This window comes from Pipistrellus kuhlii, unplaced genomic scaffold, assembly GCF_014108245.1.
Source record: "Pipistrellus kuhlii isolate mPipKuh1 unplaced genomic scaffold, mPipKuh1.p scaffold_m20_p_1, whole genome shotgun sequence".
In the NCBI taxonomy this organism is placed as follows: Eukaryota; Metazoa; Chordata; class Mammalia; order Chiroptera; family Vespertilionidae; genus Pipistrellus; species Pipistrellus kuhlii.
In genome coordinates, this window is record NW_023425404.1 from 41,317,734 (window position 1) to 41,606,091 (window position 288,358).

Consider the following 288,358-nt stretch of genomic DNA (forward strand, 5'->3'; position numbering starts at 1 on the left):
GGATCCCGGAGGGGGGAGAGGGCAATCCGTATACCTAGGATAAAATCTTTCCTCTGCTCTGATAAAAAGTGTACTGGTTGATTAAGCAATCTCTTATCCTTATTAGACAGTAAGGACCAATTAGTCACGCATTTTTCCCCAACAGTAGGCAGTTCAAAAAAAAAAAAAAAAAAAAGAAAGAAAGAAAGAAAGAAAGAAAAGGGGGGAAAAAAAAAAGTTTCCTAATCCGATCACCCACTGAGTACAAGCAGCAAGAGTTACCAACTTTTCAAAGTCAACTGTCTGTCCTTTAACTATCTGCCTGACTCTGGAGACATGAAGTCAGGGGGTCTGTTTTTCCAAGAGCTGAGACAGAGTCCTTGGAGTAAGAAGGGCAGATGTAAAAATGCAGACGTGTCATTTGTCACTAAAGATGAACTCTCTTCTCAAAAGGAGTAGGTGCCAGGGCTCCAAAAACACTTCAAGGGATGAGGAAATAAACTTGCTTGTTCACAGAGTTGGAGTTTTGCTAATGATTTCTTGTAAAATTAGACTTTTACGACTTACTCTGTTCAAGATCTTTTTGACAAGCTTGTAAAAAAGGAGCAACAGCTTGTGCTCAGGGGTTCTCCTGATGATTTTGAAACTCTAGCAAGAAACTCGAGAACAGAATTCTTACAAGGCATAGACGTGATGGAAATCTCCCCCATGCTTTTAGTAAAGATGTTGTAAAAGGTGATATTTCTGATTTGTTGAAAAGGCTTGCTGAAACTTAGATGATTATGGTAAGAGGTTTGTGAGTTAACTAGTACGGTTTGTTAAGCTTTGCTTTATTACACCCTGAAGTGTGTTTTACAATTGTGTGTTAAGAAATGATGTTATACCTATAATCTGGATGTACCTTCCCCCCTTTTCGTTATAGGAATGTGGTGCTTTAGCGAACTGTTTTTTGTAAAGGAACCACAGGATGTAACTGTCACGAGAAAGGAGCCAGTCCTGTTAGATTGCCAGGCTCACGGAGAAATACCTATTAAGGTCACGTGGTTGAAAAACGGAGCAAAAGTGTCTGAAAATAAACGGATCCAGGTCCTGTCGAACGGCTCTTTATACATCAGTGAGGTGGATGGCAAGCGAGGAGAGCAGTCGGATGAAGGATTTTATCAGTGCTTGGCAATGAACAAATACGGGGCCATTCTCAGTCAAAAAGCTCATCTGACCTTATCAAGTAAGTCTTTCAGTTCTTCATTGTTTTTCATTGCTATACTTTGATAATTTCTCGAACCATGGATATGCCAACCCCAAGGTCGTATAAACATTAGGAGTTTTCCTGGAGATACTAGTTGATGCCAAGAAAAGGCATGCAGAAAAATCTGAGGGGAAAAATGTAAATTCAACTGAGTGAGTACAAAAGTTTTAAAATTAGGTTTAGAACATGAAAACCTGTAGAGGTGGCTTTATGTAAATTTAAGTGTTTCACTATGAGGAGAGTTGAGAGTAAAAGTTTGGCCAACACAACAGCCATTGTTCTAAAAATCGAGTCCTTTGTAAAAGAATAATTGAATTTTTAAAATTACTAGCAAACCTTTCTGCTTTGCAAATGGCCCTGGAGTGCTAAATCTTCCTTACAGCTCCACCTTCCCTTGCTCTGACCTGCTGGCTCTAAGATCACCCATGTTGCTTTTAATTGTAAGCGAGGGCATTGGTCAGTAACTCTCAAGCCTTTGAAGTATTCCTGGTCTTTTCCTGCTGAGAGAGAGAGAGAGATTAAGGCCATTTCCATATTATGCCTAATGGACTTAAACCAGATCTGCTCACCTTTTTCCAGTTGTCATAAAGTTTGCTGTCTAATGATTTCCTTTGTATTAACAGCCCCATCAGATCAACCATCTGTCCAGGAGATCCATTGCTTGGAGGTTGACCTGATGACTGTTGGGTGGAAAGATAGGTCTAAGACAGGGTACTCCGTGTTCCCTCTGAGGCTTTCCACCTCTTCAGGTGACCAGACACTGCAGCACTGCACTGTCACAGACATTTAAAGCTTAAACACACACACACACCCACACACAACTATATCTTTTAAAAAGTTCTATAGGCATCCTACTTACATGCTTTTATTGATCCACCAAAAAAAAAAAGAAAATAGATTCTGCATTATACTTTCAAACTGATCGTTTAAAAGATGAACAATAGGAAGAGGGAGCTCTTGACATCAAGGCATAATCTTCAGGAAATAGTTTCGTCAAAGTCTACGCAGTTTGAATTTAGGAAGCTATTGGCAGGGGTTTCCTAGGTGATTTTATTGTAACTGTCGATGGCCATATTTATGTCTGATTCATTTAGCAGTTTATTTTATTTATACAATAATTGTAGAAAATAAATTGTAAGCAAAGATGTTTTTATATTGAAATATGCCAGAAAATAGAGAAGTTTCCAATTATAGTCTTTCCCCTCCAAGAATAACATAGACCTGAGAAAATTTCTGATAAACATTTGTTTGTTTATTTATTGCTGTAATCATTGGCCAGTAATTATTTTTGTTGTTGCTGAGTAATGGTTTTTCTGTGTTGTACTGTTTTCAGGAGAGTGTGCTTTTTCTATTATGTTCTCTTCATTTAACTTTTGTATAACGTAGAATTGTTTTTTGAGAGCTGTAACTTTTCTTTCTTACTGGGTTTGGGGAAATCATGTGTTTTCAAACCCAGAATGTGTAACTGGTATTACCTTGCCTGAGAGGAGAAGGGCAAGATGGATAGGTGGGTGGGCCTTGGGAAGATGAGGCATTTGTCAGGACCACAGCTTACCTCCAGGACCTCCTGGCAGCCTGGCAGAATTCAGGGGGCCCCAGCAATACTACGGGAGCACACAGCTTTCAGACGTCATAGTCTGAACAGCGAAATAAATGTTAGTAACAGCAAAACGCGTATTAGTATTGGCTTGTTTAATGTCTTTTAAAATTTTGTACTAAATATTTAGTTACCTGTGAATCATTTTGAAGGCTCCTATGAAGTATTCAATAGTAAATACCAAAATTCATATTGTAAATACCAAAAACTTTCTAATGGAACTATTTAGAACATTGCTTTGCTGTTAAGCATCAACTGTAGTCAGTTATAAGGACCCCTCTTTTCATATGCGTACATTTTATATAACTCTGAGAAGGTATTTTGCTAGAAATTGCATTTAGTATTGTAGATTTAAAATAAGAAATGCAGAGCAGGTTTAGATTTTTCTTCAGTAATCAGAGGTTTCTTAGAGACTCTGAACTCACCAAATAGTTCTGATATCTAAGAAGCCAGTGCCCAATGACTTTATCCTGTGTTCAGGGTAAAGCTATAATACATATTAAACAGGAACAGAATAGGCATTAAGTGGACATTCTGTGTGTGTGTGTGTGTGTGTGTGTGTGTGTGTGTGTTTAAGCTAGTTCTCTCCTAGTTATTGATAGCAGCAGGGTGCAAGTATGTTCTTTTTATTTTCTGGTCAAAGATTTTTGTCAGCAAGCATTGGTTCAGATGTGTAATAATAATACAGCACCTGGAAATCTAAAACTTTAATCTGGGAAGTTTTAGATTTTTTAACACGGAGGCAATCAAGTCTTGGTTTCTAAACTTAGGAACGAGAAGCTGAAAGTTGCACTCTAGGCAAGAATTCCATTATTCATGTGTAAATTAGGAATTCACAGGGTTAAAAGGTTAGAAACTGGCCAGGATGAGGTTTACCCTTGTGATAAAGAGCAGATGACCCTCATTCATTGGCCCAGGCTTTCATGTAGCTCTTCTGCAAAGTTAGCTATTGCCAAGGATTGTTCTGGAGGAATGCAGAAATTCAAATGTGAGCAGGCCTTTCCTTTAGTGTCACCGCGGAGCCTTATCTCCCAAGCACATCAGAGCCTGCTGCGGGGACAAGGTTCCTCCCGAGGCCAGGGGCTTTGCTTTCCTGTGGCTCACCCAAGCACAAAAGAACCCGTCTAATTTGGTTTATCTAGAGGAAAGTATAGGGTTAAAGTAATGTTTGGTGGTTGTTGCTTTAAACGAAGGTAATCCTTTTTTATTGATAGCCGTTTTGGCTGCTTTACATTTTCACGTGATCGGAATGGAAAGGGGAGTGAGTGATGTGGGAGACGCTTTTTCTGGCTGTATACAATAGTAAGAGCCAGAGGATTAAACCATTTCCTATACATTTCCATATTTTAAACTTTAGGCAAATCAAATGTTCACATCCATGGATGCCCAGTCTTCCCGAGGTAAATAACGTAAATGCTTTGAGAAGTTAAGAAATAATGTGTGGATACCCTGATGTTTCTTGAATTCTCCATGTCGAGTAAGATGAATTTCATAGGAAAGCATTAGTGTGGTAAAACGGTCTCGTATTTCAACAAGTTTAAATTAAGATAAGAGACATTCGAGAGAGGCAGAGGAGGAGGAGGCGGGTTGTATTCTGTGATGTGTAAAAGACGGGCTGTAAGCTAGTGATTGAGCAGGAAGCTGGTGGTTTATTTCCTTTCCATAAAAGGTGGAAAATTGAAGTCTCAGCGCAGAGGGAAAGAGAACATAAAGCTGGCTTATATTTTGTAGGTTTTTTAGGGCTGTTCACTTGGATGGGAAACAATTTTTTTTTAAGTGAGCATTTATTTGTAGCTGGAAGACCATAGGAATTTTAACCTCATGATGGTTCCCCTCCCCCCCCAAAAAAAGGTTGGGGTTAGTTTTGGCATTCTTAAAGTTGTTGGGGGAGGGAGGGCATTTCTATAACTTTAAAAGGATGTTGATTGTTTTCCATGAATAAAATGTTTGCCATTCAGTTTAAATTGAGATTAAACTTGAATTTTATTTCTTTGAATGAGATGAATGAAAAACTGTCCTGTGAATGTGGTTGCTATCTTAAAGAGTAATATATATACATTATTGCCCAAAGTTGAACTTAAAATGTGAAGTTAAAATACATTAAAAACATATGTTAAAAAGAAAGGATGGTGGGCAGTATATTGAAAAGAGAAAGATAAAAACGAGACTGTTAGTCACAATTTTGAATTTTATTAATATTCTTGGACCCAAGATTTTGCCACTTTTTATTGAGATTTGTACATGCTGTAAAGGACAGAGTGTTAACCTGTGTGCACAGTCACCTCAAATTATGTCTTAATTCAAGAGTGCTAACACAAAATAAAAAGTCATTTGGTTTTGGAAAAGTAAGACAGAACTGAGGTATTTAGAGACATCAATCTGGCAGCACTGTAGGTAAGGTTCAGCTTTCTGCGATCCAAGAAAAATTATCTTGAAAGAGAGGGGGTATGGTTCAAAAGTACATGTTTAACTTAAAACTGACCATCTTAAAACAGCCTAAGCTAACTCAGGGAAGTAAAAGCACTTATGGTTCTACAGCCTTCTTTACAGTGACACTTGGTGCTTAGAGTCTGTCTCCTTAAAAGGTTTATCAGGTACCTGATAATCACTGGGTAATGGAACCAGTTTTTCCCACTTTGCAGTTGATTAGTGAGGATCATTTCTCATCTGAAGAAATGTGTAACACTATCTCACTGTTTTTCACAGTTGTTGGAAATTTTATTTTTTAATGAAGCAGAGCCCCCTGAGGGGTGGAGTTATAATTTGTATGGTGTATGTGTGTGTGTGTGTGTGTAAATTTGTTATATTGTGTCTGCCCAGCTTTTTAATGGAGTTTTGAAGGGCATTGGTATGTCCCTCCTTTTGCCAACTATCTCTGATGACTCCAGAGAAAGGGTCTCACTTAGATCATTTGTTTGCTCAGGGATTTGATGTCATTGCTCCTGAATTTAACAGCTGGGCCTATTGATGAAGTCCAGAGCAATTTTAAAGAATGGCAGAAAACAAATATTTTAACCAGGGTTTTAGGTTGAAGGAGGTTTTCAATTAATAAAGCAATGCATCTGAAGTTCCTTTTTTGAGATCCCTCACTAATATTCTTGACTACAATTTTGAGAGATGATATTTATCTATCAGAAGCATAGTCACTAAGGATCGAGTACTTTCAGCTTTTAAACTGGCAATTACTACTTAATTTTTAAAATTGATTTTAGAGAGAGGGGGAAAGGGGAGAGAGAGAGAGAAACATCAATTTGTTGTTCCACTTATTTATGCATTCATTGGTTGATTCTTATATGTGCCCTGACCTGAGATTGAACCCACAACCTTGTCATATGGAGAGGATAGTCTCAACAACTGAACTACCCTGGCCAGGGCCTGACAATTAGCATTGATATGAAAAATAATCAATAGTGTTGAGTGAGTCAGTTTGTGGAGGGTCATACTTGAAGCAGCTACGATTTTTTTTAAGAGGAACCCTAAAAATTGTACCCCAAATTAAGCTTACATTGTCAAAACTATTTTAACGCTTCTGGGAATTTATAGTGTCCAGACTTTTTATAGAAGCATTCTTTAAAGTTGTTTAAATCTTGGTAATTAAGAGAGGAAGAAGACAATTGTAATCGTTGCAGCAATATTGGCGTAGCCCTCACATGGTGATCTGCACAGAATAAACTCACGGTTGAGAGTTGACAATGGTGATGTGCAAAAACAGTAAAAAATGTACCAGATCACCCTCAGTGGCTGAGATTCTGGAGCCAAGGGAACTGCTGTGGGGATATGTACTGCAGAGGATAAAGGCGTCATCCGCACAAAGGTTTCCGACACTAATCTGACAAATACTTTCCTGACTTTCACATTCCCTGTCCTTCTCTTTAACCTCTGATTCTCAGAAACTGCTTTTGATGAGCTTTAAAAGTCAAATTCTCATAGACTGAGCAGAAGGCATGAGTTAAAAGTGTTTGTTCTCTCAGTTTCTGGAGGGTTTGCCCTTTTCTATATATTTTTTTATAAGCTGCATTTATAATGGCTAGATTAGTTGACTGTTGGAGAATGCAATCATTGTTCAGGGTTCTGATTTCAAACACTGGGCTTAGTTCTTTGAAAAGGAAAAGTTTGTTGTTGTTGGGTTGTTGTTGTTTTTTTCACTTTGTGAAACTACAGTAATTGCTGTTTAGAACACTATGAGGTGTTTTTTTGTTTTGTTTTGTGTGTGTGGTTTTTTTTTTTTTTTAATGATTCTGCTTTACATAGACTAATTTCTCTAAATCAATTTTATTCTTTTTGAATAATCCTCCTAAATAGCCTTTTTATGATCTTGTAGTATTTTTAGTGCTGCTAAGAGTGGATTTTCTATTCTACCAACACTTTACTCCTCCCCCAATAATAAAATAACATAAGGAAGAAATATTTCTTGTGGATTACATTTTCAGGTTTCTCAACCTGCAGGTGGCATGGGGCATAGTGATTCTTCACTGGGGAGACTGTTGGGTGCAGCCTGTACATACCAGGTGCCTCATCGCAGTTCTGACCATTTTTAAAAAGCGTTTTGGAGGTAAAATCAGCCCTGGTTGAGAACCACTGATGTTTCTGAAAATAATAGAGAACTTATTTCCAAGTCATACTGTGGCCATTAATCATTTTAACAGTTTCTGCCTTTTGCTTGATATTTTACTTGATATTTACTGCTAAATGTATTTATTAGAGAAGTATTTGCCATTTTTAAATATTGCCAGATTTTTAAAAGATGTGTTTGGGTCTTTGTCTGAATTGGAGTGATATTGTCGCTTTAACCCCCCCCCCCTTTTTTTTTTCCACACACACTTGGTACATTGAAAATTATTGGGAGTTCACCCTTCTGTGGTTCCATTCATTCTGATTTCAATATTTTAGCTCTTTTGGGGCGGATATCTAGTCTAAGAGTAAATGCAAATTTTATTTCACCCTGATTGTGCAAGCACCTTTTATTTTCTTGACGTGATGGACACCATCGTTGAAAAGATATGAGAAATCTCCATGTGTGGTAAGTGTTAAAGAACATCCATTGTGATGCTCTGCATGGGGAGAAGTAAAACTGTATGTGATTAACAGCCCAGGGAATAACATTTGCTGTGTGGTAGGTGGTTTGTTGGGTGAATGGTTAACAGAAATCTTTTCAGCTAATTCAATGGCACCATAGACTTACTTTGGGCAGAAGCAATTTAGCTTCCTGCAGATAATGTTGTTACGATGGTGGCGTCTTGAGAGGGCATCCAGGGGTGACTACAGGGGGAATAATTAGACACTGATGTACATTAATTAGAATATAGAAAGCTGCAGGGACATTTTTGACCGGTTATTATTGAAATATTGTCTTAGATTATTTAATAGTAGTGGGCAGGGATTTCATAGTCTTCATCTTTCCCAAGATATCACTCTTTGTGTGTGCTTCGGTTTTGGTTAGTTATTTGTGCTAGGAAAAGCTAGGAATTTTGCTACCTGTAATGGACCACCTGTAGAAGCCATTGGTCACTGGTGGCCCAACTGGCAAGTTGAGATGGAAGAAAGAGGAAGCATAATATTGGAATAAGTGGCTCTTATGCTGAGCAAGGCTCGCTGAAACCATAGTACCCTGTGTTCTACTCCAACAAAATACTTCGAGTAGAGCAAATCATCAAAACAAAAGAGGGGAATGCACATTTTTTCTTATAATTAGGAAAATAGTGTCTATGTCAAAATAGAATTTTAATGTTCTTGAGTTCTTGTAGTTATTTCATAAAGAAATTATGAAATTGATAACTGCCAATATTTGATAAATCGTCTTAGTGCTGCCACATTTTTTTTTTATTGAGTTGCTAGGAGCTTCTGTGGAAAAGCAGAAAGAATGACAAAGAGGAGAGTCAAGCATTAATTTTTTATCCATTGCTGGTGACTTACATGACTGCAGAGCAGGACTGGGGAGCGTCTGGCCCATGGAGTGTATAAGGCCTGAGAAATCATTTGGTCTGGCCATGCAGGCTAATTTTTAAGTTAGTAATTTTGCATGGCTCACGAATGACGTTATAAATATCTAAATAGCCCTTGGCAGAAAAAAGGTTCCCCACCCAGCTTTAGCCTAATCACTTAATTATCCTGATCCTTGTCCTATCTATAAAAATGGGTAGCTGGCCTTAGCCAGTTTGAATCAGTGGGTAGAGTGTCAATCTGTGGACCAAAGGGTCCTGGGTTCGATTCCACAGTTGCAGGCTCCTCCTTGGCCCAGGCACTGGCCAGGGAGCATGCAGGAGGCATCTAATCAATGTGTTTCTCTCACATCGATGTTTCTCTCTGTCTTTCCCTCTCTCTTCCACTCTCCCTAAAAATCAATGGAAAACTATCCTCCGGCGGGGATTAACAAAACAAATAAAAAACGGGTAGCTGGAAAAATAAGGAGATGGCTGTTGAACAATATAGTGTCTGTAATTTTAAGTAAATGACCAATAAATTATATTTTATTATATTTTTATTATTTTTATAAGACTTATGTCCAATCACTTTGCAAGAGAATCATTTAAGTCATTGAGAAAAAAATGTTTAAAGCTTGGCTATTATTTAACTTGATACTTTTAAGAATTCATACTTTAGCTGCGAACCTATCTTAAATCTGTATGATCATTGGAACCAGTATTATTTTTAAGAGCCTTGAAAAATAAAGTTACATTGTCTGAGATTGGACAGTTCAGGATAGTTGTGCTGCTTTGAAGGTTGTCATAGTGTCTGAGGGTATAACTCTACAAATTTATGTCTGGTTCTGCTAATAATTAATAGCGTATTCTGATGTTTATAAGCCCGATAGTTAAAAAAATAGTGCTGATTTCATTTTAAGAGTTTTGCTAAACTCTCTTGAGGAGGGAGTGTTTTATCAGAAGTAGATTATGCAGGCTCCCCACCACTGCCACCAACTCTTATTAAGAAAGATAAAGTTTAATCTCTCCCTCCCCCCTCCCCCCCAGCTTTCAAGCTGAATTAGCTCCAGTCCCTCTGATTGGATTTACAGTAACTTCAATTAAAACATTGACCTCGGTATAGACACTTAATAGGGGGAAAATGCTTTGATGTTGGTATTGCCATTTTGGTATTTCTTTTTAACAAGGCGATTGAGCTACAGCTTTTCTTACAATCAAACGTGTTTAGTACTTTCTTAATAATAATTTACATTTTATATGTTCAAGAAAGCCACATTTTTATGCTCTGACAGTGATACTTTTTAAAAATTGATTTGAGAAAGAGAGGGGAAGGGAGAAGTGGAGGAGAGGGAAGGAGGCAGGGAAGGAAATGGTCGGGGGAGAGATTTATTGTTCCACTTATTTATACATTTGCTGGTTGATTCTTGTCTGTGCCCTGACTGGAGATTGAACCTACAACCTTGGCGTATTGGGATGACACTCTAACCAACTGAGCTACCCGGCCAGGGCTGACAGTAAGTTTTAACATACTGTTATGTGCGGGATGAACTTCAGTAAAACAATATTACCAAAAGTTTTACCAAAGGGATTTTAAAACTTATCCCAGTGATGAAATATGATTCTTTCAAAGCCTGCAAGTACCTTTACCTGGATGATTTACATTTTTAGAAATCTGTGATGATTAATACATGTAAGGAAGTATATAGACAGAAGAAACCTTGTGAAATTTCACCTTTCTGAAGTTTGTCAAGTTTAATCTTCAGCTCACCAGGTGTCAGTTAGAAAGCTCTGCTATTCAGGGAGAGAATTTTACTGTTAGCAGGTGGTATAATCAGAAATCATGACGGATCCACAAAGAGGTGACCAGTTTCTTACCAAATGGAATTGACTACCGTTCTTTATTTATTTAAAAAATATGAAGTTAGCCCTGGCCAGTGTGACTCAGTTGGTTGGAATATTGTCTTGTACACCAAAAAGTGGTGGGTTCGATTCCTGGGAAGGGTACATTCCTAGGTTGTGGGTTCTATCCCCAGTCAGGAGGCTGCTGATTGATGTTTATCTCTCATATTGATGTTTCTTTCTCTCCTTCCTGTCTCCAAAAAAATAAATAAAGCACGTGCTTGGTGTGGATTATATATATATGTGTGTGTGTGTGTGTGTGTGTGTGTGTGTCTGACTTGATAATTGTGTAACTTAACCTTTTATTACTTTACTTGTATAGGGCTTTATTGTTGATGATGTAGTAAATAGGTGATCATCCCATATAATAAAAGAGTAATATGCAAGTTGACCGTAACTCCAACACACAATATGGCTGCCCCCATGTGGACATAAGATGGTTGCCACAAGATGGCCGGCAGGGAAGGGCAGTTGTGGGCAATCAGGCTAGCAGGGGAGGGCAGTTAGGGGCAATTAGGTATGCAGAGGAGGGCAGTTAGGGGAGACCAGGCATGCAGGGGAGAACAGTTGGGAGGGACCCAGGCCTGCAGGGGCGGACAATTAGGAGCGAACAGGCTGGCAGGGGAGAGCATTAGGGGTGACCCGGCCTACAGGGGAGGGGTCCTAAGTAGGACATCCGCTGAGGGCTCCCAGTATGTGAGAGGGGGCAGACTGAGCTGAGGGACCCACCCCCCACTGCATTTTTTTGCACCGGGCCCCTAGTTTTGAAATAAAAGTGTTAATGTGTTTTAATTTTTATTGTCCTTAACACCTTGAGGAACTAAGTTTCTTGCCTGTAACCTCAATGCAGGGAGAGCGAGCCCCAGTCCTTTTGGAGACTCAGCATTTGCTGATATATCTGTCCAAATGGAAGTTGGCTGTAAAGCAGTGATTTTCAGTGTCTGGTTAAACAGAGCCTGCAATGGAATGAGGCTTTAGGCCTTGGCAGGGGCAGAGCCAGTGATCAGAGGAAGCTGAGGGGCCCTGCCCAGACCCCAAAGCTTGGCCAGAGGCTTGGGGCCTGGGCAGGGGCAGAGCCCGAGATGGGAGGGAGTTGGGGGGCCCCAAGGCTTTAGGCCGCGGTAGGGGCGGAGCCAGAGATCTGAGGCGATAGGTGTGTACTACAGAGGAAACACCTTTTCTGACCGCTCATTGGCTAAGCTTCCTGTATGCCACTGGTAATATTTTAGTAACTAGGGCATAAGAATCCAAAAAGGTGATCTAGGCCTTTCCCACCACACTGCTGGAGAAAAAAACAAAGGTCTGCTGCTGGGAGGCTAAGAAATGTCATATCCTGCCCTAGCCAGTTTGGCTCAGTGGATAGAGCCTCAGCCTGCCAACCGCAGGGTCTGGGTTCGATTCTGATCAAGGGCATGTACCTAGGTTGCAGGCTCCTCCTTGGCCCGGGCCCAGGTCAATGCTTATGCAGGAGGCAACCAATCAGAGTGTTCCTGTCACTTTGATGTTTCTCTCTGTCTTTCCCTTTCTCTTCCACATTCTCTAAAAATCAATGGAAACATATCCTCAGGTGAGGACAAAAAAATAAAGAAATGTCATATCCTATGAAAGACACATCTTGAAAATGCCTAAAGAAAGTTGTCATTTTTTCATGGTGAAGGAACTGGAGTCCCTGTTGGTGAAAACACCTGGGTGGCTGCAGTGACTGGCAGTGGCTGCAGCAGTGGGGTGATGGGGCTGGCGCCTTCCCCTGATGAGCCTGGTTGTCTCCCATGAAGGAAGGCGGGACTGGGGCTTAGATTTATTTGATTATCTAATTTGCTGGTATACAGTTGTTCATAATCTCTTATAATGTTTTTTCTTTATTTCTGTAAGATTGGTGGAAATGTCCCCAATTTCATTCTTATTTTAGTTATTTGTGTATTCTCTCTTTTTTCCCTTTGTCAGTCTAGCTAAAGATTTGCCAATTTTATCTTTCCAAAGAACTATTTTTTTGTTGTTGATTCCCTCTGTTGTTTTTTTTCTATCCTCTTAATTCATTTACCTCCACTCTAATTTTTATTTTCTTCCATTTTCTAGCATTGGGTTTAGTTTTATTTTTTCTAATTCCTTGAGATGCAGTTTAGGTTATTGATTTGTGGTTGTGTGTGTGTGTGTGTGTGTGTGTATTTAATGTAGAAATTTGCAGCTACAGTTCTGCTTCCACCAAAACACTTTAAGTTTTGATATGTTGTATTTTCATTTTTGTTTGTCTCAAAAGTATTTTCTAATTTTTCTGTGTGTTTGATTTCTTTCTTGACCAATTGGTTAAGACTGTGTTGTTTAATTTCCACATATGTGTGAGTTTTTTAGTTTTCCTTCTGTGCTTTTACATCTAGCTTTATTCCTTTGTGATTGGAGAAAATTCTTTGAATGAATTTAATCTTAAAAATTGTATTGAGACTTGTTTTGTGGCCTAACATATGATCTATCCTGAAGAATATTTCATGTGTATTTAAGGAGAATGTGTGTTTTATCTTGTTGAGTAGTGTCTTTTGTGTATAGCGTTTCTGAAGGACAGTTTTATTGGATATAGAATTCTTGGTTTATAGTATTTTATGTCACTTTAAATATGTCATCTCACTGTCTTGTGGTCTCCATAGTCTCTGATGAGAAATCAGCTGTTAATGTTTTGGAGGAATAAGTATCTGACAAGTCTTTTCTCTCTTGCTGTTTTCAAGATTCTCTCTTTGCCTTTGTCTTGTTAATAATTTGATTATAAACCTATTTTTTATTAATTTATTCTACTGAACTTTTTAGATTCATTTCTCTTATCAAATTTGGGAAGTTTTTAGTGATTATTCAAAGGTTCTTGGTACCCCATGCTCTCACCGTACTCCTTCTGGTCTGTTCATTGGTGTCCCGTAGGCTCTGTTTGCCCATATTCTTGCAGATCATTATATTTTTTTTCTAATGGCTTTTATTTTTGTCTTGTCTTTTGTGTTTTTAAACATTTTAAATCCTTATTTCACAGTGTGCTTCAACTGTACTGTTATCTCAAACTTATAATACCTGATGCTTTTCCCTTATAGTGTGATTTCATCTTCAGCAAGGCTTATTAATACATGCTACGTAATGGAAGTGTTTACTTCTGTTTGGTGCCCCACAGTTTCACTGGTCATGGACAAATTTGGGGGTTAGTCCTTGGCTGCTCTGCATTAGTTGTATAAATTTAGAATCTACACAAGTGTGTGATATAGGCCATGATGTTCGTCACGAGAAAACTGTCTTCTCTTTCAGGATAAAGCCTCCTTGTTGCTAGTTTTGCTGGTAGGCGAATGTTTCTACAGACCTTTTCTCCAAGTGCTTTCAGGTCTCAGTGAACCGTGTTTTGATGAAACAAATCACTTCCTCTTTGAAGAAGCCTCTAGTTCCTATAGCCACCTCTGGGCCACCATGCCATCAAGCCAGAGTTAACTGCTCTAATCTTGTCCTTAAAGTTTTGTTAGTGGTGGTGATGATGTTTTTAATATGTTCAATGGCACATTCTATGTGTCTGTAGTGAGAGAAGTATCTGTGTTTATCCAGACTTCCGTCTTGCAGGATCTAAAATAAAGATGGAGTCTGGAAGAATCATTTCCTACCTGCCTGATCATTGAGGACTTAGTTCTTAACTTTCCAATTTCACTTCTCTGTATAATTCTGTCTCTCTTTATTTTAATCCTCAGTAACCCTCCCAATACATTTTTCACTTCTCTGTATAATTCTGTCTCTCTTTATTTTAATCCTCAGTAACCCTCCCCAATACATTTTTGTCTTCCCTCATTGCCTTAACCCGGTGCTAGTTAATGGAGTTTTTCAATGACCTTGACTGATATTCCCTTCTGCCAGAGCACCCAGGAAAATGCTTGGCACATTGTAGACACTAAAATACTGACTGACTGATTGAAAATTCTATATTTAGGCATATTTCTGACTTGGCACAGTTATTCCTTTCTCAAAAAAAAAAAATTTATTAAAAGCATATTCTGCTAGGTCCTGAGAATGCCACAATTAATAAAAAACAAACAACAGCATCAAAAAAAGAAAACCAAACCCAAAAAACAATCTCTGACATCAATGATAGCTTAGTGGGGATAAGGGAAAGGGAGAAGTTCAGGATGATGTTAATATTTCTCGTTTGGGTGACTTGGTAAATGGTGGTGCCACCAACTAAAATGGAGAACACAGGACGAGGAGCTAAGATAAGGAACAAGGTTATGTGTTTGGCTTGGGCAGTGTTCATTTAAGGTGCCTGTGAGATGTCCAGGTGAAGCAGTCTAGCAGGTGGTCCAAGAGACCAGTTAGGAGTCAGGAAAGGCATGACCAAGAGGTACCGAGTTGAGTATCACCAGGACTGACTGAGGTGGAGTTAACACAAGTCTTGCTTTTGAGCAGGATGAGTGTACAGTCAAGAAGCATGGGCAGCCAACAGAGACAAAACAATTGCCAGAAAAGTGGGTAGAAAACCAGTGAAGGACAGAAATCACAGAAGCCAAGAGAGACGTTTCAAAGAGTTTATGAAACAACCTCAGATACAACAAAGAGTTTCAGTAAGGCAAGACTTGAAAAATATCCTTTGTGCCAGGAAATTTATAGATCATTTAAATCTTAGAGGAGTTTCATTAGAGTGAGAACAAGCACAGATTTTGGGGGCACTGAATTTTGCCTAAACTTAACAGTGGAATAAATAATGCTATACTGAAATACCATTTTATATTTTCCTGAAACTTACCAATGTCATGGATACAATAAGAAAATTTAGTTATTTAACTAGTATAAATAATTAAATTGCTATTATATTTTTTCTGAAATAACTGTTAAACTTGTACAGTTCAGCCTAGAGGAACATACTCTTTAAATAACAATTCACCAGGCGGTATGACTCAGTGGTTGAGCATTAATTGATCTATGAACCAGGAGGTCATAGTTCAGTTTCCAGTCAGGGCACATGCACATGCACACTTGTCCCTGGTAGGAAGCATGCAGGAGACAACCAATCAATGATTCTCTCTCATCATTGATATTTCTACCTCTCTCTCCTTTTGTTTCTCCTTCCCTCCCTCCCTCTCTTAAATCAATAAAAATATTAAGTAAATAACAGTGAGTATATGAAACCATTAAAAGGCATTCATCATTTGTTTATTAAAATTCTCCATGCTGTCCATTAAATTGATGTTTCCTCAAATATTTCTAAAGTTTTAGCCTATTAGGTCTTAAACCCAGGCAACCAATCGGAGGGCTGTGGTGGGTGGGCAGGGCCTCCCCCTGGGGCGGTGATCCATCATGGAGCCTCCGCAGGGTGGGGAGGGCCTATCTGTTTGGAGTGATTGATCACAGGGCTCCCAGGCTGAGAGAGGGCACAGGCTGGGCTGAGGGACTCCCTGTCCCCCATCCACTGCATGCATTACATGCACCAGGCCTCTAGTCCTAATATTTAAGAAGGTAATTGCTCTAAAAACGTACATGAATTTTTATGAAGTGTTTTTCTTTTAAGAAAAAGGTTTGTGTTAACTTTAAAATGCTGAACACATTTCATATATGATAGTGAAAAGTACAATGATTTAAAAATATATAAAATAGGAAAAGAAAACTTTATGAAACAGCAATCTAGGTATCATTAATAAGAGGACATTTGGCTCTTCAAACATACCATGTCCCACTAGATAATAGTTTACTAGATTAAATGAAATTATTGATTTCTGCTTCATTATGGACATACATTTATGAGCAGTTACTTCAGCAGCAGAGCACAGTGTCAAAGGTCATAACTTTCTTTCTTCAGAAGAATAAAAGCTTTCAGATGGCACATCCCAGGATCCTTCACTGTGGTCTTTTGCTTTCTCTCTTGCATAGAATTATTAGGGAGGCATGGTTGAAAGGAACATCTCATAAATCAGCAGGAGAGAGAATCATTGACTACGAGTAGAAATCCACCACAGAGCATTGTGCCTTTACCCAGATTTTGACAGTTTTCAGTAGGAAATGGGTCACTGTGACAAGCTCTTTGTGTCTGCTATTTTATGTAAAACATTTATATGTTTTTAAAATTTGATTGATTTTTAGAGAGAAAGTAACATTGATTTGTTGTTACATGTATTTATGCATTCATTGGTAGATTCTTGTATATATGCCCTGACTAGAAACCTGCAACCTCAGTGTATCAGGACAATGCTGTAATCAGCCGAGCTCTCTGGCCAGGACTATTTATATTTTTAGTTAAAGCATTCTGTTTGGAATACGATAGAATATTTAACTATGTGAAATACATACATTTTTATATTTTCCTATGGAAGTCAGGTCTCTGTGACTTCAGGATGGACCAGTAAAGAGTTAGAGGTTCGGATGTTTCCATCACTTATTTGTGTCATGTAACCAAAGCCCTTGCATCAGTGGCTGGATGTTTTACTTTTCATCAAGGTGTTTTGTTATCGTGTGACTATAAAGCCACAGCTGGCATGCCACCTTACACACGAGGATGCTACTAAACGTGAACCTCATTTGAAAATGAAAACCTTTTAAATTTCATGATAGCAGTGTGAGTTTTAGGGATTATCAAGTTTCATAAATATATAATATATACCCACGCATACATACATATAATATATTTTTGTTATATGAATGTCTATAAAATTACTTTTTCTACACTGTGATGAATTCAGCTGTTACAGTCCTAAGAATTCTTCCTATCTTTGCATGTTTTATCTAAGTAAATACAAAAAGAAAATAGGAAAGACAAATAAATGATTTTTTTTTTGTCTAGATGTGTGGTCATTTAGAAAAATAATTTAAAACTAGATTATGCTCTTATTCTTGAATATTACGTAGATCCTCGCAGCACTTGCCTTTAAGATAGTTTTCATATTAAGAAGATGTTGCATCATTCTACTGAAATCCTCTTGATATTTTAAAACCTCTCCAATGACTCCTTGCCTCCCAGGCAGCTACATGGAATAGGAAGGTAGGGTAAGGTGCTGTAGCAGGCAGGGGAGCTGTCATTCTTCAGCCCACAGGTTAATTTCTGAATAAAAACCTTCTTGGTTAGCAACAGACTGGGATACTGAGACTGATAAAAACTTTTATTTTGACTATCAGTTGGTCATCAATCTAAACTTATTCATAAGTGGATGGCAAAAAACTTTTCTTTCTCAAGGAGATATACACTGAGTGGCCAGATTATTATGACCTCTGAACGCATAATAATCTGGCCACTCAGTGTATATCCTATATAATAAAAGGCTAATATGCAAATTGCCCCCTCAACCATTAGTTCAACCAGCAGGCAGGCCGGCCAACTGTCCATGTCCCCTCCCCCTGGCCAGGCTGGCCGGACCCCACCCATGCACGAATTCATGCACTGGACCTCTAATATACACTGTGTTGCCAGATTTTTATGTGTTCAGAGATCATAATAATCTGGCCACTCGGTGTACTCTGCCCGTCTGATAGTTTTTGGGTGGTGATCTGAAAGCAAATGAGTTAATGTGAAAGAGTATTGAGAATTTTTGTGTGTTGAGCATTTTAACAGCCGTGCATTTATTGAATGGTTTACCCATGCTGCCTCCTTTAACTTGTGCCAGTTCGAAAACAAACAAATGAACCTCATCTGGATGTTTTATCACAAAGGTTTTCTCTCACTAGGTGTAATTGATAGACCAAGCCAAGAGTAGTAAATTCCTTTTTTATTTTTTTAAATATATTTTTTTATTGATTTTGTACAGAGAGGAAGGGAGAGAGAGAATTAGAAACATCGATGAGAGAGAATCATCGATCAGCTGCCTCATGCACACCCCCTACTGGGGATATGCCCGCAACCAAGGTACATGCCCTTGACCGGAATCAAACCCGGGACCTTTCAGTCCCCAAGCCAATGCTCTATCCATTGAGCCAAATGATTTCAGCGTAAATTCCTTTTGTAGTTTCTTTAACTGCCATTTTGGCTTAAAGATTAGCCCCTTTTGATCTTAAAACCAATATTATTTTCCCTGCAGACCTCCAGTTTGGATCCTCAGTACTCAAGAGTGTTTTGAGGCTGTAATTCTAGAGGACTCTGGATGTTGTGATCCCAAATCAAAGACATTTATCTCTTCTTTTAAGGAAAAAAGGGATTAGGAACTTCCTGCTGCTTTTGCAAACGCTAAAAGCATCCTTTAGGCCAGGGCTTGAAGTTGCCCGAGGTCACTTTTATAAACGCTTCAAATACTCTCAAGGCCCCAAGTCAGCTCCCAACTCCAAGCTCTTGCTTTCAAGGATAAGGACTGGAATTCCTAATCATGTAGTAGCCTTGTGTATAGAAATCAATCAGATTAAAAACATAGCTGGTATTATCTAAAGAAAGTGTTCTTACCCCTGGAAGCAGATGGAAAATATCCTGACTAGCCTGAAAATTCAGTTTTCTTTTCTTACGGCTTTACCATGGACATGGTTGGTGGAAACTGGTTCATTAGTCAGGAAACAAATGTGAAAGCCTTGGCACTGAGGTCTGTGGGTAATAATCATTTTGTTTCATTCTGCAACCTGTCATAGTAGCCTCAATTAAGTAATAGACATATTACTTAATAGCTTCTTTTTAAATAACAAAAAATATATCAAGACATCTGATATTTGTTAATGGCATTAGATCATATGAAAAATATCTTACTATTTGAATAAACTTAGATGAAAAGAGGAATCGCAGCAATTGTATTTAGCATAATAATCAGAGTATCACAGCTGTGTATTTTAAAGATCAGTTCCTAAGAAGGTAACGAACTCTCTAAACAGACTATCCTCAGAAGTCCCTCTTGTGGGGAATTCATTAAACACAGAGATTTTTAAGGGATTGTTTCCAAATTTTAACTTTACCACCAACAAAAGATACTTAAATGTTCCTTTAAGAAGCTACTGCTCAATTTCAATGTGTAAACAGAATGTTTTAGGTACAACATATATATATATATATATATATATATATATATATATATATATATATATATGTGTGTGTGTGTGTGTGTGTGTGTGTGTGTGTGTGTACATATATACATACATGTATGTATGTATATATATGTGCATTATATATATATGGATATATGTTCTATTATAGCAATTTATGTGTGTATACATTTTTTACTGATTTTAGAAGGAAGGTAGGAGAGGTAGAAATATGGACATCCCCTACTGAGGATCGAGCCTGCATCTTAGGCATGTGCCCTGACCAGGACTTGAACCATGACTTCCTGATTCACAGGTCGATGCTCAACCTCTGAGGTATGCCGGCTAGGCTGTGTGTGTACATTTTTTAAGTATAAGTGGTTAAGAGATTTGAAGAGTCACAATCTGGACTAGATCATGATACCTGAAACAATTAATTCATTATTTCAAAGCTTATATGATTCATAAGCAGGGGAAATAATCTTTGTTTAGAAACTTCATCTTATCTGAAGATTTTCTCCATTTAGGAAAAAACAAAACAAAAAAGATGACTTCTTTCTTATCAAGATTGGGCGGTAAGTTCATGTCTGGACATAGTCTCTCTGCTCCAAATCCATAGCCGTTACAGGTAAATATAAGAATAGAAAACTAAACAGACATATTCAGGCTCAAAGACAAGAGGAACATCTATGGGAACCCAAAACAGAAGGAAAATGTAGACCATTATGTGACTTCAAATTTTAGTCCTGGTTTTACTTGTGGATTGGGAAGGATTTTGAAATAATTTAAAAGAAACCTGACCCATGAAGAAAATAATAAATTTTAAAAACTTTTTAAGCCCTAGCTGGTTTGGCTCAGTGGATGGAGCTCTGGCCTACGGACTGAAGGGTCCCAGGTTCAATTCTGGTCAAGGGCACATGCCTGGGTTGCGGGCTTGATCTCCAGTGAGGGGCATACAGGAGGCAGCCGATTGATGATTCTCTTTCATCATTGATATTTCTCTCCTTCTCTCCTTTCCTCTCTGAAGTCAATTAAAAAAATATTTAAAAAACTTTAAAAAAAAACAAAACTTCTGAATTTCAAAAATATAATGTAAGCCAGGAATTAAATGACCAGCTACCGTCAAATAAGATACATGCAATAAGATGGCAAATGATTAGTAACCAAAATATATAAAGAATTCCTACAAATTAATAAAAAGGAATCAAACATCCTAGGAAAAAAGAATATGAACAGGAGGTAACTCACAGGAGACAAAATGTAAATAGTTGGTAAACATAAAACTATACTTAACTAACTAGTAATCAGGGAAATTAAAAAAAATTAAAGATAATATTTTACATTCACTAAATTTACAATAAACAAAATACCTGATATTTCCAAATGATGGCAAAGAAAGCTGATGGTAATCTAAATTGGTAGAGCATTTCAGAAAGCAATTTGACATTTGGCTATAGGTGGAAAAATTGAAAATGCATGTGTGCTTTGACACAGCAATTTCTTTCTTTTTTTTTTTAATAAGTTTTTATTGTTCATATTATTACAAATGTTCCTTTTTACCCCCCCACCATTGCTCTCCTCCACCAGGTTCCTACCCCACCCTCTGCCCTTTCCCCACTCCCCATTGTCCTCATCCATAGGTGCACAGTTTATGTTCAGTCTCTTCCTACATCCCCCTCCCCCCTTTTCCCCAAGAATCGTCATTTCACTCCCCTTCCATACCTCTGATTCTATTATATTCAACAGTTACTGTTGTTCATCAGATTTTTTTTTTAATTTCCTTGGTTTTTAGATTCACTTGTTGATAGTTACGTATTTATTGTTCATAATTTTATCTTTGTTTACTTTCTCTTCTAAAAGAACCCCCTTCAGCAATTCATATAATTCTGGTTTGGTGGTGATGATCTCCTTTAGCTTTTTTTTTATTAGTGAAGCTCTTTATCTGACCTTCGATTCTGAGTGATAGCTTTGCTGGATAGATTATCTTTGGCTGTAGGTTCTTACTATTCATCACCTTGAATATTTCTTGCCATTCCCTTCTGGCCTGCATGGTTTCTGTTGAGAAGTCAGCTGACAATCATATAGGTGCTCAACTACCTTCTTTGCTCTTGCTTCTTTTAATATTCTCTCTTTGTCTTTTGCTCTTAGAATTTTAAGTATGATGTGTCTTGGTGTGGTCCTCTTTGGATTCCTTTTGTTTGGAGTTCTGTGCACTTCCTGGACTTGTAAGTCTAATTCTTTCACCAGGTGGGGGAAGTTTTCTGTCACTATTTCTTTCAGTATGTTTTCAGTATCTTACTCTCTCTCATCTTCTGGGACCCCCATAATTCTGATGTTGGTTCGCTTGAAGTTGTCCCAGAGATTTCTTACATTATCTTCAATTTTCTGGATTCTCTTGCCTTCTAGCTTCTGTGGAAGAGTGTCTTCTGGCTCTTTATGTTCCAAATCTTTGACTTGATTCTTGCGATCTTCCCTTCTGTTTTTAGGACTCTGTAAAATATTTTTTATTTCAGACAATATATTCTTTATTTCTTGTTGCTCCCTTATCATTTCTTGATGACTCCTTATTAATTCTAGTTGATCTCTTTTCATATCCTCATAGGTCTTATCCATCTTTTCTAGGAAATTCTTGAAAAACCTTATAAGCGTAGATTTGAACTCTATATCCAGACGCTTTTTGTCCTCCATTTCTTTCGTTTGTGATCTATTTTGTTGTCGCATTTCGCAGCTACAGATGGGGCGGGGTTTCAGGGTGGAGCCTGCAGCTTTGGCTTCCGTCAGCCCCGCCTTATGCGGGTCCTTCAGTGCTCGCTGCCGGCGCCTCAATTTTCGCCTGCTGCCAAACAGTCTATGCTCTCCCCCAATGAGCCCGGTATTGGGGTTCAATTCAGTTGGAAGTGGAGTTGGAGGTGGCATTCAGAGCAGTCTGGAGCCCCAGTCTCCTTCCCGTCAGGGCAATCCCTCGGCACAGCTGACCGTCCCTTCTCTGCATGCAGTGTGCACGCCTCCGGGACCTCCTTTCGCCTCTCCCCGGGGTTCTGCCTTACAGCCCAGCTCCCTCTGGATGAGCCTGGGTCCCCGGGGTCTGGCCTAGAACTGGGGTTCAGAGCAGTCGGAACTGGGGCCCAGCACAGTCGGAGTTTTATCTTCTTTCAGCTAGGGAACGCCCGCCAGGCACTGGGCCTCCCTCCTCTCCGGCTCCGTCCTCTCCGCGCGCTGCGTCTCCGTACCTTGGGCTTTTCCAGCTCCTCCGCACCTCCTTCTGGTTTTCTCCTTGCTTCTCGCTGTAGAATTTCCAGTCAGTCAACCTTCCTGTAGTTCTGGGCAATGTCTGTTTTATATTTTAGTTGTATTTTATTGAAATTGTTGTGTGCAGCTGCGGCTAGGTGTTCACCTGGGCGCAGCCATCTTGGATCCCTGACACAGCAATTTCATTTCTAAGTATATTAAAGGCCCATTGCACAACATTCATGCATGGGAGGGAAGAGGGATTTCTCAGCCTGGCCTGCACCCTCTCCAATCCAGGACGTCCCTCTCTCAATCCGGGACCACTGGCTTCTAACTGTTCACCTGCCTGCTTGCCTGATCGCCCCTAACCACTCTGCCTGCCTGATCATCCCTAACTGCTCTCCCCTACCAGCCTGGTCGCCCCTAACACTCTCTGCCTCGGCCCCCACCACTGTGGCTTTGTCTGGAAGGATGTGCAGAAGACATCCAGTCTAATTAGCATAGTACCCTTTTATTAGTATAGATGTCATAGAAAAATTCTTGCCCTTGTATATAAGGGAACATGTATAAGAATGTTTCTTGAATCATCCTTTGTAATAATGGAAAGTTGGAATCAACTTACATGACTATCAATAAGGAAATGGCTAATAAAATATGGGATACTATATATAGTGAATGAATTGGTTAAAATGGTTAACTAGAGTTAAGCATAAAAATAAATTACAAAATACATAGAATATGATGCCTTTGTGTATAGGTTGAAAGTATGCAAAACAGTACATATTTTGTTTATAAGTATATAGATATTTAGTAATAGTATAAAATATCTATGAGACTAAGGATATTATTCATGATAGTGGCTATTTCTGGGGAGGGAAAAATCAGATTACATCCATTTTATACAAATAAATCTGTAATGGTTTACATTCTTTTTTTTTAATTTGAAAAACTATGTGTTAAAGCACATGTGTCAAACACAAGGCCCGCGGGCCAAATCCGTCCCGCCAGGCCTTGCAATGTGGCCCGCACCGCGCTGTCATCACTGCACTCCGCTGCGTTTCCATCACAATGACAGTTTATGACTGTTCAGTAAACCATTCGACCCGCAATTTAAGCTGGATTTTAGATTTTGGCCCCTTCTCTGATTGAGTTTGACACCCCTATGTTAAAGTGTTAGTATTTGATAAAGCTTGGTGGAATGTACGTGTTTGTTATGTTGCTTCCTCTTCTATATGTTTGAAGTAGTTTGAATAAACAATCTTTAGAGGAGTGCTTTAAAATATATTTTCCTATTTTGTCAGAGAAAAAGTGTCCTATTCGTGGCCATTGGAATTAAATAATCTTATGTTGCTTAAGTGTTTTTTATTTGCTTGAGTTATTTGACAGATTATTTTTAAGTTTTACCTCCACTGTCTTTTTTACTATTTTTCTTCCAAGTCTTAAAAATACTTAATTATCATAAGTATTTTATATAAAAAGATACTTGTAACCTGAATTAAATCTGCCCTTGTGTATTTTGAAAAACCGTATTTATGTTTGGCACTAAATTGTCTTAAGTTGGCTCAGCAGGGCCTTTGATTTATCAATCAGATTGCCATAAGGTTAATTCAATTTGAGAAATAGCACAATTATAATAACCAGGTCATACATCATTATTTGGGTTGTCTTAATGATCAAATTGGATGAACAATTAGGGCTTGCATCAGCTGCTTTACAGTTAGCTATTTTAATGGCCGAAGAAAGCAAATCCACCTGAGATCTGTGGATTTGGTTGAAACACGCTGCATCCTAGAAAATCTTCGCTGGCACAGAAAATGAGCCTCTCTGAAGGCTAAAGCTATTATTTGAGACAGGGGTCTTTGTCTGTCTTTAACCAGTGGTCAGTGAACTCTGACCAAGCATTTCATTTCAGCATTTTGACCAGAGTGTGTGCTACTAGTGATGGATTCGTTAACCCTCTAAAGCTCACATTCTTATGTCAAAGACTTATCCATATGAAAAAAAAAAAATTCTATGTGAGCTTATTCATTTTACTTAAAAGACTAAAATGTAATTGTGTGATTGAAGAGGTTACCTTGAGGACTGGGAATGCCTTCATTACTCTATTTATTTAACTTATTTATTTGCCAAAAAATAGGAGTTTTAATTTAGGTTAGAGTGCTTGACAGTGACACCCTTCAAGGTCTGATCTGACTTTGGGATAGAAATGAAATGCATGGTTAATAATACACACACACACACACACACACACACACACACACACACAGAGTAAATTGGCAGTGAGAAGCTCAGTGTGGGAGCTTTGATATTGAGCTCTCTGCTCATCATTCTCTGCTCATTGTTTACTCAACAAATATTCATTGGACATCTACCATGTGCTAGGTATTGCACCCAGGGGCTGGGCTTAGGTGCAGGGAACAAGGTTAATGGCGTTTCTAGTCTAGTCGGGGAGAACATAAACATATGTCAGGAGGTGAAACATGCTTAACAGAAAAACCAAGTAGGGAAAAGAGCGAACAGAAAGCTGGGGTGGGGATTGGTCACTATTTTAAGTAAGGTGGCCTTTCTGATAAGGTGGTATTTGAGCAGACACCTGAAGAGAGGGACCCAGATATGGGGATTTCTGGTAGAAGATCATTTCTAGATAGAAGAACCAGTGCAAAGGAAAAGAGGCTGGAGTGTGTATGTGTGTTCAAGGAACAGTGAGGAAACCAGTGTGGCTGGAGCAGTGTAAGAGAGGAGAATGGCAGAAGATGAGGTTAGAAAAGTAGGTAGTGAGTTTGGGGGTGGGGTGCAGGGGAATGCAATCGTGTAAACCTTGTAGTCCATTTAATTGCTCCATTTTAATTGGACCTAATTCACGTCCTGTACCCACAATCACCTTACCCTTTCCTTAGCCATTTCATCTCACTGTGATCTTCTCCCTGTCTGAACCTCCCTCTGTGTAACATTCACCTGAGAGTCATCATCTACTTACTAGTATTTAACTTACTTTTTACTTATCACTTACATCTGTAGTCCATGAGCATGTGTATTTTCGTGTGCACACATATACATAATACTCAGATATACACATGTATACATAGACATATTCACAACTACTAAAATTATTTTTATATCAAATTACAGAGAAATGGGAAGAAATGAGCAGAATAAAATTGTTTATGTAGGATCTAGTCATCTAATCATCACAGCAACTCTAGGAAATAAGAAATTTCTGTCTTTCATGGATTCAGAAACTAAGACAAAGACCTTGAGTAACTTACAAAGTCAGACAGCTATTAATTGGTGGATCTAAATTCATAGTTTCTTTCTTAGCCCCATCATAAATTTTGTTTTTGTTGTGTGTGTTTTTTAAGTCACATCTTTTATATAGCCTTTTAGAGAAGAGGAGGCAGGTCCTCTGAGGCAGGTATAAAGCTTCACTTTTCCTTTTGTATATTTAGTATATTTTTAAAATTATATTAGATAATATATATTTAAATTTATCAGGAGTCAAGTGAACACATTGAAAGAGGTAATATTTTTGTTTGTAGAGAAGACCTTTAGATTTGTTTATAATGGAAGAGTGATTTAAAGACAAAAGTATTTAGTCCTAGCCAGTTTTGCTCAGTGGATAGAGCATCAGCCTGCGGACTTACAGGTCCCAGGTTCGATTCTGGTCAAGGACATGTACCTTGGTTTCAGGCTTGATCCCTCGCCCTGGTTGGGGCATATGCAGGAGGCAATTGATTGATGGCTCTCTCTCCCATAGATGAGTCTGTCTCACATTGATGTTTCTCTGTCTTTCCCCTCCCACTCTTGCTAACAATCAATGGAAAAATATCCTCCAGTGATAATTAACAAAAATAACAAACAAATAAATAAAGACAGAAGTGTTTAAAAATACAGTAAATACCCTAGACCAGTGGTTCTCAATCTTTATAATGCCTTTACCCTTTAATACAGTTCCTCATGTTGTGATGACTCCCAACCATAAAATTATTTTCGTTGCTGCTACATAACTGTAATTTTGGTACTGTTATGAATCGTAATGTAAATATCTGTGTTTTCTGATGGTCTTAGGTGACCATAAATGTTGAAATCATAGGGAAAAAACTAAGTGCTTAGTTCCTGTAGAGGTAGTCACTGTTAATGGTTATATAGACTTTCCAGGACTTTTTAAAAATGTATTTAGAAACATACCGGATGAGGCAAAAGTAGGTTTACAATTATTTGTAAGGAAAATAATCTTCTATATATATAAAAGCCTAAGTGACTTTTTGGGAACTACGATGTGCACTGACCACGAGGGGACAGACACTTAACGCACAGGCATGGGAACATGAAACAGACTGATGAATCTTACAGGGAAACGGGAGAGGGATGGGCAGGAACTGATTAACCAAAGATCTTATGTGAATACTAGCGGCCCTTCAGGAATCTGGCCCAAATCGGCAGACCAACGGACGCCACTGGTGCACAAATCCATGCACTGGGCCTCTAGTTGATAAATAATAATACAAGAATAAACTTTCACATACTTAGAACTGTAAACCTATTTTGCCCCACCCTATATTGGCTATCCCAAAAACTATGTACATACACTTGAATAATTATAAAGGCAGTATTCATTAAAACACATTTCATTTTCAAAGTTGAGCTATCAGCTATTAAAGTGTGTATACTTTTTTGGGGATACCCTGTATATCACACTCAGGCGTTTTTCCCCTTCAGTTTTAAAATACTTTATTGAGGTATAATTGCACAATAAACTGTGTATATTAAAAATATATAATTTGGTGAAGTTGACATATATATTGATGGTTCATATATATGGATGAAGATAATAAACATACTCATCACTCCCAAAAAATTCCTGTGCATTTTGTATTCCATCCCTCCTCCCCATCTGCAAGCAACCACTGATATGCTTTCTGTTACTATCAATTAGTTTGCCTTTTCTAGAATATTGTGTAAATGGAATCGTACAATATATACTCTTTTGTTTGTCTCAATTGTTTCATTCAGCATAAATATTTTTAGATTCATTCATGTTGTGTATGGAAATAGTTCATTTTTTGTACTGTGGTATTCCATTGTGTGGATATTCCACTGTGTTGAGGGTTTGTTTTGTTTGTTTGTTTGTTTGTTTTAATTGAAGGAGAGAGAGAATGAGAGTGTAATTTGTTGTTCCACTTCTCTTGCATTCATTGGTTGATTCTTTTTTCTTTTTTCTTTTTTATTTTATTGATATTTTACAGAGAGGAAGGGAGAGAGATAGAGAGCTAGAAACATCGACCAGCTGCCTCCTGCACACCCCCCACTGGGGATGTGCCCGCAACCAAGGTACATGCCCTTGACTGGAATCGAACCCGGGACCTTTCAGTCCGCAGACCGACGCTATACCACTGAGCCAAACCACTTTCGACCATTGGTTGATTCTTGAGAGAACCAGCAGCCTTGTGTATTGGGATGATGCTCTAACCAACTGAGCTAGCAGCGAGGGCACCACTGTTTGTTTATTCATTCACTTGTTAATGGACATTTGGGCTGTTTTCCAATAGTGTGGGGCTGTTACAAATAAAGCTGCTATGAATATTCATTTACAAATCTGTGTGTGAACTATAAACTCATTTTTCTTGGCTAGACACCTAGGAGTTAAGTGGCTAGGTTGTGTAGTAGGTATATGTTTAACTTTAAAAAAAACCTGCCAAGCTGTTTTGCAAAGTGGTTGTAATCTCATTAAATGGATTGCATTTTAATTTGTTTTTGTCGCTGGCCTCCTGGATACCGTTGAATCATTATCATGTCCATAATTAGAGCCATCAATAAATTCAATTAAATTATCTGTAAGGTCTCATAGAGCTTTAAAAAAAGAAGTAATTCTATTAACTACTTATTTTCCCAGATAAGTCAGAACTTTTAGAAATTTTCACAGCCCCAGCAGGAGTAACTTTGAAATAATCCTGGCCTGGGATATTAACTAGGATAGTCAACTTCAGTCCTTTGTCACCAAATTAAACTGCACTAGAATCTTTTTATCCAAAATGTGTTTATTGAGACGGTTTCCCGCTCATCTTGATCCTGGGGTGCGTGGTGCGTTCAGTGCGGCTTCTCTCTGCAGGAGCGTTCTCCGTGAGCCTTGCTTTTCCTCTGCCCCCTGACAGCACGGGGAGCAGCCAGCAGGAAACTCCTGCTTGTGCCTGGCTACGGATGGTGGTGATGTTATAGCATCCTGGGCGTCTCACACCCGCGCAGTTCACACCACTGCACCAGGCCCTTCTCCCTGCGCTTCCTCTCCTCTTCCAGAGAGGGATGGAGGAGCAAGAGGCATGTTGTCCTGGAGGCCATCACTGCTGGAAAGGCTGTAATGGAATCTAGTTTCATAACGGTTTAGCAGTGATTAGTTCCTTTGTTTTTAACCAATTAACTGCCACGCATCCAAAATGGAAGCCATCCTCACAGGCCACAGTATTTTGAATTTAATTGCGTCTATAGATGCTTATGGCGTACAAAGGGTTAAATTTTGTTTCCCTTTATTTCCCTTTATTTCCATTCATTCCTGATCTTTGTCTTTTCCTTATCATTTTACCTGTCTCATTTCTTGCCATGTAGCATTTTCCCCTTTATTTTCTCAATTTTGTTCTTTCTCTTTCCTCTCTCACATTCTTTTGCCTCAGTTTCTGCGTTCACAGATTCTTTCCATCCACAAACTCAGATTTGTGGAGAGTGAGACCCAGGAGCCTCTGGAGGGGTGCTCATCACAGAATGGAAGGGGTTGAGGCACAGCGCCTGAGTGGCCCCCAAGTGTGGGCACGTTTCCGCACATCTTTCCATTTACCTGATGCCCTTGATATAATTTCCTTAAAAGAAACTCAGGGCTGCTATTAAGCCATGTGAAAATTTTGCATTAGGCTATAAATAGCACTCTACAGAAATTGGATGATCCTGCTTTATAGTTGGTTCTGAATATAGTTTTATTCATATCATAATTCTTTCGTGATATCAACCTTGGGTCAGATGGCTGAGAGCACTGAACATGGGTAGCAGCATCATAATTTCTGGGTCACTATAAAAGATGCATTACATTTTCAAACACACATAACTACATCTTTGCTGCTGTTAAGAAAATCAGTTGTATTGTCTTTTTCACAAGGGTCATGTTGCATTTGGTAAAAAAAAATATTTTCTGTGACATTCATGGTAAGCCATCAAAGAAAAAGCCAGGCTATTTAACTATCTCCACTGCCAATAACAAGCATTAAGAAGCAGATTTTATCAGTTGACTTTCCTCTGCTTGAATGAATGTGACACTCATCAGCAGATGAAATATGAGCTGCAAGTTTCTTTTGCCCTATACCTATAAACTATGCATTGTTTTGATTTGCCTTACTAAACACATTATAGGGATTTCTATATGGCTGTGGTCCAACATTCGGTGCTTTTATTCTTCTCAGCTAAGTGTTTCATATAATTTAGTAAAATTTTTTTAAAAGGATTTATGCCTTCCTCAGTTAAAAAATGATTTGTGAGCAGCAGATATATACCCATATCTCCCCTACCCAAATAATTCAAAGGCCTTTCACAGGTCAAATAAGAGTAAGCTGTTTATGTAAGGGCTTTGAGTTTAGGGAGCATGATTGTATAAAATTAATTGAAATCACCAGTTGGATATGGTTAGACATGCTTTGTTTTTGTTTTTTTGTGTGTGTTTTTTTTAATTTGTTTTTTTAAAGCAGATGAATTCTTGATGTTTGAGATAATCATGAGGAGCCTCTGTATAGGTAAGGAAGAATTTTTTAAAACTTCAGCTTTAGCCCAACCGGTGTGGCTCAGTGGATGAGCATCAGCCTATGAACCAGAAGGTCACAGTTGATTCCCAGTCAGGGCACATGCCTGGGTTGTGGGCTTGATCCCTAGTGGGGAGTATGCAGGAGGCAGCCAATCAGTGATTCTCTCTCATCTTTGATGTTTCTACCTCTCCCTCTCCCTTTACTGTTTTGCTGTTTTCAACAAAAAATATTTTTAAAAAAATTCTGCTTTATTGAGGTGTAATTGACATGTAATTAGAATATATTCAATGTATATATCATGGTGATTTGATATATGTACACATTGCTAGAGGATTCTCCTCATCTAGATCATTAACACATTCATCAACTTAACATATTTACCTTTGTGTGTGTGTGTGGGGGGTGTGTGAACACTTATGTTCTACTCTCTTAGTGAATTTTAATTATACAAGTCATTGTCATCAATTTTATCCACCCCATATTTTACATTAGATCCACGAACCTTATTCATCTTACAGCTGAAAGTATATACCCTTTTATCACTATCTTCCTATTAATTCCATCCACCTACCCCATGGTGGCAACCATAGAAATAGAAAATTAGAAAAGTGAGAAGCACTTTTATATAACAATCATTTTCAAACAGAAGCATTCTATGGCAAGTAAACCATAAAAAAACACATCTGTGTTTGTACCAACTCATAATTAGTCTTCTGTATTGCTTTCAAATCTTCCCAGACCAGCCTTCGTAGCCCCTTGCTGCTTCCTCGCCCATCAGCCGTTCGCCATATATGGCCCCTCTCTTCTTGACTCGATGGCCGGGGTGTTGTAGTGAGGACCTTCCCAGTGTAATGTTCTTGGGTTCTGAATGTTTTATAAGGGATGGCAAGTGGGTCTACTTGGACTAGACAAGAAAAGCCGTGTTGGAGAGTAATGTGGATGTTGGATAAATAATTGCACAATTAAATGAATGTTCATTACAAACAGGGAGAAAGAATGGTTGACAGAAGATCCTAAAGCCCTCATGGTGACTTTTGGAGGGATGCAATCCAGTGGAGCATTGGGAACATTTGCTTTTGTTGCTGCTTCTGTGAACATTTAAAGGAAAGACACTTGGAGGAAAGGAAACTGCCTGTTCCTTATGCAGGAATGTATGCTTTTACTGGGAGAATAGGTTTTGTAGGCCAGATTAGCACTTCTGCCCTGACCTGCTGTGGTGGACTCCTTAGGCGGACCTCTGTGTCACTGGGGCTGCAGCTTGGGTGTCATTTGTTCTAAAAGCATCATTTTGACTCCTGGCTCCACTGTTTTCTAATTATAAGAACCTAAGCAAGTGGTTTAACTTTTCAAGACCACATTTCCCTACCTGTAAGTGAAGGTAATGTGACTTACCTATTAAAGTGTTCAGGAGTATTAAATGAGTTAATGTATATAAGCTGTGTGGTAGGTTCATTCTCTTTCTTCCCTTTTAAGGGCCGTGTGGCTAAGCCTAATAAAAAAAAAAGTGAGCTACGTTATTATTAAACAGACTTCATTATGCTGGGGACAGGTAGCTTAGAACTCAAGGTTCACTTTATGAATTCACTTTGACTGGTACATCTGATGTGTGCATACTTGTGACAATGTGCGCTTTTTTTCTTTTATCAATTAAATCTGTTTAGTTTTTAATTTAATAGCTATTAGAAGATGAAAAAGATATTCAGACATTTAATAGTTATTGATTCCCAGTTTACGAATTGAATGTCATATATACCACATTTAATTGCAATAAGTTGTGATAATGTAAATTTAATGAATTGTACTGCATACTAGGCATTTACTAAATATTCACTGTCAGGTTATTATGTGGAAGAGAAAGAAAAAAACATACCTTTTTATAATCTGAGAAAGCACTATATAAAACAACGGAAAAAAAAATACTGTCAAGTTCATCAACAAAAAGCTTACTATCCTGCAGCTCTTAAATTGTTTTAAATGTCTTTGAAATAATCATTTGGAAAAGCAGAAGTAATCCTAGTAGAAATATTTCTGCTGTAATTGAACGGACTTTGTATTTTTTTTTTTCTCATTATAAATTTCTACACGGGTGAAGTTGCTAAGTGACATGAGTTTTGTTACAAAACCTCACTCTTCTTAATGCTTTCTTGATCCTTCTGTTTCTCTGACTGATGCAAAGTGTAAAATTGCATGGAATGCTCTTCCTGCACAGTTGAGCTACTAAGCAGAACTAATTCTTTATGGAATGACAACAAGGCATAAGAAAGGCATCTCTCGGATTAGGCACTATAAGGCAGTCACTTGGCAAACGGCTGAAGGGGAAGTGGTCTTGGGAAGGACAAAGCTGTGGTGCTTTTTCTCTTCCCCTCGAATTCATAGGAGCCACACAAGTCGAGCAGCTTTGAAGCTGGTTAATGTGGCTTGCTATGCGTGTTTTTTCTGTACCGTTTCCTGCTTGTTTTTGCCAGCAGAGGGGCCAAGAATAATCACTTGATAAACGCATTAGCATGTCTCCTACACTTCTGTGACCACACACTGTTGCTGGGGAGACAGATAATTTGAGAAGAGGAAAATCCCAGTTGGGGATGTCTTTCAAAGTGAGATCAGATTTTGCTCCCAACTAACAGGATTCTGTCTAAGATTATGAGAGTGCCATATGGAGACTGATTATTTAAAAAAAATATTTTTAAACTCAAGATTAAGTAGCAGTTGGGAAAGATGAAAGGCAAAGTAAATAGTGGTTTGTTTTCATTTATCAGCTCTAGAAAGGAAGACAAGTAATGTTGCTAGTAAAAAAAAAAAAATCAGTTGACCTATTTGTATTGGTTTATTTCTGTACTTTTCTTCTGTCCCATTGATCTGAGTGTCTTATCCAATATCATACTTCCTTCATTACTGTAGTTTTATTATAATTCTTGATATTATTATGTCTTTAAATCAGGCAGTGCGAGTCTTCCAATTTTGTTCTTTTTCAAAATTGTCTTGGCTATTCTTGTTCCTTTGCCTTCCCATTAACATTTTATACTGGGATATAGCCTTTTCTTCTTCTTATAAGAACGAGAGGTCCAGTGCACTAAATTTGTGCACAAGTAGGCCTTCCTTCCCCTGGCTTCCTCTGGCACCTGGGATCTGGGCTTCCTTGCAGCCCTGGCTTCATCTGGAAGGTTGAAGGAAGGCTATCTATAATAATAAAAGCATAATGTCTGATTCTGTGGTTCCTCTATAATGCCTTTATTATTATAGATAGCCTTCCTTGGCCTGGATAAAGTTGTCTGTCTTTTACCACTTCTTTTTTTCATATTTTTTGTGTGCAACCCTCTTAACACCTACTGACTACTTAACATATTCATGCCACTTTCTGGACTAAGGGTTTCCCTGCTCCAGACTTGTCCAAAGCCCTTTAGACCAAAGAGAACAGACCTGTCCTCATTCTTTTCCACAGGCATGATATCCGTTGGCTAATGTAAGTCTCTAAGCCCCAGCACATTCCTGTGGTTTGTGATACCTATGTTTATGCACAGACATAACTATGTCCCTGCCTCCTTGCTTACTAGAACTCAAACACACAGAATAATAGTGATGCTGAACATATTTTGGGTAAGAAAATTTGGAATGATTTTTAACTCCGTCTCATTTTAAATCTTCTAGTTTCACACTAAGCACATTCTCATCATAACTAATTGTGAGTTAATTTCATTTCAGTAGACATTGTTATGATGACAATTAGTCATGGGCAGTTATGAGTAAAGCACTGTGCCTTTTAGGCCCATGGAAATAACTGCTCGTTTCTGATTCTTGAGCTCCTGTGTTTATTTTAGGTGACAGATGCTGTTATTGACTCTTGTTCCTTTGTTGAGTGTGTGTGTTGGGAGGGTTGTCGAAAGGTAGAAAAGTAGGGGGAACCTACCAAAAAAGAGTCCTCTGTTTAACAATTAAAACTCAGCCTTAGTAGGTTTGCCACTGAAAATTACATATAGTTTGTAACATAGCATCCAAGATTAAGATACTCAATGTTGAGTCTTTTTGAAAATGGCTACAGTGGTTGTAGCCAGACCATTAGAGTCTCTATTGGTCCATAAACTCCACGATTCTAAGTTAGAAGACGGACCGGGCACACCGACCTGTGGCTCTGGGAAGGTTCTGTAGAACTGGATGGCATGGCAGTGATGTCTGAGAAGAGTTCTACCACTTTGTGTATGAGGACACTAAGAGCCAAAGAGCTACTTTGGACAGGTCATTTATAGCTCACGTATGATAGAGCTTGTGGAGAATATAGGTTCCTGACTGTCGTGAGCAAGGGAGCATCCCTGAAAGAAGTCACTCACACACATGTGTGTCTTTCCACAATGCCAGGTTTATGAGCTTCATGTTAAGTGCTTTTTATGCCTTACCATTTATAATCCATAAAAACCCTATAAGAACCCTGTTTTACATAACAAAATATGATTAGGAAAGGAAGAGTCCTGCTTAGTATGAGAGGAACCACAGAATCAGACATTTGGTGTATGTGCTTGGCTGAGGGGCCAATGGGGCTAAACCATAATACCATCTGTGGGATTATGACTGAATGCCTCTAAATCAGAATCCCTCGCCCTGGAGCCTTGGTTGGCCTCGTTTAGCCGGTGGTACCCTGCCATCCCTGCTAGTGGGCCTCTGCGTCGCGCCTGGCTTCTGGACTGGGGTCTGGTGCAGTGAGCCCCTCATTCTGGGAAACGGTACGTCCGAGAAGGGGCCTGTCCCCTGCCCTTCACACAGTGTATGTTCCTGGTGAGCCTGGTGCTAAAACCATTCGTAGATGACCTGCTTCTGAGGTGGGGTTTCGTACATAGCAGAGCAGCTTCCTTGCTGCGATCTATTGAAAGTCAAAGGTTTGTCAAAATAAGACAAAATAATGGGGGGGAAAATCAAAAAGTAAAAAGAGAAAGAGAGAAAAATAAAGTGATTTGCTCAGGGTTATACAGTAGGAGGTGATATAGCCATAATTATACTCATCTTTTCATGGAGAAAAGAGGCAGAGTTTTCTGCTGCAAACAGAAGGGAAGTGGTGATGTGGTTCATTGAGTTCACTCAGAAACCCCGGCTGAGCCTATTGTATGCAGAGCATTCTTCTGGCTCCTAGCAACACACAGACAAGTAGGACATGGTCTCTGGACTCAAGGGATTCGGGGTAAAAGTGGTTGAAAACTTGAATAAATTGGAACGTTAGAGAATTTCTGAAACCAGTCATTAATAAGAATTGTTGAGGATTTCCTGTCAAGGGGGTGGCATAGGTAAACACAGTACTGGCATCCTCCCACAACCACCTCAAAATTACAACTAAACTACGGAATAACCATCATTCAGAACCGCCTATAATCTAGCTGAAAAGAAGTCCCACAACTAAATGTGTGAAGAAGAGGCCACATGGAGATTGGTAGGAGGGGCAGAGGTGCAGAATGGGGTGGTCCCACACACACGGGTGTTGAATAAAAATTGGGAGGGAGTCTGGCCAGTGTGGCTTATTGGTTAGAATGTCAGCCTGTGCACTAAAGGGTCATGGGTTTGATACCCGGTCAAAGGCACATACCTGGGTTGCAGGTTTGATCCCCAGCCCTTTATGGGGTACATGGAGGAGGCAACCAATCAAATGTCTCTCTCTTGCACTCATGTTTCTCTCTCTACTCCCCTTCCTCTCTCCCTCTTTCCCTCATCTCCCCCCGCCCTGCACTTTTTCTAAAAAGCAAAGGGGAAAAATATCCTCGAGTGAGGATTAACAAAAACAAAAACAAACAAACAAAAAAAAAAAACAACTGGGAAGGATATATCAGCTATTTAGGACCCCCTAAGAAGTGAGTCTCAGCTCCACACCAGGCTTCCAGTGCTGTGAAGAGAAGTCCTCACAACTTCTGGCTGTAAAAACTTGTGGGAGTTGTGGCTGAGGGAGACAGGGCTCCCAGGGAGGAACTGAATGATATGGCGTCAGGTGAGAGCTGTGAGGGCCACTTTCTCTGAGACTGAACTGCTGTCAGAGGCCATTGTTGCCCTTCTCCCACAAAGCTGGTGGGGCAGCCGAATCCGGTTTGTTTCAGTGGCAGAGCGAACGTCGGTCTGCGGACTGAAAGGTTCCAGGTTCGATTCCGGTCAAGGGCATGTATATTGGTTGTGGGCTCATCTCCAGTGGCGGGGTGCAGGAGGCAGCTGGTCGATGTTTCTCTCTCATCGATGTTTCTAACTCTCTAGCCCTCTCTCCCTTCCTCTCTATAAAAAAAAATCAATAAAATATTAAAAAATAAATAAAAATAAAAGCTGGTTGGGGCAGCCTGTCTGAGTCTCCATCAACCTATCCACCTGGCTAACACTGTCTCTCCTTCCCTCCCCCACTTGATTCTCTGAGACCTCACCCTACCAACTTGCTGGCCCACCCAAGTTGTTTCCAGTGGCTTTTTTGCTCGACTCATACTTCAGACTTCTCCTGAATTCTCTCAAACAAGCAGCTTCTGACCTCAGCGTGTCCCATACCTCATGTGAGGTAGCTCCGGGTCTGGCACTAGCAGCAGTCAACCTCAATGTACAGCTTGTACTCTCCTGGGCCCAGCACAAGTAGCAGCCATTTGCAGATTGCTGGACAGAACGTGGGTGGCAGCTGATCTTGGCCTGCACCAGCTGGGAGGCTCCAGAGCCAGTGCACCTGGTAGACAGTTTCAAACCACTTCGCACTACCACACAGCCACCTCTACAGTGACACACTCAGGGGTGGGCTTAGCAGGCACGAGAGCCCCACTGACGTATGCTCTGTGAGGCAGGCCGTGCACAGCTGATTCTCCACAATGGTGGATGGTCACAGCCAGACCTTGCAGCTGATCGCCCTAGAAATAAATCCCTCCCATTGACATGCCAACAGTAATCAAGGCTCAACTACAACGAGAGAGTGTTCTCGGAGGAGGGAGAGAGTGTACCTGAAGTACCCAGCTTGGGTGATCAGGGAGTCTGTGCCACTGGACCCTGTAGACACCAGCTGTTTTTGGCTACTCTTTCAAGCCTTGGATATGTGGCAGCTCTACCTGATGCATAGAAACAAACAGAGAGAGGATGCCAAAATGAGGTGACAAAGAAACATGTCCCAAATGAAAGAAAAGAAGAAAACTTCAGAAAAAGAGCTAAACAAAATGGAGACCAGCAATCTATTATATGCAGAGTTCAAAAACACTGGTTATAAGGATGCTCAATGAACTTAGAGGAAACAAAGTTGAACTTGGAGAGAGAGAACCTCAACAGCATAGAAAAGGACATGGAAACTATGAAGAAGAACTAGTCGGAAATGAAGGATACACTAACTGAAATGAAGAATAATTTACAGGGTATCAATAATAGAAGAGATGAAGCTGAAAATCAAATCAGCGATTTGGAAGATAAGCAGAAAACACCCAATCAGAACAGCAAAAAGAAATGAAAATAGTGCAAGGAGCCTCTGGGATAACTTCAATCATACCAACACTCATCATGGGAGGGCTAGGAAAAGAGAAAGAACAAGAAATTGAAAACCTACTTGCAAAAATGACAGAAAACTTCGCTAACCTGGTGAAGGAAACAACCATACAAGTACAGGAAGTGCAGAGTCCCCCAAAAAACCCTAAGGGGTCTACACCAAGACACATCATAATTAAAATGCAAAAGGTTAACCACAAACAATATTAAAAGCAGCAAGAGAAAAGCAGTTAGTTAGCTACAAGGGGGCTCTCATAACACTCTTAGTTTATTTCTCATCAGAAACTTTGCAGGCCAGAAGGGATTGGCAAGAAATATTCAGTGATGAAAAGCAAGGATCTACAACTGAGATTACTCTACCCAGCAAAGCTATCATTTTGAATCAAAGAACAGAGAAAAGAGCTTCTCAGACAAGAAAAAGCTAAAGGAACACATGTAATGTTAAAGTGTCTTCAAGAAGAAGATAGATAAAAATATGAACAATAAAATGGCAATAAATACATGTCTATCAACAAATGAATCTAACAAAATAAATGAAACAGAAACAGATACAGAGAACATTTTGTTGGTTGCCTTATGGGAAGGAGGATTGGAGGGATGGGCAAAAAAGTGAAGGGATTAAGAAGTGCAAATTGGTAGCTATAGAATAGTCGAGGTGAAAAGTACAATAAGGGAATCCTATATAACAAAACCCTAACATGCAAATTGACCAAACGGCTAAAAGTCCGGTCGCTATGACACTGCACTGACCACCAGGCAGCAGACACTCAACGCAGGAGCTGACCCCTGGTGGTCAATGTGCTCCCACAGGGAGAGCAATGCTCAGCCAGAAGCCGGGCTCACGGCTGGCGAGTGCAGTGGCGGTGGCAGGAGCCTCCCGAACTGCGAGAGGCCCGGACTGTCAGAGGGATGTCTGACTGCTGGCAAGTGGACATCCCCTGAGGGGTCCGGACTGCGAGAGGGCACAGGCTGGGCTGAGGCAGTCCTGCCCCCCTCCAGTGCATGATTTCATGCACTGGGTCTCTAGTATACGAATCATAGTCTAGTAACTAAGTATTGTGTCCGATGGGTACAGGATTTATTGGGATGATCACTTGTTAAGTTAGGTAATGTATAATCACAGGGGTGTATTCTTGAAGCTAATCTTGTCATTGAAAAGTGAAAAAAGAATGGTTGAATAGCAGTGAACAGTCCTGTTGACAGGAGGGGACTTGAAGAACTTTGCATGGCTCTTTTCAGGCAAAGGCATTGAGTTTGCAGAGTTCCATGTCTGGCATTTGTCAAAACGGGGTTGATGAAATATCAAAGAAGCAAAGAATTCTCAGGTGTTATTAAAGTTGTCTTTTAATATGGACACAGGAGGGATATAATGGAAAATAATCCAGTCCATGGAAACTTTGCATGTAGGATGTATTTATGAAAATCCCTGGTTCCCAACTTAGAAAGATATTAGCATTCATATTATTTAATTTATTTGGGTACATATTTTAATCAAAATATAACGTTGAAAAACAATGCATACCTCTTAGCACCTGGAAATCAGAATAGCCACAGATTCAAGCAGGATACTAAATTCCCTAGAAGTCAGTTAAGAAGCCACTTAAAGAATAGCTGTGGTGTACTCAGTACAGCTGGGGGTGGAGGGGAAGAGGTAGACACCTAAGACACAGTGATCACATGTTTTGTACACATTAATTTTATTAAACAGATGAAAATTATTGTAAAACAATTTTTTAAAAGTACTTAGTAGTTTCTTGCCCAGTCTTAAGGATATAAGAAGTTTCCAGTGTCTGCTTGTAACTTGTACCTTGTTTGGTTTTTACCTCAAGTAGGTAAAGCATCAGTTACCTTGATGCTTTAGAGGGGTCAGGTCTCTTGGCTTATTTCCTGTTCAGTTGTAGGTCAGTCTTCAAGTTTGAAGACTAAAAGCAAATTGGAGCAGATGAGGTAAGTAGTTACTACTGCATTTTGGCATTTTGATTAGGAAAGCCTGCAGAAGACAAATGCATGATTTGAAAGACCAGTGTCATAGAAATAAACTTAAATCTCTCTCTCTCTCTCTCTCTCTCTCTCTCTCTCTCTCTCTCTCTCTCTCTCTCTCTCACACACACACACACACACACACACACACACACACACACACTCCACTCCACGAGGAACTCTCAAATTGTGAACATTCAGGAGTCTGAGAAATCGCCCTGTTTTCTTGATGAGCTGATTTTAGATTTCCCCAGAACTACTGATGGGTGGCAGAGCTGTGGAAACAGCACAGAGGCACTAGAAGGTGACTCCTGGTCATGTCCCCTTGCCATTTAGGACTCCCTCAAGAGGGGGTGCGGCAGTAGCAGCTGATGCAGTCCTTGGCCAGCTGAGGTCCCCAGAACCCCTGGCTGGTCGGCAGCATCAGGACCAACCACCTGTGTAAACCCTGCATCCAGATTCTGATGGACTGAAGTGTTCTCTGTTTAGTGAAACAATACTTTAAATGCAGTTTACAAAAGAAAGTGATGTTTTTCTTACGTTAGGAAATGGTCTGCGAACTTATTTTAAATTACTGAATGGCTTTTAATTTCAGACTGTGTACCCATAATTTTTAGCTGGTTTTAGAATCAACATATATTAAGTATTTAATTTATGGCAACCTTTTAGAAGCATAGATGGCAATTAGTTTAATATTATAGTCTCACATTTCCATCGTAGAAACACACACACACACACACACACACACATATACATATACATATACATATACATATACATATATACACACATATATATATATATATATATATATATATATATATATATATATACTGTTTTCTGATCAACATTTTCCTCTTTGATCCCCTTCTCCCCCAGCTATAAATCATAGGAGCAAATGATTGAGTAGACAGGTGAAGAGGAGGAAGTCACAAATAAAATAGGCACTTACATTTATTGTGTTTGCAAGCTTGTTTTTGAGAACGGCACATGTTTCTTAAGACCTTGTTTCTTGCCTATTTTATAGAGCTCTGGCCTCTTAACAGCACGGCTTTAATGACTTCTTGTGGGGCTCTGGGTTTATGTTAGCACCGACTGGAGGGAAGAAGGAGGTCAGATTTCACAAGGAGGCTGCAGACTTGTAAAATCATACCTAACTGGCAGCACCAAAGTCCACATCAAGGAGAAAGCCGAGATTTGCATAAGGACATGAGATGTTTTGCCATTTAAATAAGTACAAAATGTTTTGATAATGCCAAAAAAGTTATAGGGGGATCTGATATTATTGTAAAGAGTGTATTCATTTACTCAGCTTAATGTTCCACTAAAAAAAAAAATCTAACTAAAAAAACAAATCTTTGCAAGGAAACAAAGTTTAAGATTGTTAAAATATAAATTCATATTTGCATGTTTTTCTAAAGTTTCATGTTTTTATATAAAACTAGAGGCCCAGTGCACAAAGTTTATGCACAGGTAGGGTCCCAGGTGGCTGCTGGCTGGGGCCTCCCGTTCCCTGGCTGCCTGCCACCAGGGCCAGCCAGGGGGAGGGGCCACAGGCAGTTGGCGGCCCCCTCTACCCCCTGGTCAAACTCCCGGTCAAGGGGACAATTTGCATATTAGGCTTTTATTATATAGGATTCTATGTAATTTATTTATTTTATTGAAAAAAGATTTTGATTCAGGCATTCTTTTTTTTGTAATTGTCAGTATGAGGGCACTGGTTGGGGAGAGAATCAAGCATCCACAGATCATAGGTGATGTCTCTCTAAAGCATGGGAAGTTCAGATATTTAAAAGGAGACAGGTAAAAATTAAAGATGGGGGATTTTATCAGGTAGTAGAACAACATTACAAAGACAAGCTCTTCAATTCATGCCCCATGTAAGCATATAAAGTTTATTTTAAAAAGTCATTACTTTTCCTCAATTATGTGTATTATAGAAAAAAATAAGTACAAAAAAACACCATAGGTAATCCTACTACTAGAAATTTGATCTTAATTACTTATTTCCTGTAATATATCCCCTATTATTTCATGATTCAGGTAGGGGATTTTATCCTCCAAATAATTTACCTCTGCACATTAAAATGGGAAAGTATTGCTGTTTCTCTGCATTATATGAATCTTTAATATGTATAAACTGCATAGTCTGGCTTAGTAGAAAAGAAGGGACAAATTTTATATCTTAAACTACCTATGCTTTTGTTAGAGCTTTAAAGTTTATTTTTGTTACGTAATGGTCATTGATAGCCTTTGTTTGCTTTTCTTCAGATTCATAACTCCAAACGTTAGTGTATTCATAGCAATACATCCTGTATTACTATGACCCCTCCGGAACCACTGCTAGTTCACAAGGTGTCCAGCAGTGCCGTGAGAACAGGCTCACGTTATCATACTCTGTGTGTGTGTGTGTGTGTGTGTGTGTGTGTATAATTAAATATTATGAAATCCTTATAAAATATTAATATCCCCATTTTACTGAGGGTTATGGAGGCTCGAGGGTTATGGAGGCTCGAGGTTGAGTAACATCTCAAAGGCACACTGCTCATGAGTGCAATGCTGTGATTCTTACCCAGATCTATAAATTTTAATACCTGCACTCTTAACCACAAAGCTGTCCTGCTGTACTGGATGTTATTCCTGATTTTCTTTAAATCAGCTAAGGCTAAGATTTTGCCTGAGTCTTAATATCCTGTATCTTAATTTTCTAATGCCTTAATTTCTATAATCGAGAAATAAGAATACATTTAAATTGGAAAAACAAATACTATTCCTCCTAAGTTTCTTTCAACAGAGCCTCAGAAATAATAAAATATATTTTCTCTGCTAATTTTACATGTTATACATTGTTGCTTTTTTAGGCAGATATATAAACTCATGGGCTTCTTTATTTAAATCTTAATGACACCTGACATCTGAACCATTAGTTAAAATACAAGGATGCATTAGATATTTGAAAGTGTTTATATGGTTAACCTCTGACCTATTTTTGTAGTTTCCCGGTCTTCCTAACATGTCCAGTTTCTTCTCATCCTGATAAAATGAGCATTTGTAATGGTGATTCACCAATTCACCTGATCTCTTCTATGTTCTCTGGTCTGGCACCATACTGTCCACCAACCTTCCATATCTACCTAATTATAGAGTAACATGCTAATTGACCATACCTTTGTGATGCCCTCCAGCCAATCAGAAGCGAGTATGCAAATTAACCCAACATTTTTCCAAACGGGCACCGAGGGCCTGGGGTTGGGCAGGACACTTGCGTTGTCACCATGGCGATAACGCAGGCATTTCGCAGCACCCCAGCCACTCTGGGCCTCAGGGCAGCATAGGAAGGTGGAAAGGTAGATCCGGGCGGAGCAGAAAGGTGGCCCTGGGCTAGAGCGAAGGTAGTGCCAGCAGCCAGAAGGAAGGCCCATTCATGCATCGGGCCTCTAGTACATATATAGGCCAGAAACCTCAGAACCATTGGGGTCCTTCTAACATTCCCTTGAATGTCTCATGGCCAAATGATGTTCAATGTACAACATCTCTTATTTATGCTCTCTCTTCCATTCCTACAATCTCTTTCATCATGCATATTCATAGTCTACTGCTCTAGTAGCCTTTTAAGTGGTTTCCCTACCTCTAAACTCTCTAAGAATTTCACCTTTTGATGATGAGAAGTTTGTGAGCCTAGAACTAGGATAATAATAAAAAAGGAATAGCTTGTGTTCCCATTAGGCAAACTTTTTAAAAGATATATATGTTTTAAAAAATATTTGGTTCCTGAATAAATTTTAGACTAAGGTAGTATATAATTTACATGCATTCTTACCTTTTCTATGGATCCTAAGAATACAGATACTCTTGTTTGAGATGAGACCCATAGCTTCAAAATCCTAGTATGCAGGAGTCTAAATGTATTGTTCTGCTTAGGAAAATCCAGAACTTAACATATATTCTTATTCAGCTAGAAAGCCAAAACATATTAACTTATACCTGAGCAGTAGAATTGCTTGGAAATAGAACCAGTAATCTTTATCTTCCACAAAAAAGTTGGAGGGTCTCAAACTTTTACTCAGCAGAGAATTCATAGGTTCTCCAGAAATTGCCTGGATTCAGATCCCTGCCTCACCACTTATTAGCAGAATAACCTTGAGCAAGCAGAATAACCTTGAGCAAGTTTTCTCAACTGAAAATTGAAATAATAACAGCTGAGAGAATTAAATAAACTAAATTATGTAAAGAACTTAACATGCTGCCTGGCAAGAAAATATATGTTAGGCCATCGTTGTTTGTGTCATTATTATAATCTCTGTTATATGCTTTCATAAAACTTGTACTTTCCTTTAGAGCATTTAGCACAGTTTGAAGTTACATACTTGCATAGTCATTTAGTTGTCTTCATCCATCACTACACAAAGATCCCTGAGGGTAGAGGCTCTGTTTTGCTCATAACTGAATCCTCCTTTGTATTAATACCTAGAATGTTCTAAATACTGAATAAATATTTGTTGACTTAATTAATTTAGAAGATATTTCATTAGTCTAAAATAAGTCTGAGTAAGCAGTTAATTGCCATGCATCCAAAATGAAAACCATCCCCACAGACCACGATATTTTGAATTTAATTTAAAAAATCAAATTGCAGTGTATATTATAAAAATAAACTTATTACTCACAATTTGGGTGTTCTTGAATATTTCAGCTGAAAATTCTCACAAAAAATGATTTTAAAGTTGGCCAGGCTGCCACTGAGGGAAAACATTTTTTTTACAGACACGCGTGGTGTGTGGGAAAGGTCCACCACTTGCATCTACGGATGCTTACAGCGTGCAAGGGGTTAAAATCCTCTTCTGATTGGGGAGCTAGTGCATCTATCTTATGAACAATTGCATGATTCAAAGCCTGAAAGCATGGGTTAATTACAAACTAATGGTGTGATTATACAGATAGTGGGGGTGATAACTTCTTTGTGTCATAGTTATAATGTATAGCTTTAATAGCAGAAATATTCATTGTGTTTTGTTTTGTTTTGTTTTGTTTAATCCTCACCTGAGGATATTTTTCCATTAATTTTTAGAGAGAGTGGAAGAGAGAGGGAAAGACAGAGAGAAATATCGATGTGAGAGAAACACATCAATTGGTTACCTCCTGCACAAGCCCCAACCAGGGCCTGAGCCAGGGAGGAGCCTACAACCAAGGTATTCCTTGACTGGAATGGAACCCGGGACCCTTCCATCCACAAGACGACTCTCTATCCACTGAGCCAAACCAGCTCTGGCTATTCTTTTTTTTTTTAATATAAGTAATTAATATAAAATATTCAAATACTGTTGTATACTTACCATAAAACAGTTTGGTTTTGGAGTAATTGATGCCAAACGTGTTGTTTGTTTTTGTTTGTTTGTTTTTTGCAAAGAAATAGCCAATGAATCTGTTTATTGAGAATCCACCCATATAGAAAGAGTTAAAATATATAGTTGGCATAGCATAAAGCACATGTGTCAAACACAAGGCCCACGGGCCAAATCCGTCCTGCCAGGCCTTGCAATGTGGCCCGCACCTCGCTGTCATCACTGCACTCCGCTGCGTTTCCATCACAATGACAGTTTATGACTGTTCAGTAAACCATTCGGCCCGCGATTTAGGCTGGATTTTAGATTTTGGTCCCTTCTCTGATTGAGTTCGACACCCCTAGCATAAAGGAAGGTGTTTTTTCCTTTTGAAGTGATAGGGATATATGCATTCAATTTTTCTAATAATTAGGCTAAGCAGTTTAAAGATTTGCTAGGAGGGGTTGCTAAGGCATAATACTTTATGACAGCATTTAAAATGAGAACCACATTTTTTGTGAGATTATTTCTTTGCTGAGTTTAGCAGTAATAGATTAACCTTAGAAGCCTTTGAATTAATAGATGGAGGCTGCTTGTGAGACCCATGTATCCATATCAAACACTGGTGTGTGTCTGAACGATGTTTTTGAAAGATGGGGGGGAAAGAGGAGATGCAAGCAAGGGAGGACAGATGAAAGACTTAAAAAATTTTAAATCACTGTTAGAAAGACGAAGAGGGAGACAGACAGACAGACAAACATTGATTTGCTGTTCCACCTATTTATGCATTCATTTCTTGATTCTTGTATGTGTCCTGACTGGGGATTGAACTTGCAACTTTGGCACATTGAGATGACGCTCCAACCAACTGAGCTATTTGGCCAGGGCAGATAAGATACTTTTATAATGGCTCCAGTGAGAGATGTTGGAACAGAGTCGCAGAAATGAATGTGACATATATTTAGGATTTATATATGTGGGAGCAGGTGATGGAAGGAAGAGAGTGCAAAAGGAGTCAGTGGTCTATCTCAGTGAGTGGTCATTAGTGGTGATGTGACAAATTGAGATAGAGATGCAGGCTTAGAAGAAGGAAGATGACTTCATTTGGGACGTGATCAAGAATTAGAAGTGCCTTTTACAAATCACAGGTGAAGATGCCCAGTAGGCAGTTGAAGCTATCAGTATGAAGCTCTGAGGGCAGGGATCTGAGCTGGAGATATATTTGGGAGAGCCATCAACAATAGATTAGATGTAGCTGAAAACCAAGAGTGGATGAGCTCACCCAGTGAAATTGTGTCGAGAGAAGAGAACAGAGACTCTCTGAAAGGGAAGGGCAGAGGAACAGGGAGAGCCCTTGGAAAAAAAGGAGACAAGAAGGAGTCAGTGAAATAAGAGAACAAGGAGTGCTTAGTGTGATAGATGCAGTTTCTATAAAATAATAGGGTAAGAAGGCAGATTAGGTGTTTGAGGCATAAAGTCATAGAGGAAGAAGGGGAGGCAACTAGAATAAACGATTTTTAAAAAAATATATATATATTATTGATTTTGTACAGAGAGGAAGGGAGAGAGATAGAGAGTTAGAAACATCGATGAGAGAGAGTCATCGATCAGTGGCCTCTTGCACACCCCCTACTGGGGATATGCCCGCAACCAAGGTACATGCCCTGGACCGGAATCGAACCCCGGACCTTTCAGTCCCCAAGCCGACGCTCTATCCATTGAGCCACACCGGTTTCGGCAGAATAAGCGATTCTTTAGAAAAGTTTTGATCCCTGTGGGAGGACAGAATGTGCCTAGCTGCTAGAGGGACACATGCCATAAAGAGAGGCCTGGAGTTTTGTTGTTGTGTTTTGAGGTTGGGAGAGACTTTTAGCAGCTGAAGGAATGAACTAGCAGGAGTTTGACTATGCAGGAGAGAGGTAGAGAGATGGCTGTGTCAGGTTCACAGAGGTGAAAGAAGAGGATGGGGTTGGTGCCCAGATGAAGGAAGTACAAACAGAAAGATGGCGACTTAGTTTCATATTTTGAACGATGAATGCTGCTTTTTCTTCAGTCTCATAGGTGCTGATGAGAGTCCCAAAGGAGTATCTGGCTTGGTCTTCTTGGGGAGAAAATATTTTGTCAGTGGGTTGAGTTTTCAAAAGGGACAAAAAAGTTAGGCATGTTAAATATAAAAGTGTTTGTGGAAATTAAAAAAATATATATCTTTAGAACTTGCTTTAGATCTGGCTGAAAACTAGAGTGAGATCAAGAAATACCCTTACTGAGTCAATTTGTTACCTAACCATATATGGTAGATATTTACCAACATATGTATCAGATTATCACATGGTACACACTGCTATATGTCAGTTATAGTCAGTAAAGTTGAGGGGAGGAAAGACACTAAATTAGTGGTTGCCAAGGGCTTGGAATTGGGAGGAGATCAGAAGATTATGGAGTGATTAAAGGATATGGGATTTCATTTTAGAGTGATGAAATATTCTAAAATTGATTATGGGGTGATTGTACGTTCTTTGATTTTACTAAAAACCATTGAATTATATACTTTAAATGAGCGTATTGCATGGTATATAAATTACATGCTATGTGATTTATATCTTAATAAAGCCTTTTAGTTCTCATGATTTTGTAACTTCGAGGCTCTAGTGCATTTAACCTAAAGTGACATGTTAGTTTCATTTTTAAAAATAGTTCTTTATTGTTGAAAGTATTATATATTGTTCAGTTTTTATAATGTAGAGGTTTCATAGACTTACTTGTCTGGGGGGGAAAAGATTCAGGGGATCATATTGTTTGATTAGTTAGCTGAGATTCGAAGTAAAAACACTCAAATGCTGGTTGGAATGAAATTACTCCAGGCAACGGATCATTATTTTTAGTCTCAGGAGTCACAATATTTATAAAAAGTCTTGTAATATATAAAGGGCCTTCACTATATTGGCTTATTGAATCTTTCTAAAAATCCTTTAATAGAAGAGAAACATATTTTTAGCTCTAAAAATAATACCACTAAATACTTTACATCACTTTAGAATTACAGTAAACGAACAAAGCATTATTTTTCTAATCCTTGGTATTTGTACCTGGAAAACTCCCTACATTTCTGACTACTGTGCTTAAAGACCTAATAGAATTGGAGAGTTTCAAAGCATTTCAGTTCAGTGCACAAGTACTGTTTTAGTGCTGAGCCATGCCATTCACTATCTTCAGGGATCCTGCAAAGAATGTGACCCTCTCCTGGCGCTCAGGGAGCTCATAGGGAAGAAAGATTGTGAGCCCGTGGTTAATATACGGTGAGATACTGATACGCAATTAAGGCCTGCAATGTACAGAAGTTGCAGATAAAAGGGTCAGAAACAACTTCTCCAAGTATGGGACAAGTGACCTAGGTTTTAACTGGTGAGAGGATTTCGTCAGGGGGACAAAAGGACCATTTGAGGGAGAAGGAAGTACTCGTAATGCTCATAGGCATGAATACGGTGTATTCAGTGTTTATGAAACATAATTAATTGTAAGTGGTTGAAGACAAGTGAGAGTTTTGCAGGGACTAATTAATTAACCAGAAACACAATCAAATTTACCTTTTTTGACTGTTAATCTGGTGGTAACTCTGATGGTAGGGGAGGTGTCACCTAAAAGGTTCCTGCAAGACTTCCAGGCAGTAGGTGGCAGGAGCCTGAGTGGAAGGGAAGACTGTTAGGGATGCCGAGAAGTCAGATTTGGGAGAAATATACAGTAGAATGGATAAAACATACTGAATTGGGTGCTTGAATCATTGTAGATTGATTGAAGAAGTTGTTCAAATAGGTAGGACTGGAAAACCTATTTTATAAAGAAAAGTTAAACTATATTAGCTGTTTCCATCTAAAGAGGTAAAAGCTAGGGAAGAATAAGATAAAAGTCCCACCTTAAAGTCTGTAAGTGGTGATTAGACTGGATTGTCAATGATGGCCAGAACTAAATAAAAGTCACCCTTTTACACATGGAAAAGATAGCATGGGACCAATAAGAGAAATTAGTACTTCATAAAGCAGGCATTAAATTTATGGAAACTTAGGTCCTCATTCCCCCAAATATGAGTGTTTGATATAGTTAATCCTGGAAAAACTAGAGTCCTGGAGCACGGATTTGTGCACATTGAAAGGAAATGAATTAAAAGAAATATTTAATATCACTATTCGTGTCTTGCTAATGAAAATAGGATTCTATTGGGTCGCCTATCAATCTACTCCAGGACTTCTGTGAGGATCAAATGAGATGAGGCATGGGAAAACGCTTCACAGACATTTGGTTAAACTGTAAAATGTTTGTACCTGGCTATGAAGCAAGTCAAGTTCCTGGGTTGAAGAAACTCTAAGGAGGCTAGTTGTTAGGGAGAGGAAGCCAGGCATCGCTGTGTGATGTCATTACCTGGTTCCCACAAGGACTTTTTCAGGCTGGGCTGTGGGCTGCGTTTTGCATCAGGGGGTCTTGGCAGCGTCGGCTGCAATTTGGTGGGGCGTTGCTCCAGGGAAGTGGTGGGGTCTGTGTCCCACTTGGGAGAAGCCAAGTGTTGGTTTGTCAGCACTAGGTGCATGGTGCCATCTCTTCGTAAATGGCAGTGCGCCTCATGGCAGCTTCTGCATTGAGCATCTGCCCCTTGGTGGTCAGTCTGCATTATAGCTACCTGTCGGACAGATAGACATTTAACCTTTTCATATATAGATCAGAGGCCCAGTACATGAAATTTGAGCACTCTCAGTGGTGGGGGGTCCCCCAGGCTGGCCTGCACCCTCTTGCAGTTCAGGAACCCTTGGGGGATGGCTTAGCCATCAGTGGGACATCCTTTGTGCTGCCACAAAGGCAGGAGAGGTTCCCACCACTGCCACTGCGCTTGCCAACCGTGAGCCTAGCTTCTGGTGCACTGGCCACCAGGGGGCAGCTCCTGCAATGAGTGTCTGCCCCCTGGTAGTCAGTGCCTGTCATAGCAACTGTTTATTCTGCCATTTGGTCAATTTGCATATTAGCCTTTTATTTATATAGGATAAGCTTACACTGTTATTAAGAAATCAGGCCATTATGAATGTGAACCTGATATTTTGGACATAAATATAACCATCTATTCTCTAATTCTCCAGTAGATAAGGCATTGGTTGGATCCAAAATAAAAATATTTGTAAATAGGTTAACATCTAGAGAATGATTACAGAAGCAATTAAAAATAAAAATTGTAATGATTTTCAGGTTTGATATTCTTGAATAGGGATCTCAAACATTTTAGTTTCACTCTTTATACTCTTAAAGCTTTTTGAAGACCCCAAAGCTTTTATTTGTGTAGGTTGTATCTATTGATACTTATTATTGGAAATTAAAATAATTTTTAATCCTCACCTGAGGATATATTTTAGAGAGACAAGAAGGCAGAGAGAGAAAGAGAAACATCAATTGATTGACTCTGTATGCACCCCAACCCAGGATCAAACTGGTAACCTGGGTATGTACCCTGACAGGGAATTCTTCAGGTTACAGGTTTTATTCCTCGTCAGGTAACATACGCAGGTAGCCATTCAGGGCACATATGAGTGGTAACCGATCAATGTTTCACTCTCACATCAATGTTTCTCTCTATTCCTCTCCCTTCCACTCTAAAATAAATAAAAATTAAAAAAAAACAAATATATCCTTGGGTAAGACTTACATTTTTTAAAATAAGTAAGCCAATAAAATACTGATTCATTTAAAAATGAAAACATTAATTCATTACACATTAACATAACACATTTAATGAAACACAACTATTTTCCAAAAAATACATATTTTATTGAGAAGAGTGGCATTGTTGTATGTTTGTGCAAATCTCTAATTAGCTTACTAGGAGACAGCTGGATCTCACACATACCTGCTTCTTTCTGCACGGAGTCTGTTGTGATGTCACCTGTCATGTAGTTTCTGGAAAACCCTGTACACACAGGAGAAATGAGAATGAGGCAAGAACATGACAGTGATTATGAGAATGGTTCTTAACTTGTGAAACCTGTTCTCAAGGAAGCAGAAATATTTTGTTACCAGCACCAGAACAGTTACTATACTACCACTCCATCCTTTTGGAAATAGATGCTTTTAAGAATATTTTCATCATTATTCACTGGCTTTTTCCTATTCTTCTAAAGGTCTGTGATCCATTTACAGACTAATAAAATCAAATCCAAGGCAAAATGTAAGTTTTCTGTGACCTTTTACCCTTTCCAGTCTAATGAAGCATACGTCATCTAGACCACAGTCCCTCTATTTTTCTTCATAACTTCTTACTTTATGGATAAATCATAAAGGCATATATATATATATATATATATATATATATATATAATTTATTTTTTTTAAAAACTGGAATCTGAGTAAGACCATCACTGGGGCCCTTTCTTTATGTCCTGGAAGACTTAGAGGGAAGGAAAACCATACTATTACCTGGAGTCTGGACTCTGTCAAAATGTCAACCCAGGGACACCATTGTTCTTCTAATTTTTATTCTGCACCATCAATACCACCCTCATTTGATTCCAAACACAGAGTGACATATCTGTATCCAAAAGAACCAAGTCCTTGTTTTCATTAAGGGGTCTTGTGGAGCCTGGCCCTTCTCACTGCCACCACCCTGTTGTCATCTTGTTTAAACAGCCTGTCGGTCTTGACTCAAGGCTCTCTGTTTCTCAGTCCATCCTGGGTAACAGAGCCAGCTTTATTTTTCCAAGTTACTACTATATTATGACGTTTCTTTGCTCAGAAATCTTCAGTGATGTCTTAATTTGTACCTTGCAACAAATCTGCTTTATTTCTGTCTTCTTCCACTTCTGTTATTGCCTTCGTGCTATTCCTATTTTTCTGTTTTTATCTAAACCTAATAGATTATTCAAAACTCAATTTAAAACCAATCTCCGTAAATGGTTTTTACTTCTCTAATCTGCCTGCCTTGATTTCCCTCTCCTCTGAAATAGAGCAGTGTCTGAAGCTTGTACCACAGTTGGGTATGTAATTAAGTACTTTTATTAATTGTTTGTTTTTGTTCCAGTCATGTTAATTTTTTTCCCTCTGCACAGACTGTAAGTTTCTTAAGAATTTGGCTAGAATTTCATCCTGGGAAAGACTCCTTGATTTGGGCAACTACTCAGTGATTTTTTTTCATAATTATTCCCTAAATTATTTTTGCATTAGTTACATCAGGATTGTCTTAACATCTGAAAAAAGAGTTCAAGTCTGATAAATAATATCTAGCAAAATGCTATTCCCAAGTGTAGACTAATAGTTCATCTAAATATTCTGAATTTGTCAAATTTTCTTATAGCTATTTCTGCATTTGAAGTTCAGCCAGTTTCTACTGAAGTCCAAGAAGGTGGAATTGCTAGATTTGCATGCAAGATTTCATCAAACCCTCCTGCAATTATAACATGGGAATTAAATCGAACAACTCTACCTGTAACTATGGACAGGTAAATACAGCTTTTCATGAGACTATATGGGACAAAGACCGTTATGGAACTCATTTTCATAGATGGTGTCAATAATCAACTTCTTCCTTTTTTTAATATATTTTTTATTGATTATTATTTTTATTTATTTTCAGAGAGGAAGGGAGAGGGATAGAGAGTTAGAAACATCAATGAGAGAGAAACATAGATCAGCTGCCTCTTGCACACCCCCCTACTGGAGATGTGCCTGCAACCAAGATACATGCCCTTGACCAGAATCGAACCTGGGACCCTTGAGTCCTTAAGCTGGACGCTCTATCCACTGAGCCAAACTGGTTAGGGCAATAATCAACTTCTTGGTTAATCCTTACCTGAGGATATTTTCTCCCTTAGTTTTTTAAGAGAGAGTGGGACAATGGGGGACAAACAGAAACATTGATTGGTTACCTCCCACACACACCCAAGCAGGGCTGGTGATGGAACCCGCAACTGAAATACACAAACCACACACTGCATAGTTAGTTATGATTTAGAGATCTGTGGTGACACAAATGAGAATAATTGAATCAAGCTAATATATTAAAAGGTCTTTAAAGCTTGGCACTTTAAAAGGGTTGAATAGCCGAAACCAGTTTGGCTCAGTGGATAAAGCATCAATCTGCAGACTGAGGGGTCCTAGGTTCGATTCCGGTCCAGGGCATGTACCTTGGTTGTGTGCACATCCCCAGTGGGGGGTATGCAAGAGGCAACTGATCGACGATTCTCTCTCATCAATGTTTCTGACTCTCTATCCCTCTCTCTTCCTCTCTGTAAAAAATCAATAAAATATATATTTTTTAAAAAGGGTTGAATATATGAAATGTTATAGAATATATGTTAGAAAAAAATCTGCATCAGAGAGTTTAATCATCTTCCTCCTCATAGCAGGATGACTGCCCTACCAACAGGAGTATTGCAGATCTACGATGTTGGCCCAAGGGATGCTGGGAATTATCGTTGTGTTGCTGCTACAGTAGCCCACAAGCGTAAAAGTATGGAGGCTTCTCTAACAGTGATTCCAGGTACCTCATAAAGTTCTGTTTTCAGTTTTTAATTGAAACAACTATTCATTTGTATTTTCTGGCTATAATAGTATGCTGTAAAATGGTACTTTAGTTTCATTTAAACTATTGTAATCTATTTGGAAAACGGTCATTTTTATGTACTAAACAACTCTTCTTTCATAGGCTAACTTGTTATATGTCATGTTAGTGTCAGCATCTTTAAAAATGATTGAATTTTTTGTAAATATTTAACTTTTTAAAAAATCCTATATAATAAAAGCATAGTATGCAAATTGTTCCCTCGACTGGGTGTTCGACCAGGGGGGTGGAGCCAGCTGCGGGAAGGGAGGAAGGCCCTGGCCAGCGGTAGGCAGGTGGCCGGGAGAAAGGAGAGAGTACCCAGTTGGTCACCACCAGCTGCTAGGGACCTACCAGTGCACAGATTTTGTGTTCTGGGCCTCTAGTCCTATATAATAAAAGGCTAATATGCAAATTGTCCTCTTGACTAGGAGTTCAAAAGGAAATTCCACCAGGGGGAGGGGCCAGCTAGCCAACTGCCCACGGCACCTCCCCATTGCCAGCCCCACCTCCAGTTGTTCCCCCAACCCCAACTGAGGACAGGATTGGTCAGTCAATCTCCTGCATCCCCCCACTCCCAGCCAGCCCAGCCTGATCAGCCCCGATCTGGGTGGGCTGGCCAGACCTCCTCCCTCCCCCATGCATGAATTCATGCACTGGACCTCTAGTGTGTGTGTGTGTGTGTGTGTGTGTGTGTGTGTGTTATACAAAAAGGAAAATAACAATTATTCATTTCCACCAGAATTATCCATTGTCAATAAAGAGATACTTGTTTCCAGTTTGGTATTTTTTGTTTGTTATTTTAAGAAAAATCATAATTTGCATTTGTGAAAAAATACATACTTATTGTAAAGAATAATGTTTATAACAGTAAAAAAAAGTACAAAGATATATCCTGACCTGCTCAGTTATTTATAGCATCCCCCCCATTCACCAAAAAAGTCTCGGGTTTGATTCCCAGTCAGGGCAAATACATAGGTTCATGGGTTCAATTTCCAGTCAGGGTGCATACAAGCAAAACCAATTGATTCCTTTCTCTGTGTCTCTCTTTCCCCCCATTCTCCTTCCTCTCTCTCCAAAACCAAAAGACAAATCCTCAGGTGAGGATTCGTTTTTTAAAAAGTACAAAAATATAATATAGTTTTTTAAAATATCCCCAATTCCAGTACTCAGAAAGTATTATCGTTAATATTAAGTGAACATAATTTTTTTTTCATTTTGCCATACATGAATATAATTAAAAGGGAAATTAGCTTGAGAGACTAATATGAAAAAATATAAATAGTACTAAAGTGGAGTTATATATAGACACTGATTTTTATTTTAAAATAATTAACTTAAATTTACTTGAATACAGTGTAAGAAAACTTGGACCAAAGACACTGGTAAACCTATGATTGTTTCTTCTCCCTTAGAGTTATTCTCAAAGACCCTATAAAATTTTAAAAAATATTGTTTTGAAAATCATTAAGAGGCTGAAATTATATTTTTAACGTTCTGTTTTAATTTGAGGGATTTCCTATTAGATTCCTGGTGTAAAAGATAGAAACAAAAGCACTCTCCTCCTTCCCTTCCGCCTACTGTCACACGAATTCTTAAAAAGATTAGTGAAAGTATTCAAGGAACCTTTCAACCTCAATTAAAAATGAATAATATGGAAACAACCCAAATGCCCATCAGCTGATGAGTGGACAAATAAAATGTGTTCTATTTATATAATTATTTTGTTGTTGTTCAATAAAAAGACATGAAGTACTGCTGGTACTACTACAACGTGGATGAATCTTGAAAATATTATGCTGTTAAAAGAAGTCAGTCAAAGGAAGGACCATGTAATGTACAGTTCTTTTTTTTTTTTAATGAAACGTTTAGAATAGATAAATCTGGTGAGACAGAAAACAGAAAGTAGCTTATTGTGGTTGCCAGGCTATGAGAAGAGGTATGTGGAGAGTGACTGGTGTTTTTTTGTTTTGTTTTTTTTTGGGGGGGGGGGCGGGGTAATGAAAATGTTTTTAAATTGATTTGGTGATGGGTGCACAACTCTGAAAATACTAAAAACCATTGAATTATACTTCGGATAGGTGAATTGTTTGTTATATGAAGGTTGTTTTTTTTTTAAGTGAATAACTAAAAATAGATATTTTCACTTCTATTTTACTTATAATTTATTTTTTATATTCTGCCTTTTTCTCTCCAAAGCTATGGAGTCTAAATCCTTCCACACACCAACCATTATAGCAGGTCCACAGAACATAACAACGTCTCTCCATCAGACGGTTGTTTTGGAATGCATGGCCACAGGAAGTCCCAAACCAATCATTTCTTGGAGCCGTCTTGGTACGTCTTCTCCGGGGAGGTGGGGAGGATTCTTTAAACTTTGTTCATTACAGTGAAACTGATAAAATATAGCAAAACATGTTTGGCAGTTAGGTGACTTTGAAGTTTTTGGCACGTGTAGTGTACAGAGAAATGGTTTTAGCATAGAGAATATTATACGTTTAATAATGGGATTGTTTGGAGAATGATCTTTGGAACTAATTTTAGATTCTGTTCTATATTGTTTTAACTGAAGTATTCTCTCTGAAATAGATCACAAGTCCATTGATGTCTTTAATACTCGGGTACTTGGGAATGGTAATCTCATGATATCTGATGTCAAGCTGCAGCATGCTGGTATATATGTTTGTCGGGCCACTATCCCAGGCACACGAAACTTTACAGTTGCCATGGCAACTTTAACGGTATTAGGTATGTTTTCTTTTTTTTTTTGTTACCGATACAAAGGCTGAGCTGACATAGGACTTTAATTTTTAGGAGAATATAACTTTAATTTTCTCCTAAAAATTAAAGTCTTATGTTACAATTGATTTAACTGTTAATCTGACATCACCATTCTGTTTACCTGCATACTGTTATATTCCTTCTTTCTCAAGCTTCTCCTCACCCACCCACAAGTCCATATACCCACTCACCAATCTAAAACTGTAATCTGTTGATTGTCTATATGTATTCACAAGAGCCTATGTATTGAGCTTAGTTAAATAGGATTAAGGTACATACATTTTTAGAGTATTTATATAGATGGTCTCGTTGGAGAAAGCCTGGATGAAGTGGACATCTCTCTGGGCAATACGTGGAAAAGGCATCTGGATAGGTACATGTATAGTGTAGACTAGAGGCTCAAACTGTCATATATTTTCAAGGGTGGAACTTGGTCATTTACTCTTCCTTGACTCTGTATCATTCCTGTTGGGACCACAGAAATATATTTTTTCTTTTTTCTTTAAAAACAGCTCCTCCTCTATTTGTTGAATGGCCAGAAAGTTTAACAAGGCCTCGAGCTGGCACTGCTCGATTTGTATGTCAGGCAGAAGGAATCCCCTCACCCAAAATGTCATGGTTGAAAAATGGAAGAAAGATACATTCAAATGGTAGAATTAAAATGTACAACAGGTAGGTTGTGTCTTTTTGCTACTATTTTAGATAAGATTAATGGCTTAGTAATTTTTATATTACATGGCAATAATTATAATATCAAGTACTTTTGCTATCTTGGTATTTAACACTAAAATAAATTAAGAAATTTATTAGGATTGTAATATCAGCATGACCATAGATTCTTTCATATGTAGATCATGGAAGTGGTTAACTATACTGAAATGAATATTAGACGGTTGCCCCAGACCTGGATTATAGTTTTTTTAAATTTTATTTTATTGTTTAAAGTATTATAAATAGTAGTACTTATGTCTTCTTTTTCCCCCCATTGACCTTCCCCCAGCCTCCCCTATCTCCTAGCACATGCCCTCACCCCTCACCCCTGGATTATAGTTCTGATGAGCAAGTAGCTAAGTTATTATAAGCAAGCATATTAGCCCTTGGGGTCTCAGTTCCTTCCTCTATAAATGAGGAAATTAGCAAGAAATAATTGATTCGCTAAGAAGTCCCCCACAATTCAAACCTAATGATTTTAAGAACTCGCTTTTATTAGTATAAATAAGAATCTTTTTGTAACATTCTCATTTATGTTAGACAAGACTTGAAAAAATTTCATTGACCTCAATTTTGTCACATTTGCAATATTATATAAATTAGATGCTAAAAGTAATATATTTTCTTAATGAAAGACGATTTTTTAAAAAGAAGTTAAACTGTCATCTAAAGCAAACAGGATTTGGGGATTTCACAAGTATTTACTTATTTGACTCAGAAAATAAGAGTAATTTTAAGCGATTCGTATAGATTTTTCAGTAGGGCTGACTACCCATTTTTTTGTTCATAGTAATTTTTGTCATTTGAAATGAGAATACACTTCACAATAGTTTAACTTTATTTTTACGTTATTCTTAGAATTTTTCATAGAAATAAATGTATTTTTTTTCTTTTCTTCAGTAAATTGGTAATTAACCAGATTATTCCGGAAGACGATGCTATTTATCAGTGCATGGCTGAGAACAGCCAAGGATCTATTTTATCCAGAGCCCGACTGACCGTGGTCATGTCAGAAGACCGACCCAGTGCTCCCTACAACGTTCACGCGGAAACCATGTCAAGCTCAGCCATCCTGTTAGCCTGGGAGAGGCCCCTTTTTAACTCAGACAAAGTCATCGCTTACTCTGTGCACTACATGAAAGCAGAAGGTAAGCAGTTAGAAGAGTGTCTATATTTAAGTTCCGCTTGCACTCATGGATTTGTTTTCAGACTGAATGATGCTTGGAAAATCCACATATTTTTTTTCACAAAATGTGTTTGAAGCTCTATGACATTTGTCTCTAGTCTGTCAGGTGTATCTATTTTTTTTTTTCTTTCTAAATTTTGTAGTATTACTGGTATATACTTTGTGTATAGCTTAAGATATTTTTATTTAGAAGTAAGTTACTATCTCTGCCAGGTAAAATAGAGAATGGTGTATGTATGGATTTCCTTTCAGCAAATATATAAATTTCTTAACTAAGACTTAGTATGCCCATTTAAGGATGCAGTTACCTAGGACCAAGGGTATGACTGCTTAATAAAATATTGTAGTAAAATATAGTCACTCTCTCATGTTCTTTTTAAAGGGGAAAGTAAACATCAAATTCCCCATATATTTGATTTTATAGATTTTAAATGTTATCTGAAATTATACAGAACTCTCTGAAAATTGGATAAGACATTACTGGTATTTTATTATCTAAAAGTAGAAATCAGATCTATCTTCAGATTTTTATTTTGAACTATTCCGTTTTTATCCTTATTGTTTCTTTTGGCAAAAAATTTTAGAGGAAAAGGAAAAACTGCTTATCAATCCTAGAGATTTTGCTATTGTTTTTTTTTCTATACTTCTCTATTGATTTTTCTCATAAGAAACCATAATAGAAGTTTACAGATTTTAGTTTTATATGCAAACAGCCTAACTTTTATGCAAAAGACATTAAAAAACAAATCCAAACACCCAATGAATAGTGATATAATAAAATGGTCTGTAGAAACAGGTGGTTTGTTGTTGTTTGTTTTTTTGTACTTTGAAGTAATATTTGAAAAAAGAATATTTTGAATTTAAATCAGGGGTCATGGTAGCAAGAAGAATGGAAGTCTGATAGCTGAGCTTGTCGGAGTATGTTAATTCCCCTCTCGGTGATTCAGGAGGGTAAAAGGAATGCTGGTTTTGGTGGGGACCACTCTTGTTCGCTATTATGGTTCTTTCATTAGAGCCTCCACATGCATCTCAGTGGTCTATTCAGGGGTAGAACAAGGCTTTTTAATTCGAACTCAAGGACCTTGTTTGCTAGGTCAGAAATCGTACTATGCAGCTCCTAATTAACGAGACATTAGGCAGTCTGTTGTGAAATGCCTGTAATCTTGTCTAATTAAAATGCTATCAAGTTCATTCAGAAATGTGGGAAAACTTAATAGTGGAATTTGCCTTCTGTTTTGTTTATAAATCCAGTGTGGAAAGAAGGGACCCTGTCCTTAGAGAGTTTTGATTAAGTTGACATCCATTTACCGTGAATTATTCACAAAGCACAGTCGCGACCAGGGCTCTTGTTCCACTTTACAGGTTTGCTCTGTAGGAATTAAATCTGACAAAGACAAATCCTGCTCCCTACCTTGCCATGCATATTTTATTAAGAATTGCTAAGGATTTTTTTTCCCCCCCTCTCAAGAAAAGAAAAAAGCTCATTGGGAAACAAAGCGCTCTGAAGCACATTCTGAGCTTCCCGGTTCTTTTGCTGTCAATATAAATAAAAGAACAACGTGTGTCAGTCAAATTTAATAGAACCTCTAGGGGCAAAATGAGATCTTTTGCAGGACAACTTTTGGGTTGGTTTGTTTTTATAACGAGGAGAGACATTACATTCCCCACTGTCTGTCCATTTATGTTTAAAAGAAAAAAGAAGCCCTGAGTTCAAGCAAGTAAAATTTAACTTTATGAATGAATGACAGCGTTCTGCAGTGTGAAGCTTTGTGTGTTCCTGCCACACTGTGAGTTTTTGACTAGATGGTAATGGAGTTTAGAGAAGGTTAACTTTTTCCAGTTCGATTTATTCAGGAAAAATGCAAGCTAGTCATTTGTAGCAAGACAAAAGAAATTTCTTTTAGAAAATAAAGACCTTCCTTTTCACGTTTTTTAAAAAAGAGTAACAAACGGTAACGGAGAGAGATTAGACTCAAGGCCCAGTGTCTCACAGTGCGGGGAAATGGTCTTGCTAATTTTATTTTGAATATTCTTAATTTTTAAACACGGATTCTTTCATGTAGGTTTAAATAATGAAGAGTATCAAGTAGTCATCGGAAATGACACAACTCATTACATTATTGATGACTTGGAGCCTGCCAGCAATTATACATTCTACATTGTGGCATATATGCCAATGGGAGCCAGCCAGATGTCTGACCACGTGACACAGAATACGTTAGAAGACGGTAAGAGAATGTGATCCTAGGCCATTTAAGTATGAACATTAGTATGTTTAACCAATTTAAAAAATAAATATGCTTTAAAATAGGGAAAATATCTTCTTCTTGTTTAAGAAAAACAGATGTGGTGATCATCATGCTAATTTGCTATTTCATATCTGACTTTCACTATTGGGCAGTAATACGATAAGCGTTAAGAAAACTTTCATTTATAATTCATAATATAACTTTAATAATAAAATTCTAGTTTTTTCATTGTATTTCTTCAAGTTGCTTAGTTTAAATTGTAGATATAAAGCAGTTTTTATTTTTTAAATTTTATTTATTTTTCACTGAGTATATTCTCTAGGCATGAATAAATGTAAGGGCGATTACATACTGAGTATATAGACTTCTGAAACTGGGAGTTTATGAAATTTAATACCCGTCAGTTAGAAAATTTATAAAATCAGAGAGTTTATTTTTAGATACAATACGGTTATTCTACTTAAGGAGGAAAGTAGTACTTGTTCAGTTTGTCAACTGACAATGGGTTGGAAACGGAGTTGTGGCAGGCCTTCATATATTACTAGAGGCCGGTGCATGAAATTCATGCATTAGGTGGGGGGTTGTCCCTCAGCCCAGCCTGCACCCTCTCCAATCTGAGACCCCTCAAGGGATGTCTGACTGCTTGGTGGGATTGGGCCTAAATGGGCGGTCAGACATCCCTCTCACAATCCAGGACTGCTGGCTCCCAACGTTCGCCTGCCTGCCTGCTTGCCTGATTGCCCCAACATCTCCCCCGCCAGCCTGATGGATGCCTAACTGCTCCCCTGCCGGCCTGATAGCCCCCAACTGCCCTCCCTTACAGGCCTGTTCCCCCCCCCCCCCACTGCCGTCCCCTGCTGCCCATCTTGGGGTGGCCATCTTGTGTGTTGGAGTGATGGTCAATTTGCATATTACCTCTTTATTGGATAAGATTACAATGGGGGGAAGTTCCTTTTATTAAAACAGTAGGGGAGAACTAAGTCTCTTTCTCCTCTAGAAGGCCCATGTTTATACCTTGCAGTGTGAAAAGGAAATTATTTGAAATATACTTAATTATACTGTTCTCCCTTTATATATGTTTTCTCATCCTGCATAAATGATCCATCCTTAGTTTTCAAAAACATTTTTATAGAAATGATTCCCAAATCTTTTTGTTGTTATTGTTCATTTGGTCCCAGATCTTTTACTTATATCTTTATAATGCCACATATTTAGATGCTTATAAATTCAGAGATTGACTAAATGAAAAAGTTACCACCGATCTGAATACTGAATTCAGTTTGTTTCATTTTGGATGAGGCACAGTACATATGACCTCTCCAGTTATCTCCTTACATTTAACAACCTCTTAACATGCATGTCTAAAATGAAATACCGGCTGGTGTTTTTTTGTTTTGCTTTTGGGTTTTTTTGGGAGGCTGGTGTATGAGGTATCCTTGAAGAAAATTAGTCTAAACATGCCCCACCTGGTTTGGCTTAGTGCATAGGGCATCGACCTGCAAACTGAAGGGTCCCAGGCTCGATTTTGATCAAGGGCACTTATCACGGTTTCGGCCTGTGTCCTGGTCAGGGCATGTGCAGGAGGCAACAATCAATGTGTTTCTCTCACATGGATATTTCCCTCATATTCCTCTCTTTCACTCTCTCTTTAAAAAAAAAAAAATCAGTGGAAAAATATCCTTGGGTGAGGATTAAAAAAAAGAAAAGAAAATTAGGATTAAAAAAAAGAAAAGAAAATAGCAAGCAACTTATGAAAGCTTGCCAATTCCAATTAAGTTATGATCTCAAAGTTTTTCTTCTTTAAACTTTTCCTTACTTTGCAACTTTTAATGTTTGATTTTGTGTTGTGGACTGCTTTTCAGATTTCTACAAGAGTCTCTCCCCATTTTCTAAGTTCATACTTCTCGAACGGAAATGTGTGCATCTCCTGGAGTGTACAGCAGTGCACCGACAATACAGCTAACACGTGCTCGCCCCTGCCTATTCTGTAAACCTTTCTTCACTGTCCGGTTTAATCCCTGCATAAGTCTATGACGGAAGAACTCTTGTTCTGTGAGATTGCAGAGTGTAGGGGATCAGAATGTGGGCTCTGTTCCTTCACTCACAAGCTTGTGACCTTGGGCAAGTGATTTGACCTCTTTGTATCACAGTTTCCTCAGCTGTAGAGTGGAAATGGTAGTTACTTTTTTTCAGTGAGTTTTTGTGAAAAAATTTTTTTGTTCATACACATAAAGGTATGCTTAGTAAATTGATTTTCCCTTTTCTACCTATGAGTTCATCATTTATCCTGCAAATGTTTATTGAGTACCTGTGATGTGTTATGTAACATTTAGTAGCGAACAAAAAGGAGAAAACTGTCCTTGAACTTAAGAAGCTTACTTCCTAGTGGGAGAGGGGGTAGAAGAACAATAACCATGACCAATAGTCATGTTAGATAGTGCTAAGTGTTGAGGAGGAAGAAAAAAGCAACAAGGAAAGGAAGTCTGAAATGTTGAGAGGGTTTGAGACTTTAGACAGTCGCGGAAGAAGGGGCTCACTGAGGAGGTGACAGTTGAATGAAGGTCTGAAGGAACTGAACATGAGAGAAGCTAGCTAGGCAGATGACAGCATTCTAGGCAGAGGAAATGGAAATTGCTAAGGGCCTGAAACGCAAGTGTGGCTGGAGGGGCAGTAACCAGTGGAAAGCGGTGGGAGATGACGCAGAGAATTAATGGGAGTTGACCACGTAAGCAGATATGGTACAAAGACGACTTTGGCTTTGAGTAAAATGGGAGCTATTTTGAGCAGAAGAGTGACAGCACCTAACTTGCGTTTTAATAGCTAATGTGTTGAGAACAGGTAGGAGGGACAAGGGACAAAGCAGGGAAATCTGTTAGGAGGCTATTGCAACAATACAGGCTAAAGGTGATGGTGATGGGGACCGAGAAGGTAGCAGGATTGAATGTGGATGTGTTTGGAGGAGTCAAGGATGACACAGAGGCTTTTGGCTTGAGTGAGACACATATTTGCTATTAACTGAGATTGGAAAGACGGTACAATTTGGAGAAACACAGAGAACTTCATTGGCCAATATCACACAGAGTAGTAAGTGGTAGAATGAGGATTCAAACATACAGGCTAACTCTAGAACCTATCTTAACTCAATACTAGACTGCCTCCCACTATATTTCACTCATTTTCCTGGAGTGCCAGTTGTATTAAAATTTTCAGAGGAAAAATATGTTGATTTCCTCTTAAACATCGTATCTAATAAAGAGGGAATATGCTAATAGACCCTCGCACCATCACAAAGATGGCAGCACCCACATCCAATAAGGAGGGAATATGCTAATTGCTGCTGCGCCCTCAAAGATGGCAGCGCCCAGTCCCCTTAACCCCGCCAGGGCAGCAGGCCCACAGCAAGGCTGGGCCCTCCCCGCACGCCTGCCTCAGGAGTTCCTCAGTCCCCTCAGTCCCCCAGCCGCCCAGAGCCGGCCTGAGGCTCAGGTAACCAAGGTCCAGTCTAGGCTTGCGCTGTCGGCAGCGGCAGCAGCAGAGGTGTGATGGGGCGTCGCCTTCCCCTAATTGCTGGGTTGCCTCCCACCCCTGAGGGCTCCTGGACTGTGAGAGGGGGCAGGCTGGCTGAGGGACCCCTCCTCCAGTGCATGAATTTTCTTGCTCCGAGCCTCTAGTCATATATATTGGGAACATAAAATTGACACTAATTTTTAAGATACCATTCTTAGATGTCAAAATATTATTTTCCAAGTTATATATAACTCTGATGTCCTAAGCTTTCTCACTCTTGTATACGTCTCTCTTCCTTGTTCCGAAGGCATTTTGGTGGGATTGAGAAGCATTCTCATATTGAGTATGAGTACTAAGTAATCTCACATTCATCCCAAACAATAACATTGACAACCTTGCTTTTTTTAGGTTTGCTATGCTTGGTCCTTTCTCACTATTTTTCCTTTTTTTTTTTTTTTTTTTTTTTCTGATTTGTACTCTGAAAACCTGTGTTAGGGCTGAAGGCATCTCTTCTTTATAATGTTACTAGAGGCCTGATGCACAAAAATTTGTTCAAGTGTAGGCCTTCTTTCCCCCTGCTTGCCTGCACTGGCTTCCCTCTGGGACCTGGGCTTCCCTCCTCTGACCAGCTGCAGGGACACGGGCTGGCTTCCTTCTGGCCCCAGCTTAATGAGGAAGGATGTCCGGAAAGATGTCTGGTCTAATTAGCATATCACCCTTTTATTATTATTACCCTTTTATTATTATAGATTATTGCTGTTAAGAGAATTCAGTTTTTACAGGTGTGCTGATGAACAGTTTTGATTCTAAATATTTATAAGCACTCTGTCTTCTTATATGACTAGTTCCCCTGAGACCTCCTGAAATCAGTCTGACAAGTCGAAGTCCCACTGACATTCTCATCTCCTGGCTGCCCATCCCAGCCAAATACCGGAGGGGCCAAGTGGTGCTCTATCATCTGTCCTTCCGCCTGAGCACAGAGAGCTCCATCCAGGTTCTGGAGCTCCCGGGGACCACGCATGAGTACCTTCTGAAAGGCCTGAAACCCGACAGTGTCTACCTGGTGCGGATCACGGCTGCCACCAGAGTGGGGCTGGGAGAGTCATCCGTGTGGACTTCACATAGGACCCCCAAAGCCACGAGTGTGCAAGGTAAGTCTCTGAAGATGACTGAGGAAGAATAACTATGCCTTGGAATTAATTTTTTCTTTTTTAACTTATGTTCATATTTTTTAATTTTGTTTTATGAGTAATAGAATCTTATAAATCATGGACTTAATTTTAAAAAATTAAACTTTTTATTGAGTAGTCCCTTTTTGCATAGAACTCATTAATGTATAAAACTTTTGGTTTCAATATTAGTTTGCTCAGCAAATCTTTCATGAACAGGAAGTCCAAATCAAACTGAATTACCTAAAGTTACGTGTTATATATATATATTTATATATATATATACACACACATACACACACACATATATATACACATACATACATATACACATATATAGTTAATATTGCTATATGTTTTTTTTAAAATATCAGTTTAATAGAAACCATAAAACTAGGAAATTTTATACTTTCTTTTACTAATGTGGAATGTAACATGACTGGTTTCGTTGGTGTTAATTGGTTAATATCTAGTAATGCCTATTCTGTCTATCACAGAGGAATATTAGATGGTCAGATTTAGAAAATACTTGTTGTCCTTTAAAAAATACACAAATATAGATACTTTTGTTCTTATTTATATGCCTTAGTCTTTTAGATTGTGTGATTGTGTTTTATATATTTAGCTCAGTCTCAAACTTTAATATCATTGTGAAATTTTGAAAATTATAGTAACAATTGTTGATTTGAACTTTTTTGCAACCATTGGCTTGAGATCTGAAATCTCTACTTTCCTGTGTTTTCACTTGAGTTGTGTGGTTTTTTTTATACATAACATTTCTGGCGAACTTTTCTAGCCCCTAAGTCTCCAGAGTTACATTTGGAGCCTCTGAACTGCACCACCATTTCCGTGAAGTGGCAGCAGGATGCTGAGGACACGGCTGCCATCCAGGGCTACAAGCTGTTCTACAAAGAGGAGGGGCAGCAGGAGCACGGCCCCCTGCTCTTGGACACCCGCGACCTCCTCTACACCCTCAGCGGCCTAGGTGAGTGCCCTGCGTTGCGCCTTCCACTCCTCCGTCCTCTCTGCCAGCAGGGAGAACAGTTCCTGGATGTAAGCCAGCAGAACTGGCTTAACGGTAAAAAGAAAAAAGAACTGACTTTATTATATCGCTGTGTGTGTCCTCCGGCTGAAGACGGTGACTGCTTTTTGACTCAGCATTGTGGGTGAACTGACCAGCTGGCAGGTAATGGTGGTATCTCTTCTGTCTTGCCCCCACCCCTGAGCGTCTGCTTTTCTTTCTGAGGTTTCGTTCTGGTAGAGTGGATCCTGGTCAATTAAATTGTGGGGGTGTGGTGGATGTAGATCACCAATGTAAAATAGGAATATCACCAAAGGATCAGGAAATACACAACAATTAAGTGCAGTAGAAATTGCTTAAAAGTGCTATGCAGCTGTATTCTTTAACATGTATAAAATTCATGTAAGTTATGTACAAAACAGTGCTCTTATAGATGACCCATGCATATATGAATGTTTACTGTATGTAGCTCTAACCCAGACACACGAGAGAGAAAAAGCACTTAACTTTGCGAATGCGTTCAGCGGAGTTCTTATCTGTTCATCTATCTTTGCTGAGGGCAGTAATGTCATGATGTGTATAACATGTCTAGTAGAAAGGGGGGGGGGAAATGTTTGTCTACAATAAATACGAGGTCTAAACTGATCTCTACTGGAGGTATCAGATGCACACTTAGCTGTTTGTTGCGCATGAGTGTGTTGTTCACCCTTAAGAACAAAGGGGCAACCCTAGTTATGATTACTAGGCAAATTCCTACGGAGTGAGGACAGCGCCTTCTGCACACACTGGGCTTTACAGTGCACGCCGGCTGTCCCTGTCACAGACTGCCCTTCGGGTGCAGGAAGGAAGAGGCACCGCGGTCCCACGTGGGCTGCCCCGTTTCCGCCTTGGCCTCCCAGTAGCCCAGACTGAGAGAGCAGCGTTAGACATGCTCCCCTGTGCAGTGGGAAGCAGCAGGAGGGGTCTGTTTGCAGATGCAGAGGCACAGAACCCCATCTTCTAGCTCTTTGCTACAGCTTCCCAGATGGCATTTTGCTTATAATCGTATTGTGTTGGAGTTTAATTTAATCTGCTCTTGGCTAAGTAAATTTTACTATTGATCTCTGTCACATAGCTTTTATAAACGACGAGAAATTGCATATGCTCCAGGGTGACCTTCCTGAAACCATGGATACCGAACTGATGTTGCCTAACCTTTCACCAGTGTCAGCAGTAGGACTTTCTAGCCATGGCTTCTCAGTGTGTCCTCCCTTTCTGTAGGCATCTCACTTTTCAAAAAGATTGTCCTCAGTATCAAGTAAGGAACAGGATTTGGGACAATTGTTGATAGAAAATCATATGTCAAACTCACTGCTAAGGAAATATAAATACGTTGAAGATACAAAAACTAGTTTCATAGAGCATTCTCCTTGAATATTTAAATGAATAATTCAATGAATAATTAGAAAATATACAAAATAATTCTCTGCTTATTGTGGAAAGATTAAAAAGCAGTTAAGACTTTGGCAATTAAAAACAATTATTTAAAATTTAAAAATTTTCTACGTGTGTGTGTGTGTGTGTGTGTGTGTGTGTAAATATAAAGAAGAAGAGCCATCACTCTTCTCTCCCTCACCCCACCACCTCCTGAACTTCAAAGAAAAAGTAATGATGATAAATCTCTAGAGTGGGGCTGGGGAACCTTTTTTTCTGTCAAGCACCATTTGGATATTTACAACATCATTCCCAAGCCATACAAAATTGTCAACTTAAAAAATTAGCCTAGTATATTTGGTCATACATTTAATTAATTCACTCCTAATGCCTTGGCAGGGCCAGACCAAATGGTTTCTCAGGCCTTTATGCCCTGTGGGCCAGATGTTCCCACTCTGTGACTCTAGAACATAGTCGCTTTTCTGGAATTCTTCCCTTGAAAATGGACATTTGATTTCAAAACATACACCAGGGTGTATATGATTCCCAACTGTACTAAGTAGGTGAGAGGCTGAAATCCTAAAATGTTCATCTTCAACCGCCCCCAGTCTATGGTCTGTCCTTGAACCCACAATTGCCTGAGCAGCTGCTGTGGCTTCATTAATTTTTGTCTGGGCTCTCTGAGCTCTTCTGTACACAGCAGTCACAGAATCTGAGCAGCTTTATTAAGAACTGCATCTCCTGTGTCAAAACCAAGAATGTGCTTGTCTAAAGCAACAGGCAGTCCCTCTTTTGTTTCATTTGCTTTAGCAACTGCATCCTGTGTCAGGCGCTCCTGGACCAAAATGTGAATTGCCTTAAGCATTGCTAGGTAATCCTGACGCTGAATCCAAAGAAAGCTAGCCGAAGCCATTAAACCAGCTTTATTTATTTATTTATTTATTTATTTATTTATTCATTTATTTATTTATTTTTAAATATATATTTTATTGATTTTATACAGAGAGGAAGGGAGAGAGATAGAGAGTTAGAAACATCGATGAAAGTCATCGATCAGCTGCCTCTTGCACACCCCCTACTGGGGATATGCCCGCAACCAAGGTACATGCCCTTGACCAGAATCAAACCCGGGGACCCCTCAGTCCCCAAGCCGACGCTCTATCCATTGAGCCAAACCAGTCTCGGCTATTACACCAGCTTTAAAATCAGGGTTCTTTAAAAAAAAATGTTTAATCTTTTTTTTTTTTAATTTTAAAATCAGGACTCTTTCCATCCAGATTGATCAATGGCTCTACATTTTTAGCTGCATTATCAGCATTTTTTGTATTATCAAGTACTGAGTCCTTATATTTTTTATCATTATTTCTATATTCAAAATCTAACAGTTAAACCAAGAAGCCAGCCAATTGCTTCTTGTCAGCCTTGAATCTTGGACAGTTAACATCTGTGTGATACTTTGCAATTGAAGCCAGCTGGGTTGTCAGCTTGAACAGACCATGGTCCAGGCATCTCACTCTGGTTGTCCTCCCTCAGGACGGGGGCTTTGGGTGGAAGAAGAGAGGTGAGGATCATCTTTGTTGGAATCTTGATTAAGTTATAATAATAAAAATGTAATATGCTAATTAGACTGGATGGCCAAACAACCTTCCAGACAAAGCCAGGGCTGCAAGGGCCAACCCCCTTGCACGAATTTTGTGCATCGGGCCACTAGTTTCTAAATAAAGCTTTCAATACTGTAAATCTTTATTTTCTCCCGTGTTGTAAAATGAAATCACATATACTGTTTATGTTGTAATATCCTTTGTGTATACTATTTGGGGTGATTCAATTTGAAATCTCTTTATAATGCATAAAGTAGGAAATTATTTTGTTACAGCCAGTGTATCCTGTGTATTAAAATAGCTCCATATTATCCTGGCTGGTGGTTAGAGCATCAGCCTAATTCTGGCCAAGTTCTTCGTAACTGAATTGCAGGTTTGATCCTTGGTCCCAGTTGGGGGGCATGTGTGGGAGGCAACCAATCCATGTGTCTCTTTCATAGTGATGTTTCCACCCCAGCCCCTACCCCCACCCTTCACTTTCTATAAAAATCAATGGGAAAAATGACCTTGGGTGAGGATTAACAAAAAATAAAATAAAAAAAACTCCATATTTCCTGACTGTGGAATTAGACTGAGTGGTTGGACTCATTGCAGTGCAGGATAACAGAAGACTTGATCCCAGGGCTTTCTTTCTTTTTTTTTCTTTTTTTCTATTTTATTGATTTTTTTTTATAGAGAGGAAGAGAGAGAGGAAGAGAGAGTTAGAAACATCGATGAGAGAGAAACATCGATCACCTGCCTCCTGCACACTCCCTACTGGGGATGTGCCCACAACAAAGGTACATGCCCTTGCCTGGAATTGAACCTGGGACTCTTTCTTGTTGGAGGTGAAGTTTTGCACCCCAGGAGTTGCCAAAGCTATGGCTGGCCTGGCTGACTAGCAGGGATGCAGTTGTGTGGATTCAAGCATCGGACAGCTGTTCACTAGTCTGCTTTTGGATGCCTTTTTAATCATGAGAGCCCTAGGGCCTAGTATTGCTTTTCTAGAAAGTCACAATTGGGGGTTAGCTATTCTTATGGCACTCGAGTAGATTGAACTCACTAAGCAAGCCCTCACTCTTTTTCTTCTTACTTTTGGCTATTGGGAGGGCAGTGTGTTCTGTTAACTGGACAGCTGACCATCTGTGACCAGTGTCAGTGAGAGCATCTGGTGGTAGCTGCCTGTTTAACAGAGAGTGATGTGTCTAGAGGGCAGTAGGTTAAGGGAACCCTATCTGTATCTCGCATGGTGAATACTTGCTTTTACTGAGCTTTTGTACATTAAAGCTGCTCTAACTGGAACTAGATTTACTAAGTGGGCTTGGAAATGAAATTTAAATGCTTCTGTTTGCTGATTCAGTGTCAATTTGAGTAACAAACTGATGTCTCAAAATTTCATTTTCCTACTAATCCTAGCCCTTTCTGATGCCCTAATACACATTCTTTTGTTTCCACTTCTGATAATTAAGTTTTCAGTAAAACTGTATGTTATTGGAACACATTTTTCTTGTTAATATATATAGTTCTTTGTTTCTGAAAGAAAGATGAATAAATTTATATTTTTCAATGTGTTGAACCAGCATTTTTTATTTTTATTAACAAAATTTAATTGCACTTATTAATGTAAGTTATTTTAGAACATTTTACTCCAAACGCTTAAATCGTTGTTCCCTGAGATATAAAATGTTTGGTTTTTTAAAGTAGCTAAAAAGATCCTTGTGTCTTTATTAATATAATATAAATATTGGCAGAACAATGGAAGTATTTTGATATCGCTAGTTTATTCTTGTTTAATGATTTTTTTTTTAATAAGTTTTTATTGTTCATATTATTACAAATGTTCCTTTCCCCCCACCCACCATTGCTCTCCTCCACCAGGTTCCCATCCCACCCTCTGCCCTTTCCCCTCTCCCCATTGTCCTCATCCATAGGTGCACAGTTTATGTTCAGTCTCTTCCCACGCCCCCCTCTCCCCTTTACCCCAAGAATCGTCAGTTCACTCCCCTTCCATACCTCTGATTCTATTATATTCAACAGTTAATATTGTTCATCAGATTTTTTTAATTTCCTTGGTTTTTAGATTCACTTGTTGATAGTTATGTATTTGTTGTTCATAATTTTTATCTTTGTTTACTTTCTCTTCTGAAAGAACCCCCTTCAGCAATTCATATAATTCTGGTTTGGTGGTGATGAACTCCTTTAGCTTTTTTTTATTAGTGAAGCTCTTTATCTGGCCTTCGATTCTGAGTGATAGCTTTGCTGGGTAGATTATTTTTGGCTGTAGGTTCTTGCTATTCATCACCTTGAATATTTCTTGCCATTCCCTTCTGGCCTGCATGGTTTCTGTTGAGAAGTCAGCTGACAATCGTATAGGTGCTCCTTTGTAGGTTACTACCTTCTTTGCTCTTGCTTCTTTTAATATTCTCTCTTTGTCTTTTGCTCTTGGAATTTTAATAATGATGTGTCTCGGTGTGGTCCTCTTTGGATTCCTTTTGTTTGGAGTTCTGTGCGCTTCCTGGACTTGTAAGTCTAATTCTTTCACCAGGTAGGGGAAGTTTTCTGTCACTATTTCTTTCAGTATGTTTTCCATATCTTGCTCTCTCTCATCTTCTGGGACCCCCATAATTCTGATGTTGGTTCGCTTGAAGTTGTCCCAGAGGTTTCTTACATTATCTTCAATTTTCTGGATTCTCTTGCCTTCTAGCTTCTGTGGAGGAGTGTCTTCTGGCTCTTTATGTTCCAAATCTTTGACTTGGTTCTTGCGATCTTCCCTTCTGTTTTTAGGACTCAGTAAAATATTTTTTATTTCAGACAATGTATTCTTTATTTTTTGTTGATCCCTTATCATTTCTTGTTGACTCCTTATTAATTCTAGTTGATCTCTTTTCATATCCTCGTAGCCCTTATCCATCTTTTCTAAGAAATTCTTGAAAAAACTTATAAGCGTAGATTTGAACTCTATATCCAGACGCTTTTTGTCCTCCATTTCTTTCGTTTGTGATCTATTTTGTTGTCGCATTTCGCAGTTACAGATGGGACGGGGTTTCAGGGTGGAGCCGGCAGCTTTGGCTTCTGTCAGCCCCGCCCTATGCGGGTCCTTCAGTGCTCGCTGCTGCCAGCGCCTCTGAGAGAAAGGTGCCCTCAATTTTCGCCTGCTGCCAAACAGTCTATGCTCTCCCCTAATGAGCCCGGTATTGGGGTTCAGTTCAGTTGGAAGTGGAGTTGGAGGTGGCGTTCAGAGCAGTCTGGAGCCCGTCTCCTTCCCGCAATCTCGCGGCCCAGCCGATCGTCCCTTCTCTGCGCACCGTGTGCGCGCCTCCGGGACCTCCTTTCGCCTCTCCCCCGGGTTCCGCCTTACAGCCCGGCTCCCTATGGCTGAGCCTGAGTCCCCCGGGGTCTGGCCCAGAACCGGGTTCAGAGCAGTTGGGGGCCCAGCACAGTCGGAGCTTTTCTCTCCTTTCCGCTCGGGAACGCCCACCAGGCACTCGGCCTCCCTCCTCTCTGGCTCCGTCCTCTCCGCGCGCCGCGTCTCCGTACCTTGGGCTTTTCCAGCTCCTCCGCGCCTCCCTCTGGTTTTCTCCTTGCTTCTCGCTGTAGAATTTCCAGTCAGTCAACCTTCCTGTAGTTCTGGGCAATGTCCATTTTATATTTTAGTTGTATTTTATTGAAATTGTTGTGTGCGGCTGCGGCTAGGTGTTCACCTGGGCGCAGCCATCTTGGATCCTCTATTCTTGTTTAATGATTTAAAAATACACAGTTTGATTTTAGTTAGAAGTGGTTTACTTTTGGGAAAGTTGGAAGAACACATTTGGTTTGTGGTTTAATGTTTTAAATTGTAGTTTGGGGTTTTTCTTCAAGATTTTGTATCTTTGTAGTTATTATTTTCACTTAGTTTTTTTTCTTTGACCCATTCAATGTTTAGCCAAATTTTAATTACAATTTTAAATGTTTGTTTTTATCACACTATAAATTGAGCAAAATTAATAGCACATTTGTATTCCCTTGTAATAGATTGACTGAAATAATTTGTTCCTCTTTTTCTTTGTCTAATTCAGAAATTGGCTTCAAATTTTGAAGTTAGAGTTTCTAATTTCAAAAGGATTTTTTTTCATAAGATGACTGTCAGGAACTGTTGTTAATTGTTCAGCCTTTATATAATAGAGTGAAAGGGAGAGATTATTTAGATGACGTTAGTTTAGCATTTATGACACTGATATTGTATCTTTAGCTTCTATTTTGCCAAATAACTTGTGCTGTTAAATTTCACAGCAAGAATGAGTAGTGAGCATGGGATTTAGCACCGATTATAAAGATCCAAAATATGTAAAATCAGTCAGCTGGGGCACCATCGCAATCCCACCCATTTAGCTTTGCGTGCCCCCTGTAACACTGGGGACCGGATGCAGATGTCACGGCCAGCTTTCCTGCCTTCATACATTGTGAGAGCTGTAAGTTCAAACAATGGTCCGAGGCCTCCCTGACCCTGGGGGTTCACCCTCCAGGGGACGTACACCCTCAGGAGACCCCGAAACACACAGAATGCTCACATCTAAGGACTCCGCTCCCTGCGGGCCCCCTGGCACTGGGCATGCCCTGAAGATATACTTTAAGGGGGGACATGTAATGGTTCACAAACCACATCATAAAAAGGGCAGCTGGGTCCACCTTCTTGTGAAAACATCTCCCAGTTTGGCCTTCACGGTTCACACCCTCTTACTCTCCTCTCACAACCTGAAGGGGTTGGAGGTGCAGCTGCGATGATGAGCTGAGCAGTGACAGCGCTGAGCCCCTTAGAGCCAGTGCCAGGCCCTCTTACTCTCCTCTCACAGCCTGGAGGGGGCCGGGGCTGGGGGGCTGCCACTATGTCACAGCCCCCAACAGCAGTCCTTTCAGAGGCTCCCCTGGGTGATTGCCCAGCGTGCAGCAATAGTCTCAATGGGGGTCCCAAATTTCCCAATAAATCTCCAAACAAAATTAATTTTAACGGCTTTCATTAGCCTTAATGGACTATTCCTATTAGTATCTGCTCCTTTTGTGAGGTTGTTGAGGAAATACTTAGAGAGGAACAAACCAACAGGCCAATGAAGGAAACGATTGGTCCAAAATCTTACGAAATTCATTGCCTGTGTGCTATCTGCTCACATCTCCCGTGCGCAGTGCTCACGCTTCATCTGGAGCTGGGCGGGTGACCTGGAGGAAGCACAGGGAGAGCAGTGACCTTGATTGCCCCTGGTGCTGCTGGCGATATCCTCTTCCTTGTGGAGTGTCCAGGGAGGGGAAGTGGCTGCAGTGCCTGAGGTTGAGTTTCAGGCGGCCAGCAGCCCTGTCAGGATCGTGCCAGCAGCGCTGGTCCATTGGGTTCCTGGCCTGGAGATTGACCCTGCAGGACTACCCAGGGAGCCAGTCCCCAGAGGGCCCAGAAGAGGGACCAACCGGTCTGCCTTCCACCAGCCCAGTCACCTCACCAGTTGCTGCTGCCACAGATTCAACAGTGCCTGAGGGCTCAGGTTTTCCAGTTAGCCATCCCCTATTCAATGGAGCCTGCTGTTTGTCATCCATCTAGTCGTTTAGGACTTGACTGACCCTGGCTCTTGAATGATTGATTGATTGATAGATAGATAGATAGATAAATAGAGATATATGTATATGTATATATCAGTTAAATAATTTTTATATCTGCTGCCTAGGTTTGACTTCAAGCTGCACAACTTGTTAACAGATTAAATCCTGTTTTTTTGCCTAATCATTTAGATAGGGATAATAATAATAATAATAATAATAGCTGTTCTCAGTGTTAGGAAGATTAAAAGAAATTATGAATGTAAAGGCTAGCACAGTCCATGTCTAATTGCACTCTTCTTACGTCCTCAACAAGGCTAGCTGTTTTTTCTGTTCTCTTTTAAATTGTTCTCCTCTCAGGGTAGAGCATAGAAATACGTATTTTTAAAAAAATTCCCCCCCCACATTATCTACCATGGTCACTAGATTTGGAAACCAATGCTTTTTGAGCTTTAATATGTAAATGAATTACCCAGGAATCTTGTTAAAATGCAGATTTTAATCCAGTAGGTCAGAGTGAGTCCTGATGTTTTTGCACTTATGTCCACTTTGAGTATCAAGGTCTGGAGTAGTGGTTCCCAATGTGGAGCACATGCCACACAGGGGGGCACTTAGATTTTTAAGGGGGGCAATTTGAGAATAAGTTATTAACAGTGAACTTTTTGCATTTCTTATGGTTCTATGGGCCTCATATACAGTATGTAAATATATATATATATATATATATATATATATATATATATATAGTGACATACTTATGCATTTCAGTTCTTACTATATGTTTTGAAACTTTTTGTTATTTTTCCATATCACTTCATATTATTATTATTATTAACGATTTCTTAGTGATTTTTTCTTAGTACTTTAACTGTTCTTTTGTTCTTTTATTTTTCTCTTTCATGGATGCCATGTTCTTTGGAAGCTTGTTTAGACCAAGGAAATGGCCTTTTAGGCTTCCTCCATGTGAATAGGAGTTCACTTTTTTAATAATAAGGATATATGTCACGGGGGGCATTGGGATTTTAGAGATGCTTAGGTTGGGCATGGCCAAATTAAGGTTGGGAAGCATTCATCTAGAGCAGGAGTAAGTAAACTTTTTCTATAATAATACTCTGTTATTGAATATTTTAGGCTTTGTGGATTTTATGAGTGAATGTGCATGCCCCCTAAATTCATATGTTGAATGAAAGGTTACATGCCCTAACCCTAATGTGACTATAGATAGAGAATCTTTGAGGTGACAAACGTTAAATGAGGTGATCAGAGTAGGCCCCTAATCCATTAGGGCAGTGGTTGGCAAACTCATTAGTCAACAGAGCCAAATAGCAACAGTACAACGATTGAAATTTCTTTGGAGAGCCAAACTTTTTAAACTTCAACTTCTTCTAATGCCACTTCTTCAAAATAGACTTGCCCAGGCCGTGGTATTTTGTGGAAGAGCCACACTCCAGGGCCCAAAGAGCCGCATGTGGATCAAGAGCCATGGTTTGCCGACCACTGCATTAGGGGGGAAAAGGAGGAAGAGACACCAGAGCTCTTTCTCCACAGAGTGAGAAGGACGAGAGCTCTCACCAGAAACTGAACCCTGTCAGATCTGGTCTTGGACTTGCCAGTTCTAGGATCTGTAAGAAATTAATTTTTGTTGAAGCCACCCAGTCTGTCGTCGTTATGGCACCCCAGGTACACTAATAGAGGCCACATGGTCTCTGCCACAGGTATTCAGCTCTGCCATTGTAGCACAGAAGCACCCGTAGAACATATATAAGTGCATGGGTATTGATTAAGTTCCAATAAGACTTTATTTATGGATACAGGAATTTGAGTTTCATTTTATTTTGATAAATCACAAAATACTATTATTTAAAAAATGTTTCCCTGTTAGAGAACCATCAGTTTGATCTCTGTTTCTGTTTTTGTTGTGTTTTGTTTTTCTATATTACACATATAGAAAATACTGTATGTAACCATGCAGTATTTGTCATTCTCTGACTGTTTCATTAGCATAATACCCTCTAGGTCCATCCCTGTTGTCGCAGGTGGCAAAATTTCATTCTTTTTTATAACTGAGTACTATTTTATTATGGATGGATGGATGGATGGATGGATGGATAGATAGATAGGCAAATGTAGGTTTAAACTTGTTCATACGGAAAATAATACAGTAATAAATAATAATACAAAAACTGTGTTTTGTATACTCACAACTGTTAAGCCTAGTTTTGCCCCAGCTTGTGTGTATATTTATAGACATATATCGATATATATACATATTACACAAAAACAGATTTATAGAAACATATCAAGCTGATGGTTACCAGAGGGAAGATGTTGGGGGATGGGAGAAAAGGTAAAAAGATATATATAGTCAGTAATCTTACAATAAGTTTGCATGGTGACGAATGACTACTACTAGACTTAATGTGGTGATTACAATGTAAGGTATATAAATATTGAGTCACTATATTGTATACTTGAAACTAATATAATATTATATGCCAACTATACATACATTAAATATATATCATTTTTAGCTGGCAAGCTGACCCAGGGGCAGTGCGCCATATTCTTTAGTTTGCCAATTCTAGGTGTAGACTCTATAGTTCTTGCTCTTTGAACCTTTTAGGTTCCTGTATTGTGACTTTCTTATGAGGTCAGCTATAGTTTTTCATTATTGTTACCACAAAGCCTCTCTTTAGTTCTACTTTTTATTACACATTTTATTGCTCATCTTGTTTCTAGTCATATTTTCTTTGCCTTCACTTACGAGGAGAGAGGCCTTTCCTGGTATCATCTTCGAATCAGTATATTTCTTCCTCAAACACCAGGAAGAAATGAATCATTTCCCATATACACAGATAATAAAGATTCCTTCAGAAAACAGCTCATACTCAAATTTTTGGGACTATAATCATTGAATAAAATAATATTAACCAAATCGGTAAATTTCACTCTTTAAAAAAACATTTACAGGCTCTGGCAGGGTAGCTCAGTTGGTTAGACCATCGTCCCCATATGTCAAGGTTGTGGAGTCAAGGCACATACAGTAATCAACCAATGGCCAGTGTGGCTCAGTTGGGTATTGTCCCAAACACCAAAAGGTTGCTGGTTTGATTCACATTCAGGGCACATGCCCATGTTGGGATCTCAATCTCCAGCAGGGGCCATACAAGAGGCAGCCGATCAATGTTCCCTCTCACATTGATGCTTACCTTTTTCTCTTCCTTTCCCTTCCTCTCTCTCTCTCTCTAAAAATCAATTTAAAAGTCTTTAAAAAAAAAAACCAATAAACTTCCTGGTGAGCTCTAAATATTAAAACATTTCCTTAAAAACAGCCGAAACTGGTTTGGATCAGTAGTAGAGCGTCGGTCTGTGGACTGAAAGGTCCCAGGTTCGATTCCTGACAAGGGCATGTACTTTGGTTGCGGGCACATCCCCTGTAGGGGTTGTGCAAGAGGCAGCTGGTCGATGTTTCTCTCTCATCGATGTCTCTAGCTCTCTGTCTCTCCCTTCCTCTCTGTAAAAAATCAATAAAATATATTAAACAAAAACATTTCCTTAAAAACAATCAACCAATGAGTGCATAAATAAATAGAACAACAAATCAATGTTCTCTCTCCTGTACCCCTTCTTCTCTGTCTCTCAAAATAAATCAATCCATGCATAAAAATCACTTACACAGGGTTAGGCAATATTGATCCCATGTCTGGAAAAAAAAAACAAAAACATTCTTTTATAAAGGGAAGGTATTTGGACTTTTGGTTTATGCCTGTCTTTAACCAATTTTGTAACTATGTTAATTCAAGTGTTTTCATTTATCTTTCCCTTTCTTGAGTCAGCTCTCAGGAGGCATCCAGTTACAAATCTAATGATATGTTATGCCCCATGAGAAAGCCTTATTACTTGTGATTTGATACATCTCATTTTAGGAAACTGTCATACTGCCAAATTAATTTTATGTTTTTAAAGTAGCAAGGAAATAAAGGAAACCAGGCTGTGGATTCCATAAACTCTCAACATAATCCAGTCTTTGAATCCACAGTGTGAAGCCAGGAGCATTTAGCAGTCACTCAAAAGGAAAATATTTTTGAGCCCACTCAGCTATTACCATTAAGCTTTATGATGGGCTCTCAGAGCTACAATACTATTTACAAAGCCCTCTGCAGCTCGGTGTGAATACAATGGGTACAGTGTTTTGTGCAACTCAATAGGGCTCAGATAAACAGGCTCCTATGCTTTTATGGGTGTCCTCTTAGGCCTCTACAAGAGGGCCTGTAATACAGGAGCCCTTTGGCCTTGCAAATCAGAAGATGAACTCCATTTACAACTTACTGATAATGGGCTGCAGTTACCATTCAATTAGCATAAATTAATTACCAGTAAATTAATCACAAAATTGAAACCATCCCCACAACATGCAATTTTGACTTCCGTGATTTCTTCTCATGAAGACTGTGCCTAAGAGATAATGTCAATTAAAAGCAACATTTCTAATTTTAGGGTTGATACATACGAATTTTTTCTCAGAATTTTATATGTATACTAGAAGCCCAATGCATGAAATTCATCTGGGGGGGGGGGGGGGGGGACGGTCCCTCAGCCAGGCCTGCACCCTCGCACAATCCCGGACCCCTCACTCCTAACCATCTGCCTGCTTGCTCCTTACTGCTCACCTGCTCACTTCTTACCGCTTGGTTCTCAGCTCCTTAGTGCTGTATCAGAGGCAGGAGAGGCTCTCACCACTGCCACTGGGCTGCCAGCTGTGAGCTCAGCTTATGGCTCTCCATGGGAGCCCACTGACCACCAAGGGGCAGCTCCTGTGTTGAGTGTCTGACCTCTAGTGGTCAGTGCACATCATAGCGACCAGTCATTCTGGTTGGTCCACCATAAGGGTCGCTGGGCTTTTAATATTGATATATAGATATGTAGAACTACTTGGTTTAATAACATTAAACTGCTATCTATGTCTATGTTTAGTTGTCATATATTGTTTCATAAAATTTTAATATTAAAGGTTATCTCATCTTGATTATGAATTTTAACAAGTTTCTTTTCCATTTCTAAAATTTAAAAATTAGCCCAGCTGTTGTTGCTCAGTGGTTGAGGGTTGAGCATCAACCTATGAGCCAGGAAGGAGGTCATGGTTGGATTCCTGGTCAGGGCACATGCCAGTTGTGGGCTCAGTCGCCAGTGTGGGGCATGCAGGAGGCAGCCAATCAATGATTCACTCTGATCATTGATGTTTCTAACTCTCTCTTCCTTTCCGAAATCAATCAATCAAAATTTATTTACTTATTATTTGTTTGTTTGTTTGTTTGTTTATTTAAAAGTAGTGTATATTGATTGAATACACAGACTCTCTACCAGTGCCTGAATTGGACTCAAGGAATATAAACATATGACGGCATGCCTACCTCCAATACTGAAGCTCGGCATGGAGGACCTATCAGCATTCATAGATGAAACTGATATATAGTCAGGGTATTTTGGGAGCACATAGGATAAGTGACTAATTTATTGAATGATGAAGAATAGTATGCAAAAAAAAAAAAATAGTTTGCCTATTTAGAGAATGGAGAAAATCATTCCAACCATAGAGGGTTAAAATGTAAAAAGATTAAAGAGGTAGCCTTATTTGTTTGCCATGGCTAAAACATAGGTTGAATGGAAAAGAGATGTAGGAACTAAAACCATCAAGTTAAGTAGGGCCCATGTGTACCCTAATAGATGATTTGGTCTTTGTCCTATAAAATAAGCAAAGTGACATGAGAAAGTGACATGGCTTAGTTTAGAAGAGTAGCTATCGATATCATAGAGGATAGGCTTAGAGAATGTATTGAGGATAGGCCAGGGAGAGGGCTACTGAAGATAGGAAATCGATAAGATGGTTATACTCTAAGATGATGAGGTGTAAACTAAGTAGTTTACTGGAGTGAAAGCAGATGTGAAGTTACTTCAAGCTTAAAATAAGTAGGACTTGACTGATTACATGGGCCTGATGAGAGGCCTTCAGATACAGAGTTTATCCCGAAGGGATCTATGAAAAGATGCTCAACACCATTAGCCATTAGGGAAATGCAAATTTTAAAATTGAAATTGAGTTAGCTCTCAGGAGGCATCCAGTTGCATACCTATCAGAATGACTAAAAATGTTTAAATGCCAAAAATGCCAGTAAAAGTGCTAGCATGGATTCCTGGAACTCTTACGCATTACTATAGGAATGCAAAATGGCACAGCCACTCTGGAAAAACAGTTTAGTTCTTTCTTACGAAGTTAAACATGCCTGTGCCATGTGACCCAGCAAGCTCACCCTAGGTATTTACTCCAGGAAAATGAAAACGTAGGTTCACACCAAAACCGATATACAGTGTATAGAGCTCTACTCATAATCCCCCAAACTGGAAAGCAACAAGTGCCCTTCAATGGGATAAATAGGTTGGAGTCTAACCATACAATTGAATACTTCTCTCCATTAAAAAGCAATGAACTATCCTGAATAATCTGCAGATGAATATCAGTGGCATTGTGTTGAGTGAAAGAGGCCAATCTCAAAAGGTTACGTTCTTTATGGTTTCATTTATATGGCATTCACAAAAAGTTGGAACTGTGGGATGGAAGCCAGACCAGTGATTGCCATGGCTTAGGTGGGGGCAGGCTTTAAAGCAACAGCTTCTTGATGGGATGGTTCTGTGTCCTGTTCATGGTGGTGACTACACAAATCTGTGCATCTTTTAAGTAGAACTGGACACCAAAAAGAAGTATTATAAATGTAGCGGACATACACTTAAAAATTGAAATAGGAGACTGTGTGTTTTGAGACCAAATGACCAGAGTTTGCATATTAGCTCTCTACCCACCTCCATGAATCTCTGTCAGTGTCTAGGATATTGAGGATTAAATGTGCTAGTGCTTATGGAACCCGCAGCACAATGCATTGGGACCTAAGAACAGCTCACTAACTGTTAGCTGTTCGTAAATATGATTAGGTGGAGGAAGAAGTTGGAATGACCCTCCAACTTCAGTCGGAATGGGCCTTCAGAAGTAAGACCAGGTTGGGAGAAGTGGAGGGTATTGAGTTCAGCCTTGATCGTGCTGGGTTGGAAAGATTGGTGTCTGGGTAGGGATGTCTATAGCAGCTTAATACATGGGCTTAGATTTCTAAGATCTGAGATGTGGTGAGTCACTGAAGGAAGGCAGAGAAGTTAAAACTACACTCGTATGCCATCCCACTCCAAGGGGCCCTGTCATCTTCCTGGCTTTGCTGCCTTGTAGGAAACTGAACTAACAAAGACTTGAACATAAGAAACCACTGTTGGTGTAATTGTAAAACCAAGGAAATTGGGTCATTTTCAGGAAAGTGGGTACATCCAGCACATCTCATTGAAATTTCTCTATGTGAAACTTTGAACGTTATCAGTTGTAACTTTCAGCACAATCTTTTTTTTTTAAGTTGTTATCTTTATAGGCCTCAGGAAACTAAATTTCTTCCCATATAGATAGCTCCTATTTATATTCTTAATTTGGTGCAATTTCTCTATCTTTTGTAGCAAATATCTGCTGTGCTTTGTTACAAGATTTTATCAGTTTCTTTTACTTGCTACAAAAGATAGAGAAATGTTAAAAAAAGAAAGGAGCAAAGAGAATCAGGCAAATCACTGTTGCCCTATTATGGGAGAAATAAAGTTGGTAGATTCCAAACCAAATCTTGTAACAAAGACAGGAGATATTTTACACTTCAATGTTTGAAAGGCTTTTTAAACTTTTTTTTTTTTTTTTTTTTTTTGTAATCCAGTTGACTGCAATAGCAGTACTACTTAATTTGAATTTCTGCCTCTTAAATTCAGAGGATTGCAAAAAGCATGAAAATGAGTGACCGTGTCCCCTGAAAGAATAAATGCCTCTTAAGCTATAGATTGTACTGTGTCAGAACTGTATTAATGGCATCCTATGGGGTGTTATACCTAACAATTTCATTTTCCACTTCTAAAAGATAATTTGGAGATAGAGAGGGAAAGCAGCAATGAGAGACTATAATTTCCTTAAACATTTTTTCAATACCTTTAAAAATGCAATAAGGTTCAACTTTCCATAACAAACCCCCAAAAAATAATTGGAAAAAGAATGTTGATGGTTTTTCCTGGACTTTTATATTCTTAGCCTTGAATAGTCATCACCTTTGAAAAGCTCTAAAACATGGAAAGCTCTCTGAAAAACACATCTGGCTTGTTATTAAATTAGGTGTAATTCGTGAACAAAAATGATACAAAGCTACTCCCTTTTTATCTTTTTTTTTTTTTTTTTTTTTTTTAAGATAAAGCAAGAGTTGTTTTTTTCCAAGAACTGAAATTGATGCTTTTGCCTACATGGCCATCACATTTGTAGGTTTGAAGTTGTTTTACTGCTTTCGCAGCTGTGTGGCAAGTTTTCCAGCAGACAATGGTGATGGGAGGGGGCTCCGTTGCATCTGGTTTCTCTTTGTAGAATGCCTGAAAAGTTGATATTCAGTGGTTTTCTTGAGAAAGCATTTCATGTGTAGAAAAGAAACTTTTTTAGTACCTAAATTAGCTTGCTGTGATTCAGATGCAGACGTTTTGTTTTCTTGGCTTAAAAAGAAAAAAAGAAGAAGAAAGAGAGAAGAGTAAAGAAAACCCTAAAATCACATAGCTCAGATAACCCTTTGACCTCTGGCTCTGGGGGAAGATTTACAGTACGTGCGGAGCCTCTCTTCACATGCCTGCCTGAAAAGAACCCCAAATAAAGGAAGGCCCCCGTGGAGATGGGGAAAATAAGCAGGATAAGGAAGTTCCATTATTCCAAGCGGCTATGTTTTTTACTAGTCCATAAAGTGAAATACCAATTGTGATGTGTTTCTAGTCTTACGTTTGAGTCACTTTAAATCTGGGGCCTGAAGTTGAAATAGTTTGTCAGGGATGCCCTGGGCAAAGCATCCTCCTCTGACTCCTTCTTAGCAAACATCCCTTCCAGCCAGTTCTCTCACATTAAATGTCCACGCGAAATATCTTTTCTTTAGGGAAAGCAAAACAACAGAAATTAAAAAATAAAAATCAGGCACTATCAAAATACTAGTGAGAATAGGAATCACCAATTGTTTATCTCTATATATCAAGTTTTTCTTCAGATACAAAATATAAAAAGTACATGAGAACAAAATTAGTTTCACACTTGTCTTCCAAAGAAGACTTTTTAACTTGGTTCCAAATGACACTTCAGATGAAGACATCTGAAGGAGCTTTGCAATTTAATGATGTTCACGTCTATATAATATTTATTTAACTAATAGTTTTACATTGAATGATATAGCTTTATGGAAATCTCTCCTAAAATATCTCATCATTCTCCACAGTACTTTGTATTTACATTTTGAAGTTTATTAAATTGATTCCACTGTTTTATCCTCTGTTTCCTTTCTACAAGATCTGATAAAACCTCATTAAAATCATAACAAATAAAAGCAGTGTTTTTGTGGTATCGGGAAGGTTCTCATAGTTATTGATCAGCCCTTGATTGTTGAATAGAACTCTCAAATGGTATTTTTATGAATGAAGGAAAAACTTCAGTAAACTTTTTATTTTCCTACTTTTAAGAACCTGTAGGAATTATAAAATGCTTGACAGGACTTATAAACAACAATTTCCTTACAGAAGGGAAAACCTTTTTGTAGGAAATTAAATCAATACTGTCCATTAATCAAGGTGCATGTCAACTCTCAAACCACTCTGGAAGTTTCTGGTGAATGTAAAGAATCTTTAGATGTGTGAGGTCCTTAAAGATCTAAGTAGGCTAAAAAAAGAGGACTTTTTTTTTTAAAATGCCACATTAGCACATGAAAGCAACTTCAAGGAGGATAGAAAAAAAGCATTTGCTGTATTGCACTAATTACACTTGTGAGTTTTGCTTTGTTGTTTTCTTTTGTTTGTTTTAAGCTTGTTCTTTAAAAACTTGGTTAATGCAAATGAAATTTTAAGCTTTATACTAATTACTTCATGGGGTTGAAGAAGTTGCAAGACAAGCCATTTATTTCCAGAGGAAAATATTTTTTTTTATCTTAGCCTTTAAAATATTTGTATATTTGTTTTATAATGTACATAATAGGACAGTCACACAGGTGCATGCTATCTATAATAATAAAAGCATAATATGCTAATTAGACTGGATGTCCTTCCGGATGACCTTTCAGACGGATGACCTTTCAGACGAATCCCGGGTGCCGGGTCCCAAGTACCAGCGGGAAGCCGGTGCCGGCACCCTACTCTTTCACGAATTTCGTGCATTGGGCCTCTACTAAGTAAATAAAGGTATATGTGCTGAGTATGCAAGCTAGAAAAACTTTATTAATAGAGGATAAAATAAAACAATTTGGACACCATTGTTTGAAAATAGAGAATCGAATATTTCTAAGGAACCATGGCAGTTATGAAGCTTTACAATCCAGAAAAGGAAATGAACATTAATCCAATCATCTCATAAATGATGATTACAAACTTTAATAAGTGCTGGCATGGAAAATCGGGAGGAATAAGGCCATGTTATAGGGGACACTTCACAGTTTAGAGGTAGGAGGTCAGCATAGGATTCTCTGAGAAACTGATGTTGAATTAATTAGCCAAGATAGGTGACTCCATGGGCACTCGCCTTGGTTTGTCATAGAATATGGAGCAGTTTCCTCAGCTGAAGGTTAAAAGGGCATCAGCTTTCTCGGGCTCCCGGGATGTTAATAATAACTTTTGAAACCTGTGCAGACAGTAGGCAGCACATTTGGCATGATTATATATACATCTTCCCTTGGAAATTGTGTCAGTACATTTAGCTGGTCACTACTTCAAACTTACATATCTTCTGCTTCCTTCTAAGAAAGACTTGGACTGACAATACAGAAACACAAAATTCAACAAAACAAAAAACAAATAGGTGCATAGAAGGCCCAATGTTGGTAAGGGTTTGGGATTTAAGAACACTCATACCAATAGACTTCAAATTGATACACAACTTTTCTAGGGATATTTGGGCAACACCCAAAAGAGGAGGCAGGGCAGTTGTAATGTGCCTACTCCCGAACCTAGAAATTTCATCAATAGACACCTGTCAGGAGGAAATAATAATGAGCATGCACAAGCGTTTAACCTTAAGGATGTTCACTGTGGTGTACAGCGTCCTTTGTAATTGTGAAAAGTGGAGAAAACCCAAAAACTCAACCACAGCGGTTTAATGAAATGAACTTTGGTGATCCATACAATTTGAATAAATGTGGACATTGAAAGGAATGTTTTAGAAGAATATTAAATAACATGAACAGTTGTTCGCAGTATGTTAAGCGAAAAAAGCAGGTGGTTCCGTTGATTGGAGCATTGGAGCATATGTCCCTCTCTCACATCAGTGTTTCTCACATTCTCTCCCTTCTTCTCTCTCTAAACTCATTAAACGTGTCCTCTGGTGGGAATTAAAATAAAAAATAAAAAGGGAAAAATATTATAAAATACAAAAAGTATTGAGTAGGTGTGCAAATGGGAAGGGAATGAAAACAACATACAACCCGATGCTCACAGTGCTTCTCTCTGGGTGCTGGTATTAAGGATATTTTATTTGTCTAAGTTTTATACATTTTCTATAACAAACATATTCTATCATAATAAGAAGCGAAAGTAAATGTTTTTAATTGGATATGCCTAAAGGAAGAAATTGGAGCAAAGATAAAGATGGGAAAGTTACTGAAACTAGGATTTGGATTCTCTGTTGTATAAGGTCCTGTATGATTGCTGGGGAATGCCTATCCATTTAGCTGTGCACTTCCTTTCCGCCAGAGAAAACCACAAACACTGCTAGCTATGGGGCACAGGACAGTGCACTTGGTAGGAGAAGATTGTAATATAATAATTGAATCCTTAAAATACAGTGCCTCCAGAAAAAAGTCTCTATGCTCAAGTGGTTGGAAATTCTCTGTGAATCTATGTATTGAAAATCCATACTAGCTTGTGCTTGACAATGACTTAAGATAATAAGGAAATAAGATTCCTGTGGTTTCTAGGGTCATTTAACAAGTTACAGGGTTTTGGATGACCTAGAGATACCAGTGGAGGAAACAATTAAAATAGTTTTTTGAACTTTCACCTTCCTCTATCTGGATGGCCAAGTATGATGATTTTTAGTGTTTCCCTTTCTTGAACAGCCTGCATCCCACTCTTTTCATATAATGACCTTTGGTTTCAGAATAGAAATTGTGGCAGATGGGCCTTAATTTTGACCATACAAAACTATAGAAGCTATAAATGAGGAATGATTTTATAGTGATTATGTTCATGGTTAAAACAACAGCGCTTTTAAAATAACAGTGACTATAAGAAACTTGAATTCTTCTGTTGACTATTTAATCAGGAAATTCTTTTGGTTTCACTCTGTGTGTTCACATTTGAGATTCCCCATCACATGTGTGAAAAACCATTTTAAGATCTGTTTAATACTTTCCAGTACCCCAGTGATCATCAGTTCGTTCAATACCTGAAAGATGGAAGGTTTATATGGAATTTGAGTAGATTGTTTGTAGACAATTAACATGGCAACGACCTGCACCAACTTGTTTCAAAAAACTCCTTAGAATTCTCTTATCTGCTAACACTAAAATTGATTTCAGAGTGACACATCATTCTGCAGCATTTCCATAAATTCTGGTAACATAGTGCTTCTTGTACTTTCTATAAGAGGCATAAATAAATAACCACCATCATGCTTTACCGCTGTGATTGATGAAGCCGATACTTCATCAGCTTGCATGTCCCACTTGGGGAGAAATTTAAGATTGGTTTCAAGCTGTCTACCTGCATCTTTCCCATCTTGAAAACAGGCTTTTCACTGCTGAGGACCGAGATTTGGAGGAATGGTTATCAAACCACATATGTTTTTGCAATGAAACTGTGCACCTCCGACCAAGTCGCCGTGGTTCAGGAGATGACAGATGGCATTTTCATGTTGCCTCACAAAAGGGTCAAAATGGCATGGCGAGCCCATGACAGTGAGATGGAGAAATGTTAGTCCTGGGAGGAAATTTATTTCTTGGCTTCAGGGGGAGTTTGGCTGTCATGAATAGGCCCTCTCTGTCGGTCTATAAAAATATTGTGTGTAAGGCCATGATGTATGTCAGACAGACAGTGTTAGCAGACAGAGCAGCTACTTACACACATGCCAAGCCAAGTACAGTAGCATAAGTCAAGGATTTAGGGTGCTTTTAGGTAAGGATTGGTCTCAATAGGAATATCAACATAACCAAAGGAATTCATTTCATTTTCTTAAGTAAATGTCATTTGTATATTCCTTGGCCTCTTCACTGCCCTAGGAGACTGCACCACCCACCTCCATTCTAACATTTATTTGTATTATAATGATAAATTCTTAAAATCAGCAGTTGCTTTATTTTATTCACTTTTAGTTCATCCAGGAACTTATATATGGACCAAACTCAGTACTGTTCACATAAAGCATCATACATCTCCAGGACAGTGAAGGCCGCTCTTTTTTGGAGTCCTCCTTTCTCTCCCCCCGCGCCGCCCTCCTCCTCCCTCCCAGGAGATAGCACCGCTCACTGCGCACGGGGCAGGATTCCATTAGCCCATGGTGTTGGAGGGGAGACTCAGGGGCAGTGTTCACTCATCTTACGGGAGGACCAGCGAGGTGCCTTTCTTGCGATAGAAGGGAAAGAAGTGTCACAGGAAAAAACAAAAGCTGCCTGTGGGGGGCTCCAATATGGCTTTCAGATCCTTTTTCCAGTGTTTGAAATTAAATCAGAGTCATTCATGGCCGTGCTCAAGTAGACATCTTCAACCCCAGATGTTTTTGTGCCCAGACAGCCTCAAGTAATGCATTTGTCAAAAACGGAAAATAGTTTTTAAAAGGAGTCTTGAAAGCCTGATAGATATATAGAAATGAAATCTCCTGGTAAAAAGAGAAATAACATGATATAATGGGGACAGTTTTATGCTTCTGGATTTTATAAAACAATCCATTTGGGGGCGGGGGGAGCAGTTGTTAAAACAGAGATTGTCTGTAGGACACACTTATTTTGGTAGGCAGCGGACTCACGTGTCACATACAAAGAACGGTCTTCTAAGTTATCCTAAGCTTAGTAGGAGAGGGGATGTTTTCACTGGGAGTGAGAGAGCTTGTTTGTCTAAAGGCCCGTCAGGGGGGCAGAACAAAAGGGACTGAGTCATTTCAGGTTTAGACAAATAACCTTACCATGAGCTTTCTGAGGGAGCTGCTGTGCGGAAAACGGTGGGGGGAGAGGGGGCGGGATGAGGCAGGAGGGGGATTGCCCACTCCATCTGCCCTTCTGTCTATCTTTCACTCAAATAGTCTACATTATCACAGCACAAATTTATAACATGTTGCCATAGTGATCATTAAAAATACTTCCTTAAAAGTTGTAAGACAAATAGTAAAAAATGCTCATGATTCACAATCCCTTTACAAAAATTCCATTTCTAAACAAAAGGAGAATGGATGTTTAATCTAAGTTTAAGTAAAATTTACATTCTTTCGGCTAAAAAAAAAAAACACCTCTGTCTTTACATCAGCAAGTGAGTACATTCACGTAAGGCATTATTTAACCGTCATGAATTAACTTCTTTCATCCTAACATCAGTCTGATGATACAAGACAAAGAATCCCCTTTTAGAAAAGACCTGCTCCCCGAACCTTCCTGCTGCTCAGAGGGGAGACACAGCAGGCCTCACAGCGTTTGGGTAACGGGAAGGTAGAGCACGCTGTGGAAGCGAGGCCTGTGTTTTCGGTGCCGTGCTTCCAACGCGGTGTCTGAAAGCAGCAGCGTGTTTCGCTCCGCTTGCTTTCCCACCCATCCCCCTCGGCATTTTTCCTGCCCCCCTGCCGCCGGGCCAGACTTGGGCTGGCCCCAGATCCCGTGTCAGAGGCCATGACCCAAGTGTCACCGCAGGGCCTCTCTGAGTCATTATAGGGGCGCATTGTGTGAGAGGGACGGCTCCGGGGCAGTGAGTCACCCTGGCCAGCCCAGGCCGAGGAGCTCTTCAGTGACACTGCAGGGGGACAATAGGCCTGAAAAGACTCACACAAAACCCGGTGGCACAAAAGATTTTATTAAAAATGGGCATGTGGCCGGACACTAGGTAGCATCCCTCAGAATGTCACCTTCCTCCCTCACTCTGAGCATTCCGGACTTGAACATTTTCCGACTTCGTGGATGGTGACCTGATACCAGCAGATTTTCAGGTTGCTCCTTACCTTTGCAGGCATACTCTCTAATGAACTGCTTTTAATGGAACTATAATGTGGCACTAAAAAAAAAAAAAAAGCAGAGCTTCTCTATAGCAGTATTTTCAGTCAACAACTCAAAGTAGAGCATAGTGATTTTTAAAGGAATGCTTTGCATTTGCTTAAGACATTGTATGAAGCCACTCCAACATGTTCCTGGCCTGTGTACTAATAAGCAAGCAGCAGGGACGGTCCTGGGGTCGGTGGGATTGCTTTATCTCCGTTTGTCCTGGGAAGACTGGTTTTCCCACCACCGGAGACGTTTCCGTAGAAGGATGGAAAACAGAGCTTAGGAAGTCTTTCCCGGATTTGAATTTTAGAAATATCAAAGATGGACTGACTCCTGTGGGATAAAGATTTCTCATGGTCCTGACCTCGGGTTTTCTCTTAACTTTACCTCCCCCTGACCTGCCCGCTCTGGCCCGGCTCTTTTCAATGCCTCTGGAGCCTCCCCAATAAGCAGCCGCTGGAGGAGACAATGGCCAGCTGTTCATGACTCCAATATGATCTCATTATTATTGGTCCACAGCTAAGCACGTTGTTAAAAAATGTTTTCCACTGTGCATTTTCCAGGAATCGGATGTCTAGATATGTTAGTATCACAACGAAGAATTCATAAAATTAGAACTGATGTCCATCCGTTTTACTGTCTGAGTTCATTTCCAGTCAGGGAACATTTGGTCTTCTTAGTGTTTGGGGGAAGGAGGGGGTATGGGTGTGGGCTTCCTACTAGGTGAGCCTGTTCATTTTACCTTGTGTAAGATTTGAGGCGCAGGAAACTGAACACCAAGGAGTCTTAAAGTAAAGTTTATTCCCCAGTAATGAGCGGGACTCATTACGGAGGTAGAGAAATCAGAATGGAAGGAGTTGGGAAGGGGGATGGACCCAGCCGGGCTGCCTCCTGTACATTGAGGACCAGCTGCACGTGGCTGGTCTGGGGGTCTTTTTAAGGGGAGGAACAGGAGAGGGTTGGACCCAGGGCAGAACAGGAAGGGGTGGGCTCCAGGACACTTCGGCAGGCGCTGATTGATGGCTCAATGTCTTGGAGATGTCTCTGTGACAGATGCCAGTAATGTCATAACTCCACCCACCAGTTGGGAGGAGGGAGAACCTTCTTGTGTAGCTTGAAGTGTAAGGGCAGAACAATGATCAAAATCTGATAGGACTGGAATTCTTAAACGTTTTCTCCTTAAAGTAAAATTAATTTATTCAGTAATGTTTACATCTTTGATTATTCTGACTTTGCTCTACTGTGTATTTGATTACCTCCTGTGTACATTAGTATTTCCCACTTACTCAGGGCCTTTAGCCTGGCCTCTTTCAGACATAACCTAAAACCTGGGAGCGGGCCAAAAAAAGGGATTTAAGTCACAAGCCCTCGGCAGGAGAGGATGTCATTCTTTAGAATTATTCTCTTAATTTACACATGTTCTAACATGTTACCGTATTTGATTTTTCAAACGTAAGTGATTATATGGCCCTGACTTATAAAATAGACCTAGAAACATAGAATTGGAGTTGAAGGCCAAGAAAAATAAGATTAAAAAATATCTTATATTGTAGAAGATACAATTGATGCTCTCAAGGATGGTTTTGAAGCATCAAAAATTTTTCAGTTAATTCCAGGATTCTAAAGAACCAGGGAAGTTTAAAATAAGTTTTTGGATATTTTACAATGTGGGGCAAAAGTAGGATTACAGTTGTTTGTGTGGAAAATAATACAATAACTAATTATACAAGGATAAACTGTATTTTGCATACTCACAACCCTAAACCTACTTTTGCTCCACATTGTAAAATATTTTAAAATATGTATACAGAAAAATGATCCTTAAAGGAAAGTTAGTTTAGTTATGTAGAAGTATCCTTACCTATAAAATAAAAATAATCATATTTTACGGGGCTGTAGTAAGGATTACTTAAGATACTGCATATAAAGTACATACTAGCTGTTGGCATATAAAGTCCTTACACATTTTCCCCAACTACTTTATTAACAAAGAAATTCATATTTATTGCAGAACACATGGAAATACAGGAAACTAAAATAACTAAAACTTCTAGCAGAGAGAGATGGAGACCACGGTTAACATCTAGGTACATATCAGAAGATAATTCATTTTCATTCCCCTTATAGCTCTTTCTCCAGTGACCCCGCACCTCCCTGCTCCTCCATGTTTTCCGCTTCCCCACCCCTTCTGATGAATTTGCTCTGTTAAAGGACCTACATACCAGATGTCATTCTTACGCTTGGTGACGTCTCCGCTGTACTGGACATTGTCAACTAATCTCCTCTCAGCTTCCATGAGATTTTAACCTTCCTGGGTCTCCTCGTGACTCTTTAAGACCACTTCCCACTCAACTCCAGGTTTCCGGTCCCTGCTGTCCTTTCCCTCCTTCGGCACCCCTTCTCCATGGATGACTGCTGAGTGTGCCTCTCCATCCTAACTGCTGGCTCCATGCTGCACTTTTGTTGTTGTTGTTGTTAACCTTCACCTAAGAAGACTTTTCCTCATGGACTTTTTTAGAGAGAGTGGAGGAAGGGAGGGAGGGGAAGAGAGAGGCATTGATGTGAAACACGCTGATCAGTTGCCTCCCCCACACGTCCCAACCAGGGCCTCGGATTGAACCTGCAACCCAGGCATGTGCCCTTGATCAGAACTGGGGAACCCATGACCCTTCTGTGGGCCGGCCAACACTAACCACTTGGCAACACTGGCCGCGGGAATGCAGCCCTTTTAATCGCCCACTTGTCAGCTCCACTTGGCTGTTCCTCTGGCATCTCTGACTCAACATGGCATTGGCTCTCCCAGCACATCCTCTCCCAGTTCTGCTGGTTGACTCAGGCTGTTAACTTGGGAGCTTTCTTCTTTTCATTAATCCCTTCTCTCCACCATTCCTTTTAGTCAGCTGTCCTCTGAGTGTGTATGTAGTACGATCTGCAGTGCCTAGCCGGACTCTCAGAACTCTGAGATCTGCCCCAAGTCTAACTTTTCTGTGTGACCCTCACTCCTGTACTTTTTAGGGAACTCCACCCTGTTCCTCATCTCTGATCCAGGCGTTATACTCTCTTCTCGGCTTCACTCTCTTCCATGCTTGCCGTAAGGTCCGATGCTGCTCAAATGCACTTCTCTGAAGCCTTGCTCACCCCCCAAAGTAGTAATCATTCCCTCTTTCCAATTCCCTTGGGGTTTTAAATATATATATATATATATATATATATATATATATATATACACACACACACACACACACACACACACACACACACACACATACACACACACACCCCGTATTTTTCGGACCATAAGATGCACCGGACCATAAGACGCACCAGTTTTTAGAGAAGGGAAATGAAGAAAAAAAGATTCTGAAACAAAAAGTTCAGTGTTACCACTACAATGTGTAAACCCATAAATCATGCAGAGACTTTCTATGCTTTCTTTGCATAGTTTATGGGTTTCTACACATTGTAGTGGTGAGAGAAGAGGCTGGAGAGTGTTTTACATTATGGTAAATGTTGTTGGTTTGGTATCACAGAAAGTCTCTGCATACAATATACCGGTATGAAGTTTGTTGCAGTACAAACATTTTGACAGTTACTGGTATAATAGTATGAAGAGAAATTCTGACGTAGAGGCGTTATCAATCAGGGCATCCAGCGGAGGGCGGAGTTTACTGGTGGGCGGAGATCTACAGTACGCCTACCCAGTAGTCAAGCACGGCAACAGAGGGCGGAGAAGAATGATTGGGGGAATAGACGCAGCATTCTTCCGGGCACGGAGTACGGGCCAGCAAGGGGTACAGGCGATGATTACGGTTTGGATTACGCAGTTACCGTACACCGCACCTGGGCTGACATGGAGATATGGCTGCAGCGAGGGCATGCAGGCTGACTACCATACATTGGAACTCCTCTACCACTCGGGGTTTACAGAGCGGGGCAGACACTCTGGGCACGGAGGAATGGACAGTGGCTGCAGCAAGCACACAGAGCCGGGCAAGCACACAGAGACCACACAGAGCCGGGCAAGTAAAAAACTTTTTTTTAAAGTATCTGTGTAGGCTATATTTAGACCACATGTGTCAAACACAAGGCCCGCGGGCCAAATCCGTCCCGCCAGGCCTTGCAATGTGGCCCGCACCGCGCTGTCATCACTGCACTCCGCTGCGTTTCCATCACAATGACAGTTTATGACTGTTCAGTAAACCATTCGGCCCGCAATTTAGGCTGGATTTTAGATTTTGGCCCCTTCTCTGATTGAGTTCGACACCCCTAATTTAGACCATAAGACGCAGGGACTTTTTCCCCCTACTTTTGGGGGGGGAAAAGTGCGTCTTATGGTCCGAAAAATATGGGTGGGTGGGTGTGTGTGTGTGTGTGTGTGTGTGTGTGTGTGTGTATGTATATATATAGTCAAAGAGGGAAGGAGAAGGAGAGAGAGAGAGAGAAACTTGACCAGCTGCCTCCTGCACACCCCCTACGAGGAATCAAACCTGCAACCCAGGCATGTGCCTTGCCCGGGAATCCAACTATGACCTCTTGGTTCACAGGTCTACACTCAACCACTGAGCCACACCGGCTGGGCTTCCTTGGAGTTTTAGCAAATCTCCTCCCATCTTGCGTGGTACTCATTTGTACCTTTGTCTTCACTGTTACCTAAACAAGTTTGAGAACAACTGATACATTTCAACTTCCTGATCTTTAAAGATGAGGAAACTGAGTTCCAGGAGAGTGCCCAATTTGCAGCCACGTGACTACCGAATCCAAGATTAAAATTCAAATTCCCTCATTCTCAAACCACTGCCCTCCTCTACACTTACTTATTTAGCACTGAAAGGTTTCTACCAATTGCTAGACTTTTTTTCTAAGCACTTTACAAATCAAACTCATTCAGTTCCCATTTAATAGATGAGGAAACTCAGCTCAAACCCAGGCTGTCTGGTTCCAGAGTCTGTGCTGGAATCACTGCATCAGCCTGTCCTTCTCTGTGAGAAGGAGCCGGGGTTAGGGGTCACGGGATGCTAAGAGTATTTTACATCAATTATTGATATTTATATCAGATATTGTTGTGGTTTTTTTTTTTATCAGTATGTCATTATTAATGATGTTATTATACATGGACACTCCTTTCGTCAGTTTGTGAATTACTTTATTTCCTCTTCCCATCAGCCTTACTGTATTCAGTTTATAGGTAAATTTTAACCAAGGTGCAGAGAGAGAAAGTAACTTCCCCAGGTGGCACAGTAATGACCAAGCTAGAACTGTAATCCAGGAAGTCTGGGTCTGACAGCTCAGCCCTCAGTCACTGTGCTGGGCTGGCTCTTTGCTTCTTTGGTAGCATTGAGTCATTAGAAGTCAGAATTCTTACCTGTTTGTCTCCGCATCCTCCTCTGTAAAGGTCAGGAGACAAAAACACTACCCAGCTCACAAGGTTTTTAAAGTTCATTTGACATACTCTGATCAAAGGGAGCCCTTCTCCCTTTTCACGGCTTTGCATTTCATGAAGTCTTTCATTTGATGAAACGTATGCAATCGCTGTATTTCACACGGACCTGTTTTGAATTGCTCGTTCATCAGTTTCAGCTGGTGTACATTAGCTCCCACCTTCGCAGCTACATGAGTGTGGCCATCACACCCTTTAGAGGTACACAGATGCCACCTAGTGGTAGAGAGCAGACACACAAGTTATTCCTGTAAAACACTGGAAGATGGGGGGGGTTTTTGTTGTCTTGTGGTCTTTAGCAACATGTGGCAATGAAAAACGGGGATGTTACTACCAGAGTTTTTAGTGGGTTACTTAATATGTTAAAAATGCAGCTAATATACTTTTATTGTTGAGTCTTATAATTTTAGAATGAAATTCGGTTCTTGATTGGTTCATCTTTAAAAAAATATTGGCATTACAGGCAGTCTCGTTTTCTTGACCTGTTTTTCTTGTTCTGAGTTATAGTTGCTGAGACTAATGAAAACCTAATTGTTAAAACTGGATATAATTTAAAAAGTGAATGAATTTGTTGCTTCCACCTGCTTGCTGCTTCTAATATTAGTCCCCAAATTCTTCCATATTTCCCACGCATGAAACGATCCTTTCATTAGGGAAGAAACCTGTTAAGGTTTTCCAAAGCATTTATCATTGGATTGTCTCTTTGTTAGCAGATGAGGGATTATTGGGTTAATACGGAAGATATGGGTGAAGGTGGATTTGACGCTGAGAGGATTACACACCATGTGACAAGGTCGCTCAAACAGCAAGCTCTTAGTGGGCATAGACGCAAACAGCACGTTGTCATACATGTCTCATATGTCAGACGCTTGAGTGCCTTGTCTGCTCCATGCACTAGGGAATATTAATGAGGACAGAGAGTAGCTAGAACTCAGCTTCAGTGTGTGCTCATTGTTAATTTGCTGATAGTCTGGATTCTAGACCCTGTGTGTTTGAATAAACATCTTTGCTATTCATTTCTCCTCACAACAATTATTCCCGAATTTAAGTGCACCATATTTTTGGTAGTACTTTTATGTTCTCCCAGGCAGCTTTACTCACATAACAACAACAATAATATTGTGTGTGCTAATTATAGGCACTGTAAAAAGTACTTAATAGTCATGATTTCATTTAATACTTTGAAAATCCCTCTAAGGGATTATATCTGTTTTCCAAAAGCAAATAAATGAGGTGAAGGGAACTTAGGAACGTGTTCAAGGTTGTGCAGTTAGTAAATAACACGGAGTATTCATTTGCTAGTCTGTCTCCTTTGGAAGATTGAAATTAAAAGCAAAAGCTATGTCTTTCTAATCCTTGAGTCTTTCATACAGTGCCTGATTTTTGTTGTTGTTAATTCTTAGCGGAGGATATTTTTCCCATTGATTTTTGTGTGAGAGTAGAATGGAGAGGGAGAGACACAGAGAGAGAAACATTGATGAGAGAGAGAGGCATATCACTTGGTTGCCTCCCACATGTGCCACCAAAGTGAAAGTATGATACATGCCCTTGACTGGAATCAAACTCGAGGCCTTTCCGTGCTTGGGCCAACGCGCTTATCCACGGAGCCAAACTGGGCAGGGTCAGTCCTTGATTTCTACGAGGCACCTAGTAATTGTTTGTTTATACCTTGAACTCTTTCTTGACCAACCAGACTTCTGGTTCTGATTCCTTCCTATATGAAACAGAGTCAAGAAGAGCTAGTGGTGACAGTGACTCAGAAAGCCAAGAAGTGAGGCAGGTCCCGGGGCCAGGGGAGTGAAGGTAAGTGTAGAGCCACCTCAGGGCTTCAGGAAGGAGAGCCTCCTATTTTGGCCAAAGGTTGACTCTTTAATCAAAGAAAGTTAATTTGGCTGGGACCACGATATTGCTAGCTTAAGCTGACACTCCGTAGTTAGGAATGAAAACATGTAGAGTCTGATTTCTGTTCGATTAATTTGAACTTTCTTTCTTGACTCTTCATCGTTACATATTGCTAAACATTTAAGCGACTCGGACCATAGATCCAAACACTCTGTGAGCTCTCAGCACTGGGACCAGGGAGAGTCACCCTGCTGAGGAGTGCTCTTTATAACCCCCTGTGTTACGTTTTGAAGAAACTGGGACAAAGTTTCTCCTCTCTCTTTCTCCTCCTTCCCTCGCTTAGTTTTGAGAAGGCCTGCATTATTCTTTGTGGCTGCTCTTCCTGACTCTGCTGTTTCCCCCCTAAACCACACAGCCCAACTCTGCTGAGTCTCTGTAACCAAGCACCGCGTATGTGGTGTGGCGACGCTGAACTCAGGAAGAGCCGTAACAGACCGTGGGAACTGGTTCCTGTGGCCCTCCAGTGTTGTTGATCCTGGGCCTCTGCTTTGTCTGTCCCTCATGTATGAGGGGGACCTTGCAGAACTGCAGAGTTGAAGGATTAGTGCTACTTAAGCTGAGGCACATTGTGTGTGCGTTGAACTGTATTTAATATATTGTTCTAAACTAGTTCGTTTTTTTTACTCTCTCAGACCATTAATTTGTTAACTGTGTGTCTGTTCTCTGTTTTCTTTCTTAGTTAATGACTCTTACTGCCTGATAATGCTCATCTCGACATTGTTTGAGGGCCCTGGCCCCTGAGTTCCCTCTCAAATGTACAGACACTACATGAAATCAAATTCCTAGCAAAGTGGTGAACGAGAATAAGCCAGGTCGTGCCTGGGTCTCTGGAGTAACAAACCAAAATAGCACAATGACTAGATTTTTGAGATTGGACTCCAGTGCTTTACAGCCTAACAGAAGCACGTGGCCGGTGCACGCAGCCCCCTGCGCAACTTGCCCAACCTGCACTTTTTGTTTGTTTTTTTTAATATATTTTATTGATTTTACATAGAGAGGAATTGAGAGAGACAGAGAGTTAGAAACGTCGATGAGAGAGAAACATCGACCAGCTGCCTCCTGCACACCCCCCACTGGGGATGTGCCCGCAACCAAGGTACATGCCCTTGACCGGAATCGAACCCGGGACCTTTCAGTCCGCAGGCCGACGCTCTATCCACTGAGCCAAACCGGTTCCCGGCTGCACTTTTTGTTTTTAAAACAAGAATCTTTGTAGAGAGCATGAAGAAGGGATCACGTGGAACCAATGTGAGTGGGGTATCCCTCTAAATTATTTTTCCCACATAGTATGTCCTATTTTATTTTCCTCCTGAAATCATTACCACAGTCATCCTAATTCTTGTCTTCCCTTTTCTGTGTGGAGAGAAACGAAGGGGGCGCACCTCCACCTGCTCGATTCGCCTGCTCAGCGGCTTACGTTATCCTGACCTCCTTCCTGTAGGAGCCGGGCAAGCAGCCCAGCACTGAGAGGACTGCGATGGGCTGGCTCCTCGGATGCGTTCCTGATGGGCGTCCGGGGTGTGCTCCTCCTCACAGCGGGCTCAGTGCAGTCTGTGCTGAGTGGGAGAGAGCCAGGTGGTGAGGGTCTGAAGGGAGCACCTCTGTTCTCTCATCTCTGCTCTGCCTGACCATTAAAAAAAAAAAAAAAAAAGTTAATTCTGGGTTTCACATTGAGTGTAAGCAGTTCATTTTTTAAAGAAAAAGAAGGGAAAACTTGAAGAATCCATTTTAGGGTTAAAGAGAAATATTCCAGAGAAGCATTTGTGAAGTGTTGATGGATTGCACCGTAGAAAAAGGAGTTATCTCTCCAACTGTCCTCCTAAGCCCTTATCAAAATCAGCTTTCTGTGAGGGAGGGCTGTGTCCGCCTCCGGCTCCCTGAGACTGTGAGCTTCTTTGGGCAAATTCTGTCTCCTCCTTCCTTTTCTGTATCTGCTGACATAAGACCTCACTCACTCAGCAAGCTTTCCTAAAGATACTCTTCTGAGCACAGACAGGATGAAGAAATGTTTTTGAAGATGGCACTGTGACTTTATAAAGAATTAGGTTGCAAAGAGCCTGTTGAATTTCATTTGTACCCATTCGAAGGGAGTATTTGTAAAGCTGAACTCAGGATTCAGTTGACTAATGAGTTCAGCAACATGGTAGGAGGAAAGAAAGGGGAAAAAACCAGCCCTGGCTGATGTGGATCAATGGTTAGAGAACAGGCCCACACAGCAAAGGGTTGCTGGTTTGATCTCCTGTCAAGACGTGTACTGGGTTGCATGTTAGATCCCCACCCTCGGGTGGGGTGCCTGCGGCGGGAGAGGGGGAGCCCTTTCCTCCTTACCATTATCTGCAAATAAATGGGAAAAAATATCCTCAGGTGAGGATTAAAAACAATAACAACAACAAAACAGAAAGAAAAAAGCAAGTTCAAATTAAGTAGCCTTTAATCTGAACCGAAATCGTGTGGATCTTAGAATTTCAGTGCAAATGTTGGAAGTCATTTCAGTGATGAAATCCAAGAATTTTTCTATGTTCTGCAGTAATCATTTAATAAAATATTTGAAAATATTTCAATTTTGAAATTCATTATAAGGAAACAAACTTGCAGTGACAAGGGCCCATGTATTTGTGTAAATTTAAAGGCCCTGTTTTGTCATATCCACAGGGTCTTGGTTCAGCTTTGTGTGACATTAGACATGCTACTTAATACATTTTTACCACAGTTTTTAATAAATAGGAATAACATATCTTACAGAGTTTTGTGATACTCAAGATAATGTATCTGAGAAACATTTTCTATAAATCAGTCAGAAGTTATTAATCTTCCTACCTTTTTATCTAGAAATAACAAATTTTCTAAGTTGTTTAATTTTTTGTGTTTTTAATTTTATCAAAACAAATAGAAATAAATGTTTTTATTTTAGGAAAACCTTTAAATGGAATTCAATATTAAATGTTAGAATATATTAATCAATTTCTAAAATGTTTATACAAACTCTTAAATTACCTAGAAGAGTTTAATAAACTCGTTTGATTTTTTTTATTTTTATAAATGTTTGGATTTACTCTAGACTTATCTTTTTTTATTCTAAGTCCTTTGCCACATTGGCTATATCTATCAAAGATTATCGTTTTTCTATTTCTGGGTAATATACCAAAAGGTAATGGAATCTGTATCTTGAAGAGATATCTGCCACCCCATATGTTCACTGAAGCATTATTCACAATAGACAAGATATGGAAACAACCTAAATGTCTGTTGACTGGTGAATGGATAAAGAAAATGTGACATGCGTGCATGGACAAACACACACACACACACACCATGTACAGGAATATTATTGAACCTTAAAAAGAATTAAATCTTGCTTTTTGCAATGAACCTAGAGGACATTATGCTAAATGAAGTAGTTCAAACACAGAAAGACAATTACTGTGTGATCTCACTCACATATGGGATCTAACATAGTTGAACTTACAGAAACAGAGTAGAATACCAGGGTTGGAAGGTGGAGAAAATGGGATGAGATAATCAAAGGATACAAAAAAAATTTTGAGATCTAATTTATAGCATAGGGACTACAATTATAAATAGTCTATTGTCTACTTAAAATTTGCTAAGAGTGTAGGTGTTATGTTTTCCCCACACATACATGAGATGATGGGTGTTAATTAGCTTGATTACAGTGATTATTTCACATGTCTATGAATATCGAACATCAAGCTATACACCTTAAAATATATGACTTTTACTTCTCAACTATACCTCAATAAAGCTGGGGGGCGGGGGGAGACATACATTATTTCTGAATAGTATTTATTTTTGCCCTAAGTAAGCATTTTGTAGTTATAAATGGTTATACTTAAATTTATTGATATAATTAAACTTCTTGTATATTTTCTAAAGTATACCATTTAAATGTTATAATCATTTATTTCTCAGAAGCCAGAATTTTTTTTTTTTTTAAATATGCATGAGACAGACTTTGGTTTTCAGATTGTGATAGTTAATGAATACCAGTAGAGGGAGCTCCAACTCATCTTAGCTCTCAACTTGAAAATGTAGGTTTGTGAAAAGGCCATGCTTAGAAATAAATAACACATGGTTCTAAAGATTTTCAAATGTGCTAAAGCACATGTGTCAAACACAAGGCCAGCGGGCCAAATCCGTCCCACCAGGCCTTGCAATGTGGCCCGCACCGCGCTGTCATCACTGCACTCCGCTGCGTTTCCATCACAATGACAGTTTATGACTGTTCAGTAAACCATTTGGCCCGCGATTTAGGCTGGATTTTAGATTTTGGCCCCTTATCTGATTGAGTTCGACACCCCTATTAAAGGATGATAGTTGTGATTCTGCTTAACCTTGAAGGGGAAAGCATCTGACTTTGATTTTCATGCTTTTAATAAACTTACCGTCAAATAACTAAATAAAAACGCCTATCTAGTGTAACTTCTTATAAGTGATTCGTCACCCAACCCACATCTTTGAAATCTATCTCAGTTGAGGAGGAAGAGGAGGAGGAAGAGTAGTGTTAGTAATGTTACTGTTTGAAGTGAGGTTAAGCAAAGTAAAATTTTAAATGATTGGTAGATAGTCACAAAAGCAATGGCATACTGAGGTGAATTGCTGAGTCATCATCGAATAGGATAGGAAGAGAGAAAATTGCATTTTACGTAGAACTGGTATTCATTCAGAAGATTTAAAAACCAAAATGTAGAAAGACTCTGGAACCTTTGTTTGCACCTAGTGGGCTACACCTAATTATTAAGCTGTTGGTTTCTTCACAGACCCCAGAAGAAAATACCACGTGAGGCTGCTGGCTTACAACAACATAGAAGACGGTTATCAGGCGGACCAGACGGTCAGCACCCCAGGATGTGTGTGTAAGTAAGAGTCTGGTAAATGGTTTCACTGTGGATGGCTCGCTCCTTCCTCTCCTCTGCCTTTAAATGTCAGTCTCATTCCTACTTGGAAGCCCTCCTGGTGGGATTACTTTATATTCTCCACGGCGCCTAAGATGGTGTCTTAAACAAGTACCTGCTCAGCAAATATTTAAGTGATATGTGTTTCATTATAAGAGCCTGTTTTACTTTTGCATGCAAAAGACCGAAAGAAATTTAACTGGGAAAAATGACCCTGAATGCCTACATTTACTGTACTTTCTTTTTATCTGCTCCAGCCTTGAGGCTAATTATTTCCTCCCAGTTACTGGTCAGTTTTATTGCTACTGAGAGCTGTTTGATTTTATTGTTACTCAAGTGGGTGCCCGCTGCTGGCTTTCTGAATGCTTTTGGCTGGTAGCTTGACTTCTCCATGCTTCTGTTTCTCAATCGAAGTATTGATAATATTTGATTCCTCATCTAACTCATGGGAAAGTTGGTCAGGTGTGAATAATAGGCCATACCAACCGCTCAAGGAAAAAAATAATAGGCCGCTACCAACCGCTAAAGTCAACGTATGGGATGGGGTGTTACGCTTTTACCATTTACCACTCCCTACAGTCAATGTTATGCAGTGAGGTGCGTTAACACTGTGTTTTTCAATAGCTGTTCGCGATCGCATGGTTCCTCCTCCACCACCACCCCACCATCTCTATGCGAAGGCTAACACCTCATCTTCCATCTTCCTGCACTGGAGGAGGCCTGCATTCACCACGGCCCAAATCATTAACTACACCATTCGCTGCAACCCTGTCGGCCTGCAGAATGCTTCTCTGGTTCTGTACCTTCAAACGTATGTAGCTCCCATTGATGGTGGTTTCCTTTGCTCCCTTCCTGGTTCATACGTCCTGCCATCTTGGGCTAGCCTGAGCTTCCGCTGTAAGCATTTGTCTCAGGACTTACCTTACTTAGTAAAATGTCTGGGGGTTTTGCACCTTGGCAGTTCTGAAACTGCATTTTTTGACGTTTACTTTCTGTAAATGATTTTTGTTTGTCTGTTTCCCCCGCCTCATGCAAAAAGATTAGGCAAGAAGCTATTTTTTCATATGGCGAAAGAAAGGCATGTTTAAAGAAAAACAAAAGATCATTTTCATGTTGGCATCAAAAAACAAAGCTATTCTGTTTTCTAGGTTATAGATAAAAAGATGCCTTTCACTATACTTTTAAAGTATGCTTTGACTTCCAACATTTCAGAGGAAATCCCTTTGTAGTAGGATACTTGTAGGCAACTTGTATGACAACTTACAGGCTTATTTTTATAGGATAATAACAAATGTGGTATATAATAGTCAAATGCTCTTTGGGTGTAAAAAAATTTTAGTATGCTTTCCCTCCTGTATTGATTGGGAGTACTGGCAATTCTTTGAGAAACAATGTGCTAACAGCATTAACAATTTCATTGCTCATTACACAGATCAGAAACTCACATGTTGGTTCAAGGTCTAGAGCCAAACACCAAATATGAATTTGCTGTCCGATTGCATGTGGACCAGCTTTCCAGTCCCTGGAGCCCTGTCGTCTACCATTCCACACTCCCAGAAGGTAAAGAAGGCAGCTCTCTTGTGGATTTATCTATGCAAAAAATGTGTGAGAAGTATACACTGAGTGGCCAGATTATTATGATCTCTGAAAGCATAATAATCTGGCCTCTCAGTGTATATCCTATATAATAAAAGGCTAATATGCAAATTGTTCCCTCAACCAGGAGTTCGACTATCAGGCAGGCCAGCCAACTGCCCATGTCTCCTCCCCCTGGCCAGGCTGGCCGGACCCCACCCATGCATGAATTTATGCACCGGGCCTGCAATACACACACACAGGCACACACGCACGCCCGCACATACACACACACTAAGTGGCCAGATTATTATGTGTTCAGAGATCATAATAATCTGGCCACTCGATGTATATGTCACTTTGAAGAAGTTCAAAGTGACATATACACTGGTTGTTACCTACCAATTGATATGTATGTATTTGTTTTGTGTTTTAGCCTTTATTAAATTTAATTTTCCCCTCTCAGCATATGTATTGCACAAATGGACTTAAATCAGATGTGCTGTTCAAGGCTGCACTAAAATAATTTTAAATGTGAATAAAAGGGAGAGAGAGAAACATATAGGAGCCAACTATATCTATATATGTATGTAGCTTGATACTATGCACAGTGCATAGATATGATACCTGATTGAGCAACAATTCTATAGCTCACCTGTCATTCTAGCTCAGATATTTTGTCTCCAAAATTTGCATTCCTTTTCTGTAGATTGAGGGTGAAGGACTATATCACATGTGTCAAACACAAGGCCCGCGGGCCAAATCCGTCCGCCAGGCCTTGCAATGTGGCCCGCACCGCGCTGTCATCACTGCACTCCGCTGCGTTTCCATCACAATGACAGTTTATGACTGTTCAGTAAACCATTCGGCCCGCGATTTAGGCTGGATTTTAGATTTTGGCCCCTTCTCTGATTGAGTTCGACACCCCTAGACTAGGTGATCTATGAGGACCCCTATTTTAATTATGCTGAAAGACAGCAAAGGGCATTTATTTCAGTGAGCAGGGGTTTCTTTGCTATGGTCTTGACACTATTTTATATGTTATGTGATACCAAAAACCAGCTCTTCATCCTTTTAGGTTATATTAAAAAGGGGGGTCAATTAAAATCTTAAGATTTCACTAGTTTTCAAATCATTGGTATAAAGCCTACCCTTTAGACTCACTGATCCACAGCTTTTTGGGGGATAACTGAGTGTTTCTAGTCTCAGAAGTATTTCCTTCAGTGGCTTTCTAGACCAGATTGAATATATATCCTATACATTTTAATAAGAAAAGTACTTTCAGTACTTAATGGAGTGAAACAATATCTAATGAGCACGTGCTGCTGGTGGAACTATAAACATGTCACGTATGACAAAACGTGTCAGCAGCCCTAAAACTGCTTACCATCTCTGGCTTAGTAATTCCCCACCAGCAGTCTACTATCTTCTTTATATATTTTAAATGTTTTGAACATTATAAAATAAAATTAGCTTTCAGAGGAAGAAGAAAAATAGCATTGTATTAGTATCACTAATAATCGGTAAGAGCCCCCTGCTCAGATGTTTCTGTATTTCAGACTTTTCCTTATGCCTGTCATTCTAGTGGCCCGGGGTGTGTGTGTGTGTGTGTGTGTGTGTGTGTGTGTGTGTGTGTCCGTGTCCACGTTAGCCTAGTAACACCAGATTTTCTGCGTGTTGCACAGCTCCAGCAGGCCCACCGGTTGGAGTAAAAGTGACGCTGATAGAAGATGACACTGCTCTGGTTTCTTGGAAACCCCCCAACGGCCCAGAGACGGTGGTGACTCGCTACACTATCTTATATGCATCGAGGAAGGCCTGGATTGCGGGGGAGTGGCAGGTCCTACACCGAGAAGGTACCTGAACATAAGTTACCAAAGAGAATGAAAAGCAAGGTTATTCGTGATAAGGAAATAAGAGAAAGAGGGATCTAGAGGTTATGTTTTGAGGTTATGTTTACGGAGCAACAGATAATTCAGGATTTTGGTTTTACTCAGAGCATTGGGAAGCCATCAGCGTGTTTGAAGCGTGAGCGTGTAACTCGCATTTGAGAGATCACTCTGACTATTGTGAATAGAAGAGGTTTGGTTGAGGAGCGGGCGGCATTTATAATCCAGAGATTATAAATCTGGATTAGGGTGGGTAAGGCTTGGGAAAGAAGAGAATGGTTGAAAAACATGAAGGAGGTAAAATCAGCAGGACTTGGTAGCTTAAGGAGGGAGGGTGAGGGGCAAGGGAGGGAAGACTGGTATAGGTTTATTATTAGGTTTCTAGTAGTGGGGTGCCTTACACTGAAGTAGCAAACACTGAAAGAGGACCTGGTTTAAGGGCGAAGACGTTTGTACAGCTACTAAAATGGCCCACTTGCAAATAAACTAAATTAATAAATGAATATTAGGGTCCACAGGCAAAAGATGATCAGGGCTTACAATAAACACTGGATTTAACTTTTTTCTTTTTATTTATTTATTAATTTTAACATGTTTTTCTTTATTTCAAAGGGGAAAGGGAAAGGGAGAGAGAGAAACATCATTGATGAGAGAGACCCATAGATTGGCTGCCGCCTCCACGCCCCACACTGGGGATCAAGCCCACAACCTGGCCTGTGCTCTGACCAGGAATTGAACTGTGACCTCCTGATTTGTATATGGGTGGATGATCAACCACTGAGCAGCACCAGCTGGGCTGAATTTAAATTTTTTTTAGACACCATTTTTTTTTTTTTTTTAGCTGAGTAAAATTGAATTCTGAAACTCTTAACATTCTTACTGCATGCTTTTATCATTATATTCTTTCAAAACTTCTGAATCATTTGAACAAGTCCAAATGCCAGTTTTTAGATGGACGATAGCATAAATAGTAAAACTTCATTATTTTGGCATTTTCTTAATTTCATTATTTTGGCAATTTCTTAAATGCTGAGAAAAGAACAGTTTGCCAACCAGTGAAAAGCTTAAAGATTTCAAGCAGAAATTTTGTTGAGCGTCCACGTATTCTAAACACTTCATAGCACTAGGCACTTCCACATACATTTTACCTGTTAAGGGAATATTTACCCAATTAAGAGAATAAACTTCAAAGACAACTATGTAAATGTAATAAACTCTATGCAATTCTAAAGTAAGCAAATGATAAATTTAGCCGGAGTTTTGATAGCTGTATAATCATAGTTTTCATTGAGCAGAAAGCCCCAGGAAGGAATGATTTCCCTGTCCCTGAAGAGATGTGACAGTAGCATGTACTTGCTAACAATAGGGCTTTATATTTGTGTCAGTTACCTGCTGCCACCTAACAAACCACTCTGAAACTTAGCCACTGTGCCTCTCACAGCTCTGTGAGTCAGCAGTTTGGACTGGGATCAGCTGGGCAGTTCTGCTGGTCTCTCCTCAGGTCATTCATGAGGCTGTAAATCATCTCCGGTTTCAGTGTGGGTCACTTAAAAACAGCAAGAGCGAGTTCTAACACCAGGAAGGACATAAGAAGGAGGAAGCCCATGTACAAAGCTTTGCAAGCCTCTGCTTGCATCGCATTTGCTAATGTGCACTGGGAAAACCATGTAGGCAAGCCCAGAGTTAGTGAGGAGGAGGACTGCCCACAGGTATGCATAGGTGGACATATCTTTGATGGGTGGGCTATGACTCTTACAGTTTAGCACCAATTCTTAAAATGTGTAATTCCTATTTACTTCATTATTTCCAAAAAGACTTATAAATTCATCCTTTAACCAAATGACTAATCTGATTTAGTGAGATATTTTATAAGTATTAGTAAAGAATTTTAGCCGAAATCGGTTTGGCTCAGTGGTGGAGCGACGGTCTGCGGACTGAAAGGTCCCAGGTTCGATTCCTGTCAAGGGCATGTACCTTGGTTGCAGGCACATCCCCGGTAGAGGGTGTGCAAGAGGCAGCTGGTCGATGTTTCTCTCTCATCGACGTTTCTAGCTCTCTCTCTCTCTCTCCCTTCCTCTCTGTAAAAAATCAATAAAATATAATTTTTTTAAAGAATTTTAATTCCATGAGCATATACTTCTTTTAGCTCTTCATTTGCACCTGCCTAAAATTTTGTTTTGGTAAAGTGAAGAAAAAGATGCAGGGCCTGGGGGCATGAAGAGGGAGAATATCAATGTCTCTTTCCTATATATCTGTTCATCTTCTATACATATTGTGTTTATGGATATTTACATGTATAATTAACCACATCTAACTACATACTTATTGCCAAATGGAATAAGATTATTTTATTAGTTAAAATATTTTTTAAATGTTCTTGATTACCATATGAAATTTGTGTGACTAAAATTGTACATGCTAAGATGGTTGAGCATAAATGTGATGTGAAAGTATGCTTGTGTGTGTAATTTAAAGGATCAGAAATTAAAGCCTTCGCACAGGACACACTAATTATCTTAAAATCTAAAAGGCACTGTAGGAAATCATGCTCTACTACCACAATTCCTGAACCGTTTCTCTAGCATGAGTTTCCCAAAATGGTAAAGGTACCGTACCCTCTTTAAACAAAAGTTCTATGACTAAATAAATTTGAGAAACACTGTATACTATTTATTCCATATTCTGTTGGAAATTCACCTTGGGAATTAAAGTCCTTTCCTAAAGCAATCCATTTAACTCAACATTTGCCAAATCAATTGGACTACTAATAGTAGGAACATAACTGATGGGTTAAACGAATTTCTGTTGAATGATTACTGTGTGACAGGCTCTTTTCTGGGCATTGGTAATACATCAGTGAACAATGTTCCCTCCCCAGTGGAGTGTACATCTCGGGAAACACACAGCAAATATAAAAATATGCAGGTAGTGGTAAAAGTGCTATAAAGAAAGCTCCAGTAAGGGGAAAAGACAAAGTGATGGAGGTAGTAAGGTAAGTTATTTTGGAGGAAATGACACATGTAGATATCTAGGGGGCATGCAAAGGCCCCGAGACAGACGGAAGGGAAGCATGAGCGTACACCCACCCACTCCGCGCATCCGCTTATAAAATTTAAATGAAATGAAAAGACTTTTCATTTCAGGTATGATTAGCTTTTGGCAAGCACTTTTACAAATTAAATGTAAAGTATTACGTGATAAGATGGAAGCTCAATTTATGTGTCTGTTTGTGAAGAAGTTGAGGTGCTTTTCCTTCTAGCTAATTGCAACCTGTTACAATACATCTCTGTTTTTGAGCTCACCCGCCTAGGAGCTTGTAAGAGTGGAAAGGCTCTTCCTGATTCTAAATACGGGTCAGTTTGTTTATTTAACAGTTGTGTGCTCAAGTAGCTCATGCTCTCTTGAGGCCAAGTTGAAACCATAGAATATAAAAACAAGCTGTTTTTGGCTGCTCACATTGCCTCTTGGTTCAGCTGCCTCCACCATGTGACGTGCAGAGGTGGCCTCCAAATCGTGTCCTCAGCTCGAAAATCACCCCACAGCTCACTTGCATAATGAGATAGACTCATTTTCAAGTGCCTTAGGGCAGCCAGCTCTGGCCTGGAAGTGACTGCTACAAGCTATTGTAAGCCCTTTGAAGCCACTGTAAGGATGCTCTGAGTCAGGAAAAAAATGAGATGAAGGCACCGTAGGAAAGTAAGGTTCCCCTGTAAATGTCCACAAATGTGGACGGAACAACTTGCTGGATGAATTTCTATTACACCTGCTTTCTTAGCATTAGGATTAATCCCTAGGGTGAGAGAGAATCTCTTTTGTAAGAAAAATACTTCAGTGAAGTGACAAGAGCAGAAAGAGACCTCAAGAAACACCAGTGCCACCCTGCCAGTGTAGCTCAGTGGTTGAGCATCAACCTATGAACCAAGAGGTTACAGTTCGATTCCTGGTCATGTCACTTGCCTAGGTTGTGGGCTGTGCAGGAGACAGCCTATCGATGATTCTCATCATTGATGCTTCTATCTCTCCCTCTACCTTCCTATCTGAAATCAATAACAAGATAAAGATAAAAGAAACAGCAGTGCCCAAATAGAAACCCTTCTTAGCAGTCATGCCAACAGAGAAAATACCTTCTGATACCAAATGTCATATAGAAACTCAAATGAAGGTTACGTTTTGGAGAGAAGTAGATGCTAGGCAGATTGGTGGTAGTAATTTTGATAGTTAATCTGAGGTCTTAGTCTTCAGCACTCGTGGTTCTTACATAATTTTGGCATTTTATTTCCTGCTTACATTCAAGAACTCTTAATGATGAGGAGGGTGAAAAATATTTTTTTGCTTTCAAAACTAATTGTGTTGGCCCTTCCCAGTTTGGCTCAGTGGATAGAGCATCAGCCTCCAGACTGAAGGGTCCCGGGTTCCATTCCACTCAAGGGCACGTAGTACCTCAGTTGCAGGCTCCTTCCCAGCCCAGGCCCTGGTTGGGGAACCTGCAGGAGGCAACCAGTCAATTTCTCTCTGTTTTTCCTTCTCTCTTCCACTCTCTCTAAAAAATCAATGGGGGAAAATTTCCTTGGGTGACTATTAAAATTAAATAAATAAAATAAAACACAAACCAAACACTTTAAAAAAAACAGAAACTAATTGTGTTGTTTCTAATTTAAGAGGTAAGGACAAGTGACCCTCTTTGGAGCATGCCCACTCCAATCTTCTTTTCGAGTAAATTTTCTTTGTCTGAAACTGTAAAAGATCCCAGGAGACTTAGAACCAGGGGAGCAGTGGACAGTGGCAGCTAGTCCTGGGCTAACCCCCTGACCTTATCCCCAAGGCTCCCTTCTCTCTGTCTTTCCACTGAGCTAACAGGCTCACTTCTTCCCATAGGTTTCTAGGGACCCAAAGCAGAGCCCTGCCTAGTCCCTCCCCTGTTGCTTCTTTTATCGTAAACCCTTCCTTGTTTCACTGTCCCCGGCTTTAATAAAGGTACTCTCAAAAAATAAAAAAATAAAAACATAAGAGGAGTAAGGTCAAGATCATCTAGCACAGCAGTTATCATAAATAGTTTAAATATTTCAAAAGATGGAAAAAAAGGCTCACATTGGATTTTTAAAATCTTACCTAATAATAGAAAAACATGTAAATTGACCGAACCTCTGCTAAGCCCCCAGCCAATCTGAGTGAGTATGCAAATTAACCCAACAGAGATGGCGGTCAATTTGCATGAATACCTGGGTCTTGGGAACCTCCTCAGCACCCAGGTCACTCCCAGCTGGCCATCGAGTGGAGGTTTTAGGCTTGGGCAGGGGCTGAGCCTGGGATCAGAGGGAAAGTGAAAACAAATCCATGGAAACATAACCTCAGTTGAGGATAAAAATAAAAATAAAGGAAGAAATGTCATATTCTATGAAAGACACATCTTGAAAACCTTAAAGAAAGTTGTCATTTTTTTCATGGTGAAGGGACTGGAGTCTGTGTTGATGAAAATACGTTGGTAGCTGTGGAGACTGGCAGTGGCTGCAGCCGTGGGGTGAAGGGGCTGGCGCCTGCCTTCCCCTAATAAGCCCAGTTGCCTCCATCAAAGGGAGGTCAGACTGTGGCTTAGGTTTGTTCCTAACTGGGAGTGGGCCTAAGCCATCAGTAGGACATCCCCTGAAGGCTCCCAGTATGTGAGAGGGGGCAGGCTGGGCTGAGGAAACCCTCCCCAGTGCACGAATTTTGTGCACCGGGCTCCTAGTTTAATTATAATTGTTGAATCTCAGTGTTTTATACCATTCTCTCTCTGCCTCTGTTTGAAATATTCTATAATAAAATGTTAATGCTATTTGTATCCAGACCTATAGAAAGAGTAAAACATTGTGTATATGTAAAAACATTTTATAAATGTAAAGTTTACTTAATTTGTCGCTGCTATATCTTTTTCATAGGGGCCATAACCATGGCTTTGTTGGAAAACCTAGTGGCAGGAAATGTGTACATTGTCAAGATATCTGCGTCCAACGAGGTGGGGGAAGGACCCTTTTCGAATTCTGTGGAGCTGGCGGTGCTTCCAAAGGAAACTTCTGAGTCAAATCAGAGGCCCAAGCGTTTAGATTCTGCTGATGCCAAAGGTCAGTATACCGTCACAATTGCTGATTTTTCTTAAAGAGAAGAACGTGCAGATCTGTGTCTCAGCTCCCTGCACCTGACCTCCACGCCTGCGATGGCCACACCCGGAAGCCTGCACGTGGTTTCTCGACTTGTAGCCAGTGAGGGTCCGAGGCTGTGGAGCGGCGTGCGTGGCTCTTGTTGCACTTCTGGAAGCAAAAGACACACTTACCTCAGAATTAGCTGCCATTTTCAGACCACTGTGTCCCCGTTAGTTCTCTTCCCAGCTGCTCAGCCACCAGGTCAGAGGAGCCACACCGTCCCGGCCTCAGGGGAGTAGCTTCCTGGGAGGCTGCATGGAAATAAACAGCAGTGGTGGCGTGGAGTTCAAGCTCAGAAGAGCATGACTTTCCTTAAGAATTTTCACCACAGAAACACAGCTTTTCCAGAGAGAAAGTTATTTCTCTCAAGGAAAATGATTGGGGAAAATATCTTCAGACATCTAGCTTCTCCTTGTCCCTGGGGAAGTGGGCCTGTGCTTTGGGGGTTGGGGAGCAGCTTCCTATGGTATAAAGAGAAAGAGAAACAGAATGAGAAAGACACCCGGGGAAGGAGAGAGAGAGGAAAAGAGGGGAGGGCAGTCAGAGTTAAGCCCAGAAGCAGGTAGTCACAGTAACTATCCTGTTATCGGGGAGCGGGGGGAGGAGAGGACGGTTCATAGTCACACCTCAGATGCCTGGCTCCTCGAGGTGTCAGGGCGCCAGTGGCATGAGTGTCACCCAGAAGCTTATAAAACACGCAGCCCCCACTCCAGCACCAGTGTGCCAGAATCCGCCTTTTAACCTGTGCCCCCGTGAAGCGCATGCACCTTAGCGTTTGAGAAGCCGATTAAATGCAAATACGTAAATGCTAATTGAATACAGCTCTGCTTTTAGATAACGTGACAGGAGCGCTATCCTTTCGTCCATCCGGGAACCCCTGGGCCTCGTGCCGTTCAGCATTATAGATTGTAAACCGATGCTCATGTTTGATGTAACAATACAGTATCTGGAACTCATATTTAGAATCCTCACTGTGGGGAGATAAGCCAATCTTGCCGAGATCACCGATAAAAGTGCAATATGTGTCTTTTCTGCTTAGACACAGAAGTGTCAAAGGTTTTCCTGTGAGAGGGAGGAAAATTACAGGAAAGCAAGTATCTGTCTGAGGATTACAATAAATGGAATCATGGATTTTTTTAAAAATCGATTCTAAGTAAATGTGTTTCCCCTTCTAGTTTATTCAGGCTATTACCACCTGGACCAGAAATCGATGACTGGCATTGCTGTAGGGGTCGGCATAGCCCTGACCTGCATCCTCGTCTGTGTTCTCATCCTGATATACCGAAGTAAAGCCAGGTGAGTTACCGAAGGAAAGCCAGGTGAGTTACCGAAGGAAAGCCAGGTGAGTTACCGAAGGAAAGCCAGGTGAGCTTCCATGGCTAGAGGTGGTGAAGTGGTTAAGGTCACATTTAAATTACAGTAACCACAAGAAGCAAGTGCCTTGTAGAGTAATTGGGATTTTCCACTTTAAAATACACATACCGGTATTATTACTGGAGTTCTTAGAGCTATGGAGATATACACACTTTGGAAGATTACTTTCTTGCCACTTGAAAACTGTCAATAAAATATTCTTAATGAAGATCTAGTTTCTTTATATCCTTGGTGTGTGTGTGTGTGTGTGTGTGTGTGTGTGTGTGTGTGTGTGTTTAATATAATACATACACACACACCAGGGAGAGGGTAAGAGAGAAAGAAACATCGATGTGTGAGACACATGCCCCAATCCGGGCTGGGATTGGGCCTGCTACCCAGGTACATGCCCTTGACCGTGAATCAAACCCTGGCCCTTTGGTCCGAGAGCCAACACTCTAACCACAGAGCCAAACTGACTAGGGCTATACCCTTAATATTTTGAGAAACACAAAGTGTATCCTTTAGTTTTTTTAAAAAAATGTTGAGTTCAGTTCAGGGCAGCTTCCCTGTTCTGTTCATCACACTTTGGGACATCGGAATACAGGCTAAGGGAGATGACTGGATAGAAAGTATTGCTCTATTCCAAGCATGTCAAACTCAAAGGCTAATAAGGGACAGATAAACAAGGTTTAAGGTTATGTGGGCCACAAAAAAAACAAAAGCTTCCAATTTATAGAAACATAGATTTATTTCGCTCTATACATGCTGGAAACAAAGGGCTGAAATAAATGAGTAATCCTTAACATAAAACAACAGAATATTTTAATAAAACTTAATATTTTTTCTTGAACATTAACTTACCAGACACTGAATAACTAAACAAATTAATAAGCATAACACAAATAAATGTATTATTCTTGTTCTCCAAAAGCGAAATATTTCCTGTTGTGCACACCAAACAAGTCAGTCCAAGACTAATGATGTGGCCATCGGCTGCTAAAATATTTGCTGCTAGTATTAGTGGAGAGAAGTGGTGTGCCTTCACATAAGACGTGTGAGGGAAATGAATGCAACACGATTATAGTCACTAGTGAACCTTGTAGTTTGTTATTAATAATTATGTGTAACAGGATATTATAAAAATTGTTAGAATTTCTTATTAAAATGTTTCTGATATACCGTGTTATTGGCTGAGCTGCAAAAATGTTCATTGTGGGCTGCGTGTGGCCCGCAGGCCGAAAGTTTGACATGCTTGCCCTATTCATTTACCTCCCAGCCTACAAAAATGCTCGCGCAGATTTAAATATATCAGCAGATGAAAGATGTCCAAAGGAGAAGTGGTTCTGAAGAGATTGAAAGCTAATGAGCTTGGATTTGCAAAGAAGACCAAACTCATTCCGTTTTTTTAAGTTTGGGGTCTGTTGGGCTATTTAAGATACAATGACAATGAATCATGTTTGTGCATGGCTGCTTTCCAGAAAACATAAAAATAAAGTGACACAAACTGACAAACTGCTGATGAGAGGATTCCTTATTCCTTGGAATATTTTCACATTTAAAAGCCTGAAAAGCCTGAGTCACTGAGAGCTCCTCCCGCATCACCATAGAACAGATGGTGGGGTCTCTCTGGACATGGATTAAAACAAATGTAATAAGTACGGATTGATTTTCCGTGAACTCTGTCAGGCAATCTCATCTGTAATTTGACTTCAGCTAAATTCTCAGCATTCCGTGAACTTGTCTGTTTCTAACCTTTTATATACTTTGGCTTTTCTTAAAGTCCTTTTGTAAACTAAAAAAAAAGAAAAAAGAAAAGAAAGCCAAATACATATCATTTTTAGGTAATATGCCTTACTGCTCCCTCTCCATCTGCCTAGGTTGTCAGAGTTGACTCTATATGTGTTTGGTACTTGACTAGTAAAACATATTAATGAAGAGTTAGTGCTAACCTATTTTTATATATTGATTTGACTTAGTCTTATGGTCCAGGTTCCTCACTTTAAGAATATTTTTATAGCCGAAACCGGTTTGGCTCAGTGGATAGAGCGTCGGCCTGCGGACTGAAAGGTCTGGGGTTCGATTTCTGTCAAGGGCATGTATCTTGGTTGCGGGCACATCCCCAGTAGGGATGGTGCAAGAGGCAGCTGATTAATGATTCTCTCTCATCGGTGTTTCTAACTCTCTATCCCTCTCTCTTCCTCTCTGTAAAAAAATCAATAAAATATATTTATAAAAAAAAGAATATTTTTATAAAAATCTTTATGCACCATCTTTTAGTGATGCCTACATCTTGCAGAAGTGCTACTGTAAATTTGCAATCATTAATTGGCAAGTGAAATGTGATGTTAGTGTGATAGTCTGTAGACCTGAGAGAGAACATGTAAATTTAAAATTTTAATCTATGCATACATTATAAAATACCAATAATAAAGCATAGTCGTTTGTAACTATTAAGGCTTTTATTAGGTGTTTGTTAAAAGTATACGTAACCAGATATTGGGACAAAAAGAAATAAAGAAGCTTTCTTAAATCATAAACATTTTCAGCAGTGAGTTGGAGTTAACATCTAATACTCAGTTCCTAAAGGTATTTGAGAAGCAAACATTACAGAACATTTGTGTGCAAAGTTGTGATTATAGCCCCAACTTGGTACATTTGCCTGTATCCCTGATGAAATTAGATTTCCTTTTCTTGCAATATTTCAGGAAGTCATCTGCTCCCAAGACGGCGCAGAACGGAACTCAGCCGCTGTCTCGAACCAGTGCCTCCCTGGCCGGTGGGAACGAAGTAGGAAAGAACCTGGAAGGGGCTGTAGAAAGTGAGGACTCCTTGATGCCAATGAAGATGCCCAACAGCTTCATTGATGCAAAGGTACTGCAGGCGAGGGAACCCATTTGCTGCATGCGCAATCTTCCCTCCACTCGTCTTCCCTCTATGTGTAATATTTACTTAGCAAAACATTGCATGTCAGATGTATTATATCCATACTCCACTTAATGAAACGTGAAGCAGTTTTACCCACATCCTCCTTACACAAAATATTTGGGGAGAAGAAGATAGGGATATATAAAAGAATTAAAGATGAAAGAGATATAGAAAGAGAAGGTAGCATAAATTCAATTAGATGGGATTATGTGGAGCTAAAATGTCTTCAATAAGGACACCAGAATCATTAATTTATATTTATGACAAATTGAATTGCCCTGTATTTACTGGGTGGACAACTTTTTACTAATTCGTTGTAGGTTGGTAGAACGTCACTGGGGGATGTTACTCTATGTCCTATCCACTGTAATAATAGTACCGTGATAAGCATTATGAATAGCAACTGAAATTATTTTTAGTCACATTGCAAAATTAAATAGCATATAGTGTACATTATTATAATAGTTCTCAATAACCAATGTGCTATAAACACAGGTGTCAGTAAACTAGAGCCAAGCCAAGTCCAGTCTATGGCCTGTTGTTTTGTTGGTTTGTTTGTTTATTGTTAATCCTCGCCCTAGGACAATTTCCCACTGATTTTTAAAGAGAGGGGAAGAAACAGAAAGAGAGAAACATTGATGTGAGAGAGACACATTGATTGGTTGCCTCCTGCACGTGGCCCTGGTAGGGGTGCTGGGGATCAGTCTGCAACCAAGGTGCATGCTCTTGACCAGAAGGAACCCGGGACCCTACAGTCTGCAGGCCGACCCTCTGTCCACTGAACCAATCTGGCTAGGGCATGCTTTTATATGGTCATAACCTGAGCTAAAAATGTCTTTTATATTTTTATTTTTATTTCGTTTTTTACATTTTTAAATGGTTGAATAAAAAAAGATGGAGAAAATGCAATAGAGGCCATATGTGTAGTCTGCAAAGCCTAAAATATTTACTATGTGGCCCTTTACAGAAAAAAGAGTTTGCCAAATTTAGCTATAAATTATTTTTCCCCAACCCTTTCCTAAAATTTAGAGTAATAAAAATATAACAGTCCCTGGCCAGTTTTCTCAGTGGTTAAAGCATCAGCCTAAGGACCAAATGGTTTTGGGTTTGATTCCCAGTCAAGGGCATGTACCTTGGTTGCAAGTTCAATCCCTGGCCAAGCAGGAAGCAATCAATTAAAGTGTCTCTTTCACATCGCTGTTTCTCTCCTCTCTCTTCTCTCTCCCCACCCCCCTTAAGGATAAACGTAATATCTTTTTTATCACTAGCAGCTACTCTGAATTGTTGTATGCTGCTATGTAAAAGTAGAAATAGTAATATCTGTGATTGTTTTCTCTTAACATTTAAAAATTTGGGGCACTACTACTTGTGATAAACTGAACTATATAATAATTACATTTTCCCCTATATTTATCCAGGGAGGAACTGACCTGATAATTAATAGCTATGGTCCTATAATTAAAAACAACTCTAAGAAAAAATGGCGTTTTTTCCAAGATTCTAAGAAGATAAAAGTTGAGCAGGTAACCCACCTACATGAGAAAAATCTTTGGCAGCCCATGGTGTATGAAACGGTAGTTAAAAAGAGAGGAAAATGTAAATGGATGCTTTCATTCCCGTGTTCTCTCTGTGTGTCCTTTTATTAATTTGGGGCACGACTCCGTGGAAAGGCGTGGGGAATGATCACTGAAATGGCAGTTGGAATCGTAATTAGAACTGAGGTTTCCAGTGGGGAGTGGAGGGCAATGGAGAAAGGGATGGGGCAGGACTTTGCGTCCAAATCACTGAGGACGCCTTTGGTGTCAGTTAGCCCAGTAATTCTGATGTGCCCCCAGTCCTCAGTGGGGAACCACCGACCTAGACAGTCCCTTCGTGAGAATAACCTTTCCCCCGGGGTATCCCAACTATTTGCTATCTCAGAATTAGATGGAGACATGTACACATAAGGAACTGTTTGACCTTGAACTTGGGACTCAAAAGAACTGTTGGCCCAGAAAAGAACTCACTACAGACAGATTCATTTGCCTCTCAGCATAACCATTATGGCTTGTCTCAGTTTCGGTTCTAACAAGGGTACGTATTTTCCGGTGTATAAGACGACTTTTGAAACGGAAAAAAAGTCAACGGAAAATTGGCCAGAGTCAGAGAGGCGGTCTATTAAAAAAAGAACTGGTGTTGCCTTGGAAGTGGGGGGTAGACTTATACAGCGAATATAGGCCTAAACCTATGTTTGAACTGTAAAATCGGGGTCGTCTTGTACGCCGGAAAATATGGTATTTCTTGAATCACACGATCTCTCACATCTAGAGGAAATAATGAACAACATAAACTGATGAACAAAAACAGACACAGAGAAAGAGAAGCAGTGATAAGACTTTCAAACCTAAAAGCATAGTAGGGGAGGGGAGGGTAAGGGGGAGAGATCAACCAAAGGACTTGTATGCATGCATATGGGCCTAGCCGGAGGCCATGGACAACAGAGTGGTGGGGCACATGTGGGGAGGGGTTTGGGATGGGAATGGGGGGATGAGGACAATTATGTGATACCATAATCAATAAAATAAATAAAAGAGAATTAGATGGAATAGGTAAAAACAGACTTAGTCTTTCCCAGGAGCATTCCATCATCACTGACGGTGTTTTATTTATTTTTGCCTAGCCTCCAAGAAGATTTACCCAATCGGTCTGCTTCTACCAGCCAGGCACGACTGTGTTAATTAGCGATGAAGACTCCCCCAGCTCCCCAGGTCAGACAGCCAGCTTCCCAAGACCATTTGGTGGTGCAGCCGACACTGAGCATTCCGCCAATAGTGAAGGCAGCCACGAGACCGGGGATTCTGGAAGGTTCTCTCACGAGTCCAACGACGAGATACACCTGTCTTCGGTTATAAGTACCACACCCCTGGCCTCGGACTCCCTCACTGGCAACGATTCCGGTGGGGATCTCTCCGCGAGGAAGTGCCGAGACCCTGCAGTGGCGTCAGATGCTGAGCAGACTGCCTCTTCCGTCCTGCAGCCACCATCTGCCATGCTGAGCTTTGATAAAAATGATTTCCCAATCTAGGCAGCCAAGTTCAGGTATTCTCACCTTTAATTCTGTTCGAAGGACAATGAACAGGGAGCCAAAGCCTTTTGTGAAAATCTCGATGTCTTCTTGGGTATTTCAGCTTCTTTTTTTCTTTTTTTTTTAATGTGCTTTGTTTTTTAAACTCACGTATTTGAATGTTTTATTGTCAGCAATGTGAAAAGACAGTCAAGGTGTATTTGACTGGATTATAAAAAAATATATCACTGGAGCAAAGGGAAGACTTTTGAAAGCCTCTTTGCTAGCTATCTACCTCAGTCTGCCAGTTGGCAGACTTAGAAGACAACCTTGTTACCTCATTTGTTGTGCTAGTTTATCTCGGCTACAGAACCAATGATACTTCCTAGTAGCGTTTTGTTTTCATTGCTGTATGTGTATGTAATGTATATGATCGAAGGAGTCATATAGGCAGAGGAGTATGAATGTTTATCTGAAGCTCTGATTTAAAAACAAAAACAAAAAAACACTGATACATGCATTATCTTTATAATTTAACACCTCTCACTGTGAAGACTGTGAAACCGCTGAGAAGAGAAAAAGTGGGACTATTGATTTTAGTGAATGACCAAGACAAAAAAGTGCTCTCTCGAGAATAGAACGATTTGGTAGCACATAGAGAAGATGTTGGCTTCCAGGGCCTTTGTGTCTCGGACATGAGTCTGAGTGCTGTATCTGCTGTCTCCCAGCCCTCAGGCTGCCTAGAGCTGTGCCTTTCTACCTCCCCCTTTGCCTGACAGTTGGCCGAAGGCTGAACTGTCTAGTTTGCAAAGCAACCTCAGCATTTCCAGACTTCATAGCAAAGCTTTCATAGCATGCAGAAAACAGATTTTTAAATAAAATGGGTAGGGTTTTATTTTGTTTTTTTAAAATCCCAGCTTGGCTTCAAGGGGTAAAGAAATTTCATAAAATGTTTTAAAAAAATGAAGATAAATGCAACAGTTAGACGGTAAAACGAACGTAAGGTTACCATGGTAACAGTGCCTTCCATTATATATTATGAAAGTCTTCGCCTTATAGCTTTTTAATATTCATGAAGTTGTTCAGGACAAGAGTATAGAAAGTTGCCTTAAGACTGTCTTGGATTTCATCAGTCACTTTTGATGTACAGTATCTTATCAAAGCATGTTGATTTGCTATCCTACAGGTTTTATTTAGGGATGCGCATTCAGAGCTCTACCGCCTTACTTGTCTTCTTGTGAATTCTTAAGAGAATTTGGTACTCTTTATGTAATCTTCCTTCAGTATCAATGCTGTGAATGAGGAATGCTCACTTCAGGAGTGAGTTAATCCTCTTGCTGGTTTGAAACCAGCAAACTGTTTACTCAGCCACATAGACTAGGCCTCTCTCAGGCATGAGATAGTTACCTACAAGGTGCCATCGGTGGGAGAGGATACGGTGGTTTGTAGAGAGGGGCCCATATCCTTTTAAAAGTATTTTTTCAAATCACCTGGAACTGACTTTTGAGCCTCACTTTAGAAGGAATCTTAATGTGTTCCCCCTGGAAACCTTTGGTTTACAAAGGGGGGGGATTGTGTTAAATAATGTTCTAAAAATCAAAATAATAGTACTGGGTAATAATACCCACCTCTAGCATCTCCCACCCCAATGTCTGATGATACACATTTTTTAATTTTTCTCTCTCTCTAGTTTTGTGCCAAACTGGATGTGTTCAGAAGCAGACCAACATTAAGCACCAGCAGCCGCTTCTGAACTAAACTCAAAGTCCCCATTTAGCTTTCTAAGTAAGGGCTTCACGGACAAAACCACACCACAAAGCAGAGCTTTAGTGAACACTCTGAGGCCAGGGAAGATGCTGCTCCTGCCTGTACAGCTCCTGTTTTATACTACCTCCTTTTAAAGTTATTCTAGTGTTATTTTTTTTTTTTTCCTGTACTCAGGGAACATTTTGTTGCTTTTGAGCTGCCTCATGGAAGCATGGGCAAATTGACAGGGTATGGTGCTTTTTGGTTTGTAAGTAGATGTGGGGCCTACTTTCTTCAGTGTCTCAAATTAAAGAGTACAATGAGTTCGTGTTATTTTTTTAAAACTTTCATTAAAAGACAAACAAAACCTAAAGCTAAAACATCATCCGTCATAGTTATGGAAGATGTGTCTAGGGCTGTATGAATTTGAATCATTTTATATAAAAGCCTAGAAAGATGCTGAAGTCGAGGAAAGTACTTTTTTTTTTTAATAGGCCCATAGGTAATGTAGATATTTAGGCTATAACTATTTGCTAATTATTTACCAGTATCTTTCTTACTTTTTCACCTTTTCGTTTTGGTCCTATACAAATTTTTTTTCACAGTAATCCTGTTACCAAAGAATTTTCAGTATGAAGTGAAATTTTAACTATAATTTCCCCCACAGATTGAATTAACTAGAAACATCTATAGTTAATGAAGCTTACACAAGTAGTTACTAACCCAAAATAATAGGGTTTACATTGATTGTGGTAGTTAAATAGACTAGTAATTTTAACTACCTTATTGTTACCAGAGCATTTAAAATAAGTTCTTTACCAGTTGAAAGTTCCAAAGAATTTCAAGGGTAATTTTTTTTTCCTTCAGCAAGTAAATCTTCAACTATACAGTATTAAAGCATTTTTAAATTGTTGAAACTACTTGTTGGAGAGAAAAAAAAATCTTTTCACCAAAGAGGAATATTTTGGTCTCATTGAATATGATAGTGTACTGCAAAGACTTCTTTTTACTTGGCCAATGCTAGCTTCTTTGAAGCCTTAAGTATGAAATTGTAACTAATATGTGAAGGTTCTCACTTACTTCTCATAGTGGTGTTACCTCATGGTATTTCACTCCAAAGGGGTTAATATGCAAATGGTAACTATTTTCATTTCCAAACACTTATTTGCTGTAAGTACTGATATGTGCATGTCATTTTTATGCCAAATATTACAAGATACTGCTCATCAGTATTTTCATACCAAAGACCATAAAAATATATAGATTAGCCTGTTAAGTAAAGATGAGCAGATTTGAAATAAATTTATTTAGAGGCTGATAGGGATTCTAGCTTTAGTAGCAAAATATATCAAAGGGCTAAGTTTACATAATTAAAAGCAATACAGTTATATTGGTATTTATCAGTGTTTTTATTCAAGTACTTTTTATCAGCAAAAAAAAAAAAAATTTTTTTTTAAACCAAAGATATTTAAAGGTATTCCCACAGATAGGCAAATTTAGTTGTACCTGAAAACCGTTGTTCCTTGTTTTGTGTCAAACCAACCTCTCTCCAGAACCCCGTCTGTATACCAATGGCATAGACATAGGAACTTTCCATTAAATCTGCTGATTCAGCCACAGGATGTTTTTGCCAAATGATGTGATATTTTCCTAAGCACCTTGAGTGTGAGATGTCAACAGAGCAGAAGCAGGCCTTCGCACTGCAGACATTACGGTGGCAGCCCCTGAACTAGCGTGTGCCATCTTCCTCTTGCTTGAAGTGTTACCTGGTTAATTCAGAAGGCTTAGGGCAGTCCCTTAATGGTAGAGCTTTCCTCACTGGAGAGCACAGGGACATAGCAGGCAAACAAGTCACATCACTGTTTCAGTGGAATACACTTGGATTGATGTTCTCTCTAAAGTTGTCCTTAGATTGAAATATTTTAATTACACTCAGGGAGCCCCGTATTTCAAATTTGAGTGGAACCGTGGGTGAAACAAACAAAAATCTTTTTTATGAAATCTGAAGTTTTATATTTTGATTAGCCTAAATGTAAGGATACAGCTTTTACCCACCAAGTGGCTTTGAAAAGTCAGCGTTAGCACACCAGGGAAATAGATCCTCAGTGAAATGTCTTCTATTTGCCTTTGCTTCCAACAAGAACAGTGCCAACATTGGGAACAATGACAGTGATTTGCATTCGTTTGTCTTGGCTTTGTTGAGGATTTCTGCCAGAAACTTGCTCATGTTGACTGCTCAGGATCGTTGTTCAAGTCCATATGAAGACACCTTTAGAAACAATTCACACAAAAAGTAGAACTGAAAGCTTTTTTAAAAAGAAGGCAAGAATATCCAGATGTGGCTACACTTTAGCAGTGTCTGTAGAGATTTACGATTATATTTCATTGAATGTAAATGTTGAATACTGAATGTAAAAACAACAGCCCAACTGTTTTGAAAGTCATGATCTTTCCGTCTCCACATGTATTTTGTAGACTGTTTCTGACAGTTTGTCACGGGACTCGGCTTCGGTTTAATTAATGGAATAATTTTTGTGGGCTGTCGAGCAGAGGGTTCTGGAGAATACCCTCCACAGTCAGTTGTCTGAATCCCACTGAGGTTTAGAAGAACATATGCATAGAGTTCTGTGTTTAATTGACGTATGCTCAGGATATAAGAGCACAGGCTAACGCAATGTGTGTGTTTACAGGCTTTCCTTTTCTCGGGCCGTTGCAAGTGTTTAAGATGAACATGACGACAGTCTTACATTTTTACCTAACAGATCCTGTATGTTTACCTGATAGATACTGTAACTTTTTTTTTCTTATTGCTGCTATAACAAATTACCACAAACTTAGTGGCCTTCAAACAACACACATTTATTATCCAACTGGGACAAAAGCAAGGTCTTGTTTCCTTGTCTTTTCTAGCTTTTAGAAGCTCTGGACCCCTCCCTCCATCCTCAGAGCCAGCAAGATAGCATCACTCCGAACCTGCTTGCATTATCCTATCTCTTTTGTGACCCCCATCGAGGAAAGGTTCTTCGGTTTTCGGTACTCATGAGATTAGCTTGAGCCCACCTGGGTAATCCAGGGTGATCTCCTCATCTCAAAATCCTTAATATCATCACATCTGCAGGGAACGTGTTCAGAGTCCAGGGATTTGAGCATGGACGTCTGGGGGCGGCCATTATTTTTCCTTCCACAGATACATTACTCCTATAGAATTCTGATGCCCACAACATGTTGATAGTACTGCAGAAATTAGAAGTCTGAAGGCATGTGCTGCTCCTCAGACATCTTCAGGATTTTAAAACTATGAAAACTTTGACTTGTCACCCATCAAATGTATATGTTAAACTTCCTCTCTAAATCACTTTTTAAACTTCTTGGATGTTTGCTTCATAAAGTAGTTACTCAGTTCTGTGAGTTTAACAGAAAGTTCCCTAAACATTTGGCTCTAACTTTATGAAATTCCATGAGAGTTTTCTGAAAACTGTCCTTAGAATGGAACTTTCTCCTTTTCTCTTCCTGTGGACTTCCACAGGGACTCTGAGGAGATAGACAGGCCCATGCTCAAATGAAGTCCATTCTTCATTTTCTTTTAAACATATATTAGCAACAGGAAACCTTTCTTCCTTTTAAATTGAGTTTACTTCTTCAGCTTCACCAGCTCCTGTTTGGTTTTCAGTTTGATAACCCCTCAATTTTCCATCCATTTCAGCAAGTGCCTCCACTTACCTTCTCAACAGGAATCATGTGCTGTGTCCAGCACGGGCAAATTCGGAGAGCCTGAGGAGGGGTGGTGAAGGATTAAAGAAGATAGGCAAGAGAATACAGCTGGGGCTCGGTGGGACACTGCTTCTCTGATGGAGAGACAGTGCCATGGCCTGCAAGCCGAGTCTTTATTTTATAGTCAGAGCACACAAAGCAAAACAAGGGTGGTAGTCAGCATGTTTACAATGTTCTTGTGAGTCTCACCTTTGTTTTGGCAGCACTTGCTGCACCTCCCACAGCCCATTAGCTATCTAGGAAGGAGCAAGGGAGGACTATAAGGTCAGGCTTAATTATGCTATGAGGGCTCTGCCCTCCAGGCTGGGACTTGTTTGTGGCCCTGCTACAGGTCAATCCGAGGCTTAACCCTATAGCCGCTTCCTGCAGAATAAATTCTAGGAAATTGTATCGTTCTTGTCATGCTTCTTTGATTCCAATTTCCCTTTTCCTAAAAAGTTTTTGATTCGGTAACTCTATCTTAATTCTTGGGTCATTTCAAGTCCAGTCTTTCTGTTTTGAAGGATAGTTTCTAATTCTACCTTAATTTTCATCATTTCTTCAACAAAAGAGATGAAGCTATTTCCATCATGGGGGTAATAACCATTGTAATATTCTGAGAAAGGATAAGAATGCTGGTCATTTTTCAGCTGCTTCTAACTCTAGTCTTTAGAAATGGATAAGGTTGTTCACTGAGCATATGCAACATGCCAAGCATGTGCTCCATCCCTCTTATGTTCTGCAAAGCAAATATCCCACTATCTGGATCAGGAAACTGAGGCTTTAAAATGGCTGACATGTCAAAAATCACAGCTAGTAAGTGGCTTAGTCAAGATAGAATCCCAAGTTGGTCCAACTCCCAAGTTTATAGGATTCTACTCTGATGCGTTTTCTCAGCTAAGAAATCCTATTTTATAGCGCCTTCCACTGTATCAACACCACCTGTCCACATAGCAATAGCCAACCGAGAGAAGTCTGTCTTACATCCATTTATTCGCAGGAAGAATTTAGGAGGCTGAGCTGTAACTCAACCTTGTCATCTCCTCACCTCCCACTTTCCTCCTTTGAAACCAATTTCTGCCCTGGGCAGTGCCGCTCAGTTGGTGGGAGTATCGTTCCACACAAGGAAAGTTTACTGACTCGGTTCCAGGCCAGAGCATATGCTCAGGTTTCGGGCTCTCTCTCCCTTCCTCTCTCTCTTTCTTAAAACCAATTTTAAGAAAGAAGCAACACAAAAGAAGCTTCAATTTCTCTTAGCCAAAATTGTGTCTGTGAATTGATGCTGTGCCTAGAATTGCCTGAACAATAAGGTTGACATGGTTTCTGGAGTCCTTATCTATTTGATCATTTCCTTATTAGACTGTGTGTTCAGAATCTTTTGCAATTTTTCTGTAGTCCCCTATATCCAAGTAGGAATTTATTAAATTGGGAAAAGTATATAGTAAGCAGTCATCCTTCCTTGCTAGATCCGAAGCAGTAGTTTTTATATGAGTGCAACAGAATTAATTATTCATACTGATTTAGGAGGGAGCAAAGTGGAGGGAGAATCCTATGATAGAACAAGTATAAGGTGAGTCACCAGAGCACCTAAATTCTAGTCCTTGACAATTTTGAGACTTGTTTGGAAGGGAAATTCTTAACTTATTTCTGTTCCTCTTCTATTCATGAAATGAGGATAATTTGGTGTGCAGAATGAAGAATAGTACTTTGAAAAGTTAGAAAGAAAATTAAAGTGTAATTATAATCTGAAAGTCATCTCTATGAGGCTATGATTTTTTCCTTTACAGTTCAGCCTATTCAGATACATTTTGCCTGTGCTAAAATTTAAAATGTTTGCATTTTCTGTATATGTACCACCACCACCAACACCACCAACACCCCCCAAAAAAAGAAAACTTAACAGAAGAAAGTGGTTGGTAAAAGACATAGAGATTTAAACACTTATCTGTAATGTAAAAAAATCTACAAGATGAAATGGGAATTTACAGTATTTTGAGAGTTCTGAACATGAAATCATTTTATACCAAGTTAAATCTTTCACTTTTAAAATACCTTGCTTTTAAAGATTTAAAGACTCAGATAACCCCAGAGGGGTAGATTGGTGAGGAGAAAGTACAATTTTAGAATTCTTTTCTTTCCCACCCCCCCAAAATGTATTTAGTTGGTTTTTTACAGAGAGGAAGGGAGAGACAGAGAGAGAGCTAGAAACATCAATGAGAGAGACATTGATCAGCTGCCTCCTGCACACCTCCTACTGGGGATGTGCCTGCAACCAAGGTACATGCCCTTGACCAGAATTGAACCTGGGACCCTTCAGTCCACAGGCCTATGCTCCATTCACTGAGCCAAACGAGTTAGGGGTAAGATTCTTTTCTAACAGATTTGCTTTTTCATGATTTTATGGAACATTTTAACATTTCTTTAAACTATTTGGAGTAAGTTTTATATAGAGCAACACCTACTGGTACCTATTCTTATTTTCTCAAGGCTACCTTCAAGGGTTGAGAGGAATTTTATGATTATTATCTTTTTCTAAAGAAAGGAAATATTTTTCATTCTTCTTGCAACATCCAGTATCACATCTCTCCCTACCCCCTACCCAATATCACTCTTTTTAAAAATATATATATATTTTTATTGATTTTGTACAGAGAGAAGGGAGAGAGAGAGAGAGTTAGAAACATCGATGAGAGCGAGTCATCGGTCAGTTGCCTCTTGCACACCCCCTACTGGGGATATGCCAGCAACCAAGGTACATGCCCTTGACCGGAATCAAACCCGGGACCTTTCAGTCCCCAAGCTGATGCTCTATCCATTGAGCCAAACTGGTTTTGGCCCAATATCACTCTTAATGCATGAAATTCTGAACCCATTTACAGATTTACCCATTTATATCTTGCAATAGTATTAGACACAGTCCTAACTTAATAGACTTTATCTTTAAAACTTTGTTAACAGAAGTTTATTTTTTGTGGAACTGCCTTTAAAAACAACAACAAAAATATTTTTAAAATTTACCTGAAATAATCTCCTTCCCGTTGCTACATTTTGTTTATCTATTTTGTTTGCAAATGAGTACTGATGATTAGCAACTTAAGCCTGATACAGGTATTTGCAAAGCCTGAAAATACACACTTTGCCTTAGCCTGTCAGTAGAGGACGTATATTAAGTTTGTCTGTCTGTTTTGTCGTTGGACAAAATTTCATGTCTGTGTATGCGTGATTCTTTTCTATTTTTTTCAAAGATGTGAATTAAATGAAAGTGTGGGAGTCAGTTATATTATTTTATATTATGGGTGATCTGGATCCTTTCACTCTTTATACAATATTCTTGTAAGGGCAGCATTTGCAGACTTGCTAATGGACTCTAGAGCTGAACTATTTTAATTTTATACTTGACTCAGGGGATTAGCTTTGTGAACTCCATTGCAAGAAGAAAGCTCATGTTTGCCTTGATTTTGAATGTATCTTTTTAATGTCTTCTTAAAACATATTTTGTTTAATAATGTGGGTTTTCTTTTTATAGCATCATAGTAAATATTGCCTAGTATTTCCCCCTTCCCCAGGGTAGTTTGTATACTATCCTACAGGTCATGCCAAAAATGAATAAAAATTTAAATGCCAAAATGTTTATGAAACTGCTGTCTAAATACTGATTGATTGCACAGTTTAAATAAAAATTTCCTTAGTTAAAAAAGAAAAAAAAATCCATGTTTTTCTTTTACTCTTTAATTTTCTTTTGGGGGATGGAGAATGAAAACATTCAATGTATAGAATGGTGGCTTTTATATCCTAGGATGAGATGATTTATAATTTTATAGGGTCCACTCCAAGCAGCAGGAATAGAGCCTATTTAAGGTAAGAATTGTTTTCATCTGGCATTTACTGAATAGCAGCAAGAAAATAACAATTTTCTATTCTAGTAGATGGTTGCTTACTTCAGGACCTAAATAGTAGGCAGCATAAAAGCTATGGACACATCCATAGACATAGTCCTAAATCAGGTAAGAATTTTTTATTTTAGTATTATTTTTAAGTGGTTAAGAGAATATTGAAAAAATATTCTTAAAAAAATAAAATAACAGAAACATTTGACCCAAACAAGCCTTTTTACATAACTGAATTCTTAATTTAAAAAAAAAAAATCGCCCTAGCCAGGTTTGCTCAATGGTTAGAACGTTGGCCCATAGAACAAAGGATATCAGGTTGATTCCTGGTAAAGGGCACATACTTCAGTTGCAGGCACAATCCTAGCCCCATCTGGTTGGGGTACATGTGAGAGGAAACCAGTCAATGTGTCTTTCATAGATGTTTCTCTCTCCTTGTCTCTCTCCCTCCCTCCCTCCTACCCTCTAAAAATCAATGGAAAAGAAAATATTATTGGCTGAGGATTAAAAAACAACAAGAAAAAAAAAAACACCTGACTGAAATAAAAAATATTATACAGAGACCCAGCAACAGACTAGAGGAATGTAAGAATCAAGTTAAAGATTTGGAATACAAAGAGGCAAAGGACACTCCTCTGGAGAAGCAACAAGAGAAGAGAGTCCAGAAAGTTGAAGATAGTATAAGAAGTCTCTGGGACAACTTCAAGCATACCAACATCAGAATTATGGGGGTGCCAGGAGAAGAGAGCAAGATACTGAAAACCTATTTGAAGAAATAATGACCGAGAACTTCCCCCACCTGGTGAAAGAAATAGACTTACAAGTACGGAAAGCGTACAGAACCCCAAACAAAAGAAATCCAGATAACCACACCAAGACACATCATAATTAAAATGCCAAGGGCAAAAGACAGAGAATCTTACAGGCAGCAAGAGAAAAAGTTAGTTACCTGTTAGGGAGCACCCTTACGATTATCAGCTGACTTCTCAACAGAAACTATGCAGGCCAGACGGGAATGGCAAGAAATATTTAAAAAGTGATGAATAGTGAGAACCTACAACCAAGATTACTATACCCAGCAAAGTTATCATTGAGAATTGAAGGGCAGATAAAGAGATTCACAGATGAGAAAAAGCTAAAGGAGTTCATCACCAAACCAGTATTATATGAAATGCTGAAAGGTAATCTTTAAGAAGAGGAAGAAGAAGAAAAAAGATTTATGATCAACAAATACATATATATCAACAAGTGAATCTAAAAATCAACTGAACTAAAAATCTGAGGAACAGAATAAACTGGTGAATATAGATAGTAGAATCAGAGGCAAAGAAAGGGAGTGGATTGATTATTATCAGGGGGAAAGGGATGTGGGAGGTGCAGGAAGAGACTGGACTAAAATCGTACACCTATGGGTGAGGAAAATGGGAGGTGGTAAGGACAGAGGGTGGGGTGGGAACTGGGTGGAAGGGAGCTATGGGGGTGTGGGGGAGGGAGAAACAGTTGTAATAATCTGAGCAATAAAGATTCATTAAATTTTTAAAAAGTCATAGGACATATATGTCCCAATTTCAAAACTTATTACAAAGCTACAGTAATCAAAAGAGTAGTGCCCAGTGGTGTGCCTCAGTGGTTTAACCCATGAATCAAGGCGTCACAGTTCAATTCCCAGTCAAGGCATATGCCTGGGGTGTGCAGGAAGTAGCTGATCAATGATTTTCTCTCATTATTGATGTTTCTCCTTTCCTCCCTTCCTCTCTCTGAAATAAATGAAAACATTTTTTAAAACAAACAAAAAAACAGTGTGGCAATAGCCTAAAAACCAATGACATATAGACCAATGAAAGAGAATTGAGAGCCCAGGATTAACTTTATATAGTCATTGAAAATTGATTTTTGATGGAGGTATAAAGTCCATTCAATAGGGAAAAGAACAATCTCTTCAATAAATATTGCTGAGGCAACTGGATTTCCACGTACAAAAGAATGTAGTTAGGAACCTACCTCATTCCATATACAAAAATTAACTCAAAATGGATCAATAATCTAAATATAAAAGTTAAAGCCATAACTTCTAGAAGGAAACATGGGTGTAAATCTTCCTGATCTTAGATGTAGCAATGAATTCTTAGATATGTTCAAAAGCACAAACAACAACAAAAAATGGACTTGAAGAAAATTAAAAACTCATGTTCATCAAAGGACATTAGAAATTGAAAACTTACAGAATGGGAAAGATATTTGCAAATCATTAATTTGATGATGGTTTAATATCCAGAATATATTTTTAAAATCACATATCTGATAATGGTTTAATATCCAGAATATATAAAGAACTTCTAAAACTCAAGATGAAGACCAACAACTCAATTTAAAGATGGCAAAGGAGTTGAACTGATATTTCTTCAGTGAAGAATACAAATAGCCAACAAGCACACGTCAAGATATTCAATATCTTTAGTCACTGAGAAAATGCAAATCAAAACCACAATAAGATACTACTTCACACCTGCTAGAATGGCTATTATAAAAATAAACAATTTTTAGGGAAAATAAATATTGTTAAGGATCTGGAGAAATTGGAGCCTTCATACATTTGATAGTGGGAACATAAAATGGCCCTGCCACTGTGGAAAACAGTTTGGGTTCCTCAAAAAGCTAAACATAATTACTATATGGGCCACCATTCCACTAGGTGTATGCCCAAAGGAATGAAAACAAGAACTGAGACAGATACTCATACACTAGTGTTAATTTACAGCATTATTCACAGTATCCAAAAGTCGGAAACAATCCAAGTGTCCATCAATAGATGAATGGAGAAACAAAATGTATATATCCCTACAATGGAATATTATTCAGCCATAAAAAGGAATAAAATACTGATATATATTCAACATGGATGAACCATGAAAATATTATGGGAAGTGAAAGGAGCCAGTCACATATGACCATATTTATATTAAATGAAATGCCCAGAGTAGATAATCTATAGAGACAAAAAGTAGATTAGTAGTGGCCAGGGGCTGGGGAGTTTTGGGGGGTGAGAGAGGCAATTGGAAGTGACTGTTAACCAGTACAGGATTGCACAACTCGGGCAATATACTAAAGTGTAGTAAAAGAATAGAATATACTTACATTAAAATAGTGAATTTTGCCCTGGCCAGGTGGCTCAGTTGGTTAGAGCATTGTCCCGTACACCAAAAGGTTTCGGGTTCAACTCTGGTCAGGGCACATACTTGGTTTGGGATTGGAACCCAGGTCTGGGCACTTATGAGAACCAATAGATTGATGTTTCCCTCTCATATCAATGTCTCTCTTTCTCTCCCTTCCTCTTTAAAATCAATAAAGACATATCCTCAGGTGAGGATTAAGAAAAAGAAAAAAGGAGGAGTTGATAAAATCTATTCTTGAGTGGTCTTTGTTTTCAAAACATTGTGAATTTTGTGATATGTAAATTATATCTCCATAAAAATATAAATGTACAAAAAATGGAAGGACTCAAAAGTTACTGCACAAAGTTGTCATTATCTTGCCTCCCCTTTCCTTCTCCAGCCTTCCAAATACACATACAAACCAAAAAGCTCTAAAATTGGCACCTGTTCTTTTAAAATAGATTTCATAAGATGCCAATTGTTTAATATTTACATTTTGTTGTTTTAACACCAAGATTTGTCAGATTTCTTAGGTAGTCCTGCCTTGCTGTATTTCATTCACAAATATACACATATTCTGCTCATTCCACATGCTCTCAAAAATTTCTCAAACACCCACAGTGTTGCAGTCTGCCTATGTTGGCAGAATTTATGCTGGAATAAAAACCAAACTGCCTCTTTGCCATTGCTATAAGAAACAGAACAAAACAAGGCAAAAATCCCACTTTAGTTTGCCATATTGATTTTATCATCTGTCATATAAGAAGTATGTGACTCAAGATGTCTTCAGAATCAAAGATCAAAGAGGTACTGGAGGCAACTCACTTAACCATGAATATTTTTAACCAAGCTGCCCCAGGAGAGAGATACCAGGGACCTTTATAGTTACACACACACACACACACACACACACACACACACACACTAGAGGCCTGGTGCACAAATTTGTGCACAGGTGGGGTCCTGCCTGCCAGCCCCAATTGGGGCTGATCGGGCTGGGCTGGCCAGGGAGAGGGGCTTCTGATGGTTGGCCATCTGCCCCTGCCCCCTGGTTGAACTCCCAATCGAAGGGACAATTTGCATATTAGCCTTTTATTATATAGGATATATATATTCACATCTTTGGCTATTGATTACAAGGGGTATTCGAGTTCATATGACATACAGTGATCAAGATGGAGAGAGCTAGAGACATTTGTTCCTTTTCTTGAGTTGCAAGCCTCCTTAATATGTTAAAGAATTTAAAATGTTCTATTAATCATTTTCTTTGTTATTTTTCAATAATAGTTATACACTAGAAATATTTATAAAATAAGTTTTAAATGTATTAATGTAAACTTTGTGTGAATTCAATTTGGCTATAGGACTCTATTGCTTAGCAGACTATCTTAAATATGAGTGGTTCATTAATATATCTTAAATAATGGATAGACAAAATTAATATCTATTCTTGAGTGGTCTTTGTCATTGAATTATTTGCAAGTATATACTTCATTCATACATTCAAAAAATGTTTATTGATATATGCCAGACAGTAATAAGCAAGAGTCAACAAAACTCTTACTCATTTGAGAGTCTGGAGGTGAAGATAAAATTTAATCAGATATTCACAGAAATTAATATGTCATTTCAAACAGAGGAGTGATAAAGGAGATATGAAAAAACAAACCCACCAGAATCTGATGTAGAGGGAGAATGAGAAGCTATATACTTGAGTCAAGAATGAAAGGTAAACTTTGAGTTAATTGCACTAGACATAAAAAGAAGAGAATTCCTGGAAGAAGAAATAGCATTTTCAAAGCCCTCTGGCAGGAGAATAATTATTAGAGATGAAATTCTTAAAAGGCCATTGAGCATAAAGAACAAGAGGAGTTGTGCAGGATGAGATTGGAGAAATCAGTGGAAATCATATTGTATCATCTTATGGTCTATCTTTTTAAAATTATAGCACTGGAAAGCCATTGAAGACTTTTATGTAAAGTGATGACAGGATGAGATTTGTGTTTTAAAAAGAGTACTCTGCAGTCTGGAAAAAGTTTGGCAGTTTCTTTCAAACTAAAAATGGATTTACCATATGACCCAGCAATTGCATTCTTGGGCATTTATCCCAGAAAAAAAAAAAAAAAAGACTTATTTTCACACAGGAACTTGAACATGAATGCTCATAATGGCTTTATTCATAATAGCCCAGAAGTAGAAACTACCCATATAGTCTTTCAATCAGTGAATAGCTTAACAAGCTGTGGTACATCCATACCATGAAATACTATTAAGTAGTAAAAAGGAGCAAAATATTGGCACACACAATAGCTTAGATAAAATTCAAGAAAATTGTTGTGTGATAAAGAATCTCAAAAGAATGCATACTGCATGACTTCATTTTGTAACCTTCATGTAATCACATAATTATAAAAATGCAAAATAGGTTATTGGTTGCCACTGATGGACTCAGGAAAGTGGAAGGGTATGGCTATAATAATAAAAGTGTAATATGCTAATTAGACCAGGCATCCTTCTGGAAGGAGCTGGGGCTGTGAGGGAAGCCTGGGTCCCAGGTGCCACAGGGAAGCTGGTGCCGGCAGCCACGAGGAAGGAAGGCCTGCTCTTGCATGAATTTCATGCATTGGGCCTCTAGAAAAGAAATAACAGAAGGGAGTCCTGTTATCAGGGAATCTTGTGATTATTCAGTTGAATTTCTTCATATCTTGATTGTCATGGTGGTTATACAAGTTTACATATGTGATAAAATTGTGTAGTATAACAGGTAAACACTGAATAAACTCTATAATTTGTGCCAATGTTGATTGCTTGGTTTTGACATTGTATACACAGTGCTCACACTGAGGGAAGCTTGGGGAAGAATGCACAGGACTTCCCTACACGTTGTTTGCAACTTTTTGTGAATCTATACTTTTTAAAAATATATTTTTTTAAATAAATCTTTATTGTTCATATTATTATAAATGTTCCTCTTCCCCCCGCCCCACTCCATTGCTCTCCTCCACCAGGTTCCCAACCCACCCTCTGCCCTTTTTCCACCCCAACATTGTCCTCATCCATAGGTGCAAGTTTATGTTCAGTCTCTTCCCACATCCCCCTCTCCCCTTTTCCCCAAGAATTGTCAGTTCACTCCCCTTCCATACCTCTGATTCTATTATATTCAACAGTTAATATTGTTCATCAGTTCATTTTTTTTAAATTTCCTTGGTTTTTAGATTCACTTGTTGATAGTTATGTATTTGTTGTTCATAATTTTTATCTTTATTTTTTCTTCCGAAAGAACCCCCTTCAGCAATTAATATAATTCTGGTTTGGTGGTGATGAACTCCTTTAGTTTTTTTTTTATTAGTGAAGTTCTTTATCTGGCCTTTGATTGTGAGTGATAGCTTTGCTGGGTAGGTTATTTTTGGCTGTAGGTTCTTACTATTCATTACCTTGAATATTTCTTGCCATTTCTGTCTGGCCTGCGTGGTTTCTGTTGAGAAATCAGCTGACAATTATATAGGTGCTCCTTTATAGGTAACTACCTGCTTTGCTTTGCTCTTGCTGCTTTTAATATTCTCTGTCTTTTGCTCTTGGAATTTTAATTATGATTTGTCTTGGTGTGATCCTCTTTGGATTCCTTTTTTTTTTTTTTTTTTTTTTGGAGTTCTGTGCACTTCCTGGACTTGTAAGTCTAATTCTTTCACCAGGTGGGGGAAGTTTTCTGTCACTATTTCTTTCAGTATGTTTTCGATATCTTGCTCTCTCTCATCTTCTGGGACCCCCATAATTCTGATGTTGGTTTGCTTGAAGTTGTCCCAGAGGTTTCTTACATTATCTTCAATTTTCTGGATTCTCTTGCCTTCTTGGTTCTGCGGAGGAGTGTCTTCTGGCTCTTTATGTTCCAAATCTTTGACTTGATTCTTGCGATCTTCCATTCTGTTTTTAGGACTCTGTATAATATTTTTTATTTCAGACAATGTATTATTTCTTGTTGCTCCCTTATTATTTCTTGTTGCTCCCTTATTATTTCTAGTTGATACCTTTTCATATCCTCGTAGGTCTCATTTATTTTATTGGCCTTTTCTAGGAGATTCTTGAACAACCTTATAAGTGTGGTTTTGAACTCTATATCCAGTCGCTTTTTGTCCTCCATTTTTTTCGTTTGTGATCTATTTCGTCTTGGCATTTTCCGCAGTTTCCCTGATGGGGTGGGGTTTCAGGGGGGAGACTACAGGCTTGGCTTCCGTCAGCCACGCCCTATGCGTTTCCTGAGTCTCAGTAATCCCCAAGGTCCTTCAGTACTCCTTGCAAGCACCTCTGAGAGAAAGGTGCCCTCAATTTTCGCCTGCTACCAAACAGTCTAGGCTCACCACCAATGAGCCCAGAACTGGAGTTCAGTTCAGTTGGAAATGGGGTTGGAGGTGGCGTTCAGAGCAGTTTGGAGCCCCTGTCTCCTTCCCGCCAGGGCAATCCTGCGGCACAGCCAACCACCCCTTCTCTGTGTGCAATGTGTGCACGCCTCCGGGACCTCCTTTAGCCGCTCCCCGGGGTTCCGCCTTACAGCCCAGCTCCTTCTGTTTGAGTCTGGGTTCCCAGGGTCTGGCCTAGAAGTGGGGTTCAGAGCAGTCGGAACTGGGGTCCAGCACAGTCCAGAGCCTTTGTCTCCTTCCCACCAGGGCAATCTGGCAGCAGAGTCAACAGTCCATCCTCTGCGCGCAATGTGCGAGCCTACGGGGGCTCTGCCTTCTGCCGCTCCCCTGGGATTCCGCCTCATAGCCCCAGCTCCCTCTCTTTGAACCTGGGTCCCCAGGGTCTGGCCTAGAACTGGGGTTCAGCACTGTCGGGTCTGGGGTTCAGCACAGTCGAAGCTTTTATCTCCTTCCCGCTAGGGAATGCCAGCCAGGCACTCAGCCTCCCTCCTCTCCAGCTCCGTCCTCTCTGCACGCCATGTGTCTCCGTACCTTAGGCTTTTACAGCTCCTCGGCGCTTCCTTCTGTTTTTTTCCTTGCTTCTCATTGTAGAATTTTCAGTCAGTCGACTTTCCTGTAGTTCTGGGTAATGTCCATTTTATATTTTAGTTGTATTTTATTGAAATTGTGTGCGGCTGTGGCTAGGTGTTTACCTGTGCAGTCATCTTGGATTCTCCTGAATCTATACTTTTTTTTTTTTAATATATTTTTTATTGATTTTTTACAGAGAGGAAGGGAGAGGGATAGAGAATTAGGAACATCGATGAGAGAGAAACATCAATCAGCTGCTTCCTGCACACCCCCTATTGGGGATGTGCCCGCAACCAAGGTACATGCCCTTGACCAGAATTGAACCTGGACCTTTCAGTCCGCAGGCCTATGCTCTATCCACTGAGCCAAACAAGCTAGGGCTAACTTTTTTTTTTTTTTTTTTAAGAGCTCTGTGGCTACAGAATGGGAAATGGATTGAATAGAGGTTAAAGTGGATGTGGGAAAACTATTAGGTGATTGTTGTACTATTTGAGAAAAGGAATAAATGATCATGGCTAGACTCGGGTGGTGACTGTAGTGATAGAGAAGAATGAATATATCAGAAATATACTGGAGGTAAAATGTATAGATTCTGATGAGTCTATTATGTCATGGAATAGAAGAGTTTAAAGAGAACGAGTTCAAAGGGTGTTTTTAAGTAAAACTTTGCCCCATATTTCATAGCCTAGAACAGTGGTCAGCAAACTGCGGCTCATGAGCCACATGTGGCTCTTTGTGTGTGGCTGTTCCACAAAATTCCTTGAGTGTGGCTCTTCCACAAAATACTACGTCCAGGCATGCACATTCAATGCAATTGAAACTTCATGGCCCATGTGCAGAAGTCAGTTTTTGGCTCGCAAAAGAAATTTCAATCGTTGTAACTGTTGATATTTGGCTCTGTTGACTAATGAGTTTGCTGACCACTGGCCTAGAAAATAAATATGCATTTAAGACAAGACAGCAAAAAATCAGAAGGTACCATTTTATGACAAAGTTGCTATTGCTATGAAGTAACTTAAGGAGTTTTGGTAGGCTAAAGTATGTCCTATCATTGTGTCAATAATCAATTTATTGCCTCTCAAGCCCAATTTACCCTTTATTGCCTACTCTGCAAAAATGATGCTGTATCCTTTAAATTAGGGGTGTCGAACTCAATCAGAGAAGGGGCCAAAATCTAAAATCCAGCCTAAATCGCGGGCCGAATGGTTTACTGAACAGTCATAAACTGTCATTGTGATGGAAACGGCAGCGGAGTGCAGTGATGACAGCGCGGTGCGGGCCACATTACAAGGCCTGGCGGGACGGATTTGGCCCGCGGGCCTTGTGTTTGACACATGTGCTTTAAATGTTTTTCCTTTGTCTGCTGGCATGATGTTGAACTTTGTTAGGAGCGGGTGCTGGAGAGATTGCAGGGGGAAGGGCTTTCTCCCTGTTCCAGGTGCTCCTATTGGTAGGCCCTTGCAGCATGCATGGCTTCTTCAGGGTCCAGTTCCTGCAATGCTGGCCACTTATCCAATGCCAGGACCCTGCGACGCAGGCAGCAGGTAGGGACAGCAGCTTCCTCTGGCTCTTCCCTCAGAGCGCACAGCTGTGCAACCATCAGGTCTGGGCTGCAGCCTGGAGAAGGGCCTATTCTTTGTGTGCTCTTAGTTTTATGGATCCTACTCATACATGCTCTTCTCATGTTCTTTAGCGTTCTCTTTACTTCTTACTATCCAATCCCTCCATAGTCCAATTTCCTACTGTGGTTAATAGTTCTTTGTACTAAATTTACCCTGATTAGATGATGGGGCTTTGTGTCTAGATTAAATCCTGACTCGTACAAACATCTCCCTAAGTTTGCTGTTGTGATTCCCGCAGCTTTGAGCTTTTGATCATCCATCTACATCTGTCAACAAGGGGATGCTGGATGTGGCTGACCAACATATAGAGGTTGCTAAGCTGACCACAGTTTCAACTATTATATTATGAAAATATGCCAAACATGGTGGCAAACTTCCAAACACCTAGAGTCTGGTTTCATTTTTATTTCTATTCAATTTAAAACAAATTTATGATTTTTTTTCAATGTTTGAAAATATAACTTATTTTATTATTTTTTTAAAATAAGTTTTTATTGTTCATATTATTACAAATGTTCCTTTTTTTCCCCCCCACCATTGCTCTCCTCCACCAGGTTCCCAACCCACCCTCTGCCCTTTCCCCTCTCTCACCATTGTCCTCATCCATAGGTGCACAGTTTATGTTCAGTCTCTTCCCACGCCCCTCTTTCCCCTTTTCCCCAAGAATCGTCAGTTCACTCCCCTTCCATACCTCTGATTCTATTATATTCAACAGTTAATATTGTTCATCAGATTTTTTTAATTTCCTTGATTTTTAGATTCACTTGTTGATAGTTATGTATTTGTTGTTCATAATTTTTATCTTTACTTTCTCTTCTGAAAGAACCCCCTTCAGCAATTAATATAATTCTGATTTGGCGGTGATGAACTCCTTTAGCTTTTTTTTATTAGTGAAGCTCTTTATCTGGCCTTCAATTGTGAGTGATAGCTTTGCTGGGTAGATTATTTTTGGCTGAAGGTTCTTGCTATTCATCACCTTGAATATTTCTTGCCATTCCCTTCTGGCCTGCATGGTTTCTGTTGAGAAGTCAGCTGACAATCGTATAGGTGCTTCTTTATAGGTTACTACCTTCTTTGCTCTTGCTTCTTTTAATATTCTCTCTTTGTCTTTTGCTCTTGGAATTTTAATAATGATGTGTCTTGGTGTGGTACTCTTTGGATTCCTTTTGTTTGGAGTTCTGTGCACTTCCTGGACTTGTAAGTCTAATTCTTTCACCAGGTGGGGGAAGTTTTCTGCCACTATTTCTTTCAGTATGTTTTCGATATCTTGCTCTCTCTCATCTTCTGGGACCCCCATAATTCTGATTTTAGTTCGCTTGAAGTTGTCCCAGAGGTTTCTTACATTATCTTCAATTTTCTGGATTCTCTTGCCTTCTACAATAGCTTCTGTGGAGGAATGTCTTCTGGCTCTTTATGTTCCAAATCTTTGACTTGATTCTTGAGATCTTCCCTTCTGTTTTTAGGACTCTGTAAAATATATTTTATTTCAGACAATGTATTCTTTATTTCTCGTTGATCCCTTATTATTTCTTGTTGACTCCTTATTAATTCTAGTTGACCTCTTTTCATATCCTCATAGGCCTTATCCATCTTTTCTAGGAAATTCTTGAAAAACCTTATAAGCGTAGATTTGAACTCTATATCCAGATGCTTTTTGTCCTCCATTTCTTTCGTTTGTGATCTATTTTGTCGTCGCATTTCGCAGTTACAGATGGGACAGGGTTTCAGGGTGGAGCCTGCAGCTTTGGCTTCCGTCAGCCCCGCCCTATGCGTGTCCTTCAGTGCTCACTGCTGGTGCCTCTGAGAGGAAGTTGCCCTCGATTTTCGCCTGCTGCCAAACAGTCTATGCTCTCCCACAATGAGCCCGGTATTGGGGTTCAGTTCAGTTGGAAGTGGAGTTGGAGGTGGCGTTCAGAGCAGTCTGGAGCCCCAGTCTCCTTCCGGTCAGGGCAATCCCTCGGCACAGCTGACCGTCCCTTCTCTGCGCGCAGTTTGCGTGCCTCCGGGACCTCCTTTTGCCTCTCCCCGGGGTTCCTCCTTACAGCCCGGCTCCCTATGGCTGAGCCTGAGTCCCCGGGGTCTGGCCTAGAACTGGGGTTCAGAGCAGTCGGGGGCCCAGCACAGTCGAAGTTTTATCTCCTTTCCGCTAGGGAACGCCCTCCAGGCACTCAGCCTCCCTCCTCTCCGGCTCCGTCCTCTCCGCGCCTCGTCTCCGTACCTTGGGCTTTTCCAGCTCCTCCGCTCCTCCTTCTGGTTTTCTCCTTGCTTCTCGCTGTAGAATTTTCAGTCAGTCAACCTTCCTGTAGTTCTGGGCAATGTCCGTTTTATATTTTAGTTGTATTTTATTGAAATTGTTGTGTGCGGCTGCGGCTAGGTGTTCACCTGGGCGCAGCCATCTTGGATCTCCTCGAAAATATAACTTATTTTAAATATAACTATTAGTCTTTATGCTTAAATGCTCCACTATGCTATCTCATAATATAAACAGATTAAAAAAATTAATATATTTTATTGATTTTTACAGAGAGGAAGGAAGAGGGATAGAGAGTTAGAAACATTGATGAGAGAGGAACATCGATCAGCTGCCTCTTGCACACCCCCTACTGAAGATGTGCCTGCAACCAAGGTACATGCCTTTTACTGGAATCAATCCTGGGATCCTTCAGTCCGCAGGCCAATGCTCTAGCCACCGAGCCAAACCAGTTAGGGCTAAATAGGTAAAATTTGAGATGTAAAATATTAAAAGCAAAGACCATAAAATGTTTCATAACATATCACGACATTAAGTAAATTCCAGGCCAAGGATGTCTAACGATAGAAATAGGACAATGGTGATCATTTCTCCCTTTTCTTGATTGTCCTAACACTCCTATTTTTTTTCCCATGCCTTCTCAATTTCCTTTACAGACTCTTCTATTTCTGTCCACACTTCAAAATGTCAGTGTTTCCCTGGATTCTGTTCGAGCTCTCATTTCTCATCGATCCTGGGTGAGTTTACACATCCTTAGGTAATGTCTCCATTTGTAAATATAGCCTAGTCCTGTTCCCTGAGCTCCAACTTCCTTTATGTGACTCACTTTCTAGTCTAGGGGTCAGCAGATTACACCCTGTGGGTCAAATTGAGCACACTCCTAATACAATGGCAGAATTGAGTCATTGTGACAAAGAACATATGGCCTGTGAAACCTACAATATTATTATCTGGCCCTCCACAGAATAAGTTTACTGGACCTGTTCTTGCCTAAGTAGTGCCTACTATTGAGTTTTAGGTATGACTGAGCTTATATTTTTAAATAATGGGATAGGCCTACCAATAACAGATTTACCTATGTATGAAAAAAGGAATCAAGCTGTAGATTAACTCTGGGATTCACAACCAAGTCCCATAGATAAGGACTGCAACAGCAAGGTGAAGATATATTTTGTTAGGAATTCTGTCATGCTGGGGACATAAGGAGTCTAGTGCACAATTCTCATTGCTGTAGAATTACCTAGAGAGCATTTAAAGACAGATTTCAGACCTCATTCCCAGAGATTCTGATTCAGTGAATCTGGGGAAGGGCTTGGAAATCTGAAATTTTAGAATGTACTCCAGGTAGTTTGGATATATAGCAAGTAAGTTGTCAAAATTTGGAAGTCAATTGATTTGAAAAATCCATTAAGCAAGTAAGATAGTCTTTTTATTCACCACGAATCATTAAAAAGAATCCAATTCGCCGAGGCCGATTTGGCTCAGTGGATAGAGCGTAGGCCTGCGGACTGAAGGGTCCCAGGTTCAATTCCGGTCAAGGGCATGTACCTTGGCTGCAGGCACATCCCCAGTGGGGGGGTGGGGGGAGCTGCAGGAGGCAGCTGGTAGATGTTTCTCTCTCCTTGATGTTTTAGCTCTCTATCCCTCTCTCTTCCTCTCTGTAAAAAATCAATAATATATATTTTTTAAAAGAGGCCAATTCATTTCTCTTGATTTACATAATTCTGAGTTTCTAGATTTAAGGGAATGATAATAAATAATTCAAAATCTCTTAGCAATTATTTTTTTCAACCCCTCTCACTAAGGATTATGGAATACAAACTCTCTGTTTCCATATTGTTTGATGTTTTGAAAGTGCTTTTCACATCTTCTCTCAACAATCCAGTGAGAGAGAGCATGAGATTCAATTTGCTTGATCATACTAAGAGCATTTGCTTGGGCTTTACCACACTTTACAAAACCCACTTCCATTCTGTTTATTCATGCATCCATTCAGCAAGATTCTTCTCAACACTTGCCAGTAATTGTTAGTTACCAAGACCCAGCAGTGAACTGGATAAAATGCCTGCATGGAGTTTACATTCTAGTTGGTGCCTTCTAGATGTGCCTCCTGTAGGAAAAATTTCCCCAGCCTTCATCTTCTCATCAGGAATTTCCCTCAAAACTGATTACAGGAAGGGTACCATTTGTACCCTGGCCACACCATATCCCGTCATGGAAAGCCGATCCTGCTGCTGCTTCACGTTTACATCCGTTCTCTCTGATGTCCTAGGTGCAGTGACTGAGTTACTGGACTCGTCTCCCGAAGGATGCGACGCCTGTTGGTGGTTAGCTCCAAGTCCTCTTAGGAGTAAGGAGTGCCTTTTAAATGATTCTAACATCAACATGAACCGGAACCTCGCCTGGCTGAAGGTTCGAGCCTGCACTGACAGATTCTTTCGCAGAAGAGCTGAAAAATCTAACAAACGGAGGGAACCGTTTGGTAAAAGTAAGCAGGAGAACGCCGGAGCTGGAAGAGCCCTCAGAAGCGGAGAGCAGAAGCCGGAGGCCCAGAGAGGTTGTCTCCCCGCCTCAGGCCACACAGCCCGGCTGGCGGGGTGGGCCCGCGGCCACAGCTTCCTCACGTCTAAGTGGGGCTCAGCCTTCACACCGCTCCCACCGCTTCTTTCTCTCAGTCACTCCGCACTGCTCCTGCTTAAGGAGTCGAGTGGTTAGAACGTAAAAGTTGAGGCAATTCCACAAACAGGTGTCCGGCCCGCGGACACGGAGTCGGGAACGTGGTCTCAAGAACGCTCCCTCCAAAGTTTCTTCCAGGCGCTCGTCCCTCTCAGGTCGCCGGCTGCGAGGCCGCGGTGTCCGCGGCGGCCCCCGACCCGCTTCGGAGGGAGATGCCGCGCGGGCGGCCCCTCGGCCACCGGGGCCGCGGCCCGCGAAGCCGGCGCGGAGGAGCGCGAGGCGCGCGCGGGCCGAGGGGGCTGGGCCGAGGCGGGGCGCGCGGCGGCGGCGGGCGGCGCGGGGGGACCCGGCGGCGGCCCCCGCCCCCCGAAGTCCGTCCCCGCGCGGGGCCGGGAGCGCGGGGCGGGGAAGCCGCGGCCGCGCCACGTCCGTCACCCGCCCCGGAGCGGGCGGTGCAGGCGGCTCCGCGCCGGGGGCTTTTGTGTCTGCGACTCGGGAGCGGCGCGGGCGCGGACTCCTCCTCTGAGGGCGCCGAGCGCCGCCAGGGCCCGCCGCCCGCCTCCCTGTCAGCGGCTCCGGCGGCTGCGGCGGCTCCGGCGGCCGAGGGGCGGGAGGAGGAGGCGGCGCTCCCGCCCGCACGTGCCGGCCCCGCGCGGGGGGCCGCCCCCCAGGCCGCGCTCCCCGCAGGCGCCGCGCAGCCCCGCCGGCCCCCGCGCGCCGCCCGGCCGCCCCGAGGCCTCGTCCTCCGCCCAAACTTTGCAAAGTCGGCCCGCGGCCCCGCCGCCCTCGGCCCCGGCCCCGGCCGCGCCTGGGCTCGGAGGCTCGTCTCCCCGCCGCCGCCGCGGCCCCGCGAGGAGGAGGAGGAGGAGGCGGCGGAGGAGGAGCCCTCGCCGCCGCGGCCGCCGCCGCCGCATCAAAGAGACCGAATTCCCGCGGCCTGGGGGGGAGTCATGCTCCGAGGTCTGTAATGTCCGCGGAACAGGAGAAGGATCCCATTTCGCTGAAGAGAGTTCGAGGTAACCGAGACGGGCGCCCGGCGGAGGGGGTCCGGGGCGCGGGGGGCGCGGGGGCCGCGCGCCGGGCCGCGGGGAGGCCACCGGCGGGGTCCGGGCCTAACTCCGCGCAGCCCGCGTCCCGCCCGCCCGCGCCCCGGGCCCAGGCGGCCGGGGAGGCGGCGGCCCCCGGCGCCCGCGACACCCGCGCGGAGCCCTGGGCGCCCCGACTGGGTGTCGGGGAGGCTGCGGCGGGCGCACCCCGCATCCCTTCGTCCTCCCCGCTCCTCTTCCCTCTGTCACCTTCTCTCCTTCGCAAGACACAGCACAATAGGTGCCTCAGAGGCTGAGACAGGGACACCCCCTTTCCCCCCGCCCTGCAGAGACCACGGACGAGGCCCTCCCCCCAAAAAAGTAAGCGATGCCCTCCCCCCAAAAAGTAAGTTGGACTCTGCACGGGAGCGAGCTGAGGTTCTGGAAGGAGGTGCACTGGCCCCCGCGGCTCCTGCAGCCCCCTCCCGCCCCCCGCCCCCGAAGACAACACACACACAGCGGTGTTTACCCCCCAATAACAGGAGAAACTGTCCATCCAAAAGGCATTTTTCTCCGTCGGCTTATGGATAAGAATCGGACCACCCCACATCGGTTCCATACATGATCGGTTTGCTTCTTCCTTGTACACGTTAGGCATTTTGGCTGCCTGCCGCCTTACCACTCTCTAAGAAACATCAGAGGGAGCCATGTACCAGACAAAAGACGATGCATGTAAGTTGACAGACACCCCCCCCCAAGTGCAGTCTGGAAACGTGGAGGATACCCACCAGCATGTTTATTTCCAGCCCTCAGTGGAGTTAAGGGTTGGAAACCCCCAACATGGATGCAATACCGTTAGTTCATTAAGCAAATGTTTATTGAGCATCTACTGTGTGCTGCCAGGCATGGTTCTTGGCCTTGAGAGCTGGACCCTGAACAAAGCAAAAGGCAGTTGTCACCCAGCAGAAGTGGCCCCTCTGGTGGGGGGGGGGGGGCAAATGGCTGGTGAACAAATGAGGGGGAGAAGGTCAGTGACAATGCTGTGGAGAGAAGCAAAGCAGGAGACGTGGTTAGGAAAGACATAAGGGGATGAGGAGGTGGCCGTGACATGTATGTGTAAAGGCCGCTGCTGGAACTTGATGTTTGCACAGAGACCCAGAGGAAGCGATAGAGCAGAGCCTGATAAAGATGTGAGGGAAGAACAGCCTGTGTCTGGGCAAAAGGACCAGCAAGTGCAAAGGCCCTAGGTCTGGAATCTGCCCGGTGTGCTCAAGAAATGGCAAAGATGCTATTTTAGCTGGCACTGAGAGAGCAAAGGGAGAGGAGTAGGAGCTGAGTTTGGGCATAAGGGGATGGATTGTGTATTGGGGGCCTGGGGGTCCTTCAAAAGACTTCGGCTTTTATTCTGACCGGAACTGGACGTTTTGAGCAGAAGAGGGACTGATCTGACATGTTGACAGGGTTTCTCTGGCTGCTGTGGGGAGAAGAGACTGTAGAGAACAGGTGGAGGAAGCAGGGAGGCTAGTTAGGAGATGATTGTAATAATGCTTTCATCCAAACAAGATGGAGTGCTTTATACATCAGTAAGTGGTCAGGTAAATTTCCCATTGGCTTAAGTGATGTAGAGATCAAGGACCATTGTCATTCATCTGTGTTTTTGTTCCATGGGACTAGAGATTAGATGTATGGAACTGGCTTTTGACACAGTTACAATGTGGTATTCAAAAACCATCCACTCAGAGGTTTAGAGATTGATTTTCTTAGCCATTTAAGCAAGCACATAATTTAGAGCAGAATATTGTGTTTAAAGGCTTATTATCAGCACAGTCTTTCATTTGGTGACAGTTTTCTATTTCAATTTTCTTTTCTGTTTGTGGTTGTGAATTGCCAAAGCCTGTAAGGAATAGGCCTTTCTGAGATGCATTGATTCCTCTGATTTTTTTTTTTCCATATCGTTTTTCCTATTATTATAAATTATTTTAGGGTTGAAGGAAAAGGAAGAGAGCTATCAAGTTTATATCTTTGAACCCAGTTATCAAGTATAATTTTAAATAAAATGGACATATGTTTTATGTCCATTTTTATGGACATATTATGGGTCAAGAGCACAGACCAATCTTCATTTTGTTCCAACTGCTTGCTACTTTTAAGTTTGATGCTGAACTGTTGGGAGTTGGCTCAGGTGTACCAGAATACAAGGTAAAGTATTCTTTAAAATAATTTTAAAAAAAAAAAGTCAATGTAAAGCGGGGTTTTTAAAATAGCAAGTCATTTTGTAATAATTAGAACATAAATTTTTAAAAACAATTTTGGATTATTTTATAATCCATTAAAGGTACCAGAATATCTACATGAGCTCTTCTGCTGTTACTCAATTCTGGTGAACTTCACTATCCTGGAACTTTTGGTTGTAATTTGTGTCGTTAGATTGCATGCAGGATGTGGTGTTTACAGAGCATAATCTCTTGAGCAGTGCTCCTCAAACTTTCCCATCACTCGTATATACAGACAGACTTTTTAATAGTTATAGTTATTTATTTATTTCATGTGTATTATAAAAAGAAGTCAACAAACTTCTTGCTTAGGATAAGGCTAAGATATTATAGGTGTAATTCAGATATGGCAAAATTATGGCGTGACTAAGGACTTTACAGTAGTATTCTCTGCCGACCAAATGCATCATAATCCTGTGGGATGCTTATTAAAAATGCATAATCCTGCTGGGACTGGTTTGGCTCAGTGGATAGAGCGTCGGCCTGCGGACTGAAAGGTCCCGGGTTCGATTCCGGTCAAGGGCATGTACCTTGGTTGCGGGCACATCCCCGGTGGGCGGTGTGCAAGAGGCAGCTGATCAATGATTCTCTCTCATCGATGTTTCTAACTCTCTATCCCTCTCTCTTCTTCTGTGTGAAAAATCAATAAAATATATATTTTTAAAAAATGCATAATCCTGGACTCACAGAATCGGGATTTTGGGAGATTTTTCTCCACCTTTAACAAGATCCCTGGTGTTCCTTATGCACACTAAAGTTTGAGAGCTGCTGCTCTCAGAGACATAGCCAATGCACCAAAGAAAGACAGAGCCAATGTGCCAAAAGGTTGCTTGTTGACCTGGATTGCAAAAGTGAGTGGACCAGAGAAAGCTGATTTGTGGTCTTCTAAACTTGTCCCCATGTTTTAATATTAGATTCAGAATTGCTCTTAAATGGCAAAGTAACTTACTCCTACTGTCTATCAGCTCTTACCACTCCCAGACCCTCAACCCTTGATTGTAAAACACATCCATGAAGATAGGTACAGTATCTTGAGTGTCTTTATGTATCTCCCCTAATTGCTTTGTGAATGAATGAGTGAATACATGAAGTAATTCATTTATATCTTTTTTATTCATATATTTATATTGCTTTCTGATTGTCCATAGCCCCTTATACTACTTTTACTTGTTTTTTTTTCTTAGAATGGTACCTACCATACTTACTTTAACCAACACTCCCATTCCCCAGTGTTTTTAAAAATCTTAAGTGTCAATCTGATGACAATATTCATTTGATTACTCAACAAATATTTATTGAGCACTCATAGTGCCAGACAGTGGGAAGTCATGACACTGGTCTTTAAGACATTTTTAATCTAGTCCTGGATACTGGCATAAGCACACATTTATTAAGAGCATTATAAGTACTGTGGCCATCTACAGGAAATAAAGGTACATATAGTCTACCTTTAAAGAAATCATGAAAGACATCCTGAAAAGAGTTCTAAGAAGTAGTTGGTAAAACTATATAGAAGTGTAAAACTACATAGAAGTGCCCTAGCCGCTGTGGCTCAGTTGGTTGAGTATCATCCCATGCAGCAAAAGGTTGCTGATTCGATTCCTTGGTCAAGGGCACATATGGGTTTTATCTCTGGCAGGATGTTTCTTCCCTCCCTCCTTCCCTTTCTCCCATTCTCCTCCCTCTCTTGCTCCCTCCCCCCTCCATCTACTCTCAATCTCAAAAAAAAAAAAAAAAAAGTCAATAAAAAACTATATAGGGGAAATAAAAAGCATGAGGGGTGAGACAAAGGTATAAGAAATCAGTGATGATTTGGGAGAAAAACCACATTTTGAAGTAGTAAAGTTAGTGGTGCAGATGTGACTTAAAAGAGCTTGGTGGTATACTTGGCGGTGTGACTCAGTGGTTGTGTGTTGACCTATGACCTAGGAGGTCATGGTTTGATTCCTGTCAGTGCATATGCCTGAGTTATGGACTCAAACCCATAACTCAGGCATATGCACTGACAGGGCCGTGTAGGAGGCAGCTGATAATCATTCCCTCTCATCATTGATGTTTCTTGTCTCTCCCTATCCTTCCTCTCTAAAATCAATAAAAATACATTTAAAAAAAGAGGAAGAAGAAGAAGCTTGGTGGGAGAAAGAAAAACATAGCCAATAGCTTGGAAAGATAGAATCAAGAGAACATTTGTATGGGTTCTTTATTTTTTTCTCTCTTGTAAATAGATTTAAACATATTTGTAGACTTAACAGAAGAATTTTATGTAGAAGGAGAGGAAACTAAAAAAGCAACAGAAAAGAGAAGCAATTCTTTAATAAAGCATTCAGTACATGTTTTTTAATATCTACCATGTGCTAGGCACTCACTGTTCTAGAAACAGATGAAGCAGGTAAGGCCCCTCTTCTCATAAATTAGGTCTCTGCAGATGAGAGAAGGGGAATAACATTAAGAATGCAAATGGAGAGTTAGTTGGGTTTTTTTTATTAAGGTATTTATGTGTACGTATCTTACCATTGCCCCCAAAGAGTTAGTTTTGGATAAAAAAGAGAATGGATGAAAAAAGACAGAAATTTAAGGATGAAGAAGGAAGCTAAGACATTCATTTCAGTTGAAATGCTTTTAACCAGAGTTAGAAATTACATAGGAAAGGTAAGGATGTATTTTAGAATGGGATAATAAGACAAATGTCATAAAAGTGCTAAAAAGTAGGCTTTACTAAAAAATACAGACTATATAGGTGTATGGAAGATTTGGATTAAGATTGGAAAAGAAGCATAATTTATGTAGTCACAGAATCAAGAGGATGAGAAGGTGAGAAAATGTCTAAGGAAAGATTTTTTGTTTTGGTGTTTTTGTTGTTTTGTTTCTTCATTGATACATGTAAGGGCTAGGCAGATTATAGGAAAGTGAGTGGTTTTCAACACATTGAATGAAAATCCCCATGGGATGTCCCAGAGTACACAACAAATATTATGGTTTGGAGCTTAGGCAGGTGATCAGAGTCAGAAATAGGAATCGGGAAGTTATCAGTAAACAGGTGAATTCTAATTAATGCCTTGGGAGTAGATGAGCTCTCTCAAGAGAGTTAAAAGTGAGAAGAGAAAAACTTTGGAAACACAAATATTTAGGAGACAAAAGAGGAAAGAGGACTCTGAGGAGTAGAATGTGCCAGAATAGCTAAGAGAGTTAGAGGAGAAAAACCATAAAGAAGGTCTCACAGATATATGTAAGGGCCAGTGGATTTATAAGAGATTAATGAATTTTGTTTCTAAGGTATTGAATGAAAAGTATCTATCTGTGAGATGTCCAGTATGCTTTTTCTCCAATAATCCCTACCATTTATCCAGTGACCCAAACTCATCCCTCACTCCCCTCCCAATAATGTTCCAAATATATGCCCCTTAATATGTGTGGGGTTTATAAATATATTTTTATTGATTTCAGAGAGGAAGGGAAAGAGAGTGATAGAAACATCAATGATGAGAGAGAAACATGGATTGGCTACCTCCTGCACTCCCCACACTTGGGATTAAGCCCGCAGCTCAGCTGAAACCGGTTTGGTTCAGTGGATAGAGCGTCAGCCTGTGGACTGAAAGGTCCCAGGTTTGATTCTGGTCAAGGCCATGTACGTTGGTTGCGGGCACATCCCCAGTGAGGGGTGTGCAGGAGGCAGCTGATCGATGATTCTCTCTCATCGATGTTTCTAACTCTCTATCCCTCTCCCTTCCTCTCTGTAAAAAATCAATAAAATATATATTAAAAAATAAATAAACTCAAGCCACTTAAAAAAAAAAGCCTGCAACTCAGGTGTGTGCCCTGACCAGGAATCAAACGGTGACCTCCTGGTTCATAGGTCGACCCTCAACCACTGAGCCACGTTGCCCGGGCAGCCACTTAATATGTTTTTTTAAAAAATATATTTTAGTGATTTTTTTATAGAGAGGAAAGGAGAGTAATAGAGTTACTTACTGGGGATGTGCCCGCAACCAAGGTACAATGCCCTTGACCGGAATCGAACCTAGGACCTTCCAGTCTGCAGGGCAACGCTCTATCCACTGAGCAAAACCGGTTTCTGCCCCTTAATTTGTTTTGAACCCATCATCTCCTGGACCTTTCCATCACCACTTTAATTCAAATTTTATCTCTTTGGTTATTATGGTAACTCTCTCACTGGATTTCTTACCTCCTATTTTGTCCCTGTTAACCCATTTTCCACATTGCTACTGATGGTGATGAATGGCTACCATATGCTAAGTACTTATCAAACAGTTTGCTAACTGGTTTAAATAGATCATCTTGTTTTATCCTATTAATAACCCTATGAGTTTCTAGTAGATGTTATTATCATTCTAGATTTACAGTTGAGGCAAACATATTCAAGCTTGCCAAGCTTGTAAGTGGCAAAGCTAGAACTTAAATTCTAAAGCCCAAAACCTTAGTCACTATGTGCTATTGCCATAGTGCTCCCCAACACAATTCAGTCATGTTAATCTTTCGGTAAAATTCTTCAGTGGTTCCCATTGCTTTTAGGATAAAAATCCAACCTTCTTATATTGGCCTTTTTTATTTGGCCCAGGCCTACTGCTTTGTCCACCATCCTTTGTGTTCTGTGAAATGTTCTCCCTTTTTTCATATTTCTCCCCTAGACATATGGTCTCTCTTAGCTATAAATCTTTCTTGGCACACCCTGTTAAGGCATGCCCTCTTTTTCCCCTACCTTTGGTAAGACACTCATCTTCAAAGCATCAGCTCAGTTGAAACCTGCAAGGATATCTTCTCCCTCAGTCAAGACTAGCTTGGAGTACCTTCTGTTCCTTAAATAGCTTGTGCTCATCTTTATCATAGTATTTATCATGTTAAATTTAAGAGTTTCAATAAAAAAGAAAAACTTTTTCCTCTAGATTATGATATGCTCAAAGGAGGAATTACTTCTTTTATTTCTATACTTACAGAAGCTCAACAAGTGTTTTTGAGGTCTAATTTGATGAATGTTAATAAGAGGTTTTGGTAACTTCACGTAATGTGGTCTTCCTTGTGTGCTGTCACCAGAGGTGTAGAAGAGTTACCTCTTGGAAAGATTGCACGGTTCTCTCTTATTCCAGGCAACTCAAGACATCTAAGTCATCTTTTTGTTTGTTTTTTGTTTGTTTGTTTCGTTACCCTTCACCCGAGGATATTTTTCCATTGATCTTTCAGAGAGATGGAAGATAGAGGGAAAGACAGAGAGAAACATTGATGTGAGAGAAACACATCGATTGGTTGACTCCTGCAGACTTCCTGTCCAGGGCCCCAGCCAGGTTGGAGAGGAACCTGCAAGCAAGGTTCGTGCCCTTGACAGGAATCGAACCCGGGACCCTTTGGTCTGCAGGCTGATGCTGTATCCACAGAGTCAACCAAACACAACAATCCAAAATCTATGGGACACAGCAAAAGCAGTTTTGAGAGGGAAGTTCATATCCCTACAAGCACAGTCAACCAGCTAGAGCTCTGAGTTATCTTTATTATCAAGGTGAACTGTAAGGTATTGTGAAGAGTGATTTTAGATCTTCTTGTTCCAAGTCTCTATAGAAATGCTAATAGTAACATTGAGAAACAGTATAGCATTTTTACTCTGGAGCCTGACTGCCAGGGTTCTTATCCCAGCTCTGCTATATACTAGCTGTGCCATCCTTGACAAGTGACTTAATCTCTGTGCCTCAGTTTCCTCAGGTACAAAGTGAGAATAATACTTATTCCATGGAGTTGTTTGAAGGATTAAACAGGTGAATAAATATAAAGCACCACTGAAAACAGTGTCTGGTACATTATAAGTTATCTGTGTTTACTTTTTTTAAATCCTCACCCAGGCACGTGTTTAGAGAGAGGAATAGGGAGGCAGAGAAAGATAGTAAGGGGGAGAGAGAAAGAGAAAGAGGGTGAGAAAAAGAAACATCAATGTAAGAGAAAAACATAGATCAATTGCCTCCTGTACACATGCTGACCGGATATGGAACCCACATCTTAGGCATGTGCACTGATGGGGAATTGAACTGGCAACCTTTTGGTGCATAGGACAACGCTCAACCAACCCCCACAATGGCAGGGCCATGTTAAGTCTTTACTTTTTAAAACAGGAATAGAAAGCCCAAAATATAGTAAGTAATGTGGTCAACATTCATTTTTAAGTATATTGAGTCAGTTAATGAATAAATAAATGACCTAGAGCATATTCTTTCTCATTCTGATTGGGAGTATATATGGAGTGAAAAGCAATGAAGGTTTCTTCTCCTAGAGAGAAAGCAGTGAACAAAAATATATTATAAAAACAGAAACTTCTCAGATTTGACAGTTTTGCTGAGAAAAACAAATACAAGCTGTTTATTACATGATTTTTGCAAATATTTGCCTCTTTGTTCTTCATAATTTCTGAATTTTTTTGTTTAAAAATTTAGCTGTCATTGTTAATACAGTAAGTTTATTATTAAAGGTATTATTGTATAGAGTCAGCTTAAACATAGATACCATACACTCATTTTTATAAGCTTAAACCTTAAACCAGTAATACAAAGACCACTAGTTTGGGGAGACAGCTGGCACAGGAATTATGTGTATTTGAAATCTTAACTACCTGATGTTGAGTGCTTTCTGAATTTAATTTTATTAAGTACACAGATTGATCTAGGTGCTGAGCGTCAAAAGAGGACACTTTCTGCCTTGCATTCTAAAAGGATACGAATTCCATCAAGCATTTGGCAGTGCTTGATGACTGAAACAAAGTCATCAGCATTGCCAAATGGTTGACAGGATTCTTATAATACTATATTCACATTAGAGGCCCAGTGCACAAAATTCTTGCACTGGGGTAGAGGGGTGTCTCTCAGCCCAACCTGCACCCTCTCCAATCTGGGACCCTCTGGTACCTCACAGGGATCAGGCCTAAACTGGCAGTTGGCTATCCCTCTCATAATCCCGGACTGCTGGCTCCCAACTGCTCGTCTGCCTACCCCTAATCGCCTGATTACCCCTAACTGCTTCTGCCTGCCAGCCTGATCACCTCCTAACCACTATCCTACCAGTCTGATTGATGCCTAACTGTTCCCCTGCTTTCCCGATTGCCCCCTACTGCCCTTTCCTGCCAGCCCAATCGCCCCTAACTACCCTCTCCTGCCAACTTGGTCACCTCCAATTGCCCTCTCCTGCAGGCTTGGACCCCTCCCCCCCTCAAATGCCCTCTCCTGCAGACCTGGTCCCCCCTAACTGCCCTCCCTCCCCTGTAGGCCCGGTCGCCCCCAACTGCCCTTCCCTGCTGGCCTGGTTGCCCCTAACTGCCCTCCCCTGTTGGCCTGCTCACCCACGACTGCTCTCCCCTGCCAGCCATATTCTGGCGGCCATCTTGTGACCATATGGGGGCAGCCATCTTGTGCGAGGGCATGACGGTCAAATTGCATATTACGCTTTTATTATATAGAATATTCATAATATTTTCATTCCATGGTAGAGACCAGTATTATAGAAGTATGTGTTCCACGTCAAGACAAAGCTGTTAGCTATGTCACATCCATAGTGTAAATGATAGCATAACCTAACATTATATCCCAGATTTCTATGCCATCATGAAAAACTGATATTTCAATGTCCATTGAATGTGTTGACATTGCTGAATATTAGATATTTTAATAGGATGTTAAATACTGTAGGAACTGGAGTGAAGTGAGCTTATGGTTTAGCTTTGTTTAAAAGAAAGCAAACTGAGAATTAGTATTTAACTGCCCACTATGTGCCAGGTAGTGTGTTAGGCACATAGTTCATTCAGGCTGTTATATCAGTAACAGAACTAGAGGCCCAGTGCACCAGCCTGGCCAGTGATCAGGGACGATTGGGGCATTCCGGCTGCCTGTTAGGGCCTGCCTTCATTCCACCCGGGCCCCTGGTGGTCAGCACAGGTCATAGCGAGCATTTGAACTCTTAGTTGAATTCTAGAGGGGACCCTTTACATATTAGCCTTTTATATATATATAGATAACATAGATTGGGTGGCTTATAAACAACAGAAATTGTATTTATCACAATTCTGGAGGCTAGGAAGTCCAAGATCAAGGTGCCAGCAGATTCGGTGTCTGGTGAGGATCCATTGCCTGGTTCATAGATGGCACCTTCTCCCTGTGTCCTAACATGGGCAAAAGGTGAGGGAGCTCTCCAAGGTTTGCTTTATAAGGGCACTAACCCCATCTATGAGGGCTCTGATCACTTTCCAAAGACCCCACATCTTATTGTCATCACCTTGACGGTTAGGATTTCAACATATGAATTCAGGGAGGTGGGGGGAGCACACAAACTTGGTTTGTGTCATTTAATCAGAATAAGATACATACTTACACCAATCCATATGTGTATTACAATATCTACTTACTAGGAATGATGATAAAGTAAGTAAGTTTAAAGGAAAATCCTATCTAATAAAGAGGGAATATGCAAGTTGACCATCACACTGTCACAAAGATGGTGGTGCCCATAGCCACAAGATGGCGGTGCCCAGTTCCCTCAGCCCCACTGGAGTCCCACAGTCCTTTCAGCCCATCCTGGGGGGCGGCGCGGGGCGGCAAGTGCACGCCCAGAGCTGCCCGAGGCTCAGGTAACCAGGGCCAGCCGAGGCTTGTGCTGCCGGCAGTGGCAGCAGCAGAGGTGTGAAGGGGGCATCGCCTTTCCCTGATGGCCGTTGCCTCCCACCCTTGAGGGCTCCTGGACTGTGAGAGAGGGCAGGCTGGTCTGAGGGACCCCTGCATCCAATGCATAAATTTTCATGCACTGGGCCTCTAGATCATGATCTAATTAATATTTAGGTTGAGTGTCATCCCATGCACTGAGAGGTCTCGGGTTTTTTCCTGGTCAGGGCAAATGCCCAGGTTGTGCCCTCCATCCCCAGGCGGGAACATGCTGATGGTTATTTTCTGTCTCTCCCTCTCCTTTCCTCTCTCCCTTGGGGAAAAAAAAATCAATGAAAACATTTTTAAAATAAGAATAAAATAATGCAATAGCAGTACTTATGAGAAGTCAGTATCACAAACCATTATTATAAGTAAAGTAAAAAATTAAAATTTAAAACAGAAAAAACATGCTTCTATCTATAATACAGAATAATGCTTTCATTCCCTTTGAAGGACTCGGGGGTCAAAATAGATTGAGCCTTCTCCCCCTTCCCTACCCTAAGGATACGTTTTTATTATTTTTACTAGAAACCCGGTGCATGATATTTGTGCACGGGGTGGGGGAAAGAGGGTTTGGGTTCCTCTCAGCCCAGCCTGGACCCTCTCCAATCCGGGACCCCTCAGGTGATGTCCAACTGCTGGTCCAACAGTCGGACATCCCTCTCACAATCTGGGACTGCTGGCTCCTAACTGTTCACCTACCTGCCTGCCTGATGGCCCCTAACTGCCTTTGCCTGCCAGCCTGATTGCCCCTAACTGCCCACCCTGCCAGCCTGGCTGCCCCTAACTGCCCACCCTGCCAGCCTGGCTGCCCCTAACTGCCCCCCTGCCAGCCTGGTTGCCCCTTAGTCCCCCCCTGCAGCTTGGTTGTCCTCAACCACCACCATCCCGCCAGCCTGGTCACCCACAACTGCCCCCCTGCCAACCTCATCACCCCAGCTGCTCCCCCCACCAGCCTGCTTGCCCACAACTGCCCCTCACCACCATGGTGGTTGCTCCCAACTGCCCCCCGCCCACGCTGGCCTGGTCACCTTCAACTGCCCCCCCCCCCCACTGGTCTGGTCGCCTCTCACTGCCCACTCTGCTGGCTTGTTCACCCCTAACTGCCCCCCATGCCAGCCTGATCACCCTCAACTGCTCCCCATGTTGGCCTGGTCACCCCAACTGCCCCTCCCCCCCTGTAGGCCTGAGGGGTCCCAGATTGGAGAGGGTCCAGGCTGGGCTGAGAGGAACTCCTTGGTCACCCCTCCCAGCCTGCTGGTCAATCATTTGGTTGTCCCTCACTAACCCCCCTGCCAGCCTGGTCACCCCATGCAGCCTGCTGGTCAGTCGTTTGCTCTTCCCTCACTAACCCCCCTGCCAGCCTGATCACCCCACACAGCCTGCTATTCAGTGAGGGCATCATGACCAATTTGCATATTGCCAGTTTTTTAGTATAGATTATTAATTTAGAGAGAGAGAGGAAGGGAGAGACAGAGAAAGAAACATCTGTGTGAGGGAGAAACATCAATTGGCTACCTTTCATACTCATTGCTCCAACCAAATGAGCTACCTGGCCAGGATTGAGTCTTTCAGAGGTGGAACAAAGCCCTTGTTGTCTTGGTTTAGTTAGCATGTTGGCCCAGGGACTGACTAAAGGATTTCAGGTTTGATTTTAGTCAAGGGCGTATACCTCAGTGGCAGGTTTGATCCTGGCCCTGGTTGGGGCACATGTAGGAAGCAACCAATCAATGTATCTCTCTCACATCTATGTTTGTCTCTCTGTGCCTCTCCCCTCCCCTTCTGCTCTCTCTCTCTCTCTAAAAATCAATGGAAAAATATCCTTGAGTGAGGATTAATAAAAAATAAATAAATAAAATGAGAAATCAAGATATTATCATTAAACATAAGAAAATAAAAGACATAAAGTAAATAATTCACAGTATACAAAAAAATAAAAAACTTAAAAATAAAAAAATATTTTATACCTATAAATGATTTCATTTAAAATATATTTAATTTATGGAATCTTTAGATGGGAAATAATTACTTCATTTAATAGAGTAGACTCTTCTATAAGACTATGAGAAAAAATACAACTTCAGTTTCCAGCTCTGCGTAAAGCTTAAAGGGCAAAAAGAGATTAAGAGTGTTACTTTGCTTACTTGAGATTGATTAGCATAGTGCAGGATGATAATATGTAGACAGATAGATGTTCTTAAAATGAAAGAGGCTTCTTGTTTCCATTCTGACATACTTTCCCGATTCTGTTTCCCATGTGCATTCAGAGGGCAGTAGGCAGGTAGGAGTGAGGAGATGAGATGAAGAAATTTAATTATCTAAAAAATATATAAATGTAGCTATGACGCACATTGACCACCAGGGGCAGATGCTCAATGCACAGACATGGAAACATGGAACAGACTGATGAATCTTAGAGGGAAGTGGCGAGGACAGGAAGAGATTAACCAAGGTCTTATATGCATACTAGAGGCCCGGTGCCGGTGGAATCCCTCAACCTGGTGTGTGGGGATCGGGCCTAACCAGCTCTCCAACATCCCCTGAGGGATCCCAGATTGCGAAAGGATGCAAGCCAGGCCGAGGGACCCCACGGGTGCACAAATCTATGCACTGGGCCTCTAGTTAATAAATAAAAGGATCAGAGTAGCCAGTGTTACAATAAGCCTTAGCAGTTCCCCTTTTCTTGGTTCTGCTCCCCACAACTCTCTACTTCAGGCTGAATTGTCATTGTTTATCTTGCAGAGTGAGCACCAGCAGGTATATAGAGCAGACAGGGAGAAAGAGGTGTTGGTACCAAAGTTAGGGTAACCTAAATAACTGGTTCTAAACTACTACTTTCCTTCCCCTGGATTCTGACCTTTCACTTCATTTTTAAAGAGTGAGAATTTTAGAAATTTTTGGTAGTCTATGTTCTAATTAGCCCTGATGAATATAAATCTGATCTATCATCACTGATTATGTCATGGAGAAGAACCACCAGTATTACAGATAGCAGCAGGAAGGATTTAGGTAAGGCCAAGAGTCAGAACCATTGGAAGTGTTAGCCGGTTCCCAACTTAACAGTAGTTTGACTTCCAATTTTTCAGCTTCATGATGCTGTGAAAGTGATATGCATTATGAAACCATAATTTGAATTTTGAATTTTGATCTTTTCCTGGGCTATCAGTTTTGATCTTTTCATGATGCTGGGCAATGACAGTGACCACAGCTCCCAGTCAGCCAGGTGATCATCAAGGTACAGTCTACAGTGTACCATGTTTCCGGTGTGTTTGGATATTATGTTTTGAGCAAGTTTAAGGTAGGCTAGGCTAAGCTGTGATATTCAGTAGGTTAGGTGTATTAAATGCAGTATTTTCAACTTATAATGGATTTATTGGGACATAACACAACTGTAGTTTGAGGAGCATCTGTGTAGTTTATTATTTGGATAAGCAATTAAATGGAGAACAGAGACCAGTGGAAACTTGAAGATTTGTTTTATGCGGGAGGGGGGAATGTTAGACTTAATCAAAAATTAATGTCATAAAACTCAATTTTAAAAAAAGGATTTTAGGTGGTTTTGTTTACAGATGACTTAAAAATAATGAGTTTATTTAAATGATTCCAAATGCAGATCTTTGCCTTAGAATAAGTATAAGAAATTATTAAGTTTTTGGAACATAAACAGAGATGGTAAGTACTAACCAATAAGAGTACATTTTGTTCATCATAAATTACATTACATTTTAATTGTAAAAGTACAATTATTCAGTCATCTCAATAATGCTGTGAATGGTAATTTATATATTCTACATTAGAGATCAGAGATTAATCTTTATATATAAAAAGCTAATATGCAAAGTGTCCCCTCAGGAGTTTGACCGAGAGACTGGGAGTTTAATCACTTGCTCTGATGTGCGCTGACCATCGGGGGGCAGCTCGGAACAATGGAAGGCCTTGACCGGCAGCCAGCAGCCAGGGAAGGAAGGCCCGGCCAGCAGCCGGAAGACCCTGATCAGCCCTGTTCACTGGCCAGGCCTAGGGACCCTACCTGTGCACATATTTCGTACACCAGGCCTTTAGTTTATTAATCATTGTTTTTATTTTAAGAATAAAACTTTGTCTACTTGTACTTTTATTAGAAGTAAAACCCATGACAGATGTGAGGAAAGACAGGACTTTGATGTTTGACACTTTTGTTTATGTAACTACTTTATTGTTTGACCTCTAAGACTATTGGTAATTCTTTTTCCATACCAGAGTCATCAGAATTTCTAGGTATTCATATTCAAGAACAACACATTTCTTTATTCAGTATGTCAATATATTTTGTTAAGGAAATCTACATACAAATTGTTAATGTGAAATCATTAGTTCATTTTATACAGGTTACTGGAATCATTAGTTCATTGGTAATAATTTTAGTCAATCCTAAACCATTTTTTTTTTTTTTTAGTTAATCCTCACCTTTTTTAGTTAATCCTCAAATATCCTCACCTAAGGATATTTTTCCTTTTATTTTTAGAGAGAGTGGAAGGGAGGGGGTAAGATAGAGAAAAACATCGATGTGAGAGAGACACATTGATTGTTTGCCTCCCACACACATCCCAACTAGGGCCGAGGATCAAGCCTGCAACTGAGGTAGGTGCCCTTGATTAGAATCAAACCCAGGACCCTTCAGACAGCAGGCCTACGCTCTTATCTACTGAGCCAAACTGTCTAGGGCTTAAACAATTTTTAATAAATGACCTTAAGTGCCAAAACCGGTTTGGCTCAGTGGATAGAGCGTCAGTCTGCGGACTGAAAGGTCCCGGGTTCGATTCCGGTCAAGAGCATGTACCTTGGTTGCGGGCACATCCCCAGTAGGGGGTGTACAATAGGCAGCTGATCGATGATTCTTTCTAATCGATGTTTCTGGCTCTCTGTCCTTCTCTCTTCCTCTCTGTAAGAAATCAATAAAATATGTTTTTAAAAAATAAATAAAAATAAATAAATGACCTTAAGGGACAGACTGGGTCTCACTATTAGTTGTTTACTTAGCATCTACTTAGATATCTACATCAAATTAGAATGAAAAGATACGAATTCCTTTAGTTTAAACCGGAAGTTTTCATTTTTGCCTTTTGTGAGCCATTGAGGAAGACTACTTTCATAGAAGTTGATAAACTTAGTTTTACTCAAGCAATCAAAGGGAAAATAAATAAATTGGATTTCATAAAAATTAGAAACTTAATGTCAAAACCGGTTTGGCTCAGTGGTAGAGCGTCGGTCTGCAGACTGAAAGGTCCCAGGTTCAATTCCAGTCAAGGGCATGTAAGTTGGTTGCGGGCACATCCCCGGTAGGGGGTGTGCAAGAGGTAGCTGGTCGATGTTTCTCTATCGTTGACATTTCTAGCTCTCTATCTCTCTCCCTTCCTCTGTAAAAAATCAATAAAATATATTTTTAAAAAATTAGATACTTAAGTGCATCAAAGGACACTATCACAGTGAAAAGAGAACTCACAGAATGGAAGAAATATTTGCAAATTATATCTAATAAGAGTGTAGTATCCAGAATATATGAAAAATTCTTACAACTTAACAAAAGAGACAATCAAAACACACACACAACAACAACAACCTAAAAGGCAGAGAACTTGAATAGATATTCCTTCAGTGAAGATATGTATGGTCAATAAGTACATGAAAAGTTGCTTAACATCAGTAATTATGGAAGTGCAAATTAAAACCACAATGAGATATTAACTTCAAACAAAGAGAAAGTACATGTTGGAGAGGATGTGAAGAAATTGGAACCCTCTTCTTGTAGGAACTTAAAATGGTATAACCACTATGGAAAATAGTTGAGCAGTTCCTCAAAAAGTTAAGCATAGAGCCCTGGCTGGTGTAGCTAGTTGATTGAATGTCATCCCGTGTACCAAAAGCTCACTGGCTTGATTCTCCGTCAGGGCACATGCCTGGGTTGTCAACTCAATTCCCCAGTAGGCGGCATGCAGGAGGCAGCTGATAGGTCAGTGTTTATCACATCAGTGTTTCTTTCTCTCTTTCTCCTTTCTCTCAAATCAGTTTTAAAAAATAATGTGGTCTCTCCATACAGTGGAATATTACACATCCATAAAAAGGAATGAAATACTAATGAATAAATACTATTGAAAGAAATTAAACACAAAAAGCCACATACTGGCCTGGCTGGCATGGCTCAGTGGTTAGAGTGTACGCCCAAGCACTAAAGGCCTGCAGATTCAATTCCTGGTCAGGGGCGTGTACCTGGATTGTAGCCTAGATTGTAGCCTGTTTGGGGCGAGTGTGGTAGGCAACCAGTTGATTGTCTCTCTCAAATCCATGCTTTTTTCTCTTTCTCCCCTCTTCCCCATCTCTCCCTTCCCTTCCTTACACTCTCTCTGAAAATCAATGGAGGAAAAATATCCTTGAGTGAGGATTTAAACATTTTTTAAATTAAAAAAACCAAATGTAGCTGAAACCAGTTTGGCTCAGTGGTAGAGCGTCGGTCTGCGGACTGAAAAGTCCAAGGTTCGATTCTGGTCAGGGGCATGTACCTTGGTTGCAGGCACATCCCCAGTAGGGGGTGTGCAAGAGGCAGCTGGTCGATGTTTCTCTCTCATCAATATTTCTAGCTCTCTATCTCCTTTCCTCTCTGTAAAAAATCAATAAAATATATTTTAAAAAACCAACAAAAAAACAACCACCAAATGTGACATATTGTATGATTCCATTTATATTAAATGTCCAGAATAAGCAAATCTATATAGATAGAAAGTACATTAGTGATTTACGAGGGACTGGGGGTTGAGGAATGGGTGTCAGTGGTTATGGGGTGATGATAATGTTCTGGAATTAAATAGTAATGATGATTAAACAACCTTGAAGAAGCTCAAAAAATCACTGGATTATACATGAAAGCAAAAGAAAATAAAACCTTAGTTTTATATATATTTCAGTGCCACTTTTGACCGATGGTGACCCCTTCACATTTCAATTCTTCTTCTTCTTTTTTTTTATTTTTTTATTTTTTTATTTTTTTATTTTTATGGGGGTGAGTTAGCTACCTCATAGGTTTGTTATGGAGACTGAGTGAATGATATAGTTAGATATAAACTTCTAAGTTAAGATTCTGCTTTTCAGAATATCTTTTTATTTCTAAGCCAAATGAACCAAAATAATGTTAAAACAAACAAACAAAAACACAACAGCAAAAATGTTCAGTAACAGCAGCCACCAAGGGAGGTAGCACCGCACAATACCATACATCTGGAACAGGGTGGATGCAGTGTCTGAAGCTTCTGTGACAACCCCTGCCCCTTGGAAGCTGGTGGTGATTTATAGAATTTTGAGAATTCTCACTAAAAACCCCAAGTCTGCAGGGAAGCAAATTAAATAAGTATTTTTATTTTCTCCTTTGAGTAAGGAAAAAAAAAAAAAGTGAAATAGAGAACATTAAGAAAAAAATAAAAGGCCTGACTGTCTCTGACAGAAGTCTCCAGGGCACATACACACTGAGTCAGGGATCAGGGCACACAAGAGACTTCCCCCATGCAAATGGGTTGTTGCACCCCCCCACTCCCCAATAGGTTTATCTTGCTAATATAGGCAGGCATTCTAAAGAGATTATTAGCATATCCAGTCATATAAGACAAATACACATAACATTTATATAAAAATGAATAAGTTTGGTTTATTTAAGAAATAAATACAAGGTCTGTATGAAATATTAAAACAGTTTAAAGGGGGAAAAATCATTATTATATCAATAGATACAGCATACCACCTAGATCAAGCAAACAACCTTACATGTGAATACAAGGGAGTAAAAAATCACCCATGTTAAATCAGAGCAAATAAAAGCTTTGGGTAAAGTTGCAAGATAACTACGTAAACATGCTATGGCAAATGAACTAACAAAAACAAGGCAAAAAGAAGCAGCCTGCAGAAGATAAAGAACCCATAACCTACAGACAAGGAACCATCTCACATGTACTTCGAGTGGTAAACTTAATAAAACAAGATGAAAGATAAATTGTGGACCTAAGGAAACAAATTGAGGCCCAAAGCAACATATTTTCAGAACAAATAAATTAGAAATAGGGAACAGAATAGAGATAGTTAGCAATTAAATTACATAATAGAAAAGCTTTCTTCAGATATTCAGAATACAGATGAAAAAGACAAAGATTAAAGTCAGAAAAGCTAATTAATAAATATGGAGCTAAAAATTTCTCTAGTACAATAATGAGTGCCCCTGAAATAGAGCACTCAACAAATGCAGCAGGAAATTATATTGGGTCGGCAAGTAAGTAATTGCGGGTTTCACACATATATAGCTTCGGTTGAATTTTTAGGTTTGCAGACGTAGTAAAAATGTAAAACACATTTTGTTATTTGATAGTTGGCTATTCAGCTGTTAATCAGTAAAAAAAGTTTTTTGATCTGTTTTGTAGTTTTCGTTTGGCGTTCGTTGAAAAATGGAAAATCAAAAGGAACATTTTCGTCATATTTTGATTTTTTATTTCCACAAAGGGAAAAACGCATCGCAAGCTCATAAAAAGTTATGTGCTGTTTATGGTGACGAAACCTTAAAAGAACGGCAGTGTCAAAATTGGTTTGCCAAATTTCGTTCTGGTGATTTTTCACTCAAAGATGAAAAACGCTCTGGTTGTCCAGTTGAAGTTGATGACGCCCTAATCAAAGCAATAATCAATTCGGACTGTCACAGTACAACACGTGAGATTGCAGAGAAGCTTCATGTATCACATACATGCATTGAAAATCACTTAAAACAACTTGGCTATGTTCAAAAACTCGATACATGGGTTCCTCACGAACTGAAAGAATCACAGTTAACGCAACTCATTAGCAGCTGCGATTTGCTAAAGAAACGTAATGAAAATGATCCATTTTTAAAACGACTGATAACTGGCGATGAAAAATGGGTTGTTTACAACAATATCAAGCGGAAAAGATCGTGGAGCAGGCCAGGTGAACCAACTCAAACAACATCAAAAGCTGATATTCATCAAAAGAAGGTTTTGTTATCAGTTTGGTGGGATTACAAAGGAATTGTCTACTTTGAACTCTTACCACCCAACCGAACGATCAATTCTGATGTCTACATTGAACAACTAATGAAATTAAACAATGCAGTTGAAGAAAAGCGGCCCAAATTGACAAATCGAAAAGGTGTTGTATTCCATCATGACAATGCAAGGCCACACACATCTTTGGTCACTCGGCAAAAATTAATGGAGCTTGGTTGGGATGTTTTGCCACATCCACCATATAGTCCTGACCTTGCACCATCTGATTACTTTTTGTTTCAATCTTTACAAAACTCCTTGAATGGTAAAAATTTCAATAATGATGATGATGTCAAATCGTACCTGATTCAGTTTTTTGCTAATAAAAACCAGAAGTTTTTTGAACGTGGGATTATGATGCTGCCTGAAAGATGGCAAAAGGTCATTGATCAAAATGGGCAATACATTACAGAATAAAGTTATTTAGTTCCATGAAAAAATTGTCTTTGATTTTCTTTAAAAAATCCGCAATTACTTACTTGCCGACCCAATACAATAAAAGCAAACTTACCTGAAATGAAGATACGATAAAAGTGAACTTACCTGAAATGAAGAACTGACTACAGATAGGAAATATCCTGCTGAAGGGGGAAGGGAACATAGAATATATATTATTCTCAATTTTCAAAGCAGGAAGTCAATGCTATCTAAAATTGAAAGAAGAAAAGCCATAATTTCTTCCACTTAGTGCTTTTCTTAATGTCTTTTCTTTAGGGGATTCTTTTGCAAAATTTCTATTTTGGTGAGGAAATATTTAGCATATTCTTCTGTTTTATCTTGTTTCTTTTATTAAATTATAATTTAATGCTTTCATTTAAAAAATAGCATATTAGCAGAAACCGGTTTGGCTCAATGGATAGAGCGTTGACTTGGGGACTGAAAGGTCCCGGGTTCGATTCCGGTCAAGGGCATGTACCTTGGTTGTGGGCATATCCCCAGTAGGGGGTGTGCAAGAGGCAGCTGATCGATGACTCATCGATGTTTCTAACTATCTCTCTCCCTTCCTCTCTGTACAAAGTCAATAAAATATTATTTAAAAATCAATAAAATATATTAAAATAAATAAATAAAATAAAAATAGCATATTTTTGTAAAGGTATTGCTTTTACTCTATGCAAAAGGAAAAGTTGGTAGGTGTCTGGAGTGATGTTAACTTAGTAGTAATGATATTTCTGATTGGTAAGAATTGAGATATATATATCAGAGTCTAGTCAGGAGGCAGAAACCAATTGCTTTTAACAGAATATATTTAATATAAAGTATTGTAAAGAGATACTAAACTAAAATGGTAAAGTAGGATACAAAAGTTTTCTCAGAAATATCAACTGGGAGAAGCAGCTATCATTTCTAAGGTTATGGGACAAAGGAAAGAGGTTGGAATTACTAAATATGTAAACACACAGGAGGGAACTAAAATTCATGGAATTTAAATTCAGATCTCTGCTACTTAGGCTGGTATTAATGCCTCTGGGACTGAGCATGGGTCCTTTGGGCCTGAGACCCAGTCATCTGGTGCTGGTGTCTCTGAGGAGGGCACAACAAGGCTATTTGGGATAATAAGTGAGGTAGAAAACAATATTATTTTGTTCTAGATGGCTAGCCAGAATAGTCAATACCTTTCCACTTAGAATTCTCCCTCTGTGTCTCCCAGTAGGGTTTTTAAAAAGCTTTTTATTCATACTGATCTTACGCATTTTTTAAATTCATAGCTAACTAGTTTAGTTTTATTCCTGTAAATGAAAACTCCTCTACTTTATCTTGTATATAAGAAAGCTCTTGATGTTTAATTATTAATGTAATATCCAGAAACCTTGCTAAATTTTATTGTCTGTCATAGTTTTTTTGTTGTTTTTTTGTTTTGTTTTGTTTTTTTACCTATGTTATTTAAGCTTCTCTAAATGGCTGCTTTTTATTTTGTTATGTGGAAAACTGTCTCCAATGCACTGATGTCTCTTTATTGACAAGTACCATTTGGACTGCTCTTACAAAGATACGATTACTGGTCTTCTGATTCTACCCCTATCTCATCACCAATTTATTCTTAACACAGCTGCTAATGTAATCTTTTAAAAAACATAAATCATTTCACTTTCCTGCTCAAAATCCTTAAATGACCAACCGTTCTTCTTCAAATATAATCCAAATTTCTTATCATAAACTACAGAGTTCTTAGTCTGCTTAAGCTGCCATAACAAACTACCATAGACTGGTGGCTTAACCAACATAAATTTATTTTATTCCCGTCTGGAAGCTGGGAAGTCCAAGATTAAAGTGCCAGCCAGTTCATTTTCTGCTGAGAGCCCTCTTCTTGGCTTGCAGTTGCCCACTTTCTTGCTGCATCTTCACATGGCTTGTCCTTGGTGTGTGCACCCGGGGAAAGACCTAATGTAGCCCTAAGTACCTTCCAAAGGCTCCACCTCCAAAAGCCTCACATTGGGTTAGAACTTCAACATATAAGTTGGGGGTGGAGCAGACATTCAGTCCATTACAATCTAAAATGCCTATCTCTTCAAGAGGCATTCTTCATAATCCCTTAAAATACTTCTTGTAAGTTTTTTAAACACATAAAGCTCATTTCCACTTAATAGTTTTTACACATGCTGTTCTGTCTGCCCAGAGACTCTTCCTTCTGCTCTTCACATGAAAGGTTTTATATCCTTAAGGTCTCAGTTTAAATAGCCCTTTCCCAGAAGCCACATATATGACCAGGTCTTTTCTATTACCTGTCAATTCACTGGATTTATTTACTAACCTATTACAAATATATATCTGTATATGTGCGTACATAATTTTATTCTTTTATCTAATTTTGTATATGTTTGGAATTCTCCATAATGGGAAAAAATTCATTGATAAACTTTTTTTAATTCTCTTTAATTCAGTTAAGGTTTTCCCTTAGCATACCAAAATTACAATTCTAGAAATTATTTGTATATAAAGACATTTATACGTGGATTTTTTTTTCCAGAACAGCAAAGATTTGGAAATAACCCAGATATCAGTGCGGGAGGGACCAGTTTAATGAATTCTGGTATAAAATCATACTAGGAAATACCACTCAGATATTAGAGAATGGAGCAATTCTATATGTAATGAGTAAGAAAACAGGTATAGATCATTGTGTATAGCGTGCATAGCCAGTTTGCCTCAGTGAATAGAGCATCGACTTATGAATCAGAAGGTCATGGTTTGATTCCCAGTCAGGGCACATGCTTGGGTTATGGAGTCAATCCTTAGTAGGGGCTGTGCAGGAGGCAGCCGATCAGTGATTCTGTCTTATCATTTATGTTTTTATCTCTCTCTCCCTTTTCCTTTCTCTCTAATATAAATAAAAATGTATTTAAAAAAATATACAGGGGTGGGCAAGAGGAGGTTTATAATTGTATGGAAAAAGATATGCAGGTTATGATTATTAAAATAGCTTTATTAACTCAAAAGAATGTTACAGTAAACCTACCCTTGCCTACCCCTTTATTATACTGGGATTTATCTGGATTATCTTTGCAAATATAGACCAGAATCTACTAACAGTGGTTACCTCAGAGACAGGGAATCAGATGACTGAAGGTTTAAAGGCAGGATGGGCACTTTCTTTTTCACTGAAAAAATAACAAAAATACTATGGAAGTAAAATGAATGACTGTTTCAGGCTGGAATTATAGGGAAGACTTTTCAAAGAACAAAGATAATAAAAATTTAGTATTGCTTTTATCTAACAAAAGTAGAAACTATATAAATGGGTAATCATAATAGATATTGCTATGAGATTATATATATACGTGTGTGTATGTATATGTGTATATATATATATATAATGCTTTCACATACAAATGGAAATATCTGGATTTTATTTGTTTTTAGGTGGTGATAGTGGACTGGATGGGTTAGGAGGACCAGGTGTACAACTAGGAAGCCCCGATAAGAAAAAAAGGAAGACAAACACACAGGTAAATTGACATTTCCTTATAATTGCAGTTTTTCCTTGCTGATATGATCAGGCTGTTGAGGTAAATTAAAATTTGGTCATGGGACCCTGGCTGGGTTGCTCAGTTGGTTAGAATATCGTCCTGTTCTGCCTAGGTTGCAGGTGCAATCCCTGGTCAGGGCACATACATGAAGCAACCAATGAATGCATGAATGGTGGAACAACAAATAGATGTTTCTTCTCTCTCTCAAATCAGGTTTTTGAAATTTGGTCATTGTTTTTGTTTCCTATCCTCATTCAGAAACTAATAGTGAATTCTGCAATAAATGTATTTTTTTTTCTCTGCAGCTAATGGTTATTGTGGAATTGTAGGTCAGTGTTTATTGCAAATGGGAAATGTAGGTAGACAAATTAAAATGCTTATTCTTAAGTCTAATTTTAAAGATATAGATGTCTATAGTCCTATTACAAGACATATATGGAGACAAGTTTAACTTGAAGTAACAGTGTTCAACTATTATAATTCAGTAGCATGTGCATATCATGAAGTAATCATAATGGAGATACCTTTTGTCTATAACCTGTGGTTTTAATAAGCAATACAGGTTTTGCAGGGTTTATTCTCTATAAATTTGGAGCATTCTTTTTATGATATACACTGTGAATAAGGATAATGTATGTACAGATGACTTTTTTCTATTTTGGCCACCATCTGTTAACCTTGTAGTGTGACTAAACTGGAAGTTTATTTTTCCATTATGCGGCCTAGAACTTTGGGGACAAGTTATTAGTTATTTCTTAAAGTTAAACTAGAAAAATGTTTAGATCCTGTTTATTTAATTTTATGATTATTTAGGGGTATAAGAGGTATTTTTAGTTAGAATTTTACATGAAAGATTCTAGAGTTATAAGCAAGTGTGTTAAGTGAAAATTACGGTAATGAATTGTCTTTTAATAGTTAAGTACTTTTGGAATTTGAAGTAATGGATTCATGCTCAGAAAAGCATTACTTTACTTATTTCCTTTTCTAAATGAAAGAAACTTATACATTTTATTATTACATATAATTATATATAATATTTGGAATTTAAAGGTCAAGTGAAGAATGAAATTTTCCTAACACTCTAAGCGAAACTTGACTAAAACTAAGTTCATAAAAGTTAAGATTTTATAGTGGGATGAATTTAATAACTGCTTTGATTAGAAGCATGTATTTTACTTTACATTCTCATTTTAGGGGCCTTCTTTTCCTCCATTGTCTGAGTATGCTCCGCCACCGAATCCAAACTCTGACCATCTAGTGGCTGCTAATCCATTTGATGACAACTATAATACTATTTCCTATAAACCACTACCTTCGTCAAATCCATATCTTGGCCCTGGGTATCCTGGTTTTGGAGGCTACAGCACATTCAGAATGCCACCTCACGTCCCCCCAAGAATGTCTTCCCCATACTGTGCTCCTTACTCGCTCAGGAATCAACCACACCCATTTCCTCAGAATCCTCTGGGCATGGGTTTTAATCGACCTCATGCCTTTAACTTTGGGCCACACGATAATTCAAATTTTGGAAATCCATCTTATAATAATGCACTAAGTCAGAATGTTAATATGCCTAATCAACACTTTAGACAAAATCCTGCTGAAAACTTCAACCAGATTCCTCCACAGAACGCTGGCCAGGTTTCTAATCCCGAGTTGGCATCTAACTTTATCCCTGGAAATAATTCAAATTTTGCTTCTCCATTAGAATCTAATCATTCTTTTATTCCTCCCCCAAATACTTTTGGTCAAGCAAAAGCAGCACCACCCCCAAAACAAGATTTTAATCAAGGATCAACCAAAAGCACTAATCAAAATTCCTCTGCTCAGCCACCGCACTTAAATATGGATGACACGATGAATCAGAGTAATATTGAATTAAAAAACGTTAACCAAAACAATGCAGTAAATCAAGAGAATAGCCGTTCAGGTAGTGCTGAAGCTACAAACAACAGCCATGCAAATGGGACACAGAATAAGCCACGACAGCCCAGAGGTGCAGCAGACACAGGCACCACGGAGAAAAGCAATAAATCCTCTCTCCACCCAAGCCGCCGCGGCCATTCTTCTTCCGACCCAGTGTATCCGTGTGGGATTTGTACAAACGAAGTGAATGATGATCAGGATGCCATCTTATGTGAAGCCTCTTGTCAGAAATGGTTTCATCGGATCTGCACTGGAATGACTGAGACAGCGTATGGCCTGCTCACTGCAGAAGCATCAGCAGTGTGGGGCTGTGATACCTGTATGGCTGACAAAGACATCCAGCTGATGCGCACTAGAGAAACTTTTGGCCCGCCTGCAGTGGGCAGCGATGCTTAATCACAGGCATTAACTGATGTGAGGGGTTTTTTCCTGTGTGTTACAGAGGTTCATTGACACAGGATTTGAATGTTTTACAATATTTTTTTTAAATGCACATGCAAAAAAAAGATGATTTACCTTTTAGTTTTTATTAATATTCCACTCCGTTACTAGTGCAAATTTTGTATTATCTTAGTTTGTTATCTAGGATAATATATATATGGGAGTGCTTTAGAAAGTATTTTACAAATAAATGTTAGTTGTTGTTAATTATAAAAGCCTCTTGAAGCTTCAAAATAATATGTAGCAAATGTAGGCAAGTTTTGACTTAAAAGTTAGAACCATTGAAAAGTGTATATTTCAGTGCTAAACTTTGGCAATATCACAAACATTTAGTTCAAAAATATTTTTGAGGATCCATTTAATGTGGTGTTTGGAAAATATATTTTTATTTATTTTAGAGAGGGAAAGAGAAACATCAATGATGAGAAAGAATCATTGATCATCTGCACGCCCCCTCCTAGGGATGGAGCCCACAACCTGGGCATGTGCCCTGACCGGGAATCGAACTGGTTTATAGGTCAATGCTCAACCACGGACCCACACTGGCCGGGCACCCATGTAATGTGTTTTCAGAAAGAAAAAAAAAGTAGCTATAGTATAGAAGAAAACATACATTTAATCGGTGTTTTTAAAAATAATAGCGTGTACACCTGATTCCTCCCTAACTAGGGTTCTTGAAATTAGTGACTTTCATGTTTCAAGTCAGTCTCTTCAGGATATGTTTGTACAGATATGAGACAAATGTTAGCATATAGAAGATGCTCAGTAAGTATTTGTGGATTAACTTGTAGATTGTACCACATGAAACTGCTATTGTTAGATAAGTTGAAAATTGACTTGGGTTACTAGAGTGGATGTGTTTTAGTTGTGCTATTTAGAATTGTAACAGTATTATGCTTTTCTCTCTTCCATTTTTTTTATTATTGGTTATTGCTTTCCAGAGAAATAAATAATATATCCTTGGGAGAATTGTGAATACTTTTTAATGCATGATTTCAAAATGAGACATGTTGCAAATAAAAGTGGTAGAAACATAAATTTGGCTTTAGAGCACTCTGCTAGCGAAAGGCGTTCATTGATTGATTGAAAAATAGGGTTCTGGGGATGTGAATTCAAAATGGAGGCTCAAGGGAGATTAAAATCCATTTTAAGCAAAGATCAATTAAGAGCCACGGTGAAAGCTAACTTACAAACAACAACTCCAGTCCTTACAGCAGATAGTTTTTGCTATGACTTAGGAAAGTGTAAAAATGGACCTGAGAGTATCCTCTTGAAAGATGATAGTTTTTGCTATGACTTGGGAAAGTGTAAAAATGGACCTGAGAGTATCCTCTTGAAAGATGATACAGAAGGGAGACAGTTGGAAGTCTATTAAGATTCAGCAGAAACTCAGTTTTGGGGTAAAACATAACCTGCAATCAGAAAAAGAAAAAAGGATACTGTGGCAATTGGTAGTAATTTATACAGTGGTTGGGTGTTGAAGCTTCCAAACTTGCATCATCACCAAAAAAACTCTGAAGACCATATGGTGACCTGTGAAAGGGATAATGAATCACTACTATTTAAACCCTGGTGAAACGGCAGCAGCAGCATATGCTAAAAAATTAAAATTAGGCCAGAAAAATCCAATTTAAAAATTATCCTGTGGTTAGTAAACATGAACCCACACTTTTACGTGACAGCACTTGACCTCATGTGTCAAAAGCTACGAAAGCAAAGTTAGCTGAATTGGGCTATTTTATCACATCCATCTTAGTCACCAGGCCTTTATATAATGAACTACCATCTTTTTCATCATTTGGAGCTTTTTCTAAGAACATAGTTTCCAATTGAGAAGTAATTGAAGAATTTGGACATTTTAAACAGCCTAACAAATGGTGAATTTTATAAAAATGAAATATTTAATCTAATTAGAAGAAAATTATTAATCCTCATAATTTGATGAAACAAAACTTATTTTTATATGTATTATTTTAATTTTGATTATAAAAACAACAGTTTCATATGGTACAAGGTAATATAAGTTTTTCTCCATTTACCTGTGACTAGTTAGAAATGAGTACAAAATATTTTAAGTATCTGTAAAATAATGTATCTTTACAGTTTTAGGAAATGAAATGATATAGACTCTAATAATAAGTACTCTTTTGTGTGGAAACTTTATCAGTTGAAACACTCAAGTTGAAATGCAGTATTTTGGGCTGACTCTGAAATTTGATGTGTTCAGTAGCATACTTGAAGATCCCAGTGTGCTTACACTGTAGCTTTTGTTAGATATAAAAGTGTTTCTAAATATTTAAGGACTTAATTAAGTTGTTCTTGAAATCCTAGTGAGTGCTGATTTTAAGTCATGGTGCACTGCATGCACTTGCTCAATACTAGTACCAGATCATGACTTACTTTTATGACTGAATGCAGTTAGATATTTAGTAGAACCTTCCAATGTTTGCAGTAATTAACACTTTACATGGTAATACTTGAGTTGTGCTCGTTGCTAAAACTGATTATGCAGTCTTAACCCTCTGTTGCTTACAGTTTCAATAGTTAGTTGTTTATAAAAATGAAACCACCTCTCCCTGGTTAGCCAAAAGATACTTGATTTGTAATGCAATTATTTCATTTTTCATTTGTAAGTAGTTGTCTTTAAAAACTTACAAGTGGATTTTTCTTCAGGTATTTAAGTTTTCAGAATACCTTATTTAAATAAGGATCTGTAATTATTAAAAATAAAAGCCAGTGGTTGATTCTGACAGTGAGTCATAGGCAAACTATACTAGTAGTAATCATAGCTGAAGAATGTTTTCATGTATTTTGCATTCATTTTTTTACGAGTTCTACCTTTGTCTCTACATAACATTAAGTCAAAAATTATCTAGATATTTTTGGTAGGAAAAGTGATGAACTATAAGAATGGCCAGATAGTAATTTATCCAATTTGACCCAAAGAAGGCTGTTACACACCTAAAAAAAGGTGTGGCTTTTAGGACCAGCGATGAGCTGCCCTAAACATTTAAAAATATTCATTGACAGAAAGAAATGTACATAGGTGAGATATTCTTCCAGTAGCATTGCACCTTTTTGTTGTAATTATTTTCCTTCACTAAAAGGCTCATTACCATCACACGTGCACACACATGCACACACACACACACATATGCACACACGTGCGTTCACAGGAGGGCAGGAAATCTTGGAGTTTCTTCTACATTCTCATTTGCCAAAGTTCATCCTGGCTAACCAGCAACAGTTAGGCTCTCCCTCCAAGGCCAGGAAAGTTCTAAAGCATCATCAGTTCCTTTCTGAGAATTTGCTTTGTTCATTTCACTAGCCTTTCTGTGCACTTGCTTCTAGATGCTACTGGACTAACACTGAAATAGCTTAACTTATAAAAGAAAAATAATTCTTCAGATAAAGTGCTTAGAATTTAGATTTGTGATCAGTGCTTTCCTTTTGTATGAAATACTTTAGAGTATTACTATTATGATTCTTGTTATCCAAATTAGAAAATTATGTACATATAACTGAAGATTTTCTTGACTGGTACTTATTCATAAATTAACATAATGTAAAGAAATCCAATTTTGGGGTGTTTTGGAATTTTGTTTTGTTTTGTTTTTTTTAGACTCCCTACTCTGACTAGTGATAGGAGAAAAAACTCAGTAGTATGGGTCACCATTAAATCTACCAACTTTAGTCATCCAAATAAGTATCAGGAGTCTTTATCCAATATTCTAACTTGTTCATCTTAAACAAATTAAGAGTGCTACTGCTTTATGTCCAACGTCCTATAGTGATTGTATTTAGTTGTAAAAAAATATATATATATATAAACAATGAAAAGGGAGCTCTAATTAGTTTCTGGGTTTTTTGCAGTGCATAGAGGTCTCAGATGCATGAACATTTAGGCTATTTTAGATTTTTTAATTAAAAAATTTAAAAGTATTGAGGCTCCCAAAGTTTATTTGAAAATAGTGGCTTAGAACTCTATATATAAAGATAGATTCTTAGGGAAGCTCATAAAGGCTTATTAAAGCATGATATAGTTAACCAGTAGTATCATGCTGTGCACTCAGCTTCTTTAGGAAACCAATCGGTATAGGTGGAAAAGAAGCAGAGGTCTTTCCTTTTTCCTGATGTGATTCAGGAAGGTTAAGTTCTTTGATGTGAGTGTTTCCCAGTTGTCCTCTTACCGTCCTAAATTCTCTGCTGCGATGCTATATAAGCCAACTTGCCTTTTCCCTTCCTGGATGCTCTGTGCTTCAGAATTTCATATCTTCCCTCCTGTCAGAATTTCCATTTCTTTGTGTGGCTGTGGTTGACTAGATTTTAAGAGAAAGATGTTTTCTACCAGGATGTGTGATTGAAGATCATGAAGAAAGTGGAATTAAATTTCTTTTTTAAAAAAGGGTGTTTATTAGTTCTGAATGAATCTTTAATATGCAAGGTTTCAACAAAATGATCACATTTTAGACAACATACAAAGCAGTATTTTTGCCGAATTGGTGATACTTTTTTGAGAGTATTTCCCAATTTCCTGTACATTGTTGGGATTAAAAAGTTTCCTTTCTTCTACTTCTCTGAACTCAGAGGTTTTCTTCTCATTTGTAAATATTAGAATATCACCTTTTTATGTATTTCATTTAACCAACAGAGCAGTATGGAAGTCACACCACATTTTCCTCACTCTTGGTACAGTGGTGGGAGTTTAGAGGTACCTTTTGATACAGAGGATAAGGATAACATTAACATCTCCCAAGACAAGTGGCCTAAGGGAAATGAAGGGAAGAAAATGGCTATATTTAAGCCAAACATTAATACATAAAAAACTGCCTGTATTTTTCATGAAACCCAATAGATAAGTTTCATCTTTGTCATAGTTTGTCAAATTACTTGCAATTATATTAAAAAGTATTCTAAATACCTGTATTTCCTTGTTCTGTAGATGATGTTGCTTGTTAGTTAAAATATCTTATAAAAGAAAGTCCTGCTTCTTATCATGATGTATGTGACTTAAATGACTGTTTCATATTAAAACTATTTCTTCCTTATGTACTGTTTACATATACCTCTTTTTGGGATATTAGTTCAGTACTTTTATACAAATCTGAGTGTGTTCCACATTGGTGACATGTATTTTTGCAGTAATTTTTTGTTTTATTCATAGAGCATGTCTAAAGTAACACATGCACTAGTGCTGTGGCCTGTTGCAAAATTATAATACTGTAATTCAAATTGGAAAATAAAATGTTTCCAGACTTTGTCCAACATTTATTCCTATGGCAAAGGAAATTACTATGTAATACTATTTCTTATGCTGTTATGTTTAAGCTACTCTATGAAGTATGTGAAACATCAATATTTATGGAATAGTAGTTGGCCTGATATCTTTGAAGTAGGAGAGGGGGTATTAGCAACTCATAACATTCATAATACAATAAATACTTCTTAAAATTTTTATCTTTTACAGTTATAACTTACTAAGGAATTGACATTGCATATTAGGATATTTTCAGCCAATACTGTTAAAATTATATACTAGACTTTGAACTGAATCTGATATCTTTCAACCAAAAGAGAGATTCATTCCACCATAACCAAAATACTAATCTAATATTCATTTATTAAGAAACTGTAGGCATACCTCAGATATTGCAGATTCCATTCCAGACCATATAATAAAGCGAATGTCATACTAAAGCAAGTCGAGCAAATTTTTTTGTTTCCCAGTGCATATAAAAGTTATCTTTATACTGTAGTCTATCAAGTGTGCAATAACGTCTAAAAATAAACATACCTCAATTAAAAATGCTTTATGTTTAAAAAATGCTATTGTCTGAGCCTTTTGGGAAAATGGTGCCAACAGACTGACTCAACACTGAGTTGTCACAAACCTTCAATTTGTTAAAAAAAAAAAAAAATCTATAAGGCGCAATAAAACACAGTAAAATGAGGTATGCCTGTGCGCCCATGAAACTCCTCTAATTTACTTAGAATTTGTATCCATTGATACAAGGACTTTAGATTGGTGTTTACTTTGGACTATCTAATGAAAATATTTGTTAGTAGGAGTCAATCAAAATGTTAAAGAAAAATGTTTAATCTTGAAAAATGTTTAGGCTTTTTAGGTGTATTTCTTTATGAATATTAGTTTAAAAGTATTCTTTTGTCATGCAAACAAGTACCGAAAAGAATTACAGTAGGTAATACTTGGCCAATGCAAATAAGTATATTTGAAATTATGTGCTTGAAAGAAAAAGAATGCTCATGAGTGCTTAAACTGCATATCTTTAAAATATTCAAATTTTAAAACTTTTATCAATTCAAACTATCCTGAATTAATAAGTTTTTACTATGTCAGTGATGTATATAACAATATAAATGTCTACCTATGCTGTTATGATATCTCTATACATCATTTTTTGGGCATGGTTGTTGTGCTATATTTTGTACATTTTATTGTTGGCTATTGCTAAGTTTGATATAGCAATAAATCTGATTCAGTTCTTAATATTTTTTTAAATGCCAGATGCCATACTGTATCATTCCATTATATTTTACTTGAATACCCTATGCTTTCATGGGTCTATTTTTTGTGTTAAAAGTTAAGCATTACATGTTGGGAATTTTTATTCTGGTGTTTTCACATGAGTTTGTATTTAAAACAGAGGTTTCAAGAAGTATTAGTATTAAGTGATACATGAATTGCTTTGTGGGAAAATTTAAACTATGAAGTGATTAGGTTATTCTCATATTGTTTATTTTCTTTATGAGGCTAATGTATAGGCTACAGTTTTTGGATAAATAAAATTGGCTTGGTAACTGCTAGAATATAATAGTTAATGGATAGTTTGAGTCTCAGTCTAAGGGCTTCCAAGTATTAAACCAAATAATTCTCAAATCTGAATTACTTTTTAATAATTACTATAAATCATGGTAAGCCAACTCACCCTTTTTCTTTTAAAGATACATAAATCCTACAATTTCCTCCTTCTGATTTCTTCGTTCTTAAACACCATGCAAGAATTTAAAATTGGAGTTTAATTCATCTTCTACATTGTAGGTTTTTTGTTTTGTTTTGCTTTGTTTTATGGTTTAAACTTTAAACTTTAAAGTATTACATATGTCTCTTTTTTCCTCCATCGACCCCCTGGCCACTCCCATCCCCCAGGACAAGCCCCCACTGCCCCAGTGTCCCTGTCTATTGGTTATGCTATACTAGTATGCATGCATAAAGTCCTTTGATTGATCTCTTATTTCCCCCCGCTGCCCCCTTCCCACTTCCCCCCACCGTCTTCCCTCTGAGGTCTGTTCTGTTTCTCTGTCTCTAGATCTATTTTTGTTCAAAAGTTTGTTTACATGTAGTTTTTTGTTCTGTATAGTAGTAAGATAAGTAGAGATTTACTCTAAAAACAGTTCATGTTATTGTTGGTCATTCTTTTCAGGGATCATGCTAAATGTCATTTGTGCATTGTATAAGGAATGTTATTTATCCAGTATTTAGACTGATTAGTAGAAATTATGTATGGCAGGCTTTCTTGGACAATATGTATTGTAAGTTTGTTTCCTACAGTGTCATGCTTCAGATTCTTTTAAATAAAGCTAGTTTTTAAAGAGAAATAACTTCTTTAGTTGCTTAACTTTCACCAGACAAGTAGATGTAACAATTTTTGCTTTAGGTGTCCCAAGAAACATTAATCAGAACAATAGCCTACAATTTACCAGGAATTTAATTTTATACCAAGATACAAAACAATGTTTGGACAAGCCTTTCTATACACACATTCCCCCCAACCCACCTGCCACACTGTGAAGTTTATACATGACATTGAGTCCTGAGACTCCTTAAGAAAATGTGAACATAACACACCTCTATTTTAATAAATTAGGACTGGCGTTTTGTTAATAGAAAATTAATTGGAGAGGAATTCCACAAACTCAACAGCTTAGTAACTATCCCTGAAGCAGAGACACCATTGTAGCAATACTAAGAATAGATGTGCTTAAATGACAAAATTAGGCTCAGACGACTTTCAAAGTTTGTTTGAAGCAACCATCAGGTGCCTTGAGTCTCACATGAAAAGAGACTGCATAAAATGTGAAAGTGCCAATTGATACAACTTGGCTTTAGGGGCATAGAAGTACCAATAAGATTAAATTACATCAAGATAAAATTGGAATGCATTAAAGTTCTATTTATACACAGAGAAGGAAAAAAAATCAATAAAAATGTGTGTATCTTACCTGCTGTAGGAGAGAGAAAAACATACAGAGACTTCTGATCAAATAACATTGTGAATTGATGCTCAAAGGCATCTATAATTTAAACTGAAATTGGGCTCAAAACCAACGTAAGTATATCCATCCAGGGACAAGAAGTATAGGAAGAAGGCAAAAACCATGCTGAAGCAGCAACCTGCATGACTGGGTCCAGACAAGTTTAGAGTAAGAAGTTTTAATCTGGCTGGGTAATGAAGTCTTAAAAGTGATACTACATTATAAAACTGACTAGAGGCCCGGAGCACAAAATTCACGCAGGGGGGGGAAGGCGGGTGTCCCTCAGCCTAGCCTGCACTCTCCAATGTGGAACATCCCTCTCACAGTCCAGGATTGCTGGCTCCCAATCACTTGTTGCTTGTCTGCCTGACTGATTGCCTCTAACCACTTCTGCCTGCCAGCCTCATTACCTCCTAACCATTCCCCTGCCAACCTGATCAATGCCTAACTGCTCCTCTGCTGGCCTAATTGCCCCCTAAGTTCCTTCCGCTGCCGCCTGGTCACCCCTTACTTCCCTCTCCTGCCAGCCTGGTCACCCCCAACTGCCCTCACCTGCAGGCCATCTTGTGTCCACATAGGGGTGGCCATATTTGACCACATGGGGGCGGCCATCTTATGTGTTGAAGTGATGGCCAATTTGCATATTACTCTTTTATTAGATAGGATGATTAACAATAATGTGACATCAAAGAGGAAATGTATAGCTTTAGATTATTTTTAAGCCCAAAATATAATGAGTTAAGAATTTATCTCAAGAGGATAAAAGATCCTAAGGAAAGTAAAGAAAGGTAAAAAAAATAGTAAATAAAATATAAAACACTGGATAGGAATAATAAAGCCACAAATCTGGTGGCTTTGCAGGTGATTTGTAAATCACCAAAGAATTGAAACGGTTAATTAGAATATAACACTTGGCTGAATTGGTGCTGCGAGGACACAAGTTGAAGGCAACTTAAAACTGCTAGAAAGAATAGGATGAACCCAGAAGAAATAAATAAAACCAAATGAAAGACAAAAACCCACTGTGAATAAAAATTTCAAAACATACGAAGAAACCTGATGATGAGAAAAACAGCCAACCAACACCTTTTGAAATTTCAGTCCACTCAAGAGGAAAATAACAAAAATAGCCTAAAAAAAGCCGAAACCGGTTTGGCTCAATGGATAGAGCGTCGGCTTGGGGACTGAAAGGTCCCGGCTTCAATCCGGTCAAGGGCATGTACCTTGGTTGCGGGCATATCCCCAGTAGGGGTTGTGCAAGAGGCAGCTAATCGATGACTCTCTCTCATTGATGTTTCTAACTCTCTATCCCTCTCTCTTCTCTCTGTACAAAATCAATAAAATACATATTTTAAAAAATAGCCTAAAAAAGACTTTTAAGTATGTTTCTGGATTCTGAAAGATCAACTAAAAAAGTAAAAAATAAACATTACGAAACTTAACTAGTTTGCATTCATTTATTCATTTAACATTTATTGAATTTTTTTAATGCATCAGGCACTGTACTAGATGCTGTAACAGTAAATCAAACAATCAACAACCGCTACTCAGGTTTTTATTCTATGGACACAAAATAAGTAAACTCTGAAAGTATGTTAGGGAATTCGTGTTATGAAGAAATAAAAAAGGGGGGGAATGGGAATAATGGCTGCTGGGGCTGGTAGGGCGAAAGACAAAGCTCATATTTTTAAATAGCTCAATGAAAGATACTTAAATAATGGATTGAAGGAGTAAGAGAGACAGTCATGCAGATAACTGGGGAAGAGAATTCCAAACAAAGGTAACAACAGGTTCAGTGACACTGGGGCAGAAGCAGCATGCTTGGCACATTTCAGATATTTCAAGGAGTCCAGTGTAGCTGGAATGAACAAGAGGTAAGGTAAGAGGAGATGAGATTAGAATTTTAACAGGAAACAATATTACATATGACTTTGCAAGTTATTGTAAATTATTGGCTTTTACTCTGAGTGAGATAGAAAATGATGGGAAAATTTTCAGGAGAGAAGGATCATTCTGCCTGCTGTGTTGAAAATAAAGAGGTAGCATAGATATATGGAACAGATTGACAGATCTCAGAGGAGGGAAGAGAGATCGGAAGAGACTAGCCAAAGAATATGTATGCTTAATCCATGGACCCAGACAACAATGTGGTGAAGGTGGGGGGGTTGGAGAGCTGGGTAGAGGGGGACTAAGGGAGAGAACATGGGGGACATCTATAAAAAAAAAGAAAATAGTTAATATATATGAACAGAATTAAACAAAATGACGTTGTGTGTTCTATGTTTTTCTAGGGAAGAAACTAATAGGACCTGGACCTTCTGTCTCCCCAAGGGAGGACCTGCATCTGAATTCAGTTTTCCATGTACTTTATTCCAACAAAAACTTCCCATGTGAGTTAAGGTACCCAGGTAGCATGTCGGATCTTTTAGTTCGCACCTAAACCCAGACCGCCGGGTTGCCTGGTAGTTTCCCTGCTGACAAGATTCTTCTCATGTTTGCCCCATGAAAAGGGAGAGCAGCCAGGGGGCGGGATTCCTCTCCTGTAATGCCAACACACTGCACATCATGCTCTGGCCCCAGTATGCTTCTCCTTCAGATGATGGGAGGTTGGGCTAACCCAGTGGTCGGCAAACTCATTAGTCAACAGAGCCAAATATCAACAGCACAACGATTGAAATTTCTTTTGAGAGCCAAATTTTTTTAAACTTAAACTTCTCCTAATGCCTCTTCTTCAAAATAGACTTGCCCAGGCCGTGATATTTTGTGGAAGAGCCACACTCAAGGGGCCAAAGAGCCGCATATGGCTCGCGAGCCGCAGTTCGATGACCATGGGGCTAACCTGTGTTTTTTTTGGCTTTGTAAGTTTTCCCTTTTCCCCAAAGAAAACCTACCCCTTGAGCTAGTAGTTCTCAAATTTTAGTGTGTCTCGTGATTAGTTGGTGGGCTTGTTAAAACAGAGTTTTGGGCCCCACTTCCAGAATTTCTGGTTCAGGGATCCTGGAGTAGGGTCTGGGAATCTGCATTTCCAGCTTGTCCCCAGATGATGTTGATAGTGTGGTCAGGGGACCACTGAGAACCCGTACTAATTCATGTAGTATGTCTATGATAGAAATCAGCTCTGTTGCCTACCACAAAAAGTCCCTTTGCATAACCTTCTCCTGGGTGTAACCATTATCCTTTCTTATGCCTTACATACCTTTATAGTTTTACCACATAAGTAGGAATCCTTAACCAATAGATTTGGTCTTTATTTTAAAGTTATTGTTTTAAAGTTATGGAAACTGCATTATTCCTTAAGGGTTTTATATAGCTTGCTCTTTTCCCCCACTCACATCCAGGGTACAGTTACAATTAATTCGGTTTTATTGTTGTATACTATTCTTTTGTGTGAATATATCTATTGACAGACATTTGGCTTCTTATCAGGTTTTTGCTAGGAAGATGCTATGAACAGCTTCTTCTTTACTCTGTCATAGCTTCACCTTCAATTTATGAAAGGACCCAGTCTAGAGGGAACCCTCTGTCCTCTAGATCTTCCCCAAATCCTAACATCCCCTTATTGAGACACCCAGTGGTGTGTGTTCTCCCTTGCTCAATGAGTAATGAACTCAACTTGTTTCACTACAGGAGTCCCTATGGTCTTTAGCTGAAGGGCATCCTATATAATAAAAGGCTAATATGCAAATTTCCCCCAGGACTGGGAGTTCGACCCCACCAGCCTCCCACATACTCCCTCCCCACCCCCACCCCCGCCAGTGCATGAATTCGTGCACTGGGCCTCTAGTTGAAAAAATACTTTTACATACAAAATATGTAAGTACTTAATTAATATAAAGTTAAAATATCTTAATATTCTTAATAGTGCCTTTTGGGGAACAGTAGTTCTTAATTTTAGTTCAAGTTTTTAATCTCTTCCTTTATGGTTAGTGCTTTTTAATGTCATATTTAAGAAATACTGCTTTGGCCACAATTTAACTCAATTGGTTAAAGCATCATCCCGATACACCAAGGTTGTGGGTTTGATCCCTGGTCAGGGCACATAGAATCAACCAATCAATGTAAATAAATGAGACAACAAACAGAGGTCTCTTTCTCCCTCCCCTCCCCCTTTCCCGCTCTCTCCCACACTTAATTTCTTTCTAAAATCAATCAATAAATAAAAAATAAATACTCCAAGATAATACAGATATCTATTTTTTAAATTTCAAACTTATATCTTTAGTTCGTCTGAAAGTCATTTTTTCTGAGTGACACCATATGTGTATAGAGATCCAATCTTGTATTTTCCCATGTGGTAATCATTTTTCCTAGCACCAATTTATCCAATAGTAATTCCTTTTTTGCTTTTCCCCACATATGCAGAACCACTGTTTACCATTGTTAACGAAAAAAACCATTGAAACCTGCAAAGAATTTTTTTTGTGAGTTTATTTGAGCCTTACTGTCAACATATGCTGGGAAGCAGAACCTCAACGGATTGAGATAATGCTCCGGAGAATGGCGGCTTACATTTCTCTATTTATACACTGAAATCGAAGGAGGGACATAGGTGGGTTACATGAAATTCATTGGTGAGTGCAGGAACAATTAACATGATAACAAAGGAATTTGAGGCATCTGTCCTGGTGCTCACCACATTCGGTTGTGCCCCAGGGGCTCCTGAAAAGGGGAAGTTACAAGTTACCCAGACATCTCATAGATATGTTATCTTAGAGGCAAAAAGGCAAATGGGCTCAGTAAAAAGATCAAAGTTGATCTTTGGGAAAATATCTGGGACTTGACTACCTACTATAATGTGTTAGATATTTAATTTTCAAACCATCTTTTGTGGTTATCTTAGGTCTCTGGGTTTGCAAGACTGCCACGCAGGCCTTCCCTGAGCTTGTCAGGTTAGCATGTGGCTCTTTTCTTTCACACCATATATTAAATTTTTATCTATTCATGGGTTGGATTTTAGATTTTTAAAAATCTAATAACAGCCGAAACCGGTTTGGCTCAATGGATAGAGCGTCGGCTTGGGGACTGAAAGGTCCTGGGTTCGATTCCGGTCAAGGGCATGTACCTTGGTTGAGGGCACTTCCCCAGTAGGGGGTGTGCGAGAGGCAGCTGATCGATGACTCTCATTGATGTTTCTAACTCTCTATCTCTCTACCTTCCTCTCTGTACAAAATCAATAAAATATATTTTAAAAAATTAAAATCTAATAACAAATACAGATTAAGATTTTAAGATTGAAGTTTACAAGTTTCAAGACTTGTAAAAATACTTTTTAGATTAGTACATAAGTCACAAAACTATGTATAAAAATCAATGATGTTTAAATTGTTATCAGTTGATGTAATGATTCAGTAATTAAACTGATCAAGTTTTTTAAAAGATATAATTCAGAGTGCAAAAAGTTTAGTAAGACTATTGGTAGACAGAAGGCCAATTTCACTTCACAGATGTGTGTGTACTTAACAAAGTGATTGTTAGTGGATTTTCATGAAACTCCCAAATGGCACACAGTGGGTTTTTTTTATTTATTATTATTATCTTTCATAGATACATTATATCCCTCCCTTGTGTTTTTATATAGTGGGAGAATGTAAACTTTGAATTTTATATAGTACCCTGGCTGAGTTGCTCAGTTGGTTAGAGCATCATCCTGATACCCCAAGGTTTCAGGTTCAATCTTTGGTCAGCACACATACAGTCAGCAACCAATGAATGCATACACAAGTGTAACAACAAATTGATGTTTCTCCCCTTCTCCCTCTAAGATAAAGAAATAAAATAAAGTTTTATATAATAGTGAGGAAGAAACTGGTCTTGCAAAGCATAGCAGGCCATCAAAACCGTAAACAATGCACTGCGGGGGAGGGGGGAGGGGGCAAGGAGGGTGGTTATCACTGGCCATATCTATGATCAGCCCTGGGGACCCCCAACACCTGGGGGCCTTCCTGTAGCCCAGGAAAGGGGGCGGAGTCATCTGTAAGACAAAGACCCCAGAAGGTTATAAAAAGGGAAGCCCTCTGTGTGTTTCTTCACTCTGATTTGGAAATTATTCTGGGAGTCCACTACTGTTAATAAACAGGGTCCCTCCCTTTCTCTAGGAAGCGTGCTTAGTATTTCTTTGGTCTTCTGCAGCAATAGAAATATATAATAGAAACCTTGGCTTTTGAAGACACAGGAGAGTTTGAAATAAAATGGTAAAAGCAGGAATAGATCGGAAGGGTGGGAGGGAGAGAATGCCCCCCCCCCAATGAAAAAAACAACAACACACACACACACACAAAAAAGAAAACATGGATTGATTCATAGATTTCTGCACTTGGGGGACAAGAGAAAATAAGTCTAATGTGGCCCCAGTGTTGAAAGTTACAGAAATTTGAGATGATGGATCACTGACATATTTGAGTAAGGTAGTGAGGGGGTGGCCTGTTTGGGGAAATAGATGTGTTTTTTTTTCTCCTCCCAAGTCTGTTGCTTCTAAACTTTCCTCAGGAAAATTTTCAAGATCTTTGAAATCTGTGTTAAGCCTCCAAAAGTAAAAAAGTTAAAAATCCAAAGCTTTAGATGGCTAATTAAAAAAATTTGGTCAGTTTTTTCTTAAATAGGTAACAAGTGCCTAATTTTCATGTAAATTCATTGTTTTTTATATTTTGTTGATTTTTTTTTTTTTTTTTTTTTTTTTTTTTTTTTTTAACAGAGAGAAAGGGAAAGGGATAGGCAGTTAGAAACATTCATCAGAGAGAATCATCCATCAGCTGCCTCCTGCACACCCCTTACAGGGAATGTGCCCCCAACCCAGGTACATGCCCTTGACTGGAATCAAACCTGGGACCCTTCAGTCCGCAGGCTGACGCTTTATCCACTGAGCCAAATCTGTTAGGGCTGTTTTAAACATCAGATTCCAATAGTATATAAACCGGATCCACAGGAAGCAGTCCAGGAAAGAACTTGAATGGGAGTGAAGAGATGAGGCTCTTCCTTGAGGTTCTGCCACTCCTCTCTGCGGCAATGGGGATAACGTGTACAGATCTGAGGTTCCAGTATGGCCTATGGCTCTCTCTGGGATCCCTACATTTCCTCGTAGCGCGAAAGTTCTAAGTCTCCCTCCTTAAGCAAGAGTAAAATGTATCCCTGTGAATTCAACTTATCCTGCAGTTGGGCTGCAGCCACGCATTTGTCAGGGGAGTCACAGGGTCACTTCTCCCCAGTCCTCAACCCCTGGAGCTTCTGGTGGCCTGGCAGTGGATAGGCTCTGAAGGACTCCAATCGTACAGGTAAGGTCCTCGGCCAGGAAACGTGCAAAAGAGGAACACCAAAGGGTGCTCCCTCTTACAGCCTCCATCACAACAAACCACACGCCAGAGCTGCAAAGGCGCCCTGCTTCCTGCGGGCCACGCTCTCCACCCGGTAAGACCCCGCCCTTTTAGTTCGCTTTCCGGCCAGAAGCTCTTTTCCTGCCGAAGCCGGTGTGGGCCTATGTCTTCGGAGACTCGCTCGGACTTCAGAGGAGTCGTGGGAAGTGGCCTAAGCAGGACTCCGTCAGGATGGACGCCCGGGCAGCCAGGAGGGGAGCGCTCCGGGGTCGCAGGGGCGCGCCCCGGGCCACGCTGGGAACTCGGGGAGCCTTGGCCCCGCCTGACCCGGAAGGGCTGGAGCGTGGTAACCCCGGCTTCCCTAGCAACCGAGCCTCAGTGCGCGTCCCGACCGGCCGCTGTGGCCTCTCGCTGGGCCCGCCTCCGGGATGCCCCTGCAGGTCAGCGATTACAGCTGGCAGCAGACGGAGTCCGCAGTCTTCCTCTCCGTGCCGCTCCGGGGCGTCTCCGTCAGGGACGCGGACGTGTTCTGCGCGGAAAACTACCTGAAGGTAGGAACGCGGGGGCGCCCGCCTCCGGCGCCAGGGGGTGCCCCGCGGCTCCGGGAGTGCGCCCCTGTGCGCGCGCATCCGGAGCGTCCGTGCACGTGGCCTCCCCAAAAGTTAGTGCCATTGAAGCCGGCAACGAAGGTATTCCATGCAGGTGGCACCAGATGCTATCAAATCAGAGTGTTTTTATGCACAGCTTCCCACATAAGCCGGGCGAATCTTCCGCGACCTGGAATAAATTTATAGCATTTATTTAAGAAATAACTGCGGCCGGGACCGGTTTGGCTCAATGGATAGAGCGTCGGCTTGGGGAATGAAGGGCCCCGGGTTCGATTCCGGTCAAGGGCATGTACCTTGGTTGCGGGCACATTCCCAGTAGGGGGTGTGCAAGAGGCAGCTGATCGATGACTCTCTCATCGATGTTACTAACTATCTCTCTCCCTTCCTCTCTGTATAAAAATAAATAAAATATATTAAAGAAAAAGAAAAAGAAATAACTGTGGCCGAAACCGGTTTGGCTCAATGGATAGAACGTCGGTTGACTGAAGGGTCCCGGGTTCGATTCAGGTCAGGGGCATGTACCTTGGTTGCGGGCACATCCCCAGTAGGGGGTGTGCAAGAGGCAGCTGATCGATGTTTCTGACTCTCTATTCCTCTCCCTTCCTTTCTGTAAAAAATCAATAAAATATGTGTGGGGTTTTTTTTTGGTTTTTTTTTTAAAGAAATGATTGTGGTCTCTATCACGCATTTCTTAACAGCTGTGTTCTTAATTTGTGGAACTGAATTAACTTTCGTTTCCTCCCCTTCTGAATAGGTCAACTTTGCTCCATTTTTATTTGAGGTGTTTCTCTACGCTCCCATAGATGATGAGAGCAGCCAGGCCAAGATTGGGAATGACACCATTGTTTTCACCTTACGTAAAAAAGAAGCCGTCATGTGGGAGGCCCTTTCTGTGTCAGGTGGTAAGTTCTTTATTAAAAGATGTTTTTATGTTTTATGCCTTTGAAAAAATTTGTCTTTTGAAACAATTATAGTGCTCTTCTAGAAAAAAGAAATAGGCACATGAGCATGATTCAAATGAAATAGTGCTTCAGCTGCCACTTAAATAACCTAAAAATGGAATGATTCAAAAGTTAGAGCACATTAATAATTACTCTTGCCCTGGCTGTTTTGCTCAGTGGTTAGAGCATTGGCCTGCAGACTGAAAGGTTCTGGTTAAGGGCAGTTACTCTGGTTGCAGGCTCAGCTGGGTCGTGGTGTGTGTGGGAAGCAACCAGTCCATGCATCTCTCATGAATAGATATTTCTCTCTCTGTATCTCTCCCCATCCCTTCCATTCTCGCTTAAAAAAAACAAAAAACACACACACACAACAAAAATCAATAAAAAAAATTCCCTCGGGTGAGGATTAACAACAAGATAATAATAATAATAATAACTCTTAAGCAGAAAATGTGGGCTTATAACCTTTATTGAGCACTTATTTTGTACTAGGAATTAACACATCTGCTAATCCTCATAACAACCTATCACTTGAGTATACCCCACTGCCTGCCTTTTGTATTTATTTATTTATTTATTTATTTATTTATTTTAAAATATGTTTTATTGATTTTTTTATAGAGAAGAGGGATAGAGAATTAGAAACATCGATGAGAGAGAAACATCCATCAGCTGCCTCCTGCACACTCCTTACTGGGGGATGTGCCCCCAACCAAGGTACATGCCCTTGACCGGAATCCAACCTGGGACCCTTCAGTCCACAGGCCGACACTCTATCCACTGAGCCAAACCGGTTAGGGCCTGCCTGCCTTTTTTTAAAGGTGAGGCTACTGTGGCACTGAGAGTTTAGTAATTGACAAAGGTCACTCATCTAGTAAGTGCTAGATTGAAATTGGAGCCTTAGCAGTTTGATTGTAGAATGGTGGCTCTCAACCCTGGTTATATAATTGAAATATCTTAGATCTTTTAAATAATACAGAGGTCTTAAACCTTAGGCCAATCAAACCAGTTTCAAGGAGTGGGCCCCAGTGTTGGTAGTTTATTAAAAAGCTTCAGGGATTATAATGTGTAAAATTACGATTCCTTATTCTCTCTACTCTTTGCTTAAAATGTATTTTTATTCATTTCAGAGAGGAAAGAAGAAGGAGAGAGATAGAAACATCAATGATGAGAGAGTCATTGATCAGCTGCCTTTCGCAGACCCCACATTGGGGATTGAGCCCACAATCCGAACATGTGCCCTGACCATGAATCAAACCCTGACCTGATTAATAGGTTGATGCTCAACCACTGAGCAATACCAGCTGGTCCTCTGTACTCTTAATCTTTACTCTTTTCTTCTGCCAAGATAGCTTTGTTGGTTGGCATTTGCCCTCTACTGCTTTAGCTCTGTCTTCTTCCTCCCTCTTCTGGTTTTTATGTTTTACAGTATTTTATATCTGCTGCCTGAAATTTCTCTTAATTCTTTGGTAGTGGGGAATATTAAGAATGGAGGGATTGCCCTACCCGATTTGGCTCAGTGATAGAGCACCGGTCTCCGGACTGCAGGGTCCTGGGTTCCATTCTGGTCAAGGGGGTTGCAGGCTCAATCCCCCACCCTGATTGGGTCACAAGTGGGAGGCAACCAATCTATATGTCTTTCTCACATCAGTGTTTCTCTCTCTGTCTCTCCCCTCTCCCTTCCACTCTCTCTAAAAATATCAATGGAAAAATATATTCTGGTGAGTATTAACAACAACAAAAAAAATGGAGAGTTTGCAATCATTCTTTATAGAAATACTTTATTGGTATCTTGCAGTAGAATTTAACTTTTTAATCTTCAGACTTAGAATGTACATGTTAATGTAGGTTACCATAGCTAGGTTACATTTGTGAGTCCCAGACTAACAGGATTTCTTTTAAAAAAAACAATAGCAAACAGATTCCTACTCTCGTGCCCCAGCCTTCCTCTGTGGTTCAGTAAACCTGAGGTGGGACCTGGAATATGTCATGAAATACACTCAGGCTGTTCCAGCTTTTTACCTAAGATTAAATGTAAATCCTTTCATTAATTTCAGTTCTTGTTGATAATCTTAATTTTGCCAGAACTGTCATCTACTATAATGGCTTATCCTACATAATAAAAGAGTAATATGCAAATTGATCATCACTCCAACACACAAGATGGCAGTCACAAGTTGGCCAGCAGGGGAGGGAAGTTGGGAGGGACCACAAGATGGCCTGCAAGGGAGGGCAGTTGGAGGGAGGGGGACCCAGGTCTGCAGGGGAGGGCAGGTGAGGGGGACCCAGGCCAGCAGGGGAGGACAGTTGGGGGGGACCAGGTCTACAGAAGAGGGCAGTTGTAAGGAACCAGACCTGCAGGGGAGGGCAGTTAGGGGTGACCAGGCTGGCAAGGGAGGGCAGTTAGGGGTGACTGGGCCAGCAGGGGAGGGCAGTTGGGGGTGACCAGGTGGCAGGGGAGGGTAATTAGGGGCAATTGGGCTGGCAGGGGAGCAGTTAGGCGTCGATCAGGCTGGCAGAGGAGTAGTTAGGGGGTGATCAGACTGGCAGGCAGAAGAGGTAGTGGAGGCAATCAGGCAAGCAGGCAGGTGAGCAGTTGGGAGCCAGCAATCCTGGATTGTGAGAGGGATGTCCAACTGTCTGTTTAGACCAGATCCCAGTAGAACCGGGCCTAAACGGGCAGTTGGACATCCCTCAAGGGGTCCCAGATTGGAGAGGGTGCAGGGTGGGCTGAGGGTCACCCCCAATCCCCATGCACGAATTTCATGACTGGGCCTCTAGTCTATACTAATAAAAGGTAACATGCTAATTAGACCAGGAGACCTTTAGGACAAAGCCATGGTGGTGGGGCCGAGGCAGAGGCGATTAGAGGCTAACAGGCCAGCGGGGGCATAGCGGGTGGGGAGGGGCAGTTGGGGGCGATCAGGCCAGTTGGGGGCGCAGTTAGGGGTGATCAGGCTGGAAGAGGGGGGCAGTTGGGATTGATCAGGCCAGCAGGCAGAGTGGTTAGGGGTGATCAGGCAGGTAGGCATGTGAGTGGTTAGGAGCTAGTGGTCCCAGATTGTGAAAAGGATGTCCGACTGCCGGTTTAGGCCCGATCCCTGAGTATAAACTAGCAGTTAGACAGCCAAGGCGCCTGGAGTTCCCAGCGTGGCCCCGGGCGCGCCCCTTCGACCCTGGCGCGCTCCCCTCCTGGCTGCCTGGGCGTCCATCCTGGCGGAGTCAGGGCACATGCCCGGATTGGGGGCTCAATCCCCAGTGTGGGGTGTGCAGGAGGCAGCTGATCAATGATTCTCTCATCCTTGATGTTTCTTTTTTTAATTTTTATTAAATTTCTTTATTGATTAAGGTATCACATATTTGTCCTCAATCCCCCATTCCAATCCCCCACCCCTCCCCACTCATGCCCCCTCCTCCCTATTATCCTTGACCACTGGTTAGGCTCATGTGTATGCACACAAGTCCTTTGGTTGATCTCTCCCTTTTTTTCCCACCCTCCCTTTGAGATCCAACAGTCTGACCCATGGCTCCCTATCTCTGGGTCTGTTCTTGTTCATCAGTCTATGTTGTTCACCATTTCTCCTAGATGAGTGTGATCATGTCCTACTGGAGATATACTTATAAAAATCCAAAATGAGACAAGCAATAATGGTTATGCTGAAAGGCATATGAATCACATCATTGATGTTTCTATCTCTCCCTCTTCATTCCTCTCTGGAATCAATAAAAATACATATTTTTTAAAAACATTATGAGGGGTCTATAAGGCTTTAACTATTCTGCTAAAAGATCTGTTGCACCAAAAATGTTAGGAACCGCCAAAACCGGTTTGGCTCGGTGGATAGAGCGTCGGCCTGCGGACTGAAGAATCCCAGGTTCGATTCCGGTCAGGGGCATGTATCTTGGTTGCGGGCACATCCCCAGTAGGGGGTGTGCAGGAGGCAGCTGGTTGATGATTCTCTCTTATTGATGTTTCTAGCTCTCTATCTCTCTCCCTTCCTCTCTGCAAAAAAATCAATAAAATATATTAAAAAAAAAAAAAAAGTTAGGAACCCCTGCCTAGGACCTGCTTCATCCCCACCCCTCCCTCTACTCTTCTCTCCCCCAGGTCACCCTCTCCCCTCAAGTTTCTTCCCCTGTTTTTTTTGCCCCTCCAAGTCTAGCTTCCTTTCCTGATCCCACTTCCCCTAAGGTAATTTACCCTCTCCCTAATGGACTGCAGCCTGTGTGTAAAACACATAAAAATAATTGTGAATGGTAAAATTCTATATATAACAAGTCATGTTACTTTATTATAATTTTTCCTAGGACTGGCTCTGAACTCATATGTATAAATTACCTTTTATGTTTATAAAGGTGATTGATCATATCAGATAGACACAACTCATTTTTTTCTATACCTCATATTGCTGATTTATTGCAATCAGGTTTATAAACAAATAACTTTCTCAACAGAGAGGAGGGTAAGTGTGTTTCTCCTCAACTTGTCTCCTCCCCACTATCTTTCCTTCTCCCTCTCTGATCCGCTCTCTTTCTGCTGTCCTTTCCCTCTTGTACCTCTCTGTTCTATCTCTCTCCCTCTCTGCCCTTCCTCATTTTCCCCTTTATTCCCCCCTCCGTTGTTCCTCCTCTCTTTCATTCATATTCTGCCCCACCCCCTCGTTCTGTAGTAATTTCTATACAGTTACTCACTTACCTTTTAATGTTAGCTTCTTGGCCAGTTTAATATTGAGAAACATTTTCATTTCTCCATGTGAAGTTGGGTCCAAAAAATATATCATCCCGAGTCATAATCTTAAGCAGTTCTCTCCTAAATACTAGTAAAACAAATTTATCATAATCCTAATTTAGTGATTTTCCTTCTGTTTTAGTTGACAAAGAGATGATGCAAAGAATAAGAGAAAAATCTATTTTAAAAGCACAAGAAAGAGCAAAAGAAGCTATAGAAGCAAAAGCTGCAACAAGGCGGGAAGATCAAAAATATGCACTAAATGTCATGATGAAGGTAAGTTGCAAGTAGGAAAGTCCTCCAATTAAAGAGATGATAATAGACATGTAAGGATAAGTAGTCCTAACCACTACACTTCCTCACCTCTTTGTTCATACATTGGTTATTGGACTTACTAATAACTAACTTAATAAGTTATCTACTGCTTACATGTGTTCCTGAAAATATTTATGAAAGTTGAATAATAATAGATTTACTTGTTTCGGTGAGAATTTTCTATTTCCAGGGGAGTCAGTAATGGAAAGGTTTTATGGTGTATTTTACCTCTTTCTTAATCTTGGAATAATGAACACAATAGTTTAACGCAAGAAAAACACTAAATATTGACAAATGAACATTTTTTTAACTGTTGAGGATTTCAAGTTAAAACTTCAATCAGCAATATTTTTTGAGGTATAACTCACCATACAATTCACCCATTTAAAGCTTACAACTCATTGGTTTTTAGTATGTTGAGAGTTGTGCAACCATCATCACAATCAATTCTGGAACATTTTCATCACCCCAAAAAGAATCCCAGCCTAGCCCGTTTGGCTTAGAGGCCAGAGAGTCCGCTGCGGACCTGGGTTCAATTCTGGTCAGGGCGTGTATCTCTGTTGCCGGCTCTATCATCCCCAGCCCTGGTTTGGGTGTGTGGGGGAGGCAACCAGTCAATGTCTCTGTATCTGTCTCTATCCCTCCCTTCCACTCTCTGGAAAAATTAATGGAAAAAATATCCTTGGGGGAGGATTAACATACATACATTACATAAGTATTTTTTAGTTACTTGCATAGACTTTAATTGTGGAATCAATCTAGTCTCCTTTGGATATATAGCTGCTGATGTCTATGCTAAGTTTTTAGTTCATGTTTTTTAGACTAGCTTCCTTAGAGGCTCTTCCCTGTGTCTGTGTAGCTTAATGGTTGGCTCATGATTTGAGCAGAGGTGGTAAAGGCGCCACCCTTTGCCAATTGATGTATGTGTAGGTTTGAGAATACTTTCAAAGTTGGAGCCAGTTCTCATGACTCCTTGGCTTCATTTTATGGCAGTTTTCCTCAGGTCTTCCCATAAATACATAGCTTTCTGGTTAGCCAGTGTTGTATGGTGAGTTTATCACTTTTTTTTTTTTTTTTTTTTTTTTTACAGCTCTCTCATTTATATGATCTCTATGTGAATTTTCTGTCTAGTCAGGCACTTACCCTAACCGGGAGCACAAACTCAGACCTCAACTGCAAATTTTTCTTGTTTATTCATTCCCAACCAAATCTACTGCTTTTATCCACCAAAGCCGCAGGGTTTGGCTGCCCCACCCTGAAGTGGGTCCATCCTTTTTGCCAACAAAGCTTCTATTTTTTCTTATTTTTTATTGTTGTTGTTGCTAACTTCATGTTGGTAACTTCCAGTCTTGTTATTCTAGCTGGAAGTTGGTGGCTGAGAGCAACCTCGGGCAAGAAAGCACAGTCTCCCACTGTTCTTAGCTGTAACTTGGGCAGTTTTTCCAAAACAAACACTTCTCAATTTGCAGGCTGTCTTTGGTTAATTTCCAGTGACTTGAAATGGTTGTTTTTGATAGATTTTTCCAGTTTTATACTTGACTAGAGGCCTGGTGCACGAAATTCTTACACTCGGGGAGATCCCTCAGCCTGGCCTGTGCCCTCTTGCAGTCCAGGAGCCCTTGGGGGATGTCCTAAGCTGGCAGTCGGACATCATTAGTGCTGCCACAGAGGTGGGAACGGCTCCCGCCACCGCCACTGTACTTACCAGCTGTGAGCCTGGCTTCTGGCTAAGTGGTGCTCCCCCTGTAGGAGCACACTGACAGCTCCTGCACTGAGCGTCTGCCCCCTGGTGGTCAGTGTGCATTATAGCAACCTGTTGTTCCACCGTTTGGTCTATTTGCATATTAGCCTTTTATTATATAGGATATTTGTAGGTGGGAACTGCCAGCCTCTTCATGCCTCTATAAAACTGGAAGATTTTGTTTTGCCTATGAATTTTACATTTATTTATCAGAAGTCTAAGAAGTCCTCTTGGTATTTTGAATAGATTTATATTAATTTTAGAAATTGATTTGTCATTAACATATTTACAATAATGAGATTTCTCTCCAGGGACATACCATTTATCTCCATTTCTTCAACTTACTTTATATCCCCAGCAGAATTATTTAACAAAAGTGAGACTTGTTCATCTATACATATCCAAAATGTCCCCTCTGGTGTTTGACCAGGAGACCAGGAGACCAGGAGTTCAGTCACTCGTTATGATGTGCAATGACCAGGGGGCAGCGCAGAACATGTCGGGCGACCAGCAGTGGCAGTGGCCAAGTGCTAAGGGAGCAAGGGAAGGAGGAGGCAGGGAGGCAGGGGGGAAACATGTGGTGGCAACATGTGGGCAGGCAGTGAGGGAAGGAGAAGGCAGGGAGGCGAGAATCTGATCAGCCCTGATTGCTGACTAGTCCTAGGGACCTTACCCATGTATGAATTTTGTACATTGGGCCTCTAGTATTTCATAAAGCTTATTTTTAGCCTTTTAAAAGTTTTTCTGGCAGTTACTAATGAATGATTTTCCACCGTATTTTTCTAATCGCTTATTGCCAGTTTGTAAGTAAGTTAATTTGTTTTTATGAGTTTGTATGAGTTGATCTTGAAAGTGAATGCCTTGCTGAACTTACTCTTTGGTTGCAATAGTTTGTCAGTTTGTTATTTTGGTTCTTTTAGGTATTCTGTCATATTATTTGCAACTAATGACATTCTATCTCCTTATAATCCATATTTATGTTTCTTATTTTAAAAATTCCTCTAGGAAAATAGGAAAATAGTAGGCATACTGGCCTTAGTGACTTTGCTAGTAGTACTTCCAGTGCTTCTCCATGAAATTGGACATTGTATGGGTCCTTTTAGCAAGCTAATTTTTTTCTGTTGTTTCAGGTATCAACTAATATTTTTGCCATGTACTAGGTCATGTTGTTTTTTCCCTTTAGATTTTTCATTATTATATATAAGAAACACCCTATTTGATCAAGAAGTATTATTTAATACTTTCCTCAGATTAGTGTGCTATTTTATTTATGAATTTTTGCATATAGCTTATAAGTAACATCTATAATAATAAAAGCATAATATGCAAATCAATCAAATGGCTGAACAGCGGAAAGACCATCTGGACGACCTCCTGGTTGAAGCCAGGGCTGCAAAGGCCAAGGCAGCCACTGGGATTGCAGCTGCTGGCCTTCGAAGGCCTAGTCTTGCACAAATTCCATGCATCAGGCCTCTAGTTGATTTATAAAGAATATTGCCTTGATAAACCATTCATTCTAAATGAAAAGAAATACAAACTTTCTCTTCAGGAATTACTCATCCATCTGCTATTAGTTAAAGTTGCTGTCTGTAGTAAAGTTAATATCACATACTTATGGCATCTTTTTTTGAGCAATACAAAGAACTTAAAATTCAATTTCTTCCTGTGTGATGACTGTTTTTCTAGCCTTCTGGGTTTTTCTGTTACTAAACATTCCTCCGTTTATGGTATATTCCCCATATTACTTTGTTTTTAAAGAAGAGAACTTCAAGGATTGTTTAACATCTATCTGTCTTTCTTTGTTTCTCTTTGATGTAGATAGTCTCTCTTTTCCTTTTATCATAGCTTATGGTATTACCTTCCTCAGGTTTTTCTCTTATTTCTAGATTCTTCTGTCACGTGCTCTGTGAAGCTTTTCTTGGTCCTTCCTCTTCCCCTTGACTCCATCAAGACTTATACTATTTTTTTGTCTTTAAGTTAGCTTATTACAAATTTGTATATATATATATATATATATATATATATATATATATATATATATACACACACACACACACACACACACACACACACACATCCCTTAACTACATATTGGCTACAATAACAGAACATTCCCGTTTCTTTTGATTATAAGAATAGTCTCTTTTTGGTAATTAAGACTGTCTTAGCAGTTTTTAAAACTTCAACATTCACTTCACTTACAGGTATTATGAAGAGTGAGAGTGTCCTGACTTTCTCCTTCTTCCCTGTGTTGGGGAAGAGAGGGAGGGAAGGAAGAAAGGCAAACGTATCATTAAACTGGGTGAAGTTGTCATCTTCTCCTTTTAGGTGGTGGCTGCCTCTGGCTAACGCTGACTGCTCATCATCCCTGTTGTCAGGCACTAAAAGCTGGCTCATTGCTACATGCAGATTCTTCCCAGCCCAGCCTACTGGCAGCTCTTTGAATGCGCAGTAATTAGCATCTTTTGTGCTTAGTTTAGGCCTGAGGTGCAATTCTGGGACTCCAGGAAACTCCTGTTCAGTAATCTGTGACATCTATTTTAAAGTCAGTGCTACACAGTTCAGTAGAAAAATAGGCAGTCTTCCAAAAGAGGGCACGGTATTAAATCATGCAGATGTTACAGAGCACTTCAGAATAGCTTTCAAACGGATATGTTAATTCTCTATCAGCTTGTCATTCTTTTGCTTTGCAAGATGTATTATCTAAATTTAAATGTAAATTAATGAAACACATAAAATTAAAAATAACTTTTTTTGGTCTTTTTTTATCAACTTTCACCCAAGGATATATTTTCCATTGCCTTTTTTTAAATGAAAAGAGTGGAAGGGAGAGAGGAAGAGGGAAAGGGAGAAATAGAGAGATGCATTGATGTTAGAGAAACACATCAATCAGTTGCTTCTCACATGTGTCCCAAACTGGAGATCTGAACCTGCAACCCAGGTATTATATGTGCCCTTGACCAGGAATCGAACCAAAGACCCTTTGATATTTGGGTCAGTGCTCTAACCACTGACCTATTAAGTTATTTAATAGTTTCAATACTTCAAACATTGTATTTAAAATATTTTTGAACTCTAGTAATCAGTTTTCACTGTACTTTCAAGGTAACTGATGCTAATGTGCTAGTCATCTAGATCAATGAAGTAAAGCACTAAGAATTTGAGACACTTGTTTAAAATCTCACAACTAATAGTTTTCCTTGAACTTGTTTTCCCCCCAATATTTGTTTATGACCACACCGGCCAGGGTTACTCTAGTCACATTTTATACATACTCAGTTAACAACACGTGGTAGCAGCTACTGACTTGGATTGCACAGAACTTTACCATCATCGAAAAAAGTTTTGTCAGACACAGCTTCTCTAGAGGAGAGAGGTATGAAATTTTATTCTCCAGAGGAGAAAGATGGGAATATTTTTATTTATTATTTATTTATTGTAATCCTCATCTGAGGGCATGTTTTTATTTATTTTAGAGAGAGAAAGGTATATAGAGAGAAATATCTATGTAAGACAGAAACAACAATTGGTTGCCCCTTATCTGTGCCCCAACCGGGAATCGACCTGCAACCTGGGCGTGTGCCCGGACTGGGAGTTGAAACTGAGACCCTTCTTTCTTTCTTTCTCCCTCTCCCTTCCTCTCTCTAAATTCAATAAAAACATATCCGTGGGTGAGGGTTTAAAAAAAAAAAGTTTTGGTAATTGTAATTTTTACAGATTGAAGATGAAGAGAGGAAAAAAATAGAACAAATAAAAGAAAATGAACGAATAAAAGCAACTAGAGAACTGGAAGCCTGGAAAAAACAACAAAGAAAAGCTGAAGAACAAAAAAGAACTCAAAGAGAAGATAAGTTACATCAACAAGAAAAGCAAATAGAAGAGGGAAAGAAATTAAAACATAAAAGTTTTCCTAGAAATTCGACAACTAGAAATCTTGCCACAAAAGGTACAATGATTACTTTAATAATTTTTTTGGAAAGTGAGTCCCGGTCCTGAAGTATATAGGTTTTTGTTGTTGTTGTTGTAATCAATTTACAATATTAGTTTGTTATTTTGGCATATTAGGATAGTATTGCAAAAAAAAAATTAAGGTGAAATTTATTTTTTTATTTTAGAAAGTAGTGACTTTTTAAAAAATGAGCAAGGATTCAGTGTTCGTTTTGCTTGTGTGCTTTCTTTTGAAATTTATGTAGGTATTGTTAAATATGTATTTAATTCAAATCCAAAAAAGTCTTGGAGTGGCCTGGTTGGTGTAACTTAGTGGTTGAGCTACAACCCATAGTACAAGAGGTCACAGTTTGATTCCTGGTCAGGGAACATGCTTGGGTTGTGGGCTCCATCCTCAGTGTGGGGCATGCAGGAGGCAGCCGATCACTTATTCTCTCTCATCTTTGATGTTCTTATAGTATCTGTATCCCTCTCCCTTCCTCTCTGAAATCAATAATATATATATATTTTTTTAGAATTTTTTTTTAAATTACTGGATTGAACTGTCAGTGCCAGGAACATTCATTTATTCCTTCAGAGATAATAAACTAGGAATATTGTTAAAAGACTTTTTCCTCTCATGACTCAAGAAGATGCATACTACTAAGCAAACTTAATATCAAGCAAACAAGAGTTCTTCTGGACTTGGATCCTGATGTGTTAAAAAATAGTTAAAAGAACATATTTCTTTATTGAAAGCTAAGAGGTTGATTTTATTTCATCTTAGAATATTAAACTTTATTTTGTATATATTTAGCAAATGGAACATTTTGTAGTAAAATCACTAATGTAATTATCCTATTTAATAAAAACCCAGTATGCAAATTATCCCCTTGGGCAGTCGTTCACCCAAGAAACTGGGAGTTTGACCACTTGCTATGAGGTGCATTGACCACCAGGGGGTGGCGCAGAACATGGCAGGCTTTGGAGACATGCTGCGACCTCTCGTTGGCTCCCTGGGGCAGGGGTGGCGAGGAAGGAGGAGCAGTGAGAATGCGGTGTATCCGTCAAGCTCACTCTCACTCCCTCTGATGCCCTCCCCCGGGCACCAGGGCTCTGTGCCGGGGAAGCCCCCGTTTCGAGTGCCTGCCCCGCACCCGCGCAGCCTCTTCTGGGTGAGCCCAGCCCCAGCCACCGGGACCACAGGGGCCAGTCCAGGAGAGAGCACACCGCCCACCTGGCTTCCATGTGGCGCTGCGGGGCAGCCCGGAGGCCCATGCTGTGCCCCAGCCTTCAGCATGTGTGGCACTGTGACTCAGAAGGAGGGGGGCACCAATTTTGTGCACTGGGCCTCTAGTATTACCGTATTTTTTGGACCATAAGATGCACCAGACCATAAGACGCACCAGTTTTTAGAGAAGGGAAATGAAGAAAAAAAGATTCTGAAACAAATAGTGTCCTAAAATATTTTATGTGCATTAAAACCCAACATCACAGTCATAAACACATGTAATCAACCCTGTAAAGTAAACAGCAGCATTTAGAACCATTTTAGAGTCGGGCAAGCACACAGAGACCACACAGAGCCGGGCAAGTAAAAAAACTTTTTTTTAAAGTATATGTGTAGGCTATATTTGGACCATAAGATGCAGGGACGTTTTCCCCCCACTTCTGGGGGGAAAAAAGTGCGTCTTATGGTCCGAAAAATACGGTAATTAACATTGGTGATCACTCTATGCCAGGTTTCTTATTGGATGTATCACTCAGTCTTCACAACAATACTTTGTGATAAGTGCTGCTATTCTTATTTTAGAGGAAATGTTCAGAAAGGATAAATACCTCATAAGTAAGCCTGTATGATTTGAACACAAATCTATCTACATCTGAAACCTATGTTCTTTCTACTCAGTTATATGTCTATAACCTAACTATAACCTCTACTTTAACAGTGAGAGCTAGCATATTGAAAAGTTCTTTGGAGTGAGTATTAAGCAATAATCATTATTGATTTTATTGTGGTTTAATATTTACATGCAAGTTAACTTCCACAATATCTCCTTCTTTAATGACATTTCAACAAAATATGCCAACTAGAGTATATGAAAACATTTTCTTCCATATTTTAAATACTGATAAATAAACTGGATGTTTTCAAGTACTATTGGAACCCGCCCTAGCCAGTTTGGCTCAGTGGATAGAGCATTGGCCTGGTCAAGGGCACATACCTTGGTGCAGGCTCCTTCCCTCCTTGGGCCCTGGTTGGGGCGCATTCAGGAGGCAACCAATCGATGTGTTTCTCTAAATTTACTAATATTTTATAAGTGACTTTATGTTTATCTTCATATTGAGATTCACATACATTTTAAAAATGTTTCCTTGTTGCCTGGTCAGCATAGCTCAGTGGTTGAGCATTGACCTATGAACCAGGAAGTAGTGATTCAATTCTCAGTCAGGGCACCTGTGGGGGTTGCAGGCTCTATCCCCAGTGGGGCCATGCAGAAGGTGGCTGATCAGTGATTCTCTTTCATAATTAATGATTCTGTGTCTTTCTCCCTCTCCCTTCTTTCTGAAATCAATAAGAACATATTTTAAAAATGTTTACTTATTGAATTTTAGAGAGAAAGAGGAATGGAGAAGGAGAGAGAGAAACATCAATTTGTTGTTCCACTTACTTATGCATTCATTGGTTGCTTCTTGTATGTGCCCTGACCAGGGATTGAACCCGCAACCTTTGAGTATCAGGATGATGCTCTAACCCAGTATTTACCAAACTTTTGACATATGTGTACCCCTTCTATAATTTTCGTAACGCTGAGTACCCCTCGTATTCATGAGAATGTAGAATTAGGCGCAGCTAAGCATGGTGCAGTGCATATCCCCACCAAACTCCGGTGCAACGCGTACCCCCACCAAGCTCTTCCCGTACCCCTGGAGGTATGCGTAGCACACTTTGGGAAACACTGCAACCAATTGAACTACCCCACCGGGGTAGATTCACTTTTATTTTTTTCTTTCTCATACTGTCTTTATCCAGATTTTATAGCAAGTTATCCTATAAACTATGGAACTTTTTTCTTTTTCTATTCCTTGAAACAATTTAGTTACATATGAAATATATGTCGTTTGAAGATTTAGTAAAACGATTTCTAACACTGTCTAGGTATGGATTATTTATGGAATTACATTTAATTTCTTTATAATGATCAGTTATTTAGATTTTCTGTGTTGTTTTTTTTCAAGTCAATGTTGGTAATATTTTTCTAGGAAATTATGCATATTATCTTTTCAAATTTATTGGCATAAAGTTTCTCTTATTTGCTTATCTATTCTGTCTATACTGATATCATTTCTAAAACTATTTTATTTTTACTTGGTCAACTATTGCAACATTTTGCAAATTTTTGTAGTCTGTTAAAAAAAAGTAATTTTTGGTTTTGTTAACCCTTCCTATTGTTTCTTTTTTTCTCTGTTTCCTTAATTCCTGTGTTTGCTTTTATTTTGTCTTTTTTTTTTTTTGCTTTTATTTTTATTCTTCTTTTGGAGTTTTGTCTGTTCTTTGTCCAACTTGTTTTAATTAAGTTTTTTTTTAAAATATTTTAATACATGCATTTGAAATTATTTTTTCTTTTTATTAAACACATTTTAATAAAGGAAGAGAGAGAGAGAAACATCAGCGATGAAAGAGAATCATTGATAGGCTGCCACCTGCATGAGCCCCACTGGAGATCAAGCCCACAACCTGGGCATGTGCTCCGACCAGGAACCGAACTGTGACCTCCTGGTTCCTAGGTCGAAACAACCACAGAGCTATGCTGGCCAGGCTAGCTGCCATACTTTCAATGATGGATTTTTACATTCCTTCTTGTAAGAAGTATCTTTGGTTTATTTGCGTAGGATTTTAGAAGTAGCTTTGATGGGTAATTTATTTAAAAATCATTTTGACTATTAACTAGAAAATGAGAACTAAATAACTAATACTGTTTTGAAGGGAGGAACTCAGAAAACATATTTTCTGAGAAGTTAAAGGAAGACAGTATTCCTGCTCCTCGCTCTACAGGCAGTATTCAAGTCAACTTCACCCCTCGAGTGTTCCCAACTGCTCTCCGGGAATCAAGAGTAGCAGAAGAAGAGGAGGTAGGTATACTTGCTGTTAGTACAACACAGTGAAAATTCTTTATTTTTTATTTCATCTGTTCAAAACCACTAGTGTGTCTGAAATTCGTAAGTATTTATCAAACTAAAGCCATTACTTCATGAATGTATTTTAGTATTTCCTCATGAGAAAAATATATTTTGCAGGATTATTTTCTTGGCTTTAGAATGTTAACGAGAGAACACTGATTTAATATGCAGCAGTCTAGCTTATTCCAAGAGATAAACTATTGCATGCGCCATTTATTTTATTAAATACATCATTTTCTAGAATAAATTTCTAAAGTTTAGATCAATATATGTTGTGGTAAGAATAGATTTGGAAATTTATTAATATGTTATATTACAATTAATTATTAATGTCAGGTTTTCTAATGTTTGATGCTTTGGAATTAATATCTTTCATTCATTTATAAGTTCCTGAGCTTTAAGATTTTAAATATTGTATCTTTAGTTATATAAGCACTAACAACTGCATTTCTTTATGGTAAGAAAGGGGTGAACTTTCTCAATTGAAAAGTTGTGTAAATAGCTAGGTGGCTCAGTTAGTTGAAGCATCATCCCGCACACCAAAAGTTTGTGGTTTGATTTTCCTGGTCAGGGCACATGCCATGGTTGTGTGTTTGATCCCTGGTGGAGCACATAAGGAAGGCAGCCACTTGATGTTTCTCTCTCACATCAATGTTTCTCTTTCTCTCTCACTCTTTTTTCCTCTTTTTAGAACTAAAATCAATAGGCATGTCCTCAGGTGAGGATGGAGGAGGAAAATAATTTGTGTAAATAATTGAAGATACTTAAGGCATAACAATTTATAAGTATTATTTTTCTTTTTATTAAACAATGTATTACTTTTATATTTTATGGTCATTTTATTTTGTGTTGTAAAATATTATTATAATTATAATTTTTTTCAATATTGAAAAATAATAACAAGAAAAGTAAAATAACACAAACTTCCAAATTTGGATGAAATTTGGACTAGAAATTTTTATATACTTAATCTTAACCAGCTAGTTAACTTTTTTTAATGCATAAAAATTAAAAATCACCTTCAAGTACTGTGTCAGTCTGCTCTGGCTGCTATAATAAAATACCATAGACTGGGTGTGGCTTAGACAATAGGCATTTCATTCTGGAGGTTATAGTTATGGAGGCTGGGAAGTACAAGATCAGGGTGCAGGGGTTGGGTGGTGGAGAGGAAGAACATGGGCTCTGGTCTCTTCCTCTTCTATAAGGACACTAATCCTATCATTTGGGTTCTACCCTCATTACCCTCAATGGCTTCACCTCCAGATATCACATTGGTGGTTATGACTTCAACATATGAATTTGGGAGGACACATTCACTCCATAAAAAATAGTATTTCTGTTTATTCTTTTTTTTTAAATCCTCACCAAAGGATAGTTTTTTGTTTTTTTTTATGGGCTTTTAGACAGAGTGGAAGAGAGAGGGAAAGACAAGATGAAATATCTATGTGAGAGAAATATATCAATTGGTTGTCTCCGTCACAAGCCCAGGCCGGGAGAAGCCTGCAACTGAGGTACGTGCCCTTGACCAGAATTGAACCTAGGACCCTTTGGACACTGTATCACTGAGCCAAACTGCCTAGGGCTACTATTTCTGTTTTTTTGTAGGAAGGTGGAAAATCTAAAGACTTTATTCTCATTTCAGTGGCTACATAAACAAGCAGAGGCAAGAAGAACAATGAATACTGATATTCCTGAACTTAGTGATTTAAAAGAAGAAGAAAAGAACCCAGAATGGTTGAAGGATAAAGGAAAGTAAGTTTGGACTCTGGCCATGAGATTTAAAGTAAATTTATGTAACCAATAGTTTTTCTCACATTTCCCAGATATCTTGACATATATGTTTGTGTGTGTAGCTGTTAGGGAGAGATAATGCAAATAAACAAATTAGGTAGGCAGGACATCCATATTAAAAGGTCAGATCAGCCTGGCTGGTTGAGCATTGACCTATGAAGCAGTTGGTCACAGTTAGATTCCTGGTCAGGAAACATGCGCAGGTTGCTGGCTCAGTCAATGATTCTTTCTCATCATTGATATTTCTCTCTCTTTCTCTCTCTCTCTCCCCCTTCCTCTCTGAAATAAATTTTAAAAATATATAAAAAAAGGGTCAGATCATATAATAAGTAAGGTTTTTATTTTTATTTTTTAAATATTTTAATGTTATAGAAATGAAAAATATCACATCTTTTATATTTTCTAATATCCCCTTTTCAATCACATTTTATATAAGTTCTACCTAATATTTCACTTAAAAACTTGTTTCTTAAAAATTAGAGCTTCTTTGATTATTCATATCCATATTTTAAAAGGTTTGCAAATTATCTTATAGATTGTAATTTTGTATTCAGGCAATCCTTTTCCCATTTACATATATGAGACTCTACATGTGAACATTTTTATACAATTATCAAAAACAGTGAGTTCTGGTACATTCTGAGTGGCAATTTGAATTCATATTTTAAAGTAATTGTAGATATTATTTAATATATCTTACATACTTTTGTATTTCCTATTGCTGCCATAACAAACTTAGTGGCTGAAACAATACTAATTTATTATCTTATCAGGTTTTTTTCAAGTTTCTCTTTAAAAATTTTTTTTGTTGTTTATTGATTTGAGAGAGAGAGGAAGGGAGAGAGAAACATCTCTTTGTCATTCCATTTATCCATTCACTCATTGGTTGATTCTTATATGTGCCCTGACTGAGGCAGCCATGACTGATAGATTGTAATTACTTTACTGTTTTTATGTTTTTGTGCCATTTTGCCTTACAGTCTTCAATTATGTAGAAAAAGAAAGAGAAGCAAAATAAGAGGACAAGAAGAGAGTTAAAAATTAGAAGTGATGGAAGAAAACTTAGTAACTAATGACATCCAGAGAAACAGAGCAAAGTACAGTTAATCATAATGCCAAGTGCAAGCAGATCAAAGGAAATGTGAGAATTGTTAGAAGTGTATCCTCTCCAGCAATGTAATGCAGTACAGAAGACAGAAACAGTCAGAGTAGAACTGATTCAGAAGCAATGTGTTGAATTTAAGCCAAAGGATGAAATACCTTCCTCTCCAGAGGCTGTGTTTTATGGTAGCCTTCTTTACTATCTAATAAAGAGGGAATATGCTAATTGACTGTCCCACCCTCAAAGATGGAGATACTCTCAGCCACAAGATGGCAGTGCTCAGACCCCCCAGCCCCACCAGGGTGACAGGCATGTGGCAAGGCCAGGCCTGCCTGCCTGCCTCTGGAGTCCACTTGCCCCCTCAGCCCCCCAGCTGCCCAGGGTCACCCGAGGTTCAGGTAACCAGGGCCAACCAAGGCTTGTGCTGCCAGCAGTGGCAGCAGCAGAGGTGTGATAGGGGCATCACCTTCCCCTGATTGCCAGGTCGCCTCCTGCCCCCGAGGGCTCCCGGATTGAGGGACCCCCGCCTCTAGTGCATGAATTTTCATGCACTGGGCCTCTAGTATTTACATAAGCAAAAATAGCCCAGCTTGTCCTTACAGTGCTGTCCTTTTAGAAAGGGTAAGGTGGGCATGTCTTTCAGACGTGCAATAGCTTGAGGAAACTCTTTAGGGCAGCGGTCGCTAAACGATGATCCGCAGACCACTGGTGATCCATGAGGTCAGAAAGTTTGGCGACCGCTGCTTTGGGGATTATATGTACTCAAAAATGATCTTGTAGAAAAAGCCACATAGTGTTTTCATTTTCTTTGCCTAGCCTTTCGTTGCTGTGTCCTAGCTTTAAATGTCAAATCTATCTTTCAGCAAAATACATAATCTTAATTTTATTTGTTCACGTAAGCTTTTTACCTCTTCCAGTTAACATGACGTGCCAAGAAGCTTTTTACTCAGAACATCTCACATAAAACAGAGTCTAGGTGCTCTTATTTAGCTATGACATTATTTACAGCCTTATGTGACTTAGAGTCTAAATGACTTTAATTGCTATCCTTCCAGACACTTGTAATCATACCAGGTAGATGGACCATTGTTCTGTCCCACTGACATAATTCTGTGAGTGATTTTTATCGTAAGGTTTTTTTAATTAACCCTGTCTTAACCCCAAGCTTCAAGTCTTCCTCCCCCCCCCCCCCCCACAATAGAATCCCATCTGCACAACTCCCCCTCTACAGCAAATTCCAGTGTTAGATAGGAGAGAACCAAGGGCATAGAATCAAGGAATAATTCTATAATTTAGCATTCAGCATTGTGGTACTGTTGCTGCATAAGGTCGCCTACCCTAATTCTCGTGTCTGAATTTTCTTTTTATTCTCTTGGCCATGTGCCAGATTTTGTATCCTCACTGATACGCCTGTCCTCTTTAAAGTGAGGCTCTGCTTTGCTTTCTCTCTTGCCACCCAGGCTAATTCTGCTTCTGAACCCCCACTTTGTATGTAGCAGCCTCCTATTTGCTGACAGACTAAACTAGTACCAACTTGTCTGAATTTTCTGTATGATTGCAGTTTCCGAATTTTCTGAATATGGATTTTATCTTCCTGTCTGGATGTCCTTTTAATTTATGTTGGGCTTTTAAGAAATTAAACTCATTGAGGTATCATTGGTTAATAATATAATGTTATAGTATTATTGTAATGTAATACTACTATAACATTATAATTTAACATCTGTATACTCTATTGTGTGCTCACCACCCAGTCTGGTTTCCCTCACGTTGTAGTTTTTGATGCTGATTGTCTACTACCTGCTACTGTCTTCTCCCAGCACAGCATTCAGTTCTACTTGCCAAATTGAATTTCTTTGTAATACTTTGGTTTGGGTCCATGCCTTGGCAAGACAGTAACAGTCTAATGGATGCTGGCAGAAGATAGGAGACTCATGTGTCAAAGACAAAGGACTTTATTGTTTGAGGCATGGCAAGCAGCATGAGCTTCATTCACGTTGGTTCCTTTTGCCTTTCAAGACTCACAGGCCATTGCAGAGGTGGGGCTGGGCGGATGCTATACATATTGTAGGTTAGCACTACAGCGGAGAAGGAAAAGCACAGTTTTCTATAAGATTGTAAGCAAATCTGTCTAACCTTTGCCTTGCAGGGAGGTATTGTCTATATCTTACTGAGCAACAAATTTGCTCTTTGCCCCAGAAGGAGGCACTATCTTTGTTTTTCAAGGTTGTGCGCTATACAAAGACTAATAGTCCCAAACAGAATCTGTCGGTGGATCTGACACAAGACATGCAGGAGACTCACAGAGAACTGCCTCCCAACAGCCCTCAGACCTGCCTACATTTTTAGTACAGATCCGCCAGATATACCGTGCTTTGCTGCATTTTAAAAGCTCTGTTTGTTTATGATATTTATGCTGCTACCTTTTGCCTGACGGAAAGTTTAGATTTCATATTCTAAGGTGACTTCTTTGATGTAATTATTATTCTGTTCAGTTGCTTGTTTATATGGGTCTTACAGCCCATAATATTGTGTTGCAGTGCACCTATTATGGCCTGACTTGTCATTTTGTTTTTATGCAATATCCTCTTCCTCCTCCTCCCCTGAGTGCTAAATTGCAGTGGTTGATGTGCCTAAGGCACATCTGTCAGTTTTAGGAGCTCTTGAGATACCCAAGTGTATTTTATTCCCAAACAAGATTTTGAAGGAGACAAGGATTTTCAAAGTTCTCTGAGGGACAAGTGGGTGCTACAGTTCCCAATGCCCACAAAGCAAAGCTAATTTGTCTACTGTTGGAATGTGTTGCTCCCTGCCCCTATTCCAGTTTGTAAGCCCCACTGCTTCTGATTTCTCTTTTTTCCTTTTGTTACTTCCCTCCACTTTGCTTCTTTCTTAGCACTCCTGCTCTTGTTGCTTCTGCCACACTCAGCTGTTGTACAGAATGTTTGACACTTTGGGCCATTGCCAGTTAGAATGTATGTTTCTAAAAATTAGAGGAGTTTGCAATTGTCCGTGTCTCTTGAGTACAATAAGCACTCAATATGTATTATATGAATGAGTGCTTTTGCATAATTCTTTTCATTAGCATTGCCTTATTTGGGGCTTCTAGGTAGACTTGATGGTAATTAGCTTCTCTGTTTATGTATCTATTATTTTTTAAAATAAATTTTATTGATTTTAGAACGGGAGGGAGAGGGAGAGAGAGATAGAAACATCAATGATGAGAATCATTGATCGGCAGGCTCCTGCACGCCACCTCCTGGGGATCAAGCCTGGAATCTGGGCATGTGCCCTGACGGAGAATCGAACTGTGACCTCCTGATTCATAGATCGACGCTCAACTGCTGAGCCACGCTGGCTGGGCATTAGCTTCTCTGTTTAAATTTGGTATTCAAGGAATATTTTAGAAGAGGTTTAATTTTTTTTCCCTCTTGAAATTCAGACCATTTTTGGTTATTTAAAGTAGTATTGAACTTTAAAAAGTATAGCCCTGCCGGGCTGGTGTGGCTCAGTGGTAGAGCATTGACCTGTGTATCAGGAGATCACAGTTCGATTCCTGGTCAGGGTACATGCCTGGTTGCAGGTTCAGTCTCCAGTAGGGGGGTGCAGGAGGTAGCAGATGAATGATTCTCTCTCATCATTGGTGTTTCTTTCTCTCTCTCCCTCTTCCTATCTGAAATCAATTAAAAAAAAAAAGTAAAAATAACGAATCATGTTTTTAAAAAATAAGAATGTAGCCCCAGCTGGTGTGGCTCAGTTGGTTGAGAGTCAACCTATGCACCAAAAGGTTGCTGGTTTGATTCCAGATCAGTGCATATGCCCTGGTTTTGGGCTCAGTCCCAATTAGGGAGTGTGCAGGAGGCAGCCAATTGATGTTTCTCTCTCATTGATGGTTCTATCTTTCTATCCCTCTCCCTTCCTCTCTCTAAAATCAATATATATATATTTTTATTATTATATTATTTTTATTTTATTATTATTATTTTTTAAAAAGCTCAGCCATAATTTGGGCTGTGTGCTTTCTTCATTTGTATCCAGGAGGAGGAATTTATCCAATTTTTCATTTTCTAATTTGAAAACAAAGTTACAGGCTTCATTCTTTATATATATATATATTTTATTGATTTCAGAGAGGAAGGAAGAGGAAGAGAGAGATAGAAACATAAATGATAACAGGGAATCATTGATTGGATGCTTCCTGCATGCCCCACACTGGGGATTGAGTCCACAACCCAGGCACATGCCCTTGACTGGAATCAAACCTAAGGACCTTTCGGTCTGTCCGCAGGCTGACACTCTATCCACTGAGCTAAACTGGGTAGGGCGGCAAGCTTTATTCTGAATAGGCCAGGTTAGATCATAAGACCATTCCTGAGTCAATCATTGTAGCAAGGAGGATGGAAACGTGTGTGTGAACTTAAACTACTTATAGCTACCCTTGGAGTAGGGGTGCGGTCATGCTGATTACATCCTGATGTATGTGGAGTCAGTATAGCCTATAACCCCCATTATACAGGGAATAGAAAAGGAGGTAAGCCATCCCCTTTGCCAAATATCATTAGATATTATTTCTGTGTTTCTGTTTCAATATTATATTGTTTACTTTTATTTTGTTTTTGTCTCATTAGCAAATTGTTTGCAACAGAAAACTATTTGGCAGCAATTAATGCATACAACTTAGCCATAAGACTAAATAATAAGATTCCACTATTGTATCTGAATCGGGCTGCTTGCCACCTAAAATTAAAAAACTTGCACAAGGCCATCGAAGATTCTTCTAAGGTATATATATTTATCCACATATGATACTTTAAAATTGTTATACTCCTATTTATTGGTGTGAATGATGACCTTAGCTTTCATGTGTCAAATTTAAATAATGGAGAATTATTTAAATAATAAAGGATTTTAACAATCATTTTGCATAGTATGTCTCTTTTTCTGGAAAAAATTTTTTTTTTTGCATGGACAAGTTTCCTGAGTCTTCAAGTTAAATTAGAAATCCCCTATAAATTGCTCTGATCTATCAGTTGAAATTCACATGGAAATGAGTAAATTGCTGGCAGTTAGTGCTCACCCTTTTTATTATTAAAATTTTGGACACACAATACAAGATGGAAGGAAGAACACCTGGCATCACTGCCACTGGGACATTAAAGCCTATGTCAATAATTTTCACATTTTCAGAGAAACTTAGTATATCCTTATTTTCATGACTGATATTATGTCATTATCTTAAACTGCTAGTTTTTTTCTTGTTTTTCATATCAAAGTAACTTGTTTTCAGGGGAAATCAATGCAAAATCTCTTATGTGGGTCCTTGAAATTGAGGATATGGAGGAAACGACTAAGTCCTCATACTCTGATCTCATTAAGCTACTGAATATCTGACAATATTTCAAATCTATTTTTCCTTTTACTAGAACAATTTGTATATAAACAAATACTTATTGAATAAATGAATAACTGAATCATTTAATTTGAATATAAAGAGCCAAAAATGCTATTTTATCATTCTTGCTAGTAAAGAGAAAGCTTTAGAGGTTTCAGATGGCAAACCAAATTAAAATTTTGGAGAAGAGGAGGTATGAGTATCATATAGGAACAATTGAACAATTCCTTAAATTGCTCAACATAAATATATGTATAATATTTAATAAATTCCTATGGTAGCTAAGCCAACAGTTTAGGTGGGTGAGAGTTTGAGGCTTGTTTTTAAAGTTAAAGTTTTTACCATATTTTTGTTCAGATTTGAATTAGAAAGTTACGTTTTTCCCTTATTATTATTCTTACTTTGTAAGGCACTGGAATTATTGACACCACCTGTTCCAGACAATGCTAATGCAAGAATGAAGGCACATGTACGACGTGGAACAGCATTCTGTCAACTAGAATTGTATGTAGAAGGTAAGAAAATGAAAGAAATATTTCAAGTTTCAAATTATACTCTGGAAAAAATGTTATTGGGTTTATTTATGACTGTTTAGGACTCATTGTTTTATATTTTTATCACTTAATTTAATCTTTGTAACATATCTGACAAAAAATTATTTTAAAATATTGTTTAAAAGATTCTTGTATGGCCAAGACTGGTTTGGCTCAGTGGATAGAGCATCGGCCTGCGGAGTGAAAGGTCCCGGGTCGATTCCGGTCAAGGGCATGTACATTGGTTGCAGGCACATCCCCAGTAGGGGGTGTGCAAGAGGCAGCTGGGCGATGTTTCTCTCTCATTGATGTTTCTAGCTCTCTATCCCTCTCCCTTCCTCTCTGTAAAATATCAATAAAATATATTTAGCCGAAGCTGGTTTGGCTCAGTGGATAGAGCATCGGCCTGCGGACTGAAGGGTCCCGGGTTCGATTCCGGTCAGGGGCATGTGCCTTGGTTGCGGGCGCGTCCCCAGTAGGGGGTGTGCAAGAGGCAGCTGAGCGAGGATTCTCTCTCATCGATGTTTCTAACTATCTATCCCTCTCTCTTACTCTCTGTAAAAAATCAATAAAATATATTTAAAAAATAAATAAATAAAATATATTAAATATATATATATATATAATCTAGATAATACAAGTATTAATGAAATATTTTCTTGGTCATTATTACTATATAAATATAGGCCTACAGGATTATGAAGCTGCACTTAAGATTGATCCATCCAACAAAATTGTACAAAATGATGCTGAGAAGATTCGGAATATAATTCAAGGAACAGAAGTAAAATCTTAATGACTACTGGAAGCAACTAGGTACTATAATGGGTTTGGTTTAAAATTTTTTCAAAATATTATAACTGGAGGCATTGGGAACATTATGGGTAATTGTGCAGAATCACTTTATTTTAGTGCTCTAGTTCTGTTGGAAGGAAAATATTGTAAGTCTATAGAAAATAATATGTTTGAGAGTTATGGTTTCTGATTAACTAAATCAAAATAATCTATTTCAATTCTTTATCTCTTTATATTAATATATAATTTAATTACATATTTTTGTTACTGAATTCAGCTTGCCCTTATAACCAATAAAATATATGTTGGTGTGATGATTACCAGGACACTTACTGATTCATTTTTAACAAGGTAGAAATTTAAAATTAGAGATTATGTTTATAAGCATTTTGTCTGTATTAAATATGCTATTTAATTGTCTGAATGGTTGACCTTGGTATTGGTATTTCCAAGTGCACAGGACCTTTTTTATTTTTCTTATACTCACCTGAGGATATTTTCTGATTTTAGAGAGTGGAAGGAATAGGGAAAGACAGAGAGAAACATTAGTGTGACAGACACACATTGATTAGTTGCCTCCTGCATGCCCCTGACCAGGGCCAGGGGCCTGCAGTCGAGGAATGTGTCCTTGACCAGAATTGAACCAGGGGCCACTGAGTCCGCAGTCTGACATCCTATCCACTGAGCCAAACCAGCTAGGGCTCTTTTTTTTTTTTTCTTTTCTTTCTTTAATGTCTATACCACCTGTTGTTTGAGGTTGGGTCAGTCCAACCAAGTAAAACAGCTACTTGGAAAATTTTATTTTCATATGCAAACACTGTCTGGTAAAGATACATTTTCTAGTATCTTCAAGTACCCCAGGAAAAAGAAGAGCAAAACGTAAAATGTTAAGTTAGAATGTTGTGTTATTGGCAGATGTATGTGGTAAATCAAATCATAAAGTTGCTTGGCAAACATGGAATGGGAACAAAGGAGAATTAGTTTGATGAGTGGAATGTTTCATGGCATCATGGATCCAACTCTACGCAACAGGCTTCTTTCCTATAAAGAGCCTCCACATCTCGAAATACTTAGACTTATCACAATTGGATGCAAAAAAACAAACAAACAACAACAAAAAAAATCCACCAACAATGGACTTGGCACTTGTCTAAGACTTTGGCAACTTTGAGAATTCCAAGTGCTAGGCGCTTACGTAGGGGTGGAGAAACTTTTCTTTAGCCTCGTGGTTCTTTCGGCTGGTCTAAAGATCAAGTAGACGTGAGACAGATTACCAAGAGAAAAGGAGGCCTTGGGGACAGGTTCACGGGATTTGTCTGGGACGAACTGCTGCAGCTCATTGCTGTCCTGGTCCCTTGAGTTTAAGAGATGCATGTCTCTTAAGGAAGTAGAAGGGGAGGCCTGGGTGTGCTCCTGGGAGGGAGAGCATGTGGGACCTTCGTTTTGAAGGGTTTTAAAGGCTGAGCATTTAGGGGAGGTCTTATGGGAGGATCTCAATAAAACATTCATTAAAATGAGGTTTATTCTCTTAACTTCATTTGTCCTTGGTTGGCAAAATGACACTAATTGGATTTATGCTGTCTCCCTGAGTAGGGTGATTTAAACTATTTACTCTCTAGTTGGGGTGGAGAAGTGCAAACCATTTACTCTTAAGCGTCCTTGGTTTAAGGAAGATAGGATTTCCTGAATGGCTACAAACTGCTTGGCATCACGATTTTGTAGATGGCTGCAAACTGCTGTTTAACTCTCTCCGTTTCCTTATTCTGCTTGTCCTGACTTTACTAGCCTGTTTCATCAGTTTGGTTTTTGTGGTGGCAGGCAGCTGAACCTTGGTTTTGGTTACAGCAACAGCTGATTCTCCTGATACAGTCCCTTCACTTCCTTCAGGGCTGTGGTCAAAGCTTATCAGAGACCTTCCTTGACTTACTACCCAAATTAACTTCTTGCCTGAGCACTCCCTCTCTCCTAACCCTATTTATTTTTTTCATAACATTTATCACCTGGCATGTTTCATACACATAGTCATATATATATATATATATATATATATATATATATACACACACACACACACACACACACACATATATATATATTTACATGTAATATATATGTATAAAACATATAAAATAAATGCATATGTTATATGTAACTATATATATATATATATATATATATATATATATATATATATATATATATAAAAGGCTAAGTGACTGTCCAACTGCAAGGTAGGTATGACACGCACTGAACTCCAGGAGGTAGGCGCTCAGCACAGGCGCTGCCCAGCTGCAGTGACCGGGCAGCAGCGGTTCTCAGGTGACACACCTGGAACCAGCGAGGAGGGAGCCCGATTCCTCCCAGGGCCTTGAGATTCATCTCCGGCTGTGGGTTAGTTGTTGCTGGGGCACTGTTGGCCTCAAATCTAGTTTACTGCACACTTGTGTTTGTGTTCCACGCCCTGTACGACAGCAACTTTGCAGAGTGCCCTCTCGCACTCCGGGACCCCTTGGAAGATGTCAGAGAGCTGGTTTCGGCCTCACAAGCCAGGCCAAGGGACCCCACCTGCCAGAGGGATCACACTCACTCCACGGACGCCCTTCCAGCCATGGCTCCACCTCAGGTGCGCCGGCCGGGGAGGGACTGCATGAGGTTGGCTCCAGGATATGTCCAGCCCTTCTCACCCAGTCATCCACCTTCTAATAATTTCCTTTCAATGTACACAAATCCATGTACTGGGCCATTATTATAGATATATTTACATGTAAATATACATGCATAATTTATAAAATATTTGTCTACATGTATATAAATACATGTTTGACATGTATGTATAACTATACAGGCTGTCCACAAAAATGTACACACACTTTAACAGCTGATAGCTTAATTTTGAAAATAAAATGTATTTTAATAAACATTGCCTTCATAATTATTCAAAGTGTGAGATACATTTTTGGGGACACTCCATATAAATAAGTATTTTAAAATATTTACATTATATATGTATACATGTTTATACATATATATATATTTTTAATATATTTTATTGATTTTTCACAGAGAGGAAGGGAGAGAGATAGAGAGCTAGAAACATCAATGAGAGAGATACATCGACCAGCTGCCTCCTGCACACCACCCACTGGGGATGTGCCCGCAACCAAGGTACATGCCCTTGACCGGATTCGAACCTGGGACCTTTCAGTCCGCAGGTAGACAGACGCTCTATCCGCTGAGCCAAACCGGTTTCGGCAACATGTTTATACATATTTTTACTAGTTAATCTGTTTTCCCCTAATAGGATTTATTAGAATCTGAACTCCATGAGGGCAGGCTCTTAGTGCCTTGTAGTCCCTCCACTTTAATGGGCACAGAATGACTACCTAATGGCATTCCAGACAATATGCTCAATTTGGAGATATTCATATGACAATTTTAGCAATAACAACAAAACATAAGGCCTAAACACCAGCCATAGTAAAGAACATTAGGGTAATAACTATATATTATATATTAAAAAGTTGACTCCACTTGTTACATATTGAGCATCTACAGAAGAGAAAATGGTTTGTATAGTTTAAGCGGAGAAAAGGCTAGTATATTCAAATTCTATTGCATTGTTTTTCTGAAAAATCTTGTGCAGAGCCTCAATTTAGAGGAAGTGAACAGGACCAGTTTTTCTTCTTGCTTGAGCCATTACCAAATAACAAATGTGGGGGTGTGTGAAAGAGTTTCGTGAAGCTGCAATGAGTGAGCTCTTTCCTCACATCAAACCATTTATGTAAATAGGTGGTCAAGCTTTTCTGATCCCCTAGTGACTCACAAGATTATTCATTCTAATTGACGTTAATATCCTGAACCTAAAACAAAGAGAAAAATAGAAACAGTGACAGTAACAGCTTTTTGGTAAAAACAAAAATCCTCTTTGGATTTCTTTCAGTTAGAGAAAATGGGTACTAATGTAGGTCATTTGCAAAAGAGAATTGGTGTAACGCAAACTTCCAGAAGTATTTTAAATAAACATTGCTTTTATAATTATTCAAAGTGTGTTTATACATTTTTTGGGACACCCCGTATAAACATAATATTTTAGAATATTTTATTCGCCAATGCCCCCTTTCTCTGACTTCTCAGTAAGCCAAAGCAGGCCAGCCTAGGCACAATTCCCCACCTGGTCCCTCCCCTGTTGCTTCTATCCTAGGCCCTTCCTTGTTTCACTGACTCCAGCTTTAATAAATGTCTTCTAAAAATCACCTGGACTCATACTGTGACATCTTTCCTGCACGAAGTCAAGAACCTACCCACTACCAGTGGTCCTAGGCAGACCTGCTCAGGGCCAAGTCCTTTCTGTAACAAAACAACAAAAGACTGTCTTTTATTTATGTTACATTTACATAGTATAGTGTATGTCATAAGTAGGTGTTCAATAACTGCTTGCTGGCCCAGCCAGTGTGGCTCAGTGGTTGAGCATCAAGCTATGAACCAGGAGGTCACAATTCGATTCCCAGTCAGGGTACTTGCCTGGGTTGCGGTCTTGATCCCCAGTGTCGGGTATAGGAGGCAGCCCATTAATGATTCTCTCTCACTATTGATGTTTCTCTCCCTTCCTCTCTGAAATCAATTAAAAAAAAATAATTACTTGCTAAATGAATGAATAACAAGTCCTTTCACCCTATCAGGGTAGCTCAGTTGGTTAGATCGTCATCCCGATCCACCAAGGTTGTGGGTTAAATCTCCAGTCAGGGCCCATACAAGAAGCGACCAATAAATATATAAATAAGTGGAACAACAAATTGATGTTTCTCTCTCTAAAATCAATTTTTAAAAATGTCCTCTCTTCCATGAGCTTAGCACAGGGAATTAACATTTCCCCAGGTTCCAAGCCATTACTTGAAATAACACACAAGTGGGAAATTACTGGTCAGAGTCTTCCTTAATTCAATCTTTTTCTTAAGAGTTCCTGTGTTCCTTTGTCTTGATAAATATAGACAGAAGACAATTTAGATCATGAAAGTTTTTTTTAAGATTGTGGAATACATGGACTAAATAAAGCGAGGATGTACAAAAATGCTTCTACTTTTTATTCTGCTATTCTAACATTTTTAAGAAGTCACTCAGTTATCAGTTGAAATACTTTATTTCTTGAAGACATTTTTTAAAAATTAAAATCTTTCCATATTCCCAATTAGGTATTCTAGCCTTAGACTTAAAACTCATTTTTTCCCCTGAGGATATTTTCTGTTAAATATACAAAAGAATATATTTTCATAGAGTATGTTGAAAATTAGGAAAGTCAAGGGTTCTAGTTCTGTCAGGTGCAGTATTTAGAGTGTTATTTTGATAAAGTCCCGTAAGTCTGATGTGTCTTGAAAATTCTTGCTCTTTTGGAATATAAATGCAGGGGAAAAACTGTGGAATAGGAAAAAATTCACCATAAGTACTTGAATTGGTTTTATACATAATCATCTTAGGCTCTGATAGTGAGGTAGCTGTATGGAGTGTTTTTGGATCCAACATACATGAAAACACAGGATTGCCAGGGTTCACACAAGTAGGCAGTTGTTGAGGTTTCATTTCTGTGACTGAAGTTGAAGCTAACGTACTTTTCTTATCCTAAAATACAAACACATAAAATCACTCTCAATTATAAAGTTCTTGGGGGGGGACCCCAAAACTATTAAAACTTAGCCCCAGCCCTAATTTAATACCACTCACAAAATTAACTTAAAAATTTAACTCAAAATGAAGACTTAAATGTAAGGCCTGAAAGTGCAAAACTCTAGGAAAAAAATAAGAAAAAATATTATTAGTCTTCACAACAGTTATTTGGATATGACACCAGAAGCACAAGTAACATATGCAGAAGTAAACAAGTGGGACTATATCAAACCAGAAAGTTTGTACACAGCATAGGAAACTATAAACAGAATGAGACAACCTACAGAATGGGGAAAATGACTGCAAACTATATATCCAATAAGGAGTTAATTTTTAAAAACTATATTTTATTGAGTTTTTACAGAGAGGAAGAGAGAGGGATAGAGAGCTAGAAACATCGATGAGAGAGAATCATCGATCAGCTGCCTCCTGCACACCCCCCACTGGGGATATGCCCGCAACCAAGGCACATGCCCCTGACCAGAATCGAACCTGGGACCCTTCAGTCCACAGGCCGATGCTCTATCCACTGAGCCAAACCGGTTTTGGCAAGGAGTTAATTTTTTTTAAAAAAATATAAGGAACTCATATAATTTGAAAGCCCAAAAACCCACACAAAACAATGAACCGTCTGATTAAAAAATGGACAGAGGAATTCCAAAATGTCAGCAGAGGAAGTGGAAGCTACACTTATACTCTCCCAGGTCCAAACTGGAAATACAACTAAAATACAGAAAAACTACCCCAAAAATCAACTGAAGATGAACTGGAGAGAACCCTGATAACTACGGAGGGAAAGTGGAGACTGCATTGAGACTGGTAGGAAGTACAGAGGCATGAAAGGGCTGGTCGGGCTCCCACAGACGGCAGCTGAAGTTCAGGAGGGATATCTCAGCTGTGGGGGGAGTTCCCACTGAGAACTCTGGGATCTAAACCCCAAGCTTGGCTCCCCAGCCCAGAGCCCCAGAACTGAGAAAGGTGCCCACGTAACATCTGGCTGTGAAAAGTTTGCTGCCTCACAAGGAGAGATGGCTTGAAATACAGACACCCTCTTAAAGGGCCAATGCATAAAATTTTATGTGCAACCACTCACCTTGGGCTCCAGCAAAGGGAGGGCAGAATGGACTGGAGGTGTGTGAGTAGAGTCCAGGGTTGGGGGCTTTGGGGTTGGAGCTCAGAGGGCAGCCACCTTGGTTTACTGTGCTGAGTCATTCAACTCATGCTGCTGAGGACATCTTTCTCTGGCGGAGCTTTGTTATCCAAGTGGTTTTTGCCTAGGGCAGTGTTTCCCAAAGTGTGGTACGCGTACCCCCAGGGGTACGGGAAGAGTTTGGTGGGGGCACGCATTGCACCGGAGTTTGGTGGGGATATGCACTGCACCGTGCTGCGCCTAATTCAACGTTCTCATGAGTACGAGGGGCACTCAGCGTTACGAAAATTATAGAAGGGGTACACATATGTCAAAAGTTGGGGAAACACTGGCCTAGGGGAAGGCAGTTTCCCCAGCCTGTTGGAAGTCTTCTCGCCCCACACTGTGGTCAACAGCCTGAGGTTAATCAGTATCAATCCTGCTGCAGGTAGAGGTGGATCTCTGGAGGCTGGGGCTAGATAAAGCAGACCCTGGTGCACATCTTGGTCTTTCCAAAGGCACCCAGCCCCGGAAGAGAGAAACACAAGTTGTGGATTGCTGAGAGCTCCTTAGGGTCAGTCACAAACAGCTCTGACATTGTCCTGCACTAGAGGTTTGGAGTCGTAGCAGACCTACCTAATACACAGACACAAACCCATACAGGCACCCAAAGTGGCAAGACAAAAAAACAAGCCCTATATGCAAGAGAATTCTCCAAAAGAAGAACTAAATGAAATGGAGATAAGAAACTTATCAGATACAGTGTTTAGAATGATGGCAAGGATGCTCAATAGCATGAGAAAAGATATAGTAATGATGAAAAAAGACCAGTCTGAAAGGAAGAATGACATAACACTAATAACACATTGGAAGGAATACACTGTAGATTAGGAGAAGCCAAGGATTGAATTATGAATTAGAAGACAGGATAGAAAAAAAATCACTCCATCAAAAATAAAAAAACAATTAAAAAACAGGACATCTTAAGAACTGTGAGACAACATAAAACGTAACAGTATTCACATTACAAGATACCAGAAGGGGAATAAAATGAGCAAAGGATAGAGAATTTGTTTGAAGTAATAGTGGCAGAACACTTCCCTAACTTGGTGAAGGAAAAAGTCATACAAGTTCAGGAGGCACAGAAAGTCTCAAGCAAGAAGAATCCAAACAGGCCCATGCCCAGACATATAATAAAAATGCCAAAAATTAAAGAAACGATCAAAATGAAAATGGAGCCCACAGTATGGGAGAACATACTTGGCAATGATACATCTGACAAAGGATCAATATCCAAATATATATAAGGAACTCATTACAGTAGATTATAATCCATGAAATTGAGATCCTTTAAGATTTCTAAATCCTTAACATTTAGCAAGCATATAACCTCAGTTTCCCCAAGTCTAAAAGGAGATATAAATGTTTAGAGCTGTTTGTCAGACTAATGTGAGGACAAAGCCTTTTCTAAGTTGCATATTTGGATCAGATTAGTTAGGTTCCTCTTAGTGTAACCCAACTCACCCTGAATTCCTGGGTTATCTATAATAATAGAAGCATAATATGCTAATTTGACTGGACATCCTTCTGGACAAATTGCAGCGGCAGGGGCCAAGACAGAGGCAGCTGCTGTGGAGGTGGGGGCCGAGGCAGAGGCTCCTGGCCACAGTGGCAGTGGGGGCCAAGCCCCTTGCATGAATTTCATGCATTGGGCCTCTAGTTATATATAATGTCTCAGCAAAGTTAAATTTACCAATGTCCAGAACCTATTAGTTGTGAAAGCTTGAGTTCAAATCTGCAAATGTGAAGTATTTAGTACATTTTTTCTTTTCCTTGGTTCAGATTTAAATGATTATCAACCTATGATCCAACCCTTCATCATTATCATTTCCCCTTTGTATAAAAATTGGTTTTAAAAATCTGCCTTAGTCTGTACTTATGGAGATATACTGGGGGGAAAAATAGATGTAAAGATAAATTGCTTTTTTGCACATTTACCTCAGTGCTTTTGTATGCTCTTCCAGAATTCAGTTCTGAAATTTGCAGGCTAACAAAACTACGTTAGTATACTACAATCTATATATATAAAAGTCTAATATGAAAAGTGTCCCCTTGGGAGTTCAGTCGTTTGCTATGATGTGTGCTTACTGCCAGGAGGTGGCACAGAATGAAGGAAGGCCCAGGCAGGTGGCCGCCAGCAAGCAGCTGGAAGGCCCAGATTGGCCCCAATTGCTGGCCAGGCCTAGGGACCTTACCCATATAATAGTCATATATCTTATAGGAAGCTGGCAAAATTAGAAATAGAACTCATCAGATCTTGCTCTTTATTCTTTTTGATGCTGCCTATTAACTTTTATTTATTTTTTTTAATATCAAGAGCACAGACATTGGATAATAATAAACTCCCAGCATCCTATGATGTGTCAACAGGACAGCTTTTCTCAAAATGTCTAGGTTTCCTCTGCACAGGGAAAGCCTCTTAGGTGGAAGTCCTGTGATTTGTGGGGAAAAGTACCAACTCTTATTTATTTTATGGACACCCAGTCAGGTTACCCAGGAGAGCCTCATTCACAGAGGACTCTCATCAAATCACCCTCTAATCCTGGCTCTAAATTTCAATCAGCTTTGGTGCAAAATGTAATAAAAAAAAAAACCAATTATAGGTAAAATAGAGGATAAGTTAGCTGATAAACTTTGTTGGTATAATTCAGTGGTTGGCATACTCATTAGTCAACAGAGCCAAATATCAACAGTACGACGATTGAAATTTATTTTGAGAGTCAAATTTTTAAAACTTACATTGTTATTAACTTAATTAGGGTACTTCTAAACTGGCCTTTGCTAAAAACTCAAGGGGCCAAAGAGCCGCTTGTGGCTTGTGAACCACGGTTTGCCAACCACTGATATAATTTATATCACACAATATAGAAATTAGTGTCTACCTAAATCTTTTAAACCTCCAGGATAATTCACAAGGTTTATAGACTTAGAAACAAAATACACATTATTTTTTTGTCATAGGCTTTCACTGCAGCTTTCTATTTGGGTTTCACCTTCCTCAAATCTTATATTCTTAAAACGTGGAGTTCAAACTATATAGTTTAAAATAAAACTAAACAAAACAGTCTAATACAAAGGAAAATAAAATGATTATTTTAAGTTCTCTGTTAGTTATGTTAGTTATGCAAAAAACAGTCAGCAACTGTTTTTTACTTAAGGATAAAAAGGTAAATTAAAATTGTAAATGATTATTTTAAAATTGACTATGTTTTAGAATTGGCCTGGGAAAGAATACAAACCTACAAATAGATAGATGGCAGTAATTTAATTTATAAGGCTTTCCTAGAATTAGAAAAAGCCTGGCCACTTTTATTTTTCAGTACTTCAGTATAAACACATATTAAAAAATATAGAAGCCATTGAAATAATAAAAATATTTCTTAGTCCTAGCTTGTTTGGCTCAGTGGATAAAGCGATGGCAGGGTTCCGGTTTGATTAAGGTCAAAGACACATGCCCAGGTGCAGCAGGCCTATCCCCAAAGGGGGTGTTCAGGAGGCAGCCTATTGATGATTCTCTCTCATCATTGATGTTTCTATCTCTCTCTGAAATCAATAAAAGTATATTTTTAAAAATATTCCTTAGAGAAGCTGTAATTATAAAATTATATTTTCTTTTTTTGATGTCACAGTTGATGTTAACATCCAAAGTAAAAATCAAAAACAAAACAAAAAACACAAAAAGGGATAGATAACTTGTTTGAAGTAATAATGTTTGAGACACCCTCTTATTTCTGTTGAGGCCCACCATCTTTCTTGTTAATGTTTTTCTTAACTCCCCCCTCCCCCACAATTGGGGGACAGTTAAACCTTAGCTTGCTAGTTTCCATCAACAGCATGAGTGCACATATTTTTGTAGCTCATATCTTTATTTGAGCAAGGTAAAATGTAAATAAATGCAAAATGAACAAGGTACATTTTTTGTTGTTGTTGTTCAAAGATATCACCTCATGGTTTGCAATAGGGTCCGAGTTACCTACCATCCCCAATCACCTTTATACCTTCACAACAATTCTGGCTTAAATCAACATTGTACATTTGCATCTGTGTAGCTCAGTGGCTGCCTAGGAAGTTTTTTGTTTTTGTTTTTTAGGGTGGATGCCCCAAATTGAAAGCAAAGTAGACCAACATTCAAAAACATCCAGCCCTTTCTCTGGGTCTGTTTTTGTTCATCAGTTTATGTTGTTCATTATTTCCTCTAGATGTGTGAGATCATGTGATCCAAGAAATACCCTTGTAAGGACAATTATGTGAGACATAATCAATAAAATAAATAAAAATATTAAAACACACACACACACACACACACACACACACACACACACACACACAACACAACATCCAGCCCTCTGTCCAAACCCACTCAGCCATACCGGGTCATTCTCCATATCTTTCTTTTTTCGTCAAAGGCAGTCTTTTTCTTCAGCAGATGACGAGAAGGCCAAAGGATGCGGCTTTTTTAGTACACCCAATTAAAGCTTGAAAGAGAAGGGAAAACGTGGGCTAGCGATCAAAATCCCTAGCTGTCCTGAGGGCTGAAACCATGAATCCTTTGGAGCGATTGTAGTAGCCGTCTCCATAGCAACCTTCAGCGGCGCCTCTCCGCCTTCGGAGCGCCCGGACCGGATGTTGTGAGGCTCGCGGCTTCCTGCCGTCTCCCCGCCGCGGGCTGCGCTGCTCTTCGGGAGTCGTAGTTCTTCCCTCCGCTGCCGCCCGATGTAAGGCTGGGGGCGAGACTACGAGTCCCAGCATGCGCTGTGGCGCTCGGTCCGTCGCCTCCTCCCGGGAGCGGACGCCTGCGAGCAGGTTGTTGTTTTTATAAGAGGCGTCACTGGGCTCGGAGCTGTGACCAACGCTACCGCGACAGCTAGCCCTTGGGGGCGGAGGTGGCGGTGCCCCTTCAGGTACGGCCCTGTGTGGGTTTGGACCCCAGGAGAGGAGTCGCGGCCATCTGTCAGGGCCCTGGCTGGCACCCGCGGCTCCGACGCCTGGCGGAGGCATTGGCGCGGTCTCCTCTGAGGCTGAGCTCCGAGTTCGACTCCCGCCGCCTGGTGCGTGTGGCCGCGAAACCGGAGTCTGCACGGAGACGGTGTCGGTTCCTGCGGCGTCGGGTCCGGTGGTCCTGCAGCCTCCGACTGCCACGTGCAGACCCTGCGCTAGAGGTGCGGGGGAAGCTTGCGGCTCGGGGGACCCTCCTCCCTTCGCTCGGCTGGCTTGGGGCTCCCTTCGCCGGGCTGGGCTGGGTGAGAATCCATATGGTGAGATGTTGTGTGCGTCACCCTGCCGGGTTTTCAGCCTGCCCATCTTTTTTTCTCTTTGGTGACGTTCGAACCCCGTGATGTCAGGAATAGAAACATTAAATATTAAATAACGCAGGTGAGATTTCTCCTCGTACACCAAGCGCTCCATATCCTTGTCCTCCTCCGGCGGCCCCCATTGGCGTCGGCCGGCCTTCCTAATGGAGAAATCCTCTGGATTAGCTATCCATGTAGTGCCTTGCAAGCCTTACATGTTTTCCTTGTTTAATGAGTCCAACTCTGCCTTTGGGAGCGCCAGTTTTAACGAACTCAGTCCATTAAGGTACTTTGTTGCAGGGATGAAATTTATACTGCTTCGTTCCAGCTTTATTGAAAAAACGGAATGGAGTTTGCTTGCAGCTAGAACAGGCATTACGAATTTTAGACTTGCATTTTCCAGTAAGGTTGCATCCCTTGGATAGTGCTTGAAATGTCACTCTTAGCCTCTCATATCCTTTGGCTTAAGACTTTAATATTATTAGGCCCCAAATTTTCGGTGCTATTGATCACACCATCCTAGTGTGAATGGTTTATTATTCGTTCCTGAGCTCTGAGCCTAAAAGGGAAGGGAAAGAGGAAGTTGGGGGTGAGTGGGGGAGGGTGTAATTATTTTATTATTTTTATATTAATTACTTCATTACCTATCATAACTTGAAGTTAACAGAATTCTAATTCTCTTTTTTTTATTTAAAAAAATAGGTTTTTATTGAAACATCAGTGATGAGAGAGAATCATTGATCGGCTACCTCCTGCCCAGCCCCACCGGGGATGGAGCCCACAACCCTGGCATGTGCACAGATGGCATCTAACCATGACCTCCTGGCTCATGGGGCCATGCTCAACCAGTGAGCCACATGGTCAGGGAAGGCGGTTATTCTTTTGAAGTATAATTTTAACTCTTTGCCTAAGGATGGGAGCTAATTAAAGAAGCTATTAAAATCATTTACAATGTTTAAAATCATTCTTAAATGTGTTAAGTATTATTTTTTAAGTAAAATAGGTTAGAGAATAGTGTGATTCTAATTTTGTAAACTACATAGAATGTAGAGCAAGTATATGCGTTTGAAATGTCAATGTTAGAAACGTTTAAATCTGTAGAGTTTTTATGAGTTTGAGCCAAATGGAGAGTTGCTGGGAAGCAAAATCTCAGTGGATTGAGAAAATGCTCCAGAGAATGGGAGCTTTGCACCTTACTTTATACATTCTAATCAAAGGAGGAGGAATAAGGATTACATGAAATCCATTGATAATAGAGGATTAGGAAGGTGGGAGAAAACAAAGCAGGGGAATCTTGGGATTGGATAAAAAGTAAAACGAATAGACATACACTTGTACATTTGTGGATATAGGATTACTAGCAGTTAACAATTAACACGGTAACAATAGCATGAAGGGTTTTGTGGTCTGTGCTCTGATGCAGTGAGACGGTTCGGTAAAAGGAAATTAGACTGACATTGCAAAGGGTGGGGGGAGGGTGTAATTATTTATTATTTTTTATATTAATTACTTCATTACCTATCATAACTTGAAGTTAACAGAATTCTAATTTTTTTTTTTTTAAAACCTCCCCTGAACGTGTCAGGTTTAGTATGTGGTCCCTTTTTGGTCCACAGAAATAAGACTGAAAGGATAATTTTAATTATAAAAGTGAAATTACAAATAATTTTTTATTTTTAAATACATATTTATTTATTTTAGAGAGGAAGGGAGAGGAGAGAGAGAGAGAGAGAAACATCAGTGATGAGAGAGAATCATTTATCAGCTGCCTCCTCCTTGCCCCTGTGAAGATGGAGCCTGCAGCCCTGGCATGGAATGGCACTGTGTGTGACCTTCTGGTTCATAGGTCAGTGCTCTGCTACTCAGCCATGCTGGCCTAGCACAAGGAATTTTTTCTTTATACTTTCTGGTATTTCCCAGATTTTTTTATAGAAAGAGAACTTAACTTAAAAATGGAGATAGGTGTACCAATTCTAGTTATAAAGAAAAGCAAATGAGTAATAACAAAAAATGTAAAGTAATGATTGAAAGGGACAAGAGTTCATTTGTTGGACTGGAAAGGTAAAGAAAAAAAAGACAATAATTCTTAGTATATGTACAACTCATCTGATTTTGCTCTGTTTTCACTTTAAAAGAAAAGAAAAATCTGCTAAGCATTTCTTCAGTTAAAGCAGTGCAATCTTGATTATTTTTATAAATCCATCAGATGATAAAATATAGGGATATTAATCTCAAAATATATCCAGATCTGGATATAGCAAATCTGTCATTTGTTACTTTGTAAGCATTTGACAGTGGAACCATTGAATCGCTTTGAGTACTATGTTTTATATGTTTGATATTTCGAATTTTTGTTAACTTTTGTTTCCTTTTATGAGTATGTTAGATACGGTATGTGAGTAGCATATTATTAAGCCCTCATTTTGTTTTTGTCATACAGGAAGGGCCATATTGTTCTATAGGAATAGTCCATTTATTTTTGTAATTATCAGCCTTGAAAAATTGGGGTTTATCTCTTTCCCATTTTACTGTGTTGGCTCAATATCTTAATAGATATTTGGATCCATTTATAGGACATAAACCTTCAAGTTTGATTTATGAACTGTTCACAGTATTGTGGCTCAGGTTGTATAATTGTACTTATCCAAATTAAATAAGATTTCTAAAAATTAAGTATGTACTGCTAAGATCATGGAAGTAGCCCTTTCTGAGCATGTAAAGAATGTGGATACAGCAGCAAGGCCTGTAAGCCCAGGGTGTTTTAAAACAGAAAATGCAGACTCATCTAACACTGCGGAACTGTTAGAGGCTGGATTGTTTTTGTGTCGGTATGTGGTTAAGGTGAGGAAGTTGCCAATTGTAAGTGATAATTTACATTTTCAAGAATTGTCTTCCTGGCAGTTGTGCAATTTTGACTAGATTAAAACAGCTAAAAAAATATGGGTCAGCTTCAAAGATCATGTCCAATACACTTGAAAAATATCTCAAATTGAGTTCTAAAATGAAATTTAGCTCTGTAATATGGGGAGGATTACAGCTAACTGATGAATTTTGTGATTTTTATTTTAAGGGTTTTTAATGTGTGGATACCTGTTTAAAGGCCTGTAGAGTTTTCTGACAGAAGTATTAGAAAATGAATTAAGTGAGTAAAAGGATTTTTTCTGTCATTGCGGGAAGTCAAAATAATTTTTCATTAATACTTGTCTATAAATCACTTTCCTGAAACCTTACTTCTGGTTCGTATTGCCAGTGCGATGGAATGTTAAAAAAAAAAAAAAAAATTGGATTTGGAGTCAGATGTTTAGTTATGTTGAGCAAGTACTACAGTGTTTTGGGTTCCTGTTGTTTTCATTTGTGTTGTAAATAATAGCCAGTTGCTGTACTTCATGGGGTATTTGTGAAGATCAATCAGATATGAAAATGTTACCAATTTGTAAGAGTGACTCATGTAAAGTATTGGCCTTCTAGCATTCACATAAAGCATATGTATTTGAAGTGTGATGATTCAATGCAATATATACTTTTTTGACTGGGAAGTTTGGAGAAGAGTCAAAGGTGATCTTCATTTGATATTTCTGGTAGAGCTATTTGGCGGGTTTTGTTTGTTTGTTTTGATTGAAGGAAACTTGGCTCCTCTCCTGATTGTGACTTTGCATTCTGCTGCCTTAAAGGTCCTGAAACTGAAGTGTGCTTTTATGGTTGTGCTTTTAATGTTGGTTTTGATTTGTTTTAATCGCATATCTAAAGTATAAGGAAGATAAGTCTAACTTAACAGTAGACAGTGGATGTTGTTTTTAATATTTTAAAATAGCACTTTGAGTTGAACTGGTCCTCCGAGAGAGATAAATTCCATGTTAAGCACGGGTCTTTCAGTGTAAGAATTAGTTTAGGCTTAGCTGGTTTGGCCCAGTGGATAGAGGGTGGGCCCTGAGGACTGAAGGGTCCCAGGTCCCATTCTAGTCCAGGGCACATGTACCTTGGTTGCAGTCTCTGGTGGTGGGCGTGTGTGGGAGGCAACCAATCAATATATCTCTCTCACGTCCATGTATCTCCCTCTGTGTCTCTCCCCCTCCATTCCACTCTCTAAAACTCAATGGAAAAATACCCTCAGGTAAGGATTAAAAAATAAAATAAATAGTTTAGAACTTAGATGCCTCCTTCTGGGGAAGTCAGCTTTGCCTCTTAGAGCTAGGTTCACATATTCTATATAAATAAAAAGGTCTTTTAGAAACTTGTCAGTAAATTCTGATGACTTATGAGAATAAATACAAGTAAATCAGAGTAAAAGAAGAAAAATAGGTAATTTATCATGGGTTGGTAAAACAGCTTATTTGATTAGTTAATAATGCAAATAACATCTGCTAACATTTTTATCTAATGTTACTACTAGAAAGTAACAATAAACATATTTAATTTTTCTGTAATAAGGTGTGCAAACTTTGAAAAAATTGAAACAATAAAAACTTTAAAATTTCCTTTGTTTTCCATCTTTTCATCTTTTTTCTCAAATGAAAAAGCTGAAGACAATTGTAAAAAAAAAAAAAAAAACCAGGACTGTAATCCTTTTGTGAAAAGTATGTTTAAAATAAACAAAAATATAGCTTACTTGGCGCTCTCCCTCTGGAGAGCAGGCCTGTGTCTTTCCCTTCTCCCTCCCCTTCCCTGCAAATAAATAAATAAAGAGATTAGGTGATAAATATATATATTTTAACAAGTGGAGCCAGATTACTGTTTAAGAAAATGAGACTAGAAGAAAACAAAGAGCCAGGACCCTTACTTATCCCTAATAGGGAAAAAGGCCCCCCCCCCCCCCCCTCCGGGAACTGTGGTGTCCAAATAAGAGCAGTGTGGACCTGAGTCACTTTAGATATTTGTTGGCTCTTTCAAGTTTGTCCAAAATTAAGATATAACAATCCCGGAAAGTCAGGATTTCTCTCAGAAAGATACCTCGTGAAAGGACTTATTTCCATACTGACAGCTATCTTAATTTTACTCACTTTATTTCAAACTTTTGGCCAAAGGTGTGGCTTCTTTCAGGTTGAGGTAGACGGGGATGCTTTTATCTTCAGATATGGCAATAGTCACTTTTGTTTCCCAATTTGAAGGATGTTGCATCATAGAAGGAAACTCATGAAGAAATTGTATATTGACTCACTTCTTGCAGAGTTTATTTTCTAGATCAGAAATTTTATCTGTTGTATGAAACAGTATCCTGGGCATGAATAAAATGAAATTACTGCTCCTGTTCAAGATTTCTTTCCAAAAAAGAAAAAGAGAAAAAAAAAAAAAAAAGATTTATTTCCAGATGCCTATCTTCAGTGATAGATTGCAGTGTTTAAAATGGTATTCCACTCCATTAGAAGTAGTAGGTGAGCCTGCTTACTATAGATAGGTTATCTTTGCATCCACTTACATGACGAATATAACCAGGAGGCAGGATAACTATAGGACCCACATCGTGATGCCAGAAGTACTGAATTGAGAAAAGCCCCAAGTCTTTTCTCTACTATCAGGTCTCCATTGATATCTAAGATTGTAAATACTCCAATATAATAAAGAGGTAATATGCAAATTGACCATCACTCTAACACACAAGATGGCTGCCCCCATGTGGACACAAGATGGCCACCACAAGATGGCCAGCAGGGGAAGACAACTGGGAGGGACCAGGCCTGCAAGGGAGGGCATTTGGGGTGATCAGTCCTGCAGGGGAAGGCTGTTAGGGGTGACCTGACTGGCAGAGGAGGGCAGATAGGGGGGACCCAGACCTGCAGGGGAGAGCAGTTGGGGGGGGACCAGGCATGCAGGGGAGGGCATTTGAGGGCAATCGGGCTGGCAGAGGAGCAGTTGGGCAACAATCAGGCTGACAGGAGTCATTAGGAGATGATCAGGCTGGCAGGCAGAGGCGGTTAGGGGCAATCAGGAAGGCAGGCAGGCAAGTGATTGGGAGCCAGCAGTCCTGGATTGTGAGAGGGATGTCCTACTGCCCATTTAGGCCTGATCTCAGGCTGTAGGATATCCCTCAAGGGGTCCCAGATTAGAGAGGGTGCAGGCTCGACTGAGGGACACACACACATCCTCCTCAGCCCCCCGTGCATGAATTGTGCACCGGGTCTCTAGTGTTTTAATATGAATTCCTTGAAGAAACTGATCATCTGGAAGATGATTTGATTTGTATTAGTCATTCACTATACTTAAAATTGAATTTGTCTTTTCATTTTTAAAAATGTTTATTAAAAAATGTTTATTTTCCCTGACAGTGTAACTCAATTGGCTATGTACCATCCCCATATGCCAAGGGGGTTTGATTCCCCTGTCAGGGAACATAAAAAGAATCAACCAATGAATGCATAAGTAAGTGGAACAACAAAGCGATGTTTTTCTCTCTAAAAAAAAAAAATCAGTAAATAGCCTTCACCGGTTTGGCTCAGTGGATAGAGTGTCGGCTCTTGAACTGAAGGGTCTCAGGTTCAATTCTGGTCAAGGGCATGTACTGGCCAGCAGAAAGAACATTTGAAAATTTTCATTAGTTGGTATATTGAATCTTCTTCCTTTTCTCAAATGAAGTCCAGTTTAGAGTAGACATTTTCATATCCTTGTGGGGAGATGAAAGTTTCAGAACCTTTGAAAAACATAGAAATAGGTCCTTGAAAACTATCTGGACAGACTCTCATCTTTGGTCACATTTATAGTACACAGCACTTTTGGGACCTTTACTGTCAGCCCATTGGTTGTCTTTCATCGGAATTATAGACTTTTGGGAGAACAATGCCCCTATTATTCCTCATCATGTCTAATTCTAGAAGATACAGTGATGGAAACCTTACCTTTTCCATAGTAAAATGTAGCTACCCAGGAATGATGTAGGGCACCATCATGTCAGGTAACATTCTCTTAGGTTATACTTTATAGGTAAAATTAATATTGTTGCTGAGTTGTCAGTTTTGACAACTACCACCTAAATTGTTTTAAAATTATATCTTTGGCCCATAACTGTTTCCTAAATTCAGCCTACTTGTTTCCATTTGGATTTGTTAATAGCCGTCTCAAATTTAACGTGGCCCAAACTGATTTTACCTTTTACATTTTCCTTTTATAATTTACTGCTTTTGAAGTCTTTCTGTCTCAATTCTTGTATTTATTTAGGCCAAGAGTTGTTCCTCTTACCCATTATTCAGTACATCAGGAAGCACTGTTGACTATACCTTTAAAATATCAATATCAATATATATATATATATGTATATACATATATATATATACATACATACATACATATAAATATAAATATAAATATAAATAAATAAATAAAATCTGGCCACTGTCTTCACTGCTGCCAAACCAGTTCCAAACCACCATCCTCTCTCATCTGAATTATTGTAGTAGTTTTGCAAATGTCTTCCTGCCTCTGTCTTTATCCTTCCATAGTATTGTCTCAGGAAGGCAGCCAGAGTGAGCTTTCTATTCCTTTCCTCAAAATCTTATGTAACTTTTAGTTTCAGTAAAAAACTAAGGTCTTAGGATCTATAATTATTATTGTAAAGCCCTTAAATGCAGAAGGGTTTATGCATTTACTTATGGTCAAAATAATGGGAAAGGAACCTCAGGATACCTCCAGAATTTTGAGTTCCTTGAGGAACAATTTGGAATTGGACCACATCACTCAAGAAATCTGTTTACCTTTATTGAGTGCCTAATATGTGTCAAGCGCTGTGCTGTTTTGAGAATCCTATATAATAAAAAGGTGATATGCAAATTGACCATCACTACAACACACAAGATGGCTGCCTCCATGTGGTCAAAGATGGCTGCCCCCATGTGGACACAAGATGGCCAGCAGGGGAGGATAGTTGGGGGCAACCAGACTGGCAAGGGAGGGCAGTTAGGAGTGACTGGGCCAGCAGGGGAGGACAGTTAGGGGTGGCCAGTCTGGCAAGAGAGGGCAGTTAGGGGCAATCAGGCCGGAAGGGGAGCAGTTAGGCATTGATCAGGCTGGCAGGGGAGTGGTTAGGGGGTGATCAGGCTGGCAGGCAGAAGTGTTTAGGGGCAATCAGGCAGGTAGGCAGGCAAACAGTTGGAAGCCAGTTCTCTTGGATTGTGAGAAGGATCCCAGATTGGAAAGGGTGTGTGTGTGTGTGTGTGTGTGTGTGTGTGTGTGCTTGACACACACTTCCCATGCACGGATTTCGTGCACCGGGCCTCTAGTATATATATAACAGGCAGGTAAATAAGCAATTACAGTCCAACATTCCATTTTTAGTAGATTAGGGAAACTGCTGTAGTCTTTGGGACTGAAGTCAGGGGATGGTTCACAAATAAATGATGTATTAGCTGAGATGGGAAGCAATAGGCACAGTATTTGGGTTGAGATAAGGGGTGGGGAGTATGCAAAAGCCCTAGAGTTAAACTGAAAGCCAAGTCTTTTAGAGGAGTTGAAAAGTCTGAGGGGAAAAGGGGTTTGCTGGAGAGAAAAGATGCTAGAGATAAAACCAAAAGATAGTCCACACCTTTGGGCATTATCTTGTAGACTGTAATTGAAAGCTTAATTTTACAATATCTGTCATACATATACGTATGTGTATATATAAAAGCCACCGGAATAATTTTAAAATATCATACATATATGTATGAATATATATAAAAGCCACCGGAATAACCGAATTGGGAGCAGGACTGGCCAGCCAACCTTCTGCAGTCCTTCCCGCCAGCTGGCCCTGCCCCAGTTGGCCCCCATTGGGGAAAGCCGGCAGGACCCCACTTGTGCACGAATTTGTGCCTCCAGCATGCAAATACACACACACACACACACACACACACACATATTATTGCTTTTAGAGAGAAAATGAGAGAGAGGAGAGATAAAAACATCAATGATGAGAGAAAATAATTGATAGGCTACTTCCTGCATGCCCCACACTGGGAATCGAACAGTGATATCCTGGTTCATAGGCTGACCCTTAACCACTGAGCCTTGCTGGCTGGGCAAAAGCTTAACATTTAAAAAAAAAATTAAAGTTGATTTCAGAGAGGAAGGGAGAGGAAAAGAGAGAGAGAGAAACAATAATGAGAGAGAATCATGGACCAGCTGCTTCTTGCACACCCCCCACTGGGGTTTGAGCCCACAACCCAGACATGTGCCCTTGACCAGAATCAAACCCAGGACCCTTCAGTCTGCAGGCCAACACTCCAACCACTGAGCCAAATAGTCTTGGGCTAAAAGCTTAACATTAAAAATAAATAAATAAATAATAAAAAATATATATATATAATTGATTTTTTTACAGAGAGGAAGGGAGAGGGATAGAGAGCTAGAAACATCGATGAGAAAGAAACATCGATCAGCTGCCTCCTGCACATCTCTTACTGGGGATGTGCCAGCAACCAAGGTAAATGCCCTTGAACAGAATTGAACCTGGGACCTTTTAGTCTGAGGGCTGACGCTCTATCCACTGAGCCAAACCAGTTTCGGCTGAAGCTTAACATTTCTAAGGAATGATGTGAGATTATCATTTTAGGAAGATCACTTACAATGGTAGTTTTCAGAATCAGTGCCTCTAGAGTGGGACTCAGAAAGTTACTTTTTAAGTTTTGCTTTAATCGCAGCAAGTGCAACTTTTTGAGAATGGCTGAATTAAAATGGTTCTATAGTATCACGGAATTTTGTTTAACACCAAACTCTTTCTTTGGTGTTATGGCCAGTAAGAATTTTTTTTCTTATTTGGGCTAGATGTCAAGTTTGTCCTTCTTCCAAGACTTTAAACAAAGAATCAAATTGGGATCTTTGATTTGAGAAATTTAAATATGCTAAAGCTGTCTCAATTTAGCAATTTTATTTAACTTTCTTTTGAAATGGTTTTGTTTGTTTAATCATCTGAGCTATCATTTTGTTACAAAGCAAAAGCTAGGAACTACCTGTTTAAAAGAACTGTTTAAGTGGAAATTACCTAGATAAGGACAGGAGATATACACATATTAAATATTCCTGATTGTGCCTGGCAACTCAGAAGTTTTGGAAGGTTATAAGAAAATAAAGCATCCAGGTCTTAGGTGTGAGTTATGGAGGAACAGTGAGAATCTAGGCTACTAGAAGAGGTTAGAAGAAGGCGTATGCAAAGGGCAGGAGAGAAGCTTTCACATGGTGAAGAATGCTCTAGGCTTCAGCCACTTTCATTTATGCGAAAGTCAGATCTACTTTATGTTTCATAGAGAAAGGTTTTTCCAGTTACCCAGACACTTTACCAGAAACCTGCACTGACTATATTGGTTATTTAATTATCTTTAAAAAAAATCTTTTCCCATCTTCTCAAATTTCTCCTAACCCTTCCCTTTCTCTTTTAACCCCTCCTTTGTCAGTACTGGTTAAGTTTACATGCTCCCTTTTATCATGGACTATTGCACTGGTTCCTTGCAGCCCATAGGTGTAGGTGCCCTTTAGTTGCTACCCCATCTTAATATGTGCCTTTTAAAAGATTCAGATTTGTTCTTATAATACTCAACTCATGCTAGAATAATTGCCTTTCTTAAAATTTTTATATTCTTTAACTTTTTCCGCCTTTGCTTTTTTAAAAACCCGATGAGGGCTGAGACTTTTTCTTGTTCTCTTATTTCCACAGCGAAGAACAGAGCCTTGTGTACAATTGGTGCTCAATAAGTAAAGGGCTATAGGACTTCAGGAATTTTAACAGGTTGATGCTTTTTAAAAATCAGTTATATATATAATTTATACTTAACTTATATATAACTTTACATAATCATAGTATTTTATTATTTCCTCATTGATACAGCAATCAAATATCCCATGATAAATTAATTTCTTTAGGTTTTCCTGGTCTTTTCAGACAGTGTTGTTTTTTGTTTTAATCATTTATTCTCTTCTTAAGAAGGTAGTAAAAGCAATACTATGACTCATGATGGTTTGTTTCCTTCAAGTGTTTCATATTAGTCTCAGGCTGTGTATGGTTTGGTTGTTAGAATAAACATAGTTTAAGCAGGATCTGTAACAGTCCCGGAGCTATTGTGGAAGAGCTTGTGTAATAAATACATGATTGTGAACTTGTTAAAAAGATACATTATTTATTTACTTGTCCAACATGATTACTTTCAGTATATCTGGTAAGTAAATATTTAGCCAATCATTGATTTGCAATCAGTGTACAGTTGAATGCTCCTGTAGAAATGAAATACACAGCTCTGGCTGGATAGCTCAGTTAGCTAGAGTGTTGTCTGCCTATAAGCCAAGGTTGCAGGTTTAGTCCATTATCAGGGCACATATAAGAATCAATCAATGAATGCATATATAAGTGGAACAACAAATCACTGTCTCTTTTCCCCTCCCTCCCTCTCTCCCTCTCTCCTTCCCTCTTCTCATCTTCTAAAATCAATAAATATTAAAAAAAGAAATACACCATTAAAAACACGCTAAGTTTACATATTTATCAAATCTAAAAATTCATGTTTCTAAAAGGTAATATTTTCAACTGATGATCCATATATATATATATATATATATATATATGTGTGTGTGTGTGTATACATATATACACACATATATACACATATATATACATACACACATATATACACATATATATACATACATACACACACACACACACACACACACACACACACACACACACATATATATATATATATATATATATATATATATATATATATATATATAGCGCGCTAATATGCTCTGACCAGTCGCTATGACATGCACTGACCTGGTTCACCCGGAAGATGCTGTGCGGGTGTGTGGCAGGGCAGGCTTCTTGCACCTCAGCTTGGGGGCTTTCCCAGTGTAAGCCCTGGCGGCATCCCTGGGAAGGTAGCGGGGAGTGAGAGTGAGTTCAGCGGACACCTCGCATTCTTCTCATTGCATCTTCGTCCCCATCACCCCTGCCCTCAAGTAGCTGGCAAGAAGTCACAGCCCCCACCAGGGTGCTGTGGGAGGTTAGCTGCCACCACCCACCCCCAATTCCCCATCCCAGCCAGCTGCCTGCAGTGCTGCTGGTTGCTTGCTGTCTGCAGTACGACCCTGCTCACCTGCTTCACCATTCCACCATAGTCCTGCTGTAGTTGGGACCCATTGGGGCCAGCAGTGCCTCCACTGCTGCCCACTGCTAGCACTGCATCACCAATGCCCGCCATGTTCTGCACTGCCCCCTGGTGATCTGTGCATGTCAAAGAGAGCAGTCAAACTCCGGGTTGAACAATTTGCATATTAGACTTTTATTATATACTATATAAAGCTCTCACTGGCGCTATTTGCACGCATATGTTTCAGTCTCATTGTTGATCGTGAATTTGGTTGACACTTGTATTATAGAGAAAGGGTGAATAGCTATATTAAAATATTTCTTCTAATTAATTTCCTTTAATTAAGGCACTAGTTTTAAAATAATACTCTAAAACTTTTGATAGTAAGATTTTAAAATCATTTTACCTTAAAATACTTATTTTTTAAATCCCCCTTCCCTTTGGTAACCATCAGCTTGTTCTATACATCTATGGGTCGGTTTCTGTTTTGTTTAGTCATTTGTTTTGTTGGTTTTTTTTTGGATTCCACCTATAAGTGAAATCATATAGTATTTGTCTTTCTCTGTCTGACTTATTTCATCTAGCATAATACCCTCTAAGCCCATCCATGTCCATCCATGTCAGAAATGGCATTTTTTCATTCTTTTTTATGGCCAGATAATATTCTGTTGTATATATGTTCCACACTATCTTGATCCAGTTGTCTATGGATGGATACTTAAGATTGCTTCCATGCCTTTGCTATTGTATAGGGGTTCATATGTCTTTTCAAATTAGTGTTTTTGTTTTCTCAGGATAAATATCTGAAGTGGTATTGCTGGTTCTTAAGGAAACGCTATTTTTAATTTTTTTGAGGAACCTCCATACTATTTTTCAGAGTGGCTGCACAAATTCACAGTCCCACCTATGGTGTAGGAGGGTTCCCAACAGTTATTTGTTGATTTGTTGATGATAGCCATTCTGACATTTCTGAGGTACTGCCTTTGCTTTTGTTCTGCAATGATTTTGTTCTCTTAAGAAATCCTTCCAGTGTTATATCTTTTTTTAAATGAGGAACCAGAATTTATTTTGTGTGATTTCTCTCAATTTTTAAGTGTTGACAGAGATTTCAGTTTAAAGACCTTCCTAGCATGTCTGAAAAAACAATGTAGCTCATTTATAAAGCCTTCTTTGACCTTTCTTCTTTCCTCCTGCAAAATTAATTACTCAGTTTTTGTATAGTCCCATATATCAGCCCATAATTTTCAAATGTTGTAAACAATTCAAATACCAGTAGTAATATATAAAAAAGTTTAAAAAAAAAACTCGTGTAAACGTCCAGTGAGTAAATGGGATTTATATAGTCAATTCAATAAGGAATACTAAATCCAGCTTGTGTGGCTCAGTTAGTTGAGTGTCATCCCATATACCAGGAGGTTGCTCACTGTTTTGATTTCAGGTCAGGGCACCCAAGTGGTAGCTCGATCCGTAGTAGGGACATGCAGGAGGCAGCCAATTGATGTTTCTTCTCTTTCCCTTTTCCTTCCTTTCTTGGAAGTCAATAAAAATGTATTTTTTAAAGGAATGCTAAAATAAAATTGCTAAAATATAAAATTGGCTTATCCTATAGGGTTTCAGACTGTAGTCTTTGGAATAATCATCTCTACTAGGCAGAAAAAAAATTTGCTGTAATATATTTTTAATAAGTTTACCATTAAATTTATAAACTATCTGGCCTCTAATCAATTATAAATAGGAAATCAAACAATCAGATGGCCTCAAATGAACGTATTATAAAATGCTCTATCGTGATCTTAAAGCCACATAATCTTATTTTAGAGTGAGAACTTTATTTAAAACATGGTAATATTTATACTGTAGTAACCAATCACCCCTTTGTATCTTCTCTTTTAAAATATTAATTTATAAATTACTAGGATCAGTAATGGAAGATTCAGATATATTTTCCCCTCTGTTCTTATTTGACTATGAGTTCTATATTAAATTTTCTACAGTAGAGTTCTATTAGAACACTAGCCATCAGCTTCTATCTAATCTGTTCTCAGTATCTATATGATAAAAGCCTAAGCAACCTTTACAGTGGAACGACCAGAAGTACTGGTTGCTATCATGCGCACTGACCACCAGGGGGCAGACGCTCAATGTAGGAGCTCCCCCTGGTGGTCAGTGTGCTCCCAACAGGGGGAGAGCTGCTCAGCCAGAAGTCGGGCTCATGGCTGGTGAGCATAGCGATGGTGCCGGGAGCCTCTCCCGCCTCCACAGAAGCATTAAGGAGCAGCGAGCAGGTGAGCCGTAAGGAGTGAGGGCTCCCGGACTGCGAGAGGGATGTCTACTTGCTGGTTTAGGTCCGATGCCTACAGGGAGTGGGCCTAAGCCAACAGGTGGACATCTCCCTAGGGGTCCCGGACTGCGAGAGGGCATAGGCTGGGCTGAGGGACTGCCACCCCTCCCCACCCCAGTGCATAAATTTTGTGCACTGGGGCCTCTAATATGTACAATAATTGTGTTCTCAGTAAATGTGCAACAATGGAAGTACATATTCTGTATGATAAGACAGATATATAGAACAGAGTCAGTAAGGCTTGGTGAGTTTGGGTTTGAAGTTTAAAAAAAAAATAAAAATATATATATATATATTTAATTCATGCACAGGTGGGGTCCCTCAGGGAGGCCTGTGGGGATTGGCTGAAACCCACAGTCAAACGCTGCCTGCCACTCCTGCCTGATGCTCCTGCTCATCCCTCCCTGCTGCGTCTGCCACAAGCTCACACCCAGTCACTCCCCATCAGGAGTGGCTCTCACCCTTAGAGCAGCGTTGCCAGCCGTGAGCCCTGTGTCTAGAGCCCATCCCAAGGAGGTTCGGGTGGCTGGGGTGTGATCAGCCCTCCGGGTGGGCAATGGGACACCCTTGCCATCCAGGGATCTGAATTCGTCCCACTGATGTTCACACTAGTTGTTGGGAGCCACCTGGCAACCGCTTTTATATTGTTTCTTTCTTGTGGAGGTCCAGGGAGGTGAAGTGATCATGGTGCCTGAGGCCAACTTCCAGTAGATCGGCAGTGCCCATTCTCCGGAGATTGGACCTGTAGGACGACTGAGGGACTGAATGGCTGCCACTGGGCTGATGGGCTGCCGGGATAGGTCGGTTAGCTGAGCCACGCTCCCCCTGTGGGAACGCACTGGCCACCAGAGGGCAGCTCCTGTGTTGAGTATCTGCCCCCTGGTGGTCAGTGCATGTCATAGTGACTGGTCAATTTGTCGTTCAGTTGCTTAGGTTTTTATATATAGATACTTTATTTTTTCTTGGGGTGGAGATAGAAACATCAGTGATGAGAGAGAACCACCAATTGGCTGTTTCCTGCACACCCCCTATTGGGGATGGAGCCCTCCACCTGGGCATTTACCGTGACCAGGAATCGAACTATGACCTCCTGATTCATAGGTTGATGCTCAACCACTGAGCCACACCAGCTGGGCAGATTTGAAGTTTAACCTGTTAACTGAGCGGGACCTATAAATACGTCAAACATAAACACTATCGGGAACGGGTAGGACATCTGAATATGTCCTTGAAATATATGTTGCACCCTGAGAGGGACGGTATATATTTTTTGCAATCTTTTTTCTTTTTTTCTTTTTTTTAAATATATTTTATTGATTTTCTTACAGAGAGGAAGGGAGAGAGATAGAGAGCTAGAAACATCGATGAGAGAGAAACATCGACCAGCTGCCTCTTGCACACCCCCTACCGGGGATGTGCCCGCAACCAATGTACATGCCCTTGGCCGGAATCGAATCTGGGACCTTTCAGTCCGCAGACCGACACTCTACCGCTGAGCCAAACCGGCTTCAGCTGTAATCTTTATAATTGTTTGTAAAATTTATAATTTTTTAATTCGATGTTTCCATTTTTTTGTTGGTATTCTTTTCTATTTGTTTGTAATTTTGTATTTTCCTTTGTGCTTTATATATAAATAAACGAAAAAATATGTATTTTATTTTAATTAAGTATAAATTAAAAAATAATAATATATACGTCCATGGGGCGTGACGTACTGACACGTCCTAGTGAAAGAGTATGCGCCCGTTGTATGTTGCGTAATTAAAAAGGGAACTCCCCGGTTAACAGGTTAAATAGGAGTTTCAGAAGGAAAGGGGAGGCCAAAACCAGCTTGGCTCAGTGGATAGAGCCTCAGCCTGAGGACTGAAAGGTCCCAGATTCGATTCTGGTCAAGGGCATGTACCTTGGTTGCGGGCACATCCCCAGTAGGGTGTGTGCAAGAGGCAGTTGATCAATGATTCTCTCTCATCGATGTTTCTAACTCTCTATCCCTCTCTGTAAAAAATCAATAAAATATATTAAAAAGAAAAAGAAAAAAAAGAAAGGGGAGAACTAACCAGGTAGAGACAAATGTATGTGGGTTTTGAACTAGGTCTAGGTTATTGCCAGTGACATCAGATTCTAACCAATTTCTGCTCCCAAACCCCTTCTCCACCCTATTTTAATTTCAATTGAAGTATTTGCTGTCTAGACTATTTCCAGTTTAGGAGGATCTCCTTGTTTTAAAAGTTTGGTTATATTTATTCAGGTATACAATCATATCCTGTATGGTAAATTCAAACCTAGGTTGTCTCAGTTTCAAATGAGAGAGAGAAAGTCACTTTTCAATACTTAGGTCACATATTTAGAATTAAAAAAAAAATATGCCCACTTTCCTGATATGGCTTCATGGCCGAACTATGAACCAGGAAGTCATAGTTCGATTCCTGATCAGGACACATGCCTGGGTTGTGGGCTTGTTCCCCATTGAGGGGTGTGCAGGAGGCAGCCAATTGTGATGCTCTCTCATCGATATTTCTGTCTCTCCCTCACCCTTTCTCTCTGAAAGCAATAAAAAAAATGTTAAAAAATAAATTATGCCTAACATGTCAGTGTTTTTTGTATTTATAGACCTGAAAAATGGCTGAAAACTCCAGTGACAGTGATTCATCTTGTGGTTGGACTGTCATCAATCATGAGGTATGTTAATACTTTTTATAAGGCAACCCTATATATATATATACACACACACACACACACACACACACACACACACACCCCGTATTTTTCGGACCATAAGACGCACTTTTTTCCCCCCAGAAGTGGGGGGGAAAAGTCCCTGCGTCTTATGGTCCAAATATAGCCTACACATATACTTTAAAAAAAAAGTTTTTTTCCTTGCCCGGCTCTGTGTGGTCTCTGTGTGCTTGCCCGGCTCTAAAATGGTTCTAAATGCTTCTGTTTACTTTACAGGGTTGATTACATGTGTTTATGACTGTGATGTTGGGTTTTAATGCACATAAAATATTTTAGGACACTATTTGTTTCAGAATCTTTTTTTCTTCATTTCCCTTCTCTAAAAACTGGTGCGTCTTATGGTCCGGTGCGTCTTATGGTCCGAAAAATACGTGTGTGTGTGTGTGTGTGTGTGTGTGTGTGTGTGTTATATATATGTGTGTGTGTGTGTGTGTGTGTATATATATATGTGTGTGTGTGTGTGTGTGTGTGTGTGTGTGTGTGTATATATATATATATATATATATATTGGCTAATATGCCAATCAATCGAACAGTGGACGACTGGTCACTATGACCACCAGGGGCAGACTCAACGCAAGAGCTTCCCACTGGTGGTCATTGCGCTCCCACAGGAGGGGCGTGCTGCTCAGCCAGAAGCTGGGCTCACGGCAAGAGGGTGCAGGCCAGGCTGAGGGACTTCCCCTTCTCCCAGTGCATGACATTCATTAGTTTGTAATATTATGGTGTTAGCAGTGATGTAAAAACTGAGTTCTTTAAAAGTAAGTATTTTTTTCTACATTTAAGTGTACGATTTCATTGTCTCCCGCTTGGACATTTTCCCAGCTACATTCAGCTTCATTACTGAAAACTCTATGAGCCAACATCTTTACATTATCGCACATTGCTTTTCTCAGCTTTGAGACAGGTAAATATTTATTGAGAGTTTATTATTGGTTAGGTTCTGTGCTTTACCTATATTCTCATATAATTTTTTTTTATATAAGTTTTTATTGTTCATATTATTACAAATGTTCTTTTTTCCCCCCCACCATTGCTCTCCTCCACCAGGTTCCCACCCCACCCTCTGCCCTTTCCCCTCTCCCCATTGTCCTTATCCATAGATGCACAGTTTATGTTCAGTCTCTTCCCACGCCCCTCTCTCCCCTTTTCCCCAAGAATCGTCAGTTCACTCCCCTTCCATACCTCTGATTCTATTATATTCAATAGTTAATATTGTTCATCAGATTTTTTTAATTTCCTTGGTTTTTAGATTCACTTGTTGATAGTTACGTATTTGTTGTTCATAATTTTTATCTTTGTTTACTTTCTCTTCTGAAAGAACCCCCTTCAGCAATTCATATAATTCTGGTTTGGCGGTGATGAACTCCTTTAGCTTTTTTTTATTAGTGAAGCTCTTTATCTGGCCTTCGATTCTGAGTGATAGCTTTGCTGGGTAGATTATTTTTGGCTGAAGGTTCTTGCTATTCATCACCTTGAATATTTCTTGCCATTCCCTTCTGGCCTGCATGGTTTCTGTTGAGAAGTCAGCTGACAATCGTATAGGTGCTCCTTTATAGATTACTACCTTCTTTGCTCTTGCTTCTTTTAATATTCTATCTTTGTCTTTTGCTCTTGGAATTTTAATAATGATGTGCCTCGGTGTGGTCCTCTTTGGATTCCTTTTGTTAGGGGTTCTATGCGCTTCCTGGACTTGTAAGTCTAATTCTTTCACCAGGTGGGGGAAGTTTTCTGTCACTATTTCTTTCAGTATGTTTTCGATATCTTGCTCTCTCTCATCTTCTGGGACCCCAATAATTCTGATGTTGGTTCGCTTGAAGTTGTCCCAGATGTTTCTTACATTATCTTCAATTTTCTGAATTCTCTTGCCTTCTAGCTTCTGTGGAGGAGTGTCTTCTGGCTCTTTATGTTCCAAATCTTTGACTTGATTCTTGTGATCTTCCCTTCTGTTTTTAGGACTCTGTAAAATATTTTTTATTTCAGACAATGTATTCTTTATTTCTTGTTGATCCCTTATCATTTCTCGATGACTCCTTATTAATTCTAGTTGATCTCTTTTCATATCATCATAGACCTTATCCATCTTTTCTAGGAAATTCTTGAAAAACCTTATAAGCGTAGATTTGAACTCTATATCCAGACGCTTTTTGTCCTCCATTTCTTTCGTTTGTGATCTATTTTGTTGTCGCATTTCGCAGTTACAGATGGGACAGGGTTTCAGGGTGGAGCCTGCAGCTTTGGCTTCTGTCAGCCACGCCCTATGCGGGTCCGTCAGTGCTCGCTGCCGGCGCCTCAGAGAAAGGTGCCCTCGATTTTTGCCTGCTGCCAAACAGTCTATGCTCTCCCACAATGAGCCCGGTATTGGGGTTCAGTTCAGTTGGAAGTGGAGTTGGAGGTGGCGTTCAGAGCAGTCTGGAGCCCCAGTCTCCTTCCCGTCAGGGCAATCCCACGGCACAGCTGACCGTCCCTTCTCTGTGCACAGTGTGCGCACCGCTGGGACCTCCTTTCGCCACTTCCCCGGGGTTCTGCCTTACAGCCCGGCTCCCTATGGCTGAGCCTGAGTCCCCGGGGTCTGGCCTAGAACTGGGGTTCAGAGCAGTTGGGGGCCCAGCACAGTCGGAGTTTTATCTCCTTTCCGCTAGGGAACGCCCGCCAGGCACTCGGCCTCCCTCCTCTCAGGTCCGTCCTCTCAGCGCGCCGCGTCTCTGTACCTTGGGCTTTTCCAGCTCCTCCACACCTCCTTCTGGTTTTCTCCTTGCTTCTCACTGTAGAATTTCCAGTCAGTCAACCTTCCTGTAGTTCTGGGCAATGTCCGTTTTATATTTTAGTTGTATTTTATTGAAATTGTGTGCGGCTGCGGATAGGTGTTCACCTGGGCGCAGCCATCTTGGATCTCTGTCCCCTCATATAATTTTAAATATCTGGTATAGATTACTTTCATTCTCATTTCATAGTTAAGAAAGGTAAAGCTTAAGAGAGGTTAAGTAATTTTCCCAAAAGTATGGAACTGGGAAATACCAGAGCCTGCATATAAAAACACCCAGAAAGGAGCATGGAGAATATCTGTTCCACTTCTGATATATACCCTGTTTCCCCGAAAAGACAGTGTCTTATATTAATTTTTTCTCCCAAAGTTGCGCTAGGTCTTATTTTCAGGGAATGTCTTATCTTTCCATGTGCTAGGTCTTATTTTTGGAGGATGTCTTATTTTCAGGGAAACATGGGTAGTAGCAGAACTTGCTAGGAAAAGCACCATGGCTACAGCTGTATCACAATGAATTTTGTTATAGAAGTTTGATGTTTCATAATCTACACTAATAAAAGAGTAAGATGCAAATTGACTGTACCTTTGCGACACCACCCAGCCAGAAGCGAATATGCAAATTAAACTAACAAGAATGGCAGATTAATTTGCATACGCAGGTGCTGAGCGGCCAGGGGTGGGGCGGGACATTTGCGTTTCATACTGCCCCAGCCACTCTGGGCCTCTGGGCAGCGTGGGAAGGCGGAAAGTTGGCTCCAGGCAGGAGCAAAAAGGCGGCTCCAGCTGGAGCGAAGGCAGTGCTGACAGCCAGGGGAAGAAAGGCCCATTCTTGCATGAATCTTTGTGCATCTGGCCTTTAGTTAGTACAGAATAAACATTATTTCCTCACACTGGTAATATATGTTCATTATAGAAAAATCATAAAATACTGAAGAATAGAAGCAATATAAAAATCTGTACCTATTCAAAGTTTAATGGATTTATCAACCTCTTTTTGTTTTTAGGTTACCTTAAGCCTCACTTTTTTTCCTTCATTAATAAGGATTTTAATGGCTGGTCTCGATTGCTTAGAGTAGGGGTGTCGAACTCAATCAGAGAAGGGGCCAAAATCTAAAATCCAGCCTAAATCGCGGGCCAAATGGTTTACTGAACAGTCATAAACTGTCATTGTGATGGAAACGCAGCGGAGTGCAGTGATGACAGCGCGGTGTGGGCCACATTGCAAGGCCTGGCGGGACGGATTTGGCCCACGGGCCTTGTGTTTGACACATGTGGCTTAGAGCATCTTCCTGATACGCCAAAGTTGTGGGTTTGATCTCTGGTCAGAGTACATACAAGAAACAACCAATGAATGCATAAATAAGTGGATCAACAAATTGATATAACACTCTCTCCCTCTCTCAAATAAATAAAAAGTAAATAAAAATAAACAGTATGTCAAACTTCAAAAATATTTTAGATGGCATTTTTTATAATTACTTTGATAATGTGAGGTTTAGACAATCAGTCATATCTTCTAGAAAACAACATTAACAAAAAAATGATTGCTTTTCTGCAAGAATGTTTCAAAATTTAATAGCAAACTCTATTGAGTTTGAGGTGGTTTCTTTTCTTTTTTTCTTTCTTTCTTTTTTTTTTTTTTTTACCCTCACCCAAAGATATTTTTCCGTTGATTTTGAGAGAGAGTGGTAGAGAGAGGGAAAGAGAAATATCGATCTGAGAGAAACACATCGATAGGTTGTCTCCTGCACCTGCCCTGACCAGGGCCTGGCCAGGGAGGAGCCTGCAACCGAGGTACATGCCTTTGAGCAGTATTGAACCCGGGACTCTTTGTTCCACAGGTCAACACTCTATCCATTGTGCCAGACCAGCTAGGGCGTTATCTTTTCTTTATTTGGATAAGGTAGTTTCTTCTTTTAATAAGTGAGTTTTCTAATTTTAACCTGTTTTCTATCAAGCTTAGATCAACTCCCTTAGCAGCATCTTCTCCTTCAAGGATAATTAACTACCCTGTTTCCCTGAAAATAAGACAGTGTCTTATATTAATTTTTTCTCCCAAACTTGCACTAGGTCTTATTTTCAGGGGATGTCTTATCTTTCCATGCGATAGGTCTTATTTTTGGAGGATGTCTTATTTTCGGGGAAACACGGTATGTAGCTGTGGGGAGTCTTACTTGGGAATCCAGTGTGAAGCAAGACAGCAAGTAAACCTCTCTGGCATGAGGGTATTCTGTGTTAGGGATAGCTTATTATAAATATACGTACCTGAATCCCTCTTTCCATCATATTTAGTTACCAAGTCTTACATGTGTGTTCTTTTTTTTTTTTCCTTTCCTACTTTCCCATTCTGATTTAGGCCAGAACTGATCTCCCCTGAAACTACCAGTCCATCCCTAACTTTGCCTCAGTTTCTACCATTTCCTACCACTGTAGCAACCCCAAAAACTTATATTCAGAATTATTTAAAACCCAAATCTTTAATGAGTTCTTTTATTTTTTTTTTTTTTTTTTTTTTTTTTTTTTTTTTTAGGTTTATTTATCAGGAGAACTCAGACCTTTTGGTTTCATGGATTAGTAAGCTATAAGAAAATTGAGGGGCAAAGGTAGAGTGGTTATCTTTATTTCTAGTGGTTATCTTTATTTCACTAATTAAGACATAAGGAAAACCCCCTCAAAATCCACTAACTACTTATTAAGTAAAAGACAGTCTAACATCAAAGTAGGAAGGATAAGCTTGGAAGAATAAAAATACTCTAAAATTTTATAAGGAACTCCATTAACCTAATGGGGTTCATTATAAGCTTTACCCTTAAACTTTTTCATTTGTACATTGCTGTAATAAGTAGTTATTTGCATATGGCTGTTTCTCTGAATAGGCTGTAAATTAAAATTTTTGATTCAAAATTTTTATACCTATCTTACCTAATAAACTCCAGAATCTTGAGTAGAAGCAAATTAATAAAAATAGTTGACAAACGTTTATCCTTTGGAATTCATATTTATTGTTTGGATTTGTGAAATAGAGTAGTTAGAGCATTCACCTTTTAGTCTGGCTTCACTTACAGAATTTAAACCTTTTCTCCATTTTGCTGTTTCCCTGCTGTAGGCCTTTATGGAGTAAATTGAACAAAAGGTAGTCAGATTAGATACTGCTTTCTTTGGAGTATAGCAGCATTGGACTCTAAATAATGGACGCATCTACTTGTTTTCAAAACCACCTTTGATGAGCTGATAGACAAATAACTGATTTTTACTTTTCCCTAGGGGTCTGATATAGAGATGGTGACTTCTGAACATGGGACAGCCAGTGACAGCTCTGAGCTCATCCCAGAGTATTCATCTTTAGAGCAAGAGGAGCTACAAGTATTGCAGTTAGAACAAGACGGTAAGATGTTTAATAAGTCTGATATATTCATTTTTAAAAATTGGACGTGTTTGGGACATTATGAATCTTGCCTTCTTTCTAGGTGGACAGCTAATTGATTAGGCCATTGAAGGACTAATGTGTTAGTATGGACTAGGTGGGCAGCCCTGCAGAGTCTGGTGATACCAGCCTTCCCAGGGCCTTGTTTATTTACAGCTGTAGTATGTGTTTGAACCTCCAGATAACTCTTTGATATTGTGCATGTAGTATTGAGTCTGTCAGTGACTTATTATCAATCTTGATTAAGACTAGTGATGTACAAAATTATTAAATTATCACCAGACTTTTCCAGTTATTGTCACACTTCAAAGTATTTTGGTTAGAAGAGGTAAATGGCATTTAACAACTGTGTCATATTTACATTGTGTATAATCCCACTTATTATGGGTTTTGATATTTACATTAATTATATGAAGAAATATGGTGCCCAAATAATGAATGTATACTCTAATCTTTGTATTTAAATTACTTTTAAATTTCTTTTAAAAATTACTAAAAATGTAAACAGAACATTTCCCTCCCGGAGAATCAAATGGAGATATCCAGGCTAGAAATACAATAGATTATACCTGTTAATCTTGTTTTTAGCATACTTGTTGATTACTAATTTCTTTTGAACAGTGAGTATTAACTTTCATGGGTCAGAGATCTCTCTGAAAAACTGAAAGCTGGGGACAATCCCTCCCAAAAAATGCTTATCCTCATGTATCTAAAAAAATTTCCATACTTCTTTAGGAGTTCTTGGACACAAGTCCACCTTTGTTGAGGAGTCTTACCTTCAAATTAATATTCTGTTAGAGACTATAACATACAAAAGCAGGGGGTGTTTTTTCCCTTTTTTTGGTATGAATTAAATTATAAGTGAAATACATGCTAGCGAAAAAAATGATGAGAAAAATAAATTTAAACTACCCAATTATGTCTGGACATAATTGCTGTAAACATTTGGTATGGAAGGGCAGAAGTAGGTTTACAGTTTTGAGTATTTAAAACACAGAGTTTATTTTTGTATTATCATTTATAATTGTACTAGAGGCCCGATGCACGAAATTCATGCAAGGGGCTTGGCTCTTGCAGCCCCTCACAGCCTCAGCTGGCCCTTGCAGCCCCGGCTTTGTTCAGAAGGTTGCCCGGACGGTCGTCCAGAAGGTTGTTCGGATGGTCGTTTGCTGTTCAGTCTAATTAGCATATTAGCTCTTTATTACATAGGATTATTTCCTATACTAGTGGCTCGGTGTATTGATTCGTGCACATTGAAAGGAAATTAATTAGAAGAAACCTTTCTGGTTCCAGGGTGTGTCACCTGAGAACTGCTGCTGCCAAGTCACAGCAACTCCGCAGCTCCTGCGTTGAGCGTCTGCCCCCTGGTGATCAGTGTGTGTCATATGTACCAGCTGGTGGGATAATTGGATGGTCGGACAGTTACTTAGCATTTTATAAATTATAAAATTTACAATTATAAACCTACTTTTGAGCAATTATAAACCTACTTTTGCCCCTACCCTGTATGTTTTTTGCTATATATAAATTTACATTTATTATTATACTAAAGGCCCAGTGCAAGAATTCATGCACATTGAAAGGAAATTAATTAGAAAGTGTCTGGCAGAGTGTGTCTGGGCAAGACCGGCTAGACATGCCCTGGAGCCAACTTCCCACAGCCCCTCCCTAGCCAGCTGCATCTGGGGTGGCTCTGGAACTCGAAGGGCATCTGTGGAGTGAGTGGGGTCCTTTCGGCAGATGGGATCCCTTGCCTGGCCTGTGGGGATCAGGTTGAAACCAGCTGACTGACACCACCCGCAGGGTTCCCGAGTGCAAGAGGTCACTGCAAAGTTGCTGTTGCTTGGCAGTTCCTGCATTGAGCATCTGCCTCCTGGTGGTCAGTGCACATCATACCCACCAGCCAGTCGGCCAGTCACTTAACCTTTTATATTAATACTTTCAAGTTTTGATAATATTATATAGCCTTTCTAATATGAACTCATACATTTTTCCAAGTCTTTTTTAAAATATGTTTTTAATTGATTTTTCAGAGAGAGCGAGAGGGGGAGAAAGAGAGAAACATCAACATGAGAGAGAAACAATCCTTTGGTTGCCTCTAGTACAGCAACCTGACCATGGACTTCAACCAGCAACTTGGGCATGTGCCCTGATTGGGAACCAAACAGATGACCTTTCCGGTGCAGGGATGATGCTCAACTAACTGAGTCACTCTGGCCAGGGCTCAAGTTAGTGTTTTTTTAGTCTATTTTTTTTATTATATTTTATAATTCAGAGCCATAGTTTCGATTCTTATGTTGTCAGACATTGATAGTCATTAGAATAGTGATACCTTTAGCTTGAATAAACTTTACCAATGCAGGATATGCTCCATCAGATATCTGAGAATTGGTTTCCAATATTAACAGATTTTTATAAACACCTTGCTTTAAAGTAAGTACTATGGTATTGAAAGGTACAGACTGTTTACATAGAGATTATATTGCTTTAGTTGCTCTTTACTGAATTCAGTTCAGTGTCTAAAATTATCCCCTGACAATTTCAAATATTGAAATAATTATATTTGAAATACAGATCTTTTTAGCAATATAAGAATGACTTTTATCATTTGATTAAATCCACTTTAAGAAATTGGGAATACATTTTTTTTGTACTCAAATCATTATATATGAAGACTGCCGAAGTGATAAAATGTAATTGAGTTGATTTTTGCCTTATATCAGAGAGCAGCCAAACTGTCACAATGGTAGTGGAAGAAACTTCTTATCCAGCTTTGGAAGAAACGAAGTTAGCACTTGTGGTAAGCTTGTGTTCTACTCTGTGGAAATATGGTAAACATAGAGAATGCTAATTAAAGCTTCCATTTCTAATTGTGCATTCTGTTCCTATTTGAATTAAAAATAAATTTCATTGAAGATTTTGAGATTCCCCAGATTGATCAATTAAGGTTAAAGTTGTTAGCTTTTATATAAACTCCTGATTCAGATGTGTTTTAATTTAGAAAAGTAATTTATTGGTAATGTGTTAAAGACTTATTCATTTAACCACTAATATAGTTTTCTTTCAAAAAAGGTTGGGTTTTTTTTTTTTTTGTAGATAATTTTTATAAGAGTTTGAACCAAACCCCTGACATACAAGATATCAAATACTCCCCAGAATAAGTTTTGCATTTTCTTTTCACATTTGATACTAAGGAAGATTATGTGGGGGCCAGAAAAAGTAAGGTAATAAAAAAAAAGAAAAGAAAAAGTAAAGTAATGATTGGATTACATGATAGTTAACAAGATTATGTACTATCTTGGGTGGTTACAATTATTTCATAGGTGCGTTTTCCTAGACGGGCAGATATGATGGACAGGGCTTGTTTATATGCCTGGGGCGTGTCTACCTACCATGACCTGCCCAGTAAGGAATTTATGATCAGATCATCTTATGAGGTTATTTTCTGTAGAACCCCTTTTTTTCACCTACACTTTCCCCTTTTGATCATAAATCTGAAGGTCGAATAGTGTGATCTCTCAGTTCTAGGAAGGCTCACTCCTAGGAAGTCTTAGTATGGATGTTCTCTTGACTGTTGGTGATGGGGAAACATTGTAACCAGAGGGTCTGAGTTTCAGCTGCATTTTCCCAAACCAGGAAAGGCAGGTAAATGGAAGGCAGTCAGGTTTTATGGTCTTCATTTAAAAAAACCCACTCTGGACCATTTTTATCCTGAGAACTATAGTGATTCAAGTCCTGCCTTCTGTTTCTCATCTTTCTGTATTTGGCATCTAGTATAACACTTACGTAAGCCATAAAAAGAATATTAACAGTTACACATGTTCAGCCATCATAAACAGTTGAACTATGTAGAAAAGCCCAAAGAACAAGTACAGGTATTATTATGACTAATAACATTATTAGACAGGAAAAGACAGACAAAATGGGTTCAGAGTTCACCATCAACCCATAGGTTTACAGGCCTTGTCCATGTATTGGTGTATAATTTGTCTAATTAGATTACATTCTTGAATTGAGAAATTAAGCTAAAATCAAGGTCAGTTTTTAATTTGAGGACAAACTATAAATCTTTTCTGTTAGCATTTACCTGACTTCTAGATAAAACTAGATAGCTAAGTGACCTTTACATGGCATAACTGTTCAAGTTTATTACATATTATACATAACCAGGAAAATTTCATCAGTCTTTTAATGGGCTCCCTGACTACAAGGTTACGCATAAATAAACCCATGGAACCAGTAAGAAATCCTCTCCTTTCTGTGTTCATTTTGGTTGTAAAGGTGGGCTTCTTAGCTTTTGCAGCCTACAAGGAGTAGTCAGTAGTTAGAGTCCCTAGGGGTTTGAAAGGGTTTTCATACTAAAAGATGAACCTACTATTGAGTAGTCCTTTCTTATTAGATATCTTTTATTTCAAGCCCAAATTACCATACTACTTAAGTAACATTTACACTTTGAACTATGTAGAAAATATAAGGCCCTTAAATAATTATTGAATTTACTCTCTCTCAAATTATGATTCCTCAGAGAGAGGAAGAAAAGTCACTTGAAGACAATGTTTCTTTTGGAACTGTCAGTGATGATTCTGATATTGTGACCCTTGAGCCACCTAAGTTAGAAGAAATTGGAAGTCAAGAAGAAGCCATAAGTGTTAAAGAAGCACAGAGTCCAGAAGACTTTAACATGGGCTCTTCCTCTAGCAGCCAATACACATTCTGTCCACCAGAAACTGGTAAGAACTATACAAAGAATACACTGGTAACAGACTTACAGACTCCAGTGACCATATTGTATATAATGACTTAATTTGTAATCCTAAAACTCAAGTTTTGAAATATTTGAATTAAACTCAGAAAACGTTTTTATAAAATTTACTGTTATATTTAATTTTTTTCCCTAGACTCTAGGCCAGGGCCTAGAGCACAGTCTTTTGCTATAACAATAAATGCCATCTCTTATTAAGTAAAAGACCAAAAAAAGCTTCAAGGAGAAGGAGGTTTGTTAATGTCTCAAACGCTCCCTTTGACATGTTTTAGATCTTAGAGAGTAGAGACTGAGGCATTATGCCTAAAAGCAGGAAAATGTTAAGATTTCTGCCTATAATGATAAAATTTTTATATTGTGAAAATAGTGAAACTTCTTTCTCTTCAGTTATTAGTCATTTAACAAACAGCTATTGAGTGCTACTATGTGCAAAACAGGGCTCAAGTAGCTGGCAGTACAGCAGCATCCCAAAACCCTGATCTTTAGATCATTCATTTTAGATTGAGTTATGAAAATGTGCCATTGTAAGTCATGTTGTTAACGCAGTTGATGTCTGTTGTTCAGACAGAATCATTTGGAGGTTAAAATGTAAGTTACTGAACTAATTCCCTTCTAGAATGTTTTGGCTCAATTTTAGGGACATATAACATCTTTCAATGTGGTATAACTATTTAGACACAAGTTACTAAAAAATATAAGAAGCAAACCTATACTTAACCAACAGTTATTAACCCACAATTATAACTTAAGAGTGAATTATGTGAGAGACACCTTGGAATACTGCCAATGGTTCCAGTAATTTCTTAATTTGATGCAGAAACAGGAACATGTATTATCTATTTTAGATCATTTCTTTAGATTTTACCACTCTTTAATATTTACATTTGCCAAAATCAGACAATGGAATTTTTATTCAGTTTAAGTTAATTAAATGTCTGCAAATAGAGATTTTTTATTTTTTTTACATTTTATTGATTTTTTTTACAGAGAGGAAGAGAGAGGGATAGAGAGTTAGAAACATCGATGAGAGAGAATCATCGATCAGCTGCCTCTTGCACAGCCCCTACTGGGGATGTGCCTGCAACCAAGGTACATGCCATTGACCGGAATCGAACCTGGGATCCTTCAGTCCTCAGGCCGACTCTCTATCCACTGAGCCATACTGGTTTTGGCTGCAAGTAGAGATTTTTTAGTTAACTCATTTAATGAGTTACTTTCAACTAGTGTTTCCTTAGTTTGACTATAAACAAGAGTTTGAAAACACTTTATTCAAAACGTTTAAGTACTTATCAGGTGTTCTTGGTGATCAGAGAGAAACTTTGGTGTTGGCTTGAATAGAGCAAACATAATTGATTTTAGAATCCATTTTGGTCATCAAATTTCATTTTATTTATTAAAATATAGGTTCAAACTCTATAGTAGTATTCAATTACTTTTTTTTAATGGCTTTGCTGGTTTAATTTGAGGATATTAGTAGGCCAGAAAAGGTAGTTGAATGAAGTAGGAGTAGTGGAGAAGGGTCCAAGCAGACATTTAAGAAATTGATCCTATACATGCTGTTATTTTTTTTCAGATACTTGGACACTTCAGAACACATTATTTTAGTTTTAATCTACTTTCTAAATTTGGACTTTGGAATTTTATAGATTGAGTTAAGAGGTATATTTTATTAGGTATTTCTATCAATTGCTATCCCTCCCAAAGGAATTACTTCAATAAAGAACATGTTAAAAATAATAAAAAGTTACATCAGACTGTGTTGAAAATACTACATATACTAGTATATATCAGTTGCCCAGAGTTTTTGTTCTCTTTCCCTTATCCCATATTTTTCTCAGTTTAATTTCCTCCTGCCCATTGCTTGTTTTTTTCCTTTCTTCATCTGTGTTGGATTTCAACTTCAGTTTTTTTCTTCTTCTGAATTAAATTCTTGTGACAGTTATCTTTTGTTGATGTAAGAACACTCCCGTCTTCATATGAGAGCAAAGTTGGTAGTTGTAGAAAAGTTAGTATTGTATAAGTTTTTAAAAAAGGCATAATTGTTAGTTTTTGATGGAGCACAAATAATAATGTTAAGTGATAATTTAAGTGAGTATTTTCAGTTCTCTTTTTCCCTGTTATTCTTTATAATAAAGCTTCATACATCTTTTTTCCTGTTTATTCACAAAAGAAAGGTGGTGGGAGAAGCTGTGGAAGATTCCTGAATGCATAAGGGGATGGGCTGATCAGCTGAAACACCATGTTCCTAGCCAACTCGCTTTCCAAGGTGGTGTGACTAAATCTGTCAGCTTTTCTAGAGCTGAGTGTGCCTAGTCACATTTACTACTTACGTAGTGCTTTAAAGATATCTATTGTCAGCCATGATACTCTAAGTAGGTGATCAAATTTATTTTGTGATAAAGCTGGCTAAGCTTACTGCATGCCTTTGCATTGCTTGCATCTTGGACTGTGGGCCAAATTAATCTTTAAAAGACTTAAAAAGTAAAAATATGTCAGCTATCATATGTATGGGTTAAAAAGATGGAAGCATTAGATAAGGATGTAAATTTATTAATACCGGTTAGGCTGGTTTACTTGGAATATATAATAAAGTCAATATGTTAATGTAGAATTGAAAGTTTATTAAAGGAATTTTGACTAAACGTTTGTTTTTACATTGATTCATCTTAATACTGTCAGAAAGTCTGACTTAAAATACTCCATCCATGATCATGAATGCCTTTGTATTATGTAATGCTTTATTTAAGTCTTCCTTTCTTTTATTTTTTCTTTTTTTTTTTTTTTTTGTCCAAGAAATGTGACCTCACACCTGAGGCGGCGGCATCTTGGAAAAACTAGTGGTCAAGAATAACCAGATAAACATGGGCATAAGGGTCATGAACATGATCTCTCAGTAGCTTCTGTATCACTAAATATTAGGAATATTCATTCAGTAGTGCCTTCTTTCTTCGTGTATTTCGTTGTAAATGTGAAAGTTAACCCTCCATGATCCTTCTTTAAAAAGTATTGCCTAACTTAAGTCACCAGCTTTCCTGTGGCATGGATAACCTGCCTTCTGAAGAACTGTTTTGCTTTTTTAAAGCATGAATGTTTGTTGTTTTGGAGCTCTGTGTATCAAGTTCAAGCTCACATCTTATCCTTACTTTTAATGCTCTTTTTCTTTCTAACTGGCTAGAGGGAATTATTTCTTAAGTCATGTAATTTTCTGTCAACATACAATTTTTTTGATAATATGAAACCGTGTTAATAAATTATACATGTGAAAAAACTGAAGATAATTTTTGGTGTATACTAGTATGTTTCCAGGACTTGAGATTTCTTGTGAATTTTAAAAGTTATGGTTTACTATTTTTTTCATAAAGGAGCTGCACCAGATTATTCCTTAATTTCAGAGATAGCTGTTGTGTCACTTCCTCATGCTGACATATTTACTAGAGGGTGAAATTAATGGCCTTCTAGTAAGAGTGGCAGTTGAAGGGAAGGGCTCATCTGACTTCTGGAAGTCTGTGTTTAACTAGAGTGCTCTGAACCTTGATTTTGGACTCAAAATGGAAGTGAAGCTACAGTAGAAAAACACCCAAGGAACTGCTTGTATATGTCCCTGTGTTCCTTAAATTGAAATTGAAGAGATACAGGGTTTTTATTTTATTTTATTCTAGAAATAGTATTTGTTTATAGCTCTACTATCAAATTTAATAGACTATGAGAATGATTGTTCTGATGGTATAAACTATAAGGTTTAACAATAAAACATCTAGACCTTCAAAGGCACAGAATATGATTAACAGATTCTTGTATGTCACAGTTGAAATATTTTATGTTTTGGGATTATGTTGATAAACTTGAAAACTTGAGTTCATGTTGTGTTGTTTTTGGCTGCCCTATGTAAAAATAAAGCATGTAGGGGTGGCTTTGATTATTGTAAATCATATATACTAGGGAACCTTTTATAAAATTTTTAATATTTATCTACTTTTTTAAATAGTATTTTCATCTCAGCCGAGTGATGACAAGTCAAGTAGTGATGAAACCAGCCATGATCCCAGTCCAGCCTTTAGACGCCGCCGTGCTAGGAAGAAAACTATTTCTAGTTCAGAATCTGAAGAACGACTGCTCGCTGACCAAGAAACTGAACCTTCTACGGAGCTGGGTAAACGCCATTTCAGTAGTGGCCTCAATAAGTGTGTTATACTTGCTCTGGTGATTGCAATCAGCATGGGATTTGGACATTTCTATGGTAAGTAATTGAAAATTTGTTAAACATAAACTGATGGCTTCAGGTAGAGGAACTTACTAAGAGTGAGCAATTTTAACTCTGTTTTAGTGTCAATTAAATATATGACCTTGGAAAGCTCATATATTTAATGACAAAGCTATTTTCACTTAAAGGAAGCAGTATTTATTTAAGAAATGTAAGGATTATTGGCATGTATTTTTTTAATAAGGAAAATATTAGAAGATTAAAAATCTGAAATGCTTACAATGAGGTAGTTTATTTTAGAACCACAATTAAAGTAGTTTGAACTCTGACTTTATTTGGAGGATTATCTAAATCCCAGCTGAAAGAGTTACAATTGAAATGTCACAAGAATTGGTGCTCATTATTTCTGCCTTCAGGTTTTTTGTGTTTTGTTTTTTTTTCCTTCAGGTTTCACTCAGGCTTTATATGTTGTTCTTTTTAAATGTTATTTTCTTTATTGTTTAAGGTATTACATATGTGCCCTTATCCCCCCATTGTCCTTTACCCCCCCTCTACTCATGACCTCACCCACCCTGGTGTCTGTGCCCATTGGTTAGGCTTACATGCATGCATACAAGTCCTTTGGTTGATCTCTTCCCTCTTTCCCCCACCTTCCCTTACCTTGTTAACCTGTTAACCAGGGAATTCCCTTTTTAATTACGCAACATAAAACGGGCGCGTACTCTTTCACTAGGACGTGTTAGTACGTCACACCTGGAGGATGTAATTTCATATTATTATTGTTTTTTATTTATACTTAAAATAAATGAAAGACTATGAAATATATATTTTTTCGTTTATTTATATATAAAGCAGAAAGGAAAATACAAAATTACAAACAAATAGAAAAGAATACCAACAAAAAAATGGAAACATCAAATTAAAAAATTATAAATTTTATAAACAATTATAAAGATTACAAAAAATATATTTTTTTTATTTCGATACACAATAAAAATATAAAAAAAGTTAACAATTACAGAACAATAAACAAAAGCACACAAATAAAATAGAAATATTGAGTTTAAAAACTTAAAATATAGATGTAAAAATTCAAAACTCAACTTCCGTGTGATATATTTTAAAACAGCGTTTTTCAACCGCTGTTCCATGGCACACTAGTGTGCTGCGAGATGTTGCCTGGTGTGCCGTAGGTGCAGACAAGACAAGAATTTTATAATTTTTCACTATTTTGTTTACTTAATATTTCATAATAAAGTAATTATAAAATACTTTCTTTGTGTTTATTTGATTCCTATTCAAGAGAATTACTTTATATATAGTCAATATAGGCACAGAGTTAAATTTTTTAACATTTTCTAATGGTGGTGTGCCTCGTGATTTTTTTCATGAAACAAGTGTGCCTTTGCCCAAAAAAGGTTGAAAAACACGGTTTAAAACAATTGTTGATACATAGTGCTACCTTACAATCTGGACACCAGAATGTAGATTCTTTCCTAACACCTTTTTTGTAGCAAACTCGGCATTTCCTGGATTTAGTTTTTCCTATATCGCTTTTCATTTGTTCTGAAAAATGCCTTTCAACTAAACGTGATGGTTTAGATGTAGAGCTGCTTGTTGATGTCTTTGGGTGGGTTTTCACTATGTTGTTATCTACTAATTTCTCTACACACTCTATCAAAAAGTGTAATCGATCCAAATGACCTTTATCTCTTTTGTATATAATATATGCATTGAAGCAGCACATATCAATTAATTGTAGAAATTTTTTTTTAATAATTTTTTTTTACCCTATTACGGGCAGCCGTATAGGCCACCATAACTCCATCTCCCAAATCTATGCCGCCCATATTCTTGTTATAATCCATGACAACATTTTGTTTTTCTTGCCTCCTTCCTCTTTTTTCAATCATTGTCTTTTCGTCATTATGAATAGAACTGAGCATCAATATGTCTTTTTTATCTTTCCATTTTAAAACCATAAGTTTGTCTTTGAATCTTACTATATGTTCATTTTTCTGTAATTTTTTTGTTTTTATTTCACTGGGGATTCCGATTCTGTTTATCCTCATTGTTCCAACAATGTCGGTATTGTTTTGACACAAGAGTTCAGCCAAATGAATTGACCTATAGAAATTATCTAAGTAAATCCTATACCCTTTATTCAGTAAGTCATGTGTTAACTCCAAAATAATTCTTGTTGAACACGTCCACCACTCTCACTAGCGAAATTATACTGATTCCCTCCGTGTCTTAAATTCATGTTGAGACATGTATGCATGACTAATACCTTTGTTGTTTGGAAATATACGTCCCACCTCTTTCAGGGTGCAACATATATTTCAAGGACGTATTTATATGTCCTACCCGTACCCGATATTGTTTACGTTTGACGTATTTATACGCCCCGCTTGGTTAACAGGTTAACATTTGTTGTTTTGTAGTTTAGCATTATACTCTGCTCACTGTTAATCTTGATAGTGCTTGTGTACATTGATTATCTTAATGAAAAGCCTGTGGAAGTCTCTTGGGTAAAAAGAGGAAGTACTTCCATGTGGTGTTATTTTTCATTTGGGAACTCAATCATTAAATCTTTTTTTTTCCTTAATATTTTAATATGCAATTTATTGATTTCAGAGGGAGGAAGAAAGAGGGAGAGAGAGAAACATCAGTGATGAGAGAGAATCACTGATCAGCTGCCTCCTGCATGCCCCCTACTGGTGATCTAGCCCACAACCCAGGCATGTGCCCTACCTGGAATCCAATCATGACCTCTTGGTTCATGCCAACCACTGAGTAACATTGGTCAGGCCAAACATGAAATCTTATTTAAGGTACTAGAGGCCCAGTGCATGAATTCATGCACGGGTGGGGTCTGGCTAGCCAGGCCCCAATTGGAGCAGTTTAGGCTGGCCTGTTGGGAGGAGGAGAAGGCGGGAAGTTGGCTGGCTGGCCTGCCCTGATCGTGGCCCTATCAGGGCTGGGCTGGCTGGAGAGAGTGATTGGCCAGTGGGCCCCAACTCCCAATTGGGGTGGTGGGGGCCCATCTGAGGCAGGGCCAGCCAGCCAACTGCCTGTGGTCCCTCCCCCCCGGCTGGCCCTGCCCCTGATCAGAGTTGAGGGGCTGATCTGGGATGGGGCTGGGCAGGAGGAGGGCTGGCTGGCCCTGCCCCCAATCGTGCTGGTTCGCTGGTCACTGTGGGCATCATAGCGACAGGTCATTCGGTCATTAACAGCATGGTCAGTGGCTTTTTATATATATATAGAAATACGTATTTGCACAAAGTTGAGAGTAAGAACTAAACAGTCACACTCTGCTATATTAGAATCAAAACAAATGTCTTAGATCTTGTCAACAAATTTCAGTTTGCCTTCTATTAACTACGGTACTTTTAGGATTGTTTTTACTACATAATCCACACTTTAACTATCTGAAGTATTTCCATTTTGTTAGTCCCTTCTACCAATATGTTCCTTATATAAAGTTTGAAGAAATACTCCATGTTGATTTGTGGGGAAAATACAACGTAGTTAGGTAACTTACTGAAGATAGTCAATACTTAATTTTAAGTCAGAGTTAGTAAAATACGTTTCTTTTTGTATTTAACTTTATATAATAAAAATAAATACACGCCTGCTTGAATTTATTACTGAAATACTATAATTACTATCCTTCTTTGAAATTTGTTGTGATGGGATTTGACTTAACTTTTTTATTATCTAACTGGAGCAAATGTGTAAAATATTTTATTTTTTGAGCATGATTTTTTCCCCCCACAGGTAAACCTGGAGGTAACAAAGGAGAAGGTCTTATCTTAATCTTTTTTCCTACTAAAAATAAAATTAGTAATTTAACATTAATCCAGATTCCATTAAAACCTCACCAATTGCATGAACTTTTAAGTATTTTGTATTAATAGAAAGACCAATTTAGAGAGGAGTGCTTTCAAAATTGAGAAATTATTGCCATTATTTAGGATTTTGGTCATTTGTAAAATTTACTTTGATAATTATATTTACTAAAACATTTTCCTGTACTTCTTGAAATTAACTTTTCAGAATATGAAAAGACTGAGTAACATAATATGAAGATTTATATAGTAATAAGACTGGCTCAATGAACATACAAAAACTTACCTGAATAATTATTTTTTAAGATCACTAAAGTACATCATATTTTTAAAAAATTCTGTCACTGATCTCAACACTTTGAGCTCTTTAGGGTTGACTTCAGAGCCAGTTTGAATTTCTCATGCACCTTGAAGTCAGTTGTTGTACACCGTAATCGTTTTCTTTATAATCATTTTTTAAAATCTATTTTTATTGATATCACAGAGAGGAAGATAGAGAGATAAAAACAATAATGAAAGAGAATTATTAATCAGCTGCCTCCTGCATGCCCCCTACTGGGGATTGAGCACATAATCTGGAAGGAACCATGACCTCCTGGTTCATAAATTGACACTCAAGCACTGAGCCACACCAGCTGGGTTTCTTTATAATCACTTAACAAAAACATACTACTAAGAGCCACTCAAAACATGTACTAACTTTGCCTCTATATAATTTTGGAGTTTCAGACCTATCATGGAAGGAAGAGAAAATTAGTTTGAGGATAGTAATGTAATGTACTTACAGGTATTTGCGACTGCTTAAGGTTCTGAAACTACTTACAGAAGTTTAAAGAAAAGTCTTCATGTATGATGCACCTATCTTCCTTACTTTTCTTTGTTCACAAACTATCCATATTCTAAATTGTTAGTGAAGGTCAGTTGATTCAGTTTTCTCATGAAGTTGCTTTAAGTATTGGTAGGCTGCCCAGCGCTTGGACAGCAGCGTAACAGAATATAAGTAGGTGCCACATTACTAGAACAGATGTAATTTATAACTCAAAGGCTACACTTAACTGAGTCATCCTAGAGACGGTAGGGTTTTAGGTGTGTTTTGTCTTATTATGCTTATGGAGGTGGAAGGAAAGTGGAACATTCCTTCAATGGAGAGTCTGATAACTTGAAAGTAAACTTGCCAGGTTTGTGAGCAGTGAGAAGACTGTCTGGACTAGAGCAGAATTGATATTTAGAAATAATGGAGTATAAGGTTGGACTTTGTGGGATGCTGTTATATTGTAAAATGTCTTGGAATTTGGTAGGAGAGTTTGATTTATAGAGTGACCTGATGGCAATAATTTTAGAGAAAAAGAAAAATGGTATGAGGAAAATTAGAACAGTCATTCGGGAAGTTTTGTAATTTAGATATTCAGTGACCAGGGCCTTAATTGTAATGATAGTGCATCTGGAGAAAAGGTTGGTGAAATAAGGGAGATTGAACTAATAATGGAAGAGAGAACTTTGAGCTGGGGTAATGGAGATATTGGTGGTTTGTTTTTTAAGTTCCAATAAATATGCTAGCTGCTTTACTTTTGGAGGTGGGGGTGTTAATGGGGAACAGTTTTATTAGATGGTAAATAAATAGATGGTGAGCCACTTTGGTTTGTTTTTACCCAACTTTAGAATGGTTTAGGGCAGCAGTTAAAGCTTTACTTTATTTTATTTTTATGAAGTTGTCCCCAAAATTGTGCCCAACAGGCAGCTGATATGTCTGTGGGATTGGTAGAGAAGTCTTAACAGCAGTGACAGCAAAAACGGACAGGGAGTTAAGAAAGTTAAGATAAATAGGCTTGTACCAGAAGTCCAAAGATTATACTGTGAGCAGTAACACTTCATAGAAGATGTGTATATATGGTGGGGAGGACCAAAACTTCAGGGAGTGGCTGCTACCTCACTTTTGGGAGGGGGGGGGGGGGGGAAACCTAATAGGTTGAAAAAGGCCACATAAAGACAGTCATCAAACATATGCTATGTAATAGTACTGTCAAATCACATATCAATACACAGTTTTAGGTTATTTTCCAGTGATCAAGGGAATTCATCCTATTAGAAGTTTGAAAACAAAGATTTTTCAGTCACTCTGGGAATTACAGATGTATTTATTTCAACAATTTTAAAAATCAGATTCTTTTGAGTAATACTTAAACAAATTTGCTATGCTTTTATAAATTAGAAAGTTTAAAGGACGTGAATCCTAACAGAGTATCAGCTATTAATTGGTAACAGTTGTCTAATTTGGCAAAAGTTTTTAGCTTTTTTCAAGATGTATTGAAGAAACTAAAATTAATTTTTTTAGCAGTAGGAGAAGAAATACTAAACTGTCATTACATCCTTACATTACAAAACTCTGTGATATCTTTACATAATGCTATGACACTCAGTAGACGTAATACTGACAAGCGCGTTTTGCCTTATTTTTCATTTCCTGGTGTGTTTTTTTTCCTCATGCATGAAGCATGTAGCAGCATGTGAAAAGGCATGCCTTAGCAAATAAACATTTTATATTTTAAGGTAAAAATAGATAGCATCCTAGTTGGTTTAAGATCCCTTTATGACTGCTGGGATAGGGACGGTGGTACTTCAGTACAGACCTAACCAATGCAGTTTTAAAAGATTTGGGCTTTGAGAATGGTGGATAATCAAAGCCAATTCTTTTCCTTTTCACCTTTTGGGTTTGTGCTGTATTATTTAGGAAGAATATAGAAATTTTTGTTTTTTCTTGTAACTTTTGAATAGACTTCATGCTTTCTTTCTCTTTATGGGGGATGCAATAATTGATGTATTTCAGAAATCCCTCAAAACCAACAGGCCTGAGTGCTCACTTTGGCAGCATATATACTAAAATTGGAACAATCCAGAGATTATCATGGCCTTATGCAAAGATGACACTCAAATTCGTGAAGCATTCCATATTTTGTGCAGTGCCCCAGTGGGAATCTTCACACACTTTCATTAGCTATGAGTCAAAGCACAACATGTGACACTCAGTAGCAAAATTGTGACTTTTCATTATTAAAAAAATCCCCACAACCAGACCTGAGTGCCACTATAGAGTAAGATAAAAACATTAAATAAGTTGTTTTCTTTGTTAGGATAATGTGAGCAGCTTGTTTTAATCAAAAGGATTGTGAACCACTTAAATGTACCTGGTATAATAAAACAAAAAAAAATTAACCTATTTGGCTTGATCTGTTATATTAACATTCATCTACCACCATTTGATGAATGAGAGCATGAGATTCTACTTATTCATTCTTTGTTTATTATATAATGAGAATGTTTGTAGAACTGAAATGCTGTTATTTTGAAGGAAATAATCCTATATTAGTAAACATATGCAGATTAAATGTTTTATTACGTTTCAAAATATTGGCAATCATAACATGTTATAAATCTCTAATAAAATGTTCATTTTTAGGCACATTTCAGATTCAGAAACGTCAACAGTTAGTCAGAAAGATACATGAAGATGAATTGATTGATATGGACTATCTTTCCCAATGTGACCAGAAACAAGTCTCTGTTACAGATTATAAGGTGTGTACTACTGTTCCTATTTAATAAAAGGGTGACATGCAAATAGACCGAACAGCAGACTGACCAGAATGCCTGCGGCCCCTCGATTTGGCCAGCCCCGCCTCCCAGCAGGCACCCCAGTGCTGCCTTGATCAGTCCCTTGCCCCAAACAGCCCAACCCCAATGGCCCCCATCTGGAGCAGGCCAGCTGGACCCCATCAGTGCATGAATTTGTGCACCAGGCCTCTAGTACATTTTATAAAAATTGTTAGCCCATAATTAATATGCTATTCAGATATAGATATTGTATAGATTGGAAAATCAGTAATATTAGTAATTGTCGATTGAATACTTTTTCTGTCCTTGTCACTTTTGTGAGTACCTCACATACAGTATTTTTCATCACTATCCTGCAAATTAAGCAAGTTTTAGATTCATTTCAAAGACTGGAAAGAGATTAAAAAAAGCTAAGTAATTTTCCCAAGGCTAGCAACTGGCAGAGCTTAATTTAATTCTGACTTCAAAGATATTAGTCCTGATCACTTATAATTAACCTATTTTAAATTTATATTATATATAAAACATTATTATTAACTTTATTTTTACAGAGCTGAGCAAAACATTTTCATTTAATGAGAAAGAGGAGTATTTGTATCTTAAGCCCTTCCCTCGATCAAGGAAAATAATCAGCCAGTTTTTTTTCCCTGTAAGATTTCTTGTTTGTTCTGATGGGAGAGAGAGCATATTTTCCTAAAACTTACCTAACTCCAGCAGGATTGTGCTGTTCATTTTGTCCAGTTACCTAACACATTTGTGGGTTTATGAGGACCAGCAGAATAACGGGTCTCCTGTTTAGTTCTTCCCTGGGAAGGCTATAGGGATTATAGATAAAATCAGGTTAGGAAAATAAACTGTTCCATTTTTTTTTTCAATTTCCCCAAATTTCCTTTATACTTAATTTATGTAGGTATCCCATAAAAGGTTCTGGTTATATTTCTTTGGAAGACAGAATCCCACCTGACATCTGAATTATATATTTCAGGGAAGGACTACTAAAGTTAATTGTAAATAGTGTAGTTTTCCCTACCTTGGTCAGAGGATATTTTCAAGAGGAGCCATTTTCTTCATTATCATGGTTTTTGGTTCCCTAGGCCACTGGCTTTAGGAGACCTGCCCTGCATAAATCTTTACCGAGCTGCTGCTTGTAGAGCTTTCTCCAGCTGTTAAATGCGGTTTGAATTTTTGAAGATCTTCATGGAGGACTTGCTGAGGATCTGCTTACCAAGCACTTAATTCAAGAATATACAGTTAACTGGATAAGGAATGTTGTGCCCTCTAGTCCTTCTGTGGCTGCCTCTGCCTGTGCATTTAAAGATATGACTAATGAAGCTTTAAATTTTAATTTGTTCTCTGAAGATTCATAAGCCAGACAGTGAAATATCCATTTCAGGTAGTTATTTTTCAAGTAGAAAATACTGTCATTCTCATAAATATCAGAGAGGAAGGAAGAAGAGGGTGAGAGAGAGAGAAACATCAGTGATGAGAGAGAACCACTGATTGGCTGCCTCCTGCATGCCCCACACTGGGGATCCAGCCCACAACTGGGAATCGAACCATGGCCTTCTGGTTCCCAGGTTGACACTGAAGCACTGACCTACGCTGGCCGGGTGAACATGAATTTTTTTATTTTTATTTTTTTTTTATTATTTTAAAAAAATATATTTTATTGATTTCTTACAGAGAGGAAGGGATAAAGATAGAGAGCTAGAAACGTTGATGAGAGAGAAACATCGACCAGCTGCCTCTTGCACACCCCCTATCGGGGATGTGCCAGCAACCAACATACATGCCCTTGACCGGAATCGAACCCGGGACTCTTCAGTCCGCAGACCGACGCTCTACCACTGAGCCAAACCGGTTTCGGCTGAATTTTTTTAAATCAAGGATGCTGACCTTGGAATTATATAGTTAATCTGATTAGTTTTTTCTGATTATTTGAATTTGGGAGAATTAGTTATATAAATGTTACCAAGATTCATTCTGTACTTTTAAGGGCAAGAGAAATAATATGATTTATCAGAACCTAGAGATGTTAATTTGCATAGGACTAGAGTGTTTCAAATAGGATAAAGATTATTGAATTATTTTTCCTTCTGAGAGTGCAGCATATATATAAAGAGAATTTTTTGAAGCGTGAAGTAATCTTTCGCTTTAACTTTTTTATGAAAAATAATCTTCCTCACACAAGGATCACAGAAGACTTTAGTCCTTCCTACATTCTCTCCAGGAGTTTTCTCATGAGAGATAAGAATCCTGTAGCCAACAGATAGGAAACCTATTTCCTTTTCTCCAGTAAGGATTTCAGATGACTATGGGGAACACATGGACACAGACAATAGGGTGGTGAAGGTCTGGGGTGAGGCAGGATCTAGGTGGAGAGGGGCAAATAGGGGAACAGGGGGGGAATCTGCAATACTCTCAACAATAAAGATTTTAAAAATTACGTCTTAAAGATTTAAATTCAGCTTTTAAAGCACTTGCCATTTTTCTTTCTTCTCTTTTACAAAAATTTAGTCATTGAAGGAGAACCTTGCAAAGTGTTGGACCCTGACTGAAGCAGAGAAGATGTCCTTTGAAACTCAAAAAAAGAGCCTTGATACAGAAAATCAGTATTTAAGAATATCTTTGGAGAAGGAAGAAAAAGCATTGTCTTCACTACAAGAAGAGTTAAGGAAACTAAGAGAACAGATTAGGATATTGGAAGATAAAGGGACAAGTACTGAATTAGGTACTGAAAACCAAAAACTTAAGCAGTATTTGAAAGAAGAAAAGCAGAAAACACGCAGCATCCTTAATCAAAGGGAGACTCTGTTGGCAGAAGCAAAAATGCTAAGGAGGGAACTGGAGAGAGAACGACTAAAAACCATGGCTTTAAGAGTGGAACTTCAGCAATTAAGCTCTAGCCAGTCAGATGGCAACCCAGATTCTCCCAATGTACTGACAGATAAAAAGGAAGTAGAAATCTTACGGGAAAGACTCACGGAGCTGGAACGGAAGCTAACCTTTGAACAGCAACGTTCTGATTTGTGGGAAAGGCTATATGTTGAGGCAAAAGATCAAAATGGAAAACAAGAAACTGATGGAAAAAAGAAAGGGGGCAGAGGAAACTACAGGGCCAAAAATAAGTCAAAAGAAACATTTTTGGGTTCAGTTAAGGAAACATTTGATGCCATGAAGAATTCTACCAAAGAGTTTGTGAGGCACCATAAAGAAAAAATTAAGCAGGCTAAAGAAGCTGTAAAAGAAAATCTGAAAAAATTCTCAGATTCAGTTAAATCTACTTTCCGACATTTCAAAGATACCACCAAGAATATCTTTGATGAAAAGGGCAATAAAAGATTTGGTGGTACAAAAGAAGGAACAGCTAAAAAACCAACAGTTTTTAGTGAATACTTACATCCACTGTATAAGGCACGTACACAAAACCAGAATAGAGGCCCTGCCATGCAAAGAGAGGGAAGGAAAGAAAAGCCAGTTCATTTTGAAGAATTTGGGAAAAATACAAATTCACAAAAATGCAGTGCTGAACATGGCTGTAGTGAAAGTTATAATTCTTTCAGAAAGTCTTGTTCTGGTGTATTTGAATGTGCTCAACAGGAATCCATTAACCTTTTTAATATGAAAGTGTCCAATCCTGTAAGGATAGATGAATTTAGACAGTTAGTTGAAAGGTACTTATTAGAAAAATTGGATAGTTTTCATCACTGGAAAGAACTTGATCAATTCATCGATAAGTTTTTCATACATGGTATCTTTATACATGATCAGAAGCTCTTCACTGACTTTGTTAATGATGTTAAAGATTATCTTAAAGACATGAAGGAATATCAAGTAGATAATGATGGAGTGTTTGAGAAGTTGGATGGATATATATATAGACACTTCTTTGGTCACACTTTTTCCCCTCCATATGGACCCAGGTCGGTTTACATAGCACCATGTTGTTATAATAGTTTTTAACATTTGTAGATTGGATAGCATTTTATTTGATAAGTTTCTTGGATGTTATTATAAAGTACTTTAAAAAAATAGTGCTATTTGTAAGAGTACTTTAATGTCAGAATTTAGGATAAATTAAATGGAAAGATATAATTTCAAGTTAATAGCTATAACAGTCAGAAAATTTCATATAATCAGCTTGACTTAAGCAAATAGTTTCATTAGCTTATTTTGTTTTCATTTTAATCTATATGAAAAGCTAATCACCTTAAGTGAAATTTTCCTTTAATATTTTATTTACTCATTTTTGGGGAGCTAGGAGTGAAGAATTCAAATTAAATTCTGAAGTCAGAAGGGCTCACATACAATGATTTGGATGTCCCACTTATTTTCATTTGTCTATCCCATTTGTCAACTTAATTACAATATTTAATTCACTTATTACAGAATTATTGTAGTGATATGATTAAAGAGGCAAACTTGATAAGCCACAAGTTCTATGTGTGTGCTTTGAACATAACTTCTAAAAATAACTGTCTTTACTTATCACCTTTATATTCAGTAATATGAAATTTGACTAATCTTCAAATGTTAGCTATATTTTTTACATGAGAGAGTTATACAGAGTGTCCCCAAAACATGTATACATACTTTAACAGCTGATAGCTCATGATAGTTGATGTTTCTTTCTTTTTAGGCAGATTAAGCTTTGAACAAAGAAAATTAAACTTTTTTATGAGGATACATAAAAGATGAAGTTTGCGGCACAAAACAGATGAATTGAGGGCACACAAATAGCGAACAAAATGATTCTTGATGTTTGCTTTTCCATTGCTTCAATTTCCCAGCAATGCCTGGACCAGAATGGTCATCGGTTTAAAAACAGGCACTGACCAAAACCATTATTCATTTCTGTAGATTCTTTTAATTTTTTAAAAAATGAACTGTATATTAATAAATACCACCTTTATAATCATTCAAAGTATGCATACATTTTTGGGGGACACCCTATATATCTGAATAAAAGTAATGTGTCATTAAAATAATGAGACTGACTCGTGTCATTAGTCATTCAATGAATATCTAGTGCTTATAATGAGTAAAGCATTGTGAAGCTACTTTGAGGAAACATGAAAAATTCTTGCTGTGAAGGAGCTCACAAGCTTTTGAGAGTTAGAACTCAACTTTTTAAAGCTGGCTTTGAAGGAGAAATGGATTTGCCAAGCAGATAGGTATGTGATGACATGCCACTTTAGGGAGGAAAGATGGTGCTGGGGTATGAACAGAAGACAATATTTAGCTTACATTGAGAGCCACATTTTATGCTAAAGTATGTGCTTTATGGCATTTTGGATCACTGACAATAGCCTGTGGGATTTATTGGAAAGGATGGAGCTAAGGTGGTTTTTAAAATAATACAGGTATGAACAGAAAGGGGAGATATTTGAGTAATACATAGTGAGTAAAATTGGTGGTTTTTGTGAAGTAGAAAGCAAAAATTTCCAGATTTCTGGTTTAAGGTTTTGGGTAAGGGGAATTGGAAATGAGTTGTGCTCGGAGGAACCTATTAACATCCAAAGGAGAGTATTAGTTGGCCATTAGTTTAGCCCAGACTGTGTGTGTGTAGTCTAGGCTGGAAATATTTATCACACAACATATGAGGGTTGTAGGAAAAGAAGGCTTAGAATGACAAGACAGAGAGTGGGATCACGGACATCCAAAGATCTCAAGTATTAATAAAAAGAGTATGTATGTGAAACTCTTTAAAAAAAAGGATTAGATTTCTTGGGTGGGGAATTAGGTAGCCGTGGATGGCATTATGGAGTATTTCCAAGGAAGTAGTGACAGAAGCCTGGTGGCATTATGGACTGGTTGAGTGATACTGTGACAGAAGCCTGATTAGAGAGAGAGAGGAAACCAGTAAATGTAGACACAGGTTAACTTGAGCTGTAAGAGAGAAAAAGAAGGACTTTATTTTGTAAGTGGTATATAAACATTTCTGCTGAGGGATGAAGCCAATAGGGAGGGATTGATTTTCTTCAGGAAAGGAAGAAAAATAGTGGAAACACCTCATTATTTTATTGTCACATTTCTGGGTTTTGTGTTTGTTTTTTCTTCTATAGGATAAAAGTAGACTGGATCTTTCTGGCATGATTATACTATGATTATACTTCAGTTTAATTTAACATCCTTTCTCAGAGTGTTCAGATAATAGATTAATGGAGAAAAACATTTAAATTGTTTTTTGTTTAAATAAATTTAACTCTAACATAGATGAAAAAATGTGTTTACTGCTTTCAGTCGACCAGATAAAAAGAAACGTACGGTAAATATTGAAAACTCCAGGCATCGAAAACAAGAGCAGAAGCACCCTCAGCCACAACCTTATAAGAGGGAAGGTAAATGGCATAAATATGATCGCACTAATGGAAGACACATGGCAAATGTCGAAATAGAATTGGGGCAGTTACCCTTTGATCCTAAATATTGATCATCAAGATTAAGTTAAATTAGAAAACCAGCAAATATGGATGCTTTCTACAATGTTTGTGTTGAAACTAGGATGAAAGGATCAAGATAATGTCTTTTTATCATTTCTAAGTATCTATTTGATGACTTTATATTATTACTCAGAAGCATCAAGCAAAAGCTTACTAACCTGCATTTTCCTGTTTAGCTTTGCTGCATATTTTTTGGCACTGGAAATGTTCAGCTATAGTTCTGTTAAGGAAGCCAGGCATGCAACAGGTTTTGTGCATGAAATGAGACTTCCTTTCAGTGTATGAGCTTAAAGCAAGCTCAAGTCATACATGACAAAGTGTAATTAACACTGATATTTGTGTGAAATTTGTAGTGGAGCTTGAAAAAAGTACATTGTGATGGAATTCCTTTAACATTTTATAATCTTACTCTTCTTGTCTTTTTGTGGGTTCAAGAGCCCGCTGACTTGTGAAGAATTTGCTGCCTTCTTATGAGCTTGCTGACTTGTTCTCTTGTGAAATTTCTTGCATATCTGAATATTGTGGAAGAAACAATAAAACTACAACATGAGGAAAACTAAAGGTCTTTATTTAAAATCTGGGCATTGTATTAATAGACAATTTTATACTTTGTGATAATTTTCATACATTTCCTCAGTAGTAATATTTGGAAAGCAGTTCAGAGGTGTTTTGCTAGTTCCACGAATCTTACCCAGTGTTTACTAGTGTATTTAAGCAGCATCCGAGTATTTTTACCCAGGAGTGTCTTTTTCTTTGGGAAAGTTATAAAAACAGTTCAGAATTTCATCTTCTATAGAGTTTCTCTTTTAACTTCCGTTCATAGATGTATATGTGGCTTCCGGTTCGACCCTCTGGCAAGTGAGTGTGGAAGAAAATAGCAGTTCTCTCATAGTTTCTTGAAATTAAGAAAGCACTAATTTCCTAGAAATAAATGTTTTCATAAATAAAGGCTACATTTTGCTCAGTACTGTTTCAAGAATTTTAGAATGACTTATTCTGATTTGCGCCTCTACAACTTAATAAAACAATGCAGTTTTTTAAATCATGGTAAGTAATATATATGCCTTGATATACATAGAACTGGAGCTGATTTTGTCTAGGGAAAAGACCAATTACAAAATTATAGGTGTTAAAAAGGACCATAAAAATTACGTTGTCTAATTCCCTGAGTGTTTACTAAACTTCAGGTAAAATAAAAGTACTATTTTCCCCTTTTTTCATGTTTCCTTACCTCTTCCAAAACGTTGAAAATGATCAAGTAAGTAGGCAGTGTTGAATTGTTGTGAAACTCTTTATACAACCAGCTTAAAGGATTTTGATAAAATACATCTGCTTCATCAAGATAGTGATTTTTTCCAGTCAGGTCTGGGGGACATTGGAGAAATCTCATTGGTAGTGGGTGGTGGACATGGCTATGAAAAGAAAGTTATTATGAAAGTTTTCAAATTGCTCTTAAGATATATCATGTTTACATAACAAAATGTGAAATCTGAATCTATATTGGGTTCCAATTTAGGTGAAGAAGCAGGCCTTTAATGCAGTTTTCTCAAAGTTGGAGAATATGATTTTCACACCATGTACCTGTGCAATGACACCTTTATAAGTAAGAGTTTGTATTAGAGAGCAATATATGTTCACTGATTAACATCCAAATGAGTAATGGTTTTACTGTGGCCTAGAAAGACTAGAGAATGTATAAAAAGATGGATTGATGAATTATGACAAGTTAATTCTAATTTCTTGAATCATGCAAAAAGCATGTTTATAACTTTGCCTTAGGACAAATAAAAATAAATATATAATAGAGGTTTATTTTATATATGAAATGCATGCAAAGTAAATTCACACAAGACCTAATACATTATGACTCATAATTTTGGAGATAGTGGGCAAAGCAGAAACATCTGGCAGCCTTATATTCCAAAATAGACATCAGAGTTGTTATTTTTTACTGCATTGTATACTTTGAAAAAGCCTATGATGAGAACTTGATGACATCAAACACAGCACCCATGTATAGAAAGCAACTTATCTTTAGAACACATGTTCTCTGCAGTGTGAGCAGGAAGGGGGTGAATGTTCCTCTTTCACCTTTAGTCGTCTTTATATAGTAGGGGAAGCTAAAGTTGAAGGGATATTTGGGTCTTTACATCTAACATGTGGACTTTTGCTAGGTAATCCTAATTTTCCAAATTGTCTATAAATTATTGACATAAGTAGAGTATTAAAAAATGATAAACTACCTTAAAAAGATAACATTGATAAGTTGACTTTGCATATGGAAAATTAACTTCAAATTATTTAAAGCCAGATTAAGTTAAATAGGTGTAGAATTTCCTGCAAAAAAAGCTGTTTGCCCTTGTACTATTAGGTAATTAATAACTAGTACACTTTCCTAAAATAACACGCATTGGGCTAAATGGATGTCTTTAAATGTCCTGCAGAGTTAAGACAATTTTATTGTTATATTCCCAGAAACACTAATTCAAGTATTAGGATATAATTTAATCCAATTTCTTTAACTTTGACAGGTGAGACAACTAATATCCAGAGTTTAAAAAAACTGGTTTAAGACTAGGACAGTCGTCCAGCAGTAAATCTGGACTAGAATCCAGTGTTTTAAGATTAAAATTGTATAAATACAAGATGTATCACAAAGATTTGTGATAAAGTCAGAGATAACTCTTAATTTCTTTACTAAGAATACCAGCAAATAACCTATATAAAATTTATATTGTATTTGAATCTGATCACTTAAATCTAAATTGTTTAAATTTTTAAAAAAGGATATTGAAGTTAAAAACTATATAATTTTCATTGACATAACAAATATTTTTTTAAATCTGGTGAATAAATATGGAGTTTCAAGTTTTTTATAATCATTTGATCAGTGAACAATTAATTTAAACTCCTAATTCTGGAACCCGAAAGGAATTTTAAAGTAGTTTCATTTTCTTAATGATTGCATATAGTGGAAAAACTTTTATTACCTATAAAAAGGAGTAGAGTGGCAAGGCATCATTACAAATACTGAAGCTTCAGATTTATTGAGATTGTTGTAACCGAGTTCTTGAATATGAGTCATGACATCAAGAGTACCTCGTTGATGAACTAAACCAGTATAGAGGGCAAGGAGCATATTTGATAAAAACAGGAAACTTAGAGCTGGTTTCTTCCACATTTTCAGGTGGTTTAGTGAATACCCTGTATGAAGATAGATATGACATCTTTTATAATCTTTTGTAGAAGTAGCACAGCTGTAAGGCTGTCATGGACAAACAAGGTGTATACTAGTATAACCAGTAGGTCACCTTTATAATTGACAATTCACTATTATTGTCTGTTGTGATCTTGGTCTTAACCTTCTTATAGAAAAAGGAATTGAAATACAGTGGGAAGATTATGGCCAGAGAGTCCAACAGACCCAGAATTGAATTTTTACTCTGGCAAAAGTTGCTTTACTTTGCTGAGCATTAGTTTCTCCATCTGCAAATGGGATAATGGTGCCTTTTTCAAGTATTAGTAAAAAAAAAAAGAAAAAAAAAAAGTATGTCCAGTGCCTGTCCTGATACATAGTAGTTGCTAAATAAATAGAATCATTGACCAGCTGCCTCCTGCATGCTCCTTTCTGGGAATGTGCCCTGACTGGGAAATGCAACTGTCTGGTTCATAGGTCTATCCTAAACCACTGAGCCACACTACACTGGGTGGGCCAATCCCCCCTCCCTTTTTTAAAAATGTGGCAAAAACCACAAAAAAAAACCTGGCAGAAAAAAACAAGGATAAATTAAAAGTCCCCGTCTCCCTCCCATAGTCCTCTAGCAACAGTCCCTGATAATAAGCATATTAGAATCTGTTGAAAACACTATCAAACAACAGGACTTTATACTAGAAAAGAATAATTTTTTTTTGTAATATATTGATTTCAGAGAGGGAAGGAGAGGGAGGGAGAGATAGAAACATCAATGATTAGAATCATTGATTGGTTGCCTCCTGCATGCCCCCTACTGGATGTGCGCTTGACTGGAATCAAACCTGGGACCCTTCAGTCTGCAGGCCAATGCTCTATCAACTGAGCAAACCGGCTAGAGCCAAAAGAATAATTTTATTAAGTTCCTTGATATTAGGTTTCATACTCTATATACATTGTCTTCACAGAATATAGTTCTTTTCGAATTTGGGTATCCAGGACCCAATCTATGACCTGCCTAAAATTTTAGCACTAATTTCCACTGGGGCCAAGGCATTGTTTTCCATCAGCTATCTTATCCTGAACATGAATAATATTAATTTAGAGCTGTTTCCATTTAACTACAACTAACAAAGTTGGCCCAGGAAGAACTGATAAAATAAAATTTGAGCAGGAAACCTTCAATGCTCAATTTTGTTCTTCTGTGAATATTTTAGATAGCATTACCTCTGGTTTATTCCATTCAGTAATTGGACTGTCACATCCATTCACCTAGTACTGTTTGAAATAACTTCGATTATCCAAAGAACATTGTGAAGAATGGTGATAAAAAACATAGCCAGGTGAAGAACCCCAAACCTTCATTTAAAACTAACATTTGTAAGATGTTTGAAATGGTAAAATGAGGAACCTCCCAAAAAACAATGAGAATTAGAACTATCTCTATTACAATGTAACTAGGATTCCAGTTCTGCCATCTTAATTCCAGCCACAGAAAGAGCAGACTCATGAATACAACTTGAAAGTGAAGTGCTTTCTACCTAGTGGGCTCAAATTTCAGAAAGGTACACTAAAGTGTACAGCCTAACTTGCTCTCAGGAATGTTCAAATAAGTATACCATGGGCTTCTAAAGTGGTTCACTCAGTAACAATTTGTTCACTATGATCATTAAAAATGTTACAAAAAATTATGGCCTTGGGATACAGAAGCTTGGGCAACTGGTACATAGTAGAATACAAGGTGGTAAAAATGGCATTCTGTGCGAATGCAGGAAGATAATGTGCTTGTGTTCACAGCTGCTTAAGTATTGAAGGGCATCTTCTAAGTTAGGTGATGCTTACATGGTGGTGATTTTCATTTCCTGAGGCTAGCTCACTTTAGAATGATGGATTCTTGCCGAAACCGGTTTGGCTCAGGGGTAGAGCGTCGGTCTGCGGACAGAAAGGTCCCAGGTTTGATTCCAGCCAAGGGCATGTACATTGGTTGCGGGCACATCCCTGGTAGGGGGTGTGCAAGAGGCAGCTGGTAGATGTTTCTGTCTCATCGATGTTTCTAGCTCTCTCTCTCTCTCCCTTCCTCTCTGTAAGAAAATCAATAAAATAGAATGATGGATACTTTCAGTGAGAAATGTATTTCCATATTTGGAGAAATAATAAAGCATTAGGAAGAGAAAAAATAGTCTAATCTGACTGAGGGTCTTCAAACCATCACCTTGCTAAAGGGAGAAGAGGAAAGATACCAGCTTGAATGCTAGACTGAGTCACAAGAGCTCAGAATTCATGGTTTTATTATAGGGACTCAGTATGGCTTCTTTAATATTTAAAAGAGGTAATTAACAGGATCATAATAGCTACCATGAATAAGTCTACTTAATTGTACATACAGGTAAGGATCTGTATGTCACTAAAAGGATCCACCCTAAAATGAGCTAGCTTCACAAAATTCGAGTCATCACATTGTAATGTAAGCTCTACCTAACTTGAACTATAAGTCCCTGCTCCCAATACCTGAAGATTCTGGGAACACACGTTTTCTTTCTGTTCTATAAAGCCAGTTACAGAAATCTTCCAGCCTCATGTAATTTCCAGGAGAACAAGGACATAGTATGAACCCTGTGAATTACCTGCCAAAATATAGGCCTCTTCATTTCACATAGTGGCTAACTCAGTGCTAAACAGCATCCCAGAATACTTAATTTTCTCCTGTTATCTGAGCCTACAAAAATATTTAAAAGTAGGTATGTAGCCCTGAATGGTTTGGCTCAGTAGACAGAGCGTTGGCCTGTGGACTGAAAGGTCCTGGGTTCGATTCCAGTCAAGGGCATGTACCTTGGTTGTGGGCATATCCCCTGTGGGTGGTGTGCAGGAGGCAGCTGATCGATGCTTCTCTCTTGTTGATGTTTCTAACTCTATCCTCCCTTTCTCTCTGTAAAAAATCAATAAGATATATTTAAAGTAAATAAATAAAAGTAGATATGTAGAAAATTTCTGGAAGGATTTATATGAAATTGATAGTTATCTCTGGGGAATGGGGCCAGATGATGATGACCCTGATGGTTTATCATTTTTTATACTATGAGTATTTTTATATAAAAGTACACAGGATTCTTATTAAATCACTCTCATCAGACTACTATTTAAAAAATGTTCTAAATCTTTTATGTCCCAGTTGATTGTCCTATAATTTATCTTGATACAATCACATTTTAAGCTTTGGATATTTAGTGTGTTAATCTGCATTCTTCATTAATGACTGAGGAGGGTCATTGTAATGAAGAGGATGGGGAAAGTTTGGGGCTGTACATTACTGATCTCATCAAACTGAGGGGTAGCAAGGATGCATCCATGTTTTGGCAAGAATTACTAGAAAACTCAAGTTTAGAAAAATATCTCTATCAAGTTCTACCAATTACAGATATTTCTGAGTTAATGCTTTCATTTTTAAATACTCCTTGGTAAGTCAACTTGATTTCAGTGTTCAGATGAGAAAAACAAAGGGTAGTTTAATTCTAAAAAGGGATATATAATATAAGAGAATGGGCCTGGAACCATCAAAAACATAATGAGAGTGCTGGTCAATCAGGAAGGCGTAAAACATTTTATGTTATACTTTGCTAAGGAAAGAAGCTATATTTTCATCCACAGAGAGAAGTCAAGAGGTAAAGTCAAAAGCAAATATTTTTAAGGGTGTTATTAGCACTTTATTTAGAGATAAATGACAAAATAACCACCTAAAAGTGATTGCCTCAGGTGAGGGGAAATGGGTAAGAGGGCAGTAGAAGCAGGGTTTTTTTTTTTTTTTTTTTTTTTTTTAGTGCTTTGTTATGGCTTTGAAACAGTGCACTTAGGTAATTTTGATAAAAACAATCAGCATATGGAAAAAGAAAGTGGCCTCATAAGAGACAAGCAAGTCTGCACTGGCTACTCTAGTGAAAACATGAAACGGGTACCCAACCCAGCATGAATAGCAGGTGCTGGAAACACCAGCACAAATGACACGTTCAGTCCTAGAATTTCAGGGCTATTAGACGAGTGGCAAATTTATTTTAAGGAAAGGAAACTGAGGCACAAGGTTATACAGGTCAGCAAGGGTCAGAGGCAATCACAGAAGATATGTTTTCTAGACTTCAGTCATTTTTGGATAGGACTGAAGGAAACTCAAATTAGAGAAGAAAATTATTGCAGATTGATAAATGGCTCCAATTATTCCTCTTCCTGTGTCCAATCCCTACACAAGCCTGAAGTTTATTTCTCATCTCGAGAATATGCCCTGGCTTTGGGAATGTGGTGGAAGCAACAGTTCCATGCTTGCATCTCAGTTCCTTTCCCTGGAGCCCTGCCTACCCCGAGTGAACAAGCCCTAGGTGGCCCCGCTGGAGAGCGAGTGCGCACAGAAGAGCTGAGGTACTTAGCTTACTGTCTGATGAGAGTGATTTGATAAAAACCCTGTGTATTTTTAATTATAAAAATACTCATGGTAAGAAAAAATTATCAAAATTACGTAAGTGCATTGTTTCAAAGCCATGACAAAGCATTTTAAGTAAAAAGATTGACAGTATTAACTCCCTAGCTTTACCCTGTCTCTAGTTCCTGTTGATTACTCATCTAATCCCTCTCCAGTCCAGTGATTTTTAGTAATTAATATTTAAAGGAAATCAATAGTCATTTATTCTGAATTAAGTGTAAAGTTAGCAAAATTTCAATTTATAATTTTTCCAAGCCAACCGATATGAAAATTCATGTTTTCTAGAGCTGAATGATATAAAATTTTAGGAGTCACATGTAAAAAAAAATTGCAAATAATCTACTGGAAAAAAAATGTAGAAAGGGCCACAAAAATTAGGTGTGAATAACTTATAAAATTACATATGCATTACAGTGAGTGTTCAAATATCAAAAACATTAAAAACTAGTTTCAACGGCTATAAATATATTTTCATTTATGAAACAAAAAACTTACTAGTTTAACTATAAACTTAAAGTAGCTATTCTAAAATAGATATATTATTCCATTACTTTTTTTTAGTGAGAGATTTCTAACAGCCAGGAATACCACCACCAGAATGATATTGGATCCTTATAATTTGGATATTGGGTCCTTATGATCTTATCTCACTTTACAGGACACAGGAAAAGGGATATTTAGGCTGCAGAAAGAATACTGAAGTCATATAATTATTTTGCAATTAAGCAATTCTCTTAGCCTAGTTGAAAATATTTTATAGTGTAATGACCTTTAATGAGAGCTTATCTTTTATCTACTTCAAGTATTTTTTTTCTATATTGAACAAAAATACTTACCACAGAACACCATACAGAATGGTAAAACGGGATAGATAAACCTGAATTCTTTGTGGCTCAACATGCTATAATAAAAAAAATAATAATGTTTTCTCACATGATACGTTGAGAACCTTATGTATTTAAAATGAAATATAATTAAGATTACCTGTTCTTCTATGTACTGAGACTGAATTTCATGCTTCAGGGATCTGTTGGTTTTTTTTGTTTTGTTTTGTGTGTTTTTTTTTAGTTATAAGGTGATGTGTTAAAAGTAATCCTAACATTTAATGTCAATGTCTAAAGTACAATTACATTCTAAAAAAGAGATTTCTATTACTCATCCAAGTCATTACTCAAATTTGAAAGAAAGATGCATACATTTTCACTTTAAAATATTTTTCTGGTCCTTTAATATTTAAAATTTTAGTCATTTCTAAGAGCAAATGAAATTTGTTCAGCTTCTTAAAAGTTGAACATAATTCTTAAGTAAACTATACATATCAGAAGTATTCATTCTAAGTACCAACATACAATAATTACTACCTTTTCTGCTAAATAATCCCAATTACCAAATCCTAATAGTTAATGGATCTCCAAAAGATAACAGTTTAATTCTTGAAGAATTTAATTCCTTGGTAATATCATCAAAATTAACTATTTGAATAAATAAAATCTTACCTATAAATCAGAAGTGTCCACAGCACAGTTACCAAAAGTATCCGGTACCTCTTTGGGGCTAGAAAGCAGCCATGGATAAAGAAGGGTAGGTGAGTACCCAAAACAACTGGAAATCCTTGACTGAAGTACCAATGCCATGGATGAGAACCATAAAATGTCCCCAAATTCTGCAGCACGTTAAATTTCAAAAAATTATATTGAACCAGAGTCCACTGGCATAGTCGAAGAAAAGAGAAACAGAAATGTGTTAGTGCCAAGTTTGAGTCTTTGGCATTAGAGTATCTGGCAGAATCTTGACATTAAATCAGGAATGATCTAAAAACCAAAGAATAGTTTACACTAATAATTTGATTAATGACCATATGAAAGCATTTTTTTTTTATGTTCTAAGTATTTGTGTGTTCCTTGTTGGTTTGTAAAACACTAGGTTTCTGAGATTCAAGGAAGTCTGAATAAACATACAAATTTTGACAGTGTAAGTTTTACATAGAATTAGAACTAAAGAGAACACTTAAAAATAACTTTTATCACCCTAGCCAGTTTGGCCAGTGGACAGCGCATTGACCCACAGACTGAAGGGCAGTGCCTGGTTGCAGGTTCGGTCCCTAGCCCAGGGCAGGCGTGTCCAGAAGGCAACCAACCTGTATGTCTCACATCGATGTTCCTCTCTGTGTCTCTTCCCCACCCTTTCCACTCTAATAACCAATGGAAAAATATCCTTGGGTGAGGATTAACAACAAAAAGACTTTATAAAATTTATTTTTTATTGGAGCGTCTATGTGGGGTACCCACATTAAAAATTTTATTCTAGTACCTTCCATCACATATTACCTATAAATAAAGCTTTGAAAAGATTACAAGTGGAATTATGGCACAAAGCGGACAATAGACAGCAACAACAGCTAACATTGGTGCTCACTTGTGCCAGGCCCCATTGTAAGTTCTATACATGCAGTATCTCATTTAATCCTCCAGTGTTACGGGACCATAATTATTTCCAGATAAAGAAACTGGTAAGAAAGGTGATTGGCTTCCAAGCTCACATAGCTTGTCCAAGTTCACAAGGCTAATTGAGGGCACTAGGCTTCAAACTGTGGCAATCTGATTCCAGAGCCCATAAGTGACTTATAAACAGGTAACTTAGAAACAGCCTACAGTTGTGAGATTAGTATGTCAAACCAAATGCTTGAAAAATAATCTGGTTAATTTGAATTTTGAATTATTACCTTGAGGACAACTAAAATAATTTTAATCAAACTTTTATTACTATAAACCTGACAAAAATATCTTTAAAAAATGGACTCTCTTGAACTTCAATTAGGAATACACAATTCTGTTATATAGAAAGCATAACAAATTTAATCAAAGATATATGCTAGCAGTTTTTAAATTTAATCCATATCATTTAAATGTTCCCAAATATTCATGAATTTAAAAATCAGGTTGAACTTTTAGTGTAATAAACGGTTAGACTAAAAATAGTTTAATATATTTGACTTACTTGACCAAAAAATATACGATCAATTATCAGAGACCAACTCAAAGTGACAAATCTGAAAAACAAAAAGGATGATTAATATTCAGTCCACAGGCTGATGCTGTATCCTAAGCCAAACCAGCTAGTGCTGACTAATGCATTTTTAATTTGCCAAGCCCGTGTTTCTTCTACAAAATAAAAACAACTACAATTGCCTAGATCTAAGAATTCTGAAAATCATGAGGTAATATGAGAATGCCCATTATAAATCACACAGCCCTATAAGAATGTAAAAGAATCAAGTATCTCTAAAATGTATTTGAGAAATATTTAGGAAATAAAGTATAGGAAAATTATTAGAAAAATTGCAAAGATTCTTATTCGCTTAAGCAAATAAAAATACTTATGTTTAATCAGAATCTTAATATATCTTTATCCTATATAATAGAGGTAATATGCAAATTGACAATCATGCCCTCACACAAGATGGCCACCCCCATGTGGTCACAAAATGGCTGGCAGGAGAGGGCTCTTAGGGGTGACTGGGTCTACAGGGAAGGGAGAGCAGTTGGGGGGGGGGGGTGCGGAAGGCCTGCAGGGGAGGGCAGTTAGGGGAGACCAAGCCAGCAGGGGAGGGCAGTTGGGGGCAACCAGGGCCAGCAGGGGAGGGCAGTTGGGGGCAATCAGGCTGGCAGGGGAGTGGTTAGGGGGTGATCAGGCTGGCAGGCAGGTGAGCGATTGGGAGCCAGCAGTCCTGGATTATAAAAGGGATGTTTGATTGCTGGTTTAGGCCCAATCCCACAGTGATTGGGCCTAAACCGGCAGTTGGACATCCCCTGAGGGATCCCAGATTGGAGAGGGTGCAGGCTGGGCTGAGGAAACCCAACCCCCCTTTCCCCGCAGTGCACAAATTTCATGCACTGGGCTTCTAGTTACAATATAAATTTGGAAATATTCTGTTTCCTTGGTCTGACAATTCTCATTGACATTAGAAGATACAATAATTGACTCAAAGACGTAAAATCTTATTTGAAATATATTTTTCATATTATTAAAATTAATAGATGGATTGTAGCAATACTTACCCAACAGGTAAAAACTGATGTAGAATAAGATCAAGCTTTCTCTGTGCTTGCCAGAAATGTCTGAAGAGCAAAGGTATCCATGGAATGACTGCTGTGGGGCGAATAATAAAGGCAAGTGCCACCAGGGATGAGTACTTGACACTGTAGACAAGGAAAATGTATTGTCAAGACAACTAGAAATGAGTTTAGAAGTTATCTGCTATTTACACTGTGATATAACCTTCCCTAAAACAGGTTCAGTGTGTAGTAAGTTAATAGTATCACTCAGTTTCTCAGTCACCTTAAATAGCAACTTCTCATCTATACATCCACTTTGTTTCTTTCCCATTCCCACTGCCACCATTTCACACCAAGTCCTGTCATTTGCCTGGAATCTTTTCATAGTCATCGTAGATTAATACTTATTTAGCACTTACTTTGCAATAAGTCCTATGCTGTACACTTTAATATAGAAGTCAATGCTGAGGTATTCTCATACCACCCTTAAATAATCTTTCATTTATAATACTTGCATTTTTAAAGGAGGTTTAAATTTTTTATTTATTGTCAAGCCAGGAATAGTACCTGTCATGGAACGAATGCTTATCTAGTGGTGGTTTATACCCCATGACTCTCCTTTCCTGACTGAATCAGGCAGCCAATCTAAGGCTGACCAGTGTGAAAGCTATGTCCAAATAAGGACAATGACATTTAACAACCGAATCAGTCTCTCAAAGTGAATGTGAGATACACAGGAAATGGGGCAGTTGGTAAAATACAAGTAGACAGAAAGAATGGCTAAGCCTCAAAATGACAGATCCCTAAAACAGGGATTCATAGGCTGGGCCATAAAGGCACAAGAAAATAGCCCATTCCTCAAAAATACCTTGCATTGTACATAACCTAATTCATTTGTGTGGCTAAGATATTGTGTAATTTTCTGCTAGGCCTGGCCACAAGTCTAAGATGCCTGTTTTCCTTATTTTCACTTTTTGCCATGTGATAGAGTTCTTATCATATCGATAATTTAACTGAATGCCATTCTTTCAGTCAAGAGTCTAATGTAAAAATGATCTTGCTTAATGTCATCCTTGCAACCACCTTTTAATATGAGAATGGACACCAGCTTCTTAACCAGATTCAAATTCTGGCTTTCTCCCTTTCATTATATCCTAAATATAGCTACTACAAGAGAATTCTTTCTGAATCAGAAATGATTATGCCCTGCTTCTTAAGAGCCTCCCAGGGCTTTCTACAACCTATAAAATGAAGTTCCCATTCTGGAAAAGGGCAGTCCCTTTTCAGCTTCATCCCGTACTCTTCTCTTCTCCCGTGCGTCCTACCACAAATTAGCTACTCTGGACAAGCTGCCCAGAGTACAGTGAAGCCCTTTATGGTTTTATCCCTTTGGTCACGTTGTTCCCTTGGCTGGCATTTGCTTCCCTAGTGTCTGTGCATATGCCCAAATTAGGTCCATGTATTTTCTAGTTGCCCTAATAGACCTGTTTTTCTCCACCCTTCACCTACTCCATGTGCAGGGCGGTTGACCTGTATGGACTCTATCAATGGACTCTTTTGCTTTTTAATTGGCTTTGGCTAATTGGAGGACAGAAGAGTTAAGTCAGGATATTTTATTCTCTCCTTGCTATGGCTAAAAGCTGGCTGTGCCTGTCTCCTGTTGAGGCCCTCTCAAAGTTTCAGCTCTGTAACATTTCCTCTCCTTGCTCCTTGGGGCCAAGGGGTAATAGAAACTTCCTGAAGAGGCTAGTCCTGGGGCACTATGGTATCCCCTCATTGACTTTTCTAAATATTGTCTACATCTTTGTAAACAGTCTTTTTATTAACCTCTTCTTAATTACCAGTTTAAGTATTTCTGTTTCATGCTACAATAAATGTTATCAACTGGAAATTTGTGGGTCTAATAACCTTCATAAACATTAGGGGTCTACTGGACATTACAATGTGTTGATATTTAAGATCTTTTCAAAAGCATGCTTTAGAATTTTGTATATTCACAGCAATATATCTCACCTGTTCATAGACTTTGAACCTTCCAAAGGGTAGTAGAAAAGAGCAATTACAGTGAGAACAGTTTCCATGGTGTTTGTAAGAGTTCTGGTACAGCAATACCATGTGAACCAAGAGCATAACTGGCAAAAAAACTAAGAACAATTATGAGCAAACATACATGCAGGGGGAAATAAAAAAAAGTTAGTTTTATCTTCTATGGAAAATAGCAAGCAAGTCTAAATGCTGCAAAAAAATCACATCAAAAGGGAAGTAATGTTAAAAGCAGACCTGCCCAAACACTGTTTCTAAGGATTAATATCAAATACATGTCTATGATATTAGATCTATATTTGTTAAAGTTAAGTTTACACTCTCAAATACATTTTTATGGCGCTGCATTTTATTTAAATCTCACTTCTCACTAATGAAAGAAACAAAATACAGATTCTTTGATGGTATAATTTATAGAGAATTGAGATTCATAACTATATTGTCCTAATCAGTATTCCTCAAATTGTCTTATAATACTGACAAGTAAATTGACTGTTTTTATTGATTTTGGTTTGAAATGTTGCCCTATTTCTTGAAAAATTAAGAAAACATAGGTGAGAAAAAACCTGTCAGGAGATATCATTAACTTTTAACTTGAAAATTGATTAAATATATAAATCAGTTTTTAAAGAATATGCAAACAGAAGCAACATAAAGTCTACAAGCTTCTATTAAAAGAAGCTTGTTAGTTGATGCAAGGGTGTTAAACAGATGTACCTACTTCCTATCTTTTCAAATAAAGCCTTTAAAAAATTTTTCCAATTTTTGTGGAGTTAAAGGCCTTTCCTAAATTAGAAGAACGGCTGCTACTTTTGGGGAAGGATTTCAAAGGCCTGATGGCTTTGCCATTTTAGGTTGAGCCTTTGGTAGTGTATAAAGGCACAAAATAGATACTGTCCTTATCCTGGAATCAGTTAGCAAGGGCTTATTTGCTAAACCAATTTGTCTTTTTAATGTAAATCAACATGCTACCTGAAGAAATATGTTCTGTTAATATTTAGTAAATTCTTAATATTATTAATACTTTATTATAATAAACTAGTGGCCTGGCGCACGGATTCGTGTATAATGAAAGGAAATTAATTAGAAGAAATATTTTAATATAGCCATTCGCCCTTTATAATAGAAATGTCAACCAAAGCTGAAACCGGTTTGGTTCAGTGGTAGAGCGTCGGTCTGTGGAATGAAAGGTCCCAGGTTCGATTCCGGTCAAGGACATGTACATTGGTTGCGGGCACAACCCCGATAGGGGGTGTACAGGAGGCAGCTGGTTGATGTTTCTCATTGATATTTCTAGCTCTCTATCCCTATCCTTTCCTCTCTGTAAAAAATCAATAAAATATCCAAATTCACAATCGACAATTACAGATAGAAACACACGCATGTGATTGGTGCCAGTGAGAGCTTTTTATGTATTGCGTATGCACAAGACAACTTAGCCATATATTAGGTCTAGTAATAATTAATGTCGTTTTCTAATACTTTTTTAAATCGAATTTATTTAAACAATACAACAAAATTTAATCAACAATATAGTTGCCGTTGTTTTCTACTACTTGTGCCCAACGCTCAGGAAGCATTTTAATCCCTCTGTTGTAAAATTCTTGTGATTTTGATGCAAAAAATTCGGTCAATGCATTTTTGAGGCATTCTTCATGATTAAATTTTTTTCCAAGAAGAAAGTTTTGCAAAGAACGAAACAAATGGTAATCGGAAGGGGCAATATCAGGAGAATATGCAGGTTGAGGGAGAACTTCCCATTCCAACTGGCGCAGTTTTTCAGCAGTGATTCTTGCAGTATGCGGTCGTGCGTTATCGTGGTGAAGAATTACGCCCTTCCGATTAATCAGCGCGGGTTCTTTTTCTCTTAAAGCTTGGGCTAACCTTTCCAATTGGGCACTATACACTGCACTTGTAATGGTTTGGGTAGATGGTAAAAGTTCATATTGAAGAATTCCTTTAAAATTCCACCAAACACACAACATCACTTTTTTCGCATGCAAGTCAGGTTTTGGCGTGGGCTGCGGAGCCTCATTTTTGTCCAACCATTGAGGCCGCCTTTTCAAATTAACATACAGCACCCATTGTTCATCTCCGGTAACAATTTGCTCTAAAAATGGCAAACGGTTTTGACGAGAGAGGAGCGAACTGCAAATTGTGACTCTTTGATTACGATTGTTGTCGGTCAACTCATGAGGAACCAACCCATTTTCCAAACTTTTGGACTTTGCCAAGTGCACGCAATTGATTGGAAATTGTTTTTTGTGAACAATTTAAAGTTGTCGCAAGCTCTTGTTGGGTAATTTGAGGATTTGGCACCAAAAGAGCTTGAAGAGCTTCTTGATCAAAATTGGACACACGGCCTCGACCACTCTTGTCATCTAACGAAAAATTTCCCTCGCGAAATTTCTCAAACCAACGCTGGCATTTTCTGGCGCTAACTGCATCTTGACCAAGAGCACTACAGATGTTTTTTGCAGCCTCACTTGCTTTTCTTCCTAATTGGAACTCGTAAAGCATGCAGTGCCGAATATGCTCTTCATCCGCCATCTTCTTAGGCCGAGTTTTGCAACAAAAACCAAACTAAACACAAACTTTTTCAAGCAAAACTTGTTAATTGCACTTCACACGTTCTGTAGATACCACGTGTTTGAAGGTTATGTCAATACAAGACAACGCCAAGCAAGATTTTAAACGAATGTTTAAAAACGACATTAATTATTACTAGACCCGATATATATATATAAAACTTGCTTAATTAGACCTGCTTTCTGATTTAGCTAAACTTTTTCCAGCCCAGCAAAGCACCTCAACTTCTCTTTCAGATAATTGTTAGCAACACAGCAGTAAATATCAACACAAAGCAGATTATTATTGTAGATCACGCAGGGAGAACAAAGTGTAAAATATTTAACTGCAGCAGTGTTTGACTATATTCTGCACAGTGAGAAAACCTGAAAATCTCCATTTTCCAGCTAATGAAAAGAAAATAGAATTCCACCCAATCTCCTATCTACCTACTCCAGGACTTCTGTGAGGATCAAATGAGATAAGGCATGGGAGAATGCTTCACAGATATTTGGTTACAGAGTGAAATGTTTGCACCTGGCTATAAAGCAAGTCGTGTTCCTGGGCTGAAGAAATTGCAAGGAGACTTGTCACTAGGGAGAGAAAGCTGGGCACTGCTAAGTGACATCATTACCCACTGCCCACAGTGACCGTTTCTGGGCTGGGCTAGGGGCTGCATTTTGTGCCATGGGGCCTTGGCAGCGTCAGCTGCGATTTGGTGGACTGCTGCTCTAGAGTGGTGGCAGGGCCTGTGTCCCACTTGGGGGAAGCCCAGTGTTGCTTTATGGGCACCAGATCCACAGTGCCAGTGCGCATTATGGCAGCTCCGGTGTTGAGCATATGTCCCCTGGTGGTCAGTGCGCATCACAGCGACCAGTTGGATGGTTGGACACTTCGCATATTAGCCTTTTATAGATATAGATTCTATTCCAGAAATGTGTTGGTAAATTGGCACCTTGGAATTTGAACAAACTTTCCAATGAAAAAAAGGTAGTAAGATTTCTAGGTGGGTCAAATTCAGGAAAGTAACAACAATACT

General features: G+C 39.1%; 6 protein-coding genes, 2 non-coding genes and 1 pseudogene across 17 annotated transcripts in view; 6 read left to right on the top strand and 3 right to left on the bottom strand.

Annotated features, from left to right (window-relative positions):
• The first annotated feature begins 899 nt into the window (after nucleotides 1–899).
• Nucleotides 900–120,450, top strand: PRTG (protogenin). Its single transcript, XM_045582288.1, has 19 exons — nucleotides 900–1,204; nucleotides 52,654–52,798; nucleotides 53,702–53,838; nucleotides 56,098–56,235; nucleotides 56,488–56,646; nucleotides 57,192–57,351; nucleotides 58,291–58,538; nucleotides 60,640–60,804; nucleotides 65,178–65,483; nucleotides 66,298–66,486; nucleotides 102,494–102,589; nucleotides 103,253–103,439; nucleotides 104,061–104,188; nucleotides 105,889–106,059; nucleotides 112,008–112,190; nucleotides 113,444–113,564; nucleotides 116,330–116,495; nucleotides 117,968–118,072; nucleotides 119,209–120,450. Exons 1-19 carry the CDS (start codon nucleotides 904–906, stop codon nucleotides 119,611–119,613), a joined length of 3,510 nt encoding a protein of 1,169 aa, XP_045438244.1. The 5' UTR covers nucleotides 900–903; the 3' UTR covers nucleotides 119,614–120,450.
• On the bottom strand, nucleotides 67,225–75,074 carry LOC118731373 (annotated as a pseudogene).
• Nucleotides 114,160–114,296, top strand: LOC118710402. Its single transcript, XR_004985400.1, has one exon. It is a non-coding gene; the product is annotated as a small nucleolar RNA SNORA36 family (small nucleolar RNA).
• A 24,107-nt stretch (nucleotides 120,451–144,557) lies between the features above and the next one.
• PYGO1 (pygopus family PHD finger 1) lies at nucleotides 144,558–171,454 on the top strand. 2 transcript variants are annotated; one of them, XM_045582291.1, is made up of 4 exons: nucleotides 144,564–144,677; nucleotides 145,341–145,418; nucleotides 168,576–168,661; nucleotides 169,877–171,454. In XM_045582291.1, the coding sequence occupies exons 2-4, from the start codon at nucleotides 145,394–145,396 to the stop codon at nucleotides 171,002–171,004; spliced, it is 1,239 nt and encodes a 412-aa protein (XP_045438247.1). In that variant the 5' UTR covers nucleotides 144,564–144,677; nucleotides 145,341–145,393; the 3' UTR covers nucleotides 171,005–171,454. The 2 variants fall into 2 exon arrangements, with proteins under 2 accessions (XP_036297076.1, XP_045438247.1); XM_036441183.2 differs by lacking the exon at nucleotides 145,341–145,418 and having other exon boundaries at nucleotides 144,558–144,677.
• Nucleotides 171,455–186,751: 15,297 nt separating this feature from the next.
• On the top strand, nucleotides 186,752–213,006 carry DNAAF4 (dynein axonemal assembly factor 4). Of its 3 annotated transcripts, none has more exons than XM_045582294.1 (9): nucleotides 186,755–187,181; nucleotides 187,993–188,140; nucleotides 193,051–193,184; nucleotides 198,682–198,910; nucleotides 202,880–203,025; nucleotides 204,716–204,825; nucleotides 210,595–210,748; nucleotides 211,768–211,873; nucleotides 212,523–213,006. In XM_045582294.1, the coding sequence occupies exons 1-9, from the start codon at nucleotides 187,059–187,061 to the stop codon at nucleotides 212,591–212,593; spliced, it is 1,221 nt and encodes a 406-aa protein (XP_045438250.1). In that variant the 5' UTR covers nucleotides 186,755–187,058; the 3' UTR covers nucleotides 212,594–213,006. The 3 variants fall into 3 exon arrangements, with proteins under 3 accessions (XP_036297123.1, XP_045438250.1, XP_036297112.1); XM_036441219.2 differs by having other exon boundaries at nucleotides 186,761–187,181; nucleotides 212,578–213,006; XM_036441230.2 differs by lacking the exon at nucleotides 211,768–211,873 and having other exon boundaries at nucleotides 186,752–187,181; nucleotides 212,578–212,661.
• Nucleotides 213,007–217,807: 4,801 nt separating this feature from the next.
• Nucleotides 217,808–224,037, bottom strand: PIERCE2 (piercer of microtubule wall 2). The gene is made up of 2 exons (XM_036441372.2): nucleotides 223,904–224,037; nucleotides 217,808–218,299 (listed from the first exon to the last, which is right to left on the bottom strand). Exons 1-2 carry the CDS (start codon nucleotides 223,916–223,918, stop codon nucleotides 217,952–217,954), a joined length of 363 nt encoding a protein of 120 aa, XP_036297265.1. The 5' UTR covers nucleotides 223,919–224,037; the 3' UTR covers nucleotides 217,808–217,951.
• Nucleotides 224,038–224,297: 260 nt separating this feature from the next.
• Nucleotides 224,298–288,358, top strand: part of CCPG1 (cell cycle progression 1) — a 68,206-nt gene continuing 4,145 nt past the window's right edge. Inside the window, exons 1-13 of one of the 6 annotated variants that reach the window (XM_045582300.1) lie at nucleotides 224,298–224,434; nucleotides 241,820–241,888; nucleotides 247,973–248,093; nucleotides 250,856–250,932; nucleotides 252,658–252,862; nucleotides 255,065–255,160; nucleotides 256,880–257,131; nucleotides 260,876–260,887; nucleotides 264,401–264,519; nucleotides 267,073–268,478; nucleotides 270,799–270,896; nucleotides 276,112–276,118; nucleotides 277,414–277,416. In XM_045582300.1, the coding sequence (XP_045438256.1) occupies nucleotides 241,829–241,888; nucleotides 247,973–248,093; nucleotides 250,856–250,932; nucleotides 252,658–252,862; nucleotides 255,065–255,160; nucleotides 256,880–257,131; nucleotides 260,876–260,887; nucleotides 264,401–264,519; nucleotides 267,073–268,478; nucleotides 270,799–270,896; nucleotides 276,112–276,118; nucleotides 277,414–277,416 (2,456 nt within the window). In that variant the 5' untranslated portion in view covers nucleotides 224,298–224,434; nucleotides 241,820–241,828. Of the gene's footprint in view, nucleotides 224,435–241,819; nucleotides 241,889–247,972; nucleotides 248,094–250,855; nucleotides 250,933–252,657; nucleotides 252,863–255,064; nucleotides 255,161–256,879; nucleotides 257,132–260,875; nucleotides 260,888–264,400; nucleotides 264,520–267,072; nucleotides 271,963–276,111; nucleotides 276,119–277,413; nucleotides 277,417–288,358 lie in introns of those variants that run through there. The other 5 variants (XM_045582312.1, XM_045582304.1, XM_036441195.2 and 2 more) reach the window with 5 other exon arrangements.
• LOC118710144 lies at nucleotides 263,797–263,899 on the top strand. The gene has a single exon (XR_004985317.1). It is a non-coding gene; the product is annotated as a U6 spliceosomal RNA (small nuclear RNA).
• PIGB (phosphatidylinositol glycan anchor biosynthesis class B) overlaps nucleotides 271,386–288,358 on the bottom strand; it is a 21,756-nt gene continuing 4,783 nt past the window's right edge. Inside the window, exons 5-12 of one of the 2 annotated variants that reach the window (XM_045582324.1) lie at nucleotides 284,722–284,840; nucleotides 282,712–282,852; nucleotides 281,651–281,702; nucleotides 280,150–280,361; nucleotides 279,490–279,554; nucleotides 273,989–274,202; nucleotides 272,230–272,410; nucleotides 271,386–271,919 (exon numbers count right to left, since the gene is read on the bottom strand). In XM_045582324.1, coding sequence (XP_045438280.1) covers nucleotides 271,782–271,919; nucleotides 272,230–272,410; nucleotides 273,989–274,202; nucleotides 279,490–279,554; nucleotides 280,150–280,361; nucleotides 281,651–281,702; nucleotides 282,712–282,852; nucleotides 284,722–284,840 — 1,122 coding nt within the window. In that variant the 3' untranslated portion in view covers nucleotides 271,386–271,781. Of the gene's footprint in view, nucleotides 271,920–272,229; nucleotides 272,411–273,988; nucleotides 274,203–279,489; nucleotides 279,555–280,149; nucleotides 280,362–281,650; nucleotides 281,703–282,711; nucleotides 282,853–284,721; nucleotides 284,853–288,358 lie in introns of both variants that reach the window. The other variant, XM_036441217.2, reaches the window with a different exon arrangement.

Coding starts and splice junctions, on each gene's coding strand:
- PRTG (XM_045582288.1), top strand. CDS start 904: ATGTGGTGCTTTAGCGAACTGTTTTTTGTAAAGGAACCACAGGATGTA. Junction 52,799..53,701: donor CTACCTGTAACTATGGACAG/GTAAATACAGCT, acceptor TCCTCCTCATAG/CAGGATGACTGCCCTACCAA. Junction 113,565..116,329: donor ATATACCGAAGTAAAGCCAG/GTGAGTTACCGA, acceptor GCAATATTTCAG/GAAGTCATCTGCTCCCAAGA.
- PYGO1 (XM_036441183.2), top strand. CDS start 144,629: ATGTCCGCGGAACAGGAGAAGGATCCCATTTCGCTGAAGAGAGTTCGA. Junction 144,678..168,575: donor TTCGCTGAAGAGAGTTCGAG/GTAACCGAGACG, acceptor ATTTGTTTTTAG/GTGGTGATAGTGGACTGGAT. Junction 168,662..169,876: donor AAAGGAAGACAAACACACAG/GTAAATTGACAT, acceptor TTCTCATTTTAG/GGGCCTTCTTTTCCTCCATT.
- DNAAF4 (XM_036441219.2), top strand. CDS start 187,059: ATGCCCCTGCAGGTCAGCGATTACAGCTGGCAGCAGACGGAGTCCGCA. Junction 193,185..198,681: donor CACTAAATGTCATGATGAAG/GTAAGTTGCAAG, acceptor TAATTTTTACAG/ATTGAAGATGAAGAGAGGAA. Junction 203,026..204,715: donor GAGTAGCAGAAGAAGAGGAG/GTAGGTATACTT, acceptor TTCTCATTTCAG/TGGCTACATAAACAAGCAGA.